At 40.6% G+C, this 243,793-nt stretch overlaps 3 protein-coding genes across 3 annotated transcripts in view; all 3 read right to left on the minus strand.

Moving 5' to 3' along the window:
- cemip (cell migration inducing hyaluronidase 1) overlaps positions 1 to 5,726 on the minus strand; it is a 344,459-nt gene extending 338,733 nt beyond the window's left edge. Inside the window, exon 1 of the mRNA XM_061963866.2 lies at positions 5,478 to 5,726. The gene's annotated coding sequence lies outside the window, so the exon portion shown is untranslated. The remainder of the gene's footprint in view (positions 1 to 5,477) is intronic.
- Positions 5,727 to 57,373: 51,647 nt separating this feature from the next.
- On the minus strand, positions 57,374 to 68,652 carry abhd17c (abhydrolase domain containing 17C, depalmitoylase). Its single transcript, XM_061963870.2, has 3 exons — positions 67,816 to 68,652; positions 63,935 to 64,114; positions 57,374 to 60,325 (listed from the first exon to the last, which is right to left on the minus strand). The coding sequence occupies exons 1-3, from the start codon at positions 68,298 to 68,300 to the stop codon at positions 60,106 to 60,108; spliced, it is 885 nt and encodes a 294-aa protein (XP_061819854.1). The 5' UTR covers positions 68,301 to 68,652; the 3' UTR covers positions 57,374 to 60,105.
- Positions 68,653 to 107,065: 38,413 nt separating this feature from the next.
- Positions 107,066 to 242,070, minus strand: arnt2 (aryl-hydrocarbon receptor nuclear translocator 2). The gene is made up of 19 exons (XM_061963872.2): positions 241,797 to 242,070; positions 208,485 to 208,596; positions 191,978 to 192,025; positions 183,242 to 183,455; positions 178,194 to 178,407; positions 172,958 to 173,060; positions 166,783 to 166,848; positions 163,093 to 163,178; positions 141,478 to 141,554; positions 140,174 to 140,308; positions 134,637 to 134,711; positions 133,095 to 133,246; positions 128,367 to 128,439; positions 128,151 to 128,274; positions 126,523 to 126,625; positions 122,472 to 122,610; positions 117,354 to 117,504; positions 112,258 to 112,403; positions 107,066 to 112,147 (listed from the first exon to the last, which is right to left on the minus strand). Exons 1-19 carry the CDS (start codon positions 241,825 to 241,827, stop codon positions 112,049 to 112,051), a joined length of 2,148 nt encoding a protein of 715 aa, XP_061819856.1. The 5' UTR covers positions 241,828 to 242,070; the 3' UTR covers positions 107,066 to 112,048.
- Positions 242,071 to 243,793: the final 1,723 nt, after the last annotated feature.

Here is a 243,793-nt window from a genome sequence, read left to right on the forward strand (position 1 = left end):
TCTTTGTCGCTAAATTCTTCACTGCTTCACTGTGCACCCCGCCCTCGTCCCTATTTGAACATTATAACGTTAACAAGTTAATATTCATTGAAATAAATTCAGAACATTTTTTTTACCTAACGAAAATATAGGCCTAGTCTTTCTAAAACATTTTTTAACTTCTTAAAAGCCTCGTTCTGCTTGCTGCAACTGCGCACACAAAGTGTGAGGAACGCACTCCTGATCTGAGGGCATTGGCAACAATAGTCAACACTTTCTTAATGGAAATGACAATAATATTATAATAATGATAAATAATATTATCACGCATGAAAATCTCTTAACCACTAATGCGTGGCCAAGAGATATTAATGCGTGGCACGCATTGAATGTCTCTGCTGCATTGGATCAGTCTCCTTTCTTTAACAGGCAAAAGCTTTATAACCTCACTAATGCCTTGCATCGTCTATATTAGATATATAACAACGGGCGGGTGGCGGGCAGTTGTGGTTTTGATAAAATGTTGGTTGGGGTGGATGGCGGGTGGATGACGACTTTTGTGATACGGTTGCGGATGAAATAATTGCCTATCCGCGCATCTCTAATATATACACATTAGGGCTGCAACAACTAATCGATTAAATCGATTAAAATCGATTATGAAAATAGTTGGCGATTAATTTAGTCATCGATTTGTTGGATCTATGCTATGCGCATACGCAGAGGCAATTTTATATATATATATATATATATATATATATATTTATTTATTTTAATAAACCTTTATTTATAAACTGCAACATTTACAAACAGGTGAGAAACAATAATGAAAAATAAGTATGGTGCCAGTATGATGGGGGTTCTTTCAATAAAATACTGTAAAGGATAGAAATGTAGTTTGTCTCTTTTATCCGATTATTAATCGAAGTAATAATCGACAGATGAATCGATTATCAAATTAGTTGTTAGTTGCAGCCATAATATATATATATATATATATATATATATATATATATCCTTCTTCTTCCGCTTATCCGAGGTCGGGTCGCGGGGGCAGCAGCCTAAGCAGGGAAGCCCAGACTTCCCTCTCCCCAGCCACTTCGTCCAGCTCTTCCTTTGGGACCCCGAGGCGTTCCCAGGCCAGCCGGGAGACATAGTCTTCCCAACGTGTCCTGGGTCTTCCCCGCGGCCTCCTACCGGTCGGACGTGCCCTAAACACCTTCCTCGGGAGTATATATATATATATATATATATATACACACACATACATGTATACACATACATATATTTATACACATACATACATATATTTATACACATACATACATATATATATATACACACATATATATATATATATATATATATATATACATATATACACACACACACACATTATATATATATATATATATGTATATATATATATATAAATACATATATATATATCTCTATATATACATACACACATTATATATATATATATATATATATATATATACATATATATATATATACACACACACACACACACACACACACACACACACACACACACACACACACACACACACACACACACACACATACATACATGCACTGTAACTGGGAAAATACAGTTTACATTTGGACCACCAATTGATTGGAATAGCATCCAAAATCTTATTTGGGAATTGTTTTTTCTTCAAACAAAACAAAAACAAAAAGCCACAGAGAAAAGTTGACTCATATTTCTAAACATATTTGTTTTGCTTTACATTGTTTTTTTGCACACGTTTTGTGCAAATTAGACAACTTTTGTTTTTGTTGTTTTCGTTTTAATTAAGATTTTGAAATATGCCAAAAAAGCTGCAGGTTGCAACTGGTAACTCCAATTAATTCATGAAAAATTACATTATACAACTAATTATTTTACCATGTAAAACTGTCGCACACCCATCCGTGATTCCACCAGCATGTCATAATTCCCAAACGGGGGAATAACCTCAAAGACTTCAACATGCCCGTTTGGTTGACCCCTGCCTACTGTCCTCTGGTGAAACGCACAAGACCCACAGTGAGGAGTGGCCCTGTGTGGCCCTGTGATTCAGCCTCTGTGCTCCAGGATGGCTTGGAGGGCACGTACTGGCGGCTGTTCGGAGCAGCAGAAGCCGCACAGGATAGAGAAGCGGACCTGTAGGAATATTTCTACACCTCATCTAATCATCTCAAAGTGTGCTCCACCATCAAGACAGTCACGGTCACCTGGAACCAGAAGCCCTGGTTGAATGCAGACTTGAGAGCACTGCAGAAGACTACAGATGATGCCTTCAGGTCAGACAAAGTATGAACACTCAGGGCAGCAAGAAGACTGGGCATCAAGAAGGCTACAGCCTTATAGTCACAAAAGATCCAGGGTCACTTTACCTCCAATGATCCTCGGCACATGTCGAAAGGCATCAAGTGCAGTACTCACTACAACCAGGGTGCACACTGCCCTAAGGACCCCTCCCTGCCTGATGACAATCTCTTCAGAGTAACCCCAGCAGATGTGAGGAAGGCCCTGCAAAGCCACATGCCCAGACAACATTCCAGAGCGGGTACTGAAGGACTGTGCCCACCAACTGACTGGGGTGCTAACGGACATTTTTAACACCTCGCTCCAGCGATCTTCTGTTCCAACCTGCTTAAAGACAACGTCCATCATTACTGTACCAAAGAACTCCACAGTGACAAGTCTGAATGGCTATTGACACAGGAGCCCTCACCCTGTCTTCCACAACCTCATCCCACAGACCTTGGTGAAGAAGAAGAACACGCTATGGATGAGTCCCTCACTGGGGAACTGGGTCTTTCTGACCGACAGACCACAGACATACAAAACAATGTCTCCTCGTCTATCACCCGCAGCACTGGCTCCCCCAGGGTTGTGTGCTGAGCCCACTCTTCTTCACACTACTGAACTATGACTGCAGTGCTATACACTCCAGCTGTAATATTGTAAAGTTCATGAACGACACAGCCGCCTGATTAAGGAGTCAGAGTACAGAGAGGTACTGCAACCACCTTTGCACCAATCTAAAAAACACTAAGGAGATAGTGGTGGACTTCAGGAAGCTCAGAAACCATCCTTCCCCCTGCACATCGGAGCAACAGCTGTGCAAGTGGTCCCCAGCTTTCAGTATCTTGGGGTTCATCAATCCAGGGACCTCACCTGTAGTCACAACACTTCCTGTCTGATCAAGAAGGCACACCAGTTTTCTACTTCCTTACGAAGCTGCAGAAGCACAAAGGAGCTTCATCCTTGGGAGCTTCTACAGGTGTGTAGTGGAGAGCCCCATGAACACCAGCATAATGGCGTGGCACAGCAGCAGTGGTAAAAGCTACTCAGAAAGTCATGGGGAGACTCATTCCTACCTCCACGGACATCTTCATCAGCAGATGCAGAGAGAGGTGTGTCTGCATCACCAAGGCGCCCACCCACACTGCACACCCTCTCTTTGATCCCCTACCTGCAGGTAAGAGGCTGCAGAGCATACGGAGTAGGACCACCAGACTGAGGAAAAGCTTCTTTCCAGAAGCTGTTAGACTGTTGAACTCCAATGGTGCTCAGTAGTTATGGATAGCATCACAACTGTCCTTAACTGGGCTTTTATTTGGTTTGCTGTCATTGTTTTTGCATTCTAATTGCATTACATGGTCAGAATCTTTTCTTTTTTCCTATTTTTCTATTATAATCTTAATATATTCTTATTAACCTATGCTATTCATTCATAATATATTCCTATTAACGTATGCTTTTTATAACCTACTTTATTTATACCATATTATATTTAAAACACTACTTATGTATCGTTCTTGTGGTACTCATTGAGCTAAATCTGTGGCCATCTCAATGTGTTTCATGTGTGTTGGTATGAAATAAATGTACTTGAATCCTAAATGTTTTTAACAAATCTTTAATAATGAATGTGCGAATACAATCTGTTAACAAAAACAATAATTAAAATAATGTTCTGATTTCAAAAGACAACTGAAATGAAATTATTTGAAAAACACATTTAAAATTGTTTGATGCAAAATCAATGTACTAAATAAATGATCTATACCAGTGATTCTCAAACTGTGGTACATGTACCACCAGTGGTAGGTAGGCTCTATCTAGCCATCCATTATCTACAGCTTGTCCATTTTGGGGGTGGCGGGGGGTTGCTGGAGCCTATCCCAGCTGCACTCGGGCAGAATGTGGGTTACACCCTGGACAAGTCGCCACCAACATTCACACTCACATTCACACACTAGGGCCAATTTAGTGTTGCCAATCAACCTATCTCCAGGTGCATGTCTTTGGCTCTAACTACTGGCACGCCAAAAAATAAAAAATAAAAAATCACATCGTAAATGCACAGCGTTTTATTTTTCCATCTTCAAACACAGTGTTACTGTTCAAACTGTGTGTAATGATAAAGTGCAATATTAAACAATATTAAATATACTTGTTAAATAAAACCTCTGCCTTCTTTTTAATGAATACATAGACCTACCACACTACTGTATTTTAATGTTGGTCATTATGGTGGTACTTAATGAAAAATGTTTGAGAACCATTGATCTGTAATTGATACAATTAATATTGTCAAATATTGTTTTGAAGAATGGTATAATGGTTTGCCTTTGTGTGCAGACATGATGGACAAACATCCTGAGTCTTTGAGATCAGAACTAAATCTTTGAAAAGAATAATCCATCCATTTTCTACCGCTTGTCCCTTTTGGGGTCGCGGGGGGTGCTGGAGCCTATCTCAGCTGCATTCGAGCGGAAGGCGGGGTACACCCTGGACAAGTCGCCACCTCATCGCAGGGCCAACACAGATAGACACTCACATTCACACACTAGGGCCAATTTAGTGTTGCCAATCAACCTATCCCCAGGTGCATGTTTTTGGAGGTGGGAGGAAGCCGGAGTACCCGGAGGGAACCCACGCAGTCACGGGGAGAACATGCAAACTCCACACAGAAAGATCTCGAGCCCGGGATTGAACTCAGGACCTTCGTATTGTGAGGCACATGCACTCACCCCTGTATCACCGTGCTGCCTGTAAAGAATAATGTCCAACTATATTCTATATAGTTTAATAAATACATGAAAATGGATACAAATAAATTACAATCATTTTATCATATACATGTATATTTTTTCTAACTGTATAAAACAGCATATTGATTTTAGTGTGCAGACATGAGGGACACCTTGGCTTATACTCTTGGGACTTTTGCAGCCCAGCAGAGGACAAACACCTACCTTTGTCTCTCCAGAGAGCTGAGTCCCCGCTTTGAGGATCTCTCAGCTGCTTTACAACAACATGCACACGTCTTCCTTTCCTTTCCTAAATCCTAGGATGTGGTGCACAGCAGCACACCTGTGGCCCCCAGCGGCCACCGCGTGCATGGTATTTATTTACCATTCATCACGGAGCAAACGGCGACGAATAAAGATGAGAAGGAGCTAATGAAGCTTACCGGAATGTTGCAAACAAGCCGTCCTGGCTGCTCCACAGGTTCGGGGCTGTGCTGTGCCGGTGCAGACGTGCCGGTACCGGTGTGCGGAGACGCTGTGATTCTTGAGAGTCGCGCACAAGCGTGCAAAAGCTCTATTTACTCCTCCTGCGAGGAGGCCACGCCCCCCGCGTGTCCCCGCGCTGCCTGTTCTGCTGCGTGCGTGTGCGCGTCAGCACATTAGTTGGACTTTATTTCCAACATGCGCACAATTACAAAAATATTTATGGATTCCATTCGAGACTCAGCTGCAAAGTGATTTAAAAAGTGTGTTGTCACTCTAATTATACACACAAACATAACTTTTACTGGTCATGCTAGCCATGACATATCCAGACAATAGACGACGTTTGTGGGCAGCACTGTGGGGAACAGGGGTTAGTGTGTCTGCCTCACAATACGAAGGTCCTGCGTTCGATCCTGCGCTCTGGATCTTTCTGTGTGGAGTTTGCATGTTCTCCCCGTGACTGTGTGGGTTCCCTCCGGGTACTCCGGCTTCCTCCCACCTCCAAAGGCATGCACCTGGGGATAGGTTGATTGGCAACACTAAATTGGCCCTAGTGTGTGAATGTGAGTGTGAATGTTGTCTGTATATCTGATGAGATGGCGACTTGTCCAGGGTGTACCCCGCCTTCCGCCCGAATGCAGCTGACATAGGCTCCAGCACCCCCCGCTACCCCCGAAAGGGACAAGCGGTAGAAAATGGATGGATGGATGGAGACGAAGTTTGTCAAATTGTTGGCCCGACTCAAACAATTCCAATTAGAATGTAATCAAGTGCAGGCTCGCTCAGTGCAAAACCACAACACAGATTCAACCACAGCTGGAAGAAGAATCAACATTCCCACTAATATTGTATCAACACACTACAGCACCTCAGAATAGCAGTTTATTGTGACGCAGCTCATATTTGGAAAAATTAATATTGCTAAACAGTATCAGTCGTGGAGGGCAGCACGGTGGAACAGGGGTTAGATAGGCGCTGATCCCGTGGGTGCTTCGGGGCCTGAGCACCAGTGGACAATGCCGAGCATCCACGTGGGATTGATGGCAAATTCTTTCTCACCACCAAGCAAAAACCGCGCATGCTCAGAAAAGTAGCGTCAGACTTACCGCCCGTCCTATGAGGGTTAGTGCATGTGCCTCACAATACGAAGGTCCTGGATTCAATCCCCAGGCTCAGGGTCTTTCTGTGTGGAGTTTGCATGTTCTCCCCGTGACTGCGTGGGTCCCCTTCCTCCCACCTCCAAAGACATGCACCTGGGGATAGGTTGATTGAATGTGAGTGTGAATGTTGTTAAAAAGTTAAAGTACCAATGATAGTCACACACACACTAGGTGTGGTGAAATTTGTCCTCTGCATTTGACCCATCTCCTTGTTCACCCCCTGGGAGGTGAGGGGAGCAGTGAGCAGCAGCGGTGGCCACGCCCGGGAATCATGTTTGGTGATTTAACACCCAATTCCAACCCTTGATGGGAGGTAATGGGTCCCATTTTTATAGTCTTTAGGATGGCTCAGTCTGGGTTTGAACTCAAGACCTACCGATCTCAGGGTGGACACTCTAACCACTAGGCCACTGAGTAGGCTGTCTATCTGTGTTGGCCCTGCCATGAGGTGGTGACTGGTCCAGGGTGTACCCCGCCTTCCGCCCGAATGCAGCTGAGATAGGCTCCAGCACCCCCCGCAACCCCAATAGGGACAAGCGGTAGAAAATTGACGGATGGGGTATCAGTCATTGAAAGGAATTGAAATCAATTCAATCAGTGCTAGGTTCCCCAAAACTGCACTCTTTTGATATGTAGCATGCAAAACAAATGAGTTGGGAAATTGTGTTAGATGTAAATATAAACGGAATGCAATGATTTGCAAATCATTTTCAACCCATATTCAGTTAAATATGCTACAAAGACACAGAGTTTGATGTTCAAACTGATAAAAAAAAAATTTTTTTGCAAATAATCATTAACTTTAGAATTTGATGCCAGCATCACGTGACAAAGAAGTTGGGAAAGGTGGTAATAAATACTGATAAAGTTGAGGAATGCTCATCAAACACTTATTTGGAACATCCCACAGGTGAACAGGCAAATTGGGAACAGGTGGGTGCCATGATTGGGTATAAAAGTAGATTCCATGAAATGCTCAGTCATTCACAAACAAGGATGGGGCGAGGGTCACCACTTTGTCAACAAATGCTTGAGCAAATTGTTGAACAGTTTAAGAAAAACCTTTCTCAACCAGCTATTGCAAGGAATTTAGGGATTTCACTATCTACGGTCCGTAATATCATCAAAGGGTTCAGAGAATTTGGAGAAATCACTGCACGAAAGCAGCTAAGCCCGTGACCTTCGATCCCTCAGGCTGTACTGCATCAACAAGCGACATCAGTGTGTAAAGGATATCACCACATGGGCTCAGGAACTCTTCAGAAACCCACTGTCAGTAACTACAGGTGGTCGCTACATCTGTAAGTGCAAGTTAAAACTCCCTTATGCAAGGCGAAAACCGTTTATCAACAACACCCAGAAACGCCGTCGGCTTCGCTGGGCCTGAGCTCATCTAAGATAGACTGTTACAAAGTGGAAAAGTGTTCTGTGGTCTGACGAGTCCACATTTCAAATTGTTTTTGGAAACTGTGGATGTTGTGTCCTCCGGACCAAAGAGGAAAAGAATCATCCGGATTGTTATAGGCGCAAAGTTGAAAAGCCAGCATCTGTGATGGTATGGGGGTGTATTAGTGCCCAAGACATGGGTAACTTACACATCTGTGAAGGCGCCATTAATGCTGAAAGGTACATACAGGTTTTGGAGCAACATATGTTGCCATCCAAGCAACGTTACCATGGACGCCCCTGCTTATTTCAGCAAGACAATGCCAAGCCACGTGTTACATCAACGTGGCTTCATAGTAAAAGAGTGTGGGTACTAGACTGGCCTGCTTGTAGTCCAGACCTGTCTCCCATTGAAAATATGTGGCGCATTATGAAGCCTAAAATACCACAACGGAGACCCCCGGACTGTTGAACAACTTAAGCTGTACATCAAGCAAGAATGGGAAAGATTTCCACCTGAGAAGCTTAAAAAATGTGTCTCCGCAGTTCCCAAATGTTTACTGAGTGTTGTTAAAAGGAAAGGCCATGTAAAACAGTGGTGAACATGCCCTTTCCCAACTACTTTGGCATGTGTTGCAGCCATGAAATTCTAAGTTAATTATTATTTGCAAAGAAAAAAAATTTTTTTTATGAGTTTGAACATGAAATATCTTGTCTTTGTAGTGCATTCAATTGAATAAGGGTTGAAAAGGATTTGCAAATCATTGTATTCCGTTTATATTTACATCTAACACAATTTCCCAACTCATTTGGAAACGGGCTTTGTAGTACTGACAACTACAGTACTTTTTTGAAGTAATGTAATAGTAACGCACAGCATTTACCTTGTGGAGCAGACTTCTACGCTAACTCCTGCCAGCTGCTTCTCTGTCAAACACACCATCAGCAGCTTCTCCATGTATTCATGGATGAATTTAGATAATATTTTAGAATTCTTGGGTGGCGTTAGAGTCATTCTGCTTCAGTATGTTGCAGACTAGCAGTGCTACACTCCACATGCTTCTCCAAGTTAGCAAACTACACGCGTGTCATGTTTTTTGATGATTCCTTTCTTTAATTTATATATCATCCGCTTCTTCCTCTCAGCGCTTTCCTTTTCTTTCCTACAGTCAAACACATTGTCACTGTTCTCACTGTGTGTAACGTTACAGTGGTCAATGATATTAAATATACTAAAAACCTCTGCCTTGTTTTTAATGAGTACTTGGGCCTACTATGCTACTGTATTTTAATGTCGCTCATTATGGTGGTATTTGGAGAGCCAAGTTTTTCGGAGGTGGTCCACCCATCTATCCATCCATCTTCTTCCGCTTAACCGAGGTCGGGTCACGGGAGCAGCAGCCTAAGCAGGGAACCCCAGACTTCCCTCTCCCCAGCCACTTCGTCCAGCTCTTCCCGGGGGATCCCGAGGCGTTCCCAGGCCAGCCGGGAGACATGGTCTTCCCAACGTGTCCTGGGTCTGCCCTGTGGCCTCCTACCGGTCAGACGTGCCCTAAACACCTCCCTAGGGAGGCGTTCGGGTGGCATCCTGACCAGATGCCCGAACCACCTCACCTGGCTCCTCTTGATGTGGAGGAGCAGCGGCTTTACTTTGAGCTCCCCCCGGATGACAGAGCTTTTCGGAGGTGGTAATTGGTGAAAAAAAATTGAGAACCACTGCTTTAGGCTAATGTTAGCGAGTAAGACCAGATTTCTTGGTCGGATCCACTGACTTTCACAATATTATGCTAGACCCACTCAACGTCCATTGCATCCGGTCTCCCCTAGAGATGGGGGTGGGGGGGCGTGGGGGGTGTCACCCACATCTGCGGTCCTCTCCAAGGTTTCTCATAGTCATTCACATTGACATCCCACTTGTTGTGAGTTTTTCCTTGCCCTTATGTGGGCTCTGAACCGAGGATGTCGTTGTGGCTTGTGCAGCCCTTTGAGACACTTGTGATTTAGGGCTATATAAATAAACATTGATTGATTGATTGATTGATCTTTTGAAGTTCACTGTGACATTTGCTACGCCAATCAGTGGTAGAGAGGCTCCTAATCCAAATGTTTGCTCAGCTCCAAACCCCAAAAATTGTATGATGAGGTACCGCTGTAGTAAATTCTGTAAAATGTGTAAACTACTTTTTCAGATTGCTGGTTAGAGGCTGATTTGGACCCCTGCTGTATCAGGCCCAATATTAACTCATACAAAAAACAGTTTTAATTAATAACATGTTCCAAAAGGTCATTTTAAGAAATAATGTATAGTAAATCCAATTAATCTGATCACAATCACAAAACACATTTTCTAGGTAACAATTATGATTTTACATGGAGAAAACAATCTGACATATATATAAATGATGAATGAAATGTATAAATGAGCATTTACCATCACTTTTACTTTTAACTGAAGCCAAGATGACGTGGGAGGACGCAATTTGTATACTTTGAATCCTTCCCAACCAGGCCCGGCCCTAACCAATCTGGCGCCCTAGGCAAGATTTTAGGTGGCGCCCCCCCACATCGGCAGTGAAGTGTATATACTCACAAGAAACCGAATAGCTTTGTCTTTGACCTTTTTTTTTACTTAAAGAAAGCAAATTAACAATCAGAATAGTTAACAAGATTTAAAAAAAAAAAAGAATAAATAAATGAATACAAAAAATAAAAAATGAATATATGAAATACAATATTTTTTACATACATAAACACAAAATAAAACGTGTCAACAAGTTGCATAAAATAAATTAAAAATACAATATAAATAAGGCACTGCACAAAACAAGATATCAAACCAGTATGCCCCATTGTCCCTCATAACTGCCTTCTCTTCGGTGCAATAACCCATTCCACCAACCACCCTGTTTTTGTTTTGTTTTTTCATGTATATATTCATTTCACACCATATTCATTGCACTTCTACATTTTTTATATTTTTATATATTTGCACATTGTTTTTCTAGCATGCACACATCGCACTGTATGGAATGGCCTCAATCTCGTTACCTTGCGTAATGACAATAAAGCTGATTCTGATTCTGATTACAAAAAAAGGGGATCCTACAGAGTTCTCTATTTGTGCTTTTTAATAGAGATTTTCAGAGCAACCCACATGTTGGGGTACATTTCTGCCAGCTTCTTCTCATGCAGGAAGGTCAAGAGTTCCATGTTTGTCATGTTCTTTGATGGCAATGGTGGGAAATTCTGCATTTCCATTGCAAGTTCTGTGCCATTAATGTCCAGCTGGCTGTCATGGGTCAGAGTAGTACTCAGGGCTGTAGCAGCTCTTCTTTTTGTAAGTTGTGGAAATTGAGGAGTACTCCAAACTTGTCATTCACCTCTCCAAAGCTCTGAAATCTCTCATCAAGTGAAGAGATGGCTGTATGTTTTGCTGCTGCAAAACTGGTGGGTTGTGCTGCTAATGCTGCATCACTGGTGGGTTGTGCTGCTGAAGTGGAGGCAGCAGCGGTAGATGTGGTAGATGGCCCAGGGGTGGGATTTAGAAACTTCAACAGTGCATCTGAAGAGAGGAGTATGTGACACCATTGAGTATTACAGTTTAATAATAAAAACATATGATTCCAGGAATAAAATGAAATGATATAATATAGATGAAAAACCAAAGAGATATATGTATGATGTTAACTGATATGCAAATTAGATTCGATTCAATTTATTGTCATCATTACAGTGAAATGCTGAATAGCAGAATGCAAAGTAACAGTATAATATATTATATGAGAATGTTATGTTATGATTATCTTTAACCGAATCACAGCAGTGCTTAAATTAAAAAACAGCATTCCCTCTCATGTGATATTGCTTAATTAACATTATTGATGTGCACTTTAACAACTCGGTTTACAACTATACCTAATATATAAAGGGGTGGAAAAGTGACTATTACCTGCAGGGCAAACATTAGCTAACCAGAAGGCAATAACAATGTAAACAAAAAACACCTGCTTAAAAGATCTAATACAAATGTCCCAGATGAATGTAAGGTGGGAGTACTGTAATTACCTAATGTTACATTATTATTTTCCATAACAATTTAGCCCCCTCCACAATATTAACCCGACGTTAAAACAGAACTAGCTATTTATTGATTAGCAATTGCCGAATCATGTAACATTAGCTTAATGCTAAAAAGCAGGTTACTATCACATTCTTTAACAGACAAATAATTTCATGTAGGCTAACGGTACCTACCTGCTACCTCTGTCTTTTTCTCGTTTCTCCTCCTCTTCTTTTCTCTTTTTTCTTCCCTGGGCACCTGACAGTTTTGGCCGTTTTGACATCTTGTGTTGATTTTTTGATGTGGTGACGTCCGAGTCATGATACGGGAAGGGAGGGGCGCACCGGGCTTTACTTTACATTTTAATTAACGTGGGATTATTTTTTTGTATTTAGAAATAATAGTACCAATTTTTTATTTTTTTTATTATTTTTTTCTCCAACATTTGTGGCACTGGCGTGGCGCCCCCTGATGGACGGCACCCTTAGCATTTGCCTATACGGCCTATGCCACGGGCCGGCCCTGTTCCCAACTGTCTTTGGCCCCATGGTGGATTATTTAGCAAAGTACAGTGGCTGAGTCACCAACGCGTATAATTCTTTGTATGGACACTCCATTCCGTGAAATGCTACGTGGGTAAACTGATTAATTTGTTACGCAAAGTGCTCGTCCGTAAAATAACTGAGATGAAAACTACAACAATATTTCCGTCAAAAACCAAATCATACATAAAGTGAGGCGTGCGAAAACTGAGATTTGACTGTAATGTACAACAAGAAAACGAGAACAAAGCTGCGTGTGCGTTGTACATCCACATTTGCGGATCCTTTTTTTTTTTTCCATTTCGGGCTTTTGGAGTTTTTCCTTGCCCTAAATTGGGTTTGTTGTGGTTTGTGAAGCTCTTTGGAGCACTTGTGATTAAGTGCCATATACAAATAAACTTTCATTGATTAATTGATGTCACACCTTGTCATTTTAAAATAAACTTTTTTCCCTTCATGATGTCTTTCAAGTGAGGCAAACATACTCTTCTAATGGCAGTGTGTCAAAAAAAAGAAAGTAAAAAGTGAATGTGGAGGGGGGCGTGGCCTGCGGGCCTGCAGCGGAACGGGGTGTGCCAGGACCGGCTTTGAAGTCAGCGACAGGTGCGTAGATGGCCCAGGTGGGCCTTGTTGTCTAATCACCTGTCGCTCTGTATAAGCAGCAGCCGGGAGGAGAGAGGTTGTTGGAGCTGGCGTGAGAGCGAGAGCGTGCCTGTCACAGGAAGAAGAACGTTTGCTGCAAAGCAACCTGCAGACACTCTGAAAATAAAACTGTCTTGCAACCCTGAACCGGGCTCTCATGGCAATGCTTGGTGGTCTGGAGGACCCACGGGAGGGCAACCTCCACAGTGAAGTATGTGAAAAAGTTCAACAAAGACACACTTTGGTGCGCCGAGTTGTTTGATGATGATAAGTACATAAACCCTTTCATCAGTATATGATGCAACAACATGTAACATAAACACAAGACTTTGTCGTTTAAGTGTAAAAAGTAATGCGTTTTTTCTGACCTCATGACAACAACATGCTTGATTCGGCATTTGCTCGCCCCAGATTTCTTTGATCTGCTTTGATTTGTAAAAAGTTGTGTCCATGGTAACTTAGTAGCAAGTACTGTATGAATCCAGCAGAGGGCACTGTCCCTCAAATTAATCCATCCAACACTTCCCGGCAGGAAGCTGCTTTGACAAGATGTGATGTTGTGTATGCACAATACTGTACACCATAATGGTTTCTTTATGTGTACAACTGAATTGTTTAATATCGATGAGAAGCATATCCAATCAAAAATGGGCATTTTTTTCTGGGTGGCCTTGGAACATAACCCACAGGAATAGCAAGGATCTACTCAGTGGCCTAGTGGTTAGAGTGTCCGCCCTGAGATCGATAGGTTGTGAGTTCAAACCCCGGCCGAGTCTTACCAAAGACTATAAAAATGCTGCATTTGGAAGGGTTGGAATTGGGGATTAAATCACCAAAAATTAATCCCGGGTGTGGCCACTGCTGCTGCTCACTGCTCCCCTCACCTCCCAGGGGGTGAACAAGGGTATGGGTCAAATGCAGAGGACAAATTTCACCACACCTAGTGTGTGTGTGTGTGTGTGTGTGTGTGACAATCATTGCTACTTTAACTTAACTTTACAGTATGATCTTGAAAACCATAACTGGAGTTATGCATCACGTGTCCATGCACTCAAATGTTACAATAATATTACTGTTGTCTTTAAAACAATACATGTTTGCATCCACAAGACATAATATCCCTCTCACGTTAGCCATGCTGTTACAACCCTGGAAAAAATGATCGTATGACCAGTCTTGGAGAATGTTCAATCATTTGTTTAATTTTGTCGGAAAAAAGCACATTCCAGACATGACATAAAACTAACCATTTCAAATGGAAACTTTCTGGCTTTAGGAAACATTAAAATAAATCAAGAATATAGATTGTGATAGTAATGGTTTCATTTTCAGTTCAAGCACAGTGAAACAACTATGGATTCTGTGAAAAAAAGATGTAATTATGAAAAACAAACAAACCAAACAATTACAACACACTACTTGCTGCACCGCCTCTGGCTTTTATAACAGATTGTAGTCTCTGAGGCATGGACTCAACAAGTGACAAGTACTCTTCATCGGTCTTGCTCCTACTTTCAGATCAGCTTTGCAAGTCGGAATCTTGTCGTGGACTATTGTCTTCAATTTCCACTACAGATTTTCAATTGGATCGAGATCTGGACAATTTGCAGGCCATGACAAAAGGCCCCTTTCCACCAAATGTTTATGAATTTTAGGTTCCTAGAACCTTTAGTTCCTGGAACTATAGGTTCCTGCAAAACTGTGTGGTTTGTGTTTCCACTGCATTTCACAGTTCAGGTAGTTTATACAAATCAGGCTGATGAATATGGATGAGTGGTACATATTTCTACATTAATACCATGTAAATAAACAGACAATAATTGGTCATATCTATGTTACTAAAGTGTGAGTAAATAAAATACAAAGCAATAAGATACAAAACAATATGATTTTAAAACAAATTGTACTGAATTTTACATGAAAAGTCAACTTGACTTTAGTCCACATTGTCCAACGGTCAAAAAGTCGTCCCTTCAGTAAATTATGAATGAATGAGGGTCAAGCAATTCATATGGTGCATTTTAGCTGTCAATAACAATAAATGAAATAATAAATGTCAGCGTTTATCTCACCTGTTTGTATTAGCATTCGGTCACTCAGCTTGAGGCTAATAACTACACACATGGAGTGTCACTGACTACTTTTTCAGCATGTAACAAAGTAAATAGTGAATATTTTTAATGTGATTTACCGTCATTCAACTCGTTTTCTCCTCTGTTTCATATTTATCCTCAAACAACAAGGAAGTCTAGTCGCTCTGAGCAGCTCAGGCCGCCGCATCAAAGATGGCTGAAAACTGGATATTTCTCTGTAAATACCTTTGAAAGAGTCCGTCCACTTCTCGTAGCCTGGCATACCAAAATTAAGTCTGTAACAATGAAGAAACAGCAATGAACTGCATAGATAGAGTTTTAAGACCTCGGCAGAGTAAAAACACTACAAGTGATCATGTGTTCTTCAGCACGCAGATGCCACACAAAAGTTCCTGCAAGTTGAAAGTTCTTTCTCTCCGTTGTCAAGTTTGTTGTAATAGAAATACACAAGAAATAAGAAATAAACAAGTTGTCCTCGCATGTTGTAATGGCGGATGAAATTTCCAATACAGAGTTTTAGGAACACCCCAAATGTGATTAACCAATCAGCGTTAAACCGCACAGCCCAACCCTCGAAAGTTCCTGCAGGAACTTTTATTTATTAATTTTTCTACATGTCCTGTCCAGCTACACAGGTACATCATATTGTTGATGTAGATGCCCATATCTGCTGTACAGATTTACTTTACAAAAGAGAAGTGTGAGATACTTCTCTTGTTGCCTTATTTGTGTTTGACTTTATTAAATTAATTGATATTAATGTTTGGGGCAGCCGGACTGGAGCAAGAGGGGATAGAAAAAAAAAAGAAAAGAAAGACAAGGGGGAAAATTGCTGGGACAAGAGGGGGATAAGACAGAGAGACAACAACAACAACAACAATAACAACCACAATAACAACAGAACACCATCAACAAATACGATACGTACAAATATGATAGTAAAAGTGATAGCAGAGAAGCAGTCAATGAAGTAAATATTTATAACACAAAATTACAATGAACATTATTGCACTACAAATGGAGCAATACAAATACCAATAGTACTATTGATAATGAATAATAACAATAACTACCTCTATTATCAACAATGCAATTGTTTCAAATTCAACAATACATATATGTAATGATAACTTGAATTACAAAATAAAGCAGGTAAATGGAGGGGTAGAAAAAGAAGCAAACCGTATTAACCTTGTAGATTGTTATAGTAACAATAGGTTAAGCTTTGTCAGTGAGCCGTGTTTTACCCAGTTTCCCTTAGGGGAACAACGTTAATATATGTTTGATGAAACGTGATTATATGCATGATGGTATGTATGCATATGTACTTGTATATGTTGTGATGTACGAGCCCAAACCAACCTCCCAAAGACAGTTTTGTTAAAGTTCAAACGCAGCAGCGTTGCTTTATTCAGTCAGTTTTCTGAATGCAGGTTAACTTAAATTCCTCCCGGTTGGGGCTTCCATTTTAATAAACAAATTATCGCATTTTTCATGCCTTGATCAAGTCTCCTAAATTGCCTGAAACATAGAGCAGAGAAATCTCTGATCAGTACAAAGTTCAATAAATCACAGCATTCAATGAATCCAACATATTACACGTTTAGCAGACTAATTTACAAACTACATTTCAGTGGAGCAACACACTTATCGCCCGATGGGAGCAGACCTTTCCCAGCAGAAAGCCAGCCACACAATGAGTCATACACTGAGGTGCTATTTAATCAAACACAGTGATTGCCAACCTGGCACAGCTGCCTTGGGGCAGGTGGCCACACATCAGACTGATTGAGAATAAAATTAGGGATGTACTTGCCTTCAATGACCACACCTTGAGGTTGGTGTTGTTTGACCGCCTGGTGCATGCTTTCATTGTGATGGCTTGCCCTCTGCCTAGTCTCACCTGTTCGGGGGTATTGTGATACTCCACAATGTACAGAATGTGTATAAGTATGTTTGTACAGTGAATGTGCGTGTGGATGTATGTACCGTGAGTGTGTATGTATGTACTGTATTTGTGTATGTATGTGGGAGCGTAGTTACCTATGTATGTGGGTAAGTACCAATGTGTGCGCGTATGTATGAATGAATGAATGAATGTACGTATGTGTGTGTATATGTATGAATAATTGTGTGTAGGTGAGTATATATGTGTGTTTGTCTATACAATATATTTGTCTCCCAGTGAGTGCGACCTACACCACCCAGAGCCCAACCCAAAACAGCAGGTGCGGTGCCCAGGGAACAAGGAACCACCGGCCCCACGCAGCCTGGCTGGCTAGTCATTGTGCCTCCCGGCAGGGTCAGCAGCAGACCATAGACAGACGCGCCCAGCAGAGGACAAGGCACGGGAGAAGCAGGGGACAGCCACCCCCAAGCCAACGAGAGACCACACCGCACACGGGCACAAAGCCAGGAAGACCGCCCCGCTCCACCATCAACCTCACGCCCCAGGAGAGCACGGCGGGGCCCGCCCCAGGCCGCCCTGCCCGAGTTGGCCACTGCAGAGCCGGCCAGCACGAGGCCACGGGAACCACCCACCCCACCTGCAGGGATCTTCACGATGGAGATGGTACATCCAGCAACTGCCCTGGCGGATCCTTTACATGTCCTTTCCAGCTATTCAGGCACATCATATTGTTGATGTAGATGCCCATATTTGCTGTACAGATCCACTTTACAAAAGAGAAGTGTGTTTTCTTACTTGTATTTGACTTTATTAAATGCCATCAATCCATCCATTTCCTACCGCTTGTCCCTATCGGGGTCGCAGGGGGTGTTGGAGCCTATCTCAGCTGCACTCGGGCGTAAGGCGGGGTACACCCTAGACAAGTCAATTTATGAAATTGATTTATTTAATTTCTGGTGCAGCCGGACCGGAGCACAGGGGTATAGAAAGAAAAAGAAAGGAAAACAGAGGGGGAAATTGCGGGGACAAGAGGGGCATAAGACAGAGAAACAACAACAACTACAACAACAACAAAACAACAACAACAGAACAACATCAGCAAATACGATATGTGTACAATAAGGATGCCAAAAATTATAGCAAATAAATATAATGAATATTAATAAAACAGAAATGACAATGAACATTATTACCCTACAAATGGAACAATACAAATACCAATAGAAATAGCACTATTGATAATGAATAATAACAATAATTACCTCTATTATCAACAATGCAATTGTTTCAAATGCAACAATACATATATGTATATATGTATGTATATAACTTGAATAACAAAAGAAAGCAGACTAAGGAAAGACGGCGGGGCTGGGGGAGGAGCGGATCATATTTACCTTATAGACTGTTATGGTAAAAATAGGTTAAGCTCTATCAGTGTTTCATGTTTCAACCCAGTTTACCCCATGGAGGGGTGTGGAGGACAACGTTAATATATGTTTGATGCAACATGATTATATGCATGAGTGTATGTATGCATATGTGTTTGTGTATGTATGTGCATATGTATGTTTGTACAGTGAATGTGCGTGTGTGTGTATGTATGTATGTGTGTGTGTATGTACCTATGTACGTATCTATGTCAGTATGTATGTATGAATATACGTGTGTATGTGCGTATGTATGGATGTTTGCATGCACAATATATTTCTCTCCAAGTATGTGCAGGAGCCAAAGTACCGCCCTAGCCACCCAGAAAGCCAAACCCAAAACAGCAGGTGCGATACCCACGGAACAAATGACCACTGGCCCCACACAGACAGGCCGGCCAGCTACAGGACCCCCAAGACCGAGCCCATTGTGCCGCTGGGCAGGTCAGCAGGAGGCCATAAACAGACTCTCCAAGGCACAGGAGAAGCAGGAGACCACACTCCATGCAGACAGAAGGACGGGACGCCTTTCTCCGAGGAGCCCAGAGACTCCCGCAGCCAGACGGGAAGACCGCCAAGCCCCACAAGCAACCAGCCTCTCCCCCCAGTAGAGCACTGCGGGGCCAGCCTGGAGCCACCCCACTCAAGTTGGCTGCAGCAGGACCTGCCTGCATGGGGCAACAGGATCCACCCGTCCCACTCCTGCAGGGACCCCAACGATGGAGATGGCGGGGATGGCGTGGCGCAGTTGGAAGAGTGGCCGTGCCAGCAACCTGAGGGTTCCTGGTTCGATCCCCACCTTCTACCAACCTCGTCACATCCCTTGTGTCCTTGAGCAAGACACTTCACCCTTGCTCCTGATGGGTCGTGGTTAGGGCCTTGCATGGCAGCTCCCGCCATCAGTGTGTGAATGGGTGTGTGAATGGGTGAATGTTGAAATAGTGTCAAAGCGCTTTGAGTACCTTGAAGGTAGAAAAGCGCTATACAAGTAAAACCCATTTACCATTTACATCCAGCAACTCCCCCAGTGGAGCCTCCCCCTCAGGGAAGAAGAGAAAAAAGTGGACACTAGACCCAGCATGGGCCCCAACAAGCAGGGCATCCAGAAAGGGCTGGGCGGTGGGACCCAGGGGCCACAGACACGCAGCCAGGCAGCGGCAGCCCGGGATGCCGACTTCTGCGGGGAAAGCAGGCTCTGACGCCAGTCCCTAACGCCCAAAAATAAATGAATAAAAATAATACATAAAAAATAGTTACATACATACACACACGTACACATATATAAACAAACACATACATAAACTGTCAGTGCAGCTCTCCAGTCTCGGAACCCACCGTCCACTGAAAATTGGCCCATCCATCCCTCCTTCCACAGGTCTGGCTGAGCGCCCAGGGACAACCCTGACAAGCCTGCACCCAAACGTTGGCGCTACATCAGGCTAGAAGGATGGCACGACAGAGTGTGAGGGTAGGCATGGGCCGACACCCGACCAGCCAACCAACACAACAAAGTCTGACAGCCCCGACAACCGCCACGTGCTGCCACCCCAGCGCACCTGACTCAGCAGCCCTGGGCGCTTGCACCACAAACAGAGGCAATGAAAACCGCTGCAAAATCCCCAACGACCGAAAAACCGTGAAAGACAACCCCACGCCGACAAAACCATGGAGACTAACCAGCGCCAGTCCGCTAGCCAGCCCAAATGCCAACATGCAAACAAGAGACATCAACACCTTCCACCTCTAAGAAACTCCACTCCCTAATCCAAACTTGCACAAACATAACATTGCCCAACAACCGAGCCACACCACCCACACCAAACAAAAAGCCATTGATACAAACCCCACAACGCGAAGCTGAAACTGATGGACATGGACCTGCAGGAACTTGTCAAAGTACCACCTTGCTACTGAGAACCAAATTCAATTTCTGGTGCAACTTTCTTCATGGTAAGTCTTCAGTTTTTGTTGTTTGGCAAGATGCATTATCATCGTAAAAAATGATTGCTTTTCCTTAGCCCATTGTAACCTTGTTTTTTCTCTTTAGGTGTGACTGATGGCTTTTGTTTAGCTTTTTGGTATTTAAATACAATTTCCTTCAGTCACAGACAGTGATTTCAGTTTCCGCCCATTTGTTCTTCATTTGTTTTGCTATGCATTTTCAGTTTTCAAGACATATTGCTTTAGATTTTCTGTGTTGACCGGAAGCGGTTCTAGACAAATTTTACCTGGGGGGCCAATGAGGGGCCAGTGCCTAACAAAAGGGGCACATCAAACATTTGGCAGCAAATGACATTTCAAGTATATAAACTTTCCTTGATATTTTCTCCAGACAAGCTGTTTAGAATTTGCCTAATTTCTGACGTGTTTCCAATTGGAATATCTCCATATATGGTAAAGTTTTACCCAAAGAGTTTTGCGCGAGTCCGCCATTGTAGTCCGAGTATATGGAAGCGGTAAAAACCACAACATGGCTGGCGGGGAGAAGACTCAGTATGGAGACACATAATAAGACCTGAAGAGACAGTCAGAAAACAGCTTAAAGATGGTCTGTAAAACATAATATATGCAACATTTTGAACAAATAACCACCATAACATGTTATGTAGACCAGGGGTTCTTAAACGTTTTGACCTCAGGCCTAACTTTTCCACGACAGAGGGGTCCGGGGCACACTCAAATTTTAACCATGATTTAATCACAAGTATCATTAACAAGGTTTAGGTCAAGCCGATTACAAAAATAGATAACAATCAAATTTACTGCAAAAGAGAAGACTCGCAAAAACTGATGAAAAATACATTAACATTTTAGCAAAGCTAAAATAAATAACTTCTAATAAATGAATAGTAAATAATAATAATAATGTATATACAATTCGTAAATACACACCCAATATAATTTCAAAAATACAAAACCCAAAACCAGGGAAGTTGTCACGTTGTGTAAATCGTAAATAAAAACAGAATACAATGATTTGCAAATCCTTGTCAACCTATATTCAATTGAATAGACTGCAAAGACAAGATATTTAACGTTCGAACTGAAAAACATTTTTTTTTTGCAAATAACTTAGAATTTAATGGCAGCAACACATTGCAAAAAAGTTGGCACAGGGGCATTTTTACCACTGTGTTACATGGCCTTTCCTTTTAACAACACTCAGTTAATGTTTGGGAACTGAGGAGACCAATTTTTGAAGCTTTTCAGGTGGAATTCTTCCCCATTCTTGCTTGATGTACAGCTTAAGTTGTTCAACAGTCCGGGATCTCTGTTGTGGTATTTAACACTTCATAATACGCCAAATATTTTCAATGGGAGACAGGTCTGGACTACAGGCAAGCCAGTCTAGTACCCTCACTCTTTTACTATGAAGCCACGCTGTTGTAACATGTGCAGAATGTGGCTAGGCATTGTCTTGCTGAAATAAGCAGGGGCGTCCATAGAATATATGTTGCTCGTATGGCTGCATATGTTGCTCCAAAACCTGTATGTACCTTTCAGCAATAATGGTGCCTTCACAGATGTGTAAGTTACCCATGCCTTGGGCACTAATACACCCCCATACCATCACAGATGCTGGCTTTTGAACTTTGCGCCTACAACAGTCCGGATGGTTCTTTTTCGCTTTGGTCCGGAGGACACGACGTCCACAGTTTCCAATAACAATTTGAAATGTGGATTTGTCAGACCACAGAATACTTTTCTACTTTGCATCAGTCCATCTTAGATGAGCTCGGGCCCAGCAAAGCCGGTGACGTTTCTGGGTGTTGTTGATGAATGGCTTTAGCTTTGCGTAGTACTGTTTTAATTTGCACTTACAGATGTAGCGACAAACTGTAGTTACTGACAGTGATTTTCTGAAGTGTTCCTAAGCCTATGTGGTGATATCCTTTACACACTGATGTCGCTTTTTGATGCAGTACCACCTGGGCATTCAATGTTGGTTTTCGGCCTTGCCGCTTACGTGCAGTGATTTCTCCAGATTCTCTGAACCATTTGATGATATTACAGACCGTAGATGGTGAAATCCCTAAATTCCTTGCAATAGCTTGTTGAGAAATGTTGTTCTTAAACTGTCCGACAATTTGCTCACGCATTTGTTCTCAAAGTGGTGACCCTCGCCCCATCCTTGTTTGTGAATGACTGAGAATTTCATGGAAGCTGCTTTTATACCCAATCGTGGCACACACCTGTTCCTGATTAGTCTGTTCACCTGTGGGATGTTCCTAGTAAGTGTTTGACGAGCATTCCTCAACTTTCTCAGTCTTTTTTGCCACTTGTGCCAGCTTTTTTAAAACATGTTGCATGTATCAAATTCCAAATGAGCTAATATTTGAAAAAAATAACAAAGTTTGCCAGTTCGAACGTTAAGTATCTTGTCTTTGCAGTCTATTCAAATGAATACAAGGATTTGCAAATAATTGCATTCTGTTTTATTTACAATTTATACAATGTGCTAACTTCACTGGTTTTGGGTTTTGTATTTGATAATGCAGCTCACAACTTTAGTCATAATGTTTGCGCTTTGGAAACATCTCTATGACTTTGAGAAACTGATATTTTTTGGTGGCCCTCTAGGGTACGCCCGCAGCCCAACAATTGCAAATTGTTGGCTGCTTCTCTGGAACTGTTTTTGTGTGTGTGCACGCTCTCCCTTGCGTGTATGTGTGACACAGTGGTGACAAGCATAAACACCAAACTATTTTCTCCGGCCAACCAGCAATTGTAATTGTGAAAAATAGACATTTTACTGGTAACATAAGCAGACCAGTAATGTTCTTGTTATATATATATATATATATATATATATATATATATATATATATATATATATATATATATATATATATATATATATATATATATATATATATATATATATGTCTTAATAAGGTTATCCAAAAAATAGTGCTCGATACCATAGTAGAGCGCAATATATGTATGTGTGGGAAAAAAATCACAAGACTATTTCATCTCTACAGGCCTGTTTCATGAGGGGGTTCCCTCAATCATCAGGAGATTTTAATGGGAGCATTCACATACCATGGTTTATATAGGGCACAGAGTGGGTGGGTACAGGCTGGCGTAGGGGCGTGGTGATTGGCTCATGTGCTACCTAGGAGGTGTTTCCGTCTGTGGCGGCATGCTGTTACAATTTCGCTGCGCTTGTTGAGGGATGACAGGTCTGGACGGTAAATAATAAACAGTTTCTCTTTCAAGCATAGGTTGCATCTTTTATTACCACTATTGTAAGGTGTGCTGGATGCAAGAATTTGCCATGTTATTGAATATTCAACATTATTGTCTTTGAGGTCCCAAATGTGTTTGCTGAGTTCTGTGGTTTTCCGCAGGTTTTGGTTCCTGAAAGAAGCCTTGTGATTGTTCCATCTGGTTTTGAACTCTCCCTCGGTTAATCCTACATATGTGTCGGATGTGTTAATGTCCTTGCGTGTTACCTTAGATTGGTAGACAACTGATGTTTGTAAGCACCCCCCGTTGAGAGGGCAATCAGGTTTCTTTCGGCAGTTACAGCCTTTGTTGGTTTTGGAGTCGCTCTGTCCGGGGGCCAACGGCTCATTTGCAATTGTTTTGTTGTGGTTTGAGATAATTTGTCGTATATTGTTCATACAGCTGTAGCTCAATTTAATGTTGTTCTTGTTGAATACTTTTCTTAGGGTGTTGTCTTTGGGAAAGTGTTTGTCAATCTGATTGACAAACACTTTCCCAAAGACAACACCCTAAGAAAAGTATTCAACAACAACAACTTTTCTTAGGGTGTTGTCTTTGGGAAAGTGTTTGTCAATCTGATTGACAAACACTTTCCCAAAGACAACACCCTAAGAAAAGTATTCAACAAGAACAACATTAAATTGAGCTACAGCTGTATGAACAATATACGACCGAGGCCCCTTCCCCCGAGAGGGCCCCACCGGGAGCCGTAGCTGAGGCGATCCGCGAGAAGGGCCTGACGCACGTCCAGGTTCACCACCGCGCCTACTGCACCGACACCCCGCCTCGTCCGCCTTCGCCGCGGCCGGCGTCACGCGCAGCAGGTAAGCAGCTTACCTGCCCGCCACCCCCGTGGCCGGGGGCTCGTAACAGAAAAAACAATAATAAAAATGTAAGAAAAAAAACAATCTGTATGTAATGAGAAAAAGCTGAAATGTTCTAATAATCAATAATAATATATTTGGTCACCTATAATTAATAGCTGACACAATATCTGTGTTTAGCATTTTTTTTTTAATATATAAAAAAATATGGCCCCTTCATACTTGGACTTTTCCGGCCTTTGGTGGAAATGTTTGGACACCCCTGAACTAAAGTATCAAAAGTATCAACATTTTGATTTGAGGGTCAATATTAGATCATAAAGATCTGGTATTGACGGTATCGATATTTTACTATCGATCCGCACATCACGACTCGCTAGTGTTACCATATCTGAGTTATTGTCAGAAATATGGGGAAATAACTACAAATGTACACTTCATTCATTAACCGTGTTAGAAAGGAGGTCAGTTAGAATAATACATAATGTTGGTTCTAGAGAAAATACGAACACTTTATTGAATCGAAAATATCGAAATTCAATGACTTATTATGTACAAAGCAAACTATAGCCTGCTACCCAAGAATATACAACAATTCTTCTCAACAAAAGAGGAGAAATATAACCTTAGAGAAAAATGTAATGTAAAACATTTGTATGCTTTCACACTTTAAGACTTTTAGTGTGTCTTCAGTATGTGGAATTAAATTATGGTATGGAATAACCAAAGTCTAACAATGTACTAATATGATGCAGTTTAAGAAACATGTTCAAACCAAAAGTGTTTACAGAGTACAAGAAAGAAACATTTTGATAAACGTCTTGAATTTTTTTGATAATGAGATATTATTCATCTCGTTATGGGAATTATAACTATTGAGATAATTGATGTGTTACAAAATGAGAACAGGAAGGGGTCACGTGTCAGTAATTGCAATGAAGTGGAAAAGGAGTAGGATTAAATAAGCTTTCCTTCTTCCTACTCCTTTTCAGAGAAATGAGAATTATATGCAAATTGTATGATTTATCATGTTGTGACTGCATAAATGTTTGAAATAAACTTCAACCATAGCCAACCATAACCATGATATATTTATGTAAGTAATTCAACATTCCTCTGGAATTTCCCTCTCCCAGAGTCCTCACTTTCATCACATGTCGTCTTTTGAACCTCCACCACCTTCTCAGCTCTCCTTTTTTAAATAAGTTTCCTGCTGTTTCCCTCACTTTGTGGTCTACTGGGGCAAGAAAGGATGCTATGTCCTTCCCTCCTTTCATGATGACAATCCGAGGGGAAAAAAAATCTTTGTTGTTTTTTTATACGATTACGTTTGTAAACACAGACCAGACATTTACACACTTTATGCCATTATCAATGTGAGGAACAACAGCATTGTTATGTGCAAGAACAATACATTATAGAAAGTAATGAATAAGAAATGTATTTTTGACTTACCTTCAACTCATTGACCGAGCAGCACCAAGTGTGCAGCAGCAGCATCACGTCTATGAGCAGCAGTGGGCCGCTTCTTTTACCCGTGCAGAATGTCTACAGAGGTACGGGCCTCCTGAGGCCGCCTTGTAAAACTGCCACTGGTGTTGACGATTTGATGTTTCTCTTGGTCTGGCATGCTTTTGCCGTCTACGACCTTCCCATCTTGTTTGTACTTGGTCCACGTTTTAGACACAGCTGACTGTGACCAATCAACATCTTTTGCAACATTGCGTGATTTACCTTCTTGAAGAAGTTTGATAATCCTCTCCTTTGTTTCAATTGGCATCACTTGTGCATGGAGCCGTGATTCATGTCAATCCACCTGCTGCAACAGCTCTGCAGGATGTGAACACTCCTTTTTAACTGCGGACTAGTGAACACATTTAATCTGATGCAGGTGTTAGCTTTGGAAATGTACATTTACAGGGTGAATCCATCATTCATTCACTCTGCTTGATCTAAAAATGAAACTGTTACTCATACTTGCCAACCTTGAGACCTCCAATTTCGGGAGGTTGGGGGGGGGGGGGGGGGGGGGGGCGTGGTCGGGGATGGGGGCGTGGTTACGAGGGGAGGAGTATATTTACAGCTAGAATTCATCAAGTCAAGTATTTCACATATATATATATATATATATATATATATATATATATATATATATATATATATATATATATATATATATATATATGTATATATATATAAATAAATAAATAAAAGAAATACTTGAATTTCAGTGTTCATTTATTTACACATATACACACACATAACACTCATCTACTCATTGTTGAGTTAAGGGTTGAATTGTCCATCCTTGTTCTATTCTCTGTCACTATTTTTCTAACCATGCTGAACACCCTCTCTGATGATGCATTCTGCTTCGTCTCCTTGTTGTGTGCGCAGTTGTGCACTGCACTCTCTAAAAGCCGTAGATGTTAATGTCACATATACATGTACAGTAGATGGCAGTATTGCCCTGTTTAAGAGTGTCACAACATTGCTGTTTACGGCAGACGAACTGCTTTACGGTAGACGAAAACGTGACTGCTGTTGTTGTGTGTTGTTGCCGCGCTGGGAGGACGTTAATGAAACTGCCTAACAATAAACCCACATAAGAAACCAAGAACTCGCCCTCCATCATTCTACAGTTATAACGTGATTGGGCAGGCATGCTGTTTATATTGTGGGAAAGCGGACGTGAAAACAGGCTGTCGACACGTCACTCAGGTCCGCCTGAATTTCGGGAGAAAATTTGTCCCGGGAGGTTTTTGGGAGAAGCTCTGAATTTCGGGAGTCTCCCGGAAAATCCGGGAGGGTTGGCAAGTATGGTGTTACTGACTACCAACATTTATATTCTTCATTTATTTTACAGTTTCTTAAAGCTAGAACGTTGCCATTTGAAATGGCTGTTATCTGTTTTGTTCTACAAAGTGAAACAACTGGAAGAACTTCTCAGGGCGTTCAATCGTTCGCAACTGGACTGCTTGGTTTGTCAGATCTAGTTTGATCTGATCAATCTAAGTCTATGAGCACGAACTGATGAAGCCTACTCGGATGAGCGGCGAAACGTCTTCCAAGACAAACCAAGCAGTCCATTTGTGAACGCCCTGAGATGACAAGGACCTGGATGAATGACAACCTTCATAGGTATACAACTGGAAGAACATCCTCCAAGTCTAGTCGTTCCATCATTTTTGCCAGGGATTGAATTATTGTCTTCTGTTTCCACTGGCGTTTCCTGTCTGTCTTGCATTTCCTTCCCAGATGCCCGGACTTCAGGCAAGAGGCGGAGCAATGAGGCACAGCTGCAGCGCTTGGCAATGCGTTTCTGTCCTGAGCACAGCGGCTGCAGCAGGAAGACGCCGGTGGGTTCTTCGTGATACTGTTGTGTTCCTGCCTTCTTTTTTGTCTGCACCTGTGTTTTTAGTGATTCGTCCTCGGCGAGGAGAGGACCTTGAGGCACACGTGCTCGCAATTAGCCCGCCAGTATTTAGGCTCGTCACCTACAGCTTGACCTTGCTGGTTATTGTGTCCTGAACTCCACTCGTGCATGTGTAATGGACCCGAGTGGTGGAATATTGAAATCTAATAAAAATGTTGCTTATAACAAATATAAATATTAAGAACCCAATGTAGTGAAAGCAGCTGTCCAAAATAAGGGAAGATGACTATGCTTGTTCGCACTTTATTACAATACACATTAAACCGTCCAGTTGTCAATACTAAAAATACCAATTGGTAACCAATATTATGGTGAGGGTACAGCCACGACAGGCGTAGTGGGTCAGCGTTCTGGCTCCACCCACTTCCACGGCGTCCTCCTGCACACAGAATTAAAACGGAGGCAGGCCACGGGGATAAAATCTTCTAAAACTACGGAGACGCTCTCCGGGCTGACACCACACTTACACGCAAGGCAGGGTTTCCCCTGCCCCTGCTGTAGTTCTGCGTCGAAGTATTGGGTACGCCCACTCTCCTCGCCAGTCGCCGGTCACTCGCGAGACCTACGTGGCCGTACCCGTCCCGTCTCTCTCCGCCTCTTGGTCGCTCCCGGGGGTCGCCGCAGGTCTCTGGGTGCCAATCGCACCCTGTCCACAGAACCACACAGCCAGCGTACAATGCACGAGCCCGCAAGCCCAGAGCCAAAGGCAGTTGGTTGCCCCACAGATCCACAACACACGTCACTTACTTCGGAGGCAGAGTTTCCTCTGCCACTGCGTGTTATGGGCTTCTTGGGGTTCGCTACGGTACCATGCGGGGTCTGCTGTGTAGTCCGGAGGTTCCTTCCCAGCCTGCGTGCGTCCAACTGGTCGCTCTTGGCAAAGCCTGCCGATTCTTCCCCGATCGCTCCGCTTTCGCTTCCCTCCGTTGCGCTTCCCTCCTCGTCAATCCTGCCTGTTCTCTTTTAAATGGGTGCAGTCCTAATGCTCCACAGATGCGTCTAACTTCAGGTGTCGTTTGATTGGGCACTTCGGTTGTTAGGGGCAACAAGCTAAAAAGGGGCAACGTCTTAAAATACCAGCAAAGTCCACAAGGAGTAAAAACATGCAATTAAAAAGACAATCAAATTCTAAAATGTAAAAACAGGCAATTAAAAATACAATCAAATTCTAAAATGTAAAAACATGCAATTAAAAATACAATCAAATTCTAAAATGTAAAAACATGCAATTAAAATCCACAGCAATAAAACACTATAATACATGCATGGCAATGAAACAAAAAAAAATAAAATCCCCTACTTGTGTCCCATCACACATGCACCTGCTTTCATCACCAGACCTGGTACGTTGTCGCTACTTAGTCCTGAATACCCTAACCTCTTCTGTGTTTATTTCCTAGCCCCCCTGAGGTAAAAGGGATTCTTTTGTTTGGACTCTTGCCCCGCTCAGTGCGCCCTGGCCTTTTCTCCTGCCGACCTCTGAGGAACCTATTTTGTCCAGGTTATATGGTGTGCGCTTTTGCCCCATCGCCCTTAGTTATCCCTTTTTGTCTAATTACATTTTTTCATTTTTGTAATTCCATCTTGTCTCCCGTCTCTGCATCTCGGGGTCACTCCCCCTTAACCAAGACCCTAACAGATACGTGGGATTTTTGCAGGCATCTGGGTCTATGGTAGTGAGTAGGGGCGGAGCAACGAGGACGGTGGACGCAGTCAGCAAAAATTTGATTCATAAACCTTGCATCCACACAAGGGAGTCGCCAGATTATTTTTTCAGGGTTGCTACCTTATACTTAATAGGTTACATAGCTTCAATGCTAAGTCTTGTTCCTGGTTGTTTTGCATGGATGCCAGCTTGTGTGGCTGTGTGATAGTACGTTGGGTAAATCTTGCTTCCCATAGCCTTAAGAGCTGCACTGGACAACGATTTAAGAGTTGAGGGCCTGCCGCTCATTGACTGGCGATGCCTGATTTGACTCAGAGGGAATGTGTGGTTGCCGGTTTGAATCCAGTGTGAGCACATGACCACTGCGACACGTCGTCAGTTTTTTTCGTTACTTTCATTTATGTTTTTGTTTCTCCAGCGTCTTCCTGGGTTGCCTTATTGTTCTTTTGTTTTTCTATTGTTGTTTTTCTGGCTTCACACAGTAAACATGTGCTCTTTTAGATACTCTGAATTATTCTACTATTTATTTTTTAAATCTGTTTGCAGCTCTGTTACTTTTTGGTTTTTGGCATTCTTACATGTTGTTTTGTATGTTTTAGCCATGAAGTGCATTTGAAATTCAAATACACTGAAGTGTAAATGCAAAACTTTTGTGGTTTGGATTACAGTTTTAGCAAGACGCTTGTGGGGGATCAGACTGAAAACGTCTCTTATGGAATGTTGCAGCGCAGAAGTGGAAGACAGACAAAAACATCTGATTGTGGGTTAGACCGAGGTCATGAAGTTCTCGTCCCGGTTACAGGAAGTAGAATGGTCAAATGCAAATGTCATTGGCTGCATTTACATGATGTGCTCTGCGGGTACATATATAGTATCATGGCAGTGTCAGTATACAGTATTATGGGTGTAAATATACAGTATCATGGCAGTGTCAGTATACAGTATTATGGGTGTAAATATACAGTATACACAGAGCCGGCCCAAGGCATAAGCGTACTAAGCGCTTGCTTAGGGCCCCGCGGCCACCAGGGGGCCCCCAAAAGCAATTAACAAAAATTTCTTATTTTTTATTTTTTGCATGTACGAGTCTGACTGATGATTTCTAAATGATCAAAGATATATTATTGTACAAAAACACAATTTTAGGTCAACAGAGTGCTGCTGCTGATCTAGGCCTAGTGATTCTTCCTGCCTCTCTTTAAATGTAAAACTGCCTCTGCTGCACCTGTGACGTTTTCCGCCCGCCGTGCAATGCCAGTGCGCACTGGGCATCAAAAGCGCAGATAGAGGCAAAACAATGTCACAAAAAAGGACATATCCTTCAGGTGCAGAAAAAAGGAAGAAGAAGAAAGTGGAAGAGGAGAAAAAATGCCATGATAAAGGTATGTTTGCATGACTTGGTAATAAAAAGTTTATCAAAGAGATTTGTAGCTGTAATTAGCTTTAGCTAGGTGACGTTAGCTAGCTAGCAATATGTTTTTAGCATCAGGTGCTAGCAATATGTTTTTAGCATCAGGTTACGAGTGAGATATGTTGTTTGCACAAATTGTTTGCAGCAGAGCACGGTAATTTATTTGAGTAAAATAAACATTATTTTTTACATCAACTCATAAGTTATGTGAAACTTCCCCAGGAGCATTGTTAAAATACTTTGGAGGCACAGAATCAGCCCAGAGCCAGTCCACATCCTCAGGCTCAACTGTGAGTGATGAATCAGGTGAGGAAAAGACTGTCACGGTATACATTTAATTTCTTAGTATAAACATTACACTTGAAGGGAAATTAATATAGTCAAAGTATCTCATTAATATGTGTGCCTATATGTATGTATGTATGTAATTCATCTTAGGTCCATCTCCATCCTCTACAGTGCTCTCTCACACACCTCCACCCTCTGTGCCCACTGTCCCCTCCATGTCTGAAACCACAGCTGATTTATCTAGTAAGTTAACTGCAAAACACCCTTTGTAATTGCTCATTGTACTGCAGAACATTCTGAGATTAATAATTATGTCCAACAGTGCAATTTAATGACCTTATAGGTCCTTCTATTTTAGTCATTGTCTTTCTTTGGTCACTTCCTCAGCAACTTCCACCACAACGTCCCCTTCACACCATGGACCATCATCAGCTCCGCCAGTTGACCCAGCTGAGTGGCCTTCTTTCCTCTCAGATTCAGACAGGACTGAGCAGGTGATCAGAGGACCACTGTCTATTAAGGAGAACTTTTCATTCCCCAAACGGCATGATGGCCGAAGTTTTCATTATCATTATACCTACAGACAGCTAGTCAATGGAGAAAAAGTCAAGCGTAGCTGGTTGACTTATTCAAGAAGTAAAGATGCAGTCTATTGCTTTTGCTGCAAATTATTTTCCAAAAAGTCCTAAAAACTGGCAGCCGAGGGACAGCTGGATTGGGTCAACATAGGTGCACTGCTGAAACAGCATGAAAACAGTGAAGATCATTGTAGCAACATGGTGAAATGGAAGGAATTTCCCTTGCGTCTTTCAAAGGGGAAAACTATTGAGAATTTAACTTCAGTAGACTGCGCTCTCTTTGTACAAAGTAAACATTAAATATGAACAATTAACTAAAAATATAAACTAGTAATTAAAGACTAATATGTACAAGACTGATGAGACAAGATGACACTTTTACCGTAAATGCAAAGCTTTATCACTTGGACTGTTCAACCCCAGGCCACTCTTGTAGCTGAATGTTTTCTACATTTTAAGATTAGGAACCATATGTGGCACTCTGGACATCATTCGTTCATTCATTGGTATTATTTATGTTATAAACTGGGCCACCCCCATATCTTTATAAATGACATGTCATTTGTAAAGACATGCCAGGCTGACAATAGGATAATGTAAACAACACTGCCAGAGCCGCAATGAGTTTATAGTAGGTGTGTGAATGATCAATCAATATTATTGGCAGAAATAGAGGGCCCCAAAATCTAATTTTGCTTAGGGCCCCATGGAGGCTTGGGCCGGCACTGAGTATACACTTTCATGGCAGTGTCAGTAGACAAAAACTGCCACCTTGGTTGAATTCTATTTCAAACATGTGTACAGTTACAGCATTATTCATTATATATTTTTACACATTTTCCTTTTTCTTTTCAACATGTCCAAAAAGGTGTAGGAAGAAGCAAATCATATTTAATCCAAACCCTTTTCAACTTCATAGCAATTACTAACACATATGTTTGTTTCCTCTTCTCATTGTGAACACTGTTTACATCAATGCATTCTCAATGCGACAGTTCTCTTCATAAATAGTTAAGTCAGTCACGATTGACTTAATGAGTTGAATATGATCTTATTTTCAACCAGTTCAAGACGCCCGTCATAATTGTACCCCCTTGTACTTTGTGAACACGTGTAGTTTCTTAAACTGAAGTATATTAGTACATTGTTTGACTTATTTTCTTAATCCGGTGGTATCACCTCAGAAAACACTTGGCTCTCCAAGTACCACCATAATGACCGACATTAAAATACAGTAGCGTTGTAGGCCTAAATAGTCAATAAAAACAAGGTAGAGATTTTATTTAAGAAGTGCATTTATTATTTTTGGCCACCATAACGTTATACACAGTTTAAACAGTAACACTATGTTTGAATATTTATATTAAGTGATTATTTGGCGTACCACTAGATTACCACAGTTTGTAAAAATCACTGGCTTAAACTATTCCACAGTTTAATTCCACATACTGATACACTAAAGGTTTTAAGTGTTGGACGTGCAAACAAATGTTTTAAGTTTGAGTTTTCTCTAAAATTATACTTCTCTTTTATTGGGAAGAATTGATGTACATTCTTGGGTAGCAGGTTATAGTTTGCTTTGTGCATAATTTCTTTCTATTTGCAAATCTAACAATAGAATAATTACAGTACAGTACAGCACATGATTAAGTGAAGTGAATTATATTCATAGCGCTTTTTCTGGAGAGACTCAAAGGTCGGTGAAGTGTCTTGCCAAAGGACACATACAACGGCAGTGACTAGGAGGGCAAAAGCCGGTTTCTGGACGACTGCGCTACCATCTGAGCCAGACTGCCTTAAATTACAGTAACACAATTCGACACGTCCAAAAAGGAGTAGGAAGAAGCAACGTTGATTTCAACAGGATTGTGGAACCTTCCGGCATGTTGACTTCTAACTACAGGAAGTGCATTGATGTGCTCTGAGAGATCATCACGCCTTCGAAAGCAGGACATGTTCACATTTTACGCATTTGGTCCTAAATGATTATTTATTTACAAGAAAAACAAATCAAAGTTTATTAATATGCGATTGATGTACTTAACAGTTATTGAAACAATTAAATAGTCTTCCACTAGATGGCAGAAGCCAGGTACAGAAAAGCATCAGTTCTTCATGGACCCATAATAAGCACTGAAGTCAAATGAGGCATACACCACATAGGATAAGTATTACTCGTTGAAATGAGCAATATGTCATGTTACAGATTTGTTCATGATAAATGCATTCCCTATTTAACTTCACTTGTTAGTATAGTACACATGAACTGGAGAAAGAACCCATGGAATCATTGAAATCATTGAGACAAACACACCACACAGACTTTTTGTCCAGCAATGTTATTGCCAAATGATGATGCTGATATTTCCCTAGCTAAGAAATATAGTGAGAACATTTAAATTGCGCTTTATCATTTTGCCAGTTAAACGATGGATTTTTTAAAATCTGATTAATCACACTTTTGAGTTTAGGCTAATTGTAGTCAATTACTTGCGTGGATAATTCAAATGAAAAGACCTCAATATTTTCACACAAATACAGTTTTGTTAGAATGTCATTCAGGAACATTTGTCCAATGTTTTACTTGAATGCAAGTCATTTGTATGCTCAAAAGTTGCACTAATATTGCTAATAACAAGGTGATGATGTACACTAATAGATCATGCACTTAACATTCATAAGCATAATTCAAAATGCATGAATGTATGGCAGGGGTGTTAAACTCAAATACAGAGTGGGCCAAAATTTAAAACTGAACAAAGCCGCGGGCCAAGGTTGAACAAATTAACCTTTTAATAGGGACCCAAACAAGTTTTGCATTGAATATTGAACGAGCAAGGCTTATATAACTTTATAGTGACATGCAAAATCGAGTTTCAAATAATAATAATAATAATTAAAAAATATCAATGGCATATCAAATGCAATTTAAATAAAAATGTAATGCCTCTTTTCTATTTGCAGCCTTCTGAGGTAAATATCAACATTAACTTTTTCCACAGGCTAATAAATTTGAAAATAAAATAATGAATAAACCAACCATTCAGGACTTTAAACTGCTCAGTGTGCAACACACTGATCTAATCTGATGTGCCCAAGCCAGATACCTGCCATCTTTTCTTGGATGCTCAGTGACGTGCGGTGAGGTTCATGGCTGGTGAGGCACTGACTTCATCACAGTCAGATTTACAAACATATGAACCCTAAAGAGTATCTTATTCACCATTTGATTGGCAGCAGTTAACGGGTTATGTTTAAAAGCTCATACCAGTATTCTTCCCTGCTTGGCACTCAGCATCAAGGGTTGGAACTGGGGGTTAAATCATCAAAAATGATTCCCGGGCGCGGCGCCGCTGCTGCCCACTGCTCCCCTCACCTCCCAGGGGGTGAGCAAGGGGATGGGTCAAATGCAGAGGACAAATTTCACCACACCTAGTATGTGTGACAATCATTAGTACTTTAACTTAACTTTAACTTTACACATACAAACTGTAGCACACAAAAAAGCACATTTAATAAAAAAAACGTTATTATGGTCTTACCTTTACTTATAAATGAAGTCCATGCGCCGCTCCTTCTGAACAAAAGCATCGATAACTTGTTTATAGAAGTCTTCCTTATCTTTCTTCAGTTTTAAAAGTCTCTCTGTCTCGATGGAGATCTTCCTTTAATTATTACCTCCTGCTTCGATTGAAAGTCCAGTTTAGAAAACTGTTTTATTTTAGATATGTAATCCTCCATGTTAAAAGTCCAGGCGAGAGAAAAAAATAAACGATCGCTGTTAATTGTTGCTGCTTGTTGTCACTTATTCTGCAGCCGAGTAGTCGCATGAATGATCTCTGGGATCACTAGCGCCCTCTACCACCAGGAGGCGGGATTACTGCGAGCCTCAGCCAGTGCGTCTTCGCAGGCGTTTTATGATTGCTCAGCACAATAAATATGTTACACACATACAGTTGTTGACAAAATACACTGTACATTATATACCTCAGCTAACTAAACTATGGAAATGTATAATATAATTCATATAGCAATACGGTCTCACTACACAGCAGGCCAGCATTTAGCCGAGTCATTGCGCAATCCATGGTGAGGCTCAACTCAGTGACGTGCCTCAACTGGCTGCTGACTCACCGCAAGTCTCTTCTCAGTATTTGAACGGCAAATGTGAAAATTCTGCGATTTTGAATAAACACAACACAAACACAACAAAACAAATACCCAGAATCCCATGCAGCTCTAACTCTTCCGGGCTGCAATATACTTGCTTAGGCGGTCCATCGTAGTCGAAGATGACGTAGCTTCCAATTTGTTGCTCTGGTCGGTAGCTATCGTTGCTGGCGACGATGCCACTCCATATGACTATGAAGCCCGATCCTGGAACCACATGTCTTGCCGCAGTGTCAGGCCTGGATCAGGGGGCTGGGATGGTTCTGGAACTGCAGGGTGGTGTCTTCGCCTCCGCTGATCCCTCTGATGTTGATTCCGACACTCCTCCAGATACATGACCCCGTCATGGCACAGCGAACGCCACAGCGATCGATTGGCTGCAGGTATCTGAAGTTCATGGGGTTTGATGTTGCACCTCTTCAATATCCCCTCTTCAATATACACCCCCCCCCCGCTACCACCAAACCAAACCCCCCCCACAACATAAACACAACAAAACAAATACCCAGAATCCCATGCAGCCCTAACTCTTCCGGGCTGCAATATACACCCCCCGCTACCACCAAACCCCGCCCCCCCAACCCCGCCCATCTCAACCGACGCACGGAGGGGGGGGGGTTGGTGGTAGCGAGGGTGTATATTGCAGCCCGGAAGAGTTAGGGCTGCATGGGATTCTGGGTATTTGTTTTGTTGTGTTTATGTTGTGTTACGGTGCGAATGTTCTCCCGAAATGTGTTTGTCATTCTTGTTTGGTGTGGATTCACAGTGTGGCGCATATTTCTAACAGTTTTAAAGTTATTTATACGGGTACCGTCAGTGTAACCTGTATCACTGTTGGCCAAGTATGCTTTGCATTCATGTGTGTGTGCGTACTGAAGCCGCGCATATTATGTAGCTAGGCCAACATTCGCTGGACTGGGTGAAAAGCGGACGTGATGATTTTTGGGAGGGGCACTGAAAGTTGAGAGTCTCCCGGGAGGGTTGGCAAGTATGAGAATTAGTGGTGAATGCGGTGTTACCGCGGCACCGCCGCAGTATATAATCGGCGGGCCAGCTCTAGTGTTAATTTGATATCACCTCAAGGGTCAAGTGAAATTACACAGCGGGCCAAATTTGGCCCGTGGGCCAGAGTTTGACATCCATGATGTATGGGCTGCCAAATGTAAGAATTCAGTCACACTTTTCCAGCAGATATGTTTCTTACATTTAGCTCACTTTCATCACATTTAAGTTTAAATTAAATGTCGACTCTCAATGTTATATCTAAATCTAAATGTTATATCTTAATGTTAAATGTAAATATAAACGTTAAATCTAAATCTGAATGTTAAATCTATATCTTAAATCTAAATGTAAATGTTAAATGTAAATGTTAAATCTCTATCTTAAATCCAAATGTAAATGTTAAATCTCTATCTTAAATCCAAATGTAAATGTTAAATCCAAATGTTAAATCTAAATGTAAATGTTAAATCTAAATCTTAAATCTATATCCTAAAAATAAATGTAAGCGCTAAATCTCCCTACAAGTGTAAAGATGAATATTTATAGACATTTTCCACCAATCTGAAGCCTCTCAGTCGTGTCCACATCTCTGCCTTTCAGCGCACAACACTCCGACATCGTTATGACTGCAGAAGAAGAAAACGTCATCATGACAGACGATTAATGACAAATTAATGCCAATTAAGTTCCATATGGTCAGCTAAATGTGAGAAATATGTCTGCTAGAAAAGTGTGACTGAATTTTTACATTCGGCGCCCCATAGGGATGTGCGGTTGAAACAAATTGTGTGATTAATCTGCGTCTATACATGATTAATGCCAATATGTTATTAATAGTATGCGTTAGCGTGTTGACTTTGACTGCCCTCGGTATTTTTAGTTGTATAACACGTGCATTGTTGCGTAGGATTGCAGACTTTAGGAACACGCAGGGCTCTGTCAATGTTGTCTTTCCTGTATTGATCTACCTGGTCTTAGTCCTGAAGGGAGGTCTCATACCAACGAGGCTGTGTGAGGCCATCATACAGGCCTAATATTAGTCACTTTCCACCAACATTATTTGGAAAAACTAAATTCATTATATTAAGAAATCTGTTATAATGAACAATTACAATCAGGGTGGTCTAAACTTTCTGTATTTCACTACACTAAACAACACCTTCAAGATCAATTGGATAAGACACTATTTGAAAGACCCTACCTCAATTTGGAACTTCATTTCTCATCATGTATTTTCTAACATTGGAGGCCTAAAATGTTTGCTATTGTGTAACTGCAACGGTATAGCTCGGTTGATAGAGTGGCCGTGCCAGCAACTTGAGGGTTCCAGGTTTGATCCCCGCTTACACCATCCTAGTCACTGCCGTTGTGTCCTTGGGCAAGACACTTTACCCACCTGCTCCCAGTGCCACCCAGACTGGTTTAAATGTAACTTAGATATTGGGTTTCACCATGTAAAAGTGCTTTGAGTCACTAGAGAAAAGCGCTATATAAAAATATAAATTCACAACATTGATAGGATTCCTGTTGCTCTTTCAAACTTCCACAAACAAGCCCTTCTGTCAGCTTTTCAATAAGGAAGGTAAACTTTTTAATTACCAATAATTTCTCAACCATTTTAAGGCCCATGTGACTCCCAAAACATTTGCCATTGTATTTGATGCCATTCCAACAGGTGTTGTTATGTAGTACAGGGCTTACTCATCTCCTCTTTCTGCTGTACAAATTGTGAATGATCCACTTGACACTCCTGTCATGGGGAAACTTTGCTTTGATCAGAAAAATAACAGAAAAATCCGCAGCTTAGTCCAAAATGATTGTGTGTCTGTCTGGTAATTGCGCTCTGGAATAATGTTGTGAATGACATCTGCTGGGTCAAAACGTGGTCCCTTCCTAACAGGTATTTACTTACCAACAAAGTCAAAGAGATATCTTTTAAAATCATTCATCCTTATTACCCTGTAAAGACTGTGATGTTTAGATACAAGAAGGACATCGGTGTTACCTGCACCTTATGTAACATGCATCCAGAGACTGTTTACCACCTGTTTGGACTTGTGAAAGCACTCGATCACTATGGCAGGGCATCTGTCGCTACATCCTGGACAATATTCAAGACAAATTTGTGCTTTGTTTTAAAGATGTGCTATTTGGATTTACACTGTATGAAAAAAAATTTGAAAAGGAATTTAACCTTTGCAAGCTTATTATAGTATTGGTTATATTCATAAATGTAAGTTTCTCAATACCCGACCTGTTTTTTGTGCCTTTAAAAAAGAATTAGAACTCTACGTTAAACACTCTCTACCTCTAACAACCAAAAAGCTGTGAAAACGATGATGTTGTGTTCCAAATTTAAATTATTTACTGAACTTGTGTGAGCCTATGGCTTTGCGCTTTGTTATAATATATATATATATATATATATATGTCTTAATAAGGTTATCCAAAAAAATAGTGCTCGATACCATAGTAGAGCGCAATATATGTATGTGTGAGAAAAAAAAATCACAAGACTATTTCATCTCTACAGGCCTGTTTCATGAGGGGGGGTACCCTCAATCGTCAGGAGATTTTAATGGGAGCATTCGCATACCATGGTTTGTATAGGGCACAGAGTGGGTGGGTGCAGGCTGGCCTAGGGGCGTGGTGATTGGCTCATGTGTTGCCTAGGAGGTGTTTCCGTCTATGGCGGCATGTTGTTACAATTTCGCTGCGCTTGTTGAGGGATGACAGGTCTGGACGGTAAATAATAAACAGTTTCTCTTTCAAGCATAGGTTGCATCTTTTATTACCGCTATTGTAAGGTGTGCTGGATGCAAGAATTTGCCATGTTATTGAATATTCAACATTATTGTCTTTGAGGTCCCAAATGTGTTTGCTGAGTTCTGTGGTATTTCGCAGGTTTTTGTTCCTGAAAGAAGCCTTGTGATTGTTCCATCTGGTTTTGAATTCTCCCTCGGTTAATCCTACATATGTGTCGGATGTGTTAATGTCCTTGCGTATTACCTTAGATTGGTAGACAACTGATGTTTGTAAGCACCCCCCGTTGAGGGGGCAATCAGGTTTCTTTCGACAATTACATTCTTTGTTGGTTTTGGAGTCGCTCTGTCTGAGGGCCGACGGCTCATTTGCAATTGTTTTGTTGTGGTTTGAGATGATTTGTCGTATATTGTTCATGCAGCTGTAGCTCAATTTAATGTTGTTCTTGTTGAATACTTTTCTTAGGATGTTGTCTTTGGGAAAGTGTTTGTCAATCAGATTGAGGAATTTGTGTCCAATGTTCGTTGAGACGTTTTTGCTGTATGGGGGGTTGTACCAGATGATGTCGTTCCGTTTTCTGTTCTTTTTTGGCTGGTTTCCTGGCGTGGGTTCATAGGTGAGGGTGAAATTGTATCCGCTTTCATCAAGGGCTTTTTGGTACGGGGGGGTTGCTTGGTCAAATTCAGCTTTGCTAGATGACAGCATCGATAGCCTTTTATTGATTCCGGTAGGTATTCTTTTCGTGGTGGTGGGTGGGTGGTTGCTGTCATGGTGCACGTATTGGAGTGTTGTGTTGGGTTTCGTGAATGGTTGGTAGCTGTTATTTCTCAGGTTGAAAGTGACGTCAAGGAAGTTGACGGTTTGCTTGTTGGCTTCAATCGTGATCCGTAGGCCGTTCTCTTTGAAAATTTGGCATATGCGCTTCTTGGTATTCTCGCTGCTCCTTGGTGAGGCGCGACACACTGCCAGTCCGTCATCACGGTAAATACCAAGGTTCAGATTGAGGCTAGCGAGCTGGGAGAGGAGGAAACTCCCAACGAGTTCACACGTTTCTGCTCCGTCAAAACTTCCCATAGTGACGTCAAATGTTGCATTGTTCTTTTTTTTGCCATGGTGTACTGTTGTGGATGAGAATGGAGTTTTTTGCGTGGATGATGATGTTTCTTTCGTTGCCTGTGATTGAGTCGTAGTCTGAGGCGAAGTCTAGTGCTTGAGTCAGTAGGTCTTGCGTGATGGAAGGGTAAAATTCCTCGATATCAAAGGAGATAAAGTTGTGCTGTTGTTTGTCTTGGATGTTGTTGAACCATTTGATTACTGCTGCTGTATTTCTCCATTGGTTGAGTGGTGTTTTGTCCTTGATTTTTGTGTTGACTCTGTCCAGGATTATTTTGCTGATTTTTCCTATTTCAGATTTAGTTGGGTTTATTAGTCGGCATGTTGGGTTATTTGCGAAGTTGGGTTTGTGGTCCTTCAATGTGATGAAGGCTTCCTTGTTGGCTGTGGCGTCCACCCTGTCCTCAATGTCCAGTTCAGCCGCAATCCTTTTATTTTCCAGGCGGATGTTCTGTAAGGTGTTGGGTTGCGCTTTTTTGTATGATTTGGTGATGCTTCTGTCCAGTAAGGTGTGGTGTTCTGGTATGTCCATTCTGTAGAAGTTTGTGGTTTTATCGGCAGCTATGATGAGGTTGTTTACTTTCTTGATGCGCTCCTTGTCATTTTTCAGCTTGGTGAGTAGTGGGTTGCGGATTGGCTTGAATTTGACTGATTGTATCATTTTGAGCATGTCGTTCTCAAAATCCTTTAGTTCCTCAACTGTGGGTGGGTTCTTGGTAGATTTGAATCCGTAAGTTTCCTTTTGCATTCCTTTTGTTTCAGGGTGGAGGAAAAAATGTGCTTTCCACCGCATCCTTCTTAGGAAGTGTTCCGTCTTTTCTATGAGCCTTAGCTTGTAGTCATTCTGCGCGGGTATGGGAATGTTCTTCGTGGAGTAGTCGATGTTGAATTTTTCCATTTCTGATCGTCGTACAGTGCTCAACAAATGTCAATTTGGAGCGGAGTATATGTCTTAATAAGGTTATCCAAAAAAATAGTGCTCGATACCGTAGTAGAGCGCAATATATGTATGTGTGGGAAAAAAAAATCACAAGACTATTTCATCTCTACAGGCCTGTTTCATGAGGGGGGGTACCCTCAATCGTCAGGAGATTTTAATGGGAGCATTCGCATACCATGGTTTATATAGGGCACAGAGTGGGTGGGTACAGGCTGGCCTAGGGGCGTGGTGATTGGCTCATGTGTTGCCTAGGAGGTGTTTCCGTCTATGGCGGCATGTTGTTACAATTTCGCTGCGCTTGTTGAGGGATGACAGGTCTGGACGGTAAATAATAAACAGTTTCTCTTTCAAGCATAGGTTGCATCTTTTATTACCGCTATTGTAAGGTGTGCTGGATGCAAGAATTTGCCATGTTATTGAATATTCAACATTATTGTCTTTGAGGTCCCAAATGTGTTTGCTGAGTTCTGTGGTATTTCGCAGGTTTTTGTTCCTGAAAGAAGCCTTGTGATTGTTCCATCTGGTTTTGAATTCTCCCTCGGTTAATCCTACATATGTGTCGGATGTGTTAATGTCCTTGTGTATTACCTTAGATTGGTAGACAACTGATGTTTGTAAGCACCCCCCGTTGAGGGGGCAATCAGGTTTCTTTCGACAATTACATCCTTTGTTGGTTTTGGAGTCGCTCTGTCTGAGGGCCGACGGCTCATTTGCAATTGTTTTGTTGTGGTTTGAGATGATTTGTCGTATATTGTTCATGCAGCTGTAGCTCAATTTAATGTTGTTCTTGTTGAATACTTTTCTTAGGATGTTGTCTTTGGGAAAGTGTTTGTCAATCAGATTGAGGAATTTGTGTCCAATGTTCGTTGAGACGTTTTTGCTGTATGGGGGGTTGTACCAGATGATGTCGTTCCGTTTTCTGTTCTTTTTTGGCTGGTTTCCTGGCGTGGGTTCATAGGTGAGGGTGAAATTGTATCCGCTTTCATCAAGGGCTTTTTGGTACGGGGGGGTTGCTTGGTCAAATTCAGCTTTGCTAGATGACAGCATCGATAGCCTTTTATTGATTCCGGTAGGTATTCTTTTCGTGGTGGTGGGTGGGTGGTTGCTGTCATGGTGCACGTATTGGAGTGTTGTGTTGGGTTTCGTGAATGGTTGGTAGCTGTTATTTCTCAGGTTGAAAGTGACGTCAAGGAAGTTGACGGTTTGCTTGTTGGCTTCAATCGTGATCCGTAGGCCGTTCTCTTTGAAAATTTGGCATATGCGCTTCTTGGTATTCTCGCTGCTCCTTGGTGAAGCGCGACACACTGCCAGTCCGTCATCACGGTAAATACCAAGGTTCAGATTGAGGCTAGCGAGCTGGGAGAGGAGGAAACTCCCAACGAGTTCACACGTTTCTGCTCCGTCAAAACTTCCCATAGTGACGTCAAATGTTGCATTGTTCTTTTTTTGCCATGGTGTACTGTTGTGGATGAGAATGGAGTTTTTTGCGTGGATGATGATGTTTCTTTCGTTGCCTGTGATTGAGTCGTAGTCTGAGGCGAAGTCTAATGCTTGAGTCAGTAGGTCTTGCGTGATGGAAGGGTAAAATTCCTCGATATCAAAGGAGATAAAGTTGTGCTGTTGTTTGTCTTGGATGTTGTTGAACCATTTGATTACTGCTGCTGTATTTCTCCATTGGTTGAGTGGTGTTTTGTCCTTGATTTTTGTGTTGACTCTGTCCAGGATTATTTTGCTGATTTTTCCTATTTCAGATTTAGTTGGGTTTATTAGTCGGCATGTTGGGTTATTTGCGAAGTTGGGTTTGTGGTCCTTCAATGTGATGAAGGCTTCCTTGTTGGCTGTGGCGTCCACCCTGTCCTCAATGTCCAGTTCAGCCGCAATCCTTTTATTTTCCAGGTGGATGTTCTGTAAGGTGTTGGGTTGCGCTTTTTTGTATGATTTGGTGATGCTTCTGTCCAGTAAGGTGTGGTGTTCTGGTATGTCCATTCTGTAGAAGTTTGTGGTTTTATCGGCAGCTATGATGAGGTTGTTTACTTTCTTGATGCGCTCCTTGTCATTTTTCAGCTTGGTGAGTAGTGGGTTGCGGATTGGCTTGAATTTGACTGATTGTATCATTTTGAGCATGTCGTTCTCAAAATCCTTTAGTTCCTCAACTGTGGGTGGGTTCTTGGTAGATTTGAATCCGTAAGTTTCCTTTTGCATTCCTTTTGTTTCAGGGTGGAGGAAAAAATGTGCTTTCCACCGCATCCTTCTTAGGAAGTGTTCCGTCTTTTCTATGAGCCTTAGCTTGTAGTCATTCTGCGCGGGTATGGGAATGTTCTTCGTGGAGTAGTCGATGTTGAATTTTTCCATTTCTGATCGTCGTACAGTGCTCAACAAATGTCAATTTGGAGCGGAGTATATGTCTTAATAAGGTTATCCAAAAAAATAGTGCTCGATACCGTAGTAGAGCGCAATATATGTATGTGTGGGAAAAAAAAATCACAAGACTATTTCATCTCTACAGGCCTGTTTCATGAGGGGGGGGTACCCTCAATCGTCAGGAGATTTTAATGGGAGCATTCGCATACCATGGTTTATATAGGGCACAGAGTGGGTGGGTACAGGCTGGCCTACGGGCGTGGTGATTGGCTCATGTGTTGCCTAGGAGGTGTTTCCGTCTATGGCGGCATGTTGTTACAATTTCGCTGCGCTTGTTGAGGGATGACAGGTCTGGACGGTAAATAATAAACAGTTTCTCTTTCAAGCATAGGTTGCATCTTTTATTACCGCTATTGTAAGGTGTGCTGGATGCAAGAATTTGCCATGTTATTGAATATTCAACATTATTGTCTTTGAGGTCCCAAATGTGTTTGCTGAGTTCTGTGGTATTTCGCAGGTTTTTGTTCCTGAAAGAAGCCTTGTGATTGTTCCATCTGGTTTTGAATTCTCCCTCGGTTAATCCTACATATGTGTCGGATGTGTTAATGTCCTTGTGTATTACCTTAGATTGGTAGACAACTGATGTTTGTAAGCACCCCCCGTTGAGGGGGCAATCAGGTTTCTTTCGACAATTACATCCTTTGTTGGTTTTGGAGTCGCTCTGTCTGAGGGCCGACGGCTCATTTGCAATTGTTTTGTTGTGGTTTGAGATGATTTGTCGTATATTGTTCATGCAGCTGTAGCTCAATTTAATGTTGTTCTTGTTGAATACTTTTCTTAGGATGTTGTCTTTGGGAAAGTGTTTGTCAATCAGATTGAGGAATTTGTGTCCAATGTTCGTTGAGACGTTTTTGCTGTATGGGGGGTTGTACCAGATGATGTCGTTCCGTTTTCTGTTCTTTTTTGGCTGGTTTCCTGGCGTGGGTTCATAGGTGAGGGTGAAATTGTATCCGCTTTCATCAAGGGCTTTTTGGTACGGGGGGGTTGCTTGGTCAAATTCAGCTTTGCTAGATGACAGCATCGATAGCCTTTTATTGATTCCGGTAGGTATTCTTTTCGTGGTGGTGGGTGGGTGGTTGCTGTCATGGTGCACGTATTGGAGTGTTGTGTTGGGTTTCGTGAATGGTTGGTAGCTGTTATTTCTCAGGTTGAAAGTGACGTCAAGGAAGTTGACGGTTTGCTTGTTGGCTTCAATCGTGATCCGTAGGCCGTTCTCTTTGAAAATTTGGCATATGCGCTTCTTGGTATTCTCGCTGCTCCTTGGTGAAGCGCGACACACTGCCAGTCCGTCATCACGGTAAATACCAAGGTTCAGATTGAGGCTAGCGAGCTGGGAGAGGAGGAAACTCCCAACGAGTTCACACGTTTCTGCTCCGTCAAAACTTCCCATAGTGACGTCAAATGTTGCATTGTTCTTTTTTTGCAATGGTGTACTGTTGTGGATGAGAATGGAGTTTTTTGCGTGGATGATGATGTTTCTTTCGTTGCCTGTGATTGAGTCGTAGTCTGAGGCGAAGTCTAGTGCTTGAGTCAGTAGGTCTTGCGTGATGGAAGGGTAAAATTCCTCGATATCAAAGGAGATAAAGTTGTGCTGTTGTTTGTCTTGGATGTTGTTGAACCATTTGATTACTGCTGCTGTATTTCTCCATTGGTTGAGTGGTGTTTTGTCCTTGATTTTTGTGTTGACTCTGTCCAGGATTATTTTGCTGATTTTTCCTATTTCAGATTTAGTTGGGTTTATTAGTCGGCATGTTGGTTTATTTGCGAAGTTGGGTTTGTGGTCCTTCAATGTGATGAAGGCTTCCTTGTTGGCTGTGGCGTCCACCCTGTCCTCAATGTCCAGTTCAGCCGCGATCCTTTTATTTTCCAGGTGGATGTTCTGTAAGGTGTTGGGTTGCGCTTTTTTGTATGATTTGGTGATGCTTCTGTCCAGTAAGGTGTGGTGTTCTGGTATGTCCATTCTGTAGAAGTTTGTGGTTTTATCGGCAGCTATGATGAGGTTGTTTACTTTCTTGATGCGCTCCTTGTCATTTTTCAGATTGGTGAGTAGTGGGTTGCGGATTGGCTTGCGGATCCGCATCAGTCAAATTCAAGCCAATCCGCAATCAGTCAAATTCAAGCCAATCCGCAACCCACTACTCACCAAGCTGAAAAATGACAAGGAGCGCATCAAGAAAGTAAACAACCTCATCATAGCTGCCGATAAAACCACAAACTTCTACAGAATGGACATACCAGAACACCACACCTTACTGGACAGAGTCATACAAAAAAGCGCAACCCAACACCTTACAGAACATCCACCTGGAAAATAAAAGGATCGCGGCTGAACTGGACATTGAGGACAGGGTGGACGCCACAGCCAACAAGGAAGCCTTCATCACATTGAAGGACCACAAACCCAACTTCGCAACTAACCCAACATGCCGACTAATAAACCCAACTAAATCTGAAATAGGAAAAATCAGCAAAATAATCCTGGACAGAGTCAACACAAAAATCAAGGACAAAACACCACTCAACCAATGGAGAAATACAGCAGCAGTAATCAAATGGTTCAACAACATCCAAGACAAACAACAGCACAACTTTATCTCCTTTGATATCGAGGAATTTTACCCCTCCATCACGCAAGACCTACTGACTCAAGCACTAGACTTCGCCTCAGACTACGACTCAATCACAGGCAACGAAAGAAACATCATCATCCACGCAAAAAATTCCATTCTCATCCACAACAGTACACCATGGCAAAAAAAGAACAATGCAACATTTGACGTCACTATGGGAAGTTTTGACGGAGCAGAAACGTGTGAACTCGTTGGGAGTTTCCTCCTCTCCCAGCTCGCTAGCCTCAATCTGAACCTTGGTATTTACCGTGATGACGGACTGGCAGTGTGTCGCGCCTCACCAAGGAGCAGCGAGAATACCAAGAAGCGCATATGCCAAATTTTCAAAGAGAACGGCCTACGGATCACGATTGAAGCCAACAAGCAAACCGTCAACTTCCTTGACGTCACTTTCAACCTGAGAAATAACAGCTACCAACCATTCACGAAACCCAACACAACACTCCAATACGTGCACCATGACAGCAACCACCCACCCACCACCACGAAAAGAATACCTACCGGAATCAATAAAAGGCTATCGATGCTGTCATCTAGCAAAGCTGAATTTGACCAAGCAACCCCCCCGTACCAAAAAGCCCTTGATGAAAGCGGATACAATTTCACCCTCACCTATGAACCCACGCCAGGAAACCAGCCAAAAAAGAACAGAAAACGGAACGACATCATCTGGTACAACCCCCCCATACAGCAAAAACGTCTCAACGAACATTGGACACAAATTCCTCAATCTGATTGACAAACACTTTCCCAAAGACAACATCCTAAGAAAAGTATTCAACAAGAACAACATTAAATTGAGCTACAGCTGCATGAACAATATACGACAAATCATCTCAAACCACAACAAAACAATTGCAAATGAGCCGTCGGCCCTCAGACAGAGCGACTCCAAAACCAACAAAGGATGTAATTGTCGAAAGAAACCTGATTGCCCCCTCAACGGGGGGTGCTTACAAACATCAGTTGTCTACCAATCTAAGGTAATACGCAAGGACATTAACACACCCGACACATATGTAGGATTAACCGAGGGAGAATTCAAAACCAGATGGAACAATCACAAGGCTTCTTTCAGGAACAAAAACCTGCGAAATACCACAGAACTCAGCAAACACATTTGGGACCTCAAAGACAATAATGTTGAATATTCAATAACATGGCAAATTCTTGCATCCAGCACACCTTACAATAGCGGTAATAAAAGATGCAACCTATGCTTGAAAGAGAAACTGTTTATTATTTACCGTCCAGACCTGTCATCCCTCAACAAGCGCAGCGAAATTGTAACAACATGCCGCCATAGACGGAAACACCTCCTAGGCAACACATGAGCCAATCACCACGCCCCTAGGCCAGCCTGTACCCACCCACTCTGTGCCCTATATAAACCATGGTATGCGAATGCTCCCATTAAAATCTCCTGACGATTGAGGGTACCCCCCCTCATGAAACAGGCCTGTAGAGATGAAATAGTCTTGTGATTTTTTTTTCCCCACACATACATATATATATATATATATATATATATATATATATATATATATATATATATATATATATATATGTATGTATATATTGCATTCTATTTTAGTTACTTTATTGAGTTGGCGCTGTTTTGTACTGTTTTTGTACTTATTTTGATTATTATTATTTCTCAATTGTTTATCCAACAAAAGGCCCAAAGTGAAGGAAGCTGGGCCACCATTCCTACTCTCAGTTGTTGCCATGTTGTGGCGAACTTTGGTGTTGTGAGGCAGAAGTGGACGACCTGGAAATAGTTCTTGGCAAAAGTTGTTAGAGCTGCTGGCCCCGTTACAGTCCTACACGTCCAATGTTGTTCTAAAGAGGTGAGAAGGGACTGAGCTGAAGGCCTTGGCGAGATGCAAGAAGATCACGTGGACGTCTATTCTCTCCTGCTTAGTGACCTGGATTTGATGCCAGATGACACAAGTATGTTCCACACAGTTGGACAGAAGGAATTTCAAATAATTACGCTTTGAGATTGTCATTTTGAATTGAAATTTGATTTATACATATATTTACTTAATTAAATCTCTCATTTTATTGTCTTTTTTGGAATCATTTTCTTTTTATTCACTTACCTCATTTTCCTTCCTCACAAGCTATTTTCAGTTTTGTTCTATCTATTTAACAATGGCGATTGCTCTAAGACTGCAAGGCCCTAAAATGTAAAAAATAAGTGATTAAATATATAGTGTTGTGTGTACATGTTATTGACTAAATATGCGCTAAAACGCGCTCTTTTGTTCAGAATCAGCTTCTTATCACTGGTAGCGGCTTTCCTCTCTCTCATTCCCACAGCTTCACGGTGCGTTTAACTCTGTAGACGCTGGCCGTCCACAGAGTTCATACACTGCAGCGAAACGATACGAGTCATTGGATAAATGCTGGGCTTTGTACCGCCCATCTCAGCATCTCTGGGGGTCAATGGGGCAGTGAGCTGGCCTTGGCCGGCCCGGACGCTCAGCTTCTGCATGATGATTGGATGATCTGTCTAAGGCTGATTCCCTTTTTGATTGACAGAGAAATGAGCGAATCAGCGATCTTGTGTTGTAAACTTCTGCTACACCTTTCCTGTTTCCGGCTACCAGACCGTAGTCGAGGAGCGCAGGGGAGACATTCCTCCAGGGCCGATGTACTTCAGGGGTAACACCCTCCACTTTACCCGGCAGTGGGTCTTTACAGCTCCGGACTCGAGGGTGAATGACGAGGCCAGCGATTTGTTGCAACTCTGTCACTTTATTGATGTTACACAGCCATACACCAAGCCGCTTGCTTCTGCACGGACTCACTGTTACCGCTCCCCCACTTCTCTTGCCCACTCACTCACTGACGTCACTCACCTCACCTGCTGTCATATTTTAAAGGGCCACACACACACACATATATGCTACTCTCATAACACTTCTGTGGGAGCATTTTTCAATATTCATTCTGTTGTTCTGAGTTGAACCAGAAACTTTCTAGATCCTCTTAGCAACATTTTCTTTGTTAAAAACGACTAGTGACAAGTAGAGCTTCTATTTCTGGTGTTTTTTTGTGTTTGGAGACTGACTTCTTTCACTCTGCAGTTTCTGTCCTTACCGAGCGGCGGGTGCTGCTGAGTCCCTCCACCGTCTGCAAGCACTCACATGCGGACACACTTTGCACTAGCCTCGCGCCAGTCCAAGCTAGCGAGCTAGCTAGGTAGCAAGCTGCACATAACGGCAGACAATTTTAATGTTTGTTTTTTTTGTTTTTTTATTGAACAACAAACATATATTTATAATGCTCACAGGTGTACAAACTATTGTTATTAGTGGCAACAATTGGAGCTACTGTACATCTGCAGGTGTAGAGAGGAGCTTCTCCTGTTTAAAGTGGCTCAATCCAAAAACATAAACCTGGCAATAACACTATATTGGCCCTAGTGTGTGAATGTGAGTGTGAATGTTGTCTGTCTATCTGTGTTGGCCCTTCGATGAGGTGGCGACTTGTCCAGGGTGTACCCCGCCTTCTGCCCGAATGCAGCTGAGATAGGCTCCAGCACCCTCTGCAACCCCGAAAGGGACAAGCGGTACAAAATGGATGGATGAATGGAAGTGTTACACTCGCAACACCATGGGCCAAGGCCGTTTAAGCAGCCTAGCTCTGCTGGCCACTAGTCAAATCCCTGGAAAAGAGACCTTTGTACGACAGGGTCACAGATCACTTTCTTAAAAAAGAACGGAGGGTACAATTTACGCATAAATAAACCAGCACATTTTATGATGTAGGCCGAAATTGACCTTCCCCTGCTTGAGAGACCAGCATCCGCCACTGCTATTTAACAACTTACTTTTATTGTAATTTGTCATTTTTCTACATAGTTTACTTGTTGTGTTTATTCATCCTTATCTTAAAATATCTGTTTTTATTTCATGAAAAACACTCTAGCAAGGTGGCAGTGGTAGCATCAGGTTTGGGGGCTTTGTGTGCTCAAGTGCTAACATTACAGTCACACTTTAATACCATAATCAGAATCAGAATCAGAAGAGTTTTTATTGCCATTGTTGGAGAACGGGTTCACAAACTAGGAATTTTACTTGGCGCAATCGTGCAACATAAAACACATATAACACAGTTGAGGTCAACCTATTCAAAAAATATAAACACATTTTAAAAAGTACAGCGACCACGTCTGTAGTTTTAGTAGGGGACATATACAGATAGTTGTCGGAGCCAAATACTTTAAAGATGTATAGCGAAGCCTTCTTTAAAATAGAATTAATCTGTCCATAGTGAAGGGACGGCCTTATGTAGCTTGGGATGTTTTGTCCACAGTAATGAGATATTGTTTATGATGTCATCAAAACATGTTACTTCTCTAAAAGGTGTAGGTAACAAGTATGGGATGATAGTTTTTACTCAGATTTTGTGTTTACTAATGCTGTCAGGCTTGTCCCTGACAGTTTGGTTATGTTTTAGTTTTTCCTCTGTGTTTGTCTTTATTTCCTGTCAGCGCTTTTATTTTGGTTGTTTCCTGCTTGTCTCCCTGAGCGCTGTTTCCCCTCAACTGCGGCTGATTGGCACCTCGCCACACCTGGTGTCAATCAGCCAGCTGATATTTAAACCTGCCTTGCCATCCAGTCTGTGCTGGAGTATTGTCGTTACTACTTGTCCTCGTCGCTGTCGTCATAGCGGTAAGCTGTTCCTGATAGCTATTTGTAGTTTGCTGTCTCCTCGCTTCTTGTTTTCCTGTTAGCTATATCCAGTTAGCCGTTAGCTGTTTCCAGTTTTTCTGTTTGCTGATTCCTGTTTTCAGTTTGGCTATTCCTAGTTCCTGGTTTGTGTTACATTTATTTTTGGACATTAAATTATGTTTTCCCGCACAAAGCCTGCCTTCTCTTCATCTTGGGGTTCTCACCAACATTCTGTCACAGAATGTTGGTGCGGGAACATTCCCGATTTCCAGTCAGACTTAAGGCACGCCCCCTCCAGGTCCGTGCGGACCTGAGTGAGGACAGCCTGTCGTCACGTCCGCTTGGCCAACCAAAAAGTAACCACAGAACACCATAGTGTTCTGTGGTTACTTTTTGGTTGGCCAACGGTTTATGTTGTATTGCGCACCCTGACGGCAAGTGTGGGAGTCGGTTCTGAAGTATTAAGTAAAGAGACATAACTTCGTCACCTCGCCTGGTTATTGACTCCAACCCAGAATATTACACTGCCCATACCTACGCTCCTTCAAAGGCTGTGCTACTGGCTGCAAAGCATTGCACTTTCAAATACAACAATGAGTAGAGAGGAGTGTTATGTGTGTATATGTGTAAATAAATGAACACTAAAATTCAAGTATTTATTTTATTTATATGTATATATATATATATATATATATATATATATATATATATATATAATGAAATACATATACAGTATATATATATATATATATATATATATATATATATATATATATATATATATATATATATATAGCTAGAATTCACTGAAAGTCAAGTATTTATTTTATTGATATACATATAAATACTTGAATTTCAGTGAATTCTAGCTATAAATACCCCCGCCCCGCCCACCTCAACCCCCCCCCTCCAAAATCTCCCGAATTTGGAGGTCTCAAGGTTGGCAAGTATGACGGTACGTGGAGCTGTGTTTTGGTGGACAGCGTTTCAGTCCGAACTTTGTGACTGCCAAAGTGACGGTGCCGCTCATCGGTGCAGCTTTTCTCTGTGCTTTCGGCATTCTTGTGGATTTAAAAAACAAGTGCTTGGTGGATGCGATTACGTTCTGCTCGTACAAGTGCAGTCTCAGCGTGACCTACTCCCCTGTGCACGCACGAGCCCGGCGCCTGGACCCTGCAAAGCTCTCCATCGCTAGAGCTGAATTCAAGACCATGGAACGCCTCGGGATCATTCGTGACTCAGACAGCCCGTGGGCGTCGCCCCTCCACGTGGTGGAGAAGCCTAGAGGTGGTTGGCGGCCATGCGTTGATTTTTCCGCCAACCCCGCTGGGAAAACTTTCTAAGGTAAATCTCATCCAGGGCTATCATCAGGTACCGGTCCACCCCTCTGATATCCCAAAGACAGCGGTCATCACCCCATTTAGACTGTTCAAATTTTTACGGATGCCTTTTGGCCTTAAGAGAGCCGCACATAATTTTCAGCGGCTGAAGGACTCTGTTTTACGTGACTTGCCGTTTCTGTTTTTCTACTTGGACGACATCCTGGTTGCGAGCACCTCTCAGGCCGAGCATGTGACCCACCTCAGGACCCTTTTTCAGCGACTTAGCCAACACGGTCTCATTGTTAACCCAGTTCGGGTTGTCTGTAATCGACTTCCTTGGACATCGCGTCACGAAGTGCGGGGCAGTTCCCCGTCCAGCGAATGTTGCTGCCATCGCAAACTTCCCCCGCCCGCTCACGGTTAAGGCTCTTCAGGAGAACCTTGGCATGGCAAATTTTTACCATCGTTTCATCCCCCGAGCAGCTGACCTCATGCGGCTGCTGTATGATGCTCTTAAAGGGGCTGCTCCAAGCACATGGTGGACTGGTCTGATGCGCGGCACAGTGCTTTTGTGGGGGTCAAGTCTGCTCTCGCTAACGCTACCCTGCTGGCACACTCATTACCTGATGCTCCTATTGCAATCACCATGGACACGTCAGACTATGCTGTAGGTGCAGTGCATGAGCAATGGGTGGGTGGCACTTGGCAACCTTTGGCTTTCTTTGGCAGGCAGTTGCGCCCCTGCGAGCAGAAATATAGCACATTTGACCGTGAGCACCTAGGCCTCTATCTGGCCATACATAATTTCTGTTTGCTGCTTGAAGGACGGCCTTTCACAGCTTTTGTGGACCACAAACCCCTCCCTTTCGCGATGGCCAAGATGGCTCGGCAACAGAGGCATCTCTCCTACGTCTCCGAGTTTCAAACGGACATCCAGCACCTTGCTGGTAAGAGCAATGTCGTTGCTGACTGCCTCTCCTGAGCCATCACGGGCGCTGTCCATGTGGGGCTCGATTTTGCAGAGATGGCAGTTGACCAAGCCGACAACCCAGACATCCGAGTTCTGAAGGCTGCAGCCACAGGGCTACGGTTGTCTGAGGTTCCATTTGAGGACACAGGGGTTACGCTCCTTTGTGACGTCGCTACGTGTCCGCCACGGACCCTTGTGCCCGCCATTTGGAGGCGGCGGGTGTTCGACTCGATCCACGGCCTTTCCCACCCTGAGAGGAAACCTTCCCAGCGGCTAGTAGCTGCCAAATTTCGTCTGGCGTGGACTGAAAAAGGACGTTAGGGACTGGGCTGCCACATGCATGGCATGCCAGCGCTCAAAGGTGTACTGCCACACACGGGCTCCACTGGCACCGTTTACGGTTCCGGAGCGCCGTTTTGACCATGTCAACGTGGACCTGGTCGGGCCTCTCCCATATTCACGCAGCTGCACATTCCTCCTCACGATGGTCGACAGGACCACCAGCTGGCCGGAGGCAGTACCTCTGACGTCAGCCACCTCTGCAGAGATGGCGCGCGCGTTCATTGGGATGTGGGTTGCCCGTTTCGGTACACCGTCAGACACATCACCCGACCGGGGCTCCCAGTTCACTTCTGAGCTGTGGGCTGCTGTGGCGGAGAGCTTGGGAGTGAAACTCCACCACACGACGGTGTATCACCCACAGGCCAATGGTATGTGTGAGCGGTTTCACCGATCCATGAAGGTAGCGCTCAGGGCGTCCCTAAAAGACAGCGCTTGGGTCAGGGGCGTCACTAGCTTTAAAGGACAGGGGGGCTTAGCCCCCAGGAGATGCACAAGATGCGAGCGAACGTAGCGCACAAGCACAAAACTTCACATACGGCTAACAAAGACTTAGAAATTATTCATTGTTATTATTATTATTTCAGTCGGTTTATTTTCAATCTGTGTTCTTCAGTACAACAACAAACATGGGTTTGCACAGTGACATTTTGTTTACAGTATCAACAAGAAACAATTACGTGCATGATCCTTCAAGATACACTGAAACACAATGAAAGTCATGGCATTAGCACTATGTTATTCATTCACCATAGAGGCTAATGCCACGACTTTCGCTCACAATACAATAATTGTTTGTTCCCAAATATTTTGAAGTTGCACAGATTACATTTTGGGCACATATGTGACTAAAATGGTTGTAAATTCAAGCCCTGGAAATATTACTTAATTACTTGAATTAAAGTAATATCTTGATCGGGATAAGTTGGCTTGTATATAATTTATTTATACATATATATATATATATATATATATTATGGCAAGCCGTTAAGGAAATTAAATATATATGGAAGTCTGAATAGAAATGAGAAACGTTTATATATACTGTAAATAAGAAAGACTTAGAGTCCGTCTGCTGATCTGAAAAAGAGCCAAAGCTGTCAAAGAGCTGAGGGACCATCTTCAAAGTGCAATGCTGAAACAAATAATGCAAACAATAAAATTTAACTTCCAGGGCTTGAGATTAAGGAAGTCCCGCCGTCCCGGGGACGATAAAAAAAAATGCACGGGACGAAATGAAATGCTCCCTGGGACGATGGCTTTTAACCATTTTTTTTCTAGCAAACTAAGTAGCAGCCTTGTTTTAGAGAGGGAATGTAACTTTTTGTCAAACACAGACCTGGTGTAAAGTGGAGCTAATACATTTTACTACAAGCAGTGATGAATACTTAATTTCTTGAAAAAGTTTCTTATGTCCATTTTGCATCCGTTCACGTTCTTGTTCTGCAGTAATGTGTGCTAATGTGCTTCGTACACCTGCAGGACCGCAAGCAAGGTCGCAGAGAAAATGTGGACTGGATTTTGAGTGATGTGGACATTTTCTATATGAACAAGTGGAATGGATTGGATACCGACGCACTAAAGGGGCTCTCTACCTTACGCTATGAAGTGAGGGGAAACTGAGTGAATAATGACAGGTTATATGATTATTTATTTAAACTCATATTCGGGCCACTTTATAATGAATATGTCGGCATGTATTTGTAAAAAAAAATAAAATTACAAAAAAATTATATATATATATATAACACCAAATTATTTAGGGGGGTTTAAGAATATTTTAGGGGGGCTTGAGCCCCCCTAAAATAGGCCTAACAACACCAATGGCTTGGGTAGACAAACTCCCTTGGGTGATGCTGGAGTTTCGGACTGAGCCCAAGGAAGACCTGCAGTCTTTCTCGGCAGAGTTGGTGCATGGCCAGCCTTTGCGAGTGCCAGGTAACTTTATTCTTAGCACTACGGCACCTTGGTCCGCCGGTGAGCAGCAAGCTGCTCTCCTCGATGCCGACAAAGGTTTTTCCCCCATCCCCACTTCCCAACACAGCCTTACGCCGTCTCATGTCCCCGCTTCTTTACGAAGAGCGGCATTTGTTTTTGTTCGCAACGACGCCCACCGCGGCCCCCTTCAACCTTCTTACGATGGGCCATTTCGCGTCCTGGAGAGTGGGGACAAGCATTTCCTGTTGGATATCGGGGGTCGGTCTGAAAGAATCACAGTGGACCGGCTTAAAGCGGCCCACTTGGATCAGTCAGCCGGTTACCACAGCAGTACCCCACGGGCCGGGATCATCAGCCCGCTCTACCTGGGCCCCATGATAATGTGTTGCATCCTCCGGGACTTTCGACAGTGCAGATACCCTGCCTGTCCCCCCTGCAGACTCCCCGGCGTTAGTACCAGTCTGGTGCACCCGGTCTGGTCGGCCCGTCCGTCCCCCTGTCCATTGACTGTTTAGTTCTTTTGTGATGGTGAATTCTGGGGGGACGTGTGTAGCGGTTGATTTAAGGAAATAATTCACCACACCTGTTTACTTGACTTTGTCGTCATTATTCACTGTCATTGTTTTATTGTGCACATAAAAATGTTGTTCTTGTTTAGCATTCATATACAGTATGCAGATAAGAGTAATTTGGCGCGGCTCCTTCAAGTGACCGTCAGGAGATTTACCCAAAGGTGGCGGTTTGTTGTGACCGCCTTTTTGAGTCTCTTTGATGTAAACTGTCATTCAGTCTTGTCTTTGATGGAATAAACGGCGCACACATTTTTGTGTGTCAAAAGATACTTAAAGTTGTCTTGTTTTCGCGTTACAAGCACAACAGTACAATCATTTCACCCTTAAAAAAGGATTGGTTCAAGTAAGGCATGAAAACTCCAAAAAGTAGAAGACATTGATGCCCATGTTGTGTACGTGTAGTTCAATAAAATAATGGCACGTGATTTATCTCGATAATGTCTTTATTATGTATTAAAACATCCATTGTGTTGCTTTTCTTACAACAACGACAGTAGCATCTGGTTAAGGCATATTGCATTTTTTTGAACACGTCACTAAAATCACATTTGTCTAGTTGCACTTCTTCATGTTTGCATAACAGTGTTTCCAGTGTCAGGACAGTAAAGATCAAGTGTGGCTTCAACCGCTACATGCCAATCTAGCAACCTTTCAAATCAGAATCAAAACAACAATTAAGACTAATGAGGTGCCATCACATCCTAGAAAGGAGTAAAGTTCATGTCTGGTTCACCACCTACAACATAAGACTAACATCATGAAAACATGTTCACTAATTCACAGGCTGCATAGCATCAAACTTCACATTTTAACATACTTCATTTTCACTTTGACTTCTTGATTCAACGTCATCGTGTTTTACATTTGCAAGGAGACATAAAAAGCCGCTAGGACATGAAATAATATTTTCTTGTCCTTATCATTTAGCTTCCCCTTAGTGTGAAATTCACATTTTTGGACTTCCAGCCTGACAAAAAGGTGTACATGGAAAGGGGCTGGAATGTGGCGCACAGACTTGCCTTAAAAAGATATTTTTCCAGCCGTCACAGTGATTGACTGGTCACCAGCAGTGTGACGGTACAGAACCTACGAGTGAGGGACAGAAAGTGTCTATGGTGTCTCACGTCTTTTCAGTCAACAAATACCATGCAGTGCAGCCTTTGGCCAGCAGGAGTCAGGGATGATGGTACTGTCAAGGAGAATGCAGAGCTTGAAAACCCTCTTCTGTCATTAAAGCCTCCTACCAGGGAACACTTGCATCCTTGCGCTTAACTTCAAGGACAAATTCTAAATAGAGTGGGACAAACATTGATATGGCAATATATCGCAATACTTTTTCTAACGATGTAAAGAAAATGTTTTTAAAGTCGGGTTTTGGGATGATTTTAACTCAAAGATGACCGTGTTGCTGTACTGTTACTTCACTGTGCGGGCTTAGTGGCGAGAAAGGCAGCACAAGAAGTGGACAGTTAAGATGTAGACGATGTTTTTGACATCGAAATGGAAAGAAACTTGACATAGTTTTTGTACAATTGAAATTAATGGGTCATTTGATTTACATTGTTTTTGTCTCAATACTATTCTGTCATCTATTGTACATTTATACAACACCTATTTTAAACTACATTTTAAATTGATCAGTTACCTATGTAGGATATTGCAATATATTGTCGTATTACAATACTGAATCTTAACACATATATTGTGAAGTCCTAGTCAATACCCAGTCTTAATTCTTAACCATTGTATATTTTTAACTTGGAATTTTACAAGATTGAAAGTCGGAATAGTACAGAAAAAAAATCATTTAAATTATACCATGGGAAATGTAATAATTTTACAAGAAAAAAAGCTAAACTTTTACCAAAAAAACAATTGTAGAAAAATAAAGTAATAATATTTTGTGGAAAACATTTAAATTTGACTAAAAAAATGAAGTCGCAATTGCAAAGGATGAAACTGTTGCTAGTATGACAAGAAAATGGAAAATGAGCTGCAAGCATTTTGAAAGTTTTGTACTTTGTTCCCTTACTGTACCCAAAATAAAACGGGACCTTAGAAGTGAGGTGTGTATTGAACCGTGACGATGGCCTACCGTTACACGCCTATTGGTTAGTGAAAACAGAACTTCTGGAGTCACTCTATGGTCGACTAGGTTTCTGGAAGCCTTCTGAGAGGAAGGCTTGATTTGGATCGTAAAGTGATGGATAAACGACACAGACCTCAAAGCAAGCAAGCAAGTACCCTGGTCTTTTCAGCAGGACAAGCAATACATATGCTGGTGTTCTTCCCACTAAATAATATATTTTGTGTGCTGCCAAGAGCGCACTAGTTGACCAATGATTAGCCCTGAAATTGCTGGTTTAGTTGAGGTACGCGTCCACACTTCAAAGCTAATAACAGTCTCATGGGAACAAAGACGAACAGTCAGTGCTACACAAATCCCAGCTGTAAAGTTGTGATATGTGGTGGGATCACTTTGATGGAATCATCTCAAAAACAAAAACAATCTGGGAATGTTCAAAGATAAAACTGCACTGGCGTACTGTAGAGGAAGTGAACACCTGAAAGTAGATGCACAGTTCAAGTGAGTTAGTGTGATTAACCCTGAATAGTACAAAATTGAAACAAATGGATTGTTCTCGTGTGAGTAAAAAATAATATAAAAATAAACCATGTCTGCCTCTGCTGAGAAGAAGAAGCAGATGACAAGAAGACATAAAACAGATGAGCAGCGTGAGGACAAAGGGAAGGAACTTGAGGAATGACTTTGGATTGAGAAGCAGCTGCCGTGAAGACGCGGGCTGCTCGTCAAATTGGGTCCACATGTACAAGCACCAGCAAGGTTTTGCTGACATTGCACGTCTGAGCACGACGCCTGACCTGGCCTGGTTTAAACCTTGACCTCCTCTTCCAGGACATCTTTCTATTACCGCCCCCAAGTGTCTCCAAGTTCAGAGATCTGCTGACTGCATCTTTGTCCGTGCTAAGACGTGAAATTGAAGGCAGGTAAAGAGAAGGCTGTTGACTTGAACCCTGGCCTGGCACCGCTGATCCCACTCAGGATGTGGGAAGCTCAAAGGAAATGAAGCGTTTCAGCCTCTCCAGGTACTGTGCATAGAGTTCTATGTCATTGTGGCCCGCTCCCTCCACCCAGAGGGGCTCCACAGCACGGGGGCAGCGCTCGTACATGGCTAAGCCGTGTGAGAAGTCAATCACTTCATCCTCTGTACCATGGATCACCAGCACTGGAGATGTCACCTTGGACACCTTGTCAATACTGGAGAGACAAAAAACACAACTAGTGGAAGTGCAGACCAAAATAGGACTCTTTTTGGAAAGCTCAACAAATCCACACTTTTTTCAAAGGGTTTTTACGGGGAGGTGCTCATGGGACAAGACTGCTTACTTCAAAGAGTACTAAAAGAGCAAACATAAAAATCTAATTCACATTAACATGTAATCTAATTGCAAATCCATTTTTGAAAGTTGTAGAGAAAGTTTATGTCAATGTTTTTATTTGGTAAATGTTTGTACAAGTTTGAAACAAATACAATGCTAATTTAGGTTAGCATTAGCTTCAGCTATTGTATGTTAGCATCAAGCTAGGAGCCAACCTTTATCCTGTATTGCTTTTTTTTTTGTTTATACCAAGCTGCATCGTGGACTTATTGATGCATACTTGTACAGGATGTGCACTTCATGTGTATATTAATGTACTTTCTTTGTTTCGTTTTAAAGTAACTTCATTGTGGAAACTATAGCTTTACAGAAGAATGTGTTTTCTTTTTTAACCTACCAAATTAAATTCCAACATTCAAGGAGGGCAGTAGAAGTGGGAAAATTATTAATTCGCTGATGCATCAAGATTAGAACATGGGCAAATGTCCAAACATCAATTATTTACGTATGTTATAAAATTGGCCCTTGTGAATAAATTAATGTGAGTGTGAATGTTGTGTGTTTACTGCAATGAGGTGGCGACTTGTCTAGGGTGTACACCGCCTTCCGCCCATGTGCAGCTGAGATAGGCTCCAGCAACCCCCGCGACCCCGTTGCAGGTTTGGTTCAAACTAACCCTGGGAGAACCATTAGCTAACATTCTTTTGAACAATATGTTTTAGTTGGGTTAGTGCGGACACAGAGGAGTGATGAGCAGAGGACAAGCTATGCTAGCTGCGGCGCTAAGAAAGCTTGAATGTGAAGTGGTGGTGCAAGAAAATAAAAAATGCTTTGTTGTCAATGGAAGGCTAGTTGGGCCTGCGTTACAGCAGACGGTAGCCAGCTAAAAGGAGGAAATTAGCAAGTAAATTAATAAATTAGAAGAGACAATAATATCCACACAGTACCGCAAGATGTCTGTTAGCCATAGATATGAATGAGCAGCAGCAACAACAAACATTTCTGAGTTTATGGCGACTGGGGCCAAAGTGTCTGAACATTCTGTGGTTTTAAAAGGCACAAGAATTAAATCAAGGATGCCTGCTCGCCAAGTATGACCTTTTTTTTTTTTTTAATTTAGCAGGCTACTGCAGTTCTCATGCATCTAGTCTTCCATATATGCTATGCGCACCAACGTCCAAAAAACAAAAATGACACATTACAGTATACGTCAATAGGAGCCTTGCAGACATATTATTAATATCAATATATAAACATAATACATTGATCATATATAATAATACTATCTGATATATTAACAATATACATATGTGCATTGTAAACAGAGCCATAGAAGAAAACAATGTTTATGCTAGTAACCAATAACACAGATATGTCTCTAAATATATGTATAACATTTTTTACCTTTCTGAAAAAGAATGCATGTGTCATAGCTAGGGATGTAACGGTATGATAAACCGCAGTGAAATTCCAGACGGTTAGTATACCGTTTAATTTTTAATTGCCGAAAAAACGTAATTTATTAATGCATTTTAGGCAACATTGCTTACTTCCTGGAAACGGAATCGCCGCAGCGTTGGCGCATGCGCACTAGCTCTAACACCACGGAGATTGTTTTCTCTGAAACATTTTTTACATAATGTATGCATTACTTGTGGTTTTTTTTCATTTCACAAAGTTATTATTTAAAAAAAACATCCATGTGACACAGCATTTTTTAAATATTTTATGGTGTATGGTTAATTCCATCCATCCATCCATTTTCTACCACTTGTCCCGTTCGGGGTCGCGGGGGGTGCTGGAGCCTATCTCAGCTGCTTCGGGCGGAAGGCGGCGTACACCCTGGTCAAGTTACCACCTCATCACAGGGCCAACACAGATAGACAGACAACATTCATACTCACATTCACACACTAGGGTCAATTTAGTGTTGCCAATCAACCTATCCCCAGGTGCATGTCTTTGGAGGCGGGAGGAAGCCGGACTACCCGGAGGGAACCCACGCAGTCACGGGGAGAACATGCAAACTCTAAGACAAATTTCTGCTCTATTAATGGATCTGTTCCGATACAGCATGCACATGTACATACATTTAGTACATGTTCATGTACATAACTTAAAAAATACCTCTCTCTATGAAAATGTAGAAATAGAGATAAAGGCATCATGTAATGAGAAAAATCGCTGATACTATTAATGAACAAAAACACAAATATTTGTATTCAAAAATATGGACGTTTATGATGGCATTGCGTTCACACCACACCCCAACATCGTTTTTTTTAATAAACTTAATTAATAATTGTGATTTCAATATTGATAAAAAATAGTCGTAATTATTATTTGGGCCATAACCGTGCAGCTATTTATGTAAGACTAAATCTCATATATGAACACTATATTCATCTATATGAACAAAAAGTGCAATTATGTCTTATGTCCATAAGGTGCCATCTTGCCCGGTTTTCACATTTATTTTGTATTTATTTATGTTAATATTTCCAGCTGAGATAGTCTTCAGCACCCCCCGCGATCCCGAGAGGGACAAGCGGTAGAAAATAGATGGTGGATGGATGTTAATATTTTGTTTCTGGTTTATTACTTTGTTTATAATGCTTGTGTTGCTTTCAAATGCACATTCTATTTTCTACTTGAGATACATAAATTTTGTTGTTGTTGTTTGTGGGTTTTTTTTAAAATCAAACTTGGTTAAAAGATTTTAGTAAAAGTATTTTTTGAACATTTTGAGCATTTAGAAATACCGCAATAATAATAACCATGATAATTTTGGTCACAAAAACCGTGATAAAAAAATGTTCATACCGTGACATCCCCAGACATAGCCAATTATGCAAATGAAACTTTGTAGGGCTGTCCATATTAACGTGTTACCTCAAGTAATTAATCACAAAAAAGTATCGCATTATATGTGTACACACTGATATTAATCATGCAAATCATTTTGACTGTAAGAGCTTTTTTACTTTAACCGCTATATGGTTGGTAATCAGATTAATGCAAATGAGTAAGCATACTTCAACTTGTGTGCTCGATGGCAAATATCGCTCAAAAATACAGCTTGAAAGAACTTTAGATAAAACAGTTGCCAAGCTTTTAAAACATTTAAAAACGTTCCTAGATAACATTCTGGCAATAAAATTGAATTTGTGTGCAAATATTGGGCTCTTTTCTTAAGTTAATTTCAGTAATCACTTGTGAATAATCACGGTTAAACCAAATTCCAAAATGTGATTAATATCATTTGAAAAATGTAATACATTGATAGCCCTAATACTATGACATCATTCCCCATCACGCCCACTAATACATTGCCAATCTGTGGTACACAATGCACATGTAAAAAGGCTGAAGATAGCACAGACTTCAACCTTGTAACATATTGATGAGAGACGACCATTCAACCACTGAACAAGACTAAATGCAGTGTTTGCATGTATTGTGATTATTGTGTGCGTGTAATAATCACCTGGGGAAAGCATCGAAACAGTAGGTTTTACGTGTGGCAGGGAAAGCCACTCGCAGTCCCGACATGAGTGGAGAGTGCAGGATGACGGCTGCACATTCATGACGGGAAGCCAAATCAATGGTGGGAACAGTGCCAATGCTCTGACCATACAGGATGATGTTCTCAGGTGGTACTCTGTATCTGTGTGCAAAAATTTTTTTTTTATGAAACATATAGTTTCATAATTTTCACATATACATTAGCCAAATTCAAATATGTACCAATCAAAATGCAGGACCATCACGTCGACAAAGGATTAAGAATAAAAAACATTTAAACACAAAAGTAAATATAACTCCATAAATTAATAATGGAAGTATAGAGGTCAAACAATGTACAAATAATATGAATTAGTTGAAGTAACAGTACAAACATATGGTGTTTGTTTACAAGGCTTTTATAGCGTCACACACATAATATTTAACAAATGCAGACCAGCCTTTGACTGGCGGGAGTCATGGCTACCGATAGTGCCAAGGAGAAGCCAGAGCTTGAAAACCCTCTTTTGTGGTTAAAGTCTCTTATTTTGGTAGTGCTGCCACTAACTATAGTAGGTAGGGATATATTGTTGTTTCATTCCTGTGAGAATCATGTGAGTGACTGAAGCATTAATGAGTGAGACAATCCAGGACTAGCTGTAGTGTGCTCAAACAACCACTTGATAGCATCTATGAACAGATAATACTGTATAATCTCTTTCTCTTTTGGATTTATCAGGTCGGTAGTGCAGTATGAACGCATTCGTCCCTCACGCTTTAAATGAGGGTTGAGGTAAAACCTAACCCACACCGAGGCCTGGGCGATAGATCGATTTTATCGATAAATTTGAGTTTTTTGTTGCAGACGATTTAAAAAATTAAAACATCTATATTTTTCCTCCTGTTGCTCCAGCATATTTTTTTGCCCCTATGAGCTTCCGTATCCCTCACCCACCCCCTCATTTCATTAGCGAAGATCCACAAGCTTTGCAAAACATGACTAATGCAAAAGTTAATGAGAACAAGACGTTTGCTGCAAAAGAAAATAAAGTGTTGTCAGTGCTTTAACATTGCGGCAACAGGCGTGAAACAAATCACTGCACGCTGCAATATTTCTTTAAGAAAGGCAGGAGCACAACAAACTTAATCCAGCATCTGATACAGCATCTTGCCGAGTGGGGGAAATGCAACTCATTAAAAGTCCAACCTGACCGCAACAACAAAAAACTCCACCTTAGAAGCAGCTTACTATGGCAAAAATCATCCACCTAAGGTACCATGTACAGTTTGATTAAAAAAAAGAGAACTATGCAAAGAGCGATCACTTAAGCAGTCGCTCTGCACATTCAAACTGGACAGAGGTGCTGAAAAACTTGTGGCATTATAACGCATTTAATCATCAATATAGTTGTATTTGTCTATAACATCAGCACACACACTAACAAGGAGCCCAAGATACTTCAGGGAAAAAGCCCGTGTTTATCCACTTACTAGAATTATATAGTCATCTCAATGTTTTACTTATTTATTTATTTGCATACAATGTACAATCCTACATTTTTGTTTAGAGAAGTATTTTATTCAAACAAAAGTATTGCTTACCGTAGGAAACTCTTAATTTAGTTATTTGAAAATGATTGCATAAAAAGTACAATTTATTACTGGTCTAAAAATAACATTATACAAATTTAAAGTTTGCAGTGTATGCTGTTACGTTTCAAACAACTATTTTGGATCAAATAAAAGCAAAACTTGCTTTCAATTACCTCTGTCTTTTGTATTTAATGGTTTCTCTAAAAAGTAAGGAAAAAAAATCAGAAAACATAAAAAATATATATTTTATCTATATGAACAAAAAGTGCAGTTATGTATTATGTCCATAAGGTGCCATCTTGCACAGTTTTCACATTTATTTTGTATTTATTTATGTTAATATTTCCAGCTGAGATAGTCTTCAGCACCCCTCGCGACCGCGAGAGGGACAAGCGGTAGAAAATGGATGGATGTTAATATTTTGTTTCTGTATAATTACTTTGTTTATAATGCTTGTGTTGCTTTCAAATGCACATTCTATTTTCTACTTGACTACTTTCTACTACAAATACCGCAATAATGATAACCGTGATAATTATGGTCACAATAACCATGGTAAAATATTTTCAAACCTTGACATCTCTAGACATAGCCAATTATGCAAATTAAACTTTGTAGGGCTGTCCAAATTAACATGTTAACTCGGGTAATTAATCACAAAAAAATTATCACATTATCCATGTACACACTGATATTAATCATGCAAATTATTTTGACCGTAAGAGCTTTATTACTTTAACCGCTATATGGTCAGTGATCAGATCAATGCAAAAGAGTAAGCATACTCCAACTTGTGTGCTCGGTGGCAAATATCGCTCCAAAATACAGCCTGAAAGAACTTCAGATAACATTTTTGGTGAAAAAAATCGAAGATTCTATTTTCAGGCCGTATCGCCCAGGCCTACCCAGACACACTGTAGGGTGTCCCGATCCAATGTAACAGTGGTGTGCTAGCACCAAGTGCGAGGACCGATGTCAGATGTGTGGCTTTACTTTAAGTCTAAAAAATACATCACAGCTGGCCAATAAAGCCGATTCTGATATCAGAAACATTAAAAAAATATAAGAAAAAGAAATGTTAATAATAACATGTGTTTTAAATATTGATTGGCAACACTAATTTGGCCCTATGAGTGAATGTGAGTGTGAATGTTGTCTGTCTATCTGTGTTGGCCCTGCGATGAGGTGGCGACTTGTCCGCCCGTGTGCAGCTGGGATAGGCTCCAGCACCCATACTTATATATTTTCAAGTATTTCTTATATATATATATATATATATATATATATATATATATAAATAAATATAAATAATACGTTCATATATGAGTATATCCGTTCGGCCACCGTGTTCAATGGAGAAGTCTGATCTACAAAATGTGAAGGCAGCATACCCCTTCCCCTTTGAGCTGTCCTGGATGAACTGAAATTGTTTTTTCCAATCATTTTGGAACTTGCAAGCGTACTTATTCTTCTTACTCGTCGTCGCCATGTCTCTTCTTTTTTCTTCTGCTTCGTCTCTGTTATGTTTTTGGACATTACTACTTGCCGTAGTTTTGAAGCAATGCATGATGGGAATCCGGATGTTGTGTGTCAGTGTATTAACGTGCCGGCTGGAATAAACACACGCTGAGAAATAGCTCCGTGCCTGCCTACTTTATGGGTTATAGATAAACCTATGGATAACGGAGACATATATAATAGTCTCCTTTTCAGGTGAGAGAGGACGCTAAAGGCAGTGCCTTTAAGGCACGCCCCCAATATTGTTGTCCGGGTGGAAATCGGGAGAAATTCGGGAGAATGGTTGCCCCGGGAGATTTTCGGGAGGGGCACTGAAATTCTGGAGTCTCCCAGGAAAATCGGGAGGGTTGGCAAGTATGCCAGCACCCCCCGCGACCCCGTAAGGAACAAGCGGTAGAAAATGGATGGATGGATGGATAAAACATTTGTTTATCCTTTTTAAAGAAAATATATGCATCTTTGTAAATCAAAATGATCATGACGTCATATATAATGATGTAATATTGACCGCGCCCCTAGCCACGCCTCCACACACATTCAACGATGTCAAAATGAAGAGGTATCGGTATCAGTAACACTGGCCCTGCCTTTATTTGGTATTGGACTGATACCAAAATATGATTTTGACTGTAGTGTTTGTTTTTGGGTTGTATTGTACCGCTGTTGACTATCTTGACTGTTACACAATGTCTATTGACATGTTATTAAACGTGTAGAGCCGAATTAGCACCAGTCATATCCCTTGTAACTCACTTGTTGGTCAAGACCTGCCAGGCCGCCTCGATGTCGGCATACAGGTTGCTCTCGGAGGGTTTTCCACTGCTGATTCCATAGCCTGAGTAGTCGTAGGAAAAGACGTTACAGTTGATCCTGGAGCCCAGGCCGATGTAAAAACTGCACATCTGTCCCAAATCGACGGCGTTTCCGTGGGAGAAGAGGAGCGTGTAGCGGCTGTTCGGAGCACTGCGCACAAACACGCAGCCCACCCGGTTGCCCCTGCTGCTCCTGGTGCTGAACACCTCCACTACGTCCAGTTCCCGCTGGGAGTACTGCCAGTCTGCTCGCTCGGTCAAATGTAAGCTCGTAGCGCCATTTGCATCCGTTTGCACGGAATAGGTCGGCTCTGGGGGGAGGAAGGCTAGTTTGGCCGCGATGCGACTGGGACAAGGCGGACAACAGAATAGCCAACATAGTTCACTCAGAGAAAACCCATTCATCCTTGGTCCGTGTTCGGGCATTTAGGTGAAAAGCGGTGTTTTGGAGTGAGGATCTAGTTTGTGGCCATTAACAAAGCTAATAGGTAGCTTGCTGACAGGTGGCTGCGTTCTTGGCTTCCGTGCTAACAAGCTCGCTAGCCAGCGGGGCGCTTATAAACAAACCTCTCTTTTCCGCTGATAAAGTATCACCATGGTGAAGCAAAAATAAATAAAATTTTAAAGCCAAAACGAAAAGAAGAGTATAGTATTTGCGCTATCATAATATAGGTTATTTTTCAATTGTGCCTGGTTGATAGAAATTTAAATTAGAGTGAAAGAAGAGATCTTTGTCCAACCGGGAAAGCCAAACGTATACTTCCGGTTGAGCCGGATATCCTGTTTTGCTTGTGACGTATCGCCGCAATTAAGGTATTTTTATGTCAAATCGAATAAATAATTATGTCTACAGCAACATTACACATGATCATTTCATTAGGTTTTATTCAATCGACTCATTATTAATAATAATGTTTTTTTGTCTTGTTATGTTTGGTGGTTCTGTGTGGTCATTGTTCGCCGTAGTGTTTCCATCCATCCATCCATTTCTACCGCTTGTCCCTTTTGGGGTAGTGGGGGGTGCTGGAGGCTATCCCAGCTGCATTCGGGCGGAAGGCGGTGTACACCCTGGACAAGTCGCCATCTCATCGCAGGGCCAACACAGATAGACAGACAAAATTCACACTCACATTCACACACTAGGGCCAATTTAGTGTTGCCAATCAACCTATCCCCAGGTGCATGTCTTTGGAGGTGGGAGGAAGCCGGAGTACCCGGAGGGAACCCACGCAGTCACAGGGAGAACATGCAAACTCCACACAGAAAGACCCAGGATTGAACCCAGAACCTTCGTATAAAAAAACTAAATCAAGCATCAGTCATAATAGGGATATGATGTACAAATAAACAGTGTACTTGAACTTGAAGTTCTCACACAAAGTATTTCAGTGCACTCATGTTCCTATAAAACACATTGAAAACAATGTGACTAATACTAATTGTATTAATCAAAATGTCATTCTGATAACAATAGCACAGTAAAATATAAATTCATACTTTAATGCATATTACATTTATACACTTAACAATTGCCTTTCATATTTCAATACTCCCTATTAATACAGTATGAGTATAGTGAAATAGTGCATACTTTTCTTGACTTGGCGGTTCAAGCTTCAATTGCACTTTGGGCGTGACCCCCTTATGGAGGAGAAATTAACATTCAATTCACGGGCAACAACTCTGCAGGCTACAGAGTATGGTGTACATTCCTGCAGTCAGCATGCCTATTGCACACTCCACTACACACCCACACATGCAACATCTGTGGCCTTACGGTGACCAGCCTGTGCAATAATCATGCTGTTCTGACAGAGAAAATGTGTGCACAAACTCAATTGATATTAGATGATTACAATTTTGACAATATTGGACATTTGAGAGCAATAATGCAGGTATAAAGTAGACTGAAAATGTACCATAGTAGCAATATAAAATATAACATATATGTAATATTTACATATTATCTATACAGTATATGATATATACCGATATATTATATTATATTTTTATATACCTACTCAGTGGCCTAGTGGTTAGAGTGTCCGCCCTGAGATCGGTAGGTTGTGAGTTCAAATCCCGGCCGAGTCATACCAAAGACTATAAAAATGGGACCCATTACCTCCCTGCTTGGCACTCAGCATCAAGGGTTGGAATTGGGGGTTAAATCACCAAAAATGATTCCCGGGCGCGGCCACCGCTGCTGCCCACTGCTCCCCTCACCTCCCAGGGGGGGATCAAGGGTGATGGGTCAAATGCAGAGAATAATCTCGCCACACCTAGTGTTTGTGTGACAATCATTGGTACTTTAACTTTAACTTTAACATATACAATATATAATAATTACCATGTACAATATTACAGTATATTTAACAGCTGCAGCATAAAATAGAGAGTAGATCCAGCAGAAAATATACATTATAAACAAAGAGAGGTAGCTATTGTTGTATTATTGTAATAGAAAAGAAAGCATCAAGAATATAGCGGATGCTGGAAATAGAAGGAGGACTGAACCATCCGGAAACTAAACCAGTTTACAGGGCAGATCCGCCACATCCAATATGGCAATCATTCTGATATATATACAGATGGAACTAAAAAAAATTGGAATATTGCAAATTTGTGTTTATTTCAGCAATTAGATTTACAAGATGATACTAATACTGTATATGGCAGAGGCTAATGACATGCAACTCAATATATTTAAACTCTTCTTTTGATATAATTATAAATATTATGGCTTAAAGCTTAAGAAATCCCCAATTTGAAAGTCTCAGAACATTTTGGGTTTTCAAAAACACTAAGCCATGATCATCAAAATTATAACAAAAAAAGTCTTGACAATCTCACTTTGCATATATTGCGTCTATATCACATATTAGTTTTCCATTGACATGAACAAATGTTATTCTAATTTTTTTAGTTTCACCTGCATATTTCCCAATAGGTCTTCCGGCGTGGCCGTGTTTGTTCTATTCCTTCACATTTTAGGACCATTTGCATTCAGAGCCCCCCTGGATGTAAACGTAGGTAATCATGGTTACATACAGCTACTGTGCTTTGGGATGTAGGCATGCCCTTCTGTAACATTCATATACATCTTCCTAGCTACTATTACCAAAAAATTCAATATACCAGTAGGAACAAACACAAAATAAAAGACATGAAGGAAAAACAGACCATGAGATCTTTTATTTAATCAAACGTCTTTCAGCTATTGGTTTTTCTCAGCAAGCAGTTGGATGGTTTGCAAATTACCTCACAAGTGGAACTCAGGCTGTTCAGATAGAATGTTCCTCCTCGGACGTACTGCAAGTGAAAAAGGGTGTCCCTCAAGGCTCTGTGTTGGGCCCCTTATTATTCACTATTTACATAAATAATCTTGGACTGAATATTCCGAACTCAACTTTCCATTTCTATGCTGATGATACTGTCATATACTGCACAGCACCCAACAGAAACTAAAAGAGTCCAAAAACCAAACAGAACCTAGCCAAACAAAAACATGATCAACAGACATGACACAAAACCATTCTTTGTATCACTCCATCTTATCAATCTTGTCTTTTAACAAAGAAACAAGGAAGTCACAATCTTCGTTCAATGAATGTTCTGCAATTTGTCGTCCCCAAAGTAAGAACTGAACTGGGCAAGAAAGCATTTAAGTTTTCAGCACAGAAGGCTGAGAATAACCTACAAACGAATATTCAACTTCAAACCCTTGTTCCATTGAATGAGTTTAAAGCTTCTGTGAAAGGACTGCAGTCTACCTTGTCTGTATGCACATGTGTTATGTGAGCAAGTTTTAATGTTGTAAATGGGATGTTTTATGTATTTGCTTACTGTTTTTAATGTAACCTTGCTGCTGCCCTCTTGGCCAGGTCTCCCTTGGAAAAGAGATCTTTGATCTCAATGGGTTTTTACCTGGTTAAATAAAGGCTAAATAAATAAAAAAAAAGATCTAGAGCTGATCCAAACACTGATTGTGTAGCAATGTTTTTTAAAATTTCAATATAAAATGATCTGTGACAGCAAAATATTCATGTTTCTTAAGAATTAATTCAACATTTTTATGTCAAATCGAACAAATAATTATGTCTACAGTCAGAATTCTGTCAAAAACATGTTATGAATAGTTTTGTTAAATAAAAATACAAATATGTGTAATAAACTTCAGTCATTGGAGTCAGCCGCTGATACTCAGCAGTATTAGCAGATGAACTATGCAAGGAATCCACGCCTGGGAAGCATCAATAGACACATTTAATCTCTGAAAACATTCTCTTCACATATTTTCCCAGAGGGAGGTTATTACTAGCAGACTAACATGGACTTTCTTAACATCTTTGTGTCATATAGCGTGACATGTTTCTATTTAATGACCTTAATTAAATTCAGTTTTACAGCAGCCATGTGGACAGTATAGCAACACAAAAAAAACCTTTGTTCTACATATATGTACATATTTACAACTTTGCAACTGCACATAACTGTACATAAATAATAAATACTATTCACTAGGGACATAGGCGCCGATCTACATTTCTGCCAGTGGGTGCTCGATGTGTGTGTATTAGTGTTGTTCCGATACCAATATTTTGGTACAGGTACCAAAAGTATTTCCGTACTTTTCGGTACTTTTCTAAATAAAGGCCACGACAAAAAAAATTCATTATTGGCTTTATTTTAACAAAAAAATCTTACGATGCAGTAAACATGTTTCTTATTGCAATTTTGTCCTTAAATAAAATAGTGAACATACAAGACAACTTGTCTTTTATTAGTAAGTAAACAAACAAAGGCTCCTAATTCAGCTGCTGATGTATGCAGTAACATATTGTGTCATTTATCATTCTATTATTTTGTCAACATTATTAAGGACAAGTGGTAGAAAATGAATTAATCTACTTGATCATTTACTGTTAATATCTGCGTACTTTCTCTTTTAACATGTTCTATCTACACTTCTGTTAAAATGTAATAATCACTTATTCTTCTGTTGTTTGATACTTTACATTAGTTTTGGATGATACCACAAATTTGGGTATCAATCCGACACCTATAGTTACAGGATCATACATTGGTCATATTCAAAGTCCCCATGTGTCCAGGGACATATTTCCTGAGTTTATAAACAAAATTTAAATTAAAAAAAAAAAAAAGAAGATTTTGTGATGTTAAAAAATATCGATTTAATCATAGTAGTATCGACTAGATACGCTATTGCAGTGATTTTCAACCTTTTATGAGCCGCGACACACTTTTTACATTTACAAAATCCTGCGGCACACCACCAACCAGAATGACACAAAATGACACTCTAACACGGTATATAGTACATATAGTTAACAAAATAGTTTCCAGTCCTGGGCATGACGTTAAAGTGCATCCGGCAGTGGAGGCTCCTCTATGGGGTCTTGGGGCACTAGGAGGTTAACCCCTTTACTACTGTTACCCCAGGTGGCCCTTGGCAAGGCCTAGTACCTGACTGTCCCCTAGCCTGGGATACGGTGTAGACCTCAACGGCGGAGCAGGCGGAAGACGGTAGATTTAAGAACTACCACAACGGCTGCGATGGCGGGAGAAGGCTTCAGCAGAAAAGGGTCCCCAGTCGTCTTGGACTCCATGCCACTGGACCCTAACCCGATTCTGTCAAGGATCGTGTGGTGACTTTCTGTGCACCAGTCTGCCTTATCCCAATAAACATCTGTTCAGTATTTTAACATAAAAGTGTTTGTATGTGAGGCATTAAAAGTCACAAAATGCAACGGGTCCATCAGACCCACAAACACTGGCTGAGTAACAACAATATGAACGTTGCACGGAAAATTTCTCTGCCAGTGTCTGCATCCCACAGGGATTCTTCTTTTGTGTTTCTGCACCTGCGGTTCCCACACAAGGTTGCAACATTGTTTGTCAACACTGTGTGTATGTGTGTGTGTGTGTGTGTGATTGTGTGTGTGTGTGTGTGTGTGTGTGTGTGTGTGTGTGTGTGTGTGTGTGTGTGTGTGTGTGTGTGTGTGTGTGTGTATGATACACAGAACATCAATTTCCACACTTCTATTAGCCCCAGGTCCAGTGGACCCGGACATCTTATATGTAATAGAAATGTGTAGGGGGCAGTGACGTGCGGTGAGGTTCATGACTGGTGAGGCACTGACTTCATCACAGTCAGATTTACAAACATATGAACCCTAAAGAGTATCTTATTCACCATTTGATTGGCAGCAGTTAAAGGGTTATGTTTAAAAGCTCATACCAGCATTCTTCCCTGCTTGGCACTTAGCATCAAGGGTTGGAATTGGGGGTTAAATCACCAAAAAATATTCCAGGGCGCGGCGCCGCTGCTGCCCACTGCTCCCCTCACCCCTCAGGGGGTAATCAAGGGGATGGGTCAAATGCAGAGGACAAATTTCACCACAACTAGTGTGTGTGACAATCATTGGTACTTTAACTTTACACATACAATCTGTAGCACACAAGAAAGCACATTTAATAAAAAAAACGTTATTATGGTCTTACCTTTACTTATAAATGAAGTCCATGCGCAGCTCCTTTTGAACAAAAGCATTGATAACTTGTTTATAGAAGTCTTCCTTATCTTTCTTCAGTTTTAAAAGTCTATCTGTCTCGATGGAGATCTTCCTTTAATTATTACCTCCTGCTTCGATTGAAAGTCCAGTTCAGAAAACTGTTTTATTTTAGATATGTAATCCTCCATGTTAAAAGTCCAGGCGAGAGGAAAAAATAAACGATCGCTGCTAACTGTTGCTGCTTGTTGTCACTTCTTCTGCAGCCGAGTAGTCGCAAGAATGATCTCTGGGATCACTAGCGCCCTCTACCACCAGGAGGCGGGATTACTGCGAGCCTCAGCCAGTGTGTCTTCGCAGCCGTTTTATGATTGCTCAGCACAAGAAGTACGTTACACACATACAGTTGTTGACAAAATACACTGTACATTATATACCTCAGCTAACTAAACTATGGAAATGTATAACATAATTCATATAGCAATACGGTCTCACTGCACAGCAGGCCAGCAGTTAGAAGAGTCATTGCGCAATCCATGGTGAGGCTCAACTCAGTGACGTGCCTCAACTGGCTGGTGACTCACCGCAAGTCTCTTCTAAGTATTTGAACGGCAAATGTGAAAATTCAGCGATGTTGAATAAAAATAATCTAAAACTGGTGAAGTTAAATGGAAAATAACTTTATAGTATAATCACTGGATACATACAACAATTTAATTATTATTATTTTTTTTTTTTTACATTTTTTTTCTTTCCATGATGGCACGTGAGGCCCCGCCTCACCTGCTTCCCCTGACTGCACGTCACTGGTAGGGGGGGGGGGGGGGGGGGGGGTATGGTGTGTGGTCATTAAATATGTATTCTGATATACAGTATGTTCTTCACAGAAAATGAGCCAAAGTCAGTGAGTCTCAGTTTGAAAAATTAATTAATTGTATCATTTTTCTTTTAATAAAAAATGAAAACGGGTCCCACAGACCCGAACACCACACAAGTGTTTTTAATTATGGACTATTTGATCTGTGACTTATTTATTATGCAAAACGGACCAAACACGCTACAAAATTAATACAACAAGATAGATTTTTCAAAACATATGTTAAAGAATGAAAGTTGCCATCAATCCCACGTAGGTGCTTGGCATTGTCGGCGCCAATGACTAGGGATGTGACGGTTCGACATTCTCACAGTTTGATTCCTCAGTACGGGTTAATTTTAGCTACAGCGAGGAAACAAAATACAAAACATAAAACTGTCAATTCCTCATAATATCAATCAGTTTTTGGGCAATGGGTAGATATTGCTGCGACTTGTCCAGGGTGTACCCCCCAATTGTCTGGGGGAGTGGGTGGGCAGGATTGTCCATGATGGCCAGCAGTTTGTCCAGTGTCCTCCAGTCCCTCACTGACACAAACGCCTCCAACTGTGTGCCAATAGTTTGGCTGGCTTTACGGATCAGTTTGTCAATCCGGTTTAAGTCTCTTTTGCTGGTGCTGCTCCCCCAACAAACCACTGCACACCTTAAAAGACCTAAGCTTCCTCAGGAAAAAGAGTCTGCTCATTCCCTTCTTGTATACAGCTTTGCTGTTGTCCTTCCAGTCCAGTCTGCTGTTCAAGTGGACGCCCAGGTACTTGTACTGCCCCACTACTGCCACCTCTCGGCCCTGGATCTTGATGGGCTCCACAGGGGTCATTGTCTTCTTGAAGTGAATGACCCCTGTGGAGCCCATCATTTATTAACTACGAACGGATATGGTTAACATAAAGAGCAAATATATAATATACAGTAAAGACACCACAGCCGGTGTTTCCTTATGCTCTTGGAGCATTTCCTCAAGCATCTGTAGTAGAACTCCATCAGGAAAAGATCAGTTGAAGAGGATGCAAAAAAGAAAACCAGCATTTTACCTTCTTTTTTCTGTTTCTTTGTGTGTCCATTGTGAAGTTTTTGTCCCCTGTTGCAGGAGTGCACATGTACTCAGAGGTGTGGAGCCACACTTGACATGAATACTATTAAGCTGCTCCATAATGTAGTCAATGGTGTGTGTGCTCCAAACCGAGGAGGAAACAAACAAAGCCCTAGGCCTAGGGCAACCATGGTGGCAAGAAGAAGCAAAAAGTTGTACAACACGTACACAAGCAGGGGTTCTTAACATTTTTGATCTCGGGACCCAACCTTTCCACTACAGAGGGGCTGAAATATTAACACTGAATTGGTAATCTTACTCTTGATTTTAATCCTATTCAATAATTATCTCTAACCTACTTACAGTTTACAATCCTGTCAAAAGATATGAAACCATGTGTTCATCACAATGATTATTATTTATTTAACACATACATTAGTCAGGCTAATTAGAAAAATAAGTACTAACCAAATATAATGCATAAGAAGGGACTCATGAATAACAAAAAATAAATGTACACACAATTATGTTGTACTAAAACAAATTAACTAACTTTATATTGAATATGTTTGTTAAATAAACTGTCAATAAAATTAAAGTGCAAATGAAAATACAGCTTCAACACTTTAGTCAATATTTTTGCGCTTAAACTACACCATGACTATAGCTCCAGACTTCTTCAGTTTTTTTAGATTGTTAGTACTACCACAAGTGGTGGAAAAGTGTATTACAATTTACAACTGAGTACCACTGTGGCCCATATGGACCACAGCTGAGAAACATATATTTTTTGGCGGCCCTCTACAGGGAACTCGCGGCCCCAAAATGGGACCTGGCACTATGATTAAGGGATTTGATGTAGAGAATATCAAAAGCATTTATTTTTGTTGAGATGCTGCAGGTTGCATTGCCGTGCATCATTGACGATTTGGGCATGGTTTGGCAAATTGCAATCCACATTTTATGTTGTTAGGTGCTCCCGCGGCATGGGGTGCAGACTCTGTCGGCGACGCAAATCTGGCACATCGGGTCTGCTCTTCTTTCTCCACTTTTTTGCAGGTTCTAACTCAGTCTTTCTCCCATTGAGGTTGTTTTGCTAATTTTTACAAGTTCTGTGAGAAAAATAACATGATTTCAGATGAAGATGCAACCAAAACATGTAGTATGCAATATTAGAGTATATGGAAATGGCCTCCAGTCTGGTGGTCCTACAATACATGTGGGCAGCCTATAATGTGGCTGAAAATCAATGTCTGCCATCAAAAGACAAGCTTAAACTTACCGTACTACTGAGTCTTTTTGGGGGGAATCCTATCTTGTGACATTTAGTTTTAGGTCCAGAGCTATGAAGGAAGTGCCAAAGTTCGCAGAATTGAGAGAGGCCCTTTACTGTATTTAGATCAGGGGTGTCAAACTCATTTTAAATCCGGGGCCACATGGAGAATGTGGGACGAGTGGGACGGACTGGTAAAATTACGGCAGGATAACTTAAAAATAAAGACCACTTCAGATTGTTTTCTTTGTTTAAAAATAGAACAAGCACATTCTGAAAATGTACAAATCATAATGTTGTTGAGGTTATTTTACACTTACACGTTGTGGTTAATGGTATTCTATCTTTATTTGTTATTTATACTTTCTGAATAAATTATGTGATAATGTTCATCAATCAACTCATTGGTGTTAATTATCAATCTGTCAAGATAAATAATTATATCAAATTCAATTATTATTATTATTATGTTATTTATATAGTTTGCTAATTTTCCTCGACTAGCGCATTAACATCATGTGGTGTATTTTTTTGTACATATGGAGCATCATCTACAAAGATACAAAGAATTGCTATTGCAACATCCAGAGGACACATTTAGAACCGCAGTTTTTTTTCATTCAAAAATGTTGGCTCATTTTTATACATAGCAAACTCATCCCGCGTGCCGGATAAAACCTGTTCGCGGGCCGTAAGTTTGACACCCCTGATTTAGATGTAACAAAGTAAACGCAAAAGCACAATAATAGCCATCTTAATATCATGCTGACATGAGAAGTTCTGCAGACGACTGCGTGTTCATGAAGTCTACGCCAGGACCGTCCTCTGTGGCGCACATGTACTGCAGACCACCATGTCTGAGACGTAGCTTCCCTACCTTACAACGGCTGTGACCTCAAACTGCTCTTCTATGCTGGTGTCAGCGCACGTTGCCAACAACAACTGTTTTACTAGCTTTTATGTTTTTACTGACTTTTTATTCACTTTTACAAAACAAACTGGTTGTTGGAAGAGTCGTTTTCATGTTGAGTCACAGCGAGAAGACAAACAATCTCCATCTCTTCTTTCAGTTTTTATTCCCCAAGACAACAATGAAGGTTTCTTCTTGGCCCTGCAAAGAATCCACGTCGTCTCTAATAGACAGCTTTGGAGAAAACACCAGACGTCTTTGCTTTTTGCTTCCCTGGAGATTCTCAAAGACAAGTCAAGTACGTGCACTTCCTGCCCAATGTGTGTGTGTGTGTGTGTGTGTGTGTGTCACTCTGACATGCTCAGTGTTGATACGTTTAACATTTTAGATTTTGTTCTAGTTCAGGGGTGTCAAACTTGTTTTCATTGAGGGCCACGTTCCAGTTTTGACTGCCCTCAGATGGCCGGCCGCTTGCAACATCAATAAAAGAAACATAAGGATTAGCCGCGTGATATTGTCACACGATTACCTATGCATTTGATTAGTAAATTTATATTTGTACCTACACTGTAAGAAAAAAAAATCTGTCAATTTTGCGGTCAAAAAAATGGCAGAATTTTACTATGAAATTAACAGTAAAATGGTCACGCTCTATTTTACAGTAAAATTCTGGTGATTTGATTGGACTTAGTTTTTTGTTCGATTTTTGCATTAAAAATATGGTTGCTGTTTTCACAGTGTATAACTGTAAATGTAAAAATGGTACCAGTTTTTTTCTTACGGTAGGATTTTTCAAGATTCAAGATTCAAGATTCAAGATGCTTTATTGTTGTCCATTCTTTAACATGTACAAGACACATAAAAACTGAAATGTAATTTTCGGCACAGTCCCACTAAGAGCAGACATACGTTACAAGGGGACAAGACGGGACCGCCAACGGCTCAGCCACTTACGGCGATCCTTAAAAAAAGTGGGAAAAAGGTGATATTGGGAAAGGGGAAAGAGTAAAAAAAATATCAGTCTAAGGCTGGACCCTCAAAGTCTGAAGTTTAAAAAAAAAAGTATTGTCATGTTTACAATTTGATGGATAACTTGCTTTGAAATCATAAGGCTGAGTAGGTATTTACATATGTTTTTACTCCAAAAATGTTTTGAATGTATGATCTGTAGCATTATTAGATAGATAAAGTTTAAAAGATATACAATTGCATGTACTACATGTCTTTTATTCCTGTCAAAATAAAAAAAGTAAGAAAGATAAACTACTTTATTGATGCATATTGTTTCCAGGCTTTCACAGGCCATTCAAAATGATGTGGCGGGCCAGATCTGGCACCCGGGCCTTGAGTTTGATACCTGTGTTCTAGTTGGAGCTGTTTGTTGCTTGGCAGAGCTCTTTATGCCAGTTTTCTGTTTGCCAGCTTGTTAGCACCAGCAGCACCGTCTTACTTATCTCCGCTACCTGGGAATATATACAGGCACCAATTGTTGTACTTTCGTGTGTTTATGAATATTAATTTGTTGAATTGGTTTCTTACACTTCTGAATCTCATCTAAGCTTAGCTTTTTCCTACTCCTTTTCTGACATGCCGTTAAAAGACATGAAAGAAATGTGTGAAATATTTGATGTATTATTATGTTGAAATTATGCATGATCGAAAAAAAACCTTCACCCCACCAAATCAGCAAGTATGCTTTCAATTCGGTTTGTCCACGATGTGTTGCTGTGGTCAGGAAGTACCGGTGTTCGATTGATCCGGAATATGTTCATTCTGTCAGGTAGTGGTGGTGACGAACCCCAAGATGCAAAGATGGCCGGCTTGGTGCAGAAAAACAAAATTTAATGTCCAAACAAAATGCCAGAAAACAGGAATCAGGAACACGGAAACAGGCAAACAGGAAACAAAATACGAGGAACCAGGAGACAGCAAACAGTCCACAGCATACAATACTCCAACACTCCAACACTGACTGGAGGGCGAGGCAGGTATAAATAGTGGCCTGATTGACAATTGCCACCAGGTGTGCCAGACTGCCAACCAGGTACAGGTGAGGGAAACAAGCGCTCAGGGAGACGTGCAGGAAAAGGAACCAAAATAAGAGCGCTGACCGGAAGTAAACACAAACAGGGGGAAAACTAAAACATAACCAAACTGTCAGTGACAAGCCTGACACATTCCAGTCTTACTCGAATGGTCTTGACGCTGTGAAAACAAGACCAGGCTGTTCTGAAAAACACCCCCGAGGACGCTTTTGACCTCCCTCCCACCTCAACGACACCTGGAGTCGAACTTTTGCAGATCGGCCTCAGTCTATAAAAAACATTACATCATCACACCCAAGACAATTGGGCACACATGCACCCCCCCCGACCCCACCCCACGCCTTCACCACCGCTGGTTTCGCCTCGGGGTGATGGTCGGATGGCAGCGTTTCATAGCAGCGGTCGCCTTCCAGGGCCCCAACTCCCCGCCCCTCTGTTGCGAGTTTGTCGTGAATAAATGTAACGTGTTTATGTGTGCATTGCATGGAGGTTTTTTCCCACTCCAGACTGGGCCCTCTTAGGAGCCCAGTCTAGATTATATTTTTCTACTCATCTTTTTCCCCAGCGTTTTACCTTTTTCCCATCTTTTACGGGGCGCCTTATGGCGACCCATCAGCGTTCCTGTTCTGTAACACGGTACACTGTTTGTTTGTCTAATCTTGAACGGGTTTGTGCTGAAAACAAAGTTCTGTTGTGTAGAAATCAGTGACACACACACACGGCTGTCCACTTCAGTGGTGTAGACTTTACTGAACCAACTGCGCATGCCCCGAACACACATACACAACTGCGGATGCCCATAAGAGACATCCACTACATCTCCCCTTCTCCAATGTACAACAAGGAATTAACAATCATTGCAATGTATTTATAAATAAGGATCACCATTTATAATGAATCAACCTAACACTCTATAACGGCATTATGTATGAGAATTGCATAACAAATTCCTTACCATCCTCAATTCTCCCTGAGAAAGAAAAAAACTAACAAACAAAAAAAACAACAACAAAACAACAGTGTTGCCAACTTACAATCAAACAGTAATTGCCTCTTTAGGCTTCGACATTACACAAGACGTGTTTCGTTATGTCCTGTCCTTTCACAAGACATAGTCTTTAAGCCACCCCGGTGGCTTTACCTGCCGTCTTGGAGCATCTCTTGCTTTCGGTGTCTGGGTTACCTGCTCTCTGATTGGTGTACCTGGTGTTGCTTCCCTCTCTGTTCTGTGTTCCTTTTGTGGGGTTGGTGGCTCTTGTGGAGCCGACTGTGTCTGGAGCTGTGGCTCAGGAAGAGCCTGAAGGTGAGCCCTGTTTCTCCTCACCTCCTCTGCTCCAGTGTCGACCACATAGGAGCGTGGAGTGTCGGCCTTTCTGATCACTGTAGCTGTTTGTTTTGAGGGAGATATCTATACTGACTGTCCAGGCCTCAGCTCGGGCTTTTGTGTGGCCCGGTGTCTGCTGTCAAAGTTCTGAGCCTGTGTGCATTTCAGCTGATAGTCCTTTTTCTCGAAGGCCTTTGTTCTGGGCCGTTGTGGTTTGAGGTTGGATGACGCTTGTGGCAGCGGCGAGCGGAGACGTCTTCCCATCAGGAGCTCGCTTGGTGACAGCCCATGGTGCAATGGTGTGACTCTATATGCTAACATTGCCCTGTATGGGTCCTCCTCATTCTTAAGTAACAACAATTTCACTTGACAGCCCTCTCCGCCTCTCCGTTACTCTGGCTGAAGTAAGGGCTACTTGTCACGTGCAAAAAGTCATAATCTCTGGCGAAGGCTGTGAACTCTGCTGATGGGAACTGTGGACCATTGTCACTCCGTAGCTCCTCTGGGACTCCATGCCTGCAGAACATGCCTTTAAGTGTATTGATAATCCCCTTAGATGTGGTAATTGGGGTTTTCTCAATGTCAATGTATCTCGAATAATAGTCCACTGCTAACAGGTAGGAGCTGCCTTTCAGGTAAAACATATCCACCCCCACCTTTTGCCAGGGGCGCTGGGGTAGTGCTGATGAGATCATGGGCTCAGGATGCTGTGATTGGCTCTTAATGCATGTTACACACTGTGCCACCATTTTAGTGATTTGACTCGTTTTGCCCACCCACCACACTGACTGCTCTGCTCTTGCTTTGCATTTAGATATACCCATATGACCTTCATGCAGACGGGCCAGCATTTCTGCTTGCATAGTTTGAGGAATCACAATCCTCTGACCTTTCATTAAAAGTCCTCCTGCACAGTATAGTTCGCCCTGGTACATCCAGTAGGGCTTTAACTGCTCTGGCAGCTCTTCCTGTCTGGGCCACCCCCGTTTGCATAGCTCTCTAAGCCGTCTGCATATGGAGTCCTGCCCTTGTGCATCTCTAATCTGTTGTAGTTTTGCCTTAGATGCTGGTAGGCACTGTTGCACTGATTCCACAAACACCTTCACCTCCCCTTCTAGCTCCCTTTCATCTTCTGTGAGTGTGCGCACGATGGGTGCGCGTGATAACGCATCTGCCGTTATCAATGCTTTCCCTGGGACGTGTACTATTTGATATGAGTACCTGAGGAGCCTGAGGTGAAAGCGCTGGATTCTCGGGGGTAGGTCATCCAGTGCCTTTGTTCCTAACAGAGCTAACAGTGGCTTGTGGTCTGTTTCTAGGGTGAACTGCAGGCCTATACACAACTCACAAAATGTTTTTTCTGTGATGACTGTGTCAGAAGTAGACATGCACTCTACTGAGGTGGCAAGTTATGATGCGTTCAGTTTATCACAACATCAAGCAAACAATCGGAAAATTCCCGTCATATCAATTCCTAGATATGGTCAAAATTATTTAAAGTGCACTACACATAATAAACGCAACATTATTAATATTGCTACTACGGATAATTTCAACAAAAACTCCTCAAAACAGCCCACTACCTATAATATGGACTTCTTAAACATAAGATCATTATCTTCCAAAACGTTATTAGTTAATGAGGTCATTAGAGACAATAATCTTGACGTCATTGGTCTCGCCGAGACCTGGCTCAAACCAGACGATTTCTTTGCGCTGGGTGAGGCGTCTCCTCCTGGCTATGCGGGAGCGCATATTGCCCGTCCCATTAAAAGGGGTGGGGGAGTCGCACTCATATACAACAAAAACTTTAACCTTACCCCGAACCTAAATAATAAATATAACTCGTTTGAGGTGCTTACTATGAGGTTTGTCACACCGCTGCCTCTCCACCTGGCTGTTATCTACCGCCCCCCAGGACCCTATTCGGTCTTCATCAGTGAATTTTCAGAGTTCGTTGCTGATTTAGTGACGCACGCCGACAATATAATCATAATGGGGGACTTTAAAATCCATATGAATACCCCATTGGACCCTCAGTGCATGGCGCTCCAGACTATAATTGATAGCTGTGGTCTTACACAAATAATAAATTAACCTACGCATCGCAACGGTAATACGATAGATCTAGTGCTTGTCAGGGGTGTCACCACCTCCAAAGTTACGATACTCCTGTATACTAAAGTAATGTCCGATCATTACCTTATAAAATTTGAAGTTCTGACTCATTGTCAACAAACTAATAATAATAACTACTATAGCAGCCGCAACATTAATGCTGCCACAACGATGACTCTTGCTGGCCTACTGCCTTCGGTAATGGCACCATTCCCAAATTATGTCGGCTCTATTGATAACCTCACTACTTTAACGATGCCCTGCACGACACCATTGATAGTATAGCACCGCTAAAGCTAAAAAGAGCCCCTAAAAGGCGCACCCCATGGTTTACAGAAGAAACTAGAGCCCATAAATTATCGTGTAGAAAGCTGGTACGCAAATGGCGTGCTACTAAATTTGAGGTTTTCCATCAAGCATGGAGTGATAGTTTAATAACTTATAAACACATGCTTACCTTAGCTAAAGCTAAATATTACTCAAATCTCATCCACCTCAACAAAAATGATCCTAAATTTTTGTTTAGTACAGTAGCATCGCTAACCCAACAAGGGACTCCTCTCAGTAGCTCCACCCACTCGGCAGATGATTTTATGAATTTATTTAATAAGAAAATTGAACTCATTAGAAAGGAGATTAAAGACAATGCATCGCAGCTACAACTGGGTTCTATTAACACAGATACGACTGTATCTACGACGGACACCGCCCTCCAAAATAGTTTCTCTCTCTTTGATGAAATAACATTAGAGGAATTGTTAAGATGTGTTAATGGGACAAAACAAACAACATGTTTACTTGACCCATTTCCTGGGAAACTTATCAAGGAGCTTTTTGTATTATTAGGTCCATCAGTGCTAAATATTATAAACGTATCACTTTCCTCTGGCACTGTTCCACTTATCTCGAAAATCCTCAAAAAAATTGTCGCACAGCAGCTAAATGAACACTTGGTGTCTAACAATCTCTGTGAACCTTTTCAATCTGGTTTTAGGGCAAATCACTCTACGGAGACAGCCCTCGCAAAAATGACTAATGATCTACTGCTAACGATGGATTCTGATGCGTCATCTATGTTGCTGCTTCTTGATCTTAGCGCTGCTCTCGATACCGTCGATCATAAAATTTTATTAGAGCGTATCAAAACACGTATTGGTATGTCAGACTTAGCCTTGTCGTGGTTTAACTCTTATCTTACTGACAAGATGCAGTGCGTCTCCCATAACAATGTGACCTCGGACTATGTTAAGGTAACGTGCGGAGTCCCCCAGGGTTCGGTTCTTGGCCCTGCACTCTTTAGTATTTACATGCTGCCGCTAGGCGACATCATACGCAAATACGGTGTTAGCTTTCATTGTTATGCTGATGACACGCAACTCTACATGCCCCTAAAGCTGACCAACACGCCGGATTGTAGTCAGCTGGAGGCGTGTCTTAATGAAATTAAACAATGGATGTCCGCTAACTTCTTGCAACTCAACACTAAGAAAACGGAAATGCTGATTATCGGTCCTGCTAAACACCGACATTTATTTAATAATACCACCTTAACATTTGACAACCAAACAATTACACAAAGCGACTCGGCAAAGAATCTGGGTATTATCTTCGACCCAACTCTCTCGTTTGAGTCACACATTCAGAGTGTTACTAAAACGGCCTTCTTTCATCTCCGTAATATCGCTAAAATTCGTTCCATTGTGTCCACTAGCGACGCTGAGATCATTATTCATGCGTTCGTTACGTCTCGTCTCGAGTACTGTAACGTATTATTTTCGGGTCTCCCTATGTCTAGCATTAAAAGATTACAGTTGGTACAAAATGCGGCTGCTAGACTTTTGACAAGAACAAGAAAGTTTGATCATATTACGCCTATACTGGCTCACCTGCACTGGCTTCCTGTGCACTTAAGATGCGACTTTAAGGTTTTACTACTTACGTATAAAATACTACACGGTCTAGCTCCATCCTATCTTGCCGATTGTATTGTGCCATATGTCCCGGCAAGAAATGTACGTTCAAAGAACTCCGGCTTATTAGTGATTCCCAGAGCCAAAAAAAGTCTGCGGGCTATAGAGCGTTTTCTATTCGGGCTCCAGTACTATGGAATGCCCTCCCGGTAACAGTTAGAGATGCTACCTCAGTAGAAGCATTTAAGTCCCATCGTAAAACTCATTTGTATACTCTAGCCTTGAATAGCCCCCCTTTTTTTAGACCAGTTGATCTGCCGTTTCTTTTCTTTTCTCCTCTGCTCCCCCCTATCCCTTGTGGAGGGGGAGACACACAGGTCCGGTGGCCATGGATGGGGTGCTGGCTGTCCGGGGTGGGGACCCGGGGTGGACTGCTCGCCTGTGTATTGGTTGGGAACATCTCTGCGCTGCTGACCCGTCTCCGCTCGGGATGGTTTCCTGCTGACCCCACTGTGGACTGGACTCTTACTGTTATGCTGGATCCACTATGGACTGTACTCTCACAATATTATGCTAGACCCACTCGACATCCATTGCATTCGGTCTCCCTAGAGGGGGGGGGGTTACCCACATATGCGGTCCTCTCCAAGGTTTCTCATAGTCATTCACATCGACGTCCCACTGGGGTGAGTTTTTCCTTGCCCTTATGTGGGCTCTGTACCGAGGATGTCGTTGTGGCTTGTGCAGCCCTTTGAGACACTTGTGATTTAGGGCTATATAAATAAACATTGATTGATTGATTGATTGATATGTATGCTATTGGCCGCCAATCTTTGTTCTCTTGCATCTGAGTGAGAACCGCCCCGAGCCCAAAAGAAGAAGCGTTTGCGGACACTCTCGTTTTGGCACCCGGCCTGTACTGTGCCAGCACCCTGTCTGAGGCCAGCTCCCTTTTCACTTTTTCAAATGCGGCCTGTTGCACTTCTCCCCATACCCACTCACTCTCCTTTGCTAACAGGTCCCGTAACGGTTTGGTTATGTCTGTGAAAAAAGGCAAAAATTCACCCACGTATGTTGCCATACCTAGAAACCTTCTCACATCTGCTACCTTTTGTGGAGTAGACATGTCTGTGATTGCTCTGACTTTCTCAGGGTCTGGTGCTATGCCCTCGCCACTGATTTTGTGTCCCACAAACACTAACTCTGGCTCTGCGAATGCGCATTTTTCATTTAGGGTGAGCCCAGCATCCTGAAGTCTGGAGAGCACCACTGTCAGCCTCTCATCATGCTGTTGCCGGTCCACCCCACACACCAATATGTCATCAGCATGACAAACAACCCCTGTCAGTCCTTCTAAGAGCTGCGACATGCGGCGTTGAAAGTGTTTTGGCCCTGAGCTAATTCCAAATAGTAGGACATTGAAACAAAAACGGCCACACGAGGTTACAAATGTTGTAAGTTCTCTGCTTTCTTCTGCCAAGGGAATCTGCCAAAAACCAGACCGGGCATCCAGCTTGGTGAATACCTTTGCTACGTCTAAGTGACTGCTCTACTGATGGCAATATATGCCTCTCCCTACATACTGCCTCATTAAGTCTGGTCAGATCCACGCAGATTCTGATTTTCCCATTAGGTTTAACTACGGGCACCATGCCTGTACACTACAATGTTGGCCTTTCCACCCTCGAAATGACCCCCATCTTTTCCATTCTCTCTAATTCCTCCTTTACTTTTTCTGTCAGAGGAATTGGCACCCTGCATAGGGCCTCGCATTCTCCTTCAATCGAATGCTGTAGTCCCCGTTGAGCCTACCTAGACCAGCAAACACCGTGGGAAACCTGTTTTTAAATGTTTCCCCTGGATCCTCTACTTCATCTACTCGCTCCACCAGCCGCAGGGCCTCTACGGCTGGCAGGCCCAGTAGGGGTCTGACCAATGAGTCCACCACGAACACGGGCTGGGTGACTGTTTCATTTTTACTCTTAAGCTGACATTTTACTTGTGCAATGACATTAAAGACCTATCTGATCTGATCTATCTGATCTACTTGGTGTTTCAATTATCTCAATTGTGGGAGGTGCAAGCTGTCATTTATCATACACGAAAGGAGCGATCATATTAATTGAACACACACTAACTAGGTTATGATTGAAGAAGTGTGTTTGACTTTTGGATCATACTGATTATTTGTTCTTATTTGTATATAAATTGTGTTTATTATCATTAATAACCTGCGATGAGCGATCGCATCACACGCTCACTGTCATGATCTCATATGACAGTTATTAGTTTCAGTAACGTCAAACAATTATTTTGATTGTTACTTACAATTCAGATGGCTTTTTGGGATTGTCTATTAAATATTCAAACTCAAAGGTATTTTAATGTTGCTTATATATTGATGATGTTTATTGAATATTCATGTATAATAACGGGTAGTATAGACTTTAGACTTTAGACTTCCTTTTTTTATTGTCATTCAAATTTGAACTTTACAGTACAGATAAGAACGAAATTTTGTTGCATTAGCTCACGGTAGTGCAGGATAAAAAAGCAATAAGGTGCAGATATAAATAAATAGATTACTGTACAGAAAAATATATTGCACTTTTGCATATGCATCCAGTTTTATGGATGTATGTTATATTGTCTTTATATTCCAGCCAGTTAATCCATTTTTGGGGGGAATTGAGAGGATAATTATGATGCGTTCAAGAGTCTTACGGCCTGAGGGAAGAAGCTGTTATAGAACCTGGAGGTTCTGCTATGGAGGCTGCGGAACCTCTTTCTAGAGTCCAGCATTGAAAACAGTCTTTGGTGGGGGTGGGAGGAGTCTTTGCAGATTTTCTGAGCCCTGGTCAGGCAGAGGCTTTTTGCGATCTCCTGGATAGGAGGAAGAGGAGTCCTGATGATCTTTTCCGCCGTCCTCACCACTCTCTGCAGAGACTTCCAGTCTGAGGCATTGCAGGCTCCAGTCCAGACAGAGATGCTCTCTATAGTGCCTCTGTAGAACGTGGTGAGAAGATAGTATATATAGATAGATAGATAGATGGAGAAGATAGTATGCTTACAATTATATATGAAATGAACCTTTGATTGAACGAGTTAACCTGACCCTGAACAATGGTTCAGTGGATGTTCAAACCTTTGAGTAACCTGCAGGGTAGACTGTGATATCCTGTCGTTTAACAAACTAAAGATGTGCAATGAGGGATTTGAGCAAGGCCAGGACTTTTTGAGAAGAGTTGATGGTTAACACTGCTGAAATGAAAAGTCTGAAGAGCACCAATAAAGACGCAGCTAAGGTTAATGGACACTGGCAGGGGATACATGCTCACCTTGCCAAAGTCCTCTTGATTTGCTATGAGAACTCACCGATTTTAAGGATCGGGGTTCTTGCCTTTACACCATCCAGCGTGTGTTGGTGACGTGTGTTGACTGCAACCCAGAGAGCCTCTGTAAGTATATGTCTTTGTGTTGATGCAAATATATATAAAAGAAAGTAAAAAGTACCAATGATTGTCTCACACACACACTAGGTGTGGTGAAATTAACCTGTGCATTTGACCCATCCCCTTGTTCCACCCCCTGGGAGGTAAGGGGAGCAGTGAGCAGCAGCGTTGGCCGCACCCGAGAATCATTTTTGGTGATTTAACCCCCAATTCCAACCCTTGATGCTGAGTGCCAAGCAGGGAGGTAATGGGTCCCATTTTTACAGTCTTTAGTATGACTCGGCCGGGGTTTGAACTCACGACCTACCGATCTCAGGGTGGACACTCTAACCACTAGGGCTGCGAATCTTTGGGTGGCCCACGATGCAATTCAATATCGATTCTTGGGGTCACGATTCAATTATAAATCGATTTTTTTCGATTCAACGCGATTCTCGATTCAAAAACTATATTTTTCCGATTCAAAACGTTTCTCTATTCATTCAATACATAGGATTTCAGCAGGATCTACCCCAGTCTGCTGACATGCAAGCAAAGTAGTAGATTTTTGTAAAAAGCTTTTATAATTGTAAAGGACAATGTTTTATCAACTGATTGCAATAATGTAAATTTGTTTTAACTATTAAGTGAACCAAAAATATGACTTATTTTATCTTTGTGAAAATATTAGACACAATGTGTTGTCAAGCTTATGAGGTGTGATACAAGTGTAAGCCACTGTGACACTATTGTTTTTTTGTTTGTTTTTTTTTATTAATTTTTTTTATAAATGTCTAATGATTATTTCAATGAGGGATATTTAATCACTGCTTTGTTGAAATTGTTACTAGTATTGATACTGTTGTTGATAATATTAATTTTTGTTTCACTACTTTTGGATTGTTCTGTGTCGTGTTTGTGTGTCCTCTCAATTGCTCTGTTTATTGCTGTTCTGAGTGTTGCTGGGCCGGGTTTGGTTTTGGATTTGGATTGCATTGTTATGGTATTGTTGTGTATTATTTTGTTGGATTGATTAATAAATTTTTTTAAAAAAAAACGATTTTTGAAAAATGAGAATCGATACTGAATCGTACAACGTGAGAATCGCGATTTGAATTCGAATCGATTTTTTCTCCACACCCTTACTAACCACTATATAAAAACAAGTGTCTGACAACATTTCTTATTGGAATCCAGCGCCAAACAATAACTTAAAGGCCTACAGAAATGCGATTTTCTTATTTAAACGGGGATAGCAGGTCCATTCTATGTGTCATACTTGATCATTTCGCGATATTGCCATATTTTTGCTAAAAAAGGATTTAGTAGAGAACATCGACGATAAAGTTCGCAACTTTTGGTCGCTGATAAAAAAAGCCTTGCCTGTACCGGAAGAAGCAGACGATATGCGCCTGACGTCACAGGTTGTAGAGCTCCTCACATCTGCACATTGTTTACAATCATGGCCACCAGCAGCGAGAGCGATTCGGACTGAGAAAGCGACGATTTCCCCATTAATTTGAGCGAGGATGAAAGATTCGTGGATGAGGAAAGTGAAAGTGAAGGACTAGGGGGCAGTGGGAGCGATTCAGATAGGGAAGATGCTGTGAGAGGCGGGTGGGACCTGATATTCAGCTGGGAATGACTAAAACAGTAAATAAACACAAGACATATATATACCAGTGACGTGCAGTCACTAGAGGCAGGTGAGGCGGGGCCTCACCTGCCATCATGGAAAGAAAAAAAATGTAAAAAGAAAAAAAATTAATTAAATTGTTAAATGTATCCAGTGATTATACTATAAAGTTATTTTCCATTTAACTTCACATTTTAGATTATTTTTATTCAAAATCGCTGAATTTTTACATTTGCCGTTCAAATACTGAGAAGAGACGGTGCGGTGATCAGCAGCCAGTTGAGGCACGTCACTCAGTTGTGCCTCACCATGGATTGCGGACTCGGCTAACTGCTGGCCTGCTGTGCAGTGAGACCGTATTGCTATATGAATTATATTATACATTTCCATAGTTTAGTTAGCTGAGGTATATAATGTACAGTGTATTTTGTCAACAACTGTATGTGTGTAACGTATTTCTTGTGCTGAGCAATCATAAAACTGCTGCGAAGACGCACTGTGTGAGGCTCGCAGTAATCCCGCCTCCTGGTGGTAGAGAATGCACTCCCGCCGGAGAATGCACCCCCTGACGGGAGTGTTATATCAACTAAAGCCCACACTTAAACTTTCCACGTGCAAAATTGAATCTATTTAAAAAAGTTATTTATTAAGAAGCCAAAAAGTGCAAAAAGAATCATGTTCGTGTTGGAGGAGTTGTGAATGACTGCAGGGCCACAACATTAGGTACACCTGCAGACTGCAGCACGGATTTCATATTTCATTCATTCACAACTCCTCCAACACGAACATTATTGTTTTTGCACTTTTTGGCTTCTTATTGAGCTGCTGCATTTTTTGGTTGGGTTGTTTATTTCTATTGAGTAACTTCTACATTTCTAAAAGGGGAGGAATGTAATAGAGTGATCAATGTTTGTCTGTTGCCATCTCCTGGTTAATGTTGGCTATAGCGTACTGTGGTTACTTTTTGGTTGGCCAACGATTTACGTGGTGTTGCGCACCTGACGTCAAGTGTGTTGAGTCTGTTCTGAAGTCTACAGTAAAGAGACGTACTTCATCACCTCGCCTGGTTATTGCCTCCAACCCAATATATTACATAAAGGTAAGACCATAATAACGTTTTTTTTTATTAAATGTGCTTTTTTGTGTGCTACAGTTTGTATGTGTAAAGTTAAAGTTAAGTTAAAGTACCAATGATTGTCACACACACGAGGTGTGGTGAAATTTGTCCTCTGCATTTGACCCATCCCTTGATCACCCCCTGGGATGTGAGGGGAGCAGTGGGCAGCAGCGGCGCCGCGCCCGGGAATAATTTTTGATGATTTAACCCCCAATTCCAACCCTTGATGCTGAGTGCCAAGCAGGGAAGAATGCTGGTATGAGCTTTTAAACATAACCCGTTAACTGCTGCCAATCAAATGGTGAATAAGAAAGTCTTTAGGGTTCATATGTTTGTAAATCTGACTGTGATGATGTCAGTGCCTCACCAGCCATGAACCTCACCGCACGTCACTGATATATACTCTATTCGCCACAACACAACCAGGCTTATATTTAATATTCCACAAATTAATCCCGCATAACAAACACCTCCCCCTCCCGTCCATATAACCCGCCAATACAATGCAAACACCTGCACAACACACTCAATCCCACAGCCCAAAGTACCGTTCACCTCCCCAAAGTTCATACAGCACATATATTTCCCCAAAGTCCCCAAAGTTACGTACGTGACATGCACATAGCGGCACACACGTACGGGCAAGCGATCAAATGTTTGGAAGCGTACTCACGGTACCGTGTCTGCGTATCCAACTCAAAGTCCTCCTGGTAAGAGTCTCTGTTGTCCCCGTTCTCCACAGGCCAATGGTAAAGCTTGACTGTCATCTTCCGGGAATGTAAACAATGAAACACCGGCTGTGCTTGTGTTGCTGCAGTCGGCCGCAATACACCGCTTCCCACCTACAGCTTTCTTCTTTGCTGTCTCCATTGTTCATTGAACAAATTGCAAACGATTCACCAACACAGATGTCCAGAATACTGTGGAATTTTGCGATGAAAACAGACGACTTAATAGCTGGCCACCATGCTGTCCCAAAATGTCCTCTACAATCCGCGACGTCACGTGCTGACGTCATCATACCGAGACGTTTTCAGCAGGATATTTCGCGCAAAATTTAAAATTGCACTTTAGTAAGCTAACCCGGCCGTATTGGCATGTGTTGCAATGTTAAGATTTCATCATTGATGTATAAACTATCAGACTGCGTGGTCGGTAGTAGTGGGTTTCAGTAGGCCTTTAACTGCATGTTTTTGTTGCTCTAGTCCATGATTAATTCAAAACAAATATGCTTAACATTACAAGCAATTGTGAAAATTAAATATACATTTTTGGGGGGGAGAGAGCCAGAAACTGGTCTCTGATGCAAACAACCGTGTCGTGGCAAAAGGGTAGATCCAAAAAGTCCTCAAACGTATTAAAAGTAGCGAAAAAATGCTATGAAAGTGCCACCCTCGTTGCACAGTCCCAACTTGGCTTGAATCAAAAGGCCAAAACACATGAAAACAAGAGGGAAACATTGCAAAACCTAAAGAAGGACATAACATAAGAGAGAGCTTCTGCAAGCAGCTGTCACTGCAGCGGCGCTATCTTGAAATAGGATAGGATAGGATAGGATAGGACTTTATTGTCATTGCACAAGTACAACGAAACTATGTTTTCAGCACAAACCCGTTCAAGATTAGACAAACAAACAGTGTACCGTGTTACAGAACAGGAACGCTGATGGGTCGCCAAAGGCGCCCCGTAAAACATAAGAAAAAGGTAAAACGCTGGTGAAGAAGATGAGTAAAAAAATACAATCTAGACTGGGCTCCTAAGAGGGCCCAGTCTGGAGTGGGAAAAAACCTCCATGCAATGCACACATAAACACGTTACATTTAATCACGACAACTCGCAACAGAGGGTCGGGGAGTTGGGGCCCTGGAAGGCGACCGCTGCTATGAAGCGCTGCTATCCGACCATCACCCCGAGGGGAAACAAACGGTGGTGAAGGCGTGGGGTGGGGGAGGGGGGGTGCGTGTGTGCCCAATTGTCTTGGGTGTGATGATGTAATGTTCATAGACTGGGGCCAGGTGTCGTTGAGGAGGGAAGGAGGTCAAAATATTGAATGGCAAGGTTCAGGTAGGTGGCTCTTCTTGCAAGAAGTTGTTTCCATCTACTGTTGCTGCGAGTTGAGTTATCACCGGAGTAAGTTAAGCACTTGCTTGCTGCTTGTTGATGCAGAGAACCCTTTACTCCCCTTTGAAGGAGGCGGCCCACAATGAACAACTACCAGCAACACATGCTGCAACCACTACACCGGTGGCAACAATGTTGATTTTGAGAGCAATGAACATGTGGGAGGACAAGGGGCTTCTCAAAGGAGTCGCAGGCTTTGACTGATATGAAGACTGAGGAGAGGCACTTTGCTGACTGCAGAAAAGCTTTTTAAAGTGAGCCTATGTCAGAAGTGGTAGGCATGTGTGAGAGAGAATGTTTGTGTCCTTTTTGTGTTGAGCTGTTTCATAAAAGCATGTATAAAAAAAATCGATATAAAAGCAATATAAACATATTTGCAGGTTTATTTCCAGGAATATTAGTTGTCAAAACATGAAAGTTTAGCGCTACACCTTACTAATGCGCATTAATAAAGAGAGCAGTTGGCATTAAGTTTTTACAGACCTACCCTTTTGTATGTTACTATTTCATGTTATGGTCATTCAATATACCAGGTGTCCAAATCTTGGCAGTATATTTATTTGTTTATTGAATAATTTGCCCTGAGTTGGAGCATTTAAGTTAAGCAGAATGAAAACTTAACAACTGGGTGAAAATGGACACAATTATTGGTTGACCTAGCTGTCAATCAATGATTTGGAATATTCCCTTTCCGGTTTCTGAAACTGTTCAAAAGTTAATTTGCTTTTTAGGGCCCGAGCAGCAGAGCAATCCCCACAGGGGCAATGCAGAGCACCCAAGGGTCTTTTTTTTCTATACGTCTTTTTGAGGCCCTTAATATGCACGAAAAGTCCCTGTATTTTGCAGGCTCCACAAGTTCAGATCTTGATAATTTTTGGTAAAAATGCTGTTGATGACACCCTGAAGTGCCCATTGGGTCAGTACCTGTTCATAACCATTCAAATTGGGCGGAGTCTGGCGGCGAAATCTGCCCCACGTCATTACCGATCAAACTGACATTACTGCACTTTAGATGATCTCGGACATGTAGCTTTGATCATGATCATGCCAAGATGCTCATTCATACCATCGCCACCTTGTGGTGGAAAAATTATAACCGTCATAACTTCCTTCCACATGCTCCGATCGTCCCAAATTTTTTGATGGGTGGGATACAAATGTATCACAGCAGTGGTGCCAATATTGCCACTTTGTGGTGGAAAAATGTAACTGTCATAACTTCCGCCGACTTTTCTGAAATTTATGATGGTGGGTTGGGGTGTTGGGTGGGAGGCGACTGCATCACTACAGTGGCACCATTATTGCCCCCTTGCAGTGGCAAATTTAACTGTCATAACTTTGTGTTATGGTTTGCAGGGGAAGATGACGGCAACTGACACCAGAGAGCGGCAATGTTCAATAATTTATTATATATATATTTCAAATATATATAATAATCAAACAATACTAAATATACGAACTAAGTGTAACGCAGGTGCCAAATTTATACCTTTTTGTATTTGACTGGTATGCTCTTGCTTACTAGTTACTCTTTGAGCGCTGTGCGTGCTTCCTGGTCACGTGACTGCTGCGGTCCAATTAGCTGGGCTTATAAGCCGGTAGCAGGAAGTTGCCAGCTGACAGATCGATTGTTTGCTCGAGGTAGGGTTTTTAATCCTCGTTTTTACCTGGAATATTGTGCTAACTAAGTATAAACTAAAATGCCTAATTTGTAACTTTATAGAGCCGACTACCAGCGCCGGAGTTTTTTTTCTCTCTCTCATTAAGCTGTTGGTGAGTCCATATTTATGAACATAGCACAGTTAGCATTTATCCCTCTTCGATTGTTTTCATTGCAACAGTCTTTGTAGCATATTATCAATCGTCTGTATACAAAGTTTATGATTTAAACCTTTTGATAACTATTTGTGTGTTAAATGTACTTTTAAATGTGTTTTGATAATAAGCATGTTTAGTGCACTGATGCTGCTAATAGTTATTTTGACATTTTATTGCATATTGTGATTTTGATGTTATTGATTTATATTGTACAATATGGAGGAAGAAGATATGTTGTGTACACATGGATTTAAAAGAATGTTCCTGGCTCTTACACTGGCCAGGCTTTTTTTGTTTTGATGGCGAGCTAAAGAAAGGAGCATCTAGTCCAAGGAGTATTCTTGGAGGATTCCAGCCAGAAATCCCACCACCTGTTCGGTTTGGGCGGGTAGGAGGCTCTCGAGCCGACCCTTTACATTTTTTCCCCCATCTTTAACCTGCAGTACACGAGCTGTACTGCCATCTTTTTTTTCCCTAAGAACTCTAAGTCTGAACTGAGATTAATTCAGATCCAGAAATATTAATTAATGAAATTTGAATTGTATGTATGTATATAGTCACTGTTGTCCCGATTTATTTCATGTTGAATGGCCATTCAACTTATTGTGTGTATATATCTGCTGTCCCTCACAAATTGTTTAAATACACGGTGTCAACCAAACTACAGTTTAAGCTCTGCCTTCTCTCTCCAAGTCGAAACCCTACTCTTCTGTTCTGAGCCCATAAAACCCTGTATATACAGTATTGCACCTAATTTGTAGTACGTATAGGTTACAAAATTAGTGGCGAGCTAGCCAGGAGAGAGAGCAGCTTAAGTTGTGTGTTTGTGTCTGTGTGTGGACAGAGTATAACTTTACAATGGACATAATTGAGAAACATGGCATAAATATACATAATGCAGTATTGATTGAGTGTGATACAAAGGCTGAAGAAAATGAAGAGGTCGTGGAATTTTTGTCTAAATACGGTTCGATTGGTCAGTGTGAGATTATTGATGATTGGGAATCTGAGTTTAGGCATAAGTGGGTTGTTGAGTATAATTTTACTGATGCTATTAACGCGCTGCGTCACATTTTGCCTTACACCTTTGTGAGTCGAAATGGTAAAATTTATGAAATATCCGAATTGTCCACTGTTTGCGCTACTCGCATAGAGAAACAGAAAACAAACGCATATTTATCTGATTTAAAAGAGTTAGCTAAGCTAACTGGTAAGGACTTTACGGAGGTCCTCAACGATGTGATGTCCCTGCTTGGTCACTCTGTTACGCAGCTTGGCCCAGTCCAAGCTAAAACTCTGCCAACTTCTGCTGCCCAAGCAACACAGTCAACCCCCACTGCCACTACCGAGAGTCAGGAATTGCTCTCCGATCACACTGAACATAAACCCCAATCCCAAACCAGAACCTCTCTCCCAAATATTGCTTCACCTACCTTGAACCCACCAGAAGTCCAACGTTATGTGGTTGAGCATATCGTTAAAAACAAAGACAGTGCGATGCTTCATCTCTCCAGCCAGCGTCTCAGAGTATTTTCTGGGAGATTGCCCCGGCCTCAGAATGAAACCGATTATGAAACATGGCGTGTTACTGTGGATTTACTGTTAAATGATTCCTCTGTTTCCGATTTGCAGCGATCGCGCAAAATCTTTGAGAGTCTTCTGCCTCCCGCTGCCGACATGGTCAAGCACTTGAAGCCTGAAACACGGCCTGCAGTCTATCTCCATATTCTGGATTCAGCGTACGGCACTGTGCAAGACGGAGATGAGCTTTATGCTAAATTTATGGATACGTTCCAAGACGCAAATGAAAAGGCATCATCATACCTTCAGCGGCTGCAAGTTGCTCTCAATTTAGCTGTTAAGAGAGGGGGAGTTCCATTCGAGGAGACCAATAAACACCTACTCAACCAGTTTTGTAGAGGCTGTTGGGACAATGTCTTAATGTCCGAGCTCCAACTCAGGCAACGTAAGCAAAATCCGCCATCCTTCGTTCGCTGAACTATTGCTGCTATTGCGCACAGAAGAGGACCGAGAAGCCGCAAAGACCCTTCGCATGAAGCAGCATCTCGGCCCATCCAAGACAAGAGCCGCAACTCAAGCACAATACGCTTATGCTGGTGGGGAAGATCATGAAAGTACAACACTGGAAAAACTTACAAAGCAACTGGCAGATATACAGAGACAATTGACAGCTTTGATCGCCGCCCAATCAGGAAAAAAACAAGCTGTACCAGCGAAGACACCATCGACTGGTGCTGGTTCCCCACATGCCAAACCTGCTGCTCGACACTACGGTTCTGCACAGTCTGGACCAAGACCCGGTTATTGCTACCAATGTGGTGAAGAGGGGCATATTAAAGCAACATGTGACAGTCCCCCAAATCCTGCTCTGGTCTCATTCAAGAAAAGACAACATGCAGAGAAGCTGCAGAGATGGAAGAAGTCAAGCACAGGCCATTCTTTAAACTGACCCCAGTTCCTGTTACGGGACGAATTGGAACTGCTTTGGATCAAAAATGTCCCAAGAATCTTACAACTGTTACCTGCACTGAGCTTACTCCTTCTTCTCCAATCACAAAAACATGTCTACCGAAAGGGTTAATTGGATCGAAATGTACAAGTGAAGTCCGCATCGCTGGTCAAGTGTGCTCCTGTTTACTTGATACTGGATCCCAAGTTACAACTGTTCCTGTGGCAGTTTATAATAAATATTTTTCTCAAGAACCTTTGAAGTCTCTCTCTGACCTTCTGCAAGTTGAAGGAGCAGCCGGCCAAACTGTACCCTACCTGGGCTACATTGAAATGATAATTACATTCTCCAAAGATTTTGTGGGTGCAGACACAGAAGTAGCAACACTAGCACTCGTGGTTCCGGATTCCCGTCCAGAGTTTCAATCACAAGTACTGATTGGTATGAATACCCTTGAGCCATTGTACGACCAATATGTGGAAAGAAATCAAGACACTTTCCAGCCAGAGACACATGGATACAGAGCTGTCCTGCAACTGCTCCAACTGCGGCGCCAACAAACACAGTTGGGCAGCGAAGGTGTTGTGAGCGTTTCAAGTAAAGGATCAGTTACAATTCCTCCAGGACACACGGTTGTGGTTGAGGGCTCCATCTATGGCAACACTCCAAATGCAGGCTGTTGTGTACTCATTGAACATCCCTCATCTCCAGTGGCTGGTGGACTCTGTGTGACAAGTTGTCTCATTACCATTGCAAAGAATACCCCCCATAAAGTTCCCGTCATACTCAAAAATGAGTCGGAGCAAGAAGTGTCAATTCCATCTCAGAGCACCATTGCAAATCTCGTCATGGCACCTCAAATCTTGTCACATCAAACTTCTCTCTCATCCGAACCCATTGCAAGTTCTTCGCACCATCTGCATTTCGATTTTGTTGACTCACCCATCCCAGAGGAATGGAGAGACAGGATTATAAGCAAACTGAAAGAAATACCGGAGGTCTTCTCTTGTCACGATCTGGATTTTGGAAGAACTGGAAAAGTCAAACACCACATCAAACTGAATGACGAGACACCATTCAAGCAGCGCCCAAGGCCAATACATCCACAGGATATAGAGGCAGTTCGACAACATCTGCGAGATCTTCTAAAAACGGGAGTAATCAGAGAGTCCGATTCTCCTTTTGCCTCGCCTATTGTAGTTGTGCGCAAGAAAAATGGTGATGTCCGTCTGTGTATTGACTACAGAAAGCTAAACCTCCAAACCATTAAAGACGCCTATGCCCTCCCCAACCTGGAGGAATCATTTTCAGCGTTGACTGGCTCAAGATGGTTTAGCGTGCTGGATCTCAAGTCTGGTTATTACCAGATTGAGATGAATGAAGCGGATAAAGCAAAAACTGCCTTTGTTACCCCGTTAGGATTCTGGGAGTTTAATCGCATGCCGCAAGGCGTTACCAATGCTCCCTCAACTTTTCAGCGCCTCATGGAAAAGTGCATGACAGATCTTCACTTGAAAGAAGTTCTTGTGTTCCTCGATGATTTGATTGTCTTTTCACAAACCCTGGAGGAGCATGAAAAGCGCCTGCTAAGAGTCCTTAACCGATTGAAGGAATATGGCCTCAAGTTATCCCTGGAGAAGTGCAAGTTCTTCCAAACCTCTGTACGGTACCTGGGTCATGTGGTATCTGAGGAAGGGGTGAAGACTGATCCAGAGAAGATTTCTGCCTTAAAGACCTGGCCAATTCCACGCACCCTGAAGGAGCTAAATTCATTTTTAGGATTTGCTGGTTACTACAGAAGGTTCATCCGGGGATATTCCGCAGTAGCCAAGCCACTGAATGACTTGACAAGGGGCAATACACCACCCCGTAGGACTGGACAGAAAGGGTCCAATTTCAAGTCACACGGCTCGAAACATACACCTTTTGGAGGAAGGTGGTCGTCAGAATGTCAGAGTGCCTTTGAAACCTTGATTGAGCACCTAACTACTGCACCTGTTCTGGGGTTTGCAGACCCGAAGAAGCCATACATATTACATACAGATGCTAGTGCCATAGGTCTCGGTGCAGCTCGTTATCAAGAGCAAGATGGTCATTTGAGAGCCATCGCGTATGCTAGTCGTGGGTTATCCACAAGTAAGTCGCGATATCCTGCTCATTAACTCGAATTTCTAGCATTGAAATGGAGCATTACAGCCAAATTTCATGATTATCTGTATGGTGCTAATTTTGTTGTGGTTACAGACAACAACCCATTGACATACATCCTGACATCTGCTAAACTTGATGCTGCCAGTCACCGTTGGCTTGCTGCACTTTCAACATACACTTCCACGCTTCAGTATCGGACTGGCAAGCAAAACCTTGACGGTGATGCGCTGTCACGCCGTTCCCATGATTCATCTCTTGATACTTCCTCTGATCTAGATCTCGTCCGTCAGTTCACCGATGGGCACAGCAGTGAACCAGGATATGAAATTTCCCCAGAAGTCGTCGCGGCCATTTGCCAAAGTCGTCTTGTGAAAAACTGCAATTCAACCAGTTCTACCAATTACCCTCCCATCACACTGGTTGAGTCCATGACCACCTCTGCCAAAGCCATCCCTGAGAGTTATCTGGATGAAAATCAGCATGGGATGCTGGTTGTGCCAGCCTTGTCTATTGAGGAAATCAGGGAGAAACAGAGATCTGATCAATCCATCCGAGAGGTCATTCACCAGTTGGAAACGGGAGAGCATGTACCCCCAACAGTGAGACACGAGCTTCCCGAATTGGCCTTGCTTCTTCGAGAATTGAACCGCCTGCAATTGGTGGATGGTGTCCTCTACAGAAGAAGGAAAGATGGAGATGAAGAACTTTTCCAGCTCATTTTACCTGAAGAGTTGAGGGCTTTGGTTCTGAAAAGTCTTCATAATGACATGGGACACCTAGGTGTTGAGCGAACACTAGACCTCGTACGCTCTAGATTTTTTTGGCCACATATGTCAGTAGATGTTGAAACCAAAATCAGGACTTGTGACAGGTGTGTCCGACGAAAATCCCCACCAGAGAGAGCCGCACCCTTGGTTAATATCACCACCACTCGGCCACTTGAGTTGGTGTGTATGGATTTTCTATCTCTAGAACCTGACCAGAGTAACACCAAAGACATACTTGTTCTTACAGATCACTTTACTAAGTTTGCTGTGGCTCTACCTACCCCTAATCAAAAAGCACATACCGTTGCACGTTACTTATGGGACCACTTCATAGTTTACTACGGCATACCCGAGAAACTTCATACTGATCAGGGACCAGACTTTGAGTCTAAGCTCATAAAAGAACTCTGTGAGATTGCTGGTGTTAAGAAGACAAGAACTACTCCATATCATCCACGAGGGAACCCGGTAGAACGCTTTAACCGAACTCTATTAAGTATGCTTGGAACCTTGGAGCCCAAGCAGAAGAAGCGATGGAAAGAATATGTGAAACCACTCTGCCATGCGTACAATTGTACCAAGAATGATGTAACTGGCTATACGCCCTATGAATTAATGTTCGGTCGCTCACCCCGCCTTCCAGTCGATCTTGCTTTTAGTCTTCCAGTCCGAGGAAAGCAGTCAAAGTCACATTCCCAGTATGTTGAGCATTTATGTTCCCGGCTCGAGCAAAGTTTCAAGCTTGCTGCTAGATATGCGCAGAAATCTGCAGAACACAATAAAAGAAGATTTGATAAACGAGTTACCCCATCTAGTTTGGACGTTGGTGGTCGTGTTTTAGTTCGCAATGTGAAACTGCGAGGAAAGCACAAACTTGAGGATAAGTGGGAGCGTGAGGTATATGTCGTTCTCAGCCGTGCTGGTGACCTTCCAGTATATACAGTGAGACTAGAAAGGGATGACAAGGCTCCAACTCGAACTCTTCACCGTGATCTTCTACTGCCCTGTGAGTCTCTTCCGAGTGATACTTTCCAAAAGTCTCCTGAGGCAACGCCTCCTCGCAGGCCAGTGACCCGAAGCCAGCAGCAAGAGACACCACTTAGTGAGAATCATGACAATTCTGAAGATGAAGATGATTGCCAATTACCTCTATTTGCAAACCTTTCACCTGGAACCTTAACTGTTGAAAAAAACATCCTACCATCACTTGACAATGCTCCAGAGTGTATACTTACTGAACCTGTGAAACCTTACTTACCTGATCTAGGGAAGTCCTCTGCCAATCCAGCCACATCGCCACCTCCATCTGTGGGAGAAGATCATCAACACTTACCTGCATCCAATGAGCCTGTTATCTTTTCAGCTGAAGAACCTGAAATTGGAGAACAAGATAAAATGGATGGAGAAACGGAGAAGAGTGGCCAAGCAGAGACATCCCCAGAGTCTACCAACCCTGCCCTTACCCAATCGGTTGTGTTTGACTCTGAGGTTCTTAATGCGCCTGATGTTGAACCTGATGCTATTCGTCGTTCTTCAAGACAGCGGCAACCCCCTAAGCGATTTGGTTATTCCACGTTGGGTAATCCTTTTATTTCAGTTGTTCAGACGCTTTTCCATAGTCTAGGAGATGCCTATGGTGAAATACTTGGTACCACCCCTGCAGGGAACTCTAGCTTAGAACTACCCGTTCACATTATATAGTATGCACACGGGGGTGCACTATCTTAAGGGGGGAGGGTGTAACGCAGGTGCCAAATTTATACCTTTTTGTATTTGACTGGTATGCTCTTGCTTACTAGTTACTCTTTGAGCGCTGTGCGTGCTTCCTGGTCACGTGACTGCCGCGGTCCAATTAGCTGGGCTTATAAGCCGGTAGCAGGAAGTTGCCAGCTGACAGATCGATTGTTTGCTCGAGGTAGGGTTTTTAATCCTCGTTTTTACCTGGAATATTGTGCTAACTAAGTATAAACTAAAATGCCTAATTTGTAACTTTATAGAGCCGACTACCAGCGCCGGAGTTTTTTTTCTCTCTCTCATTAAGCTGTTGGTGAGTCCATATTTATGAACATAGCACAGTTAGCATTTATCCCTCTTCGATTGTTTTCATTGCAACAGTCTTTGTAGCATATTATCAATCGTCTGTATACAAGGTTTATGATTTAAACCTTTTGATAACTATTTGTGTGTTAAATGTACTTTTAAATGTGTTTTGATAATAAGCATGTTTAGTGCACTGATGCTGCTAATAGTTATTTTGACATTTTATTGCATATTGTGATTTTGATGTTATTGATTTATATTGTACAATATGGAGGAAGAAGATATGTTGTGTACACATGGATTTAAAAGAATGTTCCTGGCTCTTACACAGGCCAGGCTTTTCTTGTTTTGATGGCGAGCTAAAGAAAGGAGCATCTAGTCCAAGGAGTATTCTTGGAGGATTCCAGCCAGGAACCCCACCACCTGTTCGGTTTGGGCGGGTAGGAGGCTCTCGAGCCGACCCTTTACATTTTTTTCCCCATCTTTAACCTGCAGTACACGAGCTGTACTGCCATCTTTTTTTTTCTAAGAACTCTAAGTCTGAACTGAGATTAATTCAGATCCAGAAATATTAATTAATGAAATTTGAATTGTATGTATGTATATAGTCACTGTTGTCCCGATTTATTTCATGTTGAATGGCCATTCAACTTATTGTGTTATATATCTACTGTATTATATATCTACTGTCCCTCACAAATTGTTTAAATACACGGTGTCAACCAAACTACAGTTTAAGCTCTGCCTTCTCTCTCCAAGTCGAAACCCTACTCTTCTGTTCTGAGCCCATAAAACCCCGTATATACAGTATTGCACCTAATTTGTAGTACGTATAGGTTACATAAGGAAATGTAGTGTGACAAAATCTAAGAGTGTGTATGGTGTAAGATTATGTGTAGTATTTAACTGGAACGTTTTACCGTAAATGTTGGAGGTGCGTGTTGGGAGGAGCGGTGCTGTTCGACAAGGGCAAGGCAGGCAGGGTAGTCCAAGGGCGGAAGCGTGGTCGAGAGGCAGGAGCGAGTCGTCGTAGTCCGGGGGCGAGCGAGGAGTCAAAAACCAGGAAGCGCGGGGGAGGCAGGGAAGATCCGGGAGCACAAGACGCACAGCTTGACTCGGGGATGCACACAGGGAACTGCGGGGTGAGGGAGGACACACAATCAACGCAGGGAAAGCACAGAGAGGACAGATAGAGCATAAAGCGAGAGTTGCATCAGAAGAATAACTTACTGAACACCAACAGAAGATTATATTCCGGCGCCGGCATGCCAAGTTGTCCAGGCTTATGAAGGCAGCTCCTTCATTACCGGCAGGTGTGCTGATTGCCGGTAAATGATTACAGCTGGTGGCTGCTGCAGGGTGGCGACACGCACGGCGCGTCCCTGGATGTGCGCCGCGGCCGTGGGCGTGTCCCGAGGTGCGCTCGTCAGGACGAACAGATGAGGGCGCATTCCAATGCGCCCTGGCCGTGACACTTTCTTCCACATGCGGGTGTTAAGTGGGATGCAACTGCATGTTTACTGTGGTTACATTATCGCCACCTTGTGGTGGAAAATTATAAAAGTTCTAACCTTCGAGATGCTCTGATTTTTCAAAAATGTTTGATGGTTGGTTCGGGAATTGGGTGGGACTTAACTGAATGACTACTGCGGCACAATATTGCCCCCTGTGGTGGAAAACTATGACAGTAATAACTTCCTGAAATATTTGATCGTGGGTCGAAATATTGGGTGGGATGCAGCTGCATTACTGCAGTGGTGCCAATATCGCCCCCTGATGGAGTAAAAATATAACAGTCATATCTTCATTACACATAATCCGATCTTCCTGAAATTTTTGATGGTGAATCACGGTATTGAGTACGATGCGATTGCATCATTGTAATGGCGCCAATATTGTTGCTTTGCGGTGGAAAACAACAAGTTATAACTTCCTTCCACATTCTCTGATCTTTTTAAAATGCTTGATGTTGGTTTGGGTGGAACGAGCCTGCATGACTACTGCGCCACCATTATCGTCCCTTTGTGGTGAAAGCTATAACATTAATAACTTCCTTAGACATGCAATTTTTGATGGTGGTTTGGGGTGTTGGGTGGCACCTAACTGAATGACTAATGTGGCACCAATATCGCCCCCTTGTGGTGGAAAACTGTAACAGTAATAACTTCCTTAGACATGCTCCGATCTTCCTGAAATTATTGATGGTGGGTTGGGGTGTTGGATGGAACCCAACTGCATGACTTCTGCGCCGCCATTATCGCCCCCTTGTGATTAAAAAATATAACTGTCATAACTTCCTTCCATATGCTCCTATCTTCCTGAAATTTTTGATGGCGGGTCAGGGTGTTGGGTGGGACGCAACTGCATGACTACTGCGATGCCCTTATCGATCTCTTGTGGTGAAAAACTAATAACTTTCTTACACATGCTCCGATCTTCCTCGCATTTCTGATGGTGGGTTGGGGGGTTGGGTGGGACGCAACTGCATGACTACTGCGCCGCAATAATATCGCCCCATTGTGGTGAACAATTATAACTGTTATAGCTTCCTTCGACTTGCTCGGATTGTGCTGAAATTTGTGATGGTCCGTCAGGGGTCGCAAGCATCATGCGTGCCGACCGACTTGCGTGAACCCAGCAGTGCAACGGCCCATTCAACACTGCTCACAGCTTTAATTTGTTATTGTATTGTCTGAATTTGTAAATTGTTTTGTCTTTTGTTATTTTGGTTTGTGAAATTGTAAGTTGTTTGACTTTTTTTTTCCTGAAATAGAAAACTTTTTTGTCTTTTGTCCATTTGTTTTATGTAAATATAATTTGTTTTATGATGTTTTGCACTTCCAGGCCACCATAATAATGTGTATTTACAGACATTTTAATTTGTGAAAAAAAATTGTGGGGGGAAATTTTAAGAAATCAAACAAACATTTCACGACTGCCCTTCAGTGCCTAAGTGAAGCTTGTAGATCCATTATTAATGTTAACATTTTTCTTCTTACATCATACCTTTTTAAAAATGGAAAAACTTTTTTTAATTTTGGTTGAGGAATTTACTAATTTCATCTTTTAGTCAGGGGTCCCCAAACTTTTTTGACTCGGGGGCCGCATTGGGTTAAAACAATTTGGCCGGGGGCCGGACTGTATATATATATATATATATATATATATATATATATATATATATATATATATATATATATATATATATATATATATATATATATATACACACATATATATATATATATAGCACACTTTCTGAGCGTGCCATGATGTCACGTTATCGATGAGAAAATGCATTTTTAGACAATATGATTTGCCTGAGCGACTAGGAGACACCGTGAGCAGCAAGCGCTACAAAGTGGATAAGAAAAGACAGAAAAAATTAAGTGTTTTTTTTATTTTTGACTTCTCGCGGGCCTGATTTTGGACGCTGGGTGGCCGGATGCGGCCCGCGGGCCGTAGTTTGGGGACCCCTGTTTCAGTTCTTGACTCTGACTGAGTAGGGCAGTGTAAGTATTAGATCGACACCATGATGGGATTCTTATTTTTTATGTTAATTTAAAAATATATGTGTGTTCTTTCTGTATCAGTAATGTATTTACTTGGGATCAAGTGGACACACATGACCAATAAGAATTTATTGTCACCATTCACATGTTACACAAAAATAACACAATTCAATCAAAGTAGATTTAACAACTAACTAAATACCAACAGTTATTTACTCACATTGCACACAATATTATTACACATAACACAATTCATAACACATGAAAATCACATTTATTTACAAAAATCTGAGATCTTAAGCGCAAACACTGATGTGTGTGTGTGTGTAAAAGCTGGTACCCTACAGTTATGAAAATGTAGTAAATGAAGTAGATGTACAAGAGCAAATACACGACTTAAGCCAGTATTGTAGTTTTCCCTTTGAAAAGCAGGATGGTTAGCAATCATCAAGTACACTTTACGCTAACCCTTTCCTCCTATATGTTGAATTTCTACACAATCCTTGTCTATGCAGTAAGGTTGATGAGGTGATGATGAGGAGCAGCTTAGTGCTGCGTGAGGCAGATGGAGGTGAACTTGTTCAACGCTGCCATTACACTTTATCCTGCAGCTTTCTTTATTTTCAAATTAGCGCTGACGGTTTTCAGGACAAGACTGGCACAGTGATCAGATAAAAAGCAGCGAGCAGAGAGGATTGATCTTATTCACGATTTACACAACTGGTTTAGAAAGATGCTTTTTCATTCAAGTCAGTTGAAATTATGATTTTTAATATTAGTAAAGTCATCATCATTACAATATGAGTCTCTACTTATTACCCAGATGAGAGGTGTCCTTGCTTCAAATAAAAACAAACAAACATACTAAACATTCAAACTTTTAAAATGAAACATATCTATTAAACTACAGTTATAATTAACAATTTCCATAATAATTCTTTACGTAATTTTTACAAATTAAAATACTCAAAAAATTTGTAGATTTCAGTTTGAAACTGTTAATTCTGATGATCTTACAAATATGTTTTTCAGAGCTGAAAGTCAAGGTTTTTCCAATATTAAATTTTAATACAATTCCGAATTAATGTATATTTTATAGTTAACTAACATAAATGTTTTTCCTTTTTTAATATTGTTTAAATCATTTGTATATTGTTTTCAATTTGAAATAAATTATACCAGAAAGTCATCTTTGTATTTTGTTTTGTAACAACATGATGCATGTTTAATGATTTGATATGTTTTGTATTGTAAAGCAGTATATATATTTTATATGCTGAGGAATAATTAAAAATGAGTTGTGGGCCACAATCCTGCTATAAGACAAAACAATTCTCGCATGTCATGGAAAAATACAGCATTCATAGGAAAAGAAATGTTTAAAAAAAAGGGTCATTACAACTATTGTCATGTTTGTGCTGAGAAGAGACGGAAAATGTTTGGTAATATAAATTAGTGTTTTCATTAGTGTACTAGTTTTACACGGCCATGTAAAAAGAGTGTTTTCCATTTGAGGAGATAAAAGTGTGGATGTAAGATGAGTTGACTAACATCCTCTGTTAAAACTGAGTTAGTCTCAAGTCTAAGGCAATGGATGTGTCTCAACTGGTGCATTTGTGTACTTAAACTTAAATATTTTGAGTACGTAAGGGTGTTACACTTAGTATTTTACACTTGGGTACTTACACACTGGGCCTGATATACTAAGATCCAAATAACACGCGTTAAACAGCGTGTGCAAACTATAAAATTGCGAGTACAATTAGTGGGCGTGTTGCGGGTAATTGTAAGACTGCGTGAACAATTGATAACAAGTGCAAAAGCAGCACAGACCGCCCTGTTTAAATGACATTTTTGCATTTACTACCAGCATTACGTGCCCATGGAAACACTCATTTCCCTCTACATTTATGTTATTATGCACTCCAATCTGTGTACATTGTTGAACAAACAGCACACAACTATAATGTGTAACACATTTTCTGCAATATAGAATCGCAATCCACAGACAACCAAAACTATTTTTAGCGCGCTGATGGTGCGCTCTGTAGGTAGGCGGTGGAACATCAAAACACTGCAGTGCATTTATGCGTCTGAAATGATCCAAACACAAGAAAATGCATATAGTTTTTTCATATATGAGATATATTATAATATAGTGATGTGCGAGTCATGAACAAATTGTTCAAAACCTGCAAGTTTTTTACTGAATCAGCACTCACGGGTTGTCTTCACCATTAACTCGGTCAGTGACTCGAGAGAATAAACCATGTAATATGTAAATATATACGCCCCTGTTAGTCTAACGGTGCTTTTATAAATGCTTTAGCCCCATAGAAAGAGCAACAAATATATTTATTGCCTCAAATCAACTCTCTGAATCACTCCCTGTGTTACAGCTCGGGTGCTTGACAAGGACTCACTGAATCACAGATACTGAGTGAAAGAACTACAAAGTGAACGATGGGTCCCACTGAATCATTGTTCGTCACTGAACAATCATGAAGGATGATTCACTGACACTCAATCACTGGTCATTGGTGGCGGGGCCATTAACGCCAACGAGTCAGGAAGGAATAATTGAAAACTGAATTTGTGTCCATGCTAGCCTGTTGTCCTCTGTTATGGTTAGGTATTTTATTTAATTTTGCGCTGTTAAATATTATCGTAATGTTGCACTATTGTTTCTTTTCTTTTTTACTGAGTTTTTTTTAAGCAAATTGAAAATAGATAAATAAATAGTCCTTATTGCAGTGTCCTATAACACGTAGTGCACATTCAATGGTGCGCCCACTTTGGTTACTGGAATAGCGCTCAAAAAGCCTAAACAGTTGTGAGTATTTCCTTTTGTATATACTACTTTTTAACCAGCAACAGGTGCTGTTGCACCACTTCTGCCGTCACATATGATAGACTTTTACTTATTCCACAATGGCGATATTTTGGTCTCATTCAAATTGCAATAATATTATTAGTAGTTGCGTAAGAAAGCATTCAGGCAGAGAGAGAGACAAGAGTGGTTGGCAAAAACTACAACGTTGTTAATTGTTGCGACTGTGGATATACTGTGTGACATTTGTGAATAAAGGCTGCAGTTTATCAAGTTTAAGTGAACTTATATTTCATTGGTTTCACAATGGTTGAATCAATGCTGTTACCGCTGAAGTTGTGCAGCATTAACTTTTGTGGGTGTTATTGAATGGGATGACTTGTTACATATGTGTGAGTCCCTACGCATGCGCCCTGTGACGGTTCACAGATGACGGCTAATCCTGTGCAACGCTCTACACATGCGTTCTGTGCTGAGTGAATCGAGTGGGGGCGAGCCTTAGCGTGCATTAACCATGTGCAAGCTTTTGCGCATGCGTTTTGTGAGGAGTGAATCAAGTGAATTGATTCACTTTGGTACCTGACCCACAGGTACCACAGTCAGTAAAAAGAATCACATTTACCATCACTGATATAATAATATAGATATCCTTGGTGAAAAAACGAACAGAACTAAAACAAATGCCAGCAGACACCAACATGCATCAATTGGATTAGTTTTAAGCAGCTCCTTAGGTTAAAATTATAAAATTATATTGCTGAATAGAAGGTATTTCGAATATTTTTTTTCTGACAGTCCAAATCTGCTGACAAATGCACATCATACAAAGGATTCTCGGGCTGTCCAGCTGTTTTTGCTGCGCGATTCCCTCTTTTCTCACAGCCATGTGTGCCACGATGCCAGTTTGTTAAATAAATATGAAAATAGCGTCCGCAGAACAGTTGTAGTTTTGATAAATCTCATTGCGTGTGCTGAATGATTATATTTTATATTCTTCTCCTCCCAGTATTGTGGGATAATCAGCACACATTCTGCATATTCATGAAAACAAACACGCTGTATGGATTGCGCTACTTTATTTGCTCAGTTAAAGGGACGCAATCCTTTAAAGTTAAAAAGTTAAAGTACCAATGATTGTCACACACACACTAGGTGTGGCGAAATTATTCTCTGCATTTGACCCATCACCCTTGATCCCCCCCTGGTAGGCGAGGGGAGCAGTGGGCAGCAGCGGTGGCTGCGCCCGGGAATTTTGCACACAAGCGTAGTATATCAGCTTTTTTGGTACAATCAAATTTGCACATGTTTGCATGGATCAGGCCCTTAGTATATTGATAATATGAGTCTGTTACATTTGCGTACTTACACTTAGTCTTTTTAGTACATAAGTGTGTTGCATTTGCTTACTTACATTTAGTCTTTTGTTACCCTTGCAGAGTTACACTTAGCGTTTGTGGATTATCTCAGTCTTTTGAGGACATAAGTGTGCTACACTTGCGTAGGTACGCTTAGTCTTTTGAGTACATAAGAGTGTTACATTTGTACATGTACACTTAGTATTTTGTGTACATAACAGTTTTACACTTGTGTACTTACTACTTACGCTTAGTCTTTTCAGTAGGTAACCATGTTACACCTACACCTGTGTACGTAAAGTGTGTTACACCTTTGTACTTACATTTAATCTTGTCAGTACATAAGTGCCTTCACACAAAGAAGTATAATAAAATGCAGTACACTGTCAGTACCTGGATTTGTACTCAAAATACTTAAATTGGTGAGTGTGCAGGGAATGTCACATACCACCCTCAATAGTCGCTTTTTTGACTACGTAGCGGAAGGGGAGGAACTAACTTGAGTGGTTGCAATTCACGGTTGAAAAGGAAAGAAGAAGATGACTGTAAATATTGTGATCATAATTTCCGGTAAGTGCACAATGACAGTAAATTAGAGATTAGTGTAGTATACAGAGTGTACTCTGCATAGTATACTTATTGAAGTGAACTGATGCAAGTTCTCCATTTGAGACACATCCAGTGTGCATGGATTAGCGGACAAAGTGTTGCACGTTGACTGAGGTAGCTTCCATCTGACTCGTCATTCAGTGATGAGGTATGTTGATGTACTGCAGACGCTCCAAAAGTGTGCACTGAATATTTGTGTGCATGCTTTATGGGTTCAAGCCGTCAATCCAATGAAAACGCCACACAATAGATTGATGCCAACATAAGTTCGCTTCCTCCAGTGAGGACGAAGAGTGACTTTTACTCGGAGAAGGGTGGGAACATGCCGAGGTCAGCAAAGTCCTCAATGTTGTAGTTGGCAGTTCCTTGGGTGGGATCTCCAGCCATAGGTAACATGTCCTGTACATACAATCACATGCACATACAAACACACACAGACACACACACAATGAATAACATCCATAACATGTTCTGGACTCGCAGGTTGTGTGTTTGTGTGTATGTGTAACCTGGAAGACTTCAGTCTGGGTGGGATTAGGGTGTGTGTGCTGCTCCCCAGCCTGTTGGGAGTGGTGTTGGTTCTGCCACTGTGACCAGACTTCACTGGGTCGACCCTGAAACTGAGCTCCAGTCTGGCTGCTCTCTGCTGACACGTCTGAAAGTGAACAAAAGTTCAAGTAGGTATGATCTTCCATCCATCCATTTCCTACCGCTTGTCCCTCTCAGGGCTGGCGCCTATCCCAACTGCACTCGGGCAAAAGGCGGGGTACACCCTGAACACTTGATAGCACTGTTGGCTTTCCCTCTCTTCCTCTGCAGCCAAAGAGCTGTTCATGCTTTGATTGATAATTGTTCACCAATAAGTAAGTGGTGTTATGTTTCATTGTCTGTTAACTTTTGCTTAGAAAGTGGCTGCTTTCCTTTGTCAAAAGCACATGCAAGTGAGGAATAGTTTGACGACACTGATCATTTAAAGACTTGTATGCAGAATAAAGTCTTCACTCTAAACCTGAATCATAATTGAATTGTCAGGTGTCCAAAGATTCCTTTATCATCAGTATTAGTTCTTGACTTTTGAGGTCTGTTGTTCTTCATTTGTATTTTCTTGTCGTCAAGCTTATTTTTGTTATATTTCTTCATGAATTGTTTTTGTATTTTCAATTATGGCGCACTTGTCTGCATCGGGGTCTAATGACCAGGCTGGCCCGTCACAAAAACTCTGAAATTGTTTATTTTGTTTCGAAATGTAAACAAACTGGAGGTGAAACTTTGTCAGTGAAATTATTGTGTTGATCTTTGGCGGTTGCATTGTAATGCTGATAAGAATCTAATTTGAAGTGACTCATGTAGTATAAGTGTGTACATGTTACAATTATGTCATGCTTAGACAATTTGGAAATAAATTATGTCATTTGTGTATTGGTGAGCACCAAGTAATACAAGTACAAGTACTTGTATTACAGCACTTGTAAAGCACTTGTAAAGCACTTGTAAAGCACTTGTAGTACAAGCATTCAGCTTGTAGGTGAGACTTTATTTGGAGTATACACAGGGCTTTTGGCTCTTTTGAAAGCTATTAAGATATATTTGTCCCCAACAGTCAGATTATTTCTGAGTGTTACTGACACTGAGTGAGAGAGAATAGGAGTTTGAATACACTGAGAAGAAAGATATATTTTTGGTACGCCTAGATTTTTTTCTGAAATATATGCCTTCAAAATATCTCCTTTGAAAACACATTTTGGCCATACAGTGGTCAATTAATTCATTGCCTAATCGCAGTTCACATTTGACAACGAAATTACAAAAAATGTGTAAAGTTAGGATGAGGCATTCCAAAAATATTCAATTTAGAGACACTTGGTCAAAGTATTTACTAACTTGATGCAAACAAAACAAATACACAATGTTGATGCGCAGTTCACGTTTACCATGTTCTGCTTTGTTCCTGTTATGCGTGACTTCTAATCCTATTACGTCAAAAGCCCACTCAGCAGCATACAGTATGGGTATTTTCACAATTTCAATGTGTCAATAATGAAGAATGGATGTAATTGGTCTGGGCTACATAAGTTAGAAGGGGTGCTGGTACATGTTGTATACTTATTTTGTGTGGCTATTATCCCACAGCAAATGAAGTTAACAGTTTTCTATTGGTTTGAAAGAAGTGTCAATCAAAAGTTCATAGTTCAGAGCGCAGACAAATTATAGACTTGTGCAGCAACGTTTATTGTGTTTTTATGGATGTGAGGCTCCACTATTGTACTGGAGTATATTCACTCGCTCTTTGTCAACGCAACAGGATCCTATTTGCCCGACTTGTATCAGCTGTTCAAATACTGTGAGGCTTGTCAGTTAAGTTTCATTAATGTTTACTTTTTAGACTAATCCAACATTTGGAACTGGAATGATTTATATTAGTCAAATCTCAGCAAAATACGTTTTTCAATGACGTATAACATACAGTATCTAGTTACATAAATAGGAGGCAGTCTTAATGGCAGTATTATTGTTATGAAAATAAGTGGCGGGGTCAAAGGATATTTCAATCAAGACTAGCACCTGAAGTACTTATGTTGCCAAAATGAACACATTATTAAAAAATAGGTCATTCTGCACTATGAGTGACTCGGGCTAAAAATTTATGCATAAACAAGCAAGCAAACTACAATTAAAACCTTACATGCACATTCCTGCTCAACCATATTGACAATCTACTGAGAACATTAAACTGAAGCAGAAGCTCCGAGACATTTGTTTCTGTTTCAAAATAATAAAAAAATGTTCATCTGGTCTTCATGCAGACACAAACAAGATGTTGAAGAGAGTCAACAAGGGAGCATAACAACCACAGAAGGAAAATAAATGGCATGCCTTAAACCAGATTCAGTGTTTATAAATACATTTGGGGGCAATGGGGATGCCTCTACGGCACAACAAGTTCAAGTTCATTTTATTTTTCAAATAAATCTTTACCAAAAATTTAAGGGCACATTTGATTTGGCACAATAAAACCTTGTTCTATTATCTAACACACTAAATAGTTGTATTCATATTTTTGATATTTACATGGAAGCATGTCATTTCGGTCTCTATATGCTTTACAATTTTGCATCATTGTGTCACATGTATAGGAATGATCAATCATAAATCAATCACAATTTGATCTGAACCCACATCCGGAAAAATAATAACCTTGGGAGGGGAGCCGCAGATGTTGGGACACCACTCCTGGGGGTGGGTACATGTATGGAATTGTTATATTAATAGATAATGTGAGATTAGACTCAATGATGACATTCATTAAGTGACGCCTCTTTATTTTGGATTATTCTGGATTCTTTAACGCGTTCTTCATAAACGTTTGTCAAATGTACCGACGGGAGGAGCGAGTGTGTCAAGCTACTACACTGCGGCTACACTGCACGTTAGTGTGAGACACTGAGCATCTTTGTGTACAAGGAGCGAGAGGAAGGAGAGCAAGTAGAGAGGGTGGCAGGGCAGAGACAATCTATTTGGATAATGTGTATGTCCATTAAAAGGCCATCCAACACGGGAATGCTTAGTTGCCCTCACCATATGGACGACAAACAGCAGGAGGTGTGAGCAGCTCTAATTGAATTCCATTTCCAGCCACTATGGCCATGTGGTTCTGCAACAGTGGGTCAGTCAATCTACTGCTTAGTTGTTCATTTAACTCAAATTATTATGTACAATATTTTGTGTTCTCTTTTCTTATTTTAGGATTTATTCCCTTGTTCTTCGTGTTTCCTTCCAGATCTTGACTTTCGGTGTGAGAGAACAACGAGGCACACCTGCAGTCGCTTGACAATCAGTCGCATTTGTAAGCACATAAACTGCATCGGGAGGACACATAATTGTACTGGGCTGTATTACTATTGATTTCTACCTCCAATTCTTGATTATTCTGGGAGTTTGTGCATTTACATATGTGCCACTGACTTTGTGATGAAGCCCTTTGAGTCCTTTTATAAAAAAAAATCTGACTGATTTATTGATTGATTTATTTCAGCGAGTTCTGTAACGTCTGCATAATAACAACTGAGTACCTAGTCGGTAATCTGGTGATTTACAGCCTTGCCACACAGAAATAAATATGTACCATGACCTTTGATCTCAGACGTAATGTGTAAGACAGGGGTTCTCAAACTTTTTGGGACCACGCCAAACATTTTCTAATCCATATATACATTTGTACTATATGCAATAATAATTATTTCAAGCTTAATACTGTAATAGAAAGTAGGGCTGCACAATTTAAAAAAATACAGTCCCCATTTTACCCTCGATTTTTGATTATGATTTTTTGGGGTAAAACTATGAGGTAGTTGTTGGGGTGCTTACGTTATTGCCTCCAGCAGGAGCTTATGTGATTTCCCAGGTTTGTCAGTTAATTGGTTAGATAGTTAGCAACCTATTCTCCCATGCGCTTAGTTGGACAACACTGCACAGCACTCTCGACAGCAGGTCTATTTAACTGGCAGGGCCGAGAATGACCCCAGACCGAACCCCCAATTTATTTTAGCAGCAAATTAAATATAAACAAAAACACAAGAGGGCTACTGTTGTCAAGAAGAACTTGGACCGGTGTAAACATTTAACAGTTTAACCTTTTATTGGCCAGGGTTGACTACAATTGGCACTTGTATTTTGCAAAACAAAGCATTTTTTTTCAGAAATGTGTAAAGATTCAAACAAAACAAAACAAATGTCGACTACAAAGAATGCTGGTTCACAAAATAAGAGTAACAGTGAAGGGAGAAGTCTGCCCCCCCAATCCTTAGCTTTTTGGAAAGGTGCCCCTTAGAACAATTTATTTGAATGGCCTTGTTCTACAGTATAGCATTGAGGCACCAGACATGATAGAGAAAAACATAAATATAACTATATTAATTTGTATTTCCATCGACATAATCAAATAATTCGATTACGATTTAAAAATGGATCAATCATGCAGCCCTACTAACTTAAACAAAACATAATTTTCTAGTAACAAATGTTAAAGCTTTGAGAAAACTAACAGGAACAAGACCCAATGGCTGAGATACGCTCCAGCACCCCCCGCGACCCCGAAAGGGACAAGCGGTAGAAAATGGATGGATGGAAGGCTGGGGCAATCCAAATGAAGCTACTTTGTTTTAAAAGTAGTTCAAGCGTACAACTTGTCACTATTTTTTTCATTGTACTTTAAAGTTAACTTGTGTTAATGTTTAACGTTTTGTTAAGCATGTTCTACAGTAATAGGATAGGATAGACTATGTTTATCTCGCAATGGGGAAATTTATGTGGTTGCAATGCCGATACAAAACTTCCACTAAATATAGGTGGACACACATAAAAACAAGAGGGAAACATCAAAAAACACAAGGACATAAAAGAGACTAAAAGAGCACAAAACTGATGCAACCAGCTGCCACTTCAGAGGCGTTATTTCTACATACAGCACCAAAAGTAAAACACAACAACAACAACTACAACACAACAGATAATGACAACCTTCAACAAAAATAAATAAATAATAAGTATTATTATAAATAATAATAAATGTGAAACCTCATCTTTCAAGGTGACATGTAGGACTCACCAAAAGCTGTGCTGCGGTTTGTCAGTCCTGAGTAGGCGTTGCCACTTGGAGAGGAGGTGGCTGGGGATGAGAGTGGACTGTACGAGGCTGCATCGGTCTGGTAGCTATGGCCCGTACCAATACCAAACGGACTGGACTGGGCCTTACTTGACTGTGGAGCAAAGACACCTAGATATTCAACATACAACTGCAAGAGCAGTAAATGTTATTAATGTAACTATGCTGCGTACATGCATGCAGGTTTAAATGATCAGTGCAATCCAATTAACACACACACGCACGCACGCAGCACCCACACACACACACCCACGTATTCGCCCAAATGTAATTGTTAAGCGATCACAGTACAGCGTGTGAAGCTATACGTGTTACGACGAACACTTTAATTCACATGTTCTGGACTTTTTAAAGCACATTTGATGATCAGTTGATGAAATATACAATATGAAATCATTAAAACACTTTGCATTTGTTTTTTATTAGTTCGGCAAAATATATAAAATGTGTTTTTACTGATGTTGTCTGCGACACAACTATGCAAAAGTAATTGTTGAAAGAGAATCACAAAAGTCTGCAGACAAGTTGAACTCTATTCAGCATCTGTAGCATCAGGACAAGGAAAGAGCATCTCTTTTAGCACAATGTGAGCTCTGCTTTAACCTCACTCCGTCTGCCTTCTAATAAAAAAAGTGAAAAATCTGTTAGCTCATGTTTATCTGCCCTCACATATGCCCCCTCCTGTTTAGATAGATATATATTGCATTTTCAGTCGAGGCCAAAGTGGGACCACAGAGTTGGTCGGACTCTCAACTTGAACATGATGTCAGATTTAAACATCTGTTTAGCGATGGTGAAAACAGCAAACTTATTTTTTTCCTCTAAATTATCTCACTGCTGTCATTTGATTTATTTGCTGGAAACTTGAATTAACTCCGAAACCATGCTTTCACATCAAGCTTTCCAGAACTCTATAACAACTACTAAGCAGAAGATGAGGAATTACTTCAAAACAGATTCGTCCATACAACGTGATGCGTAAACTAGGGATTGACAGATATGTTTTTTTCAGGACCAATAACGATATTAGTAGTCAAGGAAGCAGATAACTGATATTTGAGGTCCATATTCAATTGCAGTAAAATTTAGCTACACGTGAAAAATATACATCAGGAAACAGCTGAACAAGGCTTTAAGTTGTTTTGTTTTTTTCATTTCGAACATGTATACTGTTTCAATATGATACATCACATATTTATACTGCACAGAATCAAAAACAACAGCAATGCTGGCACATTGTGCTACATAGGTTGAAAAAGATGCTGTACGGTAGGAACCAGGACACCTGGATTAATAAACAATAATAATGGTAAAATTAATTAATAATAATAAGTAATTAACAATTAAATAATACATAAACACCAAAAAGCATACATACAGAAGCTGAAAAAAGTTGATATATTTAATGTATATGATAAAGTAAAAACCTACATGTTTAATAGGTGTAAGAATGTTTTTTAAGAAGAGATTTTTAATTCTTAAGCTGATGTGAGCACATCCTGGGAGAGAAAATCTATAACCAACCAGCTATATTTTGACACTAAAACTCTTTTGTATACACAATGGAATTAAAACCGAGTAAAATTAAGTGTTTGTTTAGTCAGTGGCAAGAAGCCAACAAAAATAAACAGTGGCAAATCACAGGAAGTATGTTGGCATCGATTTCATTCTATCAAAACATTGTTGTCATGTCTTGGTGATCATGTTTAGTTTGGCTATGTTCTGTTTGGTTTTTGCACTCTGTCAGTTCCTGTTTTTTCACTTCCTGTTTGGTTTCCATGACTACCAATCAGTTCACCTGTCCTCACGACTCACGCACCTGATTCATTTGAACTCATGCACCTGTTTTCAATCACCACATGACTATTTAAGCCTGTCATTTTTTGTTGGTCGGCCTGGCGACATCACATTCATGCTCTGCACTCTTGACACGCTGCTTACTCTGTCCAGGTCATAGTTCATGTTGCTCTTTTCTTGCCACGTACGTTTTTTTGTTTATTCAAGCCACTGTTTTGTACCTCCGCTGTGAGCGCCTTTTGTTTGTTCCTTTTTTCCATCGTTCTGCCTGTGTGCTAGTTTTGTTTTATTAGCCAAGTTTGTTCCCCGCCTTGTGCGCGCCTTTTGTTTATACTTTTTATAGTCTATTATTAAATCATGTATTTAACTTCACGCCATGTCTGGTCCAATTCTTATGCATTTCGGGAAAAGAAACCACGCCAAAGTGCAAGTCTTAACAGTATGTCGCCAGCAGCAAAACGTTTTCCCGCAAAGAAGTTGGACGAAGGAACCTGGGAGGTGCTGCGCGCCATGGAAGCCGAATCGCTTCGCTATTCCCCCATGGAGCGCAGGGATCTAATGTGGGCTCCGACCGGCAAACTGGTGCCAATCAGCTCCGTGTGGCCAGGGGACGCTGGCGCGTCACCCCTGTCCCGGAAGCGCCGCCAAGGACGAGGGACGTCTGGGGAGGCTTATCCGAGCAGACTGGACGCTCCACCGTCAGCGGATGACACCAAAGACCAGGATTTTTTTTTTCTGAATTATTTTTCTTTTGATCCCCCGCCCCCAACAAAAGACTCCATGTCTATGATAAAACATTATCAAGATATGTTCCTAAAAATCAGATCTTGCCAAACCAAGCCATTCAAGTTTCATGCTCCGCCCCCCCAAGACTCAAGCCCCGCCCACATCACAAGATTTTTTTTTTCTTCTTCCGCCCACACAACCCCAGGTGGGGGATAAAGAAAGACAGTTTGGACAATTTAGAGGGGAGGATTCTGCCCCCTTCCTGACCTCCCTCCACTCAGCCCCAAAAACTATTCCAGACCGCAGGGAGAGCGTCTGGTATCCGCCCCTTGAGGGGGGGGGTGCTAGGGCCGGGAGCTGTGCTAATGGGGTGGTTCCACCAGTTCTTCAGGCTGCTAAGCCGCAGCCTCCAGCCCAGCCACCACCACCAGCTTTTCGCCATGCCAAGCCGCAACCTCCGGCCCGGCCACCACCACCAGTCTTTCGGCCTGCCAAGCCGCAACCCCCGGCTAGGCCACCTCCACCCGCACCAAGGCTAGCACCAGCGCCAAGGCTAGCACCAGCACCAAGGCTAGCACCTATGCCACGGCTAGCTCCACGCCCTGCTCCAAGGCTAGCAACATACCTAACCTCACCACGCCAAGCTCCACCACGCCAAGTTCCTCCAGTAGCAGCTCCACGCCAAGTGCCACCAGTAGCAGCTCCACGCCAAGTGCCACCAGTCGCAGCTCCACGCCAAGTGCCACCAGTCACAGCTCCACGCCAAGTGCCGCCAGTCGCAGCTCCACGCCAAGTGCCGCCAGTCGCAGCTTCACGACGCCAAGTGCCGCCAGTCGCAGCTTCACGACGCCAAGTTCCGCCAGTCGCAGCTTCACGATGCCAAGTGCCGCTAGTCGCAGCTTCACGACGCCAAGTGCCGCCAGTCGCAGCTCCACGCCAAGTGCCGCCAGTCGCAGCTCCACGACGCCAAGTGGCGCCAGTCGCAGCTCCACGACGCCAAGTGCCGCCAGTCGCAGCTCCACGACGCCAAGTGCCGCCAGTCACAGCTTCACGACGCCAAGTGCCGCCAGTCGCAGCTCCACGACACCAAGTGCCGCCAGTCGCAGCTCCACGACGCCAAGACCCAAGCCCAAGCCAAGACCCTCCATACCAAGACCCGCCATGCCAAGACCCGCCGCCTGACACACCACGCCTAGCTTCGCTGTCTGCTTCGTCTGCTGCTTCCACGCCTGCCACGACGACGCGCGCAGCTTCCACGCCTGCCATGATAACGACGCACCTACCTCCTCGTCGGCCATGGATGTGGCCACTACCTGGTTGTCCGCCACGCCAAGTGCGCCCACCTCCTCGTCGGCCACGGATGTGGCCCTTCCGGGTCGCCCACCTCGTCAGGTACAGCGGAGCTCTACGCGTCGCCGCCACATGACTTTGCCTCGGTGGATTCAGGGGCACTTGGTCTCGCGACCCTCCGCCATGTCCCCCTCCCGCCCTCCCATGACTCTTGATCTTGTTTTTGTTGGTAGTTTTTGGACATCTGGGATCTGTCCTTAAAGGAGGGGTTCTGTCATGTCTTGGTGATCATGTTTAGTTTGGCTATGTTCTGTTTGGTTTTTGCACTCTGTCAGTTCCTGTTTTTTCACTTCCTGTTTTGTTTCCATGACTACCAATCAGTTCACCTGTCCTCACGACTCACGCACCTGATTCATTTGAACTCACGCACCTGTTTTCAATCACCACATGACTATTTAAGCCTGTCATTTTCTGTTGGTCGGCCTGACGACATCACATTCATGCTCTGCACTCTTGACACGCTGCTTACTCTGTCCAGGTCATAGTTCATGCTGCTCTTTTCTTGCCACGTAAGTTTTTTGTTTACTCAAGCCACTGTTTTGTACCTCCGCTGTGAGCGCCTTTTGTTTGTTCCTTTTTTCCATAGTTCTGCCTTTGTGCTAGTTTTGTTTTATTAGCCTTGTGCGCGCCTTTTGTTTATACTTTTTATAGTCTATTATTAAATCATGTATTTAACTTCACGCCATGTCCGAGATTCTTATGCATCTCGGGAAAACAAACCACGCCAAAGTCCAAGTCTTGACAATTGTTAATCATACTTTATTTAGTGATGTAATAATTACTTTTGCGCATAGGGGTAGTATTGGATAGAGTGTGCCCAAACACACACTGAAAATAAAACAACCATTTTAACACCTGGATGAAAATAATTTGCAGTAAATTAAAATATACTAATTATGCAAATTAAAGAAGGAAAATATACATTTATTTATCTGACTAATAATTTAATTATGTCCATGGGCTGGTATAAAATGGTGGTTTTATTTTCACTGTGTGTTTGGGCACACTCAAAACACAGCTCTAATATTAAGTTGAAAGTTTACACTTTAATCACATGCTGATTTGTCTATTGATTGATTAATTTATAATCCGTTGTAGTGGTGTCATACTGTAAAGTGTGACAGTATTTATGGATTCTTGCATAAAACAGAAAATCAACAGCACAGTTTGTGTGTTTGATTGTCTTACCTGACCAGAGAAGGGGGGTCGGTTGCCTGACCAAGACACTTGTCCTGGGTTAAGTTGTCTCGAGATTTGAGCAAGGTTCTGATTGGATGAACTTGATGGTTGAATGTCGTTTACACCTGGGACATGGATCACAGAGGAACTGTGTGGACATAGAGAGGAGACATGTTCTTAAGTGAGGATCAGGCATTCCAAAAGTGTTCCATTTGGAAACTCTTGGTCGCTTGAGGTCAAAGTCTTCACTAACTCAATGCAAACAAAACTCCATGGCTTCCTGACACTCTATCTTGTCTTGAACATACTATTGTCATTGTGGTTTGGACAATAATGGCAGAAACATATAATTTCAAGACTACAATGTAGACATACATTCTAAATCAGGGATGTCAAACAAACGGCCCGCAGGCCGGTTCAGGCACGCAAATAGGTTCAATGCAGCCCGCAAGACAAGTTTGCTAAGTGTTAAATTGAGCTGCATTTTTAAATTAAAAAAAACTGCTGTTCTAAATGTGTCCACTAGATGTCGCAATAGCAATTCTGTTAGGCAAGCAAATAGTTTATACCAGTGCGAGCAAGTATACCAAACAAGAGGTACACGCTAAAGCGGGGCTGTGACTCCTCCCCCTTGACTCACTTAAAATGGTGCATGAGACACTGCACATTGATATCGTTCTGTGAAAATTCTTGTCTGGTCTGCAAGTTTAAAGAAAGTGAACAGTGTGCGATTTACTGCCATACTGTCAGTCTTTTCAGTTTTTATTTTTGGTTTGTTGAAATTGTTCACACATTGCACAACTTTTATTTTCTATCAATACACAGTGATGCCTCTTGAATAGTTTCTACCTTAGTTTGTATGGTTTGAGTTAGCACATGATTAATATGTGGAAATGACAAATTAGGTACTTAATACATAGAATAGTTTTTATTTATGCTTTATTTAGTTGTTTGTTCAATCCTAGATGGGCTGTGACTTAAAATTTTAACTGCTTTGTAGATACACAGAGATTAAGTCGAAGTTCATTTTGTTCTTCATAGTATTTTTGAAATGGCACCAAATTTTTTCCTCAGAATTTTCTACTAACCTGAAGTGTTTTGTCATGAGGAATATTTCTGATATGTACATTTTCAGAATGTGCTTATTCTATTTTGGGCCAAAGTAAAACAAAGAAAACATTTTATAGGCTAAATAGTAGAATCCCTATTACTTGCATTGTTAGCTACGTCGTGCTAGCGTTTTTTTGTCATTTAGAACAGTGTTCCCCAACCTTTTTGCAACTGCGGACCGGTCAACGCTTGAAAATTTGTTGTTGGTGTTATTTTTTTTGTCATAAAAAAATACAATCATGTGTGCTTACGGACTGTATCCCTGCAGACTGTATTGATCTATATTGATATATAATGTAGGAACCAGAAATATTAATAACAGAAATAAACAACCCTTTTGTGAGAATGAGTGTGAATGAGTGTAAATGGGGGAGGGAGGTTTTTTGGGTTGGTGCACTAATTGTAAGTGTATCTTGTGTTTTTTATGTTGATTTAATAAAAATAAAAAATAATTTTTTTTTATTTATTTATTTCTTGTGCAGCCCAGTACCAATCGATCCACGGACCAGTACCGGGCCGCGGCCCGGTGGTTGGGGACCACTGATTTAGAACACACAGAAAAGGGAAAAACGTGTGTTCTTGTCTCAAATAAGGATTGTGTATGATGGGCAATATAAAAAAGAGAGCAGTGGAAGAGTGGAGCTATCACCCCTCATCTATTTTATCACAGTTGATTGATATTTTGAAGGACAAATACCAGAAATGAAACTTGGATACACTTTAGAGATGTCAGTGTACAGTTGGTATAGAAAATATAATTTCTAGGGATGTTCTGATCAGGGTTTTATGCTGTCGATTCTGATATCTATCAACCATGAGTGATATCAGCTGATATTGTTCACATGTATTAACTTTAAATTTAAATTTATTTATGGTGAGTGCTATTGACAATTTAAATATTGTGTTGCTATTGTTACATTATTTCCTTATTTTCTTTTATTACATACAATCAGTGTTCGGAAGTTGTAAAGCAAGGTTGGTTGCATATTTGCCCTCTGGTAACCGAGCAATGCAGCAAATGATCACTGATCAGTGGGAGTGACACGCTAACAACCAATTAGGTAACAGTATGAACTATCTTTTTGGTTGTGCCATCTTGTTGTCTCACAGTTGATTCTTTGCATCTTCACACTTTGCATCATATTGTTACACTTCATTAAGCTTTTCATTTTTGCAACCTCATTTTTATGAGGTTCCTGTTAAGTGTTCAAGGTTATTTTTCAGAATGTTGTTCACATTGAGTGTTTCCCATGGTTCTGTTGATATTTCATTTCCTTTATGTCTTGCTAACTGAGGGGATTATGATCAGACAAAGTTTATATTTTAAATAAAAATGTTTACATTACATATGTTTTTCCCTTGGTCCTCATTTTTGATTGGTCATAAAAAATACAAATAATTATTGCTAGCAACCGATCTAAAACATTTATATCGTGATACAGTTTTCAGCCATATCGCCCAGCCAGACGCTGATGTCGACCAAGACGATGAATTGCAGAAGTACTTTGTTGTGGTTAAATAAAGCCTATTTTGCAAATTTTTATGTTCCAAATTGGAAAAATGCTGTTTTTAATTACTCATTCTTCAAGAAATGTCAGAGGGAAAATGTATTCAAACTTTTACTTTTTCCTGCAATTTTATCTCAAACACCTAAACAACTTCCCTCACAACTTTTGGGACAAACATGTATCTGAAAAAGGCCTGTGAGATATTGGGGGACTGCTAAATTACTTTGTATGTTCAAATATGACAACTGAACTTGAATTTAATATGCAAATTAAACATATTTTTGTTAGATCGGTTGAAATCCTGTGTTTTCTGCGGTTAAGCGAATTATGAAGTGAAGTGAACTCTTTTTATAAGCTTTTAGACTTAGACTTAGACTTCCTTTTTATTGTCATTCAAATTTGAACTTTACAGTACAGATAAGAACGAAATTTCGTTGCATTAGCTCATGGTAGTGCAGGATAAAAAAGCAATAAGGTGCAGATATAAATAAATAGATTACTGTACAGATAAATATATTGCACTTTTGCATATACATCCAGGTTTATGGATGTATGTTATATTGTCTTTATATTCCAGCGAGGGGCAGCACGGTGGAAGAGGGGTTAGTGTGTCTGCCTCACAATACGAAGGTCCCGAGTAGTCGTGAGTTCAATCCCGGCCTCGGGATCTTTCTGTGTGGAGTTTGCATGTTCTCCCCGTGACTGCGTGGGTTCTCTCCGGGTACTCCGGCTTCCTCCCACCTCCAAAGACATGCACCTGGGGATAGGTCGATTGGCAACACTAAATTGGCCCTAGTGTGTGTGAATGTTGTCTGTCTATCTGTGTTGGCCCTGTGATGAGGTGGCGACTTGTCCAGGGTGTACCCCGCCTTCCGCCCGATTGTAGATGAGATAGGCTCCAGCGCCCCCCGCGACCCCGAAGGGAATAAGCGGTAGAAAATGGATGGATGGATGGATTCCAGCGAGTTAATCAATTTTTCTCTAGAGACTCAAAGCGCTTTACATAGTGGAACCCATTATCTATACCTTTAAGCTACATTTAAATCAGTGTGGGTGGCACTGGGAGCAGGTAGTTAAAATGACTTGCACAAGGACACAATTGCAGTGACTCGGATGGCGGAAGCGGGGATCAAACCTGGAACCCTTAAGTTGCTGGCACTGCCGCTATACCGGCCGACCACTACCGCCCCAAAAGGTTACAAAGAACACTGACAACATTGATAACAAATGTATACATCCTAAACTTATAGAATGTTACCGAAAAAATAAGCTTCCAAACTTCTGCCACAACTTTGTGAAAGAGCTGCTGCGAAATCAGGCCGTTTTGGCCAAAACCCCATATGTGACTTGGGTACTTGATTTCAAGTCAAGAAAAAAGCTGTATAGGACACCTTGGAAGACTTTTAAAGTGTTGATGATATGCTTCTTATAGCTTTAAGTACCTAAAGCTCTTGCCAGTGTGTCCCTGCTGGAATGGAGAGCTCTGAGAGTAGAGCTGCTGTCCTCCTGCTGTAGAGGAAGGAACCATCATCTTCTTGTCTCCCGCTATGCGCAAACACATAAAACAAAGTCAAAATATAGTTTGTAACAGGAAAAAGACAAACAAAGGGAGGGAATGAAGCTAAAATCAGCATTTAGTTTATTTAAAGGCCGACTGAAATGCAATTTTCTTATTTAAACGGGGATAGCAGGTCCCTTCTATGTGTCATACTTGATCATTTCGCGATATTGCCATATTTTTGCTGAAAGGATTTAGTAGAGAACATCGACGATAAAGTTCGCAACTTTTGGTCGCTGATAAAAAAGCCTTGCCTGTACCGGAAGTAGCAGACGATATGCGCGTGACGTCACAGGTTGTGGAGCTCCTCACATCCACACATTGTATACAATCATGGCCACCAGCAGCGAGAGCGATTCGAACCGAGAAAGCGACGATTTCCCCATTAATTTGAGCGAGGATGAAAGATTCGTGGATGAGGAAAGTGAGAGTGAAGGACTAGAGGGCAGTGGGAGAGATTCAGATAGAGAAGATGCTGTGAGAGGCGGGTGGGACCTGGTATTCAGCTGGGAATGACTAAAACAGTAAATAAACACAAGACATATATATACTCTATTAGCCACAACACAACCAGGCTTATATTTAATATGCCACAAATTAATCCCGCATAACAAACACCTCCCCCCTCCCGTCCATATAACCCACCAATACAACTCAAACACCTGCACAACACACTCAATCCCACAGCCCAAAGTACCGTTCACCTCCCCAAAGTTCATACAGCACATATATTTCCCCAAAGTCCCCAAAGTTACGTACGTGACATGCACAAAGCGGCACGCACGTACGGGCAAGTGATCAAATGTTTGGAAGCCGCAGCTGCATGCGTACTCACGGTACCGCGTCTGCGTATCCAACTCAAAGTCCTCCTGGTAAGAGTCTCTGTTGTCCCAGTTCTCCACAGGCCAAAGGTAAAGCTTGACTGTCATCTTCCGGGAATGTAAACAATGAAACACCGGCTGTGTTGTCCAGCACAACAGTCAGGGGGTGCATTGTACGGCGGGGGTGCGTTATCCGGCACAACACCTGCCGCAATACACCGCTTCCCACCTACAGCTTTCTTCTTTGCTGTCTCCATTGTTCATTGAACAAATTGCAAAAGATTTACCAACACAGATGTTCAGAATACTGTGGAATTTTGCGATGAAAACAGACGACTTAATAGCTGGCCACCATGCTGTCCCAAAATGTCCTCTACAATCCGTGACGTCACGCGCAGGCGTCATCATACCAAAACGTTTTCAGCAGGATATTTCGCGCAAAATTTAAAATTGCACTTTAGTAAGCTAACCCGGCCGTATTGGCATGTGTTGCAATGTGAAGATTTCATCATTGATATATAAACTATCAGACTGCGTGGTCGGTAGTAGTGGGTTTCAGTAGGCCTTTAAATCCACCTAAAAACCATGCAAATACTCTGAATAAGTTTGACAAATGAATGATCAATATATATCCGTTAAAAGGAAGAAGACCTATTATGATTCATGAACAAGATATCAAAATTCAACATACAGCCAGAGATGTTGGTGTACATCTCAGCAAAGCGTGGGTCTCTCTCCTGAGAGAAAAGAGCTTCTGGCTTTTCAATGTTCTTCCCTGCCTCAAGCACACCACTGCTCACATTGGGCACAGGAACCTGCGGTTTGAACGAGTTCAGTCACAAAGCAGATCAAGTACTATATGTCTCACTTTCAGGCATTTCTCATGTAATGTCATAATTGAGTTTACCTGGGAAAGATCGTAGGCAGTCAGTCCATCTCTCTGGTGAACCTCTAATTCTGCCTGCTGCTGCTGAAGCTGTCTGCAAGGAACAACACAAAATATGCATCATCAACAAAGAGGTGGTCAATTTATTGGCATCATCCTCATCATCACATTTACCTTGTCACCTCACATTTGTTCTCACTGCCAAAATGTATGTACTGTTCATCACTTTGGCAGAGTACTCAGGACACAGGGGATCAGTCAAATGCTTTCTCCCATGTACGTAACAGATGTTCAAAGGTGGTGGGATTAGTCTTTGTACTATTTTTGTTCTTGACTATATTTATTTCCCAATGAAATTAAGAGAGCAACAAGGTGATTAATCCCTTGACCAAATTTTTCACATTTTTTGTATTGAAAATTCAAAAGATGCGACTTAGATTTTTAAATTTTGCAAAAACGACTAAAATATTTTAAAATAGGAAGATGTTATTTATGTTTAAAGGGTAACTATGCTGACTTTAATCAACATTTAACACATTCATTTGGTGTAATTTTGCTCCATTCACATTTATAGTACAGTATGCAAACAGTCCATTTAGATGCAAATGAAACACTCCATGCCCCATTCTCTCCAAAAGTCTCAGAATTAATATCCATCCATCCATCCATTTTCTACCGCTTGTCCCTTTCGGTCTTGCGGGGGGTGCTGGAGCCAATCTCATATATCTTTAAATATATACAGTGCTCCATCAACTTATGAGTACCTAAACTTTCAAACATTTTGAGATATGAGAGGTCTTTCAGCTATTTAGCAAGCCAAAGCATTAGCTCTTCACCAAATTAAACTGAAAGAGAACAGCATTTAGGAGACTATGAAAAGCTGTCAGCCCGAGCACAGAGTACTTGGCCTCTCCTAAGAAGAATAAGGAAGCATGAAGTCAGCACAACTGCTATGTCCTCTGTACCTACTTAAAGGGATTGTTTGATGTATTTTATTCATTATTTATGATGATAAACAATGATCCTGAATTATATTTTTGACGTTCTAACTTACAACACTTTGATTGATTAGAATGTATTATTTATTTTATACTATCTGAAGCAGACCAAAAGCAACACGTTCGTTGAACGTTCAAAACATGGTATTGCTCAGAAAAGTATTCTTATTGTTTTTTGATGTGTGGACTTCAGCATTGTATATGGACCTGGTGTTTTATTTTAGAAAATGGCTAAGGCTGCATCTGTTCAAGCCTACTGAAATTGATAAATGACTTTATAAAGCCACTTGTTTTTGGTTGTATGTAAATCTTTGGATATGTCACAGTAATGTAATGTATTCAAATGAAAACACTACAAGTAGAAGGCTTTTCTCAAAATTTTCTTTGGTGAGGTTAAAAATGATTAATCAGATCAATTAATTACAGGCCATAATTAATGAATCCCTCAACTTTTTTAAATCAGGAAAACAGCTGCTTTTTTACGGTTACAGTTGAAAATTATACTTAAAAAAATGCAAGAATATTTGCTGCGATTTCTGATGCCAATATTTACACATACTATTTTTCATTATATAATAACATCCCCCCAGTGTTTTTTTTTTTTTTAACTCCCTTTTCTCAAACATCTTCTTGGACTGACCCTGGATAATATAAGTTTATTTATTAGTTCCTTAATTTTGCTTTACTTGCACTTTGTTATTGCCATCGGATGGTGGTCGGCTACCCGCAGCTGAACAATGCGGCTCTTTAGCGCTTTCCTAGTGGCTCCCTGGAGCTTTTTCAAAAATGTATATAAATGGAAAAGATGGGGAAAAAAGGCTGTTTTGTTTCAATATGGTTTCTGTAGGAGGACAAACATGACACAAACATTCTTAATGTTTTCCAATGCTATAAAAATGTGTTGAATAAAAATAAAATGTCAGCATTTCTTTCAACAAAGATTTGTGTCAACTTGCGACACACGTTCCTTTCAGCTCAGCATGGTGCCAGGCAGGTGGCTGTAGGAGACAAAACAAATATATGCGCGAGCAGATATTCTTAAGAATTTTAAAGTTTAAACTCAAATTACATCAAATCCAATTACCGCACCCTCCTCACAGATAAGAGCTACTAGTCCTGCGTGAAGATTAAAGTTACATCTTACTGTTGAGAAGCTACCCAGTGATGTCTAAAAACAGAAGTCACATTAAATGGGTAAGAACACAATCCTGTCATAGGCACATATTTAGTAACAAAGTGGCTGTTTTTATAAAGTGATTATTGAATTTTTTCAATATATATTTGGAATGACACAGGGATATTATTGTGTTTTGTTGCTCAGGTCCGAGCGGCAGCGTTGTATTGTGCGTGTCAAGAAAAGAGGATGCTGCTGTATTTACTCTTGCACTTACTTACTTGGCATTTGCAGAAAATTACATAGAAGAGGATAATGCACAGAAATCTAACTTAAACTGTATTATTTAATTTTATATACTTTACCTTTTCAAAAGGCTGCTGTTTTATTTCTATAATTGCAGGCTGCGTTTAAACTGCAGCCTGTGTTTTATTGCACTCTGTCTGTTGCCCAGATAAGGGGGAAAAGAGAATATTGTATTGTATTACGGTATTGAGAATTGAAGAGGACTGCATTTTATTTCCATGCCAAAGTCTGAAATTATTGGAGACATATTATGCACTATCAATTTTTTTTTTTTCAAATCCTCGAAATAAAAATTACATCAAAAATCTGATTTTCTATTTCAATAATTTCATCATTGCAACGAAACATAATACATTAATATTGTAATGAAAGTTAAACCTAAAGCACCATCGTACAGCATTCACGTAGTGCAGTGGTCCCCAACCTTTTTGTAGCTGCGGACCGGTCAACGCTTGAAAATTTGTCCCACAGACCGGGGACGCTACAAAGTGTGTGTATGTGTGTGTGTGTGTGTGAGGGGGGGGTGTATATTGTAGCGCCACGGAAGAGTTAGTGCTGCAAAGGGTTCTGGGTATTTGTTCTGTTGTGTTTATGTTGTGTAACTGTGCGGATGTTCTCCCAAAATGTGTTTGTCATTCTTGTTTGGTGTGGATTCACAGTGGGGCATATATTTCTAACAATGTTAAAGTTGCTTATACGGCCACTCTCAGTGTAAACTGTATCGCTGTTGATGAAGTATGCTTTGCATTTACGTGTGTGTGCGTACAGGAGCCGCTCATATCTTGTGACTGGGCGGGCACGTTGTTAGAAGGGATGAAAAGCGGACGTGACGTCAGCTCGTAGAGGACATTAAAAGCAGTGCCTGTAAGGCACGCCCCCAAGACTGTGGAATACGAGATATAATGACTGATGAACAATGAATAATGAGGGATGCCTCAGCTCAAAGCCTGAGCCCCGACATTAATGAACTAGCATCCAAGAAAAGATGGCAGGTATCTGGCTTGGGCACATCAGATTAGATCAGTGTGTTGCAAACTGAGCAGTTTAAAGTCCTGAATGGTTGGTTTATTAATTATTTTATTTTCAAATTTATTAGCCTGTGGAAAAAGTTAATATTGATATTTACCTCAGAAGGCTGCAAATAGAAAAGAGGCATTCAATTTTTATCTAAATTGTATTTGATATGCCATTGTTTGGGTCCCTATCAAAAAGGTTAATTTGTTCAACCTTGGCCCGCGGCTTTGTTCAGTTTTAAATTTTGGCCCACTCTGTATTTGAGTTTGACACCCCTGTTCTAGATGCACTGGTGACGCAAATTAACTGTCAGTGTGCATATTTTTCTGTTTTCAAGATTGCGATTCAGAAAAGGTGTTACGGATTATTGATGTTCAACACATCGCACACAGGTACAAGCATGATAACATAAATGTGCAGAAAATGATGATCTCATTTGTAAAAGCCCTGTATGCATGCAACATCCTCATTTAAATAAGGCGGTCTGGACCACTTTTCAATTGCACATGCAGTGTTGGTCGATCACACGCAACATACCCACTCATAGTACGTGCTATTTTATTTTTTGCACTTGATGTTTAGCCCGTGGTATTTGGATCTTTAAATCAGGCCCATAGTGTATAACCATTCCCTCTAACTGATGATGTTGCACGTTTCATTTTGTTGGGGCCACCTGGTGTAATATAAGCCAGCAAAGAACTTCAGAGCATGACTTCTTGAGTTCGAGCTCAAGAAGTTCCAGTTAGTGATCGCCGAGCGCCCATTACCTCATCACTTCATTACCGTGTCTAAATTCATACCAGATGCTGTACAAGTCATTTCTGTCATTCCTGGAAGATTACGTTCATAAGAATGTGACAGATGTGAAGCCACTGTGACACCATGGCCAATCGAGAAACAAAACCTCACTCTTGGATCCAGGTGGCGCCATCTTCACAATCTTTCCAACTTTTTATTTGCTACTTTAAATTTACTTTTTCCACAATTCTGGCAGTAGTCAAAGCAATGGAATAATAGTTGAATGATGAATTCTCATATCTATACTAACATCTACAATATCAACACAGATATTTATTGTCCTTAAAAACTGACCTTTTGGAAATCTTCCGACACAGCGTTTTTTTGTATGCATGGCATTTTGTCTTGTGTCATAAGAAATGTGCCACATTATCATGCATTTAAACAGAAACAAAACACAAGTAATTGAATGATTGATGAGAATATTCACAGACAGTACAAACATGTGCTTGTCTCACAACAAATGCATACGGTTCTAATGTGACCATTAATTGACACTTGATGATGTGAGTAACTTACTTGACATTTGTGTTGGTGCAGATAATATATTCAATCTCATCAGAGTAGGGGTTCTGGAAGGTAAAACTGCTGGTTCGGATCAGCATCCACTCCCTATTTTTCATGCGGAAACGGTACATCACGGACAGAACTTGACCCTTTAACTTCACCACCTGAAGAGTACCGAAAGCCACATATCAATATGGATATTTTGCATCCTGAATGCACAATTTCATTCATGTACACAGTGGGTAGCATGCTCATGTGAAAGAAAACAGACATTTTGTTCAACCTCAGCAACGTGTTTCAAGAGGTGCAGGTCTACAATCTTGTCCCTGAGGCCAGTTATGTGTTTCATGGACACATAACCGCTCTTTGAGGCTAGAAGGAATTAAATACTTATTTCACTCAATCATTTATTTGATGTTATACATTCTGGATGTATTTTTTAAACATTCTGTCTCACTGTTAAAACAAAGCTTTGCATAAAAACAATGGAATGTTCATATTTTGGTAAGGGGCCACACTTACAAAATCAGCAGGGAGTGAAATACTTATTTGACCCACTATGTATATCTTGTTCTCGTGTTGCATGGTTCTTTTCAGGTAAAGCTTCATTCCTGAGCAGAAGTATAAATCACGGTAGAAAGATGTTCAATTGTCCATCCATGTAAATGTGAGTGTGACTGGGTGAGTGTCTCTCGCCAGCATGTTATTGCTTTGCACTGTCAATAAAATAAATCACTGAAGAATTCAATCTAACCTAAAAGTACTATGAAATAAAATACAGATGGAGTTCGGGCCATCAATTCAGTCCACATAAGCCCTTTTCACATAAGGAATTGCACCCTTGAACTCATCTAGACTTTACCCAGATGAGCTGCGTGTGACAAGGCAAATGTCATACTAAGCCAAGACAGACATAAAATAATTATCCTCTGCCAACTCCCAAGTTCTAAGACCATAACCCATTGAACCCACATGTGAAGAGAGGAGTTCCAGAAATTGAGTCAATGTTGATGATTTAACCTTACGAGGACCCAATTGGGACCTTTCATATACTTTTTATTGGTTCATATATTTTTCCCAGTGTTAATGCTGTGATTAAGGGCTATACAAACACATAAAATATAAATACACTTTGATTGATTAGTTGTTGCGTAATTAGAGTGTTTAATGTGTGTTTTTAGACATAATACAATAGTAGTCCAGTTTCCCCATATCTATATTTCACCTTCATTGTTTCTAATTTGCCCAATTTATCGCCATTGCGATTATTCTCAATACTTCTTTGCACTCAATGCATCTTGATGTCATCTTCATTTGAAAGAAGAAAGACCATTCGTCTGTGTTTAACATAAATTGCATATGCTAATTGTATAACTGACTACCACAATTTATTTTCTTTATTTATTTTAGGGTTTCTTGAAGCCAGAAAGATGCCATTTTAAATGACCAAAGTTTTGTGTCATGCCTTATCTGATTTTTTTCTACTAAATTAACAACTGAATGAACATAGTCTGATGATTGCAAATGTTTTGCCAGGAGTTATATATAAATTACCTGTTGAAAACTTTCTCTAAGGTGACTCTGGTCCTCAGGATGACAAAACTCCAGAATATCTTTCCCCAACAGGTCCTTTGGAACAACACAATTGTACATTTAATATATTACAAATTCAAAATTAAGTACGAAGAGATTGATGTTAAGTTATCAGGTGAAGTAATCCAACTCCTATTCAAAGCAGAAAGGCTATGGTGTGTCTTAAGAGGGAGAGCATTATTACACATGCCCTGTCGTATTTCGGTGCAACAACACCATGGTGCATTGGTACCTACATGAAGATTCAGCTAAGTGAAAATGTCAAAACTGAGCCAAAGGAGTCCAGGTAGTAGACGACACCACTAAAATTAGGCTACATCTCAAATGTATAATATGTAATACGTGCTTAGTTACAGACTGTGTAAATATTGACCGTATTGTGCTGTATCAAAGTCAGTACAGTTGTTGCACACTAACCGGAAATGATGGTGTTTCGTTGCTTATTCTTCTCTTTCCATTACTGCAAATTTCCACTAAGATCAAGTTAGTCCCTCCTTTCCACTACATAGCCAAAATGGCAACTATTGAGATTGGTAAGTGTTATTCATTGCACACTCTCAAATTTGACAACATTGGGGTACCGATGGTATACTGCATTTTAACGACTTCTCACCTGCACGCTCCTTGAATAGTCATGGGAGCAAGTGCCCCACAAAGTGCAAGAGCCCAAATTCTTGCCCTCTTCCTTCTCAAAGGGGAACAACACTTTTTTGACGACGGATATATATATTAGGGATGTCCCGATCCAGGTTTTTGCACTTCCGATCCGATACCGATATTGTTTTTGCATTTCCGATCCGATACCGATACTGACCGATACTGGCCTATCCGAGCATGTATTAAAGTTTAAAGTTATTTAGCCTACTTAGTTGTCAGAATCATGTTGAAAAGGGTTTTAGTACTCTTGATAACAACTAGCCAGCTGAATTAGGGGAGTTTGAATAACACACAATGGTTGGTAACAAGAAACTGACCTGTTTATTGAAGGATAAACACAAAATAGACAAAATTATACATGACAAACAGAAATGGCATCATTGAAACTAGGGCTGGGCGATATGGCCTTTTTTTAATATTGCGATATTTTAAGGCTATATTGCGATACACAATATATAACTCGATATTTTGCCTTAGCCTTGAATGAACACTTGATGCATATAATCACAGCAGTGTGATGATTCTATGTGTTTTGATTGATTGATTGAGACTTTTATTAGTAGGTTGCACAGTGAAGTACATATTCCGTACAATTGACCACTAAATGGTAACACCCGAATAAGTTTTTCAACTTGTTTAAGACGGGGTCCACTTAAATTGATTCATGATACAGATATATACTATTTTGATGGTGTGGAGTCTGGACGTGTGGCACCGAATGGAGATAAGCGTCTCGACAGACGTCACAATATTTGAACAATGATGACGAAAACTGTTGTCTCTGTCGTGTCCGTGTGTCGAAAATTGTTATGCGCTTATTTTTTTATTTGATTTTGTGCGTGGCATAGATTTGCCGTGCGCAGAGGACGCTTGAGCAGGCGCGCACCTTAGCAGCTGCGCTAGCATCACAGCTAACGTTAGCCATGCCGCTACCTCGCTCTCTGCTGGGAGAGGACATATACGTATGTGACGTATGACGTGACAGTATGTGACGTGTGTAAGAAGGTGCGCTCGCTGTCTGTGAGAAGGAGACACAGGAAAGAGTGAGAAGAGCCATTCGTGTAATGCCAGCAGCTAAAAGCAACTGCGTGAGAATTGTGGATGTGTTGAAGGTGTGCTGGAAAATGCGGAACGGAAATTACGGAGCAGCAGAAAAGTGGAATGTATTATTTAAATAGGTGCGTTGGAAAACACGGACCGGGGTTTTTTTTTAAACTGGATCTGGATCGGCATTTTCCCATGCCTTGCCGATACGCAATTTTTGGCAAATATCGGCAGCCGATCCGATCCAAATATCGGATCGGGACATCCCTAATATATATATATATATATATATATATATATATATATATATATATATATACATATATATATATATTCTTTTTTAAATGCATTTTAACTCGTAAATAAACGTAAATAAAACCCTGCTTATAGTGGAGCTCTATTTCGCCCATAAAACCCAATAAAAAAACCCATCCAAAAACCGATTAAAAAAACTCAATTTACATTTTGTGACTTGAATATTCACCAAATATTTGTGATATTGTTATTATAAGCGCTAACACAGACAAACTATTTATAGCGGCACCGTGATCACAAGCTTGCATGCCCATGTTGACATTATCGAGCAGTAAGCTACTTCCTCGTTTCCTTTGCGTGTCATACTTCATTGTAGATCATAACTCATACTTATTACCTGGAAAGCAGAGGGACGAGGACGTGTTCCGACAAGGGGATGGCGAGAACGACACGAAAAGACGCTTGGTTCCACCCCTCTTTTCTTCGCGAGGATTATGAGTCATTCTTCTTTTAAACGGGAATATATGAACATCCAAGCAGGATGTTTTATTACAGGTTTTATAGGCTGTTTAGAGTGGCTCCCGTAGGCTCTATTGTAAGTGGACTTTTGATCATACTTATTTAATATTTAGAATGCATTAAAAAAAATACAACCGTCGTGTTGTCTTTCATAATGATTGTGAACGACAGGCAAAATTCCCCAAAAAGTGCAGTATGCCTGTAATCTCCTAAAGGAAATAATTTGGTTAAGAAAATGTTGACAAAATCCTTAAAATTGCCACAACTGCGCTTGGACTAAGACCTACACGAATCGGATACATGATAACTTCCTTAAACACAGTGCAACGTGCGTGATGTCATGTTTTATGCACATTAGGGTTGTCCCGATACCAATAATTTGGTACCGGTACCAAAATGTATATTGATAATTTTCAAAATAAAGGGAACTACAAAAAATTTCAATATTGGCTTAATTTTAACTGAAAATCCTACAATACAATAAACATGTTTCCTATTGCACACAGAACAATTTTAGAAGGTTAAAATACAAATTCAAGGGCATTAAACACATTGTGTTTTTCTTGTTGCACTCAAAGAACAATTTACAATTTTCCATATCACATATAGTCTGCCATAATCAATGATTAAGTTAGAATATGATAAAAAGCTTTATTTACATTATATTAAATGCTTCATGATTTATGGTTGCCACTCCTGGTCTGTGCTTTAAGAAAAATACAATTATTACAAAACTATGGATAAATGTACACAGATAAGCCATGTAGCAGGTAAAACACACATTTGTTAAAGATAAAACACAAATTGTAGCTATGTGTTACAAAATGTAGTCATTTCACTTGCATTAGTTGACTGCTAATTGGGCAGTTTTAACTCCACTAATATTTGGCATCAATCCAAGCAGCTGTGTGCGTGTCTACGTATCTACATGTACACAGCAGAGGAGCTGGTTAACTTATAAATGTAGTGTATGCGTGTTTAAGAGAATGGCAATGTGTTGTCTGAGTGACGTAAGGGAGTGAGTGGGCAAGTAAAGAGAGAGAGCGGTAGAGCTGCACTGCGCAGTAGAGTGATGAACGGGTCTGGTTGTGTCATGCAAAACTAACAATAAAGGAACCAGATTGTCACAAATCGGTGGCCTCGTCATTCTGACCTGAAAGCGGACCTGAGCAGACCGATTGACGGGTAAAGTGAAGTGTGTTACCCCCGACAAACACATCGATCCCGGGGGGAAGGGCTCCCCCGGGCTCCTCTACTACGGTCTGCACCGGAGCAGAACAGCAGGACAGGTATAACAACTACATTATTACCTGTCACTCTTTAAACTCCTTGTGCAGATCTGAATGCTTATTTTTTAAATGTTTGCCTAAGTTTGAAGCAAAGGTGGTAATACTAATCGCCACATATGGCGAGGCGTGTTTTAAAGCAGCATTTGAAGCGCCGCGCTTCCTTGTTTAAAGCGTCACCTTTACAGTTAGTTTTGAAGTCCAAATAACTCCATATTGCACTTCACGCACCCTCTTTATTAACCGGTAAAATTGCCGTTTTTTGCCATTCCTCCTCTCCAAGATGTTATTGCTTGTATGCACTGCGTGTGTGCATTTTGACACACTCAACATCATGCACCTCGGCTCTGTAGTCACTGCCACACAGCGGGATGAAAGAACAGTATCGGTACTTTTCAAAGGCAGTATAGTACCGATTTCAATCAATTAGTATCGCGGTACATTATTAGTATCGGTATACCGAACAACCCTAATGCACTTGTTTTATCACTTCACAGACACGTTCCATCAAAAAAAAATTTTTTTTTGGTAATATAACCGACTGCATAAAAAGATTTAACAAGAAATCCAAATTAGGTGTCATACCCTGCATTTGTATTGCAAAGTAAGATGAAGAGGATTAAGAATATGTGTTTCTGAAAACGGCTTAGTTTTTTTTTTAATTTTAGCTGCAGAATTTGCGAATGTATTCATTTTTTTGTGAAGAACAGTGCATAACATCTGCAACAAATATAACTGTAATAATGCTTGACTTTAGGCAGCCCATTAAATTCTATCTGACATTGATCACGACAATGAACGTCTGAGAATCATGAGAAGTTGACCAGTTAACTTGTTGAGAATGTCACTTGAAATTATATGGCACTTGAGAAGGTCAGAAAAATGGAAAATAGAATTGATTTAGAAACACAACTGACTTAAATAATATATGTTGATTGTACAATGCCGGGTGGCGGGGCTCTCCCTTAGAGATAGGGTGAGAAGCTCTGCCATCCGGGGGGAGCTCAAAGTAAAGCCGCTGCTCCTCCACATCGAGAGGAGCCAGATGAGGTGGTTTGGGCATCTGGTCAGGATGCCACCCGAACGCCTCCCTAGGGAGGTGTTTAGGGCACGTCCAACCGGTAGGAGGCCACAGGGAAGACCCAGGACACGTTGGGAAGACTATGTCTCCCGGCTGGCCTGGGAACGCCTCGGGATCCCCCAGGAGGAGCTGGACAAAGTGGCTGGGGAGAGGAGAGTCTGGGCTTCCCTGCTTAGGCTGTTGCCCCCGCGACCCGACCTCGGATAAGCGGAAGAAGATGGATGGATGGATGGATGGATGTACAATGCATGCCATACCATATCAACATGCTTACAGTGAGGAAACATTTACATGAGACTTTTACATAGCCTTTTTTATATGACCGTCTCAGTAAGACTTTTTGCTGCATGACTGCTGCCACTCTGCTTTCCGAGACTCCATCGTTACACCAGGGATCACATTTCCGACATTTTCTGAATGTTTATTCAAAATGTGTGAATAACTTTTTGAGCTATGTATAGCAGAATGAAAGAAACAGAGTAAACAGTCTTGCATGTCTCCACTATCTGTGTTTCTGCAGCACTGCTTGCATACAGACGAGCACATAAATGTAAACGTAAGGTAACGTAGTAGTAATAATCCGGATCAGCTACAAAATGTAATCATTTGAAGCTTATCCTAAAACCATGAACATTTGCATAACTTTTCCATCCTACCTGAGGCTGATAGCCAATGACGTTTATGCATCGTGGGTCGACAAATGTGACAACACCATCTGAATTGTGGCGTGACAAGAACTCTGTGGGTACAGAGAGACCATTCATGTCCATGGAGACTGGAGAGCTTGTCACCTGATGAAGGTTAGAGCATCTGCATTAATATTTATCACAACCTTTTTCAAACATTAATCTGAAGAAGACTTGTCATACAATGGTATTTAGAATCCATCCATTTGAACCTGCGTAAGTAATAATCAGTCACCATTTTTCCAAGCACACAATATTAACAAAACTTCATTAACATTCTAAAATGTTTGAGACATGGAAAACCTAATTTTTATTGTATAATTAATGTATTAAAAAGGTGCTTTGGACCGCAGTCATATACTGTACCTGCAAGCCCATTATTAGGATTTTATATTTTTTGTTTTAAAGACATAAATGTCTGAATATGAAGTTGTTTTTGCACATGCTCACTGGCATGGCATGCATATGAATGTAGCAATGTAAAGACGTGTTCTATGAAAACCAACGCTTCCCATCCAACCTGATGAAGCTTGAGAGGTGCTGCAAAGAGGTATGGGCAAAGAGGAATGGGTGAAACTGCCCAAAAATAGGTGTGCCAAGCTTGTGGTATCGTATTCAAAAAGACTTGAGGCTGTAATTGCTGCCAAAGGAGCATCAACAAAGTATTGAGGAAAGGCTGTGAATACGTATGTAAAAATTATTTGTTTAGTTTTAATACATTTGCAAATTAAAAATAACCAAAAATGTTTCACATTGTCATTATGGGGCATGTCTGTAGAATTTGAAGGGCAAAAATGTATTTTTTCAAATTTGGAATAAGGCTGTAACATAACAAAATGTGGACAAAGTAAAGCGCTGTGAATTAGACTTAGACAAACTGTAATGATCCACAAGGGAAATTGTTCAACACAGTAGCTCAGTTACAATGATGGAAAGTGTAAGGATGGAAAGGACAATGCAGGTATAGACTAATATAGCGATAAAAAATCTAACTTATATACGAATATATACATAATATGTGTACAGAATAATATATATACAGATATATTATATTATGTCAATAACATATATACAATATATACCAATGACCATGTACAATATTACAGTATATACAGTATATGTGACAGCATACTTTCCTCATGCACTGTAAAGTATATACTACATTTGCTTCTTTAATTATATATTCTGGACTAAACAAACATGAAAACATGGTTAGTGTTCAAAATATGGTTAGTTAGTTTTCTGAGAGGAATGATACAAATAGCTGCACACACCTGTAGTCTTCCAATTGCCACGAGGCAGTACTTCCCAGTCTGCCCTGATTCTGTGTCTTCATCTGGAACTGTCATACCTGAAGGAAGAGACAGTCTGGCGTGAAATAAGCCATCATTACAAACATTTAAAATTTGAAACAACCAATATTCTTCTGAAATGATGTATTAGTTACATGTTTAACTTTACACCTCCATGCTAGTATCAGACTGTGGAAAAACAATCATTCCATAGTTCATACATAAATTCACAGCCTGTTTATGTTTTCATATGCATTTTCAACATTGAAAAGACGCTGATGTTCAACTGGTATATTCAAGCACACTGTCCAAATGTTACTTCTACAACATTTCAAAAAACACTTATTTTTTGACTACACAAATTTGTTGATGTATAATTTGTAATGGTCTTTTCACTCTGCTGTATGTGTTTTATTAAAAAAATATATGGTGTGTCGGTAGCTCGTTTTTAAAGTCACGCTTCAGTTGATTTTTACAGCAAGGGAACAAAGTGAAAAACATAAAACCGCTTGGCATATGTGTAAAAAGTAGTGCTGTCTAACAATTTTATGTTTTTTTTTTTCATCATTTGAGTATGTGTCATTAAAAATTGAGATAAAACAATTTTCCATACTTTATATCACTATTTACAAACCACCACAAAACTCATTCATTTATTGATGATTTTATAGAATTACTTTCAGGTATGTACATTGATTTTGAGTGTTTGGTCATTACAGTGGACTTGAATGTGTATGTAGATGTAACTAATGACAGGCATGCTAGATAACTTAGTGATGTCCTTAAAAAGGTTTGGTCTTACACAGCATGTAAACGGCCCACCCAGAGCGGAGGCCACATTCTTGATTTAATCATTACTAAGGATCTGGCTATTTCAAACATGAGTGTTGTCAATGCTGCTTTATCAGATAATTTTTGTTTTGTTCGAAACCACCAGTTGGGTCCACAGATGTTCGAAGAAGACTCATAAATGACAGTAAGTACACAGTTTGTGTAAATAATTAGGTTTGAAAACACCCCATATGCTAATGTTGATGATCTGTTGAACATCGAGTGTGGTAAATATTTTGGATACCATTGATCCTGTCAAGGTTAGAAAGGTTAAAAGTAGGCAAAAGGTGCCGTAAATATTTTGGATACCATTGATCCTGTCAAGGTTAGAAAGGTTAAAAGTAGGCAAAAGGTGCCATAGAGAAACAAAGATATGGTCTGAACACAGAAAAGGGACTGCCGCAGAGCCAGACTGAAATGGCACAAGTCAAAGCTCCAAGCTCATTATGTGATTTACTAAGAAAAGTTAAATGTGTTCAACCAGACTTTGTGTAGGATATAGAAATTGATTTTTCTGAAATCATCACAAACAACTATTGTACCCTGTTTGCTACAGTAAACTGATTAACAAATGCCTAGTTTCCCTTCCCGTAGAACTAATTTCTAGATCTAAATGCAATGAGTTTGAAATATTCTTTCATGATAAAGTTCAAGACATTAAAAATGCAATAATTCCTGGAAAACAAATAGCTACTCTGTAGCCAGCTAGTCATTGAGAGCTGGCACATTTTACTGCTGTCACTGACTAAACAGTTGAAAAGATCATCCAAAGTCTGAGTCCATCAACATGCTGCCTTGATGAGCTACCCACTAGATTTCTAAATTCTCTGCTGAGCAGTTTGTTACCACCATTTTCTCTTGGAGTTAACATTTTACTTCAGACTGGAACATTTCCAAAGGCCTTAAAAACTGCTGTCATTAAGCCCCTCTTAAAGAAGAGTAGTCTAGATGCCACAGTACTAAACAACTACCGGCCTATATCAAACTTGCTATTTTTGAGCAAAGTCCTGGAAGAAGTTGTAAACCAACAGCTTAGTTACTTTCTCTTGTATAACAAAGTTTTTGAATCTTTCAAATTAGGTTTTAGGCCCGACCACAGCATTTAAACAGCGCTGATCAAGGTAACAGATGATATCTTTCTGAAAACAGGCGCAGGCCAATTCTCAAGTCTTGATTCTGCTGTACCTCGACACTGCCATACTATCTTATTAGAGAGGTGAGAAAACTGTGTGGGAATATCCGGTTCTGCTCTTACAGTAACTGGATCAGAGGGCATACTTTGTTGAAAATTGGTAATTGTGTCTCTGACCAAATGACTATGTATGGCTTGTCGGGTTCCTCAGGGCTCAATTTTGGGACCCCTATTGTTCAACTTGTACATGCTGCCACTAGGCCAGCTAATACGCAGCTACAATGTGCCCTACCACCACTATGCAGATGACACATCTATGTGTCACTGACGGCAGGTGAACGTCGGCCTGTAGATTTACTTTGTCACTGCTTTGAACAGAGCAGTGTGTGGATGCAAAACAATTTTCTTTATTCAAACTCAGACAAAACCGAAATCATTGTCTTTGGCCCACAGAAACAATATACAACTGTGATTAGTCTCCTTGATACCTTCTCCCTAAAACCTAATAATTAGGTTAAAAATCTAGTGGTAATAATGGACTCAGACTTGAACTTGAAAACTACATTTAGTAAATAACATCAGCAGCTTTTTACCACTTAAAAACATTGTCAAAATCAGAGAAATATTGTCCAAAGCAAACTTTGAAAGAATAATCCATGCGTTCTTGCTGGCGATTGCCACAAAAGTCTTTTGCTTTTTGATGTAATTTCAAACTTGTGCTTGAATAAGACATTTAGTCGCTGAAATGTATGCAAATTACCTTGGTCTGATCTAAAGTCGCATAAGGGTGTATTTTGAATCAAAATTGTCCCACTGTAGGGAGTCTCCTCATCCTTGTTAGCGTTTACCAAGTAGACGTGTGATACCATAAACACTTCCTGTCCCTTACTTTTAATGTGTACGAATTGGGAAATCAGTACAGCTCTGTACTTTATAGAACACTCAAAACAAATGCATGTACTGTAACACTCCTAGAAATATTACATTACATATCTTAACCCCCTTTTATCCAGATGCTTACCAAAACAAGAATATTATTTGGTCCGCATGCCACCAATCAAAAATTTTTTGTAGAGGGGTAATTTTGTGGTTCCATGTAGATTAAATGCTGTAAAAAAGTATAATACAATAATACACGTACTGATGGCCTATAACTCTTTCAATGTAGGTGGTATAGCATTTAAGACATTAAAGTGCTTGGGTAATCATGTTCAAAGGCGTGGGAGCCGTTTTATTATATTGTCTTCTTACTAGTAAACAAAATATATTTTACATCAATTTGCCTTCATCAGATCGTCTCCAAATGGACCCATGAATCATCATCTCTTTCTTCACGAACATGCTTCAATCAGCAGGCAGTGAAGCAGCAGCAGCAATGTGCAACATTGTTTGCGGCATCACATAAAGTTTATGACTGCGTGTGCAGATGACAACTATTTGCCAGCAGTAATGTGCCCAGGACATTCCAAGGCAATATTGTTGGCGTAAGGAATATGTGTCCATCTTCTGAACACACATGAGCTCAGCTTGACTTAATCTAGAGACATTCAAAAGTTCAGAGGGTTTAAATCAGTTTGATGGATGCCGTTTGATTACACAACACAAGTATAATCCACATATTTAAAATTTTACGAGGATATTCTGTTTTCTTCCTATAAACAAAACAATGAAACAAGTTTATTTATCCTTATAAGAAAACAAATAAAGTGAAGCCTGTGTGTACACCCATGTAAGTAAGGGTATTAGATGTGCACTATATTATTAACGCATTAGTGATATGTTTATATAACATTACTAACTGATGTGAAAAATGTGTAATAATACATATATTTAATATTGTTCATGTTGAAGGTATTCCTTATGTAAAAATAAAGTTTTAGTGTGGTAAAAATGTACTCTGAATTGAACAAATACAATACATTCAATGTTGGATGGGCATTTATTTAAAGAGGAACTGCACTTTTTCTGAATTTAGCCAATCATTCGCAATTAATTAATTATATATTATAATTCATGCCTTTCAGTTGTATAGTAGAAGGTTGTGGCCATAAACCGAGAAGTTGGTAAACTTTAACATTCAACTTAGACCCGAAAATGGCCAAAAAGCGGCTTGTTTATTTATTTTCTTTTTTTAACCTGCATGAAGATTATGAGTAATCCTTTATCTAAATTGGAAGCTATAAACATATCATCAGTTGAAATACCAGTGAGAGCAGATATTGTACAGTAAGTCCATCCATCCATCCATCTTCTTCCGCTTATCCGAGGTCGGGTCGCGGGGGCAGCAGCCTAAGCAGGGAAGCCCAGACTTCCTTCCCTCTCCCCAGCCACTTCTTCCAGTTCTTCCCGGGGGATCCCGAGGCGTTCCCAGGCCAGCCATGAGACATAGTCTTCCCAACGTGTCCTGGTCTGCCCCGTGGCCTCCTACCGGTCGGACGTGCCCTAAACACCTCCCTAGGGAGGCGTTCGGGTGGCATCCTAACCAGATGCCCGAACCACCTCATCTGGCTCCTCTCGATGTGGAGGAGCAGCGGCTTTACTTTGATCTCCTCCCGGATGGCAGAGCTTCTCACCCTATCTCTAAGGGAGAGCCACGCCACCCGGCGAAGGAAACTCATTTTGGCCGCTTGTACCCGTGATCTTGTCCTTTCGGTCATAACCCAAAGCTCATGACCATAGGTGAGGATAGGAACATAGATCGACTGGTAAATTGAGAGCTTTGCCTTCCGGCTCAGCTCCTTCTTCACCACAACGGATCGATACAGCGTCCGCATTACTGAAGACGCCGCACCGATCCGCCTTTCCGGAGTCCAACCTACACTGGAAACGTGTCCGACTTACTGCGGGCAATGCGGACCAAGCTCTGACACTGATCATACAGGGAGCGGACCGCCACAATCAGACAGTCCGATACCCCATACTCTCTGAGCACTCCCCACAGGAATTCCCGAGGGACACGGTCGAATGCCTTCTCCAAGTCCACAAAGCACATGTAGACTGGTTGGGCAAACTCCCATGCACCCTCAAGGACCCTGCCGAGAGTATACAGCTGGTCCACAGTTCCACGACCAGGACGAAAACCACACTGTTCCTCCTGAATCCGAGGTTCGACTATCTGGCGTAGACTCCTCTCCAGTACACCTGAATAGACCTTACCGGGAAGGCTGAGGAGTGTGATCCCACGATAGTTAGAACACACCGTGCGGTCTGCCAATTCAGAGGTACCGCCCCCAATGTCCACACGATGCTGCAAAGTCTTGTCAACCAAGACAGCCCCACAGCATCCAGAGCCTTAAGGAACTCCAGGCGGATCTCATCTACCCCCGGGGCCTTGCCACAGAGGAGCTTTTTAACTACCTCAGCAACCTCAGCCCCAGAAATAGGAGAGCCCACCACATATTCCCCATGCACTGCTTTCTCATAGGAAGACGTGCTGGTGGGATTGAGGAGGTCTTCGAACTATTCCCTCCACCGATCCACAACATCCGCAGTCGAGGTCAGCAGAACACCATCCTCACCATACACGGTGTTGAACCGTCCGGAAGTCGTTTTCCATGGCTTCCCCGAACACCTCCCATGTCCGAGTATTTGCCTCTGCGACCGCTGAAGCCGCACACCGCTTGGCCTGTCGGTACCTGTCCGCTGCCTCAGGAGTCCTATGAGCCAAAAGAACCCGATAGGACTCCTTCTTCAGCTTGACGGCATCCCTCACCGCCGGTGTCCACCAACGGGTTCTAGGATTACCGCCACGACAGGCACCAACTACCTTGCGGCCACAGCTCCAATGAGCTGCCTCGACAATAAAGGTGCGGAACATGGTCCACTCGGACTCAATGTCCAGCACCTCCCTCGTGACATGTTCAAAGTTCTTCTGGAGGTGGGAATTGAAGCTCTCTCTGACAGGAGACTCTGCCAGACGTTCCCAGCAAACCCTCACAATGCGTTTCGGCCTGCCGGGTCTGTCCGGCATCCTCCCCCACCATCGCAGCCAACTCACCACCAGGTGGTTATCGGTAGAAAGCTCCGCCCCTCTCTTCACCCGAGTGTCCAAAACATGAGGCCGCAAATCCGATGACACAACTACAAAGTCGATCATGGAACTGCGGCCTAGGGTGTCCTGGTGCCAAGTACACATATGGACAGTGTTGGGACTAACGCGTTACAAAGTAACGCGTTACTGTAACGCCGTTAGTTTCGGCGGTAACTAGTAATCTAACGCGTTATTTTTTATATTCAGTAACTCAGTTACCGTTACTACATGATGCGTTACTGCGTTATTTTACGTTATTTTTTATGTAGTATCGGTTAGAAACAGAAGATCTGAGTGTGTTTTATTGCAGAGTTGCCGTGTCGTTCTTCTGATTCTTCCTCTGTCACAATCGGGAGAGAAGAAAAGAGGCGCGCTCTGTATGTGTCTGGGTGTGGGTGTGGGGGCGTGTCTTCGGTTCGGCACACACGTGATCTGCGGTTTGATATATGAAACAAAAAAAAGAAGTTGTTCGCACGTTCAGTCCACACGGAGGAGCTTCAACGTCCCGCGCCCTTTAATCGGTGTGTTTATAGGTGCAGACCCGGTTGTGCAAAACAAGGGTTTTAAACACATGCTGAACGTGCTTGAGCCACGTTACGACATCCCGTCGCGCACCCACTTCAGCGATAAGATTGTGCCAGATCTTTATGAGCAGGAGAAGAAAAAAGTTGTGGATGAACTATCCCGAGCATCATCTGATGCGCTCGCGACAGACGGGTGGACGTCCAGGGGAACTATGTGACGATAATCGCTCACTTCATCACAGCAGACTGGCAGATGAGAAGACACGCCCCATTGCGCAGGTACTGACACAAGCAGTGGAGGAATGGAAGATGAATATATCCCAGTCACACGTGATAATGCCAAAAATCAAATAATTGCAGTGAATGAGGCAGGACTGGGAAGACAGATAGGTGCTTTGCACATGTAGTGAGTTTGGAATCACATCTCAGTCAATAGGATGGAGCGCCTCATTGGGAGGATCAGGAAGGAGGTTTCCTACTTCCACCCAAGCACAACAGCTGCTCATGTGCTTAAGACAAAGCAAGAAATGCTAAAGCTGCTTACTCATAAAGCTCATACATGATGTCCCAACGAGGTGGAACTCCACTTATTGATTGATTGATTGATTGATTGAAACTTGTATTAGTAGATTGTACAGTACAGTACATATTCCGTACAATTGACCACTAAATGGTAACACCCCAATAAGTTTTTCAACTTGTTTAAGTCGGGGTCCACGTAAATCAATTTATGATATGTTGGAGCATGCAGCTATATACTCTGCATTGACCCGCAAGACCCTGAAAACAAATGTCAAAGACATCATCACCCTGTTTGATGATGATGTGAGAGTGGCAGAGGAGGTCCTCCAGGTGCTTAAACCCCTTAAAACTGTTACATCTCTACTGAGCACTGAAACTTCACCATCTGTGTCAATGATCCTGCCACTGAAAACAAGGATTGTACAATCCATGGCTCCAAGTGTGGAAGACAGCAGCATCACTCCAAATGTCAGGCTTTATTTCACTATCTATGTTTCAAGGAAGATGATGTGCCTTCTTATGTTGCACTTTAACTTGTTTTTTATTAATGGTCATTGGTCCAAGTTTAAAGAAAGAAGAAATGCCTTTTTATGTTGCACTGTTTTTCATTAATTATGTTAAAAGGAAGATAAAAATGCATGTCATGAATTGATTTACGTGGACCCCGACTTAAACAAGTTGAAAAACGTATTGGGGTGTTACCATTTAGTGGTCAATTGTACGGAATATGTACTGTACTGTGCAATCTACTAATAAAAGTTTCAATAAATCAATCAATCAAAAAGTCAAGTTGATCAACAGATTGTATTATTCTCCACTACAATAACAGTACTTAAATATAGGCTAAAAGGGCATTAATGGCAGCTTTAAAAAAAAGAAGTAACTAAATAGTTACTTTTCACAGTAACGCATTACTTTTTGGTGTAAGTAACTGAGTTAGTAACTGAGTTACTTTTGAAATAAAGTAACTAGTAACTGTAACTACTTACTGGTTTTCAGTAACTAACCCAACCCTTATGTTTGAACATGGTGTTCATTATGGACAATCTGTGACGGGCACAAAAGTCCAATAACAAAACACCACTCGGGTTCAGATCCGGGCGGCCATTCTTCCCAATCACGCCTCTCCAGCTTTCACTGTCGTTGCCAACATGAGCGTTGAAGTCCCCCAGTAGAACGAGGGAATCACCCGGGGGAGCACTCTCCAGTACTCCCTCGAGTGAATCCAAAAAGGGGGGGTACTCTGAACTGCCCTTTGGCGCTTAAGCGCAAACCACAGTCAGGACCTGTCCCCCCACACGAAGGCGGAGGGAAGCTACCCTCTCGTTTACTGGGTTGAACTCCAACGTGCAGGCTCTGAGCCGGGGGGCAACAAGAATTGCCACCCCAGCCCGTCGCCTCTCACTGCCGGCAACGCCAGAGTGGAAGAGAGTCCAGCCCCTCTCGAGAGAACAGGTTCCAGAGCCCTTGCTGTGCGTCGAAGTGAGTCCGACTATATCTAGCCGGAACTTCTCGACCTTGCGCACTAGCTCAGGCTCCTTCCCCTGCTATGGGTGGTGAGCCCATTGGAGGGGGGACCCACGTTGCCTCTTCGGGCTGTGCCCGGCCGGGCCCCAGGGGGACAGGCCCGGCCACCAGGCGCTTGCCATCGTGCCCCACCTCTGGGTCTGGCTCCAGAGTGGGGCCCCGGTGACCCGCGTTTGGGCGAGGGAAATCTGGGTCCTTCGTTTTTATTCTTCATGGAGGTCTTCGAGCTGCTCTTTGTGTGATCCCTCACCTAGGACCAGTTTGTCTTGGGAGACCCTACCAGGGGGCATAAAGCCCCCGGACAACATAGCTCCTAGGATCATTGAGACACGCAAACTCCTCTACCACGGTAAGGTGGCAGCTCAGAGAGGTACAGTAAGTGATTGTTTTATTATGTCCGTAGTTTTTATTTCTTGTTTAGCACTTAACAACAGTGCTACTTGTTGGATCTGCTTATCAATCAGCTTCTAAAACTTGTAGCTCATCCTCTGTATATTCAGGCTCAAAAATACAAGGTTCTGCATCATCATTTGTCCCATAGTAGTTGTATTTCATGAAGCCTGTCATGATTAGTAGTAGTTGTTGTTGAATGTGATGCCTCTGTGAAATTAATGCACTGCCGTATGCTTGACACTTAATGCCAGGAGGATGCACAGTAGCCGTGGCCCGTGAGTAAAGCAATTGGTTCCATTTCAAAGTGACACTGAACTCTTTAGCATTGCCATAACTTGCTAATCGTGTGTGACTTTGAGGGACTTTTACAAGTTTTGTTACAAGTTTTTGGATGGTGTTGCTTGGATTTATTTTGTGTGGTTCATGGTTTGGTGTTGGTGTTTTGTCCTCATTGTTACGTTAGAGGGAGGGGTGCGCTCAAGTGTTGGGTGGGAAAATTCATTGCTAGGGATAAATTTAATTATATCAAATTAAGCTCGTATTGTGGCAAAAAACAACACATTTTGTTTCCTTGTTTTTGATTATTTCCAACTGATTATCAGGTTGTACTTGTCCGTATCCCTTTTCATGCATAGCTGCGGCAACTTAAGTGAATACGTGTGCTGTCAACAGATGTGTCATAATTACGTTAACGGTTTGCTGGATGAAAAATACCGATAGTCAAATAATTTTTTCAAAATCTTAAGGGTCTTCCTATACCGACCCAATTAGGAACGTGTACCAAAAAAGTACATACTTAGTGCTTATAGTACAGCAATTTCATTGTGGAAACAATCAATAGACAATCTCAAATTGTCATCTCTAATTTGAAGGACTGCTTACCTAAATTCAGGGAGGGCAGAATAATATAAATAAATAAACCAGGGCTGTAGAAAGTGAAGCCTGCGTTACATTGTAGTAATAAAATACGTAGAAACAATTTGAAAATAGAGCAAAAAAATACAATGTAGCAAGAAGAGATATTTTCATTCTGATAACAAATTTGTCAATAAATCTATGAATGTTTGTACATTTTTTTAATATTATCCAACCATTCATTTTCTACCGCTTGTCCCTTTTGGGATCGTGGGGGGTGCTGGAGCCTATCTCAGCTGCATTCTGGCAGAAGGCGGGGTACATCCTGGACAATAAATGAGAAATTGTAATATTATCAAGATATTATTTAAGTATCTAATCTTAAGAACATGTAATGAAAAAAAAAAAAAAAGGGAGGTATCTTGCATTTTCTGTGCCTGTTGTCATGATCCCACATGACTGTTTGGATTTTGTTCTTAATTTTCTGTGTTTGGTATCATTACATGTCCTGGTACTCTTGTTTTAGTTGTACTTCCTGGTGGACTCCTTGTTTTGCTGCACCTTCATTTTCTGGTTAGTTTCCTGCTAGCGCACCTTTTTTCTATTGGTTAATAAAGTCCATTTAGGTTCACCTGTTGCTCCTTGCCAGCGCTGGATTATTGTAAATCGGGGTTCTCAGAATCAATTCACCTGGGGGCTGCTGGAGCCAGAGTCTAGGTGGGACTGGGCCGCATCAGGTATTCCCAAAGAAAAACTTTGTTGAAAAAATTCCAATCTTCTCAAATGTCTTTTTATTTATTTATTCAACACAAAATAAAAAAAATAAAAAATAATAATAATAAATCAAGTATTAATAAGAAAATACATGTTTGGCGATGTGGAATATATTTTAATCCCACTTGGTGCCACGGTTGTGTTTAACCAATGTACGGAGAACGTCTTGATGCACAAAGTCCGCAATGTGCGTCATTTCTGCTTTTTCCTGTTCAGCAGCACGGCGGAGGATAATCGCCAGGTAGCAGTCTCCCTTGTTTTTGTGCTCAATGTTCATGTCTTTCATGATGACACCATGGCATTTGTCGATAGTACAAAGTACTGAGATAGCGAGTGCAAAAAGGCGACTGCTCCTGGAGTGTTATCCGCCATGCTGTTACTTGAAAAAGAAGCAGAAATGACACAGTACTAATGTTGTTGTAAATGTAGTAATAAAAGAAAAATTAAATCAGAAATATATGTAGTGTTCATCGTGTGAAGCGATGCAAATACAATGCAAACAGCGCGATGCAAATAAAAAATAATGACCCACAAACAACAGTGTGAGCCTATAATTGGTCCAGGTTATTGGGGACAGTTATTGCCGACGGACACTATGCGCCTTCCTGCCCGTTTGCCTGCTCATCGTGTTTTGTGATTTTGTGCCTGAATCTTTTCTCCTGGTGCCTTTTTGTTCTAATGGTACCATAGTTTTTGTTTTTTTAATCATTGACAGTGTGGACAGTAAGTGACAACATATACGTATAATGTCCCGCTGGGTAGCAACTTTAAAAACTTATTTTGGAAGCGCACTGGGACGAATGTCCGCATGTGCCTAAAAACGAGGCAGCCAGCAAGGCACGCTGCTGTAACATTTATTCAATGAGAAATGTTTCTCTGCTTGCATCATGCCCAGTCGATGTCCCGCCCCCAAGAGCCATATACCCCACCGTGATGGGTAGGTGTGTTCAGCTCCGCACATAACACTGTAAAGTGCCAATTTTATAAAACTCTCAAAATATCGTCTCCAGGGGCTGCAATTGGTCCGCGGACCACAAGTTTGAGACTCCTGTTGTAAACTGTCACAGTTTTCTGTTATGCTGTATTGTCTTGCTGCCGCTACGTACTCTGCACTAGCCTGCTGTTAGGTGCCTTTCACTTGCTCTTTTTTGTATTTCCTCCCTGGATCATCTGACTTGCGCTGCGGGATTCAACAAAATGGCAGCCGATCAGCCATGTGCTACTGACACTTACGTGTCTATGCACTAAATTAGTCCGATTTCTCAAATAGTTTGGCTCTAAAAAGGCATTCGCGAACCAATGGAAACACCTTAATCTGATTGTGTTCAGTTTTTGAAAAATCAGACTAACACACCTGGATTGAAATCCAGATCTCTTGAGTGGGTGTGTGCCGCTACAGGGGACCCTTTGTATCCCGATTGCGCCAGTCTCAATGCGCGGGCTATAACCCAAAAGCAGATTCCGTTCAATAAAAATAAAGGCAAAAATTGGAATGAAGAGGAGACTATTTATTTGCGTCACAAATTACAAAACCCAAAACCAGTGAAGTTGGCACGCTGTGTAAATCGTAAATAAAAACAGAATACAATGATTTGCAAATCCTTTTCAACCTATATTCAATTGAATAGACTGCAAAGACAAGATACTTAAAGTTTGAACTGGAAAACGTTGTTATTTTTTGCAAATATTAGCTAATTTGGAATTTGATGCCTGCAACATGTTTCATAAAAGCTGGCACAAGTGGCAAAAAAGACTGAGAAAGTTGAGGAATGCTCATCAAACACTTATTTGGAATATCCCACAGGTGAACAGGCTAATTAGGAACAGGTGGGTGCCATAATTGGGTATAAAAGCAGCTTTCATGAAATGCTCAGTCATTCACAAACAGGGATGAGGTGAGGGTCACCAATTGTCGAACAGTTTAAGAACAACATTTCTCAACGAGCTATTGCAAGAAATGTAGAGATTTCACCATCTACGGTCCGTAATATCATCACAAGGTTCAGAGAATCTGGAGAAATTACTGCACGTAAGCAATGATATTACAGACCTTTGATCCGTCAGGCGGTACTGCATCAAAAACTGACATCAGTGTGTAAAGGATATCACCACATGGGCTCAGGAACACTTCAGAAAACCACTGTCAGTAACTACAGTTTGTCGCTACATCTGTAAGTGCAAGTTAAAACTCTACTACACAAAGTAAATGCCATTCATCAACACCCAGAAACGCCGCCGGCTTCGCTGGACCCGAGCTCATCTAAGATGGACTGATGCAAAGTGGAAAAGTGTTCTGTGGTCTGACCAGTCCACATTTCAAATTGTTTTCGGAAACTGTGGACACCGTGTCGTCCGGAACAAAAACCATCCGGACTGTTATAGGCGCAATGTTCAAAAGCCAGCATCTGTGATGGTATGAGGGACTATTAGTGCCCAAGGCATGAGTAACTTACACATCTGAGAAGGCACCAATAAGGCTGAAAGGTACACACAGGTTTTGGAGCAACATATATTGCCATCCAAGCAACGTTATCATGGACGCTTATTTCAGAAAGACAATGCCAAACCACGTGTTACAACAGAGTGGCTTCATAGTAAAAGATTGCAGATATTAGACTGGCCTGCCTGTAGTCCAGACCTGTCTCCCATTGAAAATGTGTGGTGCAATATAAAGCCTAAAATACGACAACAGAGACCCCGGACTGTTGAACAACATCAAGCAAGAATGGGAAAGAATTCCACCTGAAAAGCCTAAAAAATTGGTCTCCTCAGATCCCAAACATTTAATGAGTTTTGTTAAAAGGAAAGGACAAGTAACACAGTGGTAAAAATGTCCCTGTGCCAACTTTTTTGCAACGTGTTGCTTCCATTAAATTCTAAGTTAATGATTATTTGCCAAAGAAAATGTGTTTCTCAGTTCGAACATTAAATATCTTGTCTTTGCAGTCAATTCGATTGAATATAAGTTGAAAAGGATTTGCAAATCATTGTATTCTGTTTTATTTACAAACTACACAATGTGCCAACTTCACTGGTTTTGGGTTTTGTAAAAGAACGTAACATTTTGAAGTGCATTGATGGGAGAAATAAAAAAAACAAGATTTATTTTAAAAGATAGCGAAGGAAATGTACTTTGGCGGTTTCTTTTGGACTCCCGACGAGTGAGACAAAAGATAATGAAGAAGGAATATTATAAGGCAAAGAAAAAAAACGGAAACAAACCTTTTCACGCTGCATCTGTGTACTCCAAACTGGTTAGCAATATCTCTGTACACAACAAATAGCAAGTTGAAGTTCGCAACCTCCATCTTAAGCGGGCACGAGCGGTCTTTTCCTTTGAATTTAAAACTCCTTCCATCAATCTACAGAGCTTATTGAAAAAACTTTGAGACATTCCAAAGTTTTCTTTCCACTGTCTGTCCAAAAAATGATTCGAAAAACCACTCTAAATCTCTCCCACCAGACTGCTTCTTACCAGCATCCTCTAATCCAGCAACCCCGAGATCTTGTTCATAGCACAATCTAAGATTATTTGTTGATGCAGTCTGCTATGTAGCATCATCAGCATAGCCATTAGAGATGTAATAATTGTCATCTGTGGCAATATTATAGTGGACATCAAGCACAATAGGAACTGGGCTTTAGCGGTAAAGATATCCTGTTTTGGTGTGACGTCATAGGTCAACTGGAAAAGCAATACATTTATCTGCGCTAAAAGGAAATAAGCGCCCCCAGTGTACGGGAGGCATGCACCGTATGACCAATAGTCGCATTAGAGAGAGTGCATGGAAACTGGGACTTCACATGTAGGTGTGGAAATACATATGTGGGAGGGCGTGCCCTGCGGACCTGCAGCGAAGCGGGGTGTGTCAGGATCGGCTTCGAGATTAGTGACAGGTGCGTAGATGACACAGCTGTGAGTGTTTGTCTGATCACCTGTCGCTCTGTTAAAGGCAGCAGTCGGGAAGGAGAGGAGGTGGTTGATGGTGGAGAACGAGCAAGAGACTTTAACATGGCTGGAAAGCACAACTCATTGAAAAATAAATCATTGTTCACAAAGATGAACACGGCTGTCATGTCCGTCAGTGGCGGTCCAGAGAACCCGGAGGAGAAAGACCTCCACAACATAATACTTAACTATTTGAGAAATCAGACTAATTTAGTGCATGGAAATGTAGTGACTGACAAATGCTTTTCTGACAAAAATCCACTCATCAAACAAATCTTTTTTTTTTTTTTTTTTTTACAATTTAGTTGGCTATTAAAACATAATTAAGATTGGATGTAATTGATCTGAGTTATGTATGTTAGAAAGGGGGTTGGTACTTTTAGACACACAGAATTTGATTGGCAATTGTACGGGGCTCAAAGTTGAGTTTTATTCTAGTGTATGTATGCAACTGGTCTAACATTAGCGTTTACCGAGCCTGCAACTGTATCTTGGAATGGGGAATATCAGTCCAATTTCAACAAACTAAGCTTTTCAGTGATGTATATAACACACCGAAGCACACAAAAAGGGGTGACTTAAAACCCCGGATTTGTCATGAACTGCAAGTGGGCTGTCAAAACATACATGTCACAATCTGTTTTTTATTGATTAAATGGCAGTTTCCAAATTTGTCCAAAAGATTGTGAATCTTCAAAATAAAGGCTGCAGTCTAACCTCTGCACTCAAGGAAAGTAATTGCTTTCTTCCATTTGAACAGCTGTCGATGTTTAGAGCAAACTTTAAACAGTGACATGAAAACCGGTATTTTTTGGTACCTGTTCCTAATTGGATCAGTACAGAAAGACTGTTAAGTCTTCTAGACATAAAAATCTGCCTCCTTTGTTTAGTGATGTAAGAATTAAATGTCTGTATACAACTATTTAGTCAATAGATAACGACATTGACAGGTAAACCAGCAGTTATATTCCTTATGACGTTTCAGGGCATTCAATCAATCGCAACTTGACTGCTTGGTTTGTCTTGGAAGACGTTTCGCCACTCATCCGAGTAGGCTTCATCAGTTCATGCTCATAGACTTAGATATTTATACTCCAAACCAGACCTGGGCATTCGGCGGCCCGCGGGCCACATTCGGCCCTTTGTGCGTCCCTGTCCGACCCGCGTGAGGCCAATCATAAATTACAAAATACATTTAAAAAAGTATACTATGCCGAGTGTGCAATACAACGGTGCTGCTTTTGTTTTGAAAATTTTTATTTATGGACGTATGTCCGGGTGTAACCTGTGAGTGAAGGTGCACAGCGGCAAGTGATGCCCAGTTACCACCGAGATGTCAGCTCACACTAAAAAAGAAAAGTTGATGACGAATGCCGTGTTTTCAACAAGACATGGACTGCCAAGTATTTCTTTACATAAATTAAAGGTAAAGCCGTGTGCTTAATGTGTGTACACAAGTTGCTGTGTTTAAAGAATATAATTGGATTCGCCACTACACGACGAAGCACGAGAAAAAATACCGTAATCTGTCTGATGAAGAGCGCACAAGGGAGGCTGATGCGTTGATGGTAAAACTGCAAACCCAACAAGGACTTTTTGCCATATTTCACACCCCCAGAGATGCAGCCGTCAGGACAAGTTTTGTCATTTCTCACAAAATCGCCAGAAAAAGTAAGGCGTTTTCTGACGGAGAGTTTATTAAGGAGTGCTTATTGGACTCTATTGCACTGATATGCCCGATATCTCCCGACGCACTGTAACGAGGCGGGTTGAGACCATCGCTGGAAACTTGGAGCTTCAGCTGACTGATTTTCGCTGGCTTTGGATGAGAGCTGCGATGTACGTAACACCGCCCAGCTGCTCATCTTCTTACGTGGAATAACTGCAGACTTTCAAATCACGGAGGAGCTGGCAGCCATGCAGTCAATTAAAGAGACAATCACAGGTAATGACTTGTTCACATAGGTAAATGCGTGTTTGGACATGTTAGGACTGAAATGGAACAAGCTGGCAGGTGTGACAACAGATGGTTGTCCAAATCTGACGGGGAAAAATGTTGGATAATGCAGGATAAAGTGACAGAAATTAACCCTGTGCAGAAATTGACATTTTTGCATTGTATTATACATCAGGAAGTGTTGTATAAGACACTGTTAAAAATAAAACCATCAAAAGCAATCTGCTTTTGTATAAAGTTAAGTTAGATTAAATGAAATTATTATTATTCATTATTATTATTGTTATTATTATTATTATTATTATTTATCTTACGGTATATCAAAAATAATATTGAGCAAAATTTAATTGAAATATTGTCGATGTGGCCCTCCAGCAGTGCTCGGGTTGCTCATGCGGCCCCCGGTAAAAATTAATTGCACCCCCCACCCCTGCTCCAAACCCTCCTGGTTTTGGAGGATGAATGAGAACCTTCATAGACACTACGTGCTGAACAGTCAAAGCAATCCACCGCAATATATGATCTTTTCTATGTCTCTGATGATAAACAAAACTACAAGAACCAAAGCAGATGTCATGTACACACATTAAAACATTACTAGCAGCACCAAATAGCAATGGAAAGTTATAACTGTCTGTGAGATTTAAGAGCGTCTGCTAATAACAGCTAATAGCTCCAAGTTACTAGCATGTAGCATTCTCTTGCTTCACCTACTATTCAACATAGCTAAATGAGCTGAAATGACCAAAATAAAAGACCAAATACAAGAGGCTCCTAGCTTATGGCCAACACAGTCAAATTAAGATAAGAGGATGTGAGCTGGGACTTTTTATTATTATTAATTTTTTTACTAAATCCCCATTAAAAAAAAACCACAAGATACACTTACAATTAGTGCATCAACCCAAAAACCCTCCCTCACTCACACACTAATTCAAACAAAAGGGTTGTTTCTTTCTGTTATTAATATTCTGGTTGCTACAATATATATCAATACAGTGTGCTGCTGGTCCACTAATAGTACTAATGTTTAACAGTTAATTTTAATCATTTTCATTAATTACAAGTTTCTACACAACAGTTTTTATTTTATTTTAGTTTCTTTTTTGTTCAAGAAAATGTTTTTTTAATTTATTTTTGTTTTTATATATATTTTTTTTAATAAAGGACATTATCTTCACCAGACCAGGTTGTCAATAAAATTAGATTGTTTAAAGGGTCCTAAAAACCAGGTCCAGTCCAGATTATGTCCAGGTCGGGCTCAGCAACACACACCTTCATTCACGTACACTCAAAATTAGGAAACACAACAACAGATTGCATATAATCTATAAACAAATTTACATTTTCAAAATAAACATTTATGTACAGTCCAGATTATGTCCAGGTCGGGCTCAGCAACACACACCTTCATTTATGTACATTCAAATTAGGGAACACTACAAGAGATTGCATATAATCTGTAAACAGAATTACATTTTCAAAATAAACATTTGAGGACTTCCCATCTTTTTTTCTGTTTTTTGGCATCGTTATCGATTTCAACCATATAACTTTCTAAAGTTAAAAAATACTGAATTGATGTTTTAAAGAAAGTAATACTAAGTGAATATCTGTTTTTGGCCATAAAAATAAACCTATTACCGAGTACTATAATTAAATGGACTAAATCATGACTGTCAATAAACTCTCCTAAAATAACAGAAACCACATCAAGCTTCATAAACAAACCAATCCTTAAACACATTTTTTCAACTTCCACCCAAAACGAAGACACAATATGACAATACCAAAACAAATGTAGGGTGGATTCAGAATCCTGACAACAAAATTGGCAATCATCTGACTCTGTCATATTCCATAGTTTTAAAATAGTTTCCCGTGGGTAAGAAGTTATAAATAATTTTAATTTGAAAATAATGATTTTGCACATCAATAGTAGTTTTGTAGATTAATTTAAATATTGCATCCCACGGCAACGGGCAGTCAAAAAAGTCCTCCCATTTCTCATATGTGTAATAGGGGGCAGCCTTCAGAGATTTCTTTATTCAATAAAAAATATATATTTTTATATTTATTTTAGTTCCTTTTTGCCAACTAGAATTTCTTATTGGAGGTTTACAAACTAATAATTTAGTTGTTCCATAATTAATTATTTGTTTCCATGTTTTCCCAATTACTCCAGTTAGTTGATTAAATGAAAAGCTTGGACAAGCATCACCATACATAGTTCTAAATTCATCATACTCCATAATATTACCATTCTCATTGATAATGTCATTGACAAAAATGATTCCTCTTTCAAACATATTTTTCCAAAATAAGGGCTTTCCATCTATTACAATATTAGAGTTCATCCATATTATCTGCTGCAAAATGTCATCTCTTTTTTCTGGCACATAAAATTGAAAACACCACGATGAGTGGATTGTTTCCTTTATGAACCCCGCAATGTTTCCCAGCAGACTCTCTACATTAAGAAAATGGGAGGGCATCACTTGTAAAAACGGATATAATTTCTTATGATACAGTACAATTTTTTTGTCCAACAGGACACTTATGTACCACTCAGTGTTTAGATACATCTTTGGAACAATTGATGCTTTTAAAGACAGACACATAGCTTCAAGGTTAAGAAGTTTCAGACCCCCATATTCATATTCATTGTACAAAACCTTTCTTTTGATCTTTTCTGGCTTGCCGTCCCAGACAAAATCGAAGACCCTCCGCTCATAAACCTTAAAAAAGTTTTGTGATGAAGCTGGTAATGACAAATATAATAAATACATTGGGGACTTAACATACTAGCCTAAGGCTTAAATGGCAGGTGGTTTCATGCAGTGAAATCATGTACAAATTGTGTTAGATGTAAATATGAACGGAATACAATGATTTGCAAATCCTTTTCAACCCATATTCAATTGAATGCACTACAAAGACAAGATATTTGATGTTCAAACTCATAAACTTTATTTATTTTTTGCAAATAATAATTAACTCAGAATTTCATGGCTGCAACACGTGCTAAAGTAGTTGGGAAAGGGTATGTTCACCACTGTGTTACATGACCTTTCCTTTAAACAACACTCAGTAAAGGTTTGGGAACTGAGGAGACACATTTTTTAAGCTTCAGGTGGAATTATTTCCCATTCTTGCTTGATGTACAGCTTAAGTTGTTCAACAGTCCGGGGGTCTCCGTTGTGGTATTTTAGGCTTCATAATGCGCCACACATTTTCAATGGGAGACAGGTCTGGACTACAGGCAGGCCAGTCTAGTACCCGCACTCTTTTACTATGAAGCCACGTTGATGTACCACGTGGCTTGGCATTGTCTTGCTGAAATAAGCAGGGGCGTCCATGGTAACGTTGCTTTGATGGCAACATATGTTGCTTCAAAACCTGTATGTACCTTTCAGCATTAATGGCGCCTTCACAGATGTGTAAGTTACCCATGTCTTGGGCACTAATACACCCCCATACCATCACAGATGCTGGCTTTTCAACTTTGCGCCTATAACAATCTGGATGGTTCTTTTCCTCTTTGGTCCGGAGGACACGACGTCCTCAGTTTCCAAAAACAATTTGAAATGTGGACTCGTCCGACCACAGAACACTTTTCCACTTTGTATCAGTCAATCTTAGATGAGCTCAGGCCCAGCGAAGCAGACAGCGTTTCTGGGTGTTGTTGATAAACGGTTTTCGCCTTGCATAGGAGAGTTTTAACTTGCACTTACAGATGTAGCGACCAACTGTAGTTACTGACAGTGGGTTTCTGAAGTGTTCCTGAGCCCATGTGGTGATATCCTTTACACACTGATGTCGCTTGTTGATGCAGTACAGCCTGAGGGATCGAAGGTCACGGGCTTAGCTGCTTACGTGCAGTGCAGTGCTTACGTGCAGTGATTTCTCCAGATTCTCTGAACCCTTTGATGATATTACGGACCGTAGATGGTGAAATCCCTAAATTCCTTGCAATAGCTGGTTGAGAAAGTTTTTTCTTAAACTGTTCAACAATTTGCTCATGCATTTGTTGACAAAGTGGTGACCTTCGCCCCATCCTGTGAATGACTGAGCATTTCATGGAATCTACTTTTATACCCAATCATGGCACCCACCTGTTCCCAATTTGCCTGTTCACCTGTGGGATGTTCCAAATAAGTGTTTGATGAGCATTCCTCAACTTTATCAATATTTATTGCCACCTTTCCCAACTTCTTTGTCACGTGTTGCTGGCATCAAATTCTAAAGTTAGTGATTATTTGCAAAAAAAAAATGTTTATCAGTTTGAACATCAAATATGTTGTCTTTGTAGCATATTCCACTGAATGTGGGTTGAAAATGATTTGCAAATCATTGTATTCCGTTTATATTTACATCTAACACAATTTCCCAACTCATATGGAAACAGGGTTTGTACATGATGTTGCTGGTGTTAGCTTCCCTTCGTGTTAATAAAAATCGTCATAAAAACACATCTTTGAACATCGTTATTTACTCCAAAATACATTTAGTCAAGCGGTAGAAAATGGATGGATGGACCGATAAAAGTACCAATAAATAGAGGTATCGGTAAAGAATGTTGGTATTTGTATCGGTATAAAATCCGAACAGTATACAAACTTGTCGAAATAAGAGCATAGCCTATTTTAGAAAAAAATCTGTGAGGAGGGAGCATGTGGCCTCATTTGTAAGCAAAAGCTGAAAATCCTACCCTGTGCCCAAGAGCTACAGTACATATTAAAGCAAATATTGATTATGTCATGTTATAAATGTACCAGCAAGAGGGTCTACATGAGAACAATGAGATTGGATTGTTGTTTGTTTCTTCTTCAGAGCACAACCTATTAGGACTATACTTTGAAAAGATACTAAAATAAGCTCACACACACAATTGGATCCAGGGACCAGGTTGTTACGAATTGGATCCAGGGACCAGGTTGTTACAAATCTTTGCTTCAATCTGCATGCTGATCAATGAGCTGTGCATAGCCTGCTTTTCATTAAAGGGAATCTCAGTCTCTTAGGGTTTGTGGTGAACATGAGCTGAAACGGAGCATAGACTGCAGCATGGACATAAGTGTGTGTTCACAAGTATTTGTTTACCTGCAGGGGGCCATGCTTTGATATAGCCAGTGCAATGAACCACAGAGTACTGAGCCTCTCCTTCCTTAGACGGTCCAAGGCCGTTTCTGTCAATAAAACACAAACACTAACATTGAGCACTGACACTACAACACATCACACCTCTGGAATTATAAAGTAGAGCGGTTTACATGCACCAAGCTTTTCGTATCATGCACTTTTCGATTAAATTTTCGCCATAAGTTTGCCCTGGTTTTAATATACTATACCATCTTGGTTATTGTACATTCATACATTGGATGGGTGGATGGATGGAACTTCATATTATTACCAAGGGGTGACGCGAAAAAGGCGTGGGATGTGGGGGGTGGGGTACGTGTGTGTGGCTTTTATTTTCCATGGATGTCTTCTGCGTGTGTGTGTGTGTGCGTATGTGTGTGTGTGTGTGTGTGTGTGTGTGTGTGTGTGTGTGTGTGTGTGTGTGTGTGTAAGCCGGCAGAGTGGCTTTATTCTGTGACCTTGGTGCTCTTGCAGAGTGTTATCACGATAACACAGCCACTCAGTCCAACAACGGCGTTGCGCAGTGGAAGAATGACCGTGCACGACCCGAGGGTCTCTGGTTCAATCCCCACCTAGTACCAACCTCGTCATGTCCGTTGTGTCCTGAGCAAGACACTTCACCCTTGCTCCTGATGGGTGCTGGTTAGCTGCCTTGCATGGCAGCTCCCTCCATCAGTGTGTGAATGTGTGTGTGAATGGGTAAATGTGGAAATAGTGTCAAAGCGCTTTGAGTACCTTGAAGGTAGAAAAGCGCTATACAAGTACAACCCATTTATCATTTATTTATTTATAACAAATGTAAAAAAACAACAAGTGTGTGTCCACGAAAGACAGGGAAGGAATTTGGAGCCAGGGGAAACAATGCAGATTAGAATGTGTGTGTTTAAGCGAGCAAATTTTTTTTTAAACCTGTCAAGATGTTATCCAGTTTGCAATTTAGTCCAAAATCACAAAAGTCTGAGTGCCCACGCGTCCTTCATTCATTTGTGGCATCCACTTCAAACTGACATGAACTCTTAAGTCTTTCACTTCATTGCCTTGTCAATCGACTTTTGAGGAAGGATTATTGTTTTAAACTTCTGCGGGTTAATTTATATTGTGTGTTATTTGAGTGTAGTTGTTTTGTCCTCATTGTTACGTTAGATGGAGGGTTGCACTCGAGCGTCGGGTGGGAACACACATGCAGTCGTGGTCAATAGTTTACATACACTTGTAAAGAACATAATGTCATTGCTGTCTTGAGTTTCCAATAATTTCTACAACTCTTATTTTTTGTGATAGAGTGATTGGAGCACATACATGTTAGTCACAAAAAACATTCATAAAGTTTGGTTCTTTGGGAAGGCGTGGCACATTTGGGAGAGTGGCCGTCCATGGCACAGTTTTGTCACTGCCACGATCAAGAAGAAAACACAAGCTATCACCTGCTGCTGAGAGAAAATTGGTCAGGATGATCAAGAGTCAACCGAAAACCACCAAAAAGCAGGAAGCTGCTGGAACACAGGTGTCAGTTTCCACAGTCAAGCGTGTTTTGCATCGCCATGGACTGAGAGGCTACCATGCAAGAAGGAAGCCCTTGCTCCAGAAACGACACCTTAAGGCTCGTCTAAAGTTTGCTGCTGATCACATGGACAAAGATAAGACCTTCTGGAGGAAAGTTCTGTGGTCAGATGAAACAAAAATTGAGCTGTTTGGCCACAATACCCAGCAATATGTTTGGAGGAGAAAATGTGAGGCCTTTAATCCCAGGAACACCAAACATACCGTCAAGCATGGTGGTGGTAGTATTATGCTCTGGGCATGTTTTGCTGCCAATGGAACTGGTGCTTTACAGAGAGTAAATGGGACAATGAAAAAGGAGGATTACCTCCAAATTCTTCAGGACCACCTAAAATCATCAGCCCAGAGGTTGGGTCTTGGGTGCAATTGGGTGTTCCAACAGGACAATGGCCCCAAACACATGTCAAAAGTGGTAAAGAAATGGCTATATCAGGCTAGAATTAAGGTTTTAGAATGGCCTTCCCAAAGTCTTGACTTAAACCCCATTGAGAACATGTGGACAATGAAGAAACAAGTCCATGTCAGAAAACCAACACATTTAGCTGAACTGCACCAATTTTGTCAAGAGGAGTGGTCAAACATTCAACCAGAAGCTTGCCAGAAGCTTGTGGATGGCTACCAAAAGCACCTTATTGCAGTGAAACTTGCCAAGGGACATGTAACCAAATATTAACATTGCTGTATGTATACTTTTGACCCAGCAGATTTGGTCACATTTTCAGTAGACCCATAATAAATTCATAAAATGGGTTGTACTTGTATAGCGCTTTTCTACCTTTTTTTAAGGAACTCAAAGCGCTTTGACACTATTTCCACATTCACCCATTCACACACTGATGGCGGGAGCTGCCATGCAAGGCGCTAACCAGGACCCATCAGGAGCAAGGGTGAAGTGTCTTGCTCAAAGACACAACGGACATGACTAGGATGGTAGAAGTTGGGGATTGAACGAGTAACCCTCAGATTGCTGACACGGCCACTCTCCCAACTTCGCCACGCCGTCCCAGAATAAAAGAACCAAACTTCTTTACCAGTGTATGTAAACTTTTGACTACAATTGTATATTGTATGGGATTCATTTATATGTATTAAATTAAGACAATATTGTGGCTAAAAACACCTTGTTTGTCCTTATTTTTGATTATTCCCAGCAGATTATCAGGTTGCACTTGTCCGTGTTCCTTATTATGCATAGCTTCGTTACCTTAAGTGCATTGGTCTGCTTTCAACAGCGGTGTTATAATTACGTAACGGTTAGGTGGATTAAAAATACTGATAGCCATATCATTTGTCCAGAACCTTAACGATCGTCGTGTACCGACACAATTAGGCACTAGTACCAAAAAATATCAATACTTGGTATACAGTCCTACAAACAAGATGAAATAAGGCTTGTCTTTTTCAATTCAAAATAACTTTTAAAACCTTCAGCACCACCAAGATTTACTGTAGGTGACTTCAGTATGTACTGGAGCAGAGCCTGTTTTAGAGGACATTATCAACAAATTCAAACTTGTGCAACTTGTTTTTAAAAATCCTTGAGGTTGTACGTTGTATAAGTCCACCCTGCAAAAACGATGGTTTTGAATAAATTATTTAAAAGCCCAAAATGAATTCACAGCCACGTTGGCAGAGGGGTTAGTGCATCTGCCTCACAATACGAAGGTCCTGAGCATGAACTCCCCGTGACTGCGTGGGTTCCCTCCGGGTACTCTGGCTTCCTCCCACCTCCAAAAACATGCACCTGGGGATAGGTTGATTGGCAACACTAAATTGGCCCTAGTGTGTGAATGTGAGCGTGAATGTTGTCTGTCTATCTGTGTTGGCCCTGCGATGAGGTGGCGACTTGTCCAGGGTGTACCCCGCCTTCCGCCCGGTTGTAGCTGAGATAGGCTCCAGCGCCCCCCGCGACCCCAAAGGGAATAAGCGGTAGAAAATGGATGGATGGATGGGTGTTAACGTCAGAACCTAAATGTATGTATGTTTCATATTAAGTACAGAGCAAAACAACATGTCTTTAGGTAAAGTTTAGATCAAAACAAGGATGTTCTTGTATCAGACAGTATTTGGGAAAACAATCTTGACTATTACCTGTATCTCTTCCTCATATTGGACAGACGGTTTAGTGAGATGTGATCCAGAGGAGCACTTCCGCACCTGCACACAAAGAACAACTCTGTTACACGTCAGCAAGACTTTTCACCACCAGCTGAGCTTATCGTACACTGTAGCAAATGTTTCCCCTTGCACTTTTGGGACTATACAATACAATATCCACACTAACATATATTAATGTAATTGCTCCTTAACAGTTAGATGTACAGTGCCCATATACAAATGCACAATGTGTGTGTTCAGGCTTTAAATGAAAAATAAGTTTGAACTGTCATTAGGTGTGTAACGGTACACCATCATCATTGTTGAGTTCATTTTGAGTATACGGTAATAAGGAAACAAAATGCTAAACACTAATCTGCTTAGCTTTTGTGTAAACAGCTATAATAATTACAAACATTAAACATGACAAATAAGTTCTGGCAGGTCAATAAAATATTGTAAAACTACAACTTAAAATAATATTACCATATTCATTATGTAAAAATTGCAACTTTGTCCTCCGTAAAATTTCTACTCATTACCAAAATATAATTACTTTTATCTAGTAAAATTATAAGATTTTTCCGATTCCAATTCTATTTTGATTCTCCCCTTAAGAATTCGGTGCTTTCTGGATTATCTAATTCAGGGGCGTCCAAAGCGTGGCTAGGGGGGCCATTTGTGGCCCGCAACTCGAGTTTTGTTGTTTGTAACATAAAATCAAACTAAAACACATGTAATGTAATGGTAATGTAAGCCAAATAAACAGTTTCTGTCTTCAGGTCGAGAATCTGTCCTACAACAGGATTTTGAAGAGTTTGAAAAGTATGCATGAGTATTTTAGTAAAATATATTATTGGTTAAGGAGAGTATTCATAGTTCTGGTTTGTAGTCCTGTTCTCCGTCTCTAATGAACATTGTTTTCATCGTGTCCACTTGGCTTTGTTCTGTTCCAAAACAAAAAGGCTTTAACCACAGAAGAGGTTTTTCATGCTGCTGGCTCTGTCACTAGCCATGAATGCTGCTAGCCAAAATCTGGACTGTATATGTTTCCTGAGAAGAGTGACCCCATTAACACTTGCTGTCCCTCACTCAATATGTAGCAAGCTTAAAGATTTGTACAGAAAATTTTGATTACAAATACTCTATACAGCAGTAATGTTACACCTCTTATTGTCACGCGTGACTACTAATTTAGAGCATGTTGCTCTGCACTGTGTATGATGCTGAGGATATGTAGAGTTTTGAGAGCTACAATGTTCCAACAAGCTAAATTGAGCTTCCTGTTCTATCACTAAAAATAACAGACTTCTGGCACAGCACTACATAAGCCGGTCTGGGTTCAATAAGGGTTTCCCTGAAATGCTGTTTGCAGATCAATGTGTGATCTTCTCAGCCATGTTTCTGTATGTGTTCCAGAAGTGTTCCACTGTTTACTTGCAGTCAGTCGCAGACAATCTCGGCGGCATGCTGTTTGAATTATGGAGAGCCGGGAATAGAAACAGAAGAGAAACATGCCAATCCAATGAATTCCTGACAACTTAACACACTGCCGATGTCATGCAACCTGCAGGACGTTATGACAGATATAAGACAAAACAAAGTGGCCTCTGATGATTCCAGACACTAACCAAACTACAAAATACCATACGATTCTGTTTATAAAATGTTTGTGTTCGTGCAAAGCTGCTTTGACATAGTTTGGTAGCAACATCTGGATGGAAGGAGAGGTATTTTACAGGAAAGGAGGTTCGTAAAAGCAGAATAGATTAAAGCTGCTGTAAGTCAATGGTAGTGCTGGGCGATATGGAAAAAAATGTATATCACGATATGGATCATTTTATATCACGATAACGATATACCACGATATAGCTATGGTACGCTTTCAGTTCTATGAAAAATTTAACAACATACATGACCACTTACCTTTTTTCTCACTTTATTTTCAAGTGAAATAAACACATAAATTTGGTATAGCAAACAACAATAGCAACAAAACACACAGAAATGCAAGCCTACATGTCAACGCATACTTTTCTTTATAAAAAAAATATTGTTTTCTCTCCCGTTTGACACCAAATACACTTACTGAATGTGCAATTATTGTTGTTGTTACTATGAATCGTCTGATGGCACAAGCCCTATAGATAAAATATATCGCTTGAAACGATAAAAATAGAAATGGCACGATAGACACTTCCCACTTCCTGGGAAACTTATCAAGGAACTGTTTGTAATATTAGGACCATAAGTGCTAAATATTATAAACTTATCACTTTCCTCTGGCACTGTTCCCCTAGCATTCAAAAAAGCGGTTATTCATCCTCTGCTTAAAAGACCTAACCTCGATCCTGACCTCATGGTAAACTACCGGCCCTTAAACTACCAGTCCCACCTTCCGTTTATTTCGAAAATCATCGAAAAAATTGTTGCGCAGCAGCTAAATGAACACTTAGCGTCTAACAATCTCTGTGAACCCTTTCAATCCGGTTTCAGGGCAAATCACTCTACGGAGACAGCCCTCGCAAAAATGACTAATGATCTATTGCTAACGATGGATGCTGATGCGTCATCTATGTTGCTGCTTCTTGATCTTAGCGCTGCTTTCGACACCGTCGATCACAATATTTTATTAGAGCGTATCAAAACACGTATTGGTATGTCAGACTAACACACATCTGCGGTCCCCTCCAAGGTTTCTCATTGTTATCCCACTGGGTTGAGTTTTTTCTTGCCCTGATGTGGGATCTGAGCCGAGGATGTCGTTGTGGCTTGTGCAGCCCATTGAGACACTCATGATTTAGGGCTATATAAGTAAACATTGATTGATTGATAAAACATTGACATTTTTCTATCGTGCCCACAATATGTATCATCATACCGCCCAGCAGTACTCAATTGTGTTTAAACCTGCAGGATACACACGCATGCACACACACACACACACAAAAAGAAAGAAAAAGAGCAAAGACAGTGGGCCCCATTCAGCGACCGTTCTTAAAAACAAATGTTGTTTTTAGGCCCACTTACGAAGTTTTTAAGGAGATATTTGTATTTACCAATGTTTTCTTAGCTGGGATTTGTTCGTAGGTAAGAACAAAATCTACGAGTGCTCTAGAGCACTCTTAGAGTGGCCTATTTGTTCTTAAGTGTGACAAGTTTCCTTACTTCTATTGTCTAATGTTGAATTAATATCATAGATAGATAGATAGATAGATAGAGATAGATCTAGATAAGGCAGACAGACATACAGCAAAATGAGCAATATATAGACATTTCAAAATACCGTGTGCATGCACACACGCACGCACGCCGGCACGCACACACACACACAATGGCAATGCTTTTGCTGCTGCTGCAAGATGCCGCAGATCGTGCCCTGGGGAGGGAGCGCATATTTCACGACCATGCACACCTATTTGCCCGAAGTGACGAATATTTATTTGAACGCTCTAAGCTACCGAGAGCTGTCCCCCCTTTCTTAAACTTACGCTTTGACATGATATATTTCCCCCGCGGGATAATACGAATTTATCTTCTGTAATCTGTTTTTGTTTTCTCTGTGTGTTTGATGTTCTGCTTTTCCGCCGGAATTGTGCCCTTATATGGGGAATTAAGGGCGTTTACCTATGCAAATTACGGAATTAAGGGTGTTTACATATGCATATTGGGGAAATAAGTGCTTGTTTATTTGCAAATTATGATAGACACGCACGCGCTAACCATTTGTCATTCACCAACTTAAGAACAGCATGTGGGAACAATTTGGGCGTTTAAGACCATGTCATTAATTTGTATGGACTCCTCTTAGGAAATCACTTAAGAAGAAAGATACGAGGAAAAGGTAGGAACTTATTGCTAAATGGGGCCCAGTGTTTGGAGTGATTTATGGTTTAACTTCTATTTTTATATACACATTGATACATCAAATGTGTTGTCTTATACCACTAATGATAAAATAAGCTTGCCGGTAGTATTTTTGTTTTACATTTTGATTTGAAAAATTTAACTTTGAGCTTTCAGGTTAATTCAATTTGAATTTACATTCATGACACGCACACACACTTTGTGCATGTACATAAATTAGTGCACCACAAATGTTGTGTGTAGGAGCCATCGCATTGCAGTTGGCTATGCTGTAAGTCTGTTGTAAACACTGTTGTACAACAAGGGACTGGAATTCATAAAATCATTTATTTTTAACTGATCACTTATTAAGAATGTCTCTTAACATTTTATACTGTCAAATATATAATATGGTAGTCGAATGAAAATACATACTTATACTGTCCGTAACTTGACTGTTAAGTTGTGTGCAGTCAAACCTGTCTATGGCGACAGCAAAAGTCTCAAGTTTATCCTAAAAAGTGTTGACAATTAAATAATAACAACAGACCCCTAAATTTTAACAAGTGGGGCTGTCTCACCGCTGTATGTTCCCACTCTAGCCGTTATTCAACTTCCAGCAGCTCTGCTGTGTTGCATGTCTGCTGTGTCACATTTCCACCACTCCATAACTCTCAGCAGCAAATATGCAAGGCTTCTATTTTACCAGATTCCGCAGCAAAGCTGCAGCAATTTTGCCCAGATGGGGTAGAGCAGGGCAGAAACTAAGACACATTAACAATACAACTGTGGCTGATTTCCAGAGTAAAAGTCGCTGTGTTTAAAAATAACTTACTTCCCCATGTCAAAAGCACAAAAATCAGGAAAAAAAGACAAATCCAAGTGCACTCCTCTCGTCTTCTCCAGTTGAATCTTCGTTGAATCGTTTGTTGTTAGATTTATCTGATAAGAGCGAGTATTTTTATAACTATTGTACTGCGTTATAAATACATAGTTCCTGTGTTGCTAAAAGATGCTGTTCATGCGTTAGCAACAAACACAATACATAGCAATTGTCTTGCACAAATGTGCACTATTTCACCGCAAGGTCTTGTTGGTGATGTCAGTATTGTTCTCTGGCAGAGCCGGGGCTTCACTGCATGCGGCTGAGGAGCATGAAGAAAACTTGCGTGTCGCAACGAAAATTCACAAGCTGAAATTTAGGAGTATCACTCAATCTATCAATATCATGCTTCATTCCAGCAAAATATTCTGGGATACAAAATAAGTAGCTGCTGGCTGCATTAAACATGTGGTCGCCATCGACAAGGTTTATAACTGCTATCGGCGAGTTTCCGCCATAGACAGGTGGCCGTAACACAGTTTTGAGTATATTTTTATTAAGCAGAGTTGGAAACATGAGGGAATCACAATTAGCTTGTGCTCAGCTGGGAATAAAAGTATATATACTTGTTATTGTTATTCATTTATGAGTCGTTATGAACTGTTATAGGCATATCCAATGATAATGGTAATATCAAAAATGTAAATAAATGTAATGTGGTAATATAAAAAGCATCAGGTGCTATCGCATGGGGCGGAAGCGGAAACTGACGTCAGATGCCACTTGGACCACCTGATAGCCAGATAATTTTGTTGCAAAGCCACTACTTGGATTATATCCTCATTTTTGACTTTTTTTTGTAGATTTACCATTGGCCTGTGGAGAACTGGGACTAAAAGACACAACTACCAAGAGGACTTGAGTTGAATGAGAGGTACCGTAAGTACGCTGCGGCTTCAAATGTTTTATCGCTTGCCCGCATGTGCATGCTGCTCGTGCATGTCGCATACGTATCTTTGGGGACTTTGGGTAATATCTTTTCTGTATAAACTTTGCGTGGTAAACTGCACTTAAGGCAGTGGGGTTGAGTGTGTTGTGCAGGTAATGGTATTGTATTGGCGATTAACATGGACAGGAGGGGGGAGATATTTGTTATGCGGGATTAATTTGTGTGGTATTAAAAATAAGCCTGATGGTGTTGTGACTAATGGTCATACTGTATGTCTTTTGATTATTTATTGTTTAACACGTTCCCAGCTGAATATCAGGTCCTACCCGTGACTCCTTGATTAGTGTTAGTGACAGCGACACCTGGAGAGCATGGGTACGTTTGTTACAATCTTAGGCAGAAATTCTGCGACTTCGAGTATTTCTTTTTAATGTTACTGTCTAAAAAATGTTTCCTTTCTCAAAATGAAAAACAAAAGACCCAAAAATAAGTATGACTGAGTGGTTTTTTTACTCATGTATGCTATTTTGTCAAAGATGTTAAACACAAACCTCATGCGACAAATGAAGGAGCGCCGGGAGCCCATGCACATTCTCATGGAGGACTGCTGCCCCTCCTTTTTCACGGTTCCTGTCTTTAGGTCGAGAATCCGCCCTATTAACACAAACAGTTTCTTATTTAAAAACACAAGTACACAGACACACGAGTGGTTGTTCCAAATGTGTTACTTAATAATAATATGACAGAATGGGATGATGGATAAATAGAGATAGATATTAAGCTAAAGATATCTCAGGGTTTCCCCTATATGTATCTGTTCGTGGCATGGCGCAAGACGCACGTTGGTGTCTGGATCAGGGGTCACCAACGCGGTGCCCGCGGGCACCAGGTAGCCCGTAAGGACCAGATGAGTAGCCCGCTGGCCTGTTCTAAAAATAGTTCAAATAGCAGCACTTACCAGTGAGCTGCCTCTATTTTTTTTAATTTTATTTATTTACTAGCAAGCTGGTCTTGCTTTGCTCGACATTTTTAATTCTAAGAGAGACAAAACTCAAATAGAATTTGAAAATCCAAGAAAATATTTTAAAGACCTAGTCTTCACTAACTGACAAAGAAGCAGATAACAGATTTGGTGTCCAGTTCAAAGTGTGACATGATTTATTTAAAAATTTGAGAGTTGACTTTTGTATTTTACATGAGTTATTATTTGTACAAACATGGTGCAAAGTAATTCATTATTTGTTAAAAAAAATGTTAGTGGCTAGCTAGTTAAAATGGGATATTGTGATTTCACAAGACTGTCTTAGAAGTGATCATTTGAAAATGTTCAATTTGAAAAATGTGCACTTAGAGAATATATAAAAATAAAGTGTTGCATATTGATATTTATCTGTTTCTATATATATTTATTGTGAAAAATCATTAAGATGATCAGTGTTTCCACAAAGATAAATTACATTATTTATTAATAATAACAGAGTTAAAGGTAAATAGAGCAAATTGGCTATTTCTGGCAATTTATTTAAGTGTGTATCAAACTGGTAGCCCCTGCGATGAGGTGGCGACTTGTCCAGGGTGTACCCCGCCTTCCGCCCGATTGTAGCTGAGATAGGCTCCAGCGCCCCCCGCGACCCCAAAGGGAATAAGCGGTAGAAAATGGATGGATGGAAACTGGTAGCCCTTCGCAATAATCAGTACCCAAGAAGTAGCTCTTGGTTTCAAAAAGGTTGGTGACCCCTGGTCTGGATCCTCGGCGGTAAGACTAGGCACCCCCTGTGGCTCCTCTAAACACGACGTGCGCACAGCCCAACTTAGCACTCCAGCAAGACCCACCCAACCCTTTGAGCAAATCCTTGTCCTGAAGTTACGGATCTGACTTGCTGACTTCTCTTATCCGCCTTGTTCTAACATGCCAGGTATACAGCAGTCTAATATGTCAGGTATACACCTGTGGCGCTTGCTAAAGACTGCAAGGGAAGTTCGGTTTCCCCTAAAATATAAAAAAGTGGTCAAATATGTTCTTTTGCGTTTGCAGTAAATTGACTAAATGCGTTAGGTTGCGTTCAACTTTTGTTTAAATTCAGCTACGTTGGCGACAGCTGGTGCGACTTTTTTTCCTTGATGACATAACGTCACAGTGCTGCCACCAAACTAGACAATCATTGGACAAATGCTTGACTTTCTCCCGCCCGCGGACAATGAGCAAATAAATAAGAGTGATTGAAAGGAGGGCGTCGGGCTTCTGCATGATTATATATGAATATATCTGTTATCTGTTATTGGAGAAGCACTAATGTTTAAAGAGTACAAAAATAGCCTAGCAATAATAGAGTAGAAAAATAGTCTCCCCTACTTAAAAGACCAGCAGCTGCCACTGGTATATAGCCTGTTTTAAATTGTACAGTAATAACAATGATAAAAATAGAGCAAAACTATATACTGTATAATATAACAAAAATATATTAATATTAATTACTAATGACAGATTTGTTTTTAAATGTATGCAAACTATATTTAGCATTCAAAAAAGTATATATATGCATCATCAACAAATATGCAAAATAGATGATGATATCACATTGGCCATGCCCCAAGCTACATATACACTGTCACATGTATATTGGCATGGTGGGGAAAACCCTGAATCTCCACTCATAAACTGTCCGGTTCCGCTTTTCTGCCATGTCTTTTATTTAGTATTGTTTTCCTCTACTTGTTTCTGTTTGTGCTTATGCAAGTTTGAGCAACGAGACCCACCTGCTGCTGCTTCTCAATTAGTGGTGTTCCTTAGCAGGAACACAATTGTTCCTCTTAATCATCTTTCATGCTTTTAGTTACCATGCCAAAAACTATGTATCCCATTCTTTTTGTATCTTGTTCTTGTCTTCCTCCAGTTTCTTCCAGTACACTGTTGTACTTTTATACCTAATTTACCCTGCATTAAACCGTATGACATCACCTTGTCAGCTTGTACCCACGTTAAATGTATTTGTATGATACATGGCATGATATATACATAAAGGCAGAGTGTATCAAGTATCATTGTCTTTGGGACAACACTGATCTCCTCCAGATCGTAAAAGGAATTTGTACCTTTGCAAGTATAAACTTAATGTATATTTTGTATATGACAGTGGTGATATTTTTTTGTGTCTATACTAGGGTTGTACGGTATATTGGTACTAATAAAGTACTTCAGTAATCATGAATTACTGCCTATACTGCCTTTGAAAAATATTGGTACCTTTTTTCAACCAAATACTGCCGTGCGGTGGTGACATGCTGAGCCGAGGTGCATGTTGAGTGTGGCAACACGCACACACAGAGCGCATACAAGCACAAACAGTGTAGAGAGGAATAATCACAAAAAACAGCGATTCTACTGGTTAATAAAGATGGTGCGTGAAGCACAATATGGAGGTACTTGGGCTTCAAAACTAACGATAAATGTGAAGCATTACACACTGCAAGAGGTGCTTCAAAACATGCCTTGTCAAAGGTGGCAAGACAGTATTACTACCTTTTCTTCAAACTTAGGTAAACATTTAAATAACAAGCATTTGTGCCTGCACAAGGTGTTTAAGAGCGACAGATAATGTATTTAACTCGCTCCTCCCTGTGCACATATGTAGACACACATACAGCTGGTTGGCTTGTTGCCAATTATTAACACATTCAAAACCACCCACGTAGCATAAACAAATACAAGTGGAATGACTGAATTTTTAAACGAATTCCTAGAATTTGTGTTTGTGTTTTATCTATGTAGTTTTAGCCATAGTAGTGTTTATAGTATTTACTATTTTTTGTATTTGTCTTAAAGCACAGAACAAGAGTGGCTACCATAAATCATAAAGCATTTCATATAATGTCAATAACACTTTCTATTCTATTCTAACCTAATACTAGATTATGGCAGGCTATATGTAAAATAAAATATATACATTTGTTCTTTGAGTGTAATAAGAAACAAATACGTAATGTATCATAATAGTTTCTGTTAAAATGAAGCCAATAATGATTTTTTTTTGTGGTCCCCTTTATTTTGAAAAGTATCGAAATACAGTTTGGTACTGGTACCGGTACCAAGATATTAGTATCGGGACAACCCTAATCTACATATAACAGACATTACCGACAGTTTATGTTGCTTTTAAGACATTGAAAAATCATACTTACTGTATTGACAGTATTACATGTACAGTACTGGTCATAGTGCCTTTGCATGTGACTTTACACCTGCTACAAATCTTTTTGTGTAAGCGTGCTGGCAATTATGCAATTCTACTGTATTAGAAATGTAGAAATAGTTTGTCAATTAAATAAGAGTTTACTTTATTTCATAAAAGAACAATGTATACAAATGTTTTCTATGAATTGCATCTTAACTTAACTTATATCGCGATTTGGTATTTAACCAAAAAAACTATTCAATAAAATGAACTTGACCTTCTTGGAGGGGTGGCCCCTAATATGATGGTGGAGGTAAAATGTATATATTAGTTCCTAAGTTATTAATAAGTATAGTTCTGTATGATTCTGTTATGGTGATTTTGTTTCTTTGATTTTTGAGTTTGCTGTCAGATGAAACGACTGACACAGAAAGTGGGATGGTCTATCTCTCCCAGAGAAGATTCCTTGTTAAAGAAAATAAATAACACAACGATGCCCTCTAGTGAGCACACAGACTCAATATTACCCTCAAAGCTTTATACGGCTATAAAGGTCATATCTACCAAACGTTTGCAAACATTAAAATGTTTGTTAAATGTGATAGCACAGGCAAAATTTATCTACTAAGATTCCAAATAACACATGCAAAATCAGGGATGGGCAACATTTTTGACTCATGGGCCACGTTGGGCTAATCATGTACCGGTAATTAGATAAGGCATATAAATAAATGTAATAACTAAATCACTACAATATATAAAACAATACAGCTGTATAAAGAAAGTTTCAGTAACCTGTAGTTACGATTTAAAGACAAAAGTTCTGTATCTTTTTTATTACCGGTATTGAATGCAATTCAATGTGCTCTATCATGAGAGCACATGTGTGCATGTGCTGATAACGTTTACACCGCCGTTGATCGCTTTGGCCACACTTTGATTTAAGTCTTCCTTTTTGCCTCAACGGCCGCAACCATTAATGCAAAACTGCGCTAGTTACCACGTACCTGTAAAAGTGCAAAATGTAGACGCAAAATCAATAGCCACAAAACAGTTTCAGGCTTGATTTATCACACTGTGGGCACTAAATGATTACATTTGCATCTCCTCCTCCAATATTATGGGGGTTTTGATAATATGCACATAATCTTCATTTACATGAAGACATAGATTGTGCTCGCTATTGTGTTCAATAAACAGACGGAATGCTCGGCACACAATTTAAGTAGATCAGTTTTGCGTGCTATCAATTTGCACATGTTTTAATACACAACTTTTTTGTAGATCAAGCCCTGTGATTCTTACCATCATGTCAAGTATATTTAAACATATATAATTTCAGCATCATGAGTATAAAAGTATAATAGAACATGTACACCACCAAGGAGAACATGCAAATGCCACAAAATACATTCAAACCCAGATCTCCTGAGTCAAAAAAATCTAAGAAAACAAAATTCATCAATACATCAAATTAAAGAGATTCATTTTTGGGCTCATCTTGAGATCTCAAATAATTAAAAAACATAAAACTAGAAAAGAATCCAGGAAAATCTATAATTTTGTGGGAATATTGCTTTTTAAAATAAATTAATTTGAACAATTGTTTATCTACCTGTCATGGAGTTTTCAGAAGTACTGAGCTGTTCCCTTAGCTTGTCCACATCATCTGGGTGGACCTGTTCATAGAGGGTACTGCCAAACCACTCAGCCTGGGGATGGTTCAACACGGGTGTCACCGAGTCAGAAACATAGATCACGCGTCCCGTCTCTGCAGCCACAACAAACAGGAAACCATCCGCAGCCTCCAGGATCAAATGCTTCAATTCCTATACCAAAAGACAAAGCAAATAAATGTGAGCCATTCCACAGAACTGGAGCAACATTTTTCTCTACATGACTCTGCTTTCCACTTACAAAGACATATACTGCCAATTATAGGTGGAGGAAGAGTATACAACATCACATATTATTTTCAACATGGCTAAAAACACATCCAAAAGATCAGACAGCAACATTTAACTTTTTTTAGTTTTAATACTTAATAAAAATGCATGCCATCCAAGAGTTCGGGTCTTAGGAGGCTACGTTAATATTTCCAATTAATTACATGTTTACCAAGCAAAGTGCCTTGCAAATTAATCTGATTGCATATTTAATACAATTGTCTCATTGCGCTTCAATCATTGAAGCTTCAGTGCATTGTTGATTTAAATTTTTTAAAGTGGTCTTGTGCCACTTTTCATTCTTGCCTTTAGGGCGAGGGCATGGCTTACTGGCTGGTTTGCTTGTCACAATGTCGCCGAAGTATTATTTGCAGAGACATTATTAACACCTGGAATTTCTAATTGGTACACTGTAGAATCTAAAGGCTGTTTTTTTCTATTTAAGTGTGACATCATTATTCTTGATAATTAGGTTATAAATACAGCTGGAGGCAGTGTATTAGAGTGCCTCCTGTAGTACTCTGACTTATCACACTGTAAGAAGTGGGTGCAATCATGAGCTAGCAGTTGCTTGTCGCTATAGTGTCTTATCAGCATTTGTGTTGGGTTTTGTTTTGGTCAACCTAACAAAACCAGGAAACACCTGCCCTGCTCCGCCCCAAACACTTCTGAAGATGAGCTGCCCCTACATGTAAGTATCTTGCAACAGTTAACTTAATACATTTAACTGATACAAAATGAAACCAGTACTACTATAAATGCTAGCAAACCAATAACATAATGACGTGAATTAGATCTATTGAGACCAGTGATGAGTACCAAGCTATCCACTCTGTCACAATAACTAAACATCAAACACAGGGAAGAATAATACATGACACTGCTGAATGAATGAATGAATGTGGCTACCAATATGGAGGATTATATGTATATCCAAGATCAAATACTTGTCTAAACTGAACTTTTAGACACAACAAAGGTGATCTTACAAAGTACGTTTTCATGGAGGATAGTGCAGGTGCTTCACATATAAATACAGTAAAAGGCAAAAAAGACCACAAAAGGTTTTTTTTATTTAATCAAAGCAAATCAATGGGACCAGAAAGGAATTTAATAATATTTTAAAATTAATGACTCCCTTAATTGTGTTGAGCAACCTGTAATAACAGTGATTAAAGCATATGGATTTAAGTTAAGAAAAACAACAACAACTCCACAGGCATCAAAGCCTGTGTTAAGGTGACAGTATGTAATTTCATGTTTAGGTGGACCTGGGGATAGATTGATTGGCAACACAAAATGGGCCCTAGTGTGTCAATGTCACTCGAAAGTGGAATATTCAAATGGTCACATGGTCCATAGGAAGTTGCATCATTTACATCACCTGCAGGCCAGGGGAAGAACAAAAGTAAATTCACTCATTTATGCTTTCTGTATATATTCCAACTATGACTGGGGGTTAGAATCACAGCATAGTCCTGTTACCTACATTATTATTTTTAAATTATTTATTTTTAAAATGTAAATTTTTGGATGAAGCAGTATAATTTGGTATACTCATTCAATGTTGAGTATAGCCAACATTATGCGAAAAACACATTTATTTTACTTTCAGTCGTGTTACTCATATGACTCATCTTCGGAACCTTGTACAAAACGTCGCCTGAGAGAGTTTTTGATGGCCTGGTTTTAGCTGTGGACTCAGGTCAATCTGCAGTTTTTGTGCTTTTGGATTTGACTGCTGCTTTTGATACGGTAAATCACAGCATTATTTTAACTCGCCTTGAGTCTTGTGTGGGGTACAGCTCTAAAATGGTTCCAGTCATTTTTGACCAGCAGGAGTTTTTCTATAAACCTAGGCCAATCCTCCTCCTCTGAGTATGCCCTTAAGTATGGCTTACCCCAAGGTTAAATTTTGGCACCTGTCCTCTTTTCTTTATACATGCTTCCACTGGGTGCCGTTTTTAAAAAGCACAATGTCTCTTTTCACTGTTTCGCAGGTGATATTCAAATATATCTTCCTGTAACAGGAAGATATATATATATTATACTCTGCATAACTGTTTGCATGATGTACAAGAATGGCTGGGGGCAAATTTTTTATACTTAAACAAAAAGAAAACAAAAATCGTTGTATTTGGTCAAACAAACCCGCTGCAAGGTAATGACAGTGCTATTGGTCCTTGGAGTTACTTTTGACAGCTTGTTCAAACTAACAGACAAATTTGCTCCGTCATTAAATCTAGCTTCTTTCAGCTAAGACTCCTTGAAAAAATAAAACAGTGTCTTCCACAGACTGACTTTGAAAGAGCCATCCATGCATTTGTGTCGTTACGCCTGGATTACTGTAATTTGTTGTACTTAGGTCTGGATCAGGGCTCTCTCCAGCGGCTGCAGCACTTACAGAATTCTGCTGCTCGTCTTTTAACCAAAACCAAACAATGTGAGCACATTACCCCTGTACTGGCCTCCCAGTTACTTATAGAGTTCATTTTAAAATTGTACTTATTGTTTTGAATACTTGCACCAAGTAGCCCCATCCTATCTTATTGAGCTGCTGCAGCCTTATTCTTCTAGCAGGACCCTGAGGTCTTCAGACCAGCTCCTCCTGGCTGTCCCAAAAACCAGACTCAAAACCATAGGAGATAGAGCCTTCTTAGTGGCAGGGCTCAGGCTGTGGAACAACCTTCCACTATCCATTAGATCCTCCCAGTATCTGAGCCAATTTAAATATACCGGTAGGTTAAAAACATACTTTTACTCCCTGGCGTTCAAATCCAGTTAGGCTGGATATCTTGGTTGTTTTTATTTCTTGTTTTATTTATTTATTACATTTTAGTATTTTAGGTGTTTATTCTGCACTTCTTTTAAGGTATATTTTAACTATTGTATTGTATTCATCCTTCTGTTTTACCATGTAAATGTGACACTATGTGTCCCTTTTTTTTTGTTTCAAATGGTTTCTTATGTCTGTACAGCACTTTGGCCAAATAGGGTTGTTTTTAAATGTACTATGTGAATAAATAAACTGAACTGAAACTGAACTGAGATGGGCCAAGACATGTTTTGACCAGTATTGACTAGTATAGATTTACAGTTTATTTTGAGAGTGTTACTACAAGCAAATGGCACCGATTAGAATATCCCATGCACAGATGTAGTCAAGGCAATTGTAGTGTGTATAGTAGAAAACAGGGGTTCTTAACTCCCCACTTATCATGATTAAAGTGACTAATTCAAATATTAAAACTATGTTTGATTCATATTCAATAACTCAATGGAATCCACTCAGTTTAACAAGCTAAATAAGCTTGTATAACCTTAAAGGGGAACATTATCACCAGACCTATGTAAGCGTCAAGATATACCTTGATGTTGCAGAAAAAAGACCATATATTTTTTTAACCGATTTCCGAACTCTAAATGGGTGAATTTTGGCGAATTAAACGCCTTTCTAATATTCGCTCTCGGAGCGATGACGTCACAACGTGGCGCCACATCGGGAAGCATTCCGCCATTTTCTCAAACACTGAGTCAAATCAGCTCTGTTATTTTCCGTTTTTTCGACTGTTTTCCGTACCTTGGAGACATCATGCCTCGTCGGTGTGTTGTCGGAGGGTGTAACAACACGAACAGGGACGGATTCAAGTTGCACCAGTGGCCCAAAGATGCGAAAGTGGCAAGAAATTGGACGTTTGTTCCGCACACTTTACCGACGAAACCTATGCTACGACAGAGATGGCAAGAATGTGTGGATATCCTGCGACACTCAAAGCAGATGCATTTCCAACGATAAAGTCAAAGAAATCTGCCGCCAGACCCCCATTGAATCTGCCGGAGTGTGTGAGCAATTCAGGGACAAAGGGCCTCGGTAGCACGGCAAGCAATGGCGGCAGTTTGTTCCCGCAGACAAACGAGCTAAACCCCCTATTGACCCTAGCTTCCCTGGCCTGCTGACATCAACTCCAAAACTGGACAGATCAGCTTTCAGGAAAAGAGCGCGGATGAGGGTATGTCTACAGAATATATTAATTTATGAAAATTGGGCTGTCTGCACTCTCAAAGTGCATGTTGTTGCCAAATGTATTTCATATGCTGTAAACCTAGTTCATAGTTGTTAGTTTCCTTTAATGCCAAACAAACACATACCAATTGTTGGTTAGAAGGCGATCGCCGAATTCGTCCTCGCTTTCTCCCGTGTCGCTGGCTGTCGTGTCGTTTTCGTCGGTTTCGCTTGCATACGGTTCAAACCGATATGGCACAATAGCTTCAGTTTCTTCTTCAATTTCGTTTTCGCTACATGCCTCCACACTACGACCATCCGTTTCAATACATTCGTAATCTGTTGAATTGCTTAAGCCGCTGAAATCCGAGTCTGAATCCGAGCTAATGTCGCTATAGCTTGCTGTTCTTTCCGCCATGTTTGTTTGTGTTGGCTTCACTATATGACGTCACAGGAAAATGGATGGGTGTTTATAACGATGGTTAAAATCAGGCACTTTGAAGCTTTTTTTAGGGATATTGCGTGATGGGTAAAATTTTGAAAAAAACTTCGAAAAATATAATAAGCCACTGGGAACTGATTTTAATGGTTTTAACCATTCTGAAATTGTGATAATGTTCCCCTTTAACATGAAAAAACACCAACATAACATCATATACATACGCACAGTAAAGAAAAAACTAATTGCACATATTTAAGTGTGTAGTAAGGTACCTGTTCAGTGAGAAAGGAGGGCTTATAAGCTCCATCAGTAGACGTGTTTCCAGTGCCCCGCATTGATTTCATGTGAGAGACTGCCATGCGCAGAATGGTTAACTTGTCAGGTTTACGGGCCAGTGCACTGCAGGTAGGGACCATGTCTGACAGCTCCGTGATGTACTGTGTCATTTTATTGCGTCGGCGTCGTTCAATCTCACTGTGGTTTTCTCTAAAATAGACAAAAAACTGTTATAAAAAGGAGACAAAGGCTTGACTCTGCTTTCAAATGTTTGGGGAAAAAAAGAAACCAAGAAGATGAAAAGTTCCCTCCAATGTCTTCAACATACTTTAAATTGATGTTTGCCAGTTAATAATATATTAATTATACAATGTGTATTAGAATGTGCTAAATAAGCATTTGATCACAAATCGGAAAGTGGTTACAGCAAGTGTAGAAAGTATTGTTGTCAAGCACAGAATCCAGATGTTTGTTGTAGTTTTATTAGCACCTGTAGTTTGTTTTTTTTATGGTGGTAGTACTTTTAGTTGTGTTTTGTAGAGTCTTGTAGTTGTAATGTATTGTACCTTTTTGCAGCTGTAATGCTTGTAGTAGTGTACTGTACTTTATTGTAGCACTTACAGTAGTGTATTGTTGTATCTTGTTGTTGTAGTGTATTGTAGTTTGTTGTTGTTTTAGTAGTTGTAAAAACTGTCCCCGAGTCTGTTTCTCCTAGATCTGATGGACTACCAGAGGGCAGTCAGTCAAACAGGTGGTGGGTGGGATGAGTGTTGTCTCTGATAATATGATAATAATCTGTGCTCTTCTAAGGCAGCGAGCGATATGTGAATATATTTTTCAGGTAGAAAGGGGAGCAGCCCACAACCTTCTGCGCTGTTTTGACCAATCTTTGAAGCCTTTTTCCAGTCTGCCTCGGTGCAGGGGGAAAACTACACTGCGATGCAGTAGGTTAGGATGCCCTTGACGGATGTCAGTCAAATGTTATCAGGTAGATGTTTATCAGCAGCTTCTGGTTGATGTTGTTCATACAGAGCACTCTTAGAAAGTGCTAAAATTACACTACTGTGCCATCTTGAGCACAGCCCTAGTGTTGGCAGATCAGGACAGGTAAAGTTGAGGAGTCTCACCAATGTTTTTCATTGATAGAGAGGAGAGCCGCATGCCCTATGTTTCTTGACGTCCAGGATGATCGCTTTTGTCTTTGCGATGTTCAGAGCCAAGTTGTTTGCTGTGCACCACGCAGACAGCCGCAGGACCTCGTTTCTATAGGCCGACTCATCTCCTACTGAGATCAACCCCTCACTGCTGTATCATCGGCAAACTTTACTATGGTGTTGCTGTTGTGGGGTGGTCTGCAATCGGAGGTGTAGAAGTTGTAGAGGTGGGGGCTCAGCACACATCCCTGTTGAGTGTTATCAGAACGTACGAAAGTTTTCAGTTCCTCCGCAAGTGAGATGCTCCAGTTTTTAGCCTTAATATTCTGGCTCCAAAAGCTGGTGATCACCTGAATGCCATTCCACACCTGCCGTGGGATGTTGTTGCAGAGTTAACCCTCTATTTTGTTCTTGTAATCAAATTTGACTTTTTTAATTCCTCCTTTCAGCTTGGCTCTAGCAGTACCATAACGGTCTTTGTTGCCTCCCCTGAAGATGGCTTTGCCATCATTGAGAAGCATCCTGACCTGGTTGGTCATCCAGGGCTTCTGGTTGGGGTAAATCCAGATGCGTTAATCCACTGTAACATTCTCCATGCAGAATTTGATGAAGGATAGCACCGCCTCTGTGTGTACAGCCAAGTACTGATGTTTAAATTTAGTCTACTCAACAAAACAGTATCTTTAGCGAGATGAGTGTATCTTCAGGCCATGTGGGGATCCATCAGTCAATCAAAGTTGATTTATATAGCCCTTGATCACAAATGCCTAAAAGGGCTGCACAAACCACAACGACATCTTCGGCTCTGATCCCACATCAGGACAAGAAAAAAACTCAACCCAATGAGAACAATGAGAAACCTTGGAAGGGACCGCAGAAGTTCCCCCTTCCCGGGGTGACCAGTGCAATGGATGCTAAGTGGATACGGGTAATAATGTGAGAGTCCAGTCAATAGGGAGGTGAGCAGGGGGATCCTCTTCTATGTAGACAGGTCAGACTGCCGAGACGTCACCGACTGATGCATAGAGGAGTGGTGATGGTCAGAGGGATGGTCCTTCTTCTGAGAGGGGTGTATGCAGGTGTTACATGATAAAAGTTTGGTGTTTTGGGGGGTCCAGAACGGATTAATTGAGTTCCAATTCAATTCAATGGAGAACATTGATATGAGATACGAGTATTTTGGGTCTTGAGCTCTGTCACAAAACCAATTAAACTAGTAAGCCGAGGTACCACTGTATTTCAATCAATCAATCAGTCAATCAACCACATTTTATTTATATAGCCCTTAATCACGAGTGCCTCAAAGGGCTTCACAAAACCACGACATCCCCTGATCTAAACCCAAGGAGAAACTAAAGAAAACTACTGAGTAAATATATTTTTCCAGACTGTGGCTTAACATGTGTCTTAGTTACATGAGTGTAAAAGTGATTCCTTATATGTATAGGATCACCTGTTTGTTGCACATTACATGTTCTGCATGGTCAGCAGCTGCACATTCATTCTTCCTGGTGTGTTGGTTTGTTGTTAGTTTTCTTCCTCTTGTTCAAATACGTTGCTTTGTTTCATTGCCTTGTGTTTATTGTAATGTCATCACTTTATTTTATTGAAGAACCTTTTTTCAAACCAATAAGAACAAGATCAGGTTGTCTTCATGCAATTCCACGAGCATGAAGTACTCATGATTTGTTGGGTGTTTGGTTTGACTTGAGGTCGGGTTTAAAGTGCATGGTGTACATCCTGACTATCCGTTTTGGCTTCAGCAGGCTTGGCCTACCTGGCAAATCACCTCCTTATCCCCACCAGGTATCTGATAATCATCATACCTATAAAAAACAGAAAAAAAACAATCACATGACTTTTAGTGTGTGCAATCGATACACGTTTACATTAAAAAAAAGCTTTGAGGTGTTTTTGTGCATGGGAGAAAAAAGTGATATGAGAATATAAATGGTGGAATTAGCAGTAGTTTAAACAAAGATGATGGTGCAATGGGTGCAACAAAGCAAGCTAAATTATGTTAACAAGTGTAAGTGCTGTTTTTCTTACAGCATGATTCCTTTTTCCAGAATTGTGTTGTTCTTATCAACCACAACTCAACCTCAACTCAACTTAATTGCATCTTAAAGGTAATAAAACCATCAGGGAGTGCAGTGTATCCTACCATCATATTAAAAGTTGACTTGAAAAGATCAAGTTACAACAAAACCCAATTAACCCTAATAAACCCTTTCATATAGTACATATATGATATGACATATATGCTGGTCTTTTAACTAAATAACAGTGTTTCGCATACATTTGTGGCAGCTCGTCATAAATAAATTTGGACCGCTAGAAACACTGGTAGATTTGTGACTATGTGTTAGCCTTCGCTCATAAATATAATATAACACACCTGGTCTGCATGAAAACAAGAGGATTTAACAGGATGAGTTATTGTTGTCAAATTAGCAACTTTGTCACTATATTGAGCAAGTATTCAGATAATATTTTCGAAAAAAAAGCAACTAACAATAAAATTGTGAAGATCTTTGGAAACTGTGAAACGAAAAAACCTATCGCTTTTCTCACAAGAAGCAGGTGCTGCTATGCCTCCCATCCCTTGTTCTAAAATGACCTACAGGCTGCCCCTATTTGTTTGCGACTTTAAAAAAAACAACACAAAAAGAAGCAACAGAAAAAGTTAATTTGTATTTCTAATACGGATGTAACGATACACGGTAAAATACCAGACCGTTCAGTCTGCCCTGCACGGGACAATCGTCCCTAATGGACCGCGGTTTTTCGCTTTTATATTTAATTTTGCAGCGTGTATATAGTTAAGCAGGTAGAAAAAAGCCCTCCATGCGATGTAACGTCCAAGCATCGTTTGGATTCAACCCATGTTTTCACCTCACATACAGAATAAATAAATAAAAAATCATGGACAGCCCGAACAGAGAAGTTGAAATACAACAATTTAAAGAAACACTGGCTTGATTCAAATCTATGGAACGCTCCTCGCGAGAGAAAACATCTAACCACTGCAGCTCACATTGTTACCTGAATTAATTCTGCCCACAGTACATACTTGCAGGTAATACTGTGTGACTGAACTATCCAGACTAGGAGAATAAATTTACCTAATGGGTTTATCAGAAGAAAAAACAAATGTGTATGTTTTGTAAAAAAAAACTAGTTTTTATCCACAATTTAAACAATAAACTGAAACAGTAGTCCAAAAAATAAGGTACGGGCATTTGCACGCCAATTGTTAAACTATAGGACTAGCTAATAGCTATTGATCGACATACCTTTTGTTTTTCCAACCATGGAAAGGAAGAATGTTATTGTCAATGATGGTGCTGAGAAAAATAAATGTATAAGACCTATTTTTTTAAAGAAATAAATCATCAAAAAACTTGACCGAGCATGTAGTTGACTTGGTGAAGCAGTTGGATCGTATACTGCTAACCTGCATTATACTGAAGCAGGATGAGTCGATGACGCCAGGCAAGGTCGTTGAAATATTATCTAAACGGCAGAAAATGTAAAAAAGCTGCTGATGGTGTGTATGACGGAGAAGCCGCTCGAAGGACACACCGTAGAATTGTGCTCTCCAAGGTAAATTACATTACTTCATAAAACTACTACTTGTTTGTACTACATTTTATTGTATTGTCTTTCTTACAATAATTCCTATGTAAAGGTTTTTCTTACGAAAAGGCATGTTGCATCATGTCAAAAATGGTGCTGTTTTGGGGGACAAAACAATGATTACATTTATTTTATTAAATTCAAGAATCGACGACCTGTTGCAATACAAGCTTCAAACGGTACGAACTGCGTCAAATAACTATTTTAACTCATATCCCGATGTACAACTGTATTTTCATAGTTTAGATATACAGTACAATGGACAGGATACATTGTTTTTTTAATCGCACTCATACACTTGTGCGCAAAGTGAAGCCAACACCCATAAGTCAATCACTTCATGTTGTGTTGTTCAAGGGGTTGTATGTCACCCGCTCAAGATTACAGTTTTTTAAAGCAAAAAATACAAGAACACCAATGGCTAGCATATGTTAACAATAGTGTTTTAAAACAACACAAATGAAAGTCTAAATGTATCGCACGGAATGGAGCTTGTTTTAACATTGGACAGGCACTTCTGAAAATAGCTTTGTTTGTGTGGACAAGAAAAAGCATCCAGCATCCAGCAAAAAAGTACTACACACAAAAAAAATAATAATTCAAACTAAATATTCAAGAAGGAAAGAACTTAGAAATAGATGTTTTTTCAATTTCTGTTGAAGCAGGGGGTGAAATTACTGGTATACGCTTTTCCAAACAACATGGAATAGTTACCATACTTTTATGTGTGTGTGTGTGTGTGTGTGTGTGTGTGTGTGTGTGTGTGTGTGTGTGTGTGTGTGTGTGTAATAGTGTGGCATACAGGTATAGCTGATATAGTGTAACTCGGAAGAAGGCGGGTTATGCTTGTTGCTTGTTCCAACAGAGAGACCTCAGGGAAGCCATGTTTAAATAAGGTTTAAAAACAAAGAGATAACAAAATTAAGTTGGTATGGTATCGTATGATTGCACATTTCTTATGACATAACCCCACAACTCCACCACACGCACGACACAGTTGCATTGCACTTCAGTGATGTCCTGTTGTTAAATAAGGTTTACATGCAGTACATAATGTCGTGTTATACCTGTCTATAGGTAAACGCTGAAGCAGCACTTCTTTAAAAATCTTTACGCTGACCAGAGTTTTACAAAAGCTGTGTTTCAAGGACAAAAACCTGTGTTTGTGTGTCGACAAAAAAATATGGATAAAATATCCCTGCTGGTGTGGACTTGCAGTCGAAACTGTCTGAGGCCACCAATCAAGGGAAACAGCAAAAGTGGCCATTATAGACATGTGGTCACTAGGGTTATGTGATATAGACAATATAGGTTGTATACATTTGGCCTAAGATAGAGATTTTAATACTATCGCCATATCAGAATAATGCATGTTGATGGCACATTCTAGCTGTGTCCCGCTAGATTTGACAGAGACAAGATAACAAAAGTTGTCCTCAATGCAATGTAGCGCCCTTGCTAGCCAGCTAGCAGCTAATGTCCCACACCAGTAAGTAATCAAAAAGCTATTGCGATATTGAAACAAGCAACAAACATAACATACCAATTGTCTCATGCAAATGCAGGCTACTTCACAGAGAAGATACTCCTGCTGTCTGGTGGGGCCAGAACTGCTCTTCATGCAGCTGGTTGGTTGCTAACACAGGTTTGAAAGTAGCTTTAAGGGGAACTACCACAGAGTTCAAATACTTCAGCACTGACATCCTGTAGATTTATAGGATAACAATCAAATAAAAACTATAAAAGCCCAACAGAAAGATGCTGCAAAGATGTCTGTTTGAAGCAAAAATTAAAAAGGTTGATGTCTGTGTTCTTAATGAAATCAAATAAAAGTGATTTATGAAGTGATCATAAGTCATTTTCCAAACATCAGGGTATCTGTAGGTTTTTTTTTACAGGCAAACAAAGACTTAAAAATGCTGATATTAATTCACTAAAAATAAAAGAAAACCCAGATGTGATTGATACAACTTTATAAGTACACGTTGACAACAACGTATACCTACAAATATATATTCGATAAGTCAATTAACCAACGATGAATGAAAATTAAGTCGGCAAGTTTTCCGGTGTCGATAAATCGCCATGTACAGTACATGCTTCAGGAGCTTTCACACTTTTCGTCGTGTTCAGCAGCTACGCGTGTTTTTGTTATAACGAAAAGAAAAGGGGCAGAATTATCTTGTCCTCATTAAGTGTTTTTGAGTCTTTGTGCGGCGAGGAGGGGACTCTGGCCCGCTAGCATCACACAGTGCAACTAGTTAGCATGTAGCAGGTAGCATGGACAAAAATATCACAAAACCAAATGCCACTGCACTTGTGTGGGAATATTTCAGTTTTAAACCTTTGGAACAAAATGAGCGTATCAACACCGAGGAGTCACTTTGCCGAATGTGCGCAAATACAACAAACCTGCTCGCCCACCTGACAGTCCACACTTACTGAAGCGTTCGGTGAACAAGCCAGGTCAGTGTAAACAAAAAAGCAAAAATAGTGTGCGTTCACATAAAATGTTGTTAAATACATCGCTAAAGATTTGCTGCCAATTAATACTGTTGAAAAACTAGCATTTCTAAAAATAGACAGACAGATACTTGTCATGTTGTCGTGTCATGTTGATTTCCTCGGTTGGATTCTGAAAGGCTTAAGGTTTTTTTTTAAATGACCTGTTAATACATCTGCTTATAGTGTAGTGTTTATATTGTAACTCTGCACTTTTGTTTAAAAAGGTCCTAACTTGATTGTCAGTTAAGTCAATGGTTCTCAACCTTTTTTCAGGGATGTACCCCCTTTGAACATTTTTTTAATTCAAGTACCCCCTAATCAGAGCAAAGCATTTCTGGTTGAAAAAAAGAGATAAAGAAGTAAAATACAGCACTATGTCATCAGTTTCTGATTTATTAAATTGTATAACAGTGCAAAATATTGCTAATTTCTTGAACTATTTGGAAAAAAGATATAAAAATAACTAAAAAATGTTGAAAAATAAACAAGTGATTCAATTATAAATAAAGATTTCTACACATAGAAGTAATCATCAACTTAAAGTGCCCTCTTTGATGATTGTAATAGAGATCCATCTGGATTCATGAACTTAATTTTAAACATTTCTTCACAAAAAAAGAAATCTTTAACATCAATATTTATGGAACATGTCCACAAAAAATCTAGCTGTCAACACTGAATATTGCATTGTTGCATTGTAGTGAATGGAATAGCCTACTTGATTTGATGTTCAGTTTATGAACTTACATTCATATTTTGTTGAAGTATTATTCAATAAATATATTTATAAAGGATTTTTGAATTGTTGCTATTTTTTAGAATATTAAAAAAAAAATCTCACGTACCCCTTGGCATACGTTCAAGTACCCCCAGGGGTACACATACCCCCATTTGAGAACCACTGAGTTAAGTAATGTAATATGCGCTACCTCTGCCTAGAAGTTCAATATTGAAGTGCAACTTTGTTCGTCAATACATTATTTAGCCTTTTTATTTATCTTTTTGGTTCTGTACTTTTTCACTACCACCTTAACATATTTTAATACTTTTTGTTGTGATTTTTATTCAAGTGCAAAATTTTGCAAACAAAGTATATTTTATTATTTCTTTAGTTTACTTAATTTGGAGATTTAAAAGCTTACATTCCAATTACAATGTTAAAATATATGAGAAATACAAGTTTCAAAGGAAATAAATGCATTATTATTATGTATTATCATTACATGACTGGTCTCAAAAAAATAATGGCAATAATATTGTTTATCGGCAATAATTTGCATGTCAATATATCGTCAAACAAAATGTGACATCGGCCCAGGCCTAATGGTAGTAATGATATATGCAGCTGAACAGCTACTTTGTGCCATGATCCAACAGTACCCACAGATACCCTCAAACAGGAAGTGTCAAATCTTTGGTTTTCAATTTTGGCACCTTGAAAATTTGCTTGGTCCCTCTCCGTCCTCGTCATCAAAGTCCATTCTGAGAAGCAACCACAAGAAACATATGTTAATATCAAAACATCATTTCTGTATTTGAATAGAAGGAAAATAAAGTGAAAATAATAAATGTGTATTTGGTTAGACAGTGATAGGTAACAACAACAACACAAATAAATAATAATAATAAATAATAAAATAACTTAAAATATATAAATTACTTTTATAGAAATATTACCAAGAAACATGTTTTATGAGTGAGAGGAACACAAGAGGTACAATGGTCTGATTTATCAAACTTTATATAGTCAAGTAAGAATGGAAAGTCGATTTACTATTTACACAACGTCATTGACATATAATTGGTTAATCATGAATAATTAGCATTTAGCATTATTTTTCTCACAAAGCTAAACAAGCTAAATGACCACCATCACGCCCTAGGGGATGGTGGTCATTTAGGAGGCACACAGAATTGATCAAACAATGGAATCAGACATATATAAAAGGTTGGTACATGGAGACACCTATTTTTATTGCTGACTGTCAACATACACAAAATGTTCTGTGTCATTGCATGAGCACAAACGTTTGGTGAAAGACAAAGACATCGTCATGATCAGTAGTTAATTTGACATCATGAAGATGTCTGTGACAACATTCATCAACTTGTGAGTTGATGAGCTGAGGCAGTAAGTGGAGAATGTGTTTAGTACGTCTGAGCAAGAAGGCTCGGGTTTTGGACTGAGTTGTTCTTGCATTGTTATTTTCTGTAGTCTGTAGTTCCCGCCACTGTGAGTAAATGCTTGTGTTGCAGAATGTCACATAATTAGTGATATATACTGGAACCGTTTTTTTGGTTTTTTTTGGTATCTGTTCCGACTTGGATCTGTACAGGAGGACTGTTGAGATTCCTGCAAACAAATATGGCTATCGGTATTTTTTATTCAGCTTACCGCCTACCAGTATTGTGGCCGTTCTGACGATCATTATATATCCTGCATATTTATGAAGACAGACACGCTAAATGGATTGCACTCTCTGTTTTGAGACGCAATCCTCTGCCCACAGTGTGCTATCAAGTTTGCACTTGTTGCTGCAGGCGCTGCTGGGCCACAACATTAGGTACACCTGCAGACTGCAGCACGGATTTCATATTTCATTCATTCACAACTCCTCCAACATGAACATTATTGTTTTTGCACTTTTGGCTTCTTATTAAATAACTTTTTTAAATAGATTCAATCTTGCACGTGGAAACTTTAAGTGTGGGCTTTAGTTGATACAACACGCCCGTCAGGGGGTGCATTCTACACTGTGGGAGCATTATCTGGCATGGGCATTATCAGCGCAACAGAGTCCAATAAGCACTCCTTAATAAACTCTCCGTCAGAAAACGCCTTACTTTTCCTGGCGATTTTGTGAGAAATGACAAAACCTGTCCTGACAGCTGCATCTCTGGGGGTGTGAAATTTGGCAAAAAGTCCTTGTTAGGTTTGCAGTTTTACCATCAACGCATCAGCCTCCCTTGCGCGCTCTTCATCAGACAGATTCCGGAATTTTTCCTCGTGCTTCGTCGTGTAGTGGCGATTCAAATGATATTCTTTAAACACAGCAACCTGTGTACCACAAATTAAAGCACACGGCTCTACCTATAATTTCTGTAAAGAAATACTTGGCAGTCCATGTCTTGTTGAAAACACGGCATTCGTCATCAACTTTTCTCTTTTTATCGTCTCTTCACTTGTCGCTGTGCACCTTCACTCACAGGTTACACACGGACATACGCCCATAAATAACACTTTTCAAAATAAAAGCAGCACAGTTGTATTGCGCGCACGACATAGAGATTTTTTAAGCTTTATTTTGTAATTTGTGATTGCCGCTGTTCAATTCATTCACAATCACACACGCGCATACGTCCACACGGAAGTAATACAAATAACGCTTTTCAAAACAAAAGCAGCACCGTTGTATTGCACACTCGACATAGATACTTTTTTAAATTTATTTTGTAATTTATGATTGGCCTCACGCGGGCCGGACAGGGACGCACAAAGGGCCGGATGTGACCCGCGGGCTGCAGAATGCCCAGGTCTGCTATACATTGTTCTTTTATTAAACAAACTGAAAATTATTCTTATTCATAAGACAGCATGTCATTTCTGTCTCATCATGTTCAGATTTACAATCTATCATCTGTTCTGTGCATCACGTGTGTCGGAGCGAATGCATTCATTGAATAAATGACACCTTTAATTTTTACTTTGTGGATTATTTTGGAGTCTTTCTATTGTGAAAGATTGTGTTGCAACTATGGGGCAACCATAGCTAACTTTCCACTCCTTCAGTTTGAAGCACCCCCGTCACAACCACGTTTGTATGCATGATCTACCAGACAGCTTTATGCTACAGCGCACTAAGAGAATGATAATGACAGTGTATGGTTCTCGGGAACTGCATTACACATGCACGTAACTGAAATAAAACAAAAACAGCTTTGGCAAGAAAAGTCCGTGATGCCCAGATGTCATGTTTATTTTTCCATTTTGCCAGGATCTACGTTTAGATTGTTTTTTAATGTTTATGTAGACCTCGGTTTAATGAGTTGCTTCGGCCCCTCAGGATTACACTACTACTATAAGTACTGATCTTTACGTGTACAAACACACGACAAGTTTAAAGCACTCCTTTGGTTTTATATCAGTCTTTTATTAATGGCTTCACTATGTTAAGGCATGATGAGAAAATGCCTTTTTCATGTCAAACCTGCTTATGGTCTCACAAAACTTCCTCTATGCACTATAAGCACTATTTGGAGAAAAAAAGCACTTTAAAAAAACTGACTGTGGTTTCTCTTTGAGGCCCCGACAGTAGTGGGCCTCATCCGTGACAACAACGACATGGACTACAGGGAGGAGGTGAAACATCTGGTTGACTGGTGCAGAACCAACAACCTGGTCCTGAATGTCAACAAGACCAAGGAGATCATCGTTGACTTCAGGAAGCACCAGTCCAGCCACGCTCCACTCTACATCAACGGCACAGCGGTGGAGAAAGTAAGCAGCACCAAGTTCCTGGGGGTGCAGATAACTGACAATATAACCTTGTCCCTACACACCGGAGCTCTTGTAAAAAGAGCTCAGCAGCGCATGCACTTTTTGCGTCGGATGAAAAAAGCACAGCTCCCTCCCCCCATTCTCACCACATTCTACAGAGGCACTATAGAGAGCCTGCTGACCAACAGCATCTCTGTCTGGACTGGAGCCTGCAATGCCTCAGACTGAAAGTCTCTCCAGAGAGTGGTGAGGACGGCGGAAAAGATCATCAGGACTCCTCTTCCTCCTATCCAGGAGATCGCAAAAAGCCGCAGCCTGACCAGGGCTCAGAAAATCTGCAAAGACTCCTTCCACCCCCACCAAGGACTGTTTTCACTGCTGGACTCTAGAAAGAGGTTCCGCAGCCTCCGAAGCAGAACCTCCAGGTTCTGTAACAGCTTCTTCCCTCAAGCCGTAAGACTCTTGAACGCATCATAATTAAATTATCCCCTCAACTCCCCCCAAAATGGATTAACTCGCTGGAATAAAAAAGACAATATAACATACATCCATAAACGTGGACGCATGTGAAAAAGTGCAATATATTTATCTGTACAGTAATCTATTTATTTATTTATATATATTTATATATATTTATTTATTTTATATATATATATATATATATTATATATATTATTTATATATATTTATATATGCACCTTATTGCTTTTTTATCCTGCACTACATTGAGCTTATGTAACGAATTGTCGTTCTTATCTGTGCTGTAAAAAATTTGAATGACAATGAAAAGGAAGTCTAAGTCTAAGTCTAGTCTTTAGTAAAAGGAATATGTTCCTGTTTGTAAAAGCTATTTTATTTTTTAGGTGTTTATATTGGAGTAATGATGCTAAATGTTTGCATGTCAGGCATGGGCAAACTACAACCCGTGGGCAAGAGTCACGTGACTAGTTTAGTAAAATTATTTTACCAGCGTCAGTTTTAAGTGTAACAGGGGCCAGTAAGAGTTGTTGTGCCAGATGTACGTTGTGGCTAACACAGGTTTCTCTCAATCTGACAGTTATGGGTTTGCGCCCCGCACGCTGTGGTGACAGTATGGGAAGATCTAAAACACAACGCAGACCGCTACATAAGCTTTTACAGTTTATTGCACATTTTAAGCACACATTGAACGATTCAACACAAAACTTAAGAGGCTAAACATAACGACTCGTATAATGCACCCGGATTGCTTTTTAAATATATGGAGTCAGCCATGACAAAGTTCTTGTAGAAGCTTTGCCTATTTGCTTGGAAGAGCTCCAGAGCATTGCATACAGTCGTGGTCAAAAGTTTACATACACTTGTAAAGAACATAATGTCATGGCTGTCTTGAGTTTCCAATAATTTGTACAACTCTTATTTTTTTGTGATAGAGTGATTGGAGCAAAAACTTGTTTGTCACAAAAAACATTCATGCAGTTCGGTTCTTTTATGAATTTATTATGGGTCTACTGAAAATGTGACCTTATCAATTATTGATATTATTATGACCTATGGAAAATATGGACCGGGAGAAAAATATATTTAATGTTAACCGTTCTCTGATTATACAGCAGAAAATAAATGAAATGTCAGCACAACCATAGAAAACACTCAAACAATGTAAACCGAACTCTAAAATCGCAATAAACACTTAACAATAGCCTCTTTAAATTAAGGTGCAAAAATAATGGATATGTAAGAAATTCTTAATAAAGTGTAACAAAATAGTGCAAAGTGTGAAAATGTAAACCTTTCTTGAGAACTTTTTTAGCAGGATTACTGCCGGGAACTTAATGCTGTGTAACATTTAATTTGGTCTGTTAAGCTTATTTAAGTATAGAAATTAATGCATATTATCCAGTAACTATGAATAAAATGTTATTGGACCGAATTATTATTTTAAAGTAGCACGTTCGTTATATTTTGTTAATAATTTTATTCATACAGTCCTGCAATTTATTTCCTACCTTCAGTGATCCGAATAGGGAAGGGAGGAGGGTTGAAAAGAAAAGATGAGCGGGACGAAGCACTACGATCTGTTTGAAAAACTCCCAAAAAATGCAAAGTGACTTTTCCTGTTATATCCACAATTTATTTGCTCTCTGCAGCACTCATTTTTACTTTCTCTTCCCACTCCATGCAGAGAATCAACTCCGAGACAGCAAGATGGTGCAACCAAACTTGATAGCTGACACTGCTACGCGATTGGCTGTTTAGCGAGTCCCTCCCATTGCTGACTGACCACTAACTTCCTGTTTACTCGAGACCACTAGTGCCCTTGTTCATGCAACCAACCATGCGTCATTCTTTCCGTTTTGTGTACCAAAAAATTATATATACACAGTATGCAGTATATCAAACGTTTTATCGAAAGCATATTTTTATAGATATCTATTATGTGTCTGTCACAATATATATCGTTTTATCAGTGCAGCCCTGTGAGTGAATACACATTGTTGCAAAGCATTCCCTCTATGGAAATATTATTATAGCAAAATTATTTGCAAACGTGTATCTCAATCTGTACACGTGTAATCCAATTTGCGTGTGTGTGTACTAATTTGTGTGTCTGTATATCAATCCGAGTGTGTGTATTTAGATTTGAATACGTGTGTTTTAGATCCGCGTGTTTTAAAGGGGAACATTATCACCAGACCTATGTAAGCGTCAATATATACCTTGATGTTGCAGAAAAAAGACCATATATTTTTTTAACCTATTTCCAAACTCTAAATGGGTGAATTTTGGCGAATTAAACGCCTTTCTATTATTCGCTCTCGGAGCGATGACGTCACAACGTGACGTCACAACGTGACGTCACATCGGGAAGCAATCCGCCATTTTCTCAAACACCGAGTCAAATCAGCTGTTATTTTCCGTTTTTTCGACTGTTTTCCATACCTTGGAGACATCATGCCTCGTCGGTGTGTTGTCGGAGGGTGTAACAACACGAACAGGGACGGATTCAAGTTGCACCAGTGGCCCAAAGATGCGAAAGTGGCAAGAAATTGGACGTTTGTTCCGCACACTTTACCGACAAAAGCTATGCTACGACAGAGATGGCAAGAATGTGTGGATATCCTGCGACACTCAAAGCAGATGCATTTCCAACGATAAAGTCAAAGAAATCTGCCGCCAGACCCCCATTGAATCTGCCGGAGTGTGTGAGCAATTCAGGGACAAAGGGCCTTGGTAGCACGGCAAGCAATGGCGGCAGTTTGTTCCCGCAGACGAGCGAGCTAAACCCCTGGATGTCTTGGCTCACACCGCCCCTTATGCCACCGAAGATGATCAAGAGAAGAATATCGACCCTAGCTTCCCTGGCCTGCTGACATCAACTCCAAAACTGGACAGATCAGCTTTCAGGAAAAGAGAGCGGATGAGGGTATGTCTACAGAATATATTAATTTATGAAAATTGGGCTGTCTGCACTCTCAAAGTGCATGTTGTTGCCAAATGTATTTCATATGCTGTAAACCTAGTTCATAGTTGTTAGTTTCCTTTAATGCCAAACAAACACATACCAATCGTTGGTTAGAAGGCGATCGCCGAATTCGTCCTCGCTTTCTCCCGTGTCGCTGGCTGTCGTGTCGTTTTCGTCGGTTTCGCTTGCATACGGTTCAAACCGATATGGCTCAATAGCTTCAGTTTCTTCTTCAATTTCGTTTTCGCTACCTGCCTCCACACTACAACCATCCGTTTCAATACATGCGTAATCTGTTGAATCGCTTTAGCTGCTGAAATCCGAGTCTGAATCCGAGCTAATGTCGCTATAGCTTGCTGTTCTATGCACCATGTTTGTTTGTGTTGGCATCACTATGTGACGTCACAGAAAAATGGACGGGTGTATATAACGATGGTTAAAATCAGGCACTTTGAAGCTTTTTTTAGGGATATTGCGTGATGGGTAAAATTTTGAAAAAAACTTCGAAAAATAAAATAAGCCACTGGGAACTGATTTTTAATGATTCTAACCCTTCTGAAATTGTGATAATGTTCCCCTTTAAGTTGTCTGTCTGTCCCTAATCAGAATTAACCCTCTATAGGCTGTCTACTTACACGTGACCCTTGCGACACTTCCGCCGTGTAATATTTGAGCGAGCACATCCAGATTCATCAGCGTCTAATACAACTTGTGCGCGAGCATTCAGAAGTGATTGCGTTTAATACAATCTGCGTGTGCATATCTATGATCTGCAAACAGCAGGAACCCTCTATTGGGTGTCTTTTTTACACGTGACTTTTGCGACACTTCTGCTGTGTACAATTTGAGCGAGCGCAACTAGATTCCTGAGCATGGAATACAATTTGTGCGCGCATTCAAAAGTGCGTACGTATAATACAATCTGCGTGTGCCTACATTTAACCAACCAGGGAAGACACCACAAAATTTAAACCAATCAGAAACAACGTACACCTGAGGTGTGTGAAAGAAAGACGCCAAGACCCGCCTTACGTTGTTTGTGATTGGTTTAAATTGTGTCTGTGTGTAACAACCCCCTGCTTTTCCTTATACTAACCACTAGTTGGCGCCTTGCAGTCACTAATCATGTTATTCTCCTTTGAAGTCAACAATGATGGACCACACTCTAACACTTGCTCATAGCTGCAAAGCTCCAGGCTTTGCACGTGACCGTCACGCAATTTAACCCTTTCTCCCGAGACATGCCGCATTTAACATTTCTCACGCTTTATATTCACCATTCGCTACTCTATTTTTTTCATAATAATACACTTTGGTTTTCGCAGCTTGCCGTAGTTCGAGTAACTTTGATAGATTGATCAAAATAACCAATCCCAGACCAAGCCATCAATCCACCGTGCCTACATTTAACCAACCACGGAAGACACTAGGCAATTCAAACCAATCAAAAACAACGTAAGGCGAATCTGGGTGTCACTCTTTCAATCAATCTTTATCAATCAATCTTTATTTATATAGCCCTAAATCACAAGTGTCTCAAAGGGCTGCACAAGCCACAACGACATCCTCGGTACAAAGCCCACATACGGGCAAGGAAAAACTCACCCCAGTGGGACGTCGATGTGAATGACTATGAGAAACCTTGGAGAGGACCGCATATGTGGGTAACCCCCCCCCTCTAGGGGAGACCGAAAGCAATGGATGTCGAGTGGGTCTGACATAATATTGTGAGAGTCCAGTCCATAGTGGATCCAACATAATAGTAAGAGTCCAGTCCATAGTGGGGCCAGCAGGACACCATCCCGAGCGGAGACGGGTCAGCAGCGCAGAGATGTTCCCTGCCGATGCACAGGCGAGCGGTCCACCCCGGGTCCCGACTCTGGACAGCCAGCACTTCATCCATGGCCACCGGACCTGTGCCCCCCCCCCTCAAGGAAAAGGGGAGCAGGGGAGAAAAGAAAAGAAACGGCAGATCAACTGGTCTAACAGGGGGGCTATTTAAAGGCTAGAGTATACAAATGAGTTTTAAGATGGGACTTAAATGCTTCTACTGAGGTAGCATCTCTAATTGTTACCGGGAGGGCATTCCATAGTACTGGAGCCCGAATAGAAAACGCTCTATAGCCCGCAGACTTTTTTTGGGCTCTGGGAATCACTAATAAGCCGGAGTTCTTTGAACGCAGATTTCTTGCCGGGACATATGGTACAATGCAATTGACAAGATAGGACGGAGCTAGACCGTGTAGTATTTTATACGTAAGTAGTAAAACCTTAAAGTCACATCTTAAGTGCACAGGAAGCCAGTGCAGGTGAGCCAGTATAGGCGTAATATGATCAAACTTTCTTGTTCTTGTCAAAAGTCTAGCAGCCGCATTTTGTACCAACTGTAATTTTTTAATGCTAGACATAGGGAGCCCCGAAAATAATACGTTACAGTAATCGAGACGAGACGTAACGAACGCATGAATAATGATCTCAGCGTCGCTAGTGGATAAAATAGAACGAATTTTAGCGATATTACGGAGATGAAAGAAGGCCGTTTTAGTAACACTCTTAATGTGTGACTCAAACGAGAGAGTTGGGTCGAAGATAATACCCAGATTCTTTACTGATTCGCCTTGTGTAATTGTTTGGTTGTCAAATGTTAAGGTGGTATTATTAAATAAATGTCGGTGTTTAGCAGGACCGATAATCAGCATTTCCGTTTTCTTGGCGTTGAGTTGCAAGAAGTTAGCGGACATCCATTGTTTAATTTAATTAAGACACGCCTCCAGCTGACTACAATCCGGCGTGTTGGTCAGCTTTAGGGGCATGTAGAGTTGGGTGTCATCAGCATAACAATGAAAGCTAACACCGTATTTGCGTATGATGTCGCCTAGCGGCAGCATGTAAATACTAAAGAGTGCAGGGCCAAGAACCGAACCCTGAGGAACTCCGCACGTTACCTTAACATAGTCCGAGGTCACATTATTATGGGAGACGCATTGCATCCTGTCAGTAAGATAAGAGTTAAACCACGACAAAGCTAAGTCTGACATACCAATACGTGTTTTGATACGCTCTAATAAAATATTATGATCGACGGTATCGAAAGCAGCGCTAAGATCAAGAAGCAGCAACATAGATGACGCATCAGAATCCATCGTTAGCAGTAGATCATTAGTCATTTTTGCGAGGGCTGTCTCCGTAGAGTGATTTGCCCTGAAACCGGATTGAAAAGGTTCACAGAGATTGTTAGACACTAAGTGTTCATTTAGCTGCTGTGCGACAATTTTTTCGAGGATTTTCGAAATAAAGGGAAGGTGGGACACCGGTCGGTAGTTTACCATGAGGTCAGGATCAAGGTTAGGTCTTTTGAGCAGAGGATGAATAACCGCTTTCTTGAATGCTAGGGGAACAGTGCCAGAGGAAAGTGATAAGTTTATAATATTTAGCACTGATGGACCTAATAATACAAAAAGCTCCTTGATAAGTTTCCCAGGAAGTGGGTCAAGTAAACATGTTGTTTGTTTTATCCCACTTACACGCTGTAATAGTTCCTCTAATGTTATTTCATCAAAAAGAGAGAGAATATTTTGTATTGCAGTATCCGTCGTAGATACAGTTGTATCTGTGTTCATAGCACCCAGTTGTAGCTGGGATGCGTTGTCTTTAATCTCCTTTCTAATGAGTTCAATTTTCTTATTAAAGAAATTCATAAAGTCATCTGCCGAGTGGGTGGAGCTATTGGGAGGAGTCCCTTGTTGGGTTAGCGATGCTACTGTACTAAACAAAAATTTAGGGTCGTTTTTGTTGAGGCGGATGAGATTTGAGTAATATTTAGCTTTAGCTAAGGTAAGCATGCGTTTATACAATATTAAACTATCACCCCATGCTTGATGGAAAACCTCAAGCTTGGTCGCGCGCCATTTGCGTTCCAACTTTCTACATGATAATTTATGAGCTCTGGTTTCCTCTGTAAACCATGGGGTGCGCCTTTTAGGGGCCCTTTTTTGTTTTAGCGGTGCTATACTATCAATGGTTTTGCGCAGGGCATTGTCAAAGTTGTTAGTGAGGTTATCAATAGAGCCGACATAATTTGGGAATGGTGCCATTACCGAAGGCAGTAGGTCAGCGAGAGTCATCGTTGTGGCGGCATTAATGTTGCGGCTGCTATAGCAGTTATTATTATTATTAGTTTGTTGACAATGAGTCAGAACTTCGAATTTTATAAGGTAATGATCGGACATTACTTTAGTATACGGGAGTACCATAACTTTGGAGGTGGTGACACCCCTGACCAGCACTAGATCTATCGTATTGCCGTTGCGATGCGTAGGTTCATTTATTATTTGTGTAAGACCACAGCTATCAATTATAGTCTGGAGCGCCACGCACTGAGGGTCCGATGGGGTATTCATATGGATATTAAAGTCCCCCATTATGATTATATTGTCTGCGTACGTCACTAGATCAGCAACGAACTCTGAGAATTCATTAATAAAGTCCGAGTAGGGCCCTGGGGGGGCGGTAGATAACAGCCATATCGAGAGGCAGCGGTGCGACAGACCTCATAGTAAGCACCTCAAACGATTTGTATTTATTATCTAGGTTAGGGGTAAGGTTAAAGTTTTCATTGTATATTAGTGCGACCCCCCCACCCCTTTTAAGGGGACGGGCAATATGCGCATTCGTATAGTTAGGAGGAGATGCCTCATTTAGCGCAAAAAATTCGTCTGGTTTGAGCCAGGTTTCGCTAAGACCAATGACGTTAAGATTGTTGTCTCTAATGACCTCATTAACTAATAACGTTTTGGGAGACAATGATCTTATGTTTAAAAAGCCCATATTATAAGTATTGGGCTGTTTTGACGAGTTTTTGTTTAAATTATCCGTAGTAGAAATATTAATAATGTTGCGTTTATTATGAACCGCAGCTGTACGTTGTTTCTGATTGGTTTAAATTGCGTGGTGCCTTCCGTGGTTGTTTAAATGTAGGCACACCTCAGATACGCACATGCAGATTGTATTATACGCACGCACTTCTGTGCCAACTTGTCTGTGCCTTCCGCCTGAATGCAGCTGGGATAGGCTCCAGCACCCCCCGCGTCCCCAAGAGGGACAAGCGGTAGAAAATGCATAGCTGGACTTCTGAATGCAGAAGCTTTTGTTGGTGACAGGATTTGCAATGATTTCCAAATCTTAAAACATTTGCGCTTTTTGAAATCATTTGTTTGTGAAACAACAGGTTATGTGCTTTGCATTGATAAACATCTCATTGCCGTAACCCAAGGAACTGCATCATGGCAGCTCCCAGATGACGAGGCTTTGGAACGAATAACCCTGTGTGATGAAGACAGACGAAGAAGCAAACTTTCAAGGTCATACAGCAAACAAAGATCTGCAGAAAAGTCTTTTTTCCCGACATTTGGGGGTTTCTTACAGTTGTTTTTTGTGATTCATCTTGTTGTTTGCTGCATTTTTTTCCGTGTTTTTGTTTGATTGCAAACATGTGGAGGAGGCGAATACACGGCTAATTCAAGAAGGAGGAAATCATCTGAATCCCATTAAGTAGTAGGCAATACTGGCCCAAAGTTAAATACTCTTTGACGTACAAAGTATTACATTTCATGGTTTTAATTGTAAAACCATATTCCTTTATTCATGAACATGCTGTCGTGTTCATTAGAATCTGTAAAATGAAATCACATTTTCTGAGTTGGTCTTTCATAATACCCTGTTATGACACTGAAAGCATGCAGTAAAACTAAACAACTGACACATGTAATACTAGAAAACAACCGGAGATCGCAGACCTCTGCCTGACCTTAACTCCCAATAGCAAAACAGTCCTAAATCCAGACAGTGAGCCCAGCCCGTTCACCCCCAAAATGTAATCACTTTTCTTTATCTAATTTCTGACATTTCCCAACATACACATGTACTGTATTTTAAGGACTATAAGCCGCTACTTTTTTCCAACACCTTGAAACCTGCAGCTTAAAAAACAGTGCGGCTAATTTATGGATTTTTCTTCGCTAACGGCCATAATGTTTTGTAGTCAACAAATAGTTTTCAACAGACACTGAAAAGTAGGGATGTTGCGATTTTTTTTATTCTGATCCGATACTTTTGTTGTTGTTGTTGTTTTTTTGTTGTTTTTTTGTCTTGTCCAGCTACTCAGGTACATCATACTGTTGATGTAGATGCCCATATTTGCTGTACAGATTTACAAAAGAGAAGTGTGTGATACTCTGTGACCCCGAAAGCTGTAGAAAATGGATGGATGGATGGAAGTGTGGGTTACTTCTCTTGTTGCCTTATTTGTATCTGACTTTATTAAATGAATGTACATCATTATTTGGCGCAGCCGGACCGGAGCAGGAGGGGATAAAAAGAGAAAAAAAGGAAGACAGAGGGGGAAATTGCGGGGAGAAGAGGGTGATAGGACAGAGAGACAACAACAACAACAAAAAACCCAACAGTAACAATAAAAAACACAACAACAAAACAGCATCAGCAAATATGATATGTACAAATATGATACGAAAAGTGATAGCAAAAAAGCAGTTACTGAAGTAAATATTATTAACACATAAATTACAATAAATATTATTACATTACAAATGGCGTAATACAAATACCAGAAATAGCACTATTGATAAATAATAATTATAATTACCTCTATCATCAACAATAAAATTGTTTCAAATGCAACAAAACCTGCAACAATATATAATGATAACTTGAAATACAAAAGAAAGCAGATAAATGGAGGTGAAGAAAGAGAAGTGAACCGTATTAACCTTGTAGATTATCATAGTAACAATAGGTTAAGCTTTGTCAGTGTGCCATGTGTTACCCAGTTTCCCTTAGACTTAGACTTCCTTTTAATTGTCATTCAAATTTGAACTTTACAGCACAGATAAGAACAAAATTTTGTTACATAAGCTCATGGTAGTGCAGGATAAAAAAGCAATAAGGTGCATATATAAATAAATAAATATATATAAATAATATATAAATATATATATAAAATAAATAAATATATATAAATAAATAAATAGATTACTGTACAGATAAATATATTGCACTTTTCACATGCGTCCACGTTTATGGATGTATGTTATATTGTCTTTTTTATTCCAGCGAGTAAATCCATTTTGGGGGGAGTTGAGGGGATAATTTAATTATGATGCGTTCAAGAGTCTTACGGCCTGAGGGAAGAAGTTGTTACAGAACCTGGAGGTTCTGCTGCGGAGGCTGCCCCTCCGTGCGTTGGTTGAGGTGGGCGGGGTTGGGGGGGGGCGGGGTTTGGTGGTAGTGGGGGTGTATATTGCAGCCCGGAAGAGTTAGGGCTGCATGGGATTCTGGGTATTTGTTTTGTTGTGTTTATGTTGTGTTACGGTGCGGATGTTCTCCCGAAATGTGTTTGTCATTCTTGTTTGGTGTGGATTGACAGTGTGGCGCATATTTCTAACAGTGTTAAAGTTATTTATACAAGCACCGTCAGTGTAACCTGTATCGCTGTTGGCCAAGTATGCTTTGCATTCACATGTGTGTGCGTGCTGAAGCCGCACATATTATGTGACTGGGCCAGCATTTGCTGGACTGGGTGAAAAACAGACGTGACGATTTTTGTGAGGGGCACTGTAATTTGAGAGTCTCCCGGGAGGGTTGGCAAGTATGAGAATTAGCGGTTAATGCGGTGTTACCGCGGCACCACCGCTGAATCTAATCGGCGAGCCAGCTCTAGTGTTAATTTGATATCGCCTCAAGGGCCAAGTGAAATTACACGGCGGGCCAAATTTGGCCCGCGGGCCAGAGTTTGACACCCATGATTTAAACGACTAAAAGATTAAGCCTTCTGGCTGACCCAAGTGCTGTTAAGCTAATCATTGATAAAGACGTCACATCAATGCTCCAAATATATGTCGTGAAGCTGACAAAGTCAGCGCCTAGTAATTTTGTAGAGATGGGTTCGCTAAAAGTCTTACACAGGTCGGGAAGGGCTGTTTCAGTCATGTATTTACGACCAGGCAAGCAGTAACGCAGCTCCATATACTCCATTAAGGGCCGAAACCCTACATTCTGGGTGGCTGATCATCCAATACTATGTATTTGATTAGTTTACCGCAAATGTCGACAGCACGTTGGGATTCTCGCAAAAACGTTTCTTTCTGCTGGAATGAATCTGTCAGGGTTTGTTGTTTTATTCCAGCCTCGTTAGCTTTAACCGCATGGTGGGATTTCAAGTGCTTCATTAAGTTGCTTGTATTGAAACATCCTAAATGTGTCCCATCCCTCAAAACAGAGATATTGCAAAGTTTGCATGTTGCCGTGCAACTTGTTGGCTGCTTGAGTGTGTAATATTGCCACACCACTGACATGCTTGCTTTGGTTGCGCTGGCTGCTTTGGTCTTCCGTTTCCGGTGAAAAAGAGACGAAGAAGAAGTCATTTCCGTGCAGCAAACATTAGCATGCTAGCGGACCTCTAGGCTTGTGTGCGCTCTATTTAGGTCGTAGACCTGAGATTCTTTTTTTTTAAAAAAACTATTTTCATGGTATCTGAGATGTATTTACAAGCATTCGCCGATACCAATACCTCAAAAAAGTGCTGTATCTGCACTTAATCCGATAACGGCATCGGAACATCCCTACTGAAAAGATGTGCCATTGTTTGTGCCATAGCGCCATCTTTTGGACGAGTTTGCACACTGCAGGTGTTGTAGGTTGAAAATGTACTTCCTGTTTTAACCAGAAGTAAAACAGTCCATAGTGTTTCTGTTCGAAATAATTATTAATTTATTACTCCAAGCAACGTTTGTAAGTTTTACAATACAACTCAATTTATACTTACTAAACCGTTCTATGTGTGATGTCAATGTTTTCATGTATATTTGTACGTGCTATGTAATGTAATCAAGCCAGCGTTGTTAGCATTAGCGTATATGCTAACAAGTTCACGAGTTAGCATGATTAACTTGCAATGGCAATCCACCAAAACATCACAGAGGTGTTATTGAGTCTGTTTGGCTGATTGGAGAGTGAGCTTTCGCAGCTAGTGGGTCCATGACAATGACTTCTGTTTTGTTTTGTAGCTGTTTTACTGCCGCCTGGCACCTTTTGGAAAACAATTGAGGGATGTAAAACAAAATTTAAAAAATCTTTCATACTGGTATGTATCTGTCTATTTATTTCTTATGACATTCGGTGGGTGCGGTTTAAATACTGGTGCGCTGGAGAACCCGGAAAGTACGTAAGTTAAAATCCAATCAATTATTCAATACCCCTTTTGTGACATTTTCTGAAAGTTTCATCCAAATCCGTTCATAACTGTTTGAGTTATGTTAATATATTTGTTACTAATTAATGAACAAACATAATCAGTGATTGTACAACCTCCTGGCAGTGGTAATAAATAGTCCTGAGAAAAGGGATGAAAGCACATATACAGGTATACGTTCATAGTCAAAAAGTATGCCCGCCCCTCATCTTTGTGATAAAAGCCCAAATATGTCCTGTCACATCTGGCAAGTATATGTTCACAACCATTATTCATGGTAAATGGATTATACTTGTGTAGCTCGTCCCACATTCAAGGTACTGAAAACGCTTTAACACTATTATCACATTAACCTATTGATGATGCAGCATTAGGAGCAACTAGGGGTTCACGTCAGTATCTTGCTCAAGGATACTTCGACATGGTCACAGGGGATGGAACTCGTAAGAATCGGGCTGGAGGCCAACCACTGTACCATTTTTCAGTCTCTATTGCACAAAAAACTGCGTAAGTGCTAGAACTTGCAAAATATCATTTAATACCATCTCCACTTAAGTACTAATTATATTTTAAAAACCTTATTTCACAAAGAACCATCAACTAAAAATAATGTTTTTTTTGGTTTTTAGACAATAAAGCTGACGGAAGTCCTTACACAGTCAGTTTGCTCATACATTGCTTGAAACAGGATCTGAGGATGGCAAAGTGTTATTTCGCGACAAGAGGCACTCACCCTCCTGATCTTCTCTTGCCTCCTCGGCCTGGCACAGCACCTCCCATTCTTACCGGGCCGGACCCAACTGCCCCAGGCATTGCTACAGTCCCAGGCAGCTCATTGCCCATCTCTGGAGGTCAACACACAAACACCATACAAGATAAAAGTTAACACAAACATTTTTCATTCATCACTTAACCTACACTTTAAATTGTTTTTCAATTATAGCTAAATACTAATACAGAACAAGTCAAATGTTCTTGTTCTATAAACAGATTATTTTGCTTATTTATACGTCATATTTCAGTACAAATAATACTTAAGATGGCCAAAATGGTCAATCATAGAAAATGTATGGCGATAAAAAACAACAAACATTTATTTTGGTCAGTTCCTATTTGCTTGGTCTGGTGACTGGGAACAGGTCACTGTAACTCGCAATCAACACCGTTCTTTAGCTCTGTGTCCGCAGTAGGCATGGGCGAAATACAGATTTTATTAAATAATTTTAGTATTTTGCCGCGACCCCGAAGGGAATAAGCGGTAGAAAATGGATGGATGGATGGATGTTGCGAACGATTTAAGATTTAAAGAAGATTTAAAATCTGAGATATTTTCTCTGCACTTTTCCCCTCTGGCACTTCTGTACCTTTGTCCCTCATCGTCATTTGCTTAAAAGATTAACACAGCTGCATCCATCAAATATTTTAGTAATCATGTAATCTATCGAAGAGTTTCTTTGATTAATCGAATAATCGAATAAAATACACTTCATAGCAGGGGTCGGGAACCTTTTGGCTGAGAGAGCCATGAAAGCCAAATATTTTAAAATGTATTTCCGTGAGAGCCATATAATATAACACTGAATACAACTAGATGCATGCATTTTCAAGTAAGACCAACATTTTTAGAGTATAATAAGTCTCTTATTCTTTTTAATAACATAGTTATTCTGAAGCTAACCAATAATAAATAAAATACTTCTTACCATTAATACGACTTCTTGAACAGGTGCGGTAGAAAACGGATGGATGGATTAAAATGCATGAGAATGTTTTATATTTTGAACGTTATTTTTACACTGTGATTACCAGCTGAATTATTCATTACTTATCGTGTTAAGCAATGTCAGCTAAGATTTATCTGAGAGCCAGATGCAGTCATCAAAAGAGCCACATCTGGCTATAGAGCCATAGGTTCCCTACCCCTGCTTTATAGCCTCAATGTGTATTCTCAGAAAATAGTTGAAATAACAATGTTTCAGCTTGCAATAACCTTCATTCTTTTTTTCTAATAAATGCACATCATCATCAACACTGATATTGCACTTTTAACGTGTGATGACGGCAGCTTTACACCACTGCTCTCATGTGCGCTCTATTGCAGCGGCTGTGCTTTGTCGACATTTTAAAGTATGGGGCACTCCATGTAGTCTGGATTTTATATATTTTTAATTAGTTATGTTGAGAACACGGTGAGCAATATCTGTTGTGCTACATCCCGATATTCCCTGCCTCTGTCAAAAGCCTTGGAAAATAATCTAATGAAGAAAATTTCCAACTTGTCTTTCCAAACTGTATTTATTCTAACCAAATGGTGCAAATTAACATGTATTTTATTATGTGTGTGTGTGTGTGTGTGTGTGTGTGTGTGTGTGTGTGTGTGTGTGTGTGTGTGTGTGTGTGTGTGTGTGTGTGTGTGTGTGTGTGTGTGTGTGTGTGTGTGTGTGTGTTCTGATTATAGTAATAATAATATAAACATCCTGTAATAAATTGTATTAGGAAATATCCATTTGTGAAGTCACAGCACCCTCTAACCCAGGGGTCCCCCAGCATCCAAAATCCGGCCCACGGGAAGTCCCAAGTTAAAAAATAACGTTTTTTGTTTTTTGTTTTTTTAATCTTTCCTTTCTAATCTATTTTCTACCGCTTATTACTCTCGGTGTCTCCTAGCCGCTCAGGCAAATCATATTGTCTAAAAATGAATTTTCCCATCAATAACGTGACAATGTTAAATGTTGATGAACATCAATGTTAATTCAAGTTTCAAGTTTCAAGTTTATTCACAATACCGTATAACAATTACAATAGTAGTGAAATATCATCATTTAAAGATGTTGGTACGTGAAAGGGTCCCCCAAATAAGCTAGAAGAAGCTTTTGACAGGGGGTCCAGAGGACAGTATATACATGGAATGATGAAACATGGTAGCAAGCACAACAACAAAAAACAAAACAAAAAAAACAAAACACAAAAAAAACAACGCTATATGATTAATGTTATATGACAAAACGGATTATAAAGACAATGTATGTATGTATAGATAGATAGATAGATAGATAGATAGATAGATAGATAGATAGATAGATAGATAGATAGATAGATAGATAGATAGATAGATAGTACTTTATTGATTCCTTCAGGAGAGTTCCCTCAGGAAAATTAAAATTCCAGCAGCAGTGTAGAGAATTGAGATCGAATTTAAAAAGTAAATAGTCAATAATGGGGGTATAAATGGAAACAAAATAGAAAAAAATTACAAAACAATAAAAATAAAAAGCAACAATGAGAATAAAAATATAACAGTAAAATAAGAATATAACAAGAGAAACTAGGCAGTAGTGACCATGTTATGAAAAATGATTGCACTGTTATTGTTTTTTTTTTTTTTTTTTTTTTTTTTTTTTTTTTAATGTCCTGTCCAGCTTCTCAGGCAAATCATATAGTTGATGTAGATGCCCATGTCGGCTGTTCAGATTTACTTTACAAAAGAGAAGTGTAGGATACTTCTCTTGTTGCCTTATTTGTATTTGACTTTATTAAATGTATTTATATTATCATTTAGTGCAGCCGGGCCGGAGCAGGAGGGGATAGAAAGAGAAAAAAAAAGAAGACAGAGGGGGAAATTGTGGGGACAAGAGGGGGATTAGACAGAGAGACAAAAACAACAACAGCAAACAACAACAACAACAACAACAACAACAATAGAGCAACATCAGCAAATATGACATGTACAAATATGATGGTAAAAGTAATAGCAAATAAGCAGTTAGCGAAAAATAAAAAATAATACAGAAATAACAATGAGCATTATTACACTACAAATGGATCAATACAAATACCAATAGAAATAGCGCTATTGATAATGAACAATACCAATAATTTACCTTTATTATCAACAATACAGTTGTTTAAATGCAACAATACATATACGTAATGATAACTTGAGATACGAAAGAATGCAGAAAAATGGAGGGGGAGAAAGAGAAGCAACCTACATTAACCTTGTAGATTGTTATAGTCACAATAGGTTAAGCTTTGTCAGTGTGCCATGTGTTACACCCAGTTTACCCTAGGGCAACAACGTTAATATATGTTTGATGAAACGTGATTATGTGCATGAGTGTAAGTATGCATATGTACTTGTATATGTACAGAATGTGTATATGTGTTTGTACAATGAATGTATATGTACAGAATGTGTATATGTGTTTGTACAGTGAATGTATATGTACAGTATGTGTATGTGTATGTTTGTATATTGAATGTGCGTGTGGATGTACGAACATTAGGTAGGTAAATATGTACTGTATTTGTGTATGTATGTGGGAGCGTAGGTACCTATGTACGTATGTGAGCATATGTGAATTTGCATGTACAATACATTCGACTCCCAGAGTGCGTGGGAGCCAGAGCACGGCCCCATCACCCCCGAGAGCCCAACCCACAAACAGGAGGCGTGGTGCCCAGGGAACCAGGGACCACCGCCCCCACGCAGCCAAGCCGGCCAGCGACAGGAACCCCAGAGCCCGACCCACCGTACCGCCCACAAGGGCCAGCAGCAGGCCGCAGACAGACGCACCCGGCAGAGGACAGGGCACGAGAAAAGCAGGGGACAGCCAGACCCCAAGCCAGCGAGAGACCACACCCCACACGGGCAGAAAGGCGAGACGCCCCGCCCGAGGGACCCAGAGACTCCCCGCAACCGGACGGGAAGACCGCCCCCGCCCCACCGGCAACCGGGCCCCCACGAGCCCACCCCCCACCCATGGAGAGCGCGGCGAGGCCAGCCCCCGGCCACCCCACCCAAACCGGCCGCCGCAGGACCACCCAGGCACAGGGCCACGGGAACCACCCACCCCACCCGCAGGGACCCCAACGATGGAGATGGAACAACCAGCAACCGCCCCGCCGAGCTGTTATTGTTTTGCATCCCCTGTCATCCTAGTACCCCCCCTCCCTCCCAGAGAGGAGTTGTACAGTCTAATGGCGTGTGGGACAAAGGAGTTTTTTAGTCTACACACATATATATATATATACAGCCTGGTCCCCGGCCAAATTTTTTTAACCCAATGTGGCCCCCCGAGTCATAAAGTTTGGGGACCCCTGCTGTAACCGTTAAACACGGCAATTTTAAGTGTGTAATTAACTGCTACTTCATTATATCATCTTGTAGTGAGGGTGATCATAAGCACTGACCAAATGAAGATAAAGAATATACACTAGGTTGATTGTGCCACAGATAACAAGGCTTGTTTAACATTTGTACAGTTATGACAATTACAGGAATGCTAAACCATATACACCTGAACGTATAGCTGCTTTACAAGTACCGTATAACATTTCCTGGTCGCTAGATTACAGTATAGCAATCACACGGCAACTTAAATCATCATGAATGCCCACAATGTCCACCAACAAAAGGAGGAGGCAAAGTCGGTGGAAAATAATATTCGGGCATGACTTTCACGAGGACACTTGTCAGCTACACACTTCACTGTCGGTGTATGTCCTCTTAATCTTCGTGATGACGTCACGAGTAGTCGGGTGATTGACTGCCAACCACAGGAAGTTGTATACAAGTTACTCTCATTAAATTATTAATCAAATCAAAAAAATATAAATCAAACATTTTTTCTAAACAAATATAATCAATGTAGTCAAATAATCGTTGCAGCCCTAATGCACACACAGGAACAACATGGCTATGACTACAGAGAGAAAGACGATAGCTCCCAAGATAGGGATAATATTGTCAGTGGTTTGGAACTGGTTTGGGTTTACAAAAACAGATGTGGAATAAGTGACTGCACACTGCAAAGTTTGTCAAGAGCCCATTGCAACAAAAGGTAGCCGAGTGGGAGACAATGGGAGAGCCACTGTATAAGAACATGGCCTAAGCCACTAAGATATTAAATTGTGCACATTGGACCTACAGGCTGTACTCTCTTAGAACCGAGTGATAAAGTAGATGTGAACCTCCACACACGGACAGGTCTACAAAAGGAAGTGATGGAGGCCTGGGCAAATTTACAATCGTGATCAATGATCATGACAAATTTCAGGTCCTTTACAGCGATTAGTTGTCAGCATACTACTGCGATCAAACATGGTGAAAATGTCTGTGACAGTAACCAAACCGTGTCGGCCTTTTCTTACTCCATTTCCGAGTGTATGTATGGTACAGCAGAAGTAAACAGCATGACCAAACTTGGAGCTAAACACGCATCCGAGGGGAGCGAAATAAAATGTCGGCAGTGACTTGGAGTTATCCTCCGAAGACGATTCTATTGCTAAGAAAAAAGCTAACTCATCAATTGTGTGTTGGTGGTTTGGGTTGTCAAAGTAATGTGGGGCAAATCAAGAAGATGTACATGATATGTACAACAGAAACTGCAACACAAAATTTTTTTAATTATTTGGAAAAAGTACCACCCAAGTAAATATATGAAAAGAGTGAAAATGCGAGCAAAGTCCGCACAGCTTTCCAGTACTGCCAGTACTGACACATTTTATAATAATTTTATGGTCCCGAAATTGTAATTTCACAAATTAGGTTGTCTTTGGTATAAATGATAAATGGGTTGTACTTGTATAGCGCTTTTCTACCTTCAAGGTACTCAAAGCGCTTTGACACTACTTCCACATTTATCCATTCACACACACATTCACACACTGATGGAGGGAGCTGCCATGCAAGGCGCTAACCAGCACCCATCAGGAGCAAGGGTGAAGTGTCTTGCTCAGGACACAACGGACATGACGAGGTTGGTACTAGGTGGGGATTGAACCAGGGACCCTCGGGTCGCGCACGGCCATTTTCCCACTGCGCCACGCCGTCCCTATATATATAACACTCTATTAACTATTTTACACAGGCCGACAGTACACAGTACACACACTTGCATGAAGCATCACAGTACAGCAGTATTGTATACATGATTAACTGAAAAATGCACACATTACTAAACAGACTCTTTTGTGAGCTCATATTCATTCAGTACTGCAGGCAGGCAGGCAACAAGACCACTAATGCTGGCAAATATGAGTAGAATTGTTCAATATGCCAAATATCCATCCTTGTCTTTGTTTCTCTTACTCTGATTAGTTCCATTCATTCATCCACAAATATAAAATACTTACTGTTTCCCCTTCATCTGTCACCTATCAATTAGAGCTGAAACGATTCCTCGAGTAACTCGATTACAAAATATATTTGAGGAACTCTCGCTGATTCAAGGCGTCGTTAAGTTTTTTTTACGGCATGTTGCCTCGTTTAGTAAACAGTAGTCAAAGCTCACGTTACGCACAGACTGTTTAGGTGTTGCACAGCGTGTTTACGTCACAGATCATACGCCCCCTGCACTGCACAACACTGATCTTTTAAATACGCTTGAGTTTAGAAAGCCTTTTCGCCGACAAAACTCGCAATGGCAGACGCCGCAGAAAGCAGTGGACAAGAGCCATTGCAAAACGAGGGAATTAAGAAGCGACAAAAGTTGTCTAAGGTGTGGGAACACTTCACACTAATCGAAGGAAAACGCAGTAGTATGCAAACATTGCAACGTGGAGCTCGCAAACCACAATAACACAAGTTGGATGCTGCAGCACCTGTCCAGAAAGCATCCGATTTGAGGGGCGTCCGGAGGCAAGGTAAGTCATCTATTATCAAATGTAAACGCAAAAGTTGTGTTAGTAAAAATAAATGTTATTCATTATGATAACCAGGATGTGTTCTCTCACTCCCGCGATGTCATCAAATGCCGCCAAAAGGTGTTGAAAACTAACAACGCTATCCGAGCTGTCGTGTTCAATTAGCCTTTCATTAGTAACCATGCGAAATTAGTCGTGCAAAGTTATTCGGGTTATTCAAGTCATGCAACCACATGCTACTTGGATAGCTTGCACTTGCACCCACTATAGTCTCTATAGCATGGGCGCCGATCTACAGTTCTGCCAGTGGGTGCTCGGACGGGCGGTAAATCAGACGCTACTTTTCTGAGCATGCGCGGTTTTTGCTTGGTGGTGACTCAGTACCTTATCCACTTTTTATGTTTGATATAATGAAAACTGTTCTTGTTGTTTTATTTTTGATAATAAGAATATAGTTTTATTTGAACGTTCTCAGGGAATATTAATTTTGAACTAATTTTATATATATGTGTTTTCATCTCAAACATGTTATGATGGCAAAATGAACATTGATTACTATTTTGCATGCAAAGAATGCAATGAACTGTATTGCATTCTTAAAATTTAAAACTGTTGTCGTCATTATTAAGTGGTTTGTCTTTTTATATTGTTTATGTTGGCAGGTTGAAAACAGCTCAGCAGATTTGCGTGGAGAAACCACCATTTAAAGGGCACCATATAATAATCATCAAAAACGCACGAGAGACAAGAATTGTTATGTCTGTGTCATCATGTTTTGTTTTAGTCATGTTCGGTTTTGTTTTTGGACTCTTTGTGCACTTTTGTTTATTTTGTCACCATAGCAACCCATTAGTTTCACCTGTCATGTCACGCACCTGTTTCACGTTTCATGTCACACACCTGATTCATTTGCACTCGCACACCTGTCACTAATCATGTCACTGCTATTTAAGCCTGTCTGTGTCTTTTGATCGTCCTGGTGACATATCCTAACCATCCAGACTACCTCTGCTACCCATGATATCCATGTCCACTATAGTTCATGCTTCATGCCTTGCCACAGTAAGTGTTTATTAGTTTCACGTCCATAGTTTTGCCTTTGTCCTAGTTTTTGTTTTCTTAGCCAAGTTTATCTCCGCCTGTGAGCGCGCCTTTTGTTTGTATCCTTTTTTTGTAGTTTGTTAGTGTTTAAAATAAAAGATGTCACTACCTTCACGCCATGTCCGGTCCAAGTTCACTTGCATCTCGGGAAAACAATCACTCCATAGTCCACGCCCTGACAAGAACTTCCTTTATGCGGACACAGCACATAGGGCTGTGAGCGCACCTGTTTTTATTAGCAGACACAAATTGGCATGATCAACCACTGTGCGTGTCAGCCTTCAATAATGAAAACAGGCGTTTAGGAAATAAAATACAATTAGGCCAAACGCAATAATTGAGGGCACATCTTAACATGTATAATTAAACCTTAATTAAGCAAAAATATTGCTACGGCCCGGCTGCACCAAATAATAATATAAATCCATTGTATGTTTGTATGTATGTAAACATACTGTGACTTTCACGCTACATTGATAAAAAGACGGCAGCAAATGCGCGAATGCATGGTTTAGGCACTTAAAAAAAGGTTCATGATGTTTACTTAGTTCTGTGTAACAGTGGAATGATTTTAAAGATAATGTACATTACATTGTGCGTCTAGTACATAACAATAAACATTATCATACTAACAGTGGTGTAATGCCATCAATTCAGCTGTGGCTGCTTTTCCAGGCTTCTGATAGAACAAAATGTTAATGAGAGCGGGTAAATGTGTTTTGAAACGACACTCGTGTATGTATCAGTGTTCGTGTGGGTATGGCTTTACAATATTGTGGCAGATTCCTAAAAACACTAATGTTCTGTCATAAACTAGATAAGATAATCTTTGACTAACTTGTTTGCAATAGGTCATCAATAACATCAGTTGCATAGACAGGGCAATTATTTTAACTGACAAAATAATTGGCCAACAATCAAATGTTCATTGCAGAGGATGCTGGTTCTCAGGAAAATACAAAATATGAATAGTGAAGGAAGAAGTCCGGACCCCACTGTCCTTAACTTTTTGTATGTGTTGCCCCCAATAACAATTTGGTTGAATAGCCCTCACCTAGTGCAATAGATAGTGTACACCAGAGGGTTATATTTAGCCTAAGTAACACAGGTAATGTTTGATCTATCATTTTCCCTTGCTATCTTTTATTACAAGGAAACATAGAATCACACATTTTAAACAAATAAACACATGAGTATGGGCCATGCAATGAGCGGTCATTTCTTCTTTCATAAGTTAAGTGTCACTAGGCTATCCACTGGCATCACCTGAGGAGTGTATTCATCCTGGTATGAACAGGCACAAAACACTGTAGCTGTGTCTCAATTCGGGGGGAGGGGGCGGGGTGCATCCTTCCAAGGACCCAGCCCATGCGGTCGACAAAGTGTGGGTCCTGGCGAGAGTTCTCCAGCTGTGGCTGGAGCGATATGAATTGGAACGGTCTAACCTACGGGACACTTCTTGGTTACATCTTACGTTTACGTCACGTATCTGCTGCTCAGTCGCAAGAGGTTGAATAATGACAAACTTAAGAGAAGAATGCTGAATCGTTCTTTGTGTTGTCTTGGTCCTTTACCTTATTTAAGAAGAAGCGGCTAAGATTTTCCTGCGGTTAGAGTCGACTGGTCATTGGAGATGGTTGTCATTAAGATGTGTCACATGTTGACAAGTGTTCTAAAGCTGTTTTTAGGGCTGCAACTAACGATTAATTTGATAATCGATTAATCTGTCTATTATTACTTCGATTAATCGATTAATAATCGGATAAAAGAGACAAACTACATTTCTATCCTTTCCAGTATTTTATTGAAAAAAAACCAGCATACTGGCACCATACTTATTTTGATTATTGTTTCTCAGCTGTTTGTACATGTTGCAGTTTATAAATAAAAGTTTATTAAAAAATAAAAAAATAAAAATAAAAGAATAACAATTTTAAATTAAAAATAATAATAAATTAATGTAGGTTGCTTCTCTTTCTCCCCCTCCATTTTTCTGCATTCTTTCGTATCTCAAGCTATCATTACGTATATGTATTGTTGCATTTAAACAACTGTATTGTTGATAATAAAGGTAAATTATTGGTATTGTTCATTATCAATAGCGCTATTTCTATTGGTATTTGTATTGATCCATTTGTAGTGTAATAATGCTCATTGTCATTTCTGTATTATTTTTTATTTTTCGCTAACTGCTTATTTGCTATTACTTTTACCATCATATTTGTACATGTCACATTTGCTGATGTTGCTCTATTGTTGTTGTTGTTGTTGTTTGCTGTTGTTGTTTTTGTCTCTCTGTCTAATCCCCCTCTTGTCCCCACAATTTCCCCCTCTGTCTTCTTTTTTTTTCTCTTTCTTTCCGCTCCTGCTCCGGCCTGGCTGCACTAAATGATAATATAAATACATTTAATAAAGTCAAATACAAATAAGGCAACAAGAGAAGTATCCTACACTTCTCTTTTGTAAAGTAAATCTGAACAGCCGACATGGGCATCTACATCAACTATATGATTTGCCTGAGAAGCTGGACAGGACACACCCGAATCGATGACTAAATTAATCGCCAACTATTTTAATAATCGATTTTAATCGATTTAATTGATTAGTTTTTGCAGGCCTAGCTGTTATGCATGATTGTTAGTTAATGATAAGGGTGTAACGGTACACAAAAATTTCGGTTCGGTACGTACCTCGGTTTAGAGGTCACGGTTCGGTTCATTTTCAGTACAGTAAGAAAACAACAAAATATACATTTTATGGTTATTTATTTTGGCCCAGTGAGAAGGTGGCGACTTGTCCAGGTAATTACCCCGCCTTCCGCCCGAATGCAGCTGAGATAGGCTGCAGCGACCCCCCACAACCCCGAAAAGGACAAGCGGTAGAAAATGGATGGATGGATGGATGGTTATTTATTTACCAAAATGTGTAAACAATGGCTTTATCCTTTTAACATTGCTTTAAAATAGCTCTGTGTGTGATGGATGTGAGCCATCACTAGGCTGATCAGTGCAACAGCAGGCAGTCATGAATGCTAAGCATAACAATAACATACATATACACACAGGGTCGATTCCCAGGGTTAATGCAGTCAACATACATAAAATAAAAATTAAATAAGATAAGGCTCAGAATTGGTTTCTTAACAAAACTTTTCTACACATAAAGTGCAACATTTCCACATATAAAGTGCAACATTAAACTGATTCAAGTTGTTGCTCAGATTAAATAAAATGACAAAACTTTTCTTCTACATACAAAAAGTGCAACATTAAACAGTTTCAAGTCAACTCAGCCTCAGATTAACTTTTCTTTTTCCCCCCTAGCCTTTAACCCTGGTGACTTTCACTCCATTTTCACGTTTTTTGCCAGAAAAATCAGTTTATCCACATTGTCTGCAGAAAGAGCAGACCTGTTTGCAGTTAAAATGTCTCCAACTGTGGAAAATACCCTTTCACTGGGCACGGAGCTAGCAGGTATGGCGAGGTAGTGCCTGGCTAACTTGGCAGTAAGAGGATATATGGGCTCATTGTTCTTCCACCATAGAAGTGGGTCAAAATCTAGTTTTTAATGCAATATGGTCTTAAATCTGCTGCTATAAAAACACCAACGGCATTTGTTATTGCTTTAGCCCTGCCTGACTCGCCGAGGAGAAGCTGCCTGAATGCGGTGGGAGCTGTGTTTGTTTGTCTTTCTCTTTGTTGAAGCGATGTTATCCATTGTTGTATCGCACCGCGAAGCCCAAATGTTCCCAAACGGGAGATCTTAACGAAGCGAGGTTAACGAAACGAGGGTCTTCCAGCTCTGGCTTTTGCATGTTGTAGTAGCCCGGTCGTTGCGAGCATGGCGTGTGTTGTGCCTCAGTGTGCATTGTTTACACAAAGTGCGGTGCGCTACTTAATATGTCCGTGTGGAAACCCCCCGCACCGAAACGGTTCAATACAAATACACGTACCATTACACCCTTAGTTAATGATGGATTTATTTTTATGCTTTTGAATGCTTCCGTCGTCCCCCCACTTCTTTAGCGACACACCTAGCAAAACATGGCTAATGCTAACGCTGACGAGAGTAAGACGTTTATTCCAAAGAAAATAAAAGTGTTGTCAGTACTTTGGTTTTGCGGCAACAAGCATGAAACAAATGACTGCACACAGCAAGGTGTTTAAAAAAGGCAGCAGCACAACAAATGTGTTCCTGCATCTGAACTTGAAGCCTCCAGCGAGTGTGTCCCAGGAAATATAACTACTTTACAAGGCGAACAAGAACGCAACTACAAACAAACTCTGGCTAAAAAGCAGTGTATTGTGGTGGAACCATTTACACCAGGTATGTATGATGATCAGTGTTCTGATGTTAACGTGGCATGCTACTTTTGATGTGGTTTTATGTAAACATAACAGTGTCAGAAGCACAGTAAGTTCAACGCAGAAAATATTATTTTACTAAATAAAGCAACAACCAGCAATAACACAAAAAATACCTTGATATTAAATAGAAAGAGGCAACATCACACACAGCAGACAACAAACACGTACACGCATACACACATACACGCTACTATCTACGATGGAACTAATCAATGATTGAAGTGACAACCATCAGCTTGCAATCCAAACAATAGCCCCTTTGTGGACCAGAAGATATGACAGCCATGGAAGCACATTAAATCTATTTATTAACCAGAAGTAACACAATCCAGTGAAAACTTTCAACATTGCTTCTGTAACCGCAAACAAACTGTCACTGCTCAGCTAACAGACACAACTGAGCTCACGGCGCTCTGTCTGGGCACTGACGTCACACGTCATTTGGCAACAGGTACCACTTTTTAAAGGCCTACTGAAACCCACTACTACCGACCACGCAGTCTGATAGTTTATATATCAATGATGAAATCTTAACATTGCAACACATGCCAATACGGCCGGGTAAGCTTACTAAAGTGCAGTTTTAAATTTTGCGCGAAATATCCTGCTGAAAACGCGTCGGTATGATGACGTTAGTGCGTGACGTCACGGATTGTAGAGGACATTTTGGGACAGCATGGTGGCCAGCTATTAAGTTGTCTGTTTTCATCGCAAAATTCCACAGTATTCTGGACATCTGTGTTAGTGAATCTTTTGCAATTTGTTCAATGAACAATGGAGACAGCAAAGACGAAAGCTGTAGGTGGGAAGCGGTGTATTGCGGCAGGTGGTGTGCCGGATAACGCACCCCCGCCGTAGAATGCACCCCCTGACTGTTGTGCCGGATAACACAGCCGGTGTTTCATTGTTTACATTCCCGGAAGATGACAGTCAAGCTTTACCATTGGCCTGTGGAGAACTGGGACAACAGAGACTCTTACCAGGAGGACTTTGAGTTGGATGCGCAGACGCGGTACCGTGAGTACGCATGCAGCTGCGGCTTCCAAACATTTGATCGCTTGCCCGTACGTGCGTGCCGCTATGTGCATGTCACGTACGTAACTTTGGGGACTTTGGGGAAATATATGTGCTGTATGAACTTTGGGGAGGTGAACGGTACTTTGGGCTGTGGGATTGAGTGTGTTGTGCGGGTGTTTGAGTTGTATTGGCGGGTTATATGGACGGGAGTGGGGAGGTGTTTGTTATGCGGTATTAATTTGTGGCATATTAAATATAAGCCTGGTTGTGTTGTGGCTAATAGAGTATATATATATGTCTTGTGTTTATTTACTGTTTTAGTCATTCCCAGCTGAATATCAGGTCCCATCCGCCTCTCACAGCATCTTCCCTATCTGAATCGCTCCCACTGCCCTCTAGTCCTTTACTCTCACTTTCCTCATCCACGAATCTTTCATCCTCGCCCAAATTAATGGGGAAATCGTCGCTTTCTCGGTCCGAATCGCTCTCGCTGCTGGTGGCCATGATTGTAAACAATGTGCGGATGTGAGGAGCTCCACAACCTGTGACGTCACGCGCATATCGTCTGCTACTTCCAGTACAGGCAAGGCTTTTTTATCAGCGACCAAAAGTTGCGAACTTTATCGTCGATGTTCTCTACTAAATCCTTTTAGCAAAAATATGGCAATATCGCGAAATGATCAAGTATGACACATAGAATGGACCTGCTATCCCCGTTTAAATAAGAAAATCGCATTTCAGTAGGCCTTTAAGCATTGAAATCAGAAAGGACGTGTAATTATTTTTTTTTTTACCCTACCGCTCGGTTTGCTTGTTTTATTATTGTCTCGATTATCGCTTTCCGCCAGTGTTTTGTTTTGTTTATATTTGCCGGGTCAAATTTCCGTCCACGTTTATTGCGTTATTATTGGTCATAAATTTTGATTCGCCGAAAGTTTTATCAATGACAAATACTGCCTCAGTTTGCACTGGGACAAGTTTAGCGCGAGGGGCTGTCAAAAGAAAGACTTGATGGTAAACACTAAGGTGAGTGTAAAGTCAACCTTTTTAACTTCATCCTGTGCCAATGCTCCAGTAAATGACTTGTTTTAGTCTTTGTGAGTCCATGGAAACTTCACTTTGATCTCCTGATGTATCCACATCGTTCCAGGATGGAGACAGGCTGGCTGTTAGTTTCAAGCTAACCAGCACCCGACCAGACACCTCCACCCCAAAAAAATAATTTTAAAAATTTGTTTTATTTATTTATTTATTTTTTTAATGAATGAAGTAACGTTTATGACAACCTTTTTCCAAAACACAATATAGAATGTGAGATATAACAGGATAATGCATCCATTTATCATTTGTTTTCAAAACGCTTACAAAAAACTGGGACCCCAAAAATTTACTGTGGGACCCCATTTTTATGACCTGATGGGGATTTCAGAATATGGTTAGCCGAGTTTAGCAGGTAAGCATAAGGCAGCGGAATCCCACCAAATTATAATAAACAATTATACTGGAGTCTTTTCTTAGGCAAATTTGAATTATATAATAACCTGTGATTAAAATGATTAATCCAAGTTTTAAAATGTGAATAATTTGATTTAAAAAAAATTATAATTTGACAGCTCTATATACACACACATAAATTATACACAAACACACATCAGCACTCAGACGCTTTTTTTTTTTTTACCAATGTGGCCCTACAGTCAAAATAATTGCACAGGCCTGCAGTCAGTGTTGGGTTAGTTACTGAAAACCAGTAACTAGTTACAGTTACTAGTTACTTTATTTCAAAAGTAACTCAGTTACTAACTCAGTTACTTAAACCAAAAAGTAATGCGTTACTGTGAAAAGTAACTATTTAGTTACTTATATATATATATATATTTTTTTTTTTTTAAGGCCCCATTTAATGCCCTTTTAGCCTTCATTTTAGTACTGTTATTGCACTGGAGAATAATACAATCTGTTGATCAACTTGACATGCATTTGCATCACTGAACTCTGCTAAGCAATGTGCTCTACATACAACACACAAAGACAAAGATATGTTTTAAAGGGCCAATTTGTTTCAGACCAGAACAAATTGACAAAACTATTTTAAATAGCTGCAACTTAACATACATAAGTAACAAACAGCATAATAACAACATAGCTGTAAAACAAGAAAGGCACACACTACATACATAAAGCCTAACCAGGCGTTTTCTCAAGGAATTCTGAAATAAAATAATGTCTGAAGCCCAGAACACTCTACACATTTCCCCACTTAGTTTAGAGAAAAGGAAATATTAGCCTGGCCCACTAGTATCCCTCTTTAGGTTTGTGAACTTTATAGTTTAAACATTTAGAGTGATGTGATAATCAAACACTCTAAAAGTTTAAAATGAAAGAGTATATAAGAGAATTGACAGAGTGTGTGTACCTTCAGTGTGCAGTGCCTCATTAAAATCCAGCCGCTGTTGGAAGCCGCTGTTACCTACTCAGTGGCCTAGTGGTTAGAGTGTCCGCCCTGAGATCGGTAGGTTGTGAGTTCAAACCCCGGCCGAGTCATACCAAAGACTATAAAAATGGGACCCATTACCTCCCTGCTTGGCACTCAGCATCAAGGGTTTGAATTGGGGGTTAAATCACCAAAAATGATTCCCGGGCGCGGCCACTGCTGCTGCCCACTGCTCCCCTCACCTCCCAGGGGGTGATCAAGGGTGATGGGTCAAATGCAGAGAATAATCTCGCCACACCTAGTGTGTGTGTGTGACAATCATTGGTACTTTAACTTTAACTTTAACTTTAAGTGGAGGTGAAGTGTGTGTCTCTTTACTAGCTTCGTCGAAGCATGTTGTTTTGGTCGCTGTTTCAGCATATTTGAAACTTACATTCAACTAAAATGTTCTTTTCTTTGTGGTCGATAAAAGAAACGTACTGAAAATATCTCCATTTTAAGAAACTCGGCTTCGGGGTTCGCCATGACGTCTTGATAGTAGACACAGACACGCCCCCTCCCACACACACACACTCACACATACGTACACACAGACAGCGCGCGGCGCGCCTCTTTTTTGTCGCCTCTTCAGCAGCGCTGCAACACTCAGATCTTCTCAGTTTCTAGCCGATACTACATAAAAAATAACGCAAAATAACGCAGTAACGCATCATGTAGTAACGGTAACGGAGTTACTGAATATAAAAAATAACACGTTAGATTACTAGTTACCGCCGATAGTAACGGCGTTACAGTAACGCGTTACAAAGTAACGCGTTAGTCCCAACACTGCCTGCAGTACAGCAACACTTAGCTGGAACGCCGGTGTGGAGTTACGATCTGCCCTAAACATTATTTGAAATATACAGTCCATATATATGTATATATTTGTCCTTTTTTATTCTTGACTTTTTTTTGTCCCAGCGAAGCATGCAACGTTCATTAGATAATTTGTCATGTCACGTGTCACATGCTCTTACAGCAATTAGATCTGGGTGATGGCCAGATGGAGATAATCCTGCAGTGACAAAGCGTTCCTGGTCTGAAGTCACTGCACCTCACTATGCTTCTATGCACAGCTGATCTTGGATCAGCAGGCTAACTTTATCCTGCTGTGGCGACATCAGCAACAGTAGCAGCAGCATTAACTAAGTGGGTGTCACCACCGGATAGAAAAGCTGCTTGTAGCTTTCACTAGACGCATCTGAATTGGAAATGACATTATAACACAACATGGATCATCTTCACTACCCAGGTCTATGCCATATAATTTCTAACTTTCATATATGACATAGAGGAGACTTTTCTTTCATTTCCCTTCTATTATGTGACGGGGCAATGTGATAATCTTGTTCACAACACATCACAACAATTATACACAGCTAACATACAAACAACCACCCTTTTATCTTATATTGCTGTTTTATTTGCATCCACAATTACGTAACAAAGAACATGAGGGAGGATATGGTTGACCTGTTTTCAAATGGCCACTCTAAGGCTGTGTTCACACTGCAGGTCAATTCAGATTTGTTTGTCTATATGTGACATGTATCTATTTTGTTCGTGTCAGTGTGAACTTGGGGTGTAACAATTCAATTAGAGCTGCAGCTATCGATTATTTTAGTAATCAAGTCATCTATTTTAGTAATCGAGTAATCTATTCATTTATTCGATTAATCGAGTAATCGAATAAAACACACTTCGCCTTAATGCTATTTTTAGGGAAAATAGTTTAAATAAGAGTTTTTCTAATTAACTTTATTATTGCTTCTTAAAAATGAACATAACATTAAAATTGCACTTTTCCAAAGAAAGCATCAATATCAATTAAAGCTGCAAGCCCTCGCCCCCACTGCACCGCGGGATTTATGCGAGTCGGCCAGCACGTATGACGCTTGTGGTCACGTCCATCCCGATACCCTAACCTGCTTCCAAAACTTTCGGGACCCCTAAATATAAAATTTGTCACCATACCTGACGTCCCTGCAAAATATGGGGACTTTTCGTGCATGCTAAGGCCTTCAAAGAGGCGTCCAAACGTAGAAAAGAAAAAACAACAATTTCAATACGACTTTTGCAGTGCTCTGCATCCCTTCTGCAGGGATTGCTCCTATGCTCTGGCCCTAATAAAATGAAGTATAACAAAATAAACCAAAATAAAATAAACCAAAACTAAATTCTGTGTGGAGTTTGCATGTTCTTCCCGTGACTGCATGGGTACTCCGGCTTCCTCCCACCTCCAAAGACATGCACCTGAGGATAGGTTGATTGGCAACACTAAATGGTCCCGAGTGTGTGAATGTGAGTGTGAATGTTGCCTATCTGTGTAGGCCCTGCGATGAGGTGGCGACTTGTCCAGGGTGTACCTGCCTATCGCCTGAATGCAGCTGGGATAACCTCCAGCAACCCCCACGACCCCGAGAGGGACAAGCGGTAGAAAATGGATAGATTGAAATAAAGCCACTTCCGACTGTCATCATCATTTGTAGCAATTAGGATCTGAACTGAATTGAACTAGATCTTAACATGTAGAACCGAGCTTTTAACGTTTCATGTTTTGTGGTGAACCATCAGATCAAAGTTTGGCACCATGCCACACCCACATCCTGTCATTTGCAAAACATTTTTTGCAATTTATCATCATCCATCAGTTTAGTATCCGTCTCGGATCAACTTAAGTGTAGAAATTACAGTTATCTCGGTGAAGGCATGGGACAGTTTTCGCCGCTAGGGTCAACCCACTACGAGTAGGGCACTTCAGGGTGTCATTGTCATTTCTACGGATTAGGATCAAGATCGGAATTTGTGGAGCAGAGTTAACGTTTTGTGTTTTGACAGACCACAAAACAAAAAAACGGCTGGAGACGAAGACGGCGGCGTCGTGGGAGGACCCGCTGAAGACGAAGATGGTGACGTTGTGGGAGAACCCGCTGAAAACGAAGACGGCGGTGTCTTGGGAGGACCCGCTGAAGACAAAGATGGCGGCATCATGGTAGGACCCAATGAAGACGAAGATGGTGGCCTCGTGGAAGGACCCGCTGAAGACGAATCCAGAGCTGGAGCAGCAGGCGGCTGGGCTGTCGGCGTGTCCAGAGCTGGAGCAGCAGGCAGAGTCTGCAGGCCCACTGGGGTTGCTGGTGGCATCTGCAGGCCCACTACCAAACAAGACTGTTCCTCTATCTCCAGCGCCCTCAGCACCTTCTGGTACCAGTCGTCCATCCACGCCGCGGCGTACTTCTCTGAGGGTCTAGATTGCTGCGCTGGAGCTGGAAGTGAAGCCAGAGCTTGAGCTGATGACACCTCTGCTGGTGAAGAGGCAGGCATCCCCGTAGCAAAAGGAAAAGCTCGTGCTGGAGGGAGCTGCGCGTCCTCAGCTGCACAGCTGCCACTCCTAGCCCCCCCTTATGAAGTGGATACCAGACGCTCCCAGAGATTGCAGAAACAGACGCCAAGGGTGGGAAGGGGGAGGTTAGGAGGTGGGTTGTAGGTTCCTCCTTTGTAGGTTCCCCACAATGTCCATGCAAAAACCTAACATAGGGTTGTTGTAGAGACAAGGGAAAAGTCTGTGAAGTGGGCGGAGCTTGTTTCTTTAGGGGCCAAGCTTGAGTAATTGGGGGCGGAGCTTGAGTCTTTAGGGGCGGCTGGGACTGACTTGGTGCCCTCATCCTTAAAAAAATGTCTTGGTAGTCAGCTATGGATAATTTAATGTCTTTAGAGGGAGACTGACTCATGGGATCGAGAAGACATGTATTTGTGTGTGCAGCTGGAAGGGAGTCTACCCACAGCAGAGGGCGCCGCTGCGTGTGACCCTCTCTTCCGTGCCCGTGTCCTTGTGAGTGTTGTCGGCGGTGTGACGTCACCTGGCTGCGACAAATCCAAACGCTGGACGGGGCCAAAGCAGGGCGAACAGACTGCAAATGTGCGGCTATCATACCGGGCTCGGGCTAGAGGAGCAAAGCAGAAGCAGCTGTCCGGGTCCGGCGAAGAAGAGACGCGTGCGGGAAGAGCGCTGGGCATATATATATATATATATATATATATATATATATATATATATATATATATATATATATATATATATATATATACATTATATATATATTAGGGCTGCAACTAACGATTAATTTGATAATCGATTAATCTGTTGATTATTACTTCGATTAATCGATTAATAATCGGGTAAAAGAGACATTTCTATCCTTTCCAGTATTTTATTGAAAAAAAAACAGCATACTGGCACCATGTTCTTTCAACTTGCCAAATAAAACAAGGAAAATGTTACAAAAATGCACACTTTTGACACCCCTGCTATAGATAATAAAAAATGTAATCTGATAAATGTATCGATAAAAAGCAGAACCTGACGACGCATGCGCGTTTATCACAACTCTCTCGCTCTCTCTGTCTCTCCCCCTCCCTCACGAATGCTGCTGCGCGCACAATTTGTTGTGTTTTTAACCTTCTTAACCCTGAACGTACATTGAAAATACACGCAACCCTAACTCAAAATGACGGACATTTGAGGCATTTAAGAAACACCGCCCGACAGCCCCGCAGAAGAGGACATGTCCGGTGAAAAGAGGACGTATGGTCAGGACCTAGCCCGGTCGCTGCTAGCTAGCAGCGATCGGTTTCACGTCCAGTGAAACCGATCGCTACTAGTCCTCTTTTGCTAGCATGCTAGCAGCTAACGGGCTACGATAGACTGACCATACGTCCTCTTTTCACCGGGCATGTCCTCTTTTGCGGCGCTGTCAGGGCGGAGTTTCATAAATGCCTTGAATGTCCGGCATTTTGAGTATTGTTTACACAACGTGCAGTACGCTACTTATTATGTCCGTGTGGAAACTCGTTCGGTACACCTCCGCACCGAACCGAAACCCCGTACCGAAACGGTTCTATACTAATACACGTACCGTTACACCCCTATTATTTTGATTATTGTTTCTCAGCTGTTTGTAAATGTTGCAGTTTCTAAATAAAGGTTTATAAAAAAATTTAAAAAGTACAAATAAAAACAATTTTTTTCAAAATAATAAAAAAAAATGCCTTTGCGCATGCGCATAGCATAGATCAAACAAATCGATGACTAAATTAATCGCCAATATTTTTATAATCGATTTTAATCGATTAGTTGTATACATATATATATATATATATATATATATAATAATTTGCATAATTTGCTATGATGATATCCATCCATATTTTACCGCCTATTACCTTCGGGGTCGCGGGGGTCGCTGGAGCTTATCTCAGCTACAATCGGGCGGACGGCGGGGTACACCCTGGACAAGTCGCCACCTCATCGCAGGGCCAACACAGATAGACAGACAACATTCACACTCACATTCACACACTCGGACCAATTTAGTGTTGCCAATCAACCTATCCCCAGGTGCATGTCTTTGGAGGTGGGAGGAAGCCGGAGTACCCTGAGGGAACCCACGCAGTCACGGGGAGGACATGCAAACTCCACACAGAAATATCCCGAGGCCGGGATTGAACTCACGACTACTCAGGACCTTCGTATTGTGAGGCAGACGCACTAACCCCTCTACCACCGTGCTGCCCGCTATGATGATATATCATTTTTATATTTTTTTTAAAAAGCCCAAAAATTAGCTGCAGTTCACTTGCTACTGATGAGTTACAAGCGAGCAGAAATGGACAAAAGAACGTCTGCCTTATGGCAAGTTGGTCTCCCAACAAGAAAGGACTATTTTTCGCCGTGAGATGAGGCGACATCCTTGCAGCAAAGGCCTGCTGCGCGTGTCGAAAGAAGTGGGTGGTGCTTCACTTGTGTGTTCAGATTACGGTTAAGGTGCAGTGATAACATAACATTTAGATTGTTACTGTGACTGATTTAGTAAGTAAGATGACTTAAAGCCCAACAGAAATGAAAGACGGTCGGCAGGATGTCGAAAGGAGACTTTTTTAGTGCAAACAGTCGATCCGACATTAAAACATGTCAAGACACTTTCTCAAAAATAAAAATAAAAGCGCAACGCTATACATTCGGTTTAACTACATTTAGGGTTTCTCTTTAATGTATGAGCCGCCACAGCAAACAAAATAAAGTAATATAATGTATTGTAGCGTCCAGGAGAAAACAAAGTCTGACTTTATTTTTAGCTTTTATTACCAATTTTAACAACAAGCCCAAATCCAACAAGTATTTCCTCCGTGCACGCACAGCTGCCTCCGACTTCACTTCAAGATACATAACATGCATCTCCGCCGACACTGTGTGTTCAAGGACCATGGGGGAAATGGCCATTATAACATACTAACATACACATTAACACCAGCAGGTAGTTACAGTATTAATGGCTATATATAGATTATTATTTGCCCACTAACTAATGCAGGGGTCCCCAAACTTTTTGACTCAGGGGCCGCATTAGGTTAAAAAAGTATAGGGCTGTATATATATTTGTAGCCTTGAAATCCCTCCAAAACAACTTCAAAACGCTCCATCAACGTTTTATATACACACTGAACATATAAATATAATGTAGTAACAGACATGTTCATAACAATATGAACAATATTTACCTTATTTTGGTCATTTTAAGGATTTCCAAAACTGATTTCCTCAGCGCATTTATTTCCGTTTTCTAGCAACAAATGTGAGTTCCTACTTCCGGAAACAAACGCGAGTGTTTTCTAATCATGGCAGACTTGGTAACAGACAAAAAAGATTATTTTTTTTTTCGAACAAATGAAGAGTCACAACCTTATCTTTTTGAAGCTGAATATACGGAGGATGAACTACTGCTTCTAGAAGTGAGCACAAAGGAAGGGTGAAACGTTGGAGCCGAGAGAGTGAGGTTGGCGTGTCTTTGACCGTGTAAATGTGGAACTTGGGGCCACATTGGACAGCTTACCCAAAATAAACCGGAAAAAACTTCCCCTGCCAGCTGGACCAAACGCACAACTCTCCATCGATTAAGTCACTATAATATTGGTCATGAGACATGCAGCACGTCATGCGTGTTATTACAAATACATAGGCTGTCAAGCTAGCTGTGTATAAACAAAACATGAAATGTGGGCTAATACTTTACAGCTACTGTAATATGGGTGTTCATGTTTTTCAGTCAGTACAGATTGGTCTCCTATTGCATTGTGTTGTGCATTACAAACTCAAACGTGATTTGGGTGCTGATGCAGAAGCTAGCTTATCTCTTGCCGTAGCTAGCTTACGGCTAATACCGAAGCATGCCGATGTGTTACTCCACTAGAAAAATAGTTCCTTAGTGTTCGCTCTTACAATAACAATGTCGCTACAGCTTGGTTATTATACAGCAGGCCTATTCAACTGTAGGCTTGTGGGCCATACCCGGCGTGCCAAAGCGTTTCATTTGGCCCGCCGAACATCACCCAAATAGCCTTGATGAAACCATTAGAACTATGGTTGCTCATGTATGCAGTACTCCTGCCACCCCACATGGGGCAACAGCGAGGCACATGTGTCACAATGAAGCAGCAGTGTGGTGAGTAGAAGACTACTCATTCAACACTGAAAAAACCCAAAATAAATTGCAAAAATCGGACCTTTAATCGGACGTTTAACAACAACTAAACAACAAAGTATGAATATTCTGCCCCCGAGCAAGTGCTCGAGTCATTGTTTTCTGTCTGACCTAAACAAGCAGCAACAATGGCAGAAATCCACATGTGTAAGCAAAACTTGGTAAAAACCTTTGTAAGTAGATATTGTGCACAAAGATATTTAGTTGTTTTGTATTAAAATTGCTGACTTCTTGTTTTCTTTTGTATTAGTGGACTTGTTGTTTATTGTCTGAGAGCAACCCTGGCGATCAAAGCTCGTTTGATACATGTAGTGCTAAATATGACCAGTAGAGGGCGCTACACCTTAGGTTGAGTTGTGATGAATCCCAGACACATACATTGTGTCCAATGTTTGATGTGGATGTTTAATTTCTATATGCGTAAACATAAGTAGTTTATTGTGTGAATGTATTAACACAAAACCTTGTATTTTTTTCATGTAAAATACACAATGGACATTATTTATGTAAAATACACAATTGGAGGAAAATAATAATAAAATCAAATAATTCAAAAGAAGGAACATTTATCCTCAACACAACTTCGGGAGCTTCTGTTTCTTGATGCTGTTAACTATCTGTCTAGTTGCACACGCTAGAAACGAGCAGCGAGGGCAGAATAATTAATTTATGGACAGTGTGAAGGCCGATTTGTTTACTTTGTAATTAAGTAAACGCTGTCTTAAAGGAATATAACCTGCGAAACATCCACATTTTCATGTCCAGCCCCTGAGCTCTTGGGCTCTTGAAATTACGGCCCTCTTCATGATGTAGTTGAATAGCCCTGTTATACAGGTTACCAAACTGAGGTACAATTGATTGCTTCCATTAGCTGCATTGTTAGTCACCTAGAACGAGACGATTTTCACCCGTTTGACTGCGGAAAAAAAACAAAACTTTTGTTTTCTTGTCTCTCAATAAGGATTGTGAACAATAGGCAAAATTCCAAAACAAAGTGCAGTTCCTCTTTAAGGTCAAACGTCAAATACATATGTTTCATTTACATTATTTCTTGTTAAATAAATACAATTATCTTAATATAAGTGGACGCACTGCACTGTGCATAATTTTCCTTTTACACTCCACTCAGAGCCAAGTAAATACATTGTACACTGCCATGCGCCTAGCTCTTAGCAACAGTAGTTTAGGGATGTTCTTTGAGTGCACATGTGTATGTTGTTTGAATATTAATAATGATATTGTGATATTTAACACATTTAATATTGCTCCTAAACTGTTTCTGTACTACTAAAATGATTCTTTGTTACTAATTTTTTTCAATTAGTTGCACTGGTGCTACTAATGAAAAAGCTAAGCGTACAGTCCTGATACTTACTTATTAATTATTAAATAAATAATAAATGTTTGATAAAATACTAATAATGAAAATAATATACTATATAATAATCAAATATGTATAATTAATCGATTTATAATCTAATCGTAGCCCCTGAATTGTAATCGAGGTGTGAGGTCCTCCAAGATTCCCACCACTAATGCGAGATTTGTATTCTTATTTTGGGGAAATTCACTGTACAATCACTCAATCACTCACCGAATAATGTTCTCGTCGTGTTCATCATTTCCATGATGAATTCACAGATCGCTTCAGCCCTCGAGTAGTTTCTGGCAAACGTTTTGCCCTTTTCAACCGCCACAGCTATAAGGCCTGTGCTGATAACACATTTTTAGATATATCGTCCCAAAAATTGTTGCTAATAAACAGTATTGTTGTCAGTATTATGTTGAAACCAATTTAAGCACTAATGTATTCGAAATATATAATATTACTAATGTAAGTAACCCTTTCAAATGCAATACATTTATTTTTGGGGGGTATTTTTACCAATGTAATCGGAAGAATAAGAACATTTACTTATCCTAAGTAAACAAACAAAAGTAAAATTGACTCTCAATCTCTGTTAGCAAACATTTCACTTCAATAAATATTACGGGTGTAACGGTACGTGTATTTGTATTGAACCGTTTCGGTACGGTGGTTCCGGTTCGGTTCGGAGGTGTACCGAACGAGTTTCCACATGAACATATGAAGCAGCCGCCTAAGCTAAAGTCTTAACAAGCTGCTCTGCTTTCTGCCTCTGTCAGTACTCTACACAGCACCCAGCATTGTCCCACCCACACAACCATCTGATTGGTTACAACCATAGCGGTAACAGCCAATCAGCAGTGCATATTCAGAGCGGTAACAGCCAATCAGCAGTGCGTATTCAGAGCGCATGGAGTCAGTGCTTCTGCGGTGGGGTTAGCAGATAGGTGTTTAGCAGGTAAGCATCAGGCAGCGGACTCCCCCCAAATTAAAATAAAAACCTCCCAGTCAACTACTAGTAACATCACTATGAGCCCGTTGACGTTTTTTTTGATTGATTGAGACTTTTATTAGTAGGTTGCACAGTGAAGTACATATTCCGTACAATTGACCACTAAATGGTAACACCCGAATAAGTTTTTCAACTTGTTTAAGTCGGGGTCCACTGATTAATGATACAGATATATACTATCAGATATATACTATCATCATAATACAGTCATCACACAAGATCATCACATTGAATTATTTACATTATTTACAATCCGGGGTGTGGAGGGGGGCTGGTGGGGGGGTGGGTTTGGTTGTTATCATCAGTCATCAACAATTGAGAACAGAGAAATGGATATTGAAACAGTGTAGGTCTGACTTGGTAGGATATGGACAGCAAGTAGTGGGCAGAGAGAGAGAGAGAGAGAGAGAGAGAGAGAGAGAGAGAGAGAGAGAGAGAGAGAGAGAGAGAGAGAGATCAGAAGGCATAAGAAAAAGTATCTGCATTTGATTGTTTACATTTGATTATTAACAATCCGGGGAGGGTGTTAGTTTAGGGTTGTAGCTGCCTGCAGGTGAACTTTTATTGCGGTTTTGAAGGAGGATAGAGATGCACTTTTTTTATACCTGTTGGGAGCGCATTCCACATTGATGTGGCATAGAAAGAGAATGAGTTAAGACCTTTGTTAGTTCGGAATCTGGGTTTAACGTGGTTAGTATATATATATATATATATATATACATACACACACACACACACACACACACACACACATATATATATATATATATATATATATATATATATATATATATATATATATATATATATATATATATATATATATATATATATATATATATATATATGTATATATATATATATATATATGTATATATATATATATACACACATATATATATACATATATATATATATATATACACACACACATATATATATATATATATATATATATACATATATATATACATACATTGATATATACAGTATATAATTTATATTTATTTATTTTGACGTTTTTGTTTACATGTTAAAGGTGTTTTAATGAATATACATGCATGTTTAACACATATAGATTCCTTTCTTTCATGAAGACAAGAATATAAGTTGGTGTATTACCTGATTCTGATGACTTGCATTGATTGTAAACAGACAGTATTGCTTATAACGTCCACGTTTTCAAATGGAGGAGAAAAAAAGTTCCTCATTTCTGTCTAATACCACATGAAAGTGGTTGGTTTTTGGCATCTTATTTGTCCATCTTCCATATTCGTTTTTATACACTTTACAAGAAATAAATAGGCGGCAAACTCCGTAGCTTGCTAGCTTGTTTGCGCTGGCTTTCGCAGACTCTTATTTTGAAAGCGCGGCGCGATGGAGCGGCACCTTTATTGTGAAGACAGGAACTGTGCAGTCAGTCTTTAGGCTTTTGACGGGATGTACGATTGAAATAAAAAATAGTCTTTTTTCCTTCACACTTTTGATTGATTGATTGAAACTTTTATTAGTAGATTGCACAGTACAGTACATATTCCGTACAATTGACCACTAAATGGCAACACCTCAATATGTTTTTCAACTCAGGTCATGTGACCGCCTGGCTCTGTTTGATTGGTCCAACGTCACCAGTGACTGCATCTGATTGGTGGAACGGAGTGAAACGTCACCAGTAAGGCAGGCACTTTGAAGGTCTGTCTGACAGACCAAAACAAACAAAGTGTGCATTAACAGATCGATAAAAATTAGTAGCGAGTAGCGAGCTGAATGTAGATAAAAGTAGCGTTTCTTCTTAGGCCGTTTATTGAAATACTCCCACACTTTTGACGACTTTTGGCGTGCTTTTTTCCCCCTCGCTCGCACCGCTCGCATCGTCTGCTTTGCGCTCCGCCATGACGGTAGTGTGACGTAAAAATGCGACGCGTCGAAGCACAAAAACGGCGTCGACGTATTTACGTAACCGATGACGTCGACTACGTCGACGCGTCGTTTCAGCCCTAATCACATGTTGATAAAAATATAACATTTACATTAAAAAAATCAACTACAGGCTTCCCAAATGCTGTAATAAATTAAGCATGATGAGTTGACTTTAAACTGTTTAATGTTGCACTTTTTATATGTAGAAGAAAAGTTTTGTCATTTTATTTAATCTGAGCAACAACTTGAGGCAGTTTAATGTTGATTAACATGGGCAGAATTATTATAGTGTTCCCAATGTTAAAAGGATAAAGCCATTGTTTACAAATTTGGTAAATAAATAACCAAAAAATTTATATTTTGTTGTTTTCTTACTGTACTGAAAATGAACCGAACCGTGACCTCTAAACCGAGGTACGTACCGAACCGAAACTTGTGTGTACCGTTACACCCCTAATAAATATTGAACATCTTGAAGGGCAGTTTTTTTCACCAGTTGAAAAACCTGCATCAGGTGTTTTTGCTACCACTTTCCAAAGAATTTGGCATAATGGCTCATTCGTCCATGTTGACTGGCTAATCTTGCTCATTTGTTTTGAAGCCGAAATATTACGACAATTGGCTTGCAATCATCTTTTTTCCCTCTTAATTTTTGTTAACTTGCGGTGCTCCTACAAGCGAGTGTCGCTGTCGTAAGCGAGCAGTCCCACCTTAACTCACAGAGACAAAGATTGTGAATGACTGACAAAAGAGTTCACTTTCTTCATTTAATTCTGCTATTGAATGAACATGCTCATGTAGTGTGAGCAATGCACATAGTGAAACCTATTGCACCCTGTTTGAAGGCAAGAGATGCACAAAACACACAAACATGCTAATTTATCGATGCAGGCAAAATCATCGAGTTAATTTTCATCTATCATTTGATTAGTTGACTTATAATAAGCCCAGGCCTATCCACAACAATAGGAACAAGCGCCTAGCCTTTCTATGCGGCTGGCTTTGGGGAAGCTTCTAAAGCTTGTGTCTTCATAAGCTTTTAAAACACAGTCGAAACAAATGCTGGGGTTTCAGATGGCTGATATGGTTTGATGTGTTGACGCTAAATATTTTTCCCTACTTGTGGAATGTTTGGACAACATCTGGTGCAAATAGCACACGAAAAGTCTTCCTCTTAAACAGTGTTTTGGCACACGATCGACGCCATGTTTGTTTACGAACAATGAGCTCAGGGAAAGTTTTTGACAGGTTTACAGCACTGTACGTAGGAAAAAAGGAGCGCTTAATCGGCTCACTCCAACCCAGTTACAGCATAGTACGCATAATCTCGTCTGATTGGAGACTTTTTTTGTTTTGTTTTTGGAGATGTTTTTTAACAGTGTTGGCATTAACGCCTTGTTGTGTCTTTTTACGCATTGAAATCAGAAAGGACGGCAAATTCCGGAATTTGTCCCCATGATGCAAATTATTATTTTTTTTTTCCAGGAGCCACTTTTCAGCAAATTGCTCACTTATGACGATGAAAAGATGTTTTGCACGCCATGTAAACAGGCTAAGAAAAATAACAGCTTTACGACCGGGTGCACTGATTTTCAAAGATCTAGCCTCACCAGGCACCAAGAAACACCCTCCAACTTGGGTCCCTACAGTTCCGCTCTATGGTCGGAATGACGAGGCCGTCGATTACTTACAACTCTTTATTTATGTTTTCCACAAAGCCTATGGACATCCACCATGCTATTAACACTCCTGAACATGCTAGCGCTCCCTCTCCTACAACTTAAACACGTCACTCACCCTACATAGCGCCTTCTTAAAGGGGAACACACAGCTTATGGCCATCACGAAGCCAGAGATGAAATGCTCGAGTGCCACTGTATTAAATGACATTGAAACTAACTTGCAAAATTCTAAGTTTGTTGGCATTAATTGCCAGTTTTTAAACGACTGATGATCTACATACAGGTGAGAATAATCAATTACATTTGTCATATGCATCTATGCCCTGGCACACGATTATCATCATTTCATGACCAAAGCAAACACTTTTATACTGAAATAAATACACCTACAACTTATTAAATAAAGATATCGAAAAAAATATCGGCAGCAGTAAAGTTTAGATCCATGAAGGAAAGAAGAAAGTGAATGGATGTTTATAACTGCATAAATTTACAAAAAACACATTTTTATGCATATATGCATAAAAATGTGTTTTATTTTGTGTTATTTTTTTATGAATTAACTAACGTTTATGACAACCTTTTTCCAAAACACAATATAGAATGTGAGATATAACAGGATAATGCACACATTTATCATTTGTTTACAAAACAGTTACAAAAAAGTGGGACCCCAAATATTCCTCATATCGGCCCAATCGATTCAGAATCGTCCACATCCCAATAGATGCATTTAAGAAACAATTATTTTTCCCACCTCTATTCATCTAATTTATCATTTAAATGTATTGGCAACACTAAATTGGCCCTAGTGTGTGAATGTGAGTGTGAATGTTGTCTGCGATGAGATGGCGACTTGTCCAGGGTGTACCCCACCTTCCGCCCGATTGTAGCTGAGATAGGGTCCAGCCTCCTGGACCCCGAAAGGGATAAGCGGTAGAAAATGCATGGCTGTATTAAACATTGTTTCTGCATGCAACTATCTTTATTCTCAATAAAATGTGTTTGATAATAATTTACAATTATGTGGTCCAATTTATAATAACATATTGGTATGTCATTTTTGTACTATTACGTTTTTTCTGACTTTTTGGAACAGATTACAAACAAAAACCAAGGTTTCCACTGTATATATGAGCTACTACTAAAAAGTTAACATCAAATTTAAAGAATATGATTGCAAGAGTTCCCTTCGGGTACTCTGGCTTCCTCCCACCTCCAAAAAACATGCACCTGGGGATAGGTTGATTGGCAACATTAAATTGGCCCTAGTGTGTGAATGTGAGTGTGAATGTTGTCTGCGATGAGATGGCGACTTGTCCAGTGTGTACCCCACCTTCCGCCCGATTGTAGCTGAGATAGGGTCCAGCCTCCTGGACCCCGAAAGGGATAAGCGGTAGAAAATGCATGGCTGTATTAAACATTGTTTCTGCATGCAACTATCTTTATTCTCAATAAAATGTGTTTGATAATAATTTACAATTATGTGGTCCAATTTATAATAACATATTGGTAGGTCATTTTTGTACTATTCAGTTTTTTCTGACTTTTTGGAACAGATTACAAACAAAAACCAAGGTTTCCACTGTATATATGAGCTACTACTAAAAAGTTAACATCAAATTTAAAGAATATGATTGCAAGAGTTCCCTCCGGGTACTCCGGCTTCCTCCCACCTCCAAAAAACATGCACCTGGGGATAGGTTGATTGGCAACATTAAATTGGCCCTAGTGTGTGAATGTGAGTGTGAATGTTGTCTGTCTATCTGTGTTGGCCTGTGATGAGATGGCGACTTGTCCAGGGTGTACCCCGCCTTCCGCCCGTGTGCAGCTGAGATAGGCTCCAGCACCCCCCGCAACCCCGTAAAGGGACAAGTGGTAGAAAATGGATGAATGGATACATTTTCAAATTAAGAATACATTTGCTATGAACACTAACACGTATGAAATATCACACATCAGTCACATCAATTAGTAATATTTTACTAAAAACATTGCGGATGTCTTTCTTTGTACATCTACCATTATTTGTTACTTTAAATGCATCTGTGTCCTTATTGGTTAATTCAGGGGTGTCCAAACTTTTTCTACAAAGGGCCACATACAGAAAACTCAAATCATGAGGGAGCCATTTTGATATTTTTTTATTCTGCAAAAACAAGAATTATGTATATTTAAAGATAAAACTTGGTGTCAGATTTGTATGATAGGTGACATTAATATTCATACATGACACCGATATTGGAGCCTTGAGTATTGGCCGATACCAATCCGGTACAATATCAGCACAAATTATACATATTTTTAATATTAAATAGTGTGGAATGTTAGAAAAGTCTTGATCATGTAAAACTATTCAAACAGAGAACAATGATAGGTATTAAAACACTAACCTATTTAATATTAACCGTCTGGAATGGACTTTTGTTGTCTTTAAGTTGCAGTGGTATGGTAATTGTTTTTTGGAAACACCTAGTTGTCACAATAATTCATTACGTTTATGACGTAGTAAGTGGACTAATGCAGGCACGTTTTTTAATGGATACAATTTTAATACGCTTCTGCCTTTGAGACTTTGTATCTGCAATTGATATTTGTTTATATCAGTCCTTCTCAAATAGTAGGGCAAGACCCCCTTGCATGTAAACATGCTTTTTTTTTCCGTATCAGAATATGGCTTCACTGTAACCACGGTGGGAGATGAGGAACGACTTGTGTGTTGTTTCCGTTAATGTTATTAAGCTTACAGTGTTATGTAGAGGTATAGTTATAACAATTTTATAGACAAATTATACTATGTATAGTCACGTCGGAGAGTGGGAGGCGCAAAATATTTTCTTCTAACCGGGGGGGGGGGCCGTAACAGAAAATATTTGAGAAGCACTGGTTTATATTGACAGATGTGTTTTAGACTGCAATATTGTTCAATTGGGGACACTTATTACGTTAGTATAGTTAGTGTGCTATTGTGTGCTTAGCTGTTCTCAATTATGGACTTTTATGTATGTCTCGCTTGCGCTAATCTCATACTTGTTATTTTGCTTGTATCAGATTGATATCTGATATCAATATCATATCGGGACACCCCAAATTATTAGTATTATTAGTAATGTAAGGTGTTTTTCACTACATTATGTATTTTTGCTCCTTGTTCTTGCATTATTTGTTTTGTTAGATTTTTTTTTTAACAATATGCTGAGGGCCAACAAAACTCGAACTGCAGGCTGCAAAGGCTCCAGGGCCACACTTTAAACACCCCTGGGTTAAATTGTATTTTTATTGAGAAACTAATCCCTGGTAATGTTTTGACGTAGGTTTGGTTTGATTTGTATTTGTTAATATAGTTGGGGCAAATGATGGCCTTGTGGCCACAATTTGAACAGCAGTGGTTTGGTTTATGTAGTGTCCATGTGATGTAAAAGGTTTTAACCATGAAACATCTCTTCGTCCATTTTGTAATCAACAGGCGGGTATGTTACAAATGTGTATTTCAAAAGGTATGAATGTACTAGTGTGTACATAGTAGAAAATACAACAAAGACAAAGAAATGCTAACAAGTAGAATATGCAAAGTAATCTTTGTGTCACTGAGAGATGAGCATAGCTTGTTATAACGAACACAAAGCTATGCCACGACAAAGAAATACGCGTAATTACACCTTTAACATGTCTACTGACCGACAGCCATCGAAGTGTTTGTTGAAAGCTAAAGAAAATGATTGTTTTGGTGGGGGAAGGGATGGATGCTGCAGCCAGGCTTCGGCGGCCTGGCGGCGGCTTCAACCCTCCTTCATCCTCCATACTCCCCGTAACACGGTAATTATTCAACTATTGTCCCAAAGCACAATAAAGTGTACTACAAAACGCAATACAACATAGTCAAACATACAATAATTCAAACAACGCTGTGCTAACTTACCCGACGGGTTAACGGCGGCGGGAGTCGCCATGATGGTCGGCGAGAAGAAGCAGTGTCAGCGGTGAGATGACGCAGAAGAAGGAGTACACTGCCCGGCCACACTGCCTCCAAACACGGCAGGCTTGGCACGCTAGCCTCGCTAGATCCGCCTCTCATCCGCGAGCAAGCACAAAGCCCTCTGGTGATGATACCTCGAATACTGATCGAATACGTTGGAAAAAAGCGCATCTCACACAATGTCTGACAGTAAACAATATGTAAGAATAAAATATGTCTGACACTAAACAATATGTAAGAATAAAATATGTCTGACACTAAACAATATGTAAGAATAAAATACGTATGACACTAAACAATATGTAAGAATAAAATATGTCTGCACTAAACAATATATAAGAATAAAATATGTATGACACTAAACAATATGTAAGAATACACGCCGCGAGATATGTTCGACCTGAATAAATTATTATAAAACGCACCTGCATGTTACTATGCCCAAAATGATCACGGTTGTCTTTATCGTCACAGTATTGTTGATTGTGATCAAAAAGTACTAAAACTAATACTGAAATATTGTAATAAAGTTTTGTTAAAAAACTGACATAAAATATAATCTCAAAAATGGAGGTAAGAGACAAGAGCAAGATAGATTTTTTAAGAATGTTCTCTCGAAAATACAATATTGGTCTTTAAGAGGCCAGAAGTACAGATTTAAACCAGGGGTGTCAAACGTACGGCCAGAGGGCCGTATCAGGCCCGCGAACAGGTTGTATCCGGCCCGCCAAATATAAAAATTAACCTGGCATTTTTAAATGAAAGAAACTGCTGTTCTAAATGTGTCCACTGGATGTCGCAATAGCAATTATTTGTATATTTGTCGATCAGTGGTTCTTAACCTTGTTGGAGGTACCGAACCCCACCAGTTTCATATGCGCATTCACCTAACCCTTCTTTACGGGGGTCGGCGTGGCGAATTTAGGAGAGTGGCCGTGCCAGCAATCTGAGGGTTACTGGTTCAATCCCCACCTTCTACAATCCTAGTCACGTCCGTTGTGTCCTTGAGCAAGACACTTCACCCTTGCTCCTGATGGGTCCTGGTTAGCGCCTTGCATGGCAGCTCCCGCCATCAGTGTGTGAATGTGTGTGTGAATGGGTGAATGTGGAAATAGTGTCAAAGCGCTTTGAGTTCCTTAAAAAGGTAGAAAAGCGCTATAGAAGTACAACCCATTTACCATTTCTTTAGTGAAAAATAAATTTGTATTTTTTTTTTCAAATTCAAGACAAAGTTATATGTTTTTGGTAACACTTTAGTATGGGGAACATATTCTAAGTAACAAAGACTTAATTTAGAGTTATTTGGTTATGGTTAGGGTTATAGGGTTAGGGCCAGGGTTAGAGGGTTAGGGTTATAATAAGGCCATGCTGAATAAGGCATTAATAAGTACTTAATAATGACTAGTTAAGAGCCAATATGTTGCTAATTTGCATGTTAATAAGCAACTAATTAATGGTGAATATGTTCCCCATACTAAAGTGTTACTATGTTTTTTTATTGGTGCACAAAATGAACCGTGCATGAACATCACCTTGTTCAAAGTACAAAACCAACACAGTGCATAAACTCACGACAAATTAGACACCTGGAAATCAGTGTGACTTCTGCTGTTGCCGTATCCGTAATACGCAGATAGAGAGAAGTTTTTATTTACACGATGAGTCGGGTGTGTCTTAACCTCCGTCGAACCCCTGAGCCAGACTCCCTGAACCCCTAGGGTTCGATCGAACCCAGGTTAAGAACCACTGTTGTAGATGATGCTACATATGTACAAAATAAACCACATGATGTTAGTACATCAGTCGAGGAAAATGATCAATCAACACAAATAACATACTGTAATTTTATTTTGATATAATTTTTTTATCTTGATAGATAAAAAATTAACACCAATGAGTTGACTGATGAACATTGTCACATAATTTATTCAGAAAATAGA

The sequence above is a fragment of the Nerophis lumbriciformis genome, linkage group LG06 (assembly GCF_033978685.3).
Source record: "Nerophis lumbriciformis linkage group LG06, RoL_Nlum_v2.1, whole genome shotgun sequence".
Classification (NCBI taxonomy): domain Eukaryota; kingdom Metazoa; phylum Chordata; class Actinopteri; order Syngnathiformes; family Syngnathidae; genus Nerophis; species Nerophis lumbriciformis.

Excerpts from the sequence above, each read along its gene's own strand:
- abhd17c (XM_061963870.2), bottom strand. The coding sequence starts at position 68,300 with ATGCCCGAACACGGACCAAGGATGAATGGGTTTTCTCTGAGTGAACTA. Across the intron at positions 64,115-67,815 it reads TGGCAGGTCTTGACCAACAA|ATACAGAGTACCACCTGAGA; the intron begins GTGAGTTACAAG and ends TTTTGCACACAG. Across the intron at positions 60,326-63,934 it reads TGTTTCGATGCTTTCCCCAG|TATTGACAAGGTGTCCAAGG; the intron begins GTGATTATTACA and ends TTGTCTCTCCAG.
- arnt2 (XM_061963872.2), bottom strand. The coding sequence starts at position 241,827 with ATGGCGACTCCCGCCGCCGTTAACCCGTCGG. Across the intron at positions 126,626-128,150 it reads GTACACCAACATCTCTGGCT|CGGGAGACAAGAAGATGATG; the intron begins GTATGTTGAATT and ends GTTTGCGCATAG. Across the intron at positions 112,148-112,257 it reads CCCAGACTGAAGTCTTCCAG|GACATGTTACCTATGGCTGG; the intron begins GTTACACATACA and ends TTGTATGTACAG.